At 45.1% G+C, this 286,640-nt stretch overlaps 6 protein-coding genes and 1 non-coding gene across 15 annotated transcripts in view; 4 read left to right on the plus strand and 3 right to left on the minus strand.

The window, feature by feature from the left end:
- Positions 1-24,916: 24,916 nt before the first annotated feature.
- On the minus strand, positions 24,917-25,441 carry LOC101598449 (small integral membrane protein 15-like). The gene has a single exon (XM_012951733.2). It carries the CDS (start codon positions 25,161-25,163, stop codon positions 24,933-24,935), a length of 231 nt encoding a protein of 76 aa, XP_012807187.2. The 5' UTR covers positions 25,164-25,441; the 3' UTR covers positions 24,917-24,932.
- A 1,157-nt stretch (positions 25,442-26,598) lies between these two features.
- Nup93 (nucleoporin 93) lies at positions 26,599-152,976 on the plus strand. Of its 7 annotated transcripts, none has more exons than XM_045131655.1 (22): positions 26,599-26,684; positions 56,980-57,172; positions 67,290-67,407; positions 114,514-114,576; positions 121,179-121,307; positions 130,744-130,818; positions 133,090-133,179; positions 135,978-136,132; positions 139,422-139,554; positions 140,807-140,964; positions 141,558-141,723; positions 142,353-142,446; positions 143,406-143,597; positions 144,159-144,285; positions 144,406-144,478; positions 144,757-144,801; positions 146,346-146,462; positions 147,443-147,561; positions 148,164-148,281; positions 148,847-148,930; positions 150,502-150,630; positions 152,706-152,976. In XM_045131655.1, exons 2-22 carry the CDS (start codon positions 56,994-56,996, stop codon positions 152,814-152,816), a joined length of 2,475 nt encoding a protein of 824 aa, XP_044987590.1. In that variant the 5' UTR covers positions 26,599-26,684; positions 56,980-56,993; the 3' UTR covers positions 152,817-152,976. The 7 variants fall into 7 exon arrangements, with proteins under 7 accessions (XP_044987590.1, XP_044987595.1, XP_044987613.1 ...); XM_045131660.1 differs by lacking the exon at positions 26,599-26,684 and adding an exon at positions 56,017-56,071; XM_045131685.1 differs by lacking the exons at positions 26,599-26,684; positions 56,980-57,172; positions 67,290-67,407 and adding exons at positions 96,836-96,978; positions 99,266-99,395.
- Positions 35,029-35,132, minus strand: LOC123458317. The gene has a single exon (XR_006635600.1). It is a non-coding gene; the product is annotated as a U6 spliceosomal RNA (small nuclear RNA).
- Positions 37,680-38,333, minus strand: LOC101598150 (proteasome subunit alpha type-7-like). Its single transcript, XM_045131699.1, has one exon. The coding sequence runs from the start codon at positions 38,331-38,333 to the stop codon at positions 37,680-37,682; it is 654 nt and encodes a 217-aa protein (XP_044987634.1).
- Positions 152,977-168,211: 15,235 nt separating the features above from the next.
- On the plus strand, positions 168,212-215,318 carry Slc12a3 (solute carrier family 12 member 3). Of its 3 annotated transcripts, none has more exons than XM_004670735.2 (26): positions 168,212-168,509; positions 170,524-170,670; positions 172,087-172,162; positions 173,883-173,978; positions 174,230-174,369; positions 174,693-174,803; positions 176,012-176,123; positions 176,333-176,463; positions 181,174-181,258; positions 182,452-182,606; positions 182,846-182,953; positions 183,394-183,517; positions 185,214-185,315; positions 187,067-187,222; positions 187,885-187,984; positions 188,489-188,600; positions 189,103-189,243; positions 192,019-192,125; positions 194,615-194,697; positions 196,197-196,274; positions 197,018-197,119; positions 198,928-199,039; positions 205,030-205,116; positions 205,709-205,844; positions 206,842-206,909; positions 214,900-215,318. In XM_004670735.2, exons 1-26 carry the CDS (start codon positions 168,231-168,233, stop codon positions 215,039-215,041), a joined length of 3,090 nt encoding a protein of 1,029 aa, XP_004670792.1. In that variant the 5' UTR covers positions 168,212-168,230; the 3' UTR covers positions 215,042-215,318. The 3 variants fall into 3 exon arrangements, with proteins under 3 accessions (XP_004670792.1, XP_004670793.1, XP_044997813.1); XM_004670736.2 differs by having other exon boundaries at positions 170,527-170,670; XM_045141878.1 differs by lacking the exon at positions 182,846-182,953.
- Positions 215,319-236,596: 21,278 nt separating this feature from the next.
- Herpud1 (homocysteine inducible ER protein with ubiquitin like domain 1) lies at positions 236,597-255,096 on the plus strand. Its single transcript, XM_045156007.1, has 8 exons — positions 236,597-236,822; positions 240,833-240,910; positions 241,007-241,081; positions 242,704-242,834; positions 247,387-247,509; positions 248,036-248,386; positions 250,703-250,808; positions 254,344-255,096. Exons 1-8 carry the CDS (start codon positions 236,658-236,660, stop codon positions 254,506-254,508), a joined length of 1,194 nt encoding a protein of 397 aa, XP_045011942.1. The 5' UTR covers positions 236,597-236,657; the 3' UTR covers positions 254,509-255,096.
- Positions 255,097-284,058: 28,962 nt separating this feature from the next.
- Positions 284,059-286,640, plus strand: part of LOC101614940 (cholesteryl ester transfer protein) — a 21,976-nt gene continuing 19,394 nt past the window's right edge. The window contains exons 1-2 of the mRNA XM_004670734.2: positions 284,059-284,186; positions 284,994-285,108. Of these exons, the coding sequence (XP_004670791.2) occupies positions 284,069-284,186; positions 284,994-285,108 (233 nt within the window). The 5' untranslated portion in view covers positions 284,059-284,068. The remainder of the gene's footprint in view (positions 284,187-284,993; positions 285,109-286,640) is intronic.

Consider the following 286,640-nt stretch of genomic DNA (forward strand, 5'->3'; position numbering starts at 1 on the left):
CATGAGCTTCCAGGAAGTTCTGTCTCCACTTCCCATCTCATGGTAGGTGTGCTAGGATTACAGAGGCCCACCATAAGCTTTATGTGGGGTCTGGGGAACTGAACTGAGGCACTCATGCTATGGGGCAAATGCTGTATCTACTGAACCATCTTCTCAACCTACTATAAACCTCCTTTGACCAAACGTTTAAAAGAATTATTTATGTATTTATTTAAGAGAGAGAAAGAGGCAGATAAAGAGAGAGAGAATGAGCATGCCAAGGCCTCCAGTCACTGTAAACAAACTCCAGATGCATGTGCCACCTTGTGTACCTGGCTTTACGTGTGTACTGGGGAACTGAACCTGGGTCCTTAGGCTTTGCAGGCAAGCATCTACACCACTGAGCCTTCTCTCCAAACATTTCTTTTTTTTTTTTTAGATAGGGTCTTACTCTAGCTCAGGCTGACCTGGAATTCGCTATGTAGTCTCAGGGTGGCCTCGAACTCTCGGCAATCCTCCCAAGTGCTGGGATTAAAGGAGTGTACCACCATGCCCACCGAGTACTCTAAACATTTTTATTACCCCCAGTAGGGTCCACACCAAAGATGGCAGAGCAAAGAGATGAGAGACCTGAGTTCTTGGTGGGCTGGGGTGTCAACCAATCGGACTCTCTTTTTACTGTTGGATTTCTAATGCTGTTAGGAAGTAGAACTTATTGTTTAGGTCACTTAGTTATCTGCAGCTCAAGTGTCCTAACACACCCCATCCTCCCAGCAGTCCTCTGAGCCTGGCCCTGCTCTCCCTCGGAAACCCAGGAGCTGGTGTTCCACCAAGCACCTCTTTGCCATCCTAGATAATGTCAAGCCACCTTTTGTGCAGCTGAAATTAAACCTATCAACAGGGCGAAGAGGCTTCCCTTTAAGCTTTTAATGTCTCCAGAAGCATATTCGCCCATCACTCAGCCACAGATCACAAAGCCTTATGTAATTTGCTGCCACCCACTAAGAAATCATCTCTGGCAGCAGCAGCTAGGGATAGGAGAGCAAGCGCTGGAGCAGGGAGTTCTGTCTGCTGCTTTTCTCCCGTGAACCATGTAGGGAGTAGTGTGGGGGATACTGAGCAACAAGACAAGACTCCAGACACAGATGGTTGGTGAAGGGGAAGTAATGAGTTTTGGGTCACAGAAAGATTCAAAATCCCATGGTGAAAGTGATTTCTAAACTATTTTACTGTAGTATAATGAATAATATATGTGTAGCAAAGTGCACAAATCTTAAATGTGCAGCTCAATGAATTTTTAAAAAGTGAATACACCCATGCACTCAGCAGCAGATTAAGACACAGAACATTATCAGCCCTCAGAAGACTCCTCCATTCCCTTCCCAGCCAACAGCCCCTCTCCACTCCAAAATAGACACAATTCTGACATCTGTCACCATGGATTAGCAAGTAGCTTCTCCTGATTTGAACTCTGCTTCAACAAAATCTTCCTCTTGTGACTAGATTTTTTTGTTGTTTCACTGGATTCTTTTGTTTATCATTATGTCTGTAGATCCATGCCTGCTGTTACATGCGGCTGTGGTTCATTCTTTATGTTACTGCAGAGAATTTATTTATCCCTCCGTTAACGGACTTCTGATTGCTTCCACTTTTAGGTAAATACGAGGAATGGCACTTGGAATATAGAAATATCCACTCAAGCTCCATGAAAACATATCTTCATGTGAAAATGTGCACACAGGTGGGGAAAGGGCTCAGTGGTTAAGGTGATGCAACTCTGAGTACCTGAGTTTGGATCCCCAGGTCCCATGTACAAGCCCTGTGGTGGGCTTATGTAATCTCAGTATATCTAGGATTCGAAGGGAGGCGGGGACAGGAGGATCTCATGGAAACTTGTGGGCCAGCTAGTCTGGTGGATGCCATAATGAGCAAGGAAATGAGAGACCCTGCCTCAAGCCACGTGAAAGGCAGCTGCTGACAGCCAAAAATTGTCCTCTGACCTCTGTACGTGCACTGTGGCATTCATGCATGTGCCTGTACATACACACACACACACACACACACACACACACACAAACACACAAACACACACAACTAAATGAGTTAATCTTTAAAAAAAATTGTGCAAGAATGTCATATTAGCTTTATTCTAAAAGCCCCAAATGCTAAGCATATTCTTAAAACTAGTGCATCTTGTGAAAAATATAATTATTCTTGCTTAGGAATGAGGTTTTTATCCATCGTGGATTTATGTATTTATTTTAAATATTCTATTTATTCACCATAAGAGAGGAAGAGAGAGAAAGAGGGAGAGAAGGAGAAAATAGGTCTGCCAGGGCCACTTGCCTCTGCAAACAAACCTCCAGATGCATGTGCCACTTTGTGCATCCGGCTTTACATGCATATTAGGGAACTGAACCCTGGGCCAACAGACATTGTGAACAAGTGCCTTTTACCACGGAGTCATCTTCCTAGCCCTTCATTGTAGATTTAATTTTCATTTCCTGAAGACTAATTGTGTTGAGTATTTTTCATATTCTTTTTGGCTATTTGGCTATTGTTCCAATTCCAGGGAAACAGAACCAATAAAACGTACATAAAGAGATTCATTATGAGTACCTGGCTCCTGCCACCATGGAGTACCAATGCCTTTGGTCAATGTGCTGGAGACTCAAGACAGCCTATGGGGTAGATCCCACTCCCGTGTGATAGGCTTGAGCCCTAGAACAGCCAATGTTTCGTGTGAGTCCAAAGGCAAGAAATAAGTAATTCTCAGTTGGAAGGCAGGCAGAAGAAATTCTCTATTACTCAGCCTTTTTACTCTCTCCAGGTCTTTAACTCATTGGATGGGGCCCATTCATATTAGGAAGGGCAGGGCAGTCTGCTTTAATCAGTCCAAAGATTCAAATGTTGAATTCACCCAGAAGCATTCTCAGAGGAACACTCAAAATGACTGTGGTGATCAAACAAACAACCCAGTTAAGTTGACACATAAAATCAACCATCATAGTCTCTTTTGTGAAATACTTGTTCAAGCCTCTTTTTTTTTCTTCTAATTGGTTTATTTCTAATTGGTTTATCTGTCTTTTTCTTCTTCATTTATGGGAGTTTTGTTTTCTTTTCCCCTGAGGTAGGGTCTCACTCTAGCCCAGGCTGACCTGGAATTCACTATGTAGTCTCAGGTGGACTTGACCTGACGGCAATCCTCCTACCTCTGCCTCCCAAGTTCTTGGATTAAAGATGTGTGCCTCCACACCCAGCTGAGATTTTTTTTTTATATACATCTAGCTATGTGCCCTAGACATGTGTCCTGCAGATTTTTTTCAGAAGCTTGCCTTTTCACCCTCAGTGGTCTAATTTGACAGTCTCCTCCTCAGGGTCAACGATTATTGTGTTTGTTTAAGGAATGTTAAGACAGTCCAGATCAGGAACTGGAACACTACTCTCGTCTTTTAGAAGCTTCACATTCAGATCAATACTCCATGCAGATTCATTTCCCAGAATTGACTGATTCAACACGGATGCCTGACAATACTGTCCTTTCTACCCTCTGAGTTCTCCTAGTAACCCTGTAAGTCTGTTTCTAGACTCTCTATTCTGTTTCACTTGTCTACTTAGTGCCATTAGCATCTTTGAAAAACTGCTATCACTTTAAATAAACTTGTGGGGTGGGGAATGGGTGTGGGTGTGGGCGCATGAGCATGTGGAGACCAGAGGACAACCTCAGTTGTCATTCCTCAATTGCTGTATACCTGCCTTGAGAAAGGGTCTCTCACTGGTCTGAAACTTGCCCAGTAAGCTAGACTGGCTGGCCACTGAGCCTCAGGGATCCTTCTGTCTCTTCCTCCCCAATGCTGGTGCTACAAGCATATACCATCTGCCTAGCATTTTTACATGGGTTCTGGGGACCGAACTCAAATCCTCATGCTTGCAAGGCAAACACTTTACCAGCCTATATCCCCAGCCTCATTTCAAATGTTGATATCTGGAGGTATAAGTTCCCTCCCCACTTTGTTTTTCTCTTTTAAGAATGTCTTCATGGGGCATTCTCTCTCTGTCTGCCTCTTTGTCTCTTCAAGGCCACCTTGAGACTACATAGTGAATTCCAGGTCAGCTTGGGCTAGGGTGAGATCCTACCAAAAAACCAAAAAAAAAAAAAAAAAGTAATTTTTTTAAAAGAATGTTTTCAGGGGCTAGGGAGAAGGCTAAGCGGTTAAAGGCATGTGCTTGCAAAGCCTGATGGCCCAGTTTTAATTTCCTAGCACCCACATAAAGCCAGATGCCAAAAGTGACATAAGCATCTGGTTTTTGTTTACAGCAGCAAGAGATTTTAGCATGCCCATATACACACACAGATAAGTAAATAAATAAGATGTATATTTTAAAATATTTTATGTAGTTTTATTTGAGAGAGAGAGACAGACAGGCAGACACACACACACACACACACACACACACACAGAGAGAGAGAGACAGAGACAGAGAGAGAGAGAGAGAAAGAGAGAGAGAGAGAGAAAGAGAGAGAGAGAGAGAGAATTGGCTCGCCAGGGCTTCAGCCACTACAATTGAACTCGAGATACTTGTGCCACCTAGTGGGATGTGCAACCCTGTGCTTGCCTCCCCTTTGTGCATATAGCTTACATGGGATCTGGAGAATCAAACACGGGTCCTTACGCTTTGCAAGCGCTTTAACCACTAAGCCATCTTTCCAGCCCTATTTATTTATTTGAGAGAGAGACAGAGAGAGAGAAAAAGTCACACACAGAGAGAATGAATGGGCATGACAGGGCCTCCAGCCACTATAAATGAACTCCAGATGCATGTGCCACCTGTGCATCTGGCTTATATGGGTCCTGGGGAACTGGACCTGAGTCCTTATGCTTTGCAGGCAAGTGCTTCAACTGATACGCCATCTCTCCAACCCAAATAATATATTTTTTAAAAGTTATTAATTAATTTATTTATTTGAGATAGAAAGAGGCAGTGTGGACACACTAGGGCCTCCTGCCACTGCACGTGAACTCCCGATGCATGCACTGCTTTGTGCATCTGGTTCTATGTGGGTATTGGGGAATTGGACCCAGGCCATCAGGCTTTGCAAGCAAGCGCCTTTAACCTCTGAGCCATCTCTCCAGCCCACATAAGTGATATATATATTTAAAACATAATGCTTATAAAGGGGCTTGGCATGTAGTTCAGTTGGTAAAGTACTTGCTTAGCATGTACAAAGCCCTGATCCCCATCCATCCCCAGCACTATATAAAACTGGGTATGGTGGTACACACCTGTGATCCCAGCTGTAGAGGCACAAGGAGAATTTCAAGGTCATCCTGTGATACTGAGCAAGTATGAGGCTAGCTTGGGCTAAATGAGACTGTCTCCAAACAAACAAGCAAACAAAACATCCAAAGTCCATGTCTACAAATGCCAGGAGTAGTGGCACACATTTTTTGTTTTCTTGTTTGTTTGTTTTTTTGGTTTTTCCAAGTAGTGTCTTTCTCTATCCCAAGCTGACCTGGAATTCACTATGTAGTCTCATGGTGGCCTCAAACTCTCAAAGATCCTCTATTTTTTAAAAAAAGAAATGAGCCAGGCATGGTGGCGCACGCCTTTGATCCCAGCACTCAGGAGGCGGTGGTAGGAGTTCGAGGCCACCCTTGTTGGACTCTGAAAGGCCCAGGCGTGAGGCCTTAGTGGAACTTCCTGAGTCTAGCTAAACTTTGGCGACCTGTCTCCAGCCAGCTAGGACTCAGCAAGATGCCTAATGGCTTCTGGTCTGCCACCTCTGCGTGGCAATTGTAATTACCATTTCAATAGTTAAAATTTACTATTGGCCCTTACCTCTTCCCCCATCCTAAAATCCCTGCCTTCGTCCCCAACATGATATAGGCAACTGCTCATAGCAATAAAGCGAGTTTTTTCTGTGTGTTCCTGCTTTGAAAAGACTCCCAACTCAGTGTGGTTTTTCTCCAGTGGCCAGATGAGGTCTGGGTCGTCCGACGCTCATCATCCCCTCAGCCCCTAGGGAGGAACCAGCAGGCCTGGTCCTTCCCCCGGCACCACCTACCTGCCTGGGAAGGAGCCCGGCACACCCTGAGATGGCATCGTGAATTCCAGGTCAGCCTGTGCTAGAGTGAGACTCTACCTTGAAAAATCAAACAAAAAACAAAACAAAAAAAATAGTTTTGGGCTGGAGAGATAGCTTAGTGGTTAAGGCACTTGCCTGTGAAACATAAGGATCCAGGTTTGACTTCCCAGAATCCATGTAAGCCAGATGCACAAGGTGGCACATGTGTTTGGAATTTGTTTGCAGTAGCTAAGGCCCTGGCACACCAATTCTCTTTCATAAATAAGTATTAAAAATTATGTTTGGATGTGTGTGTGTGCATGCACATGCATAAACCAGGGTCTCCTGCCACCATGAACAAACACCAGATATTTGTGCCACACTTTGCATCTGGCCCTATGTGGGTATTAGGAAATTGAACCTGGGCTGGCAGGCTTTGTAAACAAGTACCTTTAAGCACTAAGTCATCTACCAAGCCAACATTGCATATTTTTTTATTGTTTTAAACTTATTGAGAGACACAGAGAAAGAGGAGGGAGAGAATGGGCACTCTGGGGCCTCCAGCTGCTGCAAGCAGAAATACGGATGCATACACCACCTTGTGCATCTGGCTTATGGGGGTCCTGAGGAATTGAACTTGGGTTCTTTGGCTTTTCAGGCAAGTGCCTTAACCACTGAGCCAACTCCCCAGCCCAACACTGCATATTTTTAAAATATTTATTGGGCTGGAGAGATTGCCGAGTGGTTAAGGCACTTGCCTGCGAAGCCTAAAGACCCGTGTTTGACTCTTCAGATCCCACATAAGCCAGATGCACAAGATGGCACATGTGTCTGGAATTTGATTGCTGTGGCTGGAGGTTCTGGCATGCCAATTCTCTCTCTCTCATAAAAAAAGACAGATAAAAAATATTTATTTGGGCTGGAGAGATGGCTTAGCGGTTAAGCGCTTGCCTGTGAAGCCTAAGGACCCCGGTTCGAGGCTCGGTTCCCCAGGTCCCACGTTAGCCAGATGCACAAGGGGGCGCACGCGTCTGGAGTTCGTTTGCAGAGGCTGGAAGCCCTGGCGCGCCCATTCTCTCTCTCTCCCTCTATCTGTCTTTCTCTCTGTGTCTGTCGCTCTCAAATAAATAAATAAATTAATTTAAAAAATATTTATTTATAGTCAGGCATGGTGGCACATGCCTTTAATCCAAGCACTTGGAAGGTAGAGGTAGGATGATCACCATGAGTTTGAGGCCACCCTGATACTACATAGTGAATACCAGGTCAGGCTGGACTACAGTGAAACCCTACCTTGAAAAACAAAAAATTATTTATTTGAGAGACAGAAGGATAGAAGGAGACAGGGGGGCGGGAAGTATGGGCATGCCAAGAGCCTCCCTTCGGGATCATGACCACTCCCACCATGGGCTTTTGACTAGGTTTTCATTGCCAGGCATGTATTCTGTCCTTTGCAGCAGGCCTCCAGTTCAATTAGAGAGTGGCCAGTTTCTCCCATAACAGACATGCCACTATTGCACCAGTTGGCACATTTGGCCTGGCTGGCCAGTCTTAAGACTTGCAATGTCCATTGCTGTTTACCACCATCAATGACCTCTCTCTCCCATAGGGCTGCATGCAGCATAGCTTTTTACCAGCTCTCTGTCAGCTGGTCCACAGGGAAGAGGTTTTCAGCACAGCTTCAGTTTGATTTCCCAGTGTATTATCTTAACTTTTGTGTGATTTCCTCTCTACCCTCACTACCCACTCCTCATCCAAGTGTAGAAGCAAAAGCCCAAAACTAAAAATAAAATTTCTGTACTTTCAAAACCAGGCCATGGGGCTGGAGAGATGACTCAGAGGATAAGGTGTTTTCTGTGCAAGTGTGCATAGCTGCATCTGGAACCCCAGACCACATGAAAAGCATTTGTAATTTTACCATGCCTAGACCCAGAAGGGACGTGCAGACAGAAGACTCTCACAGAAGCTCATGGGCCAGCTAGTCTGGAGAAGGCAGTGGTGAACAACAAAATGAGAGAGACTGCCTCAGACAAGGTGGAAAGTAAGGACTGGCACCTGAAGCTGTCCTCTGACACCCGCACAGGTGTGCCCACACCCACACACAAGCACACACACAAATAAATAATGAAGATCAGGTGTGACTTCTAGTAACTTGAAATGTTTTACACAGACATCTAATGACCCAATGACAGTTTTTTTTTTTTTTTGAAAAGGTTACAATAATCAGCTTTAATGCTCAGATAAAGATGATTACACAGTGGTATTCAGGGAATGATCATGCACACTATCAATAATCTGAAGTGCTCCAACATCTAAAACTTGACCACATGACAACCTTCAAGTGGAAAATTCCATACCCAACCTCATTTGATGGATGACAGTCAAAACACAGATACATTAAAATTAGTGCAAAACTTTACCTTCAGAGCCAAATACAGTGGTGCACCCCTGAAATCCTAGCATGAGGGAGGCTGAGGCAAGAGGAACTCTGTGAGTTTGAGACCAATCTGGGCTACACTGCAAGTTCCAGGCCAGTCAGGCTGCATGGCGAGGCCTTCCAATGACAGTCTTAAGAAAAACAACTTCCCCTTTAAAATTTACTGCCTAGGGGCTGGGAAGGTGGTTCAATGGTACTTGCAAAGCCTGCCAGCCTGAGTTCAACTCCCCACATAAAGCTAAAAGCAAAGTGACACGTGCATCTGTGATCCCAGCATGACTATGACCACGGGATATAGAACCAGGAGAACTGAAGCTTGCTGGCCAGACTCATTTGCAGCAACAAGACACTCTGTCTCCAAGAGGGTGGAGAACCACTTCTCTGACTTCCACATGCACGCTCACCGTAGCACTCATGCACCACTCCCCATGCAGATCGTGTGTGTGTATATGTACACATATATATGTACACACACACATATTTTTTAAACTGCTAAGTAAGATAAGAGTCTCATGCTCTCTACCAACTGAGCAAGCTAGCCTGAAGCTCTCAGTAAGATAAAAGAGGTAGGCCTAGCCGGGCGTGCTGGCGCACGCCTTTAATCCCAGCACTTGAGAAGCAGAGGTAGGAGGATCCCCGTGAGTTCGAGGCCACCCTGAGACTACATAGTGAATTCCAGGTCAGCCTAGACTAGAGTGAGACTCTACCTTAAAAAGCCCAAGGTGGGGGGCTTGAGAGATGGCTTAGTGGTTACATGCTTTACTGTGAAGACTAAGTACCCCGATTCAAGGCTCAACTCCCCAGGACCCACGTTAGCCAGATGCACAAGGGGGCGCACACGTCTGGAGTTTGTTTGCAGTGGCTGGAGGCCCTGGCACGCCCATTCTCTCTCTCTCTCTCTCTCTCTCTCTCTCTCTCTCTTTCTCTGCCTCTTTCTCTCTCTCTCAAATAAACAAATAAAAGTGAACAAAAAAACTTAAAAAAGGTGTGTGCCACCACCCCTTGCTTAAAAAAAAACCCAAGGGGTGGGGGAAGAGGTACACCTGTCTCTTTAGTTATGGCCCCACACAGGAGCCTCAGGATTGCACTATGATAAGACTGGAATCCTCCTTAACTGCTGAAAAAGAGCTCCTACCACCTCTCAGCCACACTGTCCCCTCTGGAAATTGGCTTGCTGCTCTCCTGCAATGTGTTGCAGTAAGTTCTCCCTGTCTTTTTGTGCCTTTGGTAAGCTCTTTTTGTTACCTCTATAGCTCTCTGTATGTTGTTTTGCATGGTAGTTAATGGGCATCTGGCTTGTTTCCAGTTGTGTGCTATGATGAGCTCTGTGGCTGTGCCCATTCTTCTCATGTTTTCTGGAGCCCCTGTGTAAGAGCTTCTCTTGAGTGATTACTTAGGAGCTGGAATTGCTGGATTTTACAGTATATAAAGATTCAGCTTTGGGCTGGAGAGATGGTTTAGCTGTTAAGGTGCTTGCCTGCGAAGCCTAAGAACCCAGGTTTGATTCTGCAGAACCCACATAAGCCAGATGCATATGGTAGCCTGTACATCTGGAGTTTGTTTGCAGTGGCTAGAGGCCCTGGTGTGCCTATTCTCTCCCCAACCCCCAATAAATAAAAAAAAATAAAATACTTTTAAAAATTTTTTTAAAGACTCAGCTTTAAAAGATAATGGCTCCAAGTTGGAAAGATGGCTCAGTGATCAAAGGTGCTTGCTTGCAAAGCCTAGCAGTCTGGATTTGATTCCCCAGGACCCACATAAAGCCAGACACACAAAGTCGTGCGTGTATGTGAGTTTGTTTGTTGTAGCAAGAGGATTTGGCACACTCATACTCACTCTCTCTGCTCTTAAATAAACAAAATATTTTTTTACAAAGATAAAGGCTCTTATTTCTTTTTTTTTTAATATTTTATTTTTATTTATTTATTTAAGAGAGAGAAAGGGAGACTGGGCACACCAGGGCTTCCAGCCATTGCAAATAAACTCCAGATGGGCCTGGGGAATTGAACTGAGGTCCTTTGGCTTTGTACACAAGCACCTTAACCGCTATGCCATCTCTCCAGCCCCTCTTATTTCTTTGGATTATCTTTGTTTCTTGCATGCATTTTAAAAAAATCATTTGTTTGAGAGGTGGGGAGGGAAGAGAGTATGGACAGGCATGCCAGGGCCCTTTGTCGCCACCACGCCTGGCTAATTTTTTTTTGTCAATTTTCATGAGCATTGATTGATGCCATTAAAAATTATTCTTTACATAAGGGAAAAAGCAAGGTAAAAGTAGAAAACATTACTCAGACTTAAGACACTCTTATCTTTGTGGCTAGTTCCTGTCCACAGCAGGATCTGGATACATATTTAATAGTGTGAGGACAAGTGTACTCCATATGTATTATTAATTAGCACTGATTTTTACAGACAGGCAATAATATGGTGGTGCTATTCCCAGGCACTTACGTCCATGATACTCATTGCCTTAGTTTCCCTGTGTATTTATTTACTTATTTATTTTTAAGTATTTTTATTTCTTTATTTGAAAGAGAGAGAAAGGGGCAGACAGAAATGGCATGCCAGGGCCTTTAGTTACTGCAAAGGAACCCCAGACGCATTCGCCACCTTGCACACCTGGTTTACGTGGGTTCTGGGAAATCGAACCTGAGTCCTTAGGCTTTGCAGGCAAACTGCTAAGCCATCTCTCCAACTCTTCCTTATGTATTTAAAGAAATCAGGAAATAGAAATTACTCCAGGAAAATGGACTTATTAATAGTTTAGACAAAAGGAGATGATGGAGAAAGAAGTCATTTACCCCACTGTGCCTATGGCCATCATATAATAAATATCTAGAAAGCCACGAGACAAAGGCTGGAACTAGAGATAGACTGATTGGTCCTCTTGTGGGGTTAAAGAGGCCTGGGACCCAGGTTGTCTCCACTCTCTGTTTTAAAGGCAGTTATTTATTTATTTATTTTTGGTTTTCAAGGTAGGGTCTCACTCTAGCCCAGGCTGACCTGGAATTGGAATTCACTATGTAGTCTCACGGTGGCCTCAAACTCATGGTGATCCTCCTACCTCTGACTCCTGAGTGCTGGGATTAGAGGCGTGTGCCACTGTGCCCAGCTTGAGAAAAGAGTTCTGTGTGACATAAGATCCCCACTTATTGTAGTTCTGGCAGAGCTCCTTGTTCATAAGCCCATTCTTTTGGCATAAGCCTATTCCCCTGATGGAAGCTTCTTGTATTATTTCTATGGAGGGCAGCCTCAGTTGTGGATTCCTGCATTCCTGTTACACACACTCTTTATTTTTTTTTTGAGATTGGGTCTCATGTAGCCCAGACTGGTCTCAAACTTGCTATGCACCCAAGGGTGACCTTGAACTTTGGCTCCTCTTTGCTTCTAACTCACAGGTGCTGGAATTACAGGCATGTGCCACCACACAGTTTATGTAATACTGGGGATCTGAACCCAGGGCCTCCTGCATGCTACAAAAGCTCTCTTCAAAGTAAATGACATCCTCAGCCCTGTTTGTGTGTGTGTGTGTGCCTGAGACAGAGTTTCACTGCGTAGCCCTGACTAGCCTGGTACTCACTATGTAGACCAGGCTGAATTGAATTTGCCTCAGTCCTCTCCTGGTACAATAGCCCACTATTCCAGGATTTGTTTTGTTTTGTTTTGGTTTCTGTTTTTGTTTTCACTCTAGCCCAGGCTGATGTGGAATTCACTATGTAATCTCAGGGTTGCCTGAAACTCACAGCAATCCTCCTACCTCTGCCTTCTGTGTGCTGTGATTAAAGGTGTGCTCCACCATACCTGGCATATTCCAGAATTTTTACACACTAATTTTCAGCATAGGATCATGGTTACAGTGTGACAAATTAATAATTCAAGCCATGCAGACACATGCTCTGTCAACCATAAGCATCATTACTTGTAGAGAAGCATGATTATAATAAATATAAAAAACTAGTTAAAAAATAATTCAAGGGCTGGAGAGATGCCTTAGTGGTTAAGGCACTTGCCTGCAAAGCTTAAGGACCCATGTTCAACTTTCCATGTCCCACATAAGCCAGATGCACAAGGTGATGGAAGTGTGCAAGGTTGCACATGCACACAAGGTGAGGCATGTATCTGGAGTTTGTTTACAGTGGCTAGAGGCCCTGGTATGCCAATTTTCTCTCTCTCACACACAATAAAAAATATAATTCAAGTGTGGGGCTAATGATATGTGTCAGGAGCCATTTTGGCTGGACTTGTATCCATAGCTCTGGGCTTTTGGCAGCAACACTAGCAAAACTATAGCAAGGCTTTAGCAAAACTACAGCACCTACATGTAAGCAAGATTATATATATTCAGTGTCAGGAAGCCATTTGGCTGGCCTTAATAGTCTTTTGTACTGAGAAGTGATTGAAGTGCAAAAACTCTGTAGCAGGAAGGTTTTTTTGACAGAAAATTGTGTGAGACTCAGGGAAATTTGTCCATGGAAAAACTGTTTATAAGAAGATATAAAAAGGAATGCTGTGAAATAAACCTTGCTTCAGTCCTGGCTTGAGTCCTTGCTTCAGCCCTGGACTGGAGTCCTTGCTTTCAGTCTTTCTTCTGTCTTTCCTTAATCCTCACTCCCCATCAGGCTCAAACCCTTTCAGCCGGCAGGCTCCAGCAGATATGACTCAATGATAGGGTGTGTGTTCATTATACTAGCTATGGTTCAATGCTTAGTACAACACTGTAAAATGAAGCAAAACTGGATATAATTTTTTTTCTTTTTAAAGCTTTACTTTTATTTAGTTATTAGAGACAGAGAGATAGAGAAGGAGAGGGACAGATATAGAGAGTTAGAATGGGCGAGCCAGGATCTCTAGCCACTGTAAACAAACTCCAGATGCATGTACCATGTTCATCTAGCTTATGTGGGACCTGGAGAATCAAACCTGTGTCCTCAGTCTTCGCAGGCATGGGCCTTAACTGCTCAGCCATCTCTCTAGCCCCTGGATATAATTTCTTAAGCTGAAGTTTGTGCCCTCTTGAAATTTATATGCTAAAATTCTAACCCCAAGGTGATGAAATTAGTAGGTGGAACTTTTGGCGGGCCATTAGGTTATGAGAGTTGAGTCTTGAGATTGGGGTAGTGTCCTAAAAGACAAACTGAAAAGCTCTCTTGCCCTTTCTGTCATGTGAGGATATAGCAAGAAGACAGGTGTGTACAAAATTTTTTTACCAAAACCAGGAAGTAGGATCATATAGGACATGGAACCTGCCAGTGCTTTGAGCCAAGACTTGTTAGGCTACAGAACTATACAGAACTATGAGAAATAAATTTTATTGTACATAAGCAACCAGTGTGCAGCACATTTTCTGTTTTTAAATATTTTTTATTTATTTGACAGAGAAAGAGGGGGAGAGAGAATGGGTGCACCAGGGTCCAGCTACTGTAAATGAACTCCAGGCATGTGTGCCCCCTTTTGCATCTGGCTAACATGGGTCCTGGGGAATTGATCCTGGGTCCTTTGACTTTGCAGGCAAGTGCCTTAACCTTTAAGCCATCCCTCCAGCCCACACTTTCTGTTCTTAATATGGGCCTTTACTATGTAGCTCAGGCTGGGTTTAGGCTTGTAGTTCTCCTGCCTCAGCCTCCTGGGATTGCTGGCATTTCCAGCATATGGTATTTTGTTATAGTAGCTTGAACAAACTAAGACACTGTTAAAGTGACAAGGACAGAATTTAATCAGTAAGGTACCATTACAATAGGAAAAATATCCAGAGGGAGTGAAACTGAACTTTGATTTGTATGGAGGTGAATGGGCAACTTAAGGACAGAATGAGATGAGGGGCTAGGAGAGGGGTGAGTAGGGGCTCATAGAGCCAGAAAAGGGAAAAATAACCAAAAGCAGGAAGGAGATGGTGCATGTGAAACCCATCTGTGTTACCAATGGGTGCTTGTGGAAAGTAACATCCTGTCCTTCCACACAGGCAGGGCCATTTCTTCAGATTTCCCTGAGAACAAACAGTAAAATTTTTCTGTAGCTTTAAGTTTCCTTAAGTACACGTTAAAAATTATTTATTTATTTGAGAGAATGAATGAGTGAATATTGCTGTGCCAGAGCTTCTAGTTATTCCAAACAAACTCCAGATGCACGGGCCACCTTGTATATCTGGCTTTACATGGGTACTGAGGAATCAAACTTGGGTCTTCAGGCTTTGCAGTAAAGTACCTTAACTGCTAAACCATCTCTCTAGCCCTGAAGCAGACATTTCAAGAGTGATAAATCATCCTGGGGCTATGGCTCTGAACTACTAGAAACTATGTTGTGTTTTGTTCTTTTTTTTTGTAGTTTTTGCCAGCCCAAACCCTACTAATGCTTAAGGCTCAGTTAAGGTGTCACTTCCTTCAGGAAGGCCTCTCTCACTTCTGACCTGCCATACTGGGTTATGAAAGGTTAGTGAATCAGTGACCTCAGACCACAGACCTTGGTGGACCATAAAACTTTCCTGGACCCCAGCTTAAGGACATCTGTTAAAAAGCAAGCTCTTAGCCGGGCATGGTGGAGCATGCCTTTAATCCCAGTACTCAGGAGGCAGAGGAAGGAGGATCACCATGATTTTGAGGCCACCCTGAGAGGACATAGTGAATTCCAGGTCAGTCTGAGCTAGAGTGAGATCCTACCTCGAAGAAAAAAAAAAAAAAAGGCAAGCTCTTGACATCAAAATAAAAGCAAGACTGATTGAGAGGGGGAGAGAATATGATGGAGAGTGGAGTTTCAAAGGGGAAAGTGGAGGGGGAGGGAAGCAGCATGGGTTATTGTCTACAATTATGGAAACTGTTAATAAACAATAAATTAAATTTAAAAAATCAAGCTCAAGCCAGGCATGGTGGCATACACCTTTAACCCCAGCTCTTGAGAGGCAGAGGAAGGAGGATCACCGGGAGTTAGAGGCCACCCTGAGACTACATAATGAATTCCAGGTCAGCCTAGGCTACAGCAAGACCTACCTTGAAAAAAAAAAAAGTTCATAACTCAAAGACCTGGCCTCAAGAGCTAACAGGACACCTGGGCAGGCAATTAGTCCTTACCTTCCATTCTTCACTTCCAAACTGTTGGAGACGAGGAGATGAGCCCTGAACAGACCTTTGCCCTGAGATAACCTCTGTCCTGAGCAATTTCTGCCCTGAGCAACTTCTGACCTTTCCTCATCCCCCTACCCTGCCATACCTAACTGATTCCATCCCCTCACCCCGCCACACCTAACTAATTAACATCCTGCCTGGTGACTGCAGAGACGTGAGAACTATACCATGAATTCTTGGAATAACTGCAAACTGTCCTAGGCCAAAGGCCAAGAAGATTCTGTAACTTTCCACCACCTGCCTCCTCCAGCCCCCCCCTCACCCAAGACCCTAATCCTAACCCTTAAAAAGGCCGCTGTGACTCAATAAAATTGGACTCTTGACAAGTGTACATTTGCTTGAGTCTCTTCCTCTCTCTCGCCCATCTTATTTCAGGTTAGGGTCCCCCTCACCCCCATGAATAACTAGGTCCCGCGGGACAGGACACGTGGCGCCCACCTGAATGGAATTACAACTCAGCAGAAGGTAGGGAGCAACTGACAGTCTACCGCCAGGCTCTGATGGCAGGTCTCAGGGGGGCTGCCTGCCGCCCCGCGAATCTGGCTAAGGTAACCTCCCTCTGTTTTTTTTAGAATGCTTGATGGAGGCTTCCTGGAGATATACTCCTTTTGGCCCTACTTCTCCGGGTCAACAGGCAGCGATAACAATGACATAGATAAGGCAGTCCGCTCCAGACATTAAAAAGAAATTACAACATCTGGAGGGTTTACAAGATCTAGCTTTGACACACATAATTAAGGAAGCTGAAAAGGTTTATCATAAGAGAGAGAGAAAAAGAAAAGAAAGAAAAAAAAAAGGAAGCAGAAGAGAGAAAAAATAACGGGAAAAGGAGACAAGAAAGGAACTTAAATAGGATATTGGCTGCAGTGATAGAAAAAAAAAATTTTCAGGCTTAAGTATGTTGGGATAGTTTGCTTGAGCTTTATCAAATTTAAGTCATGGGTAAAACATAAAATTGTTTTATGTTAATAAAAAATTTCTGTGAGGGCTGGAGAGATGGCTTAGCGGTTAAGTGCTTGCCTGTGAAGCCTAAGGACCCCGGTTCGAGGCTCGGTTCCCCAGGTCCCACGTTAGCCAGATGCACAAGGGGGCGCACGCATCTGGAGTTCGTTTGCAGAGGCTGGAAGCCCCGGCACGCCCATTCTCTCTCTCTCCCTCTATCTGTCTTTCTCTCTGTGTCTGTCGCTCTCAAATTAAAAAAAAAAAAAAAATTTTCTGTGGTGCATGAAATCAATAGTTATCAAGTTTAAGCCAAAATCATTGGTTGTCAAATAATGTTTTTTTCTTTCAAAAAGATTTATCAAGGGTTATATTAATATTTAGCTAGCTGTTTGGGCTCAGAAAAGACCAGATTCTACTCTGTTATATGTAAAGTAACTGTCTCAATTTTGGCATCTTAAGTCCAGTGCTTATAACAAAATTAACCCTTAAGACATATTCCCTACTTTAGGGCACAGCCTCATGCTCAAACAATGGTCCTCATCTGAGAAAAATAATAAAAAAAAAAAAAATCAAGCTCCATGGTTCTGTTTCCAATGTTCTCTGGGTAATTTGTACCCACACAGGTATCTGAACTAATCAAAGATGTTTTCACACAGGTGCTAAGACCTTATACTGTCTTACTTGTTTTCTAGGTTAAATAAGTTAAGTTTGTAAATCAACTGGTACTGTTTTCAAGACTGATAACAGGTTCTGCCTATACTTATAAATGTTGGATATTTAAAATGGGAGATGTGCCTACTTTCTATACCTCAGATATATGGCTTATGCTACCACAGTACAACAAAAATTTTAAAGATAGGACAAAATGATTTTAGAAGCCCTGTGCCATTCTTTAGTTAAGTCTATTTCAGTAATTAAATATGCTCCATATGTATGTACATCCAAGCTGATGTAACTTCCTTTCTAAGTGTGTTAATCACCTATGTAGAAGCCAAAGCCAATTGGAACCATCGGAGTAAAAAGTGTCAATATTTTGGCCTGTGCTCCCATGCCATGAGGCCACTGGAGATGATGGGATACTTCTACACTGGCCCCCTGGTGAGTCACCTGTCTTCCTGAGCAGGGAAGATATGGAGACCCAAACAAAAGTGGTGTACAATGTAAAACAGGAGAGTTACAATTGAGAAGCAATCAGTCCTCCTGACTTCCCAAAGAAGGGAAAACTACTTGGCCAGCATGGCCCTGACTCATCCTAACAGGCAAAAGACACCAGTAAGCTATGGGGCTACTCCTGTGTCCCTAAAGTCTCTTTGGAGAGCCATTAATGACCTCCAAAATTAATCCTTAATTAACTTTTGGCTATCTGCAAGGTCTTAAACACTCAGAGAAAAGTGTATAACCAAAGATAAAAAATAGCTCTTTATTATTAAGATTAAATGTTATGTATATGTTTCTGATAACTCTGCTAGCATCTCATCTGTTTTACAAGCCATGTTAAATACTACTGTACCATTTAATGAACAGTTCTGAAAGAAAATCTCAGCCAGCTCATCCTCAGATGGTCCTGAGATAATCCAAGCCTGTCTACCTGAATTCCCTCGACCTACAAAAAGACCAGTTTGCTGTGTGTTCACTTCTCAGTAACTCCTTACTTTTATTCTTTCTTTCCAAAGTTATCTTTCAAGATTATCTTCCTACACTCTGGGGTACATTAAAATAGTTCCCCTCTCTAGGAGAGATTCTCTAACTGCAACAAGTCTCCAATTTGTGTCCCGTTCAGCAGGAAGTAGTAAATGATCTGATGTCTTCGACCCAGCCCCCTAAAGCAGTTAGAGTGTCTTCTCATGAGAGGGAGAAATAAAAGGGAAATAGACTGTCTATACCATACGTTCCTGTTGTCATAGATAAAGTTTACTTAAAATAAGTTTATTTAAAGTTCCTCAAATAAAATTATAGAGCTTGATTGAAATGCCATACAGATTAAAAGTTCTAGGACCTCCCTTTTATGAGGGAATTGCCATCCTTACATCTCCTTTGTCTACTAACAGTGCAGAGGGATTATTCTGGCACTCTGCCCCAGAGGGGGGTATTACTCTTGCATCCATTTCCGGCCTCGGACTGTGTCTATTAGGTCCTGATATGCTCCCTCCTCTGACTCTTGAACCAGTATGCAACCAAACTGCTATTATCAATGACTCCTTTATATATACTAAAGCCCCTAGTAACTCCTATCTTGCTTATTCCATAGGGCTGACTCCCTTTATTGTCAACAAGGACTTTTTACAGACTAAGGACTATTGTGTTGTAGTTATAGTTTTGCCACGATTTTTCATTCATGATTCTGAAAGTTTTACAACTACTATAGATCAAGGCATTGCCATTAGACCAAAAAGAGAGCCTTTAACTGCCCTCACCCTGACTGTGCTCCTGGGACTTAGTGCTGCAGGGGCCGGGACAGGTATTGCCTCGCTGGTAACCTCCCAACAGCATTTTTCACAACTCAGTGCCTTAGTGGACAGAGATCTTAACCTCATACATGAGGGGATACAAGATCTCAAAGATTCTTTGGCCTCGCTCTCTGAGGTTGTACTTCAAAACTGGAGAGGGCTAGATTTGGTGTTCTTAAAGGAAGGGGGACTCTGTGTAGCCCTCAAAGAAGAATGTTGTTTTACTTAGATAAGACTGGGCTAATACAAAATAGCCTTGATAAAGTTAAAAGAAATCTAGAGGATAGAAAAAGGACTCGAGAACAACAAGAATCTTGGTATAAAAATTGGTTTTCCACATCTCCCTGGCTAACTACTTTGCTTCCCAGTCTTTTAGGCTCTTTTGTTGGATTCCTTTTGCTTATCTCCTTTGGCCCCTGGGCCTTCAGACGACTAACCAGTTTCATTAAGAGTCAGGTAGATTCTGCAATCAAGCCGGTGGAAGTCCACTACCTCGCCTCGCCACAGAAGAAACATCTGCCGCTGACCCACCAAAAGAACAAGACAACCCCCCATCTCGACCCTTAGACTTCACCTCCCTGCAAAAACCCACCCTGGGGTGGAAATTTTGGTCCCGCCCCTCCGAATAATAACTCAGGTCTCCGCGACCCCTCATACTAATTGGCTACCAAACATATTTCCTCCAGGATCCTTACGGGGCTTTGACGGTCTTTTTGAGAGCAAAATGCGTTACATTTCCACAGTGAGTGGTCTGGTAAGTCAGCGACGGAACGGGTGGCTAAGTCTCGACCTGCCTAAGACAGGACGACCTCGCCGAGAGGAGGCCGATCCAATGACGGGTAAGGGTCCAGCACTGCTCTTCTAACAGGCTCAGACCCCGTTTGTGCCCCTTGTTCTAAGGTCAATCCAAATGACTTTATTGAAATCAATGACCTATGAGTAACAGCGCTCAACCTACTCTGGGGAACGCTTGCCTCTCTGATGTAAGGTTGTTGTCAGGTTGCTCCTCTGGATCCATTTCTACTCTTAAACAAAAATAATTGGCCACCAAAACAAGCCCTTCTTTGGGACATCATTAAGGGGGTCGCGGTAACCTCCCTATCCTGGTCCTTGTATACAGAAGAGGGGGAGATGTTGGACACCAGGAGATGAGCCCTGAACAGACCTTTGCCCTGAGATAACCTCTGTTCTGAGCAATTTCTGCCCTGAGCAACTTCTGACCTTTCCTCATCCCCCTACCCTGCCATACCTAACTGATTCCATCCCCTCACCCCGCCACACCTAACTAATTAACATCCTGCCTGGCGACTGCAGAGACGTGAGAACTATACCATGAATTCTTGGAATAACTGCAAACTGTCCTAGGCCAAAGGCCAAGACGATTCTGTAACTTTCCACCACCTGCCTCCTCCAGGCCCTCCCCTCACCCAAGACCCTAATCCTAACCCTTAAAAAGGCCGCTGTGGCTCAATAAAATTGGACTCTTGACAAGTGTACATTTGCTTGAGTCTCTTCCTCTCTCTCGCCCATCTTATTTCAGGTTAGGGTCCCCCTCGCCCCCATGAATAACTAGGTCCCACGGGACGGGGTACCAAACACCTCCCCATCCCTTACCCTTTATATCACCAATCTCCCACATTCAAGAGCAGCAGAAGTTTTATCTCGGGAGATCTGCTGCCCCTCCAATAAAAATAGTTGTACAGGCTTTTTTTCTTCCCTCTTCAATTCTCACATTGTTCTAGCCAATCCTAAATTCTAACAGGTTAAATCCCCTTAGCATCCTTGTATAGCATGACAAGGAAGTACAGTCTATGTAGTTGGCTTCCACACTGGGACATAAGGACTGAGCCTTACTCATTTGGGACACATTATGAGCACTAATACATTTTGGATGAGTGGATATTCCACAACCTTAGCTGCTATTCTATGTGCTGGATAAGGTTGCATCTCCTAATCTTTATCCTGACTATAGTCCTCTCTCTACCCAGAGGCCAGAGGGATCCTTTACAAAGGTGAGTCAGTTCATGCCATACCTATGGCCTCCCATTTGCATAAAGAACTTCTACTGTCTTTCATGGCCAACAGGGCCTGCCAGGTTTAGTCAGAGTCCTTGCTTACTGGCTTCTAACTATGACCCTTCTTTGTATTCTCCAAATACTAAGCTTGTTTCCTCTTAGCTTTCATTTCCGTTCCCTCAGCTTGGAACGCTCTGTAGCTGACTCTGCAGGCCTGGCCAGGTGGTAGGGAAGGAAGCCGATGGGCAGACAGCACTGAGATTCTAACAGTAGCTAACTGTAGGATAAAAGCCAGGCATCTCTACCTTTTATGTCTGTCTTCTTCTTTTTTTTTTTTAAGTTTTTATTTATTTATTTGAGAGTGACAGACACAGAGAGAAAGACAGATAGAGGTAGAGAGAGAATGGGCACGCCAGGGCTTCCAGCCTCTGCAAACGAACTCCAGATGCATGCGCCCCTTGTGCATCTGGCTAACGTGGGACCTGGGGAACCGAGCCTCGAACCGGGGTCCTTAGGCTTCACAGGGAAGCGCTTAACCGCTAAGCCATCTCTCCAGCCCTATGTCTGTCTTCTTTACTTGGGGTCACCTGCTTGAAATCTCTATGATAGGCTTGTTGATCCCTTAATGAGTGTATCTCCTTTTATTCTTTCTCAAGGCTAAAGGCACTGAAGTAAGTAAGTCATTGTTTGTTTATTTATTTGAGAGAGAAAAAGAGAGAAGGGGGTGGGGAGAGACAGAGAATGAGCATGCCAGGGCCTCCAGCTGCTGCAAATTAACACTAGATGAATGTACCACTTTGTGTATCTGGTTTATGTGGATCCTGGGAAATTGAACCTAGGATCTTTAGCTTTGCAGGCAAGCACCTTAACCATTTAAGCCATCTCTCCAGCCTAAGGACAGACCTCCTTCCCTAGATGTGTTATCCACAATGTTACAGGCTGCATCCTGAAGCAAAAATAATCATCTCCTAAGAATCAGACTGATTTCCTTCAAGAATGACAGCAACAGGACTTTATTGAACAACTTTACAGAATAGTAATCAATCTGATCACACTTTGACCAGGATTACTTAATTATGCAAACTTCTTGTCTCTGTGCCCCAATTCTTCCTTTGTTTAAACCTAAAACTACATGGTCAGTACCATGTAGATGAACTTGGGGTAAGTATGTTAGATGGCTGGTGAGACATTAGCAGGCCTGATGTCATTGAAGATGAACTCCTCTCAAATCAGCTTTGGACCCCTCCCCCTCCTATGTACCTGGTATCACACTAATTTTGAGGAAGGGGAAGCATCATAATTGCCTTCCTTAGAATAAGATATGCTGTGGTTAAGAGTCACTAACCCCCTTTACAAATGGCTTGGTCAGAGGATGATTAATAATACACTTTGATAAAGACAGCAAGAATTGCTCAAGCAATTCTTGAGATCTCTTGTGATGAAAATCCTGTTTTATAGTGCCAAGAGAAACAGTCTAAGGCCACATGGTAAAAAGAAACACAATACACCTGAACACATGTTAAGAGGATGGATAGAATCTCCAACATACATTTACATGCCCCAGAAATCCCTCCCTTAATGCAGTTAGTTGCTTATAGGCCTTCACTTTTTTTTTTTTAAAGAAGGTAAAATTATTTATTTATTTGAGAGAGAGGGCAGGGGAGAATGGATGAGCCAGGGCCTCCAGCCACTGCAAACAAACTCCAGACATATGTGCTACCTTATGCATCTGGCTTATGTGGGTAATGGGGGACTGAAACTGGGTCCTTAGGCTTTCCAGACAAGTGCCTTAACTGCTAAGCATAACTCCAGCTCCAGACCTTCACATTTTTTTTTTTTTTTTCCTGAGGTAGGGTCTCACTCTAGCCCAGGCTGACCTGGAATTCACTAGGTAATATCAGGGTGGCCTCGAACTCATGGTGATCCTCCTACCTCTGCCTCCCGAGCACTGGGATTAAAGGCGTGCACCATCATGCCTGGCTTCAGACCTTCACTTCTTTTTTTCTCTTTATGAAAAAGTATCAAATTTATTTCAATATATCATTTAATTTTTTAAATTAGGATTACTGATCAATTACAGTAACTTAATATTCATTATCAAAGGTGCAAAAAACATTAATAAGATATTAAATACTACAGTGATAAAGTTACTAGACCATGCATTTAGAAAAACCATGTTTAGTATTTGAAAGTTCCAGTTTTACTAGGTATTTGCTCTGTACTTGTAATTATAGCATGTTCTATTCTCATTTCGATATAATTTATCTAGTTTGTGCAATCACTACTATGCTGTTCAAAATTTTTTAAATTTAAATTTTAAGCCTTTCTCTGCCACTTAGGAAGTAGGATTTAACTGTTTACTTATTCTTTACAGAAGATTGAATTTTTTTTTCTTTTTTTATCTTTTCACAATTTTTATTAGCATTTTCCATGACTATAAAAAATACCCCATGGTAATACCCCCCCACACACACTTTCCCCTTTGAAATTCCATTCTCCATCAGAAGATTGAAATTTTAATTTTCACTTTGATCCTGTTTGATTAAAAAAAATAAATCATGACACCACTGCCACATGAGTTTAAAACAGAATGTAATAAAAACAAGTCCTGGGCTGGAGAGATGGCATAGCGGTTAAGTGCTTGCCTTTGAAGCCTAAGCACCCCGGTTTGAGGCTGGATTCCCCAGGACCCATGTTAGCCAGATGCACAAGGGGGTGCACACATCTGGAGTTCGTTTGCAGTGGCTGGAAGCCCTGGCGCGCCCATTCTCTCTCTTACTCTCTATCTGCCTCTTTCTCTCTCTGTCACTCTCAAATAAATAAATAAAAATCTTAAAAAAAATAAAAACAAGTCCTATCTATATAATCAGCAAATTATCAGATAAGACATGTTAACTGTCTCACAGCTGTCATAAGCACAAGGAAACGCTGATGCCCAAGTACAATAGCACTTGGCATTTTGTCTGCAAGCTTTACACCAGTGTTTCTGTTCTCAGCAACTCATCTAGGAAAATGGCAGTGCTCAGAAATACAAAAGCTATTATGTCCAGCAGGTGGTCCTCTACATGGCCAGTAAGAGAATTCTTTATAAAATTACATTAAAAATGCAAAATGTCTTGATAATTACCACCTCAAAGGTCAATGTGAGAAAAATGCAAAAAAATGGACATACTCATTAATATCATTTCCCTTTGAGAAAAAGTCAGCAATGCTTCTATTCCAAAAAATAAGAAATAATGATTCTAAAATTGTGATTAATATACTGTATGTCTTTCAAGCCAACATAAACTTTTCACTTCCAGAATAGAACCTCATTTTAAACCAATATTTGAATCAAGTTCATAGTCCTAAAGCCATTTTTCTTCATATAGTGTTTTCACTTGAAAACATAAGCTGCAAAATGGCACCCAGCTGTCAGTTATAAAGAACTACAAGTTGAGCATCCCTCAACAGAAATACTGACCAGTAATATTTTAGTTTTTCAGACCTTACGAGTATTTGCATAACACCTTGCTGATGGGATCGAAGTCTAATCAAAGTTCATCTCCATCTCATTTAACCTGAAGAGAATGTTATTTTCAGTGCTCCTGTATCTTAGCTGCAGCCCTTCACAAGTTCAGGTGTGGAACCTGCTGCCTGCAGCATCATGTCTGCACATGTTTCACATTTGAGAGGGGTTTGGATTTTCAGATTAAACATGCTCCAGTATGGTAAATGCCAATTCATAGTAACTTTCGGCAGAAACCAACAAACGTCTATACCAGCCTAAAAGTTACTACAGTATCGAGGTCAGAACATGATTCTCCTATATGGTCAGATGTAATTTATTAAGTATTACTTCCATGAACATGAATGAAACCTTAGCGAGTCCTTCCAAAGCTGCACGATTTCCAAATGATTTTTCTCCAGTTACACAACCTCTCCATTCCTTCAATCTTTTTTTTTTTTTAGTTGTTTAGCTTTGGCAATATTTTCTTGACGTTTTTGCTTCTTCTTTTGCTCTTTCTCCTTGGCCTCAATCATCTTGGCCAATTTCCAGGACAGGACAGCGCTTGCTAGGAAGAGTGGAGTGAGAGCCAGCATGACTGTTGTAAGGAAGCCATATGGGTCTTTTGCAGCCCATTCCACTACATACTCAGCCCACGCCTTTATGTCAAACATTTTTGTGACAGTCTTAGGAAACTTCTGCTTGAGTAGTGATCTCTATTCTTTTCCTGGGCTTATCAGTAGGCCAAACAATCTCAGATGATCCGTGGTCGTTGTCTTTAGTTGTACAATACACTTCTGAGAGGATTTAATTCACCACATGGGAAGCAGCCCCGGCGGAAGCCGCCAGACCTTCACTTTTTGAGATGTAACTCAGAAATTCTTTTTATTTTTATTTTATTCTGCTTTGTTCTCATGCCGGGAGCTGAGATATCTACTCTGCCTTCCCTGTTGTTTTCCTCTCAAACTAATAAAATTGTCCTTGAGTCTGAATTCAAGCATATTTTTATTTTTTATTTTTTGGTTTTTCGAGGTAGGGTCTCACTTTGGCTCAGGCTGACCTGGAATTCACTATGTAGTCTCAGGGTGGCCTCGAACTCTCGGCGATCCTCCTACCTCTGCCTCCTGAGTGCTGGGATTAAAGGCGTGCGCCACCACGCCCGGCTCAAGCATATTTTTAAATTCTTTTATCTATGAGACTAAGAACCTGTAGTTACAACTAGAAGCCTTTATCTGTCCCTCTTCCCAGTGTAACTGACTGGCAGAGCCTAGCTGGTTGGGGATGAAGGACCCCACCATTTTACCCTAAAAGCTCTAGTAAGACTTTTTTCATCACTTTTCAGCGGGGATGTGATCTCAGAGAGGTAGCCACCCAATCATTCTCTCCCACAACTTTGTTTTTTCAAATATAGGGAGAGTGCTGGAGAGATGGCTTAGCAGTTAAGGCGCATTCCTGCGAAGCCTAAGGACCCAGGTTCGATTCTCCAGGTCCCACTAAGCCAGATGCACAAAGTGGCGCATGCGTCTGGAGTTCGTTTGCGGCGGCTAGAAGCCCTGGTGGCCCCATTCTCACTCTGTCTCTCTGACTGTAATAAATAAATTAAAAAAAAAAAAATAGAAAGAGAGAGAATAGACGCACCAGGGCCCCTAGCCGCTGCCAACAAAGTACAGATGCATGCACTACCTTGTGCAGCTGGCTTACATGGGTTCTAACCGCTAAGCCAGTTCTTCAGCCCTTTCTCATTACTTTTATTTCCTTCCTAGCCCTCCTAATAAATTGCAGTTATTTATTATTTCGTGTCCCTGGCCAGTCTGCACGAAAGCAGGGGATCCTGTGTGTCCCGTGTCCCCGGCGCCCGGAATAATAGCCCGGCACTTCCTTGGAGCTCTATTTGAGGTAGCGGGGACTGGTCACCCACCTTCTCTGAGCCTGCAATCGCGGAACCTCGAACCGTGACGAGGCAGGGAAGAGGGCGGCGGTCGCGGGCGCGTCAGGAGAGACAGCCCCGCCTCCGGCCCCGCCCACGCCCTTGTCCGCCCTCACGGGTGCTCACAAAGTTCATTCGGCGGCGCGGCGCGCGGGGCCTTGTGGGAGCTGCCCGCCCCGGCCAATCAGGAAGCGCGGGCGAGCGGCGCGAGAAGCGGCGGCCGCGTTCTTCGGCCGGGAGCCCGGTGGGCGGACTGCTGCAGTGCCGGGTAAGTGAGGTGGTCTGTGGCCACCCACGTGTCTTGTGTACCTGGCGTCTGTCCTTGAGCCGGGACCCCCCCCCCCCGAGGTTGGGCCGAGCCCCGTCCCCACGCTCGCAGCCACGTCGCTCCCTTTCGCTCTCCTGGCAGCCGGGCACGCCTGACGCCGGCGACACCACGTCTGGTCGATGTGCCCCTCGGAGCGCTCGACTGTAGGCGGCTTCGTGCGGAGCGTGGGTCCCTCGGTGGGGAGGACGTTTCGCCGCGCCGCACCCCCGGTACGGCCGGGTCGGCTTGCCCTTCAGCCTCCCATCCCTATCGGGGCCTGGCCCTCGCGCCTGCCACGCCCAGCGTGGGAGCCACTCCTCCCTGGGAGATGACCCCGTGAGCCCATGTCCACCCTGGCCTGCGCTGTTGGCATCCAAAGGGATCCAAGGAATTGTAACCGGGCTGGCTCACCGTTCTGTGGCCCATTCAACACTGCATCCTAGCCTCTCTAAGGGCGATACCCAGGCATACTAGGCCTTTTAAACAAAATTTCTGGGAGAGTTGGGCATGGTGGTGCTACATGATGAATTCAAGGCCACTTTGAGCTACGTGACACTTGTCTCACCCTCCCCCGTCTCCCAGATGTCTTTCAGCACAAGGTCGCCTTTTATATTCTGTCTGTGGGCACCGTACCTCTAAGTCTGTAACAGTGCCAGATGTTTGCTTATTTTGTACTGATACTCAGTCATACCGTCCGCCCCATTCTCCCATGTGTATGTTTTTGGTATTTTTCTTTTTCTCCCCCCCCCCTTTTTTTGTTTTGTTTTTGAAGGTAGTATCTCACTGTAGCCCAGGCGGACCTAGAATTCACCAGGTAGTCTCTGGTGGCCTCAAACTCACAGTGATCCTCCTACTTCTGCCTTCCAAATTCTGAGATTAAAGATATGTGCCACCACGCTTGGCATTTTTCATTTTTTAAAAATATTTTTCTTTATTTACTTATTTGCAAGTACAGAGAATGAGAGAGAAGGAATGGCTACACCAGGGCCACTTGCTTCTGCAAACAAACTCCAGGTACACGTGCTACTGTGTGCATCTGGCTTTACTTGGGTGCTAGGGAATCCAACCATGGGCTGTCAGACTTTATAAGCAAGTGCTTTTTAAACAGTGAGCCGTCTCTCCAGCCCAGCATTTTTCAAGTTTTCACTAATGGTTAGCTCAGCCAATTTTAAATACCTATTACAATAGCATCTGTATGTATATTTCTAGCCTGAACCTCCTCCTTACCTCTTCGCACTGCCTACTTAACATCACCATCGAAATGGATGATAATCTTCTGAAATTGAACAAGCTAGCAAGCTCCCCTCCATTTTCCTTCCCCAAATGACCCTTCCCTATGTAGTCTCATGGTGGCCTTGAACTCACAGCATTCCCCAGTGCTGGGATTAAGGATGTATTCCACCATGTCTAGCTTATTATTATTATTAGTAGTAGTATTTTTTTTTTTTTAGAGGTAAGGTTTCACTCTAGTCCAGGCTAACCTGGAATTCACCATGTAGTCTCAGGCTGGCTTGGAACTCATGGTGATCCTCCTACCTCTGCCTCCCAAGTGCTGCAAGGCATGTGCTACCACGCCCGGCTTATTATTATTATTTTTGAGACAATTTCTCTGCTATGCAGCCCAAGTCCACTTTGGCCTCTAGGTCTTCCTGCTTCTGCCTCCCTTGTAGTGGAACTACAGGTGTGTGCCACAAGACCTGGCAAATATTTGCCTGCTGCTGCTGCACTCTGCTTCCTCCTCCTCTTCTCTTATGCTGGGATGGACTTGCCTTTTCACATGCTAGGCAAACGTTGTACCACAGAGCGACGTCCCTTGTTCCCATGCCATTCTTCTCTCATTTAGTAGTAACGAAATGATCTGGCTAGTCACCTTTCAGTCATCTTTGACTGCTCATCTTCTCAGTCCAGATCCAGTGCTTGCCGACCTTGGCTGTCACTGTCACCTCTCACCTGTGTTGCTGCAATAGTTTCAAACTGAGCACCTGCTTATGACCTGGCTAAATTTTTCAGTATAGCAGCTAAAGAGGTCACTAGAATGGTGGTGCACTCTTTTTTTCCTTTTTTGTTTTCTGAGGTAGGGTCTCACTCTAGCTCAGGCTGACCTGGATTTTTATTTATTTATTTATTTGAGAGCGACAGACAGTGATAGAAAGAGGCAGAGAGAGAGGGGGGGGGGAGAGAGAGAGAGGGGGGGGGGAAAGAGAATATGAGTGAATGGATGGATGGATGGGTGTGCCAGGGCCTCTGGCCACTGCAAATGAACTCCAGACACATGCGCCCCCTTGTGCATCTGGCTAACATAGGTCCTGAAGAATTGAGCCTCGAACCAGGGTTCTTAGGCTTCACAGGCAAGTGCTTAACTGCTAAGCCATCTCTCCAGCCCCCACCTTTTTATGAGAGAGAGAATTGGTGCACCAGGGCCTTCAGCCACTGCAGTTGAACTCCAGATGCATGATGCGCCACCTTGTGTGCATGCACAGCCTTGTGCATCTGGCTTATGTGGGATCTAGGGAGTTGAACATGAGTCCTTAGGCATCACAGGCAAGCACATTAACCACTAAGCCATCTCTCCAGCCTGGTTGTACAATCTTGTGATCCTAGTATGTGGGAAGCTGAGGCAGGAGGATCCCAAGTTTGAAGCTGGGCTGGACTATATAGTGAGATCCTGTCTGACGAATCCCACTCCTACCTCTTCCCCCCTCCAGTAAGTCCCCTCAATAATAGTACAAAAGTTCCTTCCAGTGAACTCTAGGGCTTTTCAATACCCGACCCACTCATTTCCTGCTGTCCTCCCTTTCACTGCCATGAGTGCTTTGACCTCAGGGCTTTGTGCTTGCACACGTGTGTGTGTGTGTGTTTGTGAGAGAGAGAGAGAGAGAAGGGGGGAGGGAGAGAATGGACATGTCAGGGCCTCCTAGGCACTGTAAATGAACTACAAATGTGTGTGCCACCTTGTGCATCTCTGGCTTTATGTGGACACTGGGGAATTGAACCTGTATCCTTTTGCTTTGCTGGCAAGCGCCTTAACCGCCGAGCCATCTCTCCAGCCTTTTTTTGGGGGTGGGGCGGGGGTTAGAGGTAGGGTTTCACTCCTAGCCCAGGCTGACCTGGAATTCACTATGTAGTCTCAGGGTGTCCTTGAACTCATGGCAATCCTCCTACCTCTGCCTCCCGAGTGCTGGGATTAAAGGCATGAGCCACTATGCCTGGCTTTCCAGCCTTTTTGTTTTGTTTTTGTTTTTTGAGGTAGGGTCTTGCTCTAGCCCAGGTTGACCTGGAGTTCACTACATAGTCTCAGAACTCACGGCTATCCTCCTACCTCTGCCTCCCAAGTGCTGGGATTAAAGGCATGTGCCACCATGCCCGGCTCTCCAGCCTTTTTTTGGTTTGTTTACTTTTTTTTTTTTTTTTTTTTTGGTTTTTCGAGGTAGGGTCTCACTCTGGCTCAGGCTGACCTGGAATTCACTATGTAGTCTCAGGGTGGCCTCGAACTCTCAGCGATCCTCCTACCACTGCCTCCGGAGCGCTGGGATTAAAGGCGTGCGCCACCACGCCCGGCTTTGTTTACATTTTTAAGGTAGGGTCTTGCTGTAGCCTAGACTGACCTGGAATTCATTATGTCGGCTCAGGTTGACTTCGAACTCATAGTGATCCTCCTACTTCTGCCTCCTGTGTGCTGGAATTAAAGGTGTGTGCCACCATGCCCTGCCTGGAAGGAGCTTCTCATGGGCTTAAAGTGGGCACGTGTTTTGGAAAGACCACTTTGGCAATGGGCAGAATGGGTTGAAACAAGTCTTAGACTGCTGGTGTTGATTTCAGAGTGGTTTTATTTTTATTTGTTTTGTTTTTCAAGGTAGGGTCTCAGTCTAGCCCAGACTGACCTGGAATTCACTATGTAGTCTCAGGTGTTCTTGAACTCATAGTGATCCTCCTCTGCCTCCCAGGTGCTGGATTAAAGGTGTGCGCCACCATGCCTGGCTTGGTCTTGGAATTTATTTGTTTTTTGTTATTTGTTTTTTTTTTTTTTTTTGGTTAAGATGCTTCCACAATGAGAGTAGGCATTCTTTTTTTTTTTTTTTTAATTTTTTGGTTTATTTTTATTTATTTATTTGAAAGCGACAGACAGAGAAAGAGGTAGAGAGAGAGAGAGAGAAAATGGGCGTGCCAGGGCTTCCAGCCAGTGCATACGAATTCCAGATGTGTGCGCCCCCTTGTGCATCTGGCTAACGTGGGTCCTGGGGAATCGAGCCTCAAACCGGGGTCCTAAGGCTTCACAGGCAAGCACGCTTAACCGCTAAGCCATCTCTCCAGCCCAGGTCTTGGAGTTTTTACTAGGAGAAAGCTCTAGCTTGCTTCCAAATAATTTATGTATTTGGTTTCTGAATTTAGAAAATAAGGCATACTTGCAAGTCAGCAGTCTGAGGTCATATGCAGGTGCAAAGGAGAAGGGTGAGTTAGAACTCGAGAAAAAGAAGCTGGGGCAGTGGGCGGGAGGCACAGTGAAGGAGTAGCTATTGGTGATGTTTGTGGTCATGATTAGGGTTGGAGAATTATACTTTGACAGTAGGTACCAATGACATGCTTGGGGGGCAGTATCTGGAAACCCATTCCAGGTCAGGGTTTGAGTACAAGGGGATAGGTGTGTACATTAGGATTAGGGCACTGGTCAGGCAAATACTCTAAGGAATTTAGAGCAGCTTAAAAGTAATTTACTAAAAATTACATATGATCATGGAAAAGAATTCAAACTTGGTTATAAAATGAAAAGTACTACAGGTTCATGTCTGTAATACTGTACCTTAGAGGTTGAGGCATGCAGATTGCCATGAGTTTGAAGCCAGCCTTGGCTATATAGTGAGTTTTGGACCAGCATGGGTTATAGAAAGAGACCCTGTCCTCAAACAAACAAACAAACAAACAAATATGAAAGTAATAAACTAGCTTTGCTTTGTGGAGATATCCAACTCTTTCTTTCTTTCTTCCTTCCTTTCTTTTTATTTTATTTTATTTTATTTTTTTTGGTTTTTCAAGGTAGGGTCTCACTCTGTTCCAGGCTGACCTGGAATTAATTCTGTAGTCTCAGGGTGGCCTTGAACTCACTGTGATCCTCCTACCTTTGCCTCCTGAGTGCTGGGTCTTTTTTTTTTTTTTTTTTTTTTTTTTTTAAGGTAGAGTCTCACTCTAGCCCAGGCTGACTCAGGGTGGCCTTGAATTTACAGCGATCCTCCTTCCTCTGCCTCCCGAGTGCTGGGATTAAAGGCATGTGCCACCACACTTGGCTTATCAAAAATGTTTCTTGCTTTGCTAGTTTTCTTTTTTTATTTAGTTTTTTCTTGTTTTTTTGTTTTTTTTTTTTTTAAATGAGAGGAGAGAGAGAATTGGCATGCCAGGCCCTCCATCCACTGTAGTTGAACTCCAGATGCGTGTGCCATCTTGTGCACTTGTGTGACCTTGCAGGTTTGCATCACCTTGTGTGTCTGGCTTACGTGGGACCTGGAGAGTAGAACATAGTTCATTCGGCTTTGCAGGCAAGTGCCTTAACCTCTAAGCCATCTCCCTACCCCTGCTTGATCGTTTTAATACTTACTGTAATACCTCTCTGAAGGTGTGTCACATGTTTATTCACTCATGTGACCACTATGTTTTTTGAGATAACATTTCTAGTACCCTGGCACGTTTGTCAACTAAGACTGTTATAGCAAAAGACCATAGATTGGATGGTTTTAAGCAGCAGAAATTTGAGCTGTACATTTGCAATCCCAGCACTTTCAGAGGCAGTGACAGGATTATGAGTTCAATGTCAGTCTAGTGTAAGCTCAATGCCAGCCTGAATGTATAATGAAATCCCATAAAAACAAGACCCCCCAAAAAAAATCCACATCAAAACATACAAGCAACAACAACAACAAAATAGCAAACAAAAAAGACCCCAGACCCAGAAATTGATTGTCTCACAGTTTTGGAGATGGGTAGTTTGAGCATGGTTGCGTTGTGGTGTTTTGGAGATGGTCACTACTTTGCTATTCATGGTGTACACATGGCCTGTCTTTGGTCGTAAGCCTGGGGTAGGCTGAATGAGGGAAGGCAAGCTCTCTAGATTGTCTTCTTAGAAGGGCACTGATAGGACACTAGGATCTTATGGACCCTTGCTACTCAGCACTTTATTTAAATCTCGCTGCCACCAAGGGCTTCATCTCTATATACCATTGTTTTGGAGGTTAGGATTTCAGAACAAGTTGGGGGAACACATTTCAGTCCATAAAACCCAGAAAGTAATGTTGTGCTCCCTCCCAATCAGAACTTCTCCACACCCATAAGGGTAACTAGTATTCTGATTTCTTTTTTTTTTTTTTTTTTTTTTTTTGTTTGTTTTGTGTTGTTTGAGTTAGGGTCTCACTCTAGCCCAGGCTTACCTGGAATTCACTGTGTAGTCTCAGGGGGGCCTCGTACTCAATGCAATCCTCCTACCTCTGCCTCCCGAGTGCTGGGATTAATTAAAGGCATGCGCCACCATGCCTGGTCATTATTCTGATTTCTAACACCATAGGTAAGTTTTTCCTGTTTTTTTGGCTTTTCAGAGTAGGTAGGCTGACCTGGAATTCGTTATGTAGCCTCAGGGTAACCTCAAACTCACGCCTTCTGGGTGCTGGAAGTAAAGGTATGTGCTACCACACCAGGTTTCCTGTTTTTAAAATCCATATAAATCCTCACACAGTTTGCCCTCCCTTACCCTCCTCCTTTGTTTTGAGACTGTCTTGGTGTGTAGTCCAAGCTATGAAGTTGCAGTCTTCCTGTCTCAGCCTCCCGAGGGCAGGGATTACAGGCACGCCACAATGCCTGATGATATTTTCTTTTTCTGGCTTCTTTGGTTTACCATATGCATGAAGTTTATTTACATTATTCCACAGAGCTATAGTTTGATCTTTCCCAATGCCAAATGATACACAAGAGTATGTATACCTACCATAAAAAACCCACATGGGATAATTTTGTATTTACAGTGATTTTATTTATTTGTTTGAGAGAAAGAGAGAGAGAATGGGTATGCCAGGGCCTCCAGCCACTGCAAACAAACTCCAGATGCATGTGCCCCCTTGTACAGCTGGCTTACATGGATCCTGAGGAATCGAACCGATGTCCTTTGGCTTTGCAGGCAAAAGCCTTAACCTCTAAGCCATCTCTCCACTCCTACAGTGATGTTTTGAGGAGGAGTGACCCACACTGTTGTTAGGGCTTCATAAAAGCTATAATGTTTTTCTTTTATGTAAAAAATATATGCTACTTTTCCAGGGGTTTCTGGTGCCTCTAAAATTGGCATTGTGACCCTCAGGGCAAGAAGCCTTCCTCAGTTTATAGCAGTTTCTCAGCCTGAGAACTGTTAATATTTTAAATATTTTTATTTATTTGACAGAGAATGAGGGGGAGAGAAAGAATGGGCGCACCAGGGCCTCCAGCCACTGCAAATGAACTCCAGATGCATGCTCCCCCTTGTGCATCTGGCACAAGTCCTGGGGTCCTGAGGAATCATACCAAGGTCCTATGGCTGTGCAGGCAAATGCCTTAACCACTAAGCCATCCCTCCAGCCCAAATATTTTAGAACAAATAGTTCCTTACTGAAGGCCATTCTGTGTGTGTGTTGTATAATGCTTAGCAGAATTCCTAGCCCCTACCCTTTAGATGCCAATAAGATATATTCTTCTGCCCCATATTGTGGCCATCAAAAAAGATGTCTACATTGTTTCAAGACGATCTAGAGCCAGTAATGGCCCTTTGGACTGACTTGATGGTCTATCCTGTTTATACCAGTTGTGAGGGGGAGCTAGTGCTATTCCTAGGGTTCTGTAAATTCTGTTATCTCTAAAGTTGGGGCTATGCCTTCTGAGGAAGCACAGGTAAGTTTAAAAACAGAATCTCATGGTGGATGGGCCCTTAGAATCATCCTGTCCTAGGGTGAGAGGGTGGATGTGGGGTGGAGCTGGCTGACTTTTCACAGCTCTTAATTTTCTTTTCTTATTTCTTACTAATTTATTTATTTGACAGTGAGAGAGAGAGAGAGAGAGAGAGAGAGAATGGGCATGCCAGGGCCTTCAGCCACTACAAACAAACTCCAGACATGTGCACCTCCTGGTACATCTGGCTAAAGTGGGTCCTGGGGAATCAAACCTGGGTCCTTTGGTTTTGCAGGCAAATTGCCTTAATCACTAAACCATCCCTCCAGCCCCTTTTTTCTTTCTTTCTTTTTTTAATTATTATTTATTTATTTGCATGCAGAGGAGACAGAGATAGAAGAAAGAAAGAGAGAATGAGAATATGGAATGCTTCGCGAATATGTGTCATCCTTGTGCAGGGGCCATGCTAAAATCTCTGTATTATTCTAATTTTTGTATCTGTGCTGCCCAAGTGAGTGCTCTTGCTCACTCTTTCTCTCTTTTAACTTCTTATTGGATTTTCAAGGTAGTCTTTCTCTAGCCCAGGCTGACCTGGAACTCACTGTGTAGTCTTCAGGTGGCCTTGAGCGCAAAGCTGTCCCACCTCTGCCTCCTGAGTGCTGGGATTAAAGGCATGTGCCACCACACCTGGCTCACAGCTCTTAATTTTCTAGTTGGACCTACTCTCATGGATAGCCAAGAGTTCCAGAAAGTTCCTGATGTAGTTAATTTATGTTTCTGTGTGCTGTGAGGGTACTTCTCTTTGCTTGCTGGAGGTGAATTAATACAAGCAATGTTTTGTTTCAGGAAAGCTGAGAGTACGTATTTCTTACTGTAAGGCAGGAATGAGTCATCAATGCTGCTGCTAAAGCTCTAGATCTTTCTGTTCTGTCTAGCTTAATTGATGTTTAGTTTTTTGTTTTCTCCAAAAGTCTATCTTTTGAATAATGATCAGGTCTAACTCTCTATTACTAAGTCTCATAGGACTACAGAGAATATTATACTTTATATTTATTTATTTTCTTTCAAGGTAGGGTCTTACTCTAGCCCAGGCTGACCTGGCACTCACTTTGTAGTCCCAGGCTGGTCTTGAACTCACAGTGATCCTCCTTCTGCTGCCTTCTGATTAAAGGCTAGTGCCACCATGCCTGGCTTCAACAACTTTATTTTAAAAAAAATATTTTTATTTATTGAGAAAGAGTTGGGGAGGGAAGGAGAGTGAATGAGAATAGGCACAGCTGGGCCTCTTGTCTCTGCAAACACAAACTCCAGATATATGCGCCACTTTGTGCATCTGGCTTTACATGAGTACTGGGGAATCAAACCCAGGCCATCAGCCTGTGCGGGAAAGCACCTTTACCTGCTGAGCCATCTCTCCAGCCCTCCAAGAACTTTTTAATTTTAATTTTTATTATCTTATTCTCTTCCATTGGCAGTTGAATTAACAGTATCAAGATATACTTTTTATTTATATATTTTTATTATTATTTTAAATATTTTTGTTTCTTATGTGAGGTGGGTAAATGAAGTATGAGCACACATCTTGTGGCTGCCAGTGAACTATAGATACATGAACATTTTTATACCTGGCTTTACTTGGGCACTAGACAATCAAACCTGGGTCGTCAGGCTTTGCAAAAAGTGCCTGGAACCACTGAGCAGTTTTTCCAGCCCTGTTTTTATTTATTTTTTTCTTGTGTGGGGTAGTGATGGTGGTGGTGGTGGTGGTGGTGGTTGTGTGTGTGTGTGTGTGTGTGTGTGTGTTATATGCACGTGTATGTGTCCTTGAGGTGCTCTATGCTCTCACCGTTGGTAGCTGGAATGGAACCTCACCTGTCTGGCTGCCATCTTCCACCTGAGGTAACAGGTGCATATGATTACATCCAGCTGCTTTATGTGGGACCCTAATGTCCTCATGCTTGCACAAGATGTGCACTTAACTGCTCAGCCATCCCTACAGCCCTACTTTTCTTTTTCTTTTTTTAAACAAAATTTGTTTACTTGCGGGCTGGAGAGATGGCTTAGCGGTTAAACGCTTGCCTGTGAAGCCTAAGGACTCCGGTTCGAGGCTCGGTTCCCCAGGACCCACGTTAGCCAGATGCACAAGGGGGCGCACGCGTCTGGAGTTCGTTTGCAGAGGCTGGAAGCCCTGGCATGCCCATTCTCTCTCTCTCCCTCTATCTGTCCTTCTGTGTCTGTCACTCTCAAATAAATAAATAAAAAATTTAAAAAAAAAGAAAAAAAATTTGTTTACTTGCAAGGGGAGAGGTGGGGAAGAGAGAATGAATATGAATATAGGTGTGCCAAGGACTCTCTAGCCCATGCAAATGAACTTCAGATGCGTGTTCTTCTTTGTGCACCTGGCTTATGTGGGTACTGGGGTATCAGACCTGGGCTGTTAGGCTTTGTAGGCAAGTGCCTTAACCACTGAGCAATCTCCCCAATCCCCCTACTTTTCTTTTATTTCTTTGGCATATTTATACAGTATGTGTATGTATAGTGTATGTGTGTGGAGGACAGAGGAGAGCCCTAGCAACTCTCCAGTTTGCCCCACCACAGGAATAGGGTGACAGGCATTTGTGCCCACATCAGTTTTTTTTAAAGGATAAAAAATGGGGATGTTGGACTGGAGAGATGATGGCTTAGTTAGTGGTTAAGTGCTTGCCTGTGAAGCCTACAGAGCCTGGCTCAAGGCTTGATTCCCCAGGACCCAAGTTAGCCAGATGCACAAGGGGGCACACGCATCTGGAGTTCATTTGCAATGGCTGGAGGCCCAATGGCTGGAGGCCCTGGCACGCCCATTCTCTCTATCTGCCTCTTTCTTTCTCTGTCACTATCAAATAAATAAAAATAAACAAAAAAATTTGAAAAAAAAGGGGATGTTTATTGGGCACTCAGGGATGGGCAAGTGGAAGATAAGGAAAGCCTACATTTCACCACAACTGGTTCATAATTGAGTTTAAAAGCTGCTCCAGTCTTAAGTATTTATCATGATGCTGCTTTCTTCTGTTTCTTCTTTTCATTTTTTTATTTTTCTTTTTCAATCTCAGCAGCATATTTCTCACTTTCTTTAGGATTTAGAATCTTGAGGGGCTGATCTCTCCTCATGACAGTAAGTTCAATATTTTTGCCACCTGACTGGACCATTTCCAGGAGTTTCTTGATCACCAGCTTGATGGTCAGGTCATCTGTCTCAATGGCTTCATCAGTATAGTTCTCCAGGAACTCACATACTGACGTGGCACCCCAACCTATGGCATTGGCCTTCCATGCATGATATGTGCCTGAGGGGTCTGTCTGATAGAGCCTGGGAGTGCCGTCAAAGTCAAAACCCACAACAAGGGCAGAGATGCCAAATGGTCTGTGCCCGTTGCTCTGTGTGTAATGCTGCTTCAGACTGGCGATGTAGCGGGTGATGTATTCCACCTGGGCCCTGTTGGTTACTATCCTTGCATTTGCAGTGAGGCCTGCAAAGACCATGCAGACTTTGTCATCCAGGGCACAGATCTTCTGCACTATTCTTTCATCTCGTAGTTTGGCCATTGATTTTTTTTTTTTCCACACCAAGAACAACAATGTTCCTTCCTCTGCCATTGAGCCCTTCTTGATGGCCTCCTGCGTATATTCCACTTGGAAGGGGTGGCCATCAGGCCCAACGGTGATGGCGCGGTCGTAGCTCATGCCTCATGCTGGCTGGAGCCCTCGCCACCACTGCCACTCAAAAGCGCACACTCATGGCTGGCGCCACCCCGCCCGGCCCCTCCACAAACAGTTTTTTAAGTGGGGGCTGGGGAATCAAACTTGGATTCTCTCAGACCTTCAGGCTTGCATGTGCTCTTACCCATGGAGCCATTCCTTTTATTTTGTCACAAGGCAGCTGTTTAATTGAAGTTATAAAAAAGTGGCAGTAAAATTGATCAAATAATTTGGAAGACTAGGATATTTCATAAGTAATTGGCAGTAAGTAGGATGATATTTTCATCTAACCATGATTTATCTGTCCAGAACAACAGGGGAACCAGGCATGATGACTGATGCCTATCATTTCAGAATTTGAAAGGCCGAGGCAGGAGGGTTTCTGTGAGCTAGGCCAGCCTGGGCTACATAGTGAATTCTAGGTTATCCAGGGAAATAGTATAAAGATCTATTCTCCCCCAGCCCATGCCCTCCCCACAAAAAAGAGGGGAAACTTGGAACCTATATAGCTTGAACAATCCTAAGTGAAAATCCTAAATGTTCCACATGGCAGCACAATGGAAAATGTACACATAAAACTTTCATGAACATAATTACTTTTTGAATTTTTTTTTTTTTTTTTGGTTTTTCGAGGTAGGGTCTCACTCTGGCTCAGGCTGACCTGGAATTCACTATGTAGTCTCAGGGTGGCCTTGAACTCACGGCGATCCTCCTACCTCTGCCTCCCAAGTGCTGGGTGTTTTGTTTTTTTAAGCTAAGGTTTCATTCTGTAGTAAAGGCTGCTTTGACCTCATAGTAGTGATCATGGCTCTGCCAACCCAGTGTTGGCTAACAAAATGGTTAAGCAGATACAAGAGCCAGGTATGGTATATGCCTATAATCCCAGCATTTGGGATGTGGAGGCAAGGTTCAAGGCCAGCCTTGGCTACATTATAAGTATGAGGCCAGCCTGAGGTATAACCCTATATTGCTATATGAAATTGCATTCAGGCCCTGTGTATAATGCATATATGAAAGAAAGTTCATGTTTTGGTGTTGGGTGTCATCCACAAGATTTCTCATTGTATATAATGCAACATTTCTAAAGCCTGCAGAAAATCTTGGCCTCAAGCATTTTATTTATTTTTTATTTTTCATCTCCTTTTCATGAAGGAAGAAGTTGAGAGAAGAGGATCTTATCAAGGATAAGCACATCTGTCTTCTGTTGAGTAAACAGCCTGAATATGAGCCTGTTTGTTTGGGTTCAAAGTCCCATTTTCTTGTAAAATCCAATTTATTATTTTCAAGGAGAAAGAGAGACAGTGGGCACACCAGGGTCTCTTTCCATTGTAAACGAATTCCAGGTACATGTGCCACTGTGTATCTGGCTTTTTACATGGGTACTGGGGAATCAAATCCAAGCCATCAGGCTTTGTAAGCAAGCACCTTTTACTAAACACTGAGCAATCTCTCCAGCTCCAAAGGGTAGTTTTCTGTGATCCATTTTATTTACAATTCTTTTTTTATTTTTCAAGGAGGTATGGTTGCACTCTAGTTCAGGTATTTACAATTCTTTAAAACTTATTTTCCTAGCTAAAAATAGGACTCACCCTTGTATTCCTGACACTTGGGAGGCTGAGGCAGGAAGATTGCTGTGAGTTTAAGGCCAGCCTAGACTACAAAGTAAGGCCTAGGCTAGCTTGGCTACAGAGTAATAAAACTGTCTCAAAAACACCAGAAGAAGAAATTATTTTCCTATCATACAATTTGAAAATAACCCCCCTCAAAGGAAGACAATTATTAGTTGTGGATTTTGAAGAAAAAAAAATACGGAAATGGGTGGGTGTGATGGCAGCCTTAATCCAAAAGCTCAGGAGGTAGAGATGGCTAACTAGACTGGTTGAATTGGTAAGTTCTGGGTTTAACTGAGAGACCCTGCTTAAGTCAGATGGAGTGCAATTGAGGAAGATACCATACCTGGACTCAACCTCTGGCCTTCATACTCAGTTGCATATATGTGTACCCACATGCATGCACAGCACAGATGGGCCAAAAAATGTACTTAAGCTCCAGGTATGGGGACACATACTTGTAATCTCAGCAATATGGAGGCTAACGCAGGAGGATCAGGAGTTGGAGATCATCCTTGACTATATAGCAAAGTTTAAGGCCAGCTTGGGTTTATGAGAGACCCAATCTCAGCTGCTGCTCATCCCTGAAAAGTGCACTTAGTACACTAGCCTACTGACCACCATGCTTATCTACACAGTGTTCTTTGGAGCTTCTGTTGTCCTCCTGTGACCTGGAGTTCATGCTTTGGCTTCTCAAACATTTCCAGAGAGTATATAGCATTTCATATTACTAGCCTCATAGGGGGACTCAAAAGTCAAAGTATGATTTCTACTAAATGCTTTATCAGTTTCACAGTTCAGAACTTGCAAACCATTGAGGCCACTTGTAAAAATACGACGAGACTGCTCTGGGTACTGCTGTAGAGTGGTAGAACTACTCAGTAGTTTTGAAGAGACCATCTTCAAATTCTGCAAGGGAAAGTAGTTGCTGTCCTCTTCCCATGTAAGTCATTGGATTGGGACATAGTCCTTCAACATCAAAGAAAGACAGATGACCTGGCCTTTATTCTTCCGTCTTCCTTAGCCCTTTGCATTTCTTGGATAACTAGGCTGCTGGATTGTGGATGATAAGGCAAAGAGAATATTCACATAGGTTTTTTTTTTTTTTTCCTTTAACTTACTTTATTTACTTGATAGGGAGGGAGGGAGGGAGGGAGAGAGAGAGAGGGAGAGAGAGAGGGAGAGAGAATGGTGTGAAAATTCTTTCAGCCGCTTTAGACAAACTCCAGATGCATGTGCCACCTTGTGTATCAGGCTTACGTGGGTCCTGGGGAATTGAACCTGGGTCCTTTGGCTTTGCAGACAAGTGCCTTAACCACTAAGCCATCCCTTTAGCCCCTCACATAGGTTTAATATGTTGTCTTATACTTGAAAAGGACAGTTGGTTCCTCTAACTGTATATTAGGTCAGAATAACATATAAAGGATAGATTTCATCATTAAATTTGTAGTCCCATATATGCTTTTCAGGCAAGTGCTTTAACTGCTGAGCCATCTCTTCAGCACACCATATATACTTTTAAAATAAACAGTTTAAAGAAAGGAAGGAAGGAAGGGGAATGGCAACCAGCTGTCCTCCCTGCACACATTTTTTTAAGTGCTAGGGATCAAGCCCTGGGCTTCATGCCTGCAAGGCAAGCACTCCAACATTGAGCTACACCCACAGCCCTCATTTAGTCTTTGAACGTGTTTCTGCTACTAAAGCCTGGTCAGTGTAGCTTTGTTAGGGGTATGTAGCTAGTAAGCACTGAACCAAGATTTATTTATCAGTTGTAGTGTATATCCTACCAGGGCTTGGCAAAAATTAAGAGTGTTTTTGTATTTTTACATCTTTGAAAAAATTCAGAAAAAGTAATATTGCATGTGGATATTATATTAAATTCAAATTGCATACATGATTAAGGTTTGGTTGGAATTCAGATACACTAATTTGTTTTCATATTGCCTGTGGTGCTGTCAGACTACAATGGCAGAGGTGAATAGTTGTGACAAAGGCTGTACGTCTAAAATGACAGTACCTGCTCTTTTATAGGAAAAAAACAACAACAAAAAAACACCTTGCTGACCTTGGTTTCTAGGAGACTAGTAAGGGTTTGACAGACAGATCTGGGATGTATGGTGCTTAGGTCTTTCATATTTCCCTTTATTTCTTAGCTTTGAGGTTCTGAAGGCTCTGGTCTTCTGGTGTACATCCTGGGAGTGACATAGGCTTGAGTCAAGAGAATGGATGATGCAGGGGTCTCTGGTTTTGACCTTTAGCTCACTGTGTGGCAGAGGCTGGTCTTGAACTCCTAATCCTCCTCCCTCTGCCTCCCAAGGGCTCTAATTACAAGTGTGCACCACCATGCCTTGCCACCTACTGGTCTATAAAGAACTCAGTGGTTCTCCAACTTGGGAGTTGTCTCAGGCCTGGTAAGTGAGAAATATTCTACTTGTGGCTGATGCTTTGAAGGCAAAAAGAAACTAATGAGCTAATGATACTAGAAAGCAGACATTTAGACATTTTAATATAAGAGACTAAGATTGAGGCCACTTGTAAAAATACGACGAGACTGCTCTGGGTACTGCTGTAGAGTGGTAGAACTACTCAGTAGTTGGAATATTTAAGTATCTCCTCTTTCTGCCTTGATTAAATAACGTGATTGTGTTAAGAATGTGGAAATTGCCATGTTTTTCATAATTAAGGCTCACATGTGAATAGCAAGTAACTGAAATTACTTGAAGTGTTTTTACTCTGTCTTTATATACAGCTTGGGGATTTTTTTTTTCTCATACAAGTATATTGATGCACCCCAAAGGACCTTGCTTTGTAGACATTAAGGGGCAGGTGAATGCAGAGCTGCAGCATAGGAAAACAGAAGTTTGGCCAGCCCTTGGATTAGTTCTAGATACCAGCTGTCTCCTTGAAACTGGACATTTTTTTTAAGTTTTTTTTTTTCAATTTTTATTTATTTATTTACGAGAGAGAGAGAGAGAGAGAGAGAGAGAGGGAGGGAGGGAGGGAGGGAGGGAGGGAGGGAGGGGGAGGGGGAGGGGGAGGGGGAGGGAGGGGCAGGCAGAGAGAATGGGCACGCCAGGGCCTCCAGCCACTGCAAATGAACTCCAGAAGCATGCATGCCCTGTGCATCCGGCTTATGTGGGTCCTGGGGAATCAGACTGGGGTCCTTGGGCTTTGCAGGCAAATACCTTAACCACAAGCCATCCTCTCCAGCCCAACACTGTGGACTTTTAATTCTTCTATTTTATTTTATTTATTTGAGGGGGGGGGAGTGTGTGCATTTGTGCAAGTGCACAAGGGCCTCTTGCTGCTGCGAACTTCAAATGCATTACACCACCTTGTATAGCTGGCTCTACATGGGCACTGGGGAATTGAACACTGGATGACTGACTTGCAAGCAAGTGCCTTTCACCGCTGAGCCATCTCCCTAGTCACCAATTTTTCTTTTAGTGATTGTCTCAGCATTTCTAGGCATGGTAAAGAGATCTAGATCATGGCACCTTTCCAGTAAGAACATTCCTCACTTTTAGCAATGTGGAGTATCAGCAGCACTAAACAATAGGTCGTCTTCTTTTTTTTTCTCATTTTGAGAAAGGGTTTTTTGTTTTATTTTTGTTGCTTTTTGAGATGTCTTTACTCTGTAGCTCAGGTTGACATTGAACTTGTTTCAGTCCTCCCCCCGGTCCCTGAATTCTGGGTTATAGGCACACACTATTCCTGGTATTCATTCATTCATTTATTTATCTATTTATTATAGTGCTGAGGATGGAATCCAGGGTCTTGTGCATGCTAAGCAGGCTTTCTATCATTGAGCTATATCCCTCACTCCACCTTCCCTTTTTTGTCTACTTTTGAATTTGAGACAGGGTCTTACTAAGTTTCTCAGGATGGCCTGAAACTTGTGATCCTCTTGTCTCAGTCTCCTGAGTAGCTGAGATTACAGCCCGTGCTTCCTTGCCCTGCTTGGGAAGTGTGATGGACAGTCAGAAAAATCTCATAACTCATAAGTCTAGATTGATGAATTTTCTGAAAGTGAATATATTGTTGACTAGCACTCATTAAAACAAACAAACACACCAACATACCAGACCAGAAAATTGCCAAAAGAGGCCTCTTTACTCTCCCAGCACAGTGAGACTGGTCATTTGTGGAGGCTCAGTAGGCCTTTGGCCAAATGGCATAGGGAGAGCAGTCTGTCATTCAACGTCCTGGTACCTTCCCCTTTCAGCACTGCCAAAGGCCTCTCAGGATGCTGCTCAGAGGCTTTGTCTTTGATGGCAGGGAGGAAGCCCTAGTTGTTAGTCTGTCCTTGCTGACCATTTGTTCCTCCTTCCCTTCCCCCATTTCATTGTTTTGACACTGGAACCTCCTCCTGGGTCTTCACTGTGACTTCTTCCTGCATAGCTTCCCAAAGGTGCTGGCAGACTTTCCCAGCTTGAAGCTTAGATTCTGGCATCTGTCCTTCCAAATGATTTTACTTCTCTTTGGCAGAAAGCTCTTGAGGTTCTTTGCGTGATCAGGTTCTGGTAACTTAGATCAAAATTGATAGAGCTGTAGAGATGGCTCAGCAGTAAGGCATTTACCTATAAAGCCTAACACCCCGAGTTTGATTCCCCATTACCCACATAAAGCCAGATGCACAATGGTGCATGCATCTGCAGTGGCTCGAGGCCCTGGTACGCCCATTCTCTCTCTTTCTGCTGGCAGTGCAGGTGCATGCCTTTAATCCCAGCACTTGGGAGGCTGAGGTAGGAGGATCATTGTGAGTTTGAGGCCAGCCTGAGACTAATTCCAGGTCAGCTTGGGCTAGAGCAAGATCCTACCTCGAAAAACAAAATCAAAATTGATATAGCTTCACATCTATATTTTATGTGTATATTGATGTTTATGGAGGGGATAAAAATTATGCTTAGGTTTATGAAATCAGCTATTAATTGGAAACTTCTAATGAAATGGGATAACTTTACCAAAGTATTATGTTGGAAACTAATAAGACCTTTTTGGGGGAGTTGGAGAGATGGCTCATTGGATAAAGCATTTGCTGCTGAAGTTGGAGTACCTGAGTTCAATCCCCAGGCCCCACATGAAAGGCTGGAAACTGGTGGGTTTCTGTAGTCCCAGCACTCTGGTACTGATGGTGAGAGGCAGGGACGGGAGAGTTCCCAGAAGCTCATAGCAAGTTCAGCAAAGAACAGCAGAGCAAGGGAGAAACACAGGGAGAAACCCTGCATCAAGTGAGGTGGACAGGGAGGGTCCACCTGAAAGTTGTCCTCTGACCTCCATGCCATGCCTACACTCACACACAAAGAAAAACATACAGTTTTAAAAACCAACTTTTTTCTGTTTTTGGTAAAATAAGTTTCTGCTGGTTGAATCAGTAGTGTAGCACAGATTCTGCTTTTGCCAAGTATGGAATTGTATGAATCTCTTTTCTCTCAGGCAGACATAGAACAAGCTTATTTTCTTTGTGTTGTTCCCTGGAGTTCTATGCAATTTTTTCCCTATATGTATCTGTGTATTTTTTTTTTTTTTTTTTTTTTGGTTTGGAATTCTGTTTAGCTGAAAGCTTTCTTCTCTCTTATAAAATGACACTGGATTTTGTTTGGGTGTTCAGAAGAGAACACAAGTCTGGACCAAGTATGATGTGAACTCACTCCACTTCCTATCCCTGCCTCATGCTCTGCAGAGTCTCTGAGCTGGTCGGTCTTCTGAAGGAAATGTTTTTGCCCATGCCTCTGCTTGCTGTGGGTGCTGATTTCAGAAAGGACAGATTTCTAACAACTGGAAGAATAAGATCTTTCCAGTTCTACACATAAGCACCTACTATGTGCTAGGCAGTGTTCCAGGTGCTTGGGCTGTCTCAGTGAACAAACACTGTCCTCGTGCAGCCTGTGTTGCAGCAGAGGTGACAGGCATCAGGGAGATGGGGAATTGCAGGGATGGGGTAACTTTCTCTTTTGCCCCCCTTCACGTCCTTTTTAGGTCTGAATTATCAGAGCGTGGAGGGGTCTTTTCCCCAGCATTCCTTCTTTTTTTGAGACAGTTTCACTATGTACTCTAGACTGGCCTTGAACTTACATTCCTCCTGTCCCAGTTTTCTAAGTACTGGGATTATATCTGTATCCCCTCAATTTTGGATATGTTGCATGTTTTTAAAAATTAATTAAGGAGAGAGAGAGCATGCACGTGTGTGTGTGTGTGTGAGAGAGACAGAGAGAGAGAGAGAGAATATGAATGAATGAATGGGTATGCCAGGGCCTCCAGCCACTGCAGTGAACTTAAGATGCATGTGCTACTCTGTGCATCTGGCTTTTCATGGTCACTGGAGAACTGAACCTGGGTGGTTGCTTTGTAGGCAAGTGCCTTAACTTCTGAGCCATTATCTCCAGCCCTATATATTTTGTTTTTGTTGTTTGAGATAGGGTTTCACTCTAGTCCAGGATGACCTGGAATTCACTTTGTAGTCTCAGGGTGTCCTCACATGACAAGTCACCTACCTCTGCCTCCTGATTGCTGGGATTAAAGGCATGTGCCACCAAGCCTGGCTACTATATTGTGTTTTTAAGTAGCATATTCTAGGTTGGCCTCAAAGATAGTGTGACAATTCAGCTGCAGGAGATGTAGGGAATCGTGACTATCTGTGTGAGGAGCACTCTACTAGAGGACTCAGAGTGAAAAGGTTAATTCAATTTAGGACAGGAATGTGCCTATTCCCTGGAGGGCCCAGGTAAGGAGAGGGTAACAGGGCTGGATATGAGTCTGGGTAGTAAGGGGAAATGGGCCATCTGGAGAGGTTTGTGCAGAGAGAGAGGATCTGACTGAGTGGAAAGGGTCACTGTTTTCTGGTTTAGGAAGACTAGCAGTCACAGACTGAAGAATTACTTCCTAGTTCTGCCATCCACACTCTCCCACCAGTAAAGATGGCCAGTTACAACCTGACTGTATTGAGCTAGGAGCTTTAGTTTAAGAGTTCTGGTGTATATATGATTTTTTGTTAAAGATTAAAGCCAGCTTGGAACTTCATAAAGAATACCAAAGTGTTTGCTTATTTATTCAAGCCAAGCTATTTCTATTTTAACCTTGTGCCCTGTCTTTAAAGCTAATGCCCTTTAATGCTTATTTCAAAAAGTACTTATCTTCCAGCTGTGGATTTATGGTGGTAATGGTGCCCTTTTAACATTAACCTGTGCTTTATAACTGAGATATAATTACACATTACATTAATATTATAATTGCAGAGGTAGACCAGGGGGATTTCATGGGAGCAATTGAAACCATAGGCCTAAAACAAAACAAAGAGCTACTCTTTTATACGGATCCTTCATTTTATTTGTTCTATTTTGATATTTGAGGTAGGGTCTTATTCTAGCCCAGGCTGACCTGGAATTCACGATGTAGTCTCAGGCTGGCCTTAAACTCACAGTGATCCTCCTCTTGAGTGCTAGAATTAAAGGTGTGTGCCACCACCTTGGTTTCCCACCAGGAATAGATAGTAAGACCCTATTGCTGAAGACCCCACATACTTGGGCTGCAAGACCCCTGAGAAGTCCTGCTGGAACTGAGCTGAGAACCTCCTACATGTAGACCAGCTGACAGAAAGCTGGAAAAAGCCATTTTGCATGCAGTTTAGTAGGAGAGAGAAATCACCAGTGAAGATACTCAGTAGTGGACACTGCAAGCCTTATATTTTGCCAGCCAGGCCAAATGAGCCAATGGGTGCAATAGTGGCACATATGTCATGGTGGAAACCAACTGCCCTCTAATTGGATTGGAGACCTACTCCATGGGAGGGAATACATCCCTGATACTGAAAACTTAAAATGGATAGTCATGAGCCCTAGGGGTGTAACGTCTGCTGCTGTCTGGCTAAATGCATATACTATGCTTATCAAACTGCCGAGTAAGCGCTTCTCTTAATGTTCATACCCATATATTAGTGCTACTCTCATTTTTAGTAGAGAACCTTCTCTTTTCAGATAGCAATGACCTTGGGATGACTTAGTAGGCATCATCGTGCTGGAAAGAAGTGACCGGAGTGCTTAGTACTGCGTTACCTCTATCACCTTCCAAGGCCTGGATATCCATGACGTCACAGTGCCTGACACTACCTACACAAAACCATCATAATAGGAGGAAAAGATCATGACATTAAAATAAAAGAGGGACTGATTGAGATGGGAGAGGGGATATGATGGAGAATGGAGTTTCAAAGGGGAAAGTGGGGGGAGGGAGATATTGTCTACAAACATGGAAGTTGTTAATAAAAAAAAGTTAAATAAAAAAAAGTTATGTGCCGCCAAGCCCAGCATGATCCTTTCTTAAAATATTGTTTACTATTTATTTGACCTGCATGCATTTGAATGTGTGTACATATTGGCATATGCATGCCATGGCACATGGGTGGAGGTCAGAGGACTACCTCGATATTTATGCTCTACCTTCTTTGAAATAGGTTCTCTTGCCGCTGCTGCTAAAAAAAATAAAAAGCCACTTTAGCTGTCTCATGAGCTTCAGCTTCTCCTGGCTTTGCCTCCCCTTGTCATATGCACTTTGGGATCGCAGATTCATGTGCATCTGTCTTTACAGGGATGCTGGGGAATTGAACCCAAGCCAGTGGATTTGGCAAGCAGCACCTTCAACTGCTGATTGATCTCACTAGACCCTGCCCTACCCCACTTAATTTTTTTTTAATTTTATGTTTATTTGCAAGAACACACACACACACACAGAGAGAGAGAGAGAGAGAGGGAGGGAGGGAGGGAGGAAAGGAGGGAGGGAGGGAGGGAGAAAGGGAGAGAATGGGCACTTCAAGGCCTCTAGCCACCACAAACTGCAGATGCATGTACCACTGTGTACATCTGACTTTATGTGTGTGTACTGGGGAATCAAACCTCGGGTTCCTTAGGCTTTGCAGGCAGGTGCCTTAATTGCTACGCCATCTCTCCAGCCCCAAGATTTATTATTTTTTTCATGGTAGGATTTCAGGCTGGCCTTGAACTCACTGAACTCACTTGAACTCCTACCTCTGCTGAGTTCTGAGATTAAGGGTGTGTGCCACCAAGCCCAGCTAGTACCCCCCTTCTTCTTTTTTTTTTTTTTTGTTTCTTCCTTAATCACTTTCCACTTTATTTTTTTTATTTCAAATGTTTATTAACAACTTCCATGATTATAAAAAATATTCCATGGTAAAACCCTCCCTCCCCTCACTTTCCCCTTTGAAAGTCCATTCTCCATCATATCCCCTCCTCCTCTCAATCAGTCTCTCTTTTATTTTGATGTCATGATCTTTTCCCCCTATTATGATGGTTTGGTGTAGGTACTGTCAGGAACTGTGAGGTCATAGATATCCAGGCCATTTTGTGTCTGGGGGAATATGTAAGGAGTCCTATCCTTCCTTTGGCTCTTACATTCTTTTTTTCCACCTCTTCCACAACAGACCCTGAGCCTTGGAAGGTGTGATAGAGATAATGCAGTACTGAGCACTCTTGTCATTTCCTCCAGCACCACGATGCCTTCTGAGTCATCCCAAGGTCACTGCCATCTGAAAAGGAAAGATTCTCTACCAAAAGTGAGAATAGCATTAGAGTATGAACTTTAAGAGCAGTGCTTACTGGGCAGTTTGATAAGCATACTGTATGCATTTAGTCAGATAGCAGCAGATGTTATACCACTAGGGCTCATGACTACCCCTGTTTTAAGTTTTCAGTATCAGGGATGCATTGTTTTAAGTTTTCAGTATCAGGGATGTATTCCCTCCCATTGAGTGGGCCTCCAGTCCAGTTTCAGTTTTCCTGTATTTGTTAAGATTTGCTTTGTGTCCTAATATATGGTCTATTTTAGAAGATGTTCCATGTGCTGCTGAAAAGAATGTATATTCTGCAGCATTTGGATGAAATGTCCTGTATATATCTGTTAGGCCCATTTGTTCTATGACCTCGTTTAATCCAGATGCCTCTCTGTTTATTTTTTGCCAGGATGACCTGTCAATTGATGAGAGGGGTGTTGAAGTCACCCACTACCACTGTGTTTGGTGTTACTGTGACCTTAGTTCTAGTAGTGTTTGTTTGATGACGTTTGGAGCCCCTATGTTAGCTGTATATATGTTTAGGATTGTAATGTCCTCCTGTTAGAGTGTCCCTTTAATCAATATAAAGTGACCTTCCTTACTTTCTTAACTAATGTTGGACCGAAGTCTACCTTTTCCAAATACTAGGATAGCAACCCTTGCTTCTTTTCTAGGCCCATGTGCTTGAAACACCGTTTTCCAACCTTTCAGATGGCCTCTATCCTTTGTAGAAAGGTGAGTTTCTTGGAGGCAACAAATTGAAGGATCCTGCTTTTTAGTCTACAAACCTGTGTTTCTTGGTTGGGGCATTGAGGCCTTTGATATTGAGACATTATTGAAAAGTGTGTATTTAATTTTGCCATTTTTTTTTTTTTTTGTAGTTCTTTCTGTTTTACCATTGCTTTTCTTGTATTAACTAGTATTTGAGAATGGCTTGCTTTTTCCAGGTTCCTTATATGTATGCTTTTCTTTCTCTTCAGCATGGAGGATTCTTTGAAGTATTTTCTGTAAAGCTGGTTTTGTCTTCAAATATTCCTTTAGCCTGCTTTTGTTGTGGATTGTCCTTGTTTCTCCGTCTACTTGAATGGATAGCTTTGCAGGATAAAAAAACCTTCTTTGACAGTTCTTATTTTTCAGAACTTGAATACCTCATTCCAAACCCTTCTGGCTTTTAAAGTTTGTGTTGAGTAATCTGCTGTAACCCTGATGGGCTTGCCTTTGTATGTAGCTTGATTTTTCTCTCTGTTTGCTTTCAATATTTTTCTTTGGTTTGTATGTTTAGTAGTTTAATTATAATATGGCAAGGAGAGGGTCTTTCCAGGTTTTGTCTGGTTGGTGTTCTAAAGGATTCCTGTATCTGCATTGGCACCTCTTTCCTAATTTGGGGGAAGTTTTCTTCTATGGTTTTGTTGAAAACGCCTACTATGCCTTCTATTATACCCTGAATTCTTACGTTTGATCTTTTCAGTGTCCCGAATATTATACACTGAATTCTTATGTTTGATCTTTTCAGTGTCCCAAATATCTTGAAATTCCCATTCATACTTTTCTATTAGTTTGTCTTTCTCTTTGTTGAACTGTATTAGATCTAACACCTGGTCTTCTAGTTTAGATATTCTGTCCTCTCCTTTATCCATTCTACTGGTGAGCTTTTCTACAGAGTTTTTTATTTCATTGGCTGTGTTCTTCATTGCTAGTAATTCTAGCTGTTTTTTCTTTATGATTTCTATTTCCTTATTTATGTCTAGTATTGACCTCTTTATTTCATTAAATTGGTGTCCTGTGTCATCTTTTGATTTCTTTTGATTTTGATTTTGTCTTCCTTTGATTTCCTCTTTGACTTCTTTGAGCATATTTATAATCATTCGTTTGAAATCTTTTTCAGGCATTTCCTCTAACTCATTCTCATTGGAGGTCATTTCTGATGCATTAATACTTTTTGGTAGATTTATATTGTCTTGATTTTTGGTGTTTCTTTTGTTATATTGTATATATTTTTGCATCTTGGATTAATTTAATGCTTGAATTTTCTAGTTAGCTGCAGTATTTTAGATGTAGCAATCAATCTGATGTTATATATCTTAAGGGTAGGAGCTTAAGGTACTAGGTGTGGCTCTCAAGACTCTCAGAGTATCTTCAAAAGTGACCCTAGGTGTTGGGTTTGCCTGCTATGAGAGTATTCAAGTAGGCTGAGTGGAACAAAATACAGGCAGATTCTAAAGTTTATACTTTCAATGAAAAACAGCACAGAATATTTATGCAAGAGTATGTATTATGACAACCAGATCCTCTAACAAAGTCACTGTCCCTTAGGGTGTGTGGTGCCCCACACCCTTGATCCTGTCAACAAGGAAGTTGAGATTTCTGGTCTGTTGAGGGTTCCAAGTCAACTTGTAACCAAGTGAGACCCTTCCCTAATGTACAACAGAAGAGGAAGCAAAGCCACTATAATTTAAGAAGCAACAAATAACAAGCCCAAAATATAGGTTATTTAAGAATGGAAAATCTGATCATCCATCAGATTTAACATATAATTTATCTTGAGATGGAAGGTACAATTAGCACCTCTGGTTCAGGCCTATATACCAGGCTTATTTGGCAAGTACTGACCTGGTGTAATCGCAGTTACCTTTTGGGATGATTTTGGTCTCAGTTATGCTGCGCTCCTACTTGGGTCCCTCTCTGGTGTACTGTAGGCTGGCTGGGTTGTTGGACCACTGCTCTGGTCGCTGGTGCTGGGTGCTGTGATCTCCCTTCTCCTGGCTCTGTCATGATCTTTTCCTTCTCTTATGAAGGTCTTGTGTAGGTAGTGTTAGGCATTGTGAGGTCATGGATATCCAGACCATTTTGTGTCTGGAGGAGCATGTTGTAAGGAGTCCTACCCTTCCTTTGGCTCCTACATTCTTTTTGCCACCTCTTCCGCATTAGACCCTGAGCCTTGGAAGGTGTGATTGAGATGTTACTCAGTACTCCAGTCACTTCTTCCCAGCACTATGATACCTTCTGAGTCATCCCAAGGTCACTGCCATCTGAAAAGAGAAGATTCTCTACCCAAAGTAAGAGTAACGTTAATATAAGGGTATGAATATTAAGAAAAGTGCTTACTGGGCAGTTTGATAAGCATAGTATATACATTTTTCTAGACATCAGCAGATGTTACACCCCCAGGGCTCATGACTACCCCTGTTTTAAGTTTTCAGTATCAGGGATGTGTTTCCCCCCATGGAGCGGGCCTCCAGTCCAATTGGAGGACATTTGGTTTCCACCATGACAGATGTGCCACTGTTGCACGCATTGGCTCATTTGGCGTGCCAGGCCAATTATAAGGCTTGCAGTGTCCACTGTTGAGTGTCTTCAGTGGTGGTATCTCTTTCTCCCATTGAACTACATGTAGAATGGCTTCTTCCAGCTTTCTGTCAGCTGGTAACATGGAGGAGGTTATCAGCTCAGTTCTAGCGGGATTTCTCAGCGGCCTTGCAGTCCAAGTATGTGGGGTCTTCAGCAATAGGGTCTCACCATAGTTCCTGGTGGGAAACCAAGGGCCTCGGCAGTGGCCTATAATATTTTAGGGGCATCAGGGACCTCCCTGGCCAACAACTCACTGGAGGTATCGTTGATAATTTCTCATACACCCCAATTTTTAGTAGAAGAGTGTATTTTGCTATTTTTTGGGGGGGGGGGCTTTTTCTACCCTAGGCTGCTTTGGTGTGGTTCCTTTGCTGCCATATTAACCAGAAGTCCTTTTTTTTTTTTTTTTTTTTTTTTGATGTAGGGTCTCAATCTAGCCCAGGCTGACCTGGAACACTATGTGGTCCCAGGTTGGCCTCAAACTTAGTGATCCTTCTTTGCCTACCAAGTGCTGGGAATAAGGCATGTGCCATCACACCCAGCTTTAGCCCCTCTTTGAGACAAGGTGTTGCCATGTATCTCTTATAGGTCTAGAACTTACCATGTGACCCAGACTGTCCTTGAGCTTTTGGCAATCCTTCTGCTTCAGCCTCCTTAGTTGTTGAGATTATAAGTGTGAGCTACCATGCCTGGCTATTTAAAAAAAAAAAAATTTAGCAGTGTAATTTATTTTAACGATGGTCATCTATTGATTTAAATGATGGCAGGAGTTAAAAGTATGCCCTTGATCAAGAGCCTTGTATAAGGATGGTACAGTACATAGATGATTCATAAATGTATAAGTAGCAATTAAATACCAGCACTATTAATAGGACTACTCTCTATGGTTATTTTGTTTTTTAAAAATTTTTTTTATTCATTTTTATTTATTTACTTGAGAGTGACAGAGAGAGAAAGAGGCAGATAGAGAGAGAGAGAGAGAGAGAGAGAGAGAGAAAGAGAGAATGGGCGTGCCAGGGCTTCCAGCCACTGCAACGAACTCCAGACATGTGCACCCCCTTGTGCATCTGGCTAATGTGGGTCCTGGGGAATCGAGCCTCGAACCGGGGTCCTTAGGCTTCACAGGCAAGCGCTTAACCGCTAAGCCATCTCTCCAGCCCTCTATGGTTATTTTGATTCTTTATTGACAGAGAAACAGGTGTACTTGTTAGTAATGTGTATGTTCTTAAAGTCAGTTTTTATTTACATTAGTATAACTGCTAGTAATGGTATTTTTAAAACTTTTTTTTTTTTCCGAGGTAGGGTCTCAATCTAGCCCAGGCTGACCTGGAATTCACTATGTAGTCTCAGGGTGGCCTTGAACTCATAGCAATCCTACCTCTGCCTCCCGAGTGCTGGGATTAAAGGTGTGTGTCATCACGCTCAGCTTTAAAACATTTTTATTTATTTATTTGAGAAAGAGAAAGAGGAGAGAGAAAGACAGAGAGAGAGAGAGAGAGAAAATGGGCACATCAGGGCCTCCAGCCACTGCAGGTGAACTCCAGATGCATGCACCATCTTGTGCTTCTGGCTTATGTGGGTCCTGGGGAGTTGAACCTGGGTCCTTTGGCTTTGCAGGCAAGTGCCTTAACTGCTAAGCCATCTCTCTAGCCTTTAAAACGTTTTTTAATTTTTTGGTTTGTTTGTTTGAGAGTGACAGAGAGAGAAAGAGGCAGATATATAGAGAGAAATGGGCATGCCAGACTCTCCAGCCACTGCAAACGAAATCCAGATCCATGTGCCACCTTATGCATCTGGCTTATGTTGGTCCTGGGGAATGGAGCCTTTAACTGGGGTCTAAGAGCTTCATAGACAAGTGCTTAACCACTATGCCATCTTTCCAGCCCATAAAATATTTTTTAAAAAATATATTTGTACTTACTTATTTGTAAGCAGAGAAAGGAGAGAGAGAGGGAGAGGGAGAGGGGGGTACACTAGGGCCTCCTGCTGCTAAAACTGAACTCCAGATACATGTGTTACTTTGTACATCTGGCTTTATGTGGGTATTGGAGAATCAAACCCAGGCCATCAAGCTTTGCAGGTAAGGACCTTTAACTGATGAGCCCAACTCTTGAAAACATTAAAAAATATATATATTTTCTTTATTTGCAAGGTTCTGCAGTCAGGTTCACATTGCTGGCAGAAAACACCCGACCAAGAGAAGCTTGTGTGGAAAAAAGGTTTATTTTGGCTTACAGACTCGAGGGGAAGCTCCATGATGGCGGGGGGGAAATGATGGCATGAGCAGAGAGGGTGGACATCACCTCCTGGCTAACATAAGGTGGACAACAGTGACAGGAAAGTGTGCCAAACATTGGCAAGAGGAAGTTGGCTATAACGCCCACAAGCCTGCTCTGAACATTACACTGCCTCCAGGAGGCTTTAATTCCCAAATTATCATCAGCTGGGGACCTAGCATCAGAACACCTAAGTTTATGGGGTTCACCTGAATCAAACCACCACAAAAGGAGAGAAGAAGAAGAAGAAGAAGAGAGAGAGAGAGAGAGAGAGAGAGAGAGAGAGTGCGGGGGGGGGGGGGCGGAGAAAGAATGAATGGGTGCGCTAGGGCCTCTAGCTGCTGCAAACAAACTCCAGATGCATATGTCACTTTGTGCATCTGGCTCTATGTGAGCACTGGGGAACTGAACCTCTTTTCAGTCCCAGTCCCTCCCTTAAAAATTTTTTTTTAGGTAGGGTCTCACTCTAGCTTAGGCTGACCTGTAATTTATTATGTAGTTTCAAGGTGGCCTCAAGCTCATGGTGATCCTTCTACATCTGCCTCCCAAGTGCTGGGATTAAAGCATGCGCTAATGAGCTACCATGCCCGGCTCCTTAAAAACATTTTTAATGACAGTATTCATACATATACATAGTTTTTGTTTGTTTGTTTTTTTGAAGTAGGGTTTCATTCCAGCCCAGGTGCTCCCAAGTGCTGGGCTCCCAAGTGCTGGGATTAAAGGTGTGCACCATCACACCCGGATTTACATAATGTATTTTAATCATAATTCCCTACCATTACCTTCTTTTTAAAACAGCTTGCCACCACCTGAAAGAGCAAGACAAATTAAATTATTATTATTTTTTTATTTTAGAGAGACAGAGAATTGGTGTGCCAGTGCCTCAGCCACTGCAATTGAACTCCAGACGTTTGTGCCACCTAGTGGGTATGTGTGACCTTGCGTTTGCCTCATCTTTGCGCGTCTGGCTTACATGGGTCCTGAGGAATCAAACCTGGGTCCTTTGGCTTTGCAAGCAAGTGGCTTAACCACTAAGCCATCTCTCTAGCCCCTTTAACATCTGTTTCTTTTTTTAAATTTTTTTTACATTTTTCTTTTTGAAATTAAAATTTTTTAATTAATTTATTTATTAGAGACATTGAGAGGGAGAGAGAGTAAGTGAGTGACAATGGGCACACCAGGGCCTCTAGCCACTGCAAATGAACTCCAGACGCATGTGCCACCATGTGCATCTGGCTTACGTGGGTACTGGGGAATTAAACCTCGTTCCTTAGGCTTTGCAGGCAAGTGCCTTAACTGCTAAGCCATCTCTTAGTCCCTTCTTCCTTGTCCTCCTTCCACTGAATCTCCTTTCCATCTAGACCCTCTTCTACTTGATTTTTTTCTCTCTCCATCATCCATGATGAAATGCCTTCTGAATGGCAGCACTCCTCAGGTAGGGTGATGGTACGAAGGCAAATGGAGGGATTGGAAGTAAAGAGCGAGTGTTATTTATCTCTCATAGATTACTACAGTGGCTTTCATTTCCTTCTCTGTGATAAGTCTGGAAGGAGGTAGGAACTCTGTGGCTTAATGTCTTTGCATTTGTTCTGATGGCAGAAATCAATCTTGGGGCTGTCAATTTGTACAGAAATGATCTGTTCACAGTCTGACTCATTTTCTGTGTCAGGCCTGTTCTTGGGCTATGTTCAGGAACAAATCCTGCTTATTGATGAGCTGTCTCCCTGTCTGTTTACAAATGTCCTCTTAGTTTTGTTAAGATTGTTACAGATTCAGACAATGTGGGAAGCCCATCTTTCTCCTTTGACTTAGATCTCTTCTGTTCCCCCATCTAGGATCTGCATCTCCAATGGATACGGAGGGTTTTGGTGAGCTCCTTCAGCAAGCTGAACAGCTTGCTGCTGAGACTGAGGGCATCTCCGAGCTTCCCCATGTGGAACGGAACTTGCAGGAGATCCAGCAGGCGGGCGAGCGCCTGCGTTCACGTACCCTCACACGCACATCCCAGGAGACAGCAGATGTCAAGGCGTGAGTCTGGGTGGGGAGGCAGCATTGAGATTGAGTGATTCAGGGGCAGGATCCATTTCTTCTTTCCTGCCTTGAATTCAGATGCCATCTGTGAATGGTAGTCACAGGCAGATTGTTGGGAACTCAGAGGTTTTATAAACAGGTCAACACTCTTGGTGTATTTTCCTGGCTCTTTGGGTTTTCAGGATTTTCCAGACTGTCTGCCTGACCAAGCTGGGAGCCCATATCATAGGCAGAGATGGTGGCAGGTGGGGGTGGGAGGGAATGGAAGATTCCTGTTCTGTATAAACTGGCCACAGTAGTTCTTGCTTGGGTTCATGGACTATTAGATCATAAATGGTTTCTCTAAGTATGTTAGTAGATGTGGGCCATACACGTAAGTGCTACCGAAAGCCAGAAAGCACTCAGCCACGAGCAAAGTTTTTAAGGGTAATTGGAAAAAATTGATGAGTAGTCAGTGATGAGAAGCCATCCAAGAACAGAGTGATTCTGTTTGATTATTGTCAGTGACTCTAGAGGCTGCCTCTGAAAGGCCTTGAAATACAGTGCCCTCCAGCTGGTTGTAGAACAGGAAGGTGGGTGAGCCCCAGGAGAATGCAGCTGGGGGTAGTGCTGACTAATGGGGCCACACAGCATCAGCAGGACTGTTGATTCCGCAAGGGTATATTTAAAGGCTCCATTGTGGCTGGCTTGGTTTGTATCTGGGAATACAGCCATGAGTTAGACATAGTCCTTGTCCTCAAGAGGCTTGTAATTCGGGAGGCAGGGCAGAGCCCTCCCCACGCAAGAAATAAGCTGCTCAGAATTTGCTTAGACTTAAGATTTTGCTTAATTCTCATAGCCAAAATCAGGACAGTGATCTGCAGATTATAGCTGAGCAGCAAGATTTCAGAGAAGGCATGTAATTCTCAGACCATCTAGCTGGTGAGTAGTAAGCCAGGACTGAAACCCAGTGAGACTGACTCCAGAGTGCATAGCACCAAAAGTGCCCTGGGAGGCTAAAGCAGGAACTGCTGCCTACCTTTGGTGATTCGGGAAATTCATTGGGATTCTGTGCAATAGATTTGGGGAAATGCCTGCCCTGTCTTTAGTCTTGATTCCTTGAACTTGAGACTTAAGTGCTAGTGTCAATGTGGAATATAGTCTGTTTTAGATACTTATTTAATGTCAAAAAAGTATGGAGGGCAAAAAAAGAAGAAAAGCTAGGTATGGTGGCACACACCTTTAATCCCTGCACTAGGAAGGCAGAGGTAGCAGCATAGCTGTGAGTTCAAGGCTAGTCTGGAACTATAGAGTGAGTTTCTGGTCAGCCTGGGCTAGAGTAAGACCCTGCCTCGGGGGTGAGGGGGTTAGGAAGGCTGCATTCTTTTCTAACTAATCTTGAGAGCTGAGTGTTTGATTGAGTATTCTGTGGTGTCAATAGGATGTTATAGAAATACTATAGGCTTACTTAAAGTGATCCCTTCCTCCCCCCTCCCTTCCTTCCATCATTCATTCATTGAGATTGGAGCTCAAGTAGCCCAGGCTGGCCTCAAGCTTACTATGTAGCTGAGGGTGACCTCAAATTTCTGATCCTCCTGCTTCTATATCCTCAGTGCTAGAGTCATAGATGTGTACCACCACATCCCATTTATGTGATTTTTGGGACTGAGCAAAACCAGGGGCTTTACGCATGCTACGCAAGCACTCTACTGACTGACCCACATCCCCATCTCCTAGGGTTAATTTATGAAATACTGAATTTGATTCTGTTGGCCTTAGTAAGGCCAAGTCAGACGAACACTGCCAGGGCTTCCTGTCCTCCCCGTCTAGCCTTGCAGCCCACTCCTCTCCCACCCTCATTCCTAGCACTCCAGCCAGCCTTTAGACACTTCTGCTAACTTGCTCTCCCTGCAGGCTCCTTACTCCTATTCCTGGATGTCTACAGTTACCCCCAATCTCAAGCAGGCAGGCTCTGTGCTTGTGTGCAGCGATGCTGCTAGAGCGAAACCCATGGATGCCAGCTGAGTTGCTATAGTTATAATTTAATTGCATCAGCTTTATAGCCTATTAAGAGCAAAAAAAGGGAAAATGTTTTCTTGGTAACAATTATCAGTCATGCTCTCTTTTCTTGTAAATTTCCATTCTTCCTCATCTCTTTCTACCTTAAATTCATTATTTTAGGGAGGAGGGAGTTGGAACATTGAAAGAATGGGTATAGGGTGGGGCAGGTGCTTAAAAAGAAACCAGAAGCCTGATGACTGTATTTTTCCATCTTCTTGATAGGCAGAAACACAAGCTGTGATGTGAATATTTTAGTGTATGCTGGGATGAGGGCAGAAAAGAGAACTGAATAGGACTTTTTTTTTTTTTAACATGGAGTAAGTTTGAAAAGAAAATTTTGACTCTAAGGTGTTGGTTTAGATTGTAAATTTAAACATGAATTGTTTTGTGCTAAATTCTTCTTGTTTAAATATACTGTGTTGGACTTTTGGGGAATTTTTTTTTTCTTTTTGAGATGAAGTCTTACTATGTTACCCAGGGTGACCTCAAACTCACCACTCTCCTGCCTTAATAGCTTGGATTATAGGTGTGTGCCACCATCCCCAGCTTTAGAGAAAAGATTTAACCACATTTTTTTTATATTATTTTTTGTTCATTTTTTATTTATTTATTTGAGAGCGACAGACACAGAGAGAAAGACAGAGGGAGAGAGAGAGAATGGGCGCGCCAGGGCTTCCAGCCACTGCAGACGAACTCCAGACGCGTGCGCCCCCTTGTGCATCTGGCTAACATGGGACCTGGGGAACCGAGCCTCGAACCAGGGTCCTTAGGCTTCACAGGCAAGCGCTTAACCGCTAAGCCATCTCTCCAGCCCTTAACCACATTTTTGTATGTGTGTATTTGAGCTTTTAAAAATTGTTCAACCCTCCCCCCACACATATCAAGAAGAGCTTGTATAGCATATATACAGGTATAAAGAAGGGATTTGCAGACTGTGGCCCAAGACCACATCTTGTCAGCTGCCTGTTAAGTCTCACTGGAACTCAGTCATGCTTTTTTATTTTACATATTGTCTGTGCTGCTTTAGTGCATAGCAGAGCTGAGTAATTTACATTATAATGCAGAAAAAGCTTGCTGACTCCTTGTGAAAATAAAATAAATGAACACCCATGTGTATATTGCTGTTAAGATATAGAATATTACGTTCCCTGAGTGTCTTATCATCATTTGCTTCCCCCACTTTTCTCAAAAGAGATAGCTCACTGATTTTTTCCATTAAAACTTCTGAACCCAACTGGGCGTGGTAGTGCGTGCCTTTAGTCCAGCCCCTCTGGAGACAGAGGTAGGAGAATCCCTGTGAGTTTGAGGCCACCCTGAAACTGCATAATGAATTCCAGGTCAGCCTGGACTACAGTGAAACGCTGCCTCGAAAAATCACACACGCGCACACGCGTGCGCGCGCACACACACGCATGCAAACACACACGCACGCACAAAAACCTTCTGAACCCTACCAAAAATGTACAAAGGGCTGGTCAGCCTAGACTAGAGTGAGAGTCTATCTTGAAACACCAAAAACAAAGACATAGTGATTACTTTCTTCCCTAACTTTTTCCTTCAGGCTAACTAGTGTCATTGATATATTCATTCTTTTCCTGTTTTCTCTGTGATCATACAAAGCATACACTAACATTTATTTGGCTAAAGTTATACAGCAATTCATTTTTTTGTTTTTTGAGGTGGGGTTTCACGCTATCCCAGGCTGACCTAAAATTCACTATGTAGTCTCTCAGGGTAGCATCTGTCTCCCGAGTGCTGGGATTAAAGGCATGCGCTATGGCAAATGTTAACTTTGCTTGTAATACTACTACTACTAAGCTGTCTTTTTAGGCACTTAACATTTTCAAATACTTAGTATTATCAGTTACTAATATGGTACTATTGCTTGATTTGTATTAGTGACAGCTTCCTAAATCAACACTGTGAGGAAGGTCAGATAGCAAGTGGGCAACTAGAATTCAAGTTCAGCTTGGTCAATAAGAAACCCTTTTAGGGAGCTGGAGAGATGGCTCATCAGTTAAAGATACTTGTGTTCAAAGTTGGCCCACTCTTAATGGTGGTAATGTTTAATAATCACAGCTCTAGTAACCTAAAATCAATCCTTGTGCCAATAACTTTAAACTTGCTTGAATTTTTCCTTTGATAAACCATACATCTTTGATCTTTCTATTCTATATCTTCTGCCAAGCACACCAGCCCATTATTTTAAATTCGGCCTTCATAAAACTCTCAAGGCTTGGGCAGAAGAATGTAGCCAGCCCTTATGCCAGTAGCTCACTCCCAACAAACTTTTCTACTGTTTCTCCTTTCCCTTTGAAAGTGCATAAGCCAAACCTGCAAACACAATTCTGTCTTCATTTAGCATTAAAAAAATTATTTTTTGTTTATTTTTATTTATTTGAAAGCGACACAGAGAGAGAGAGGCAGATATATATATATAGAGAGAGGATTGGGCCACCAGGGCCTCCAGTCACTGCAACTGAACTCCAGATGTGTACACCCCATTGTGCTGCATCTGGCTAATGTGGGTCCTAGAGAATCGAGCCTTGAACTGGAGTCCTTAGGCTTCACAGGCAAGCGCTTAACCACTAAGCTATCTCTCCAGCCCTCATTTAGCATTTTTAAACTCTCACCAGAGTACAAGTCAGGTGCTGCATAATGCTTATAGGTACCACTTTCTTTTCTAATACCTATAGCTATTTTTTAAAATTTCTTTTTTTTTTTTTTTTTCTTTTTCGAGGTAGGGTCTCACTCTGGCTCAGGCTGACCTGGAATTCGCCATGGAGTCTCAGGGTGGCCTTGAACTCTCGGTGATCCTCCTACCTCTGCCTCCCGAGTGCTGGGATTAAAGGCATGCGCCACCACGCCCGGCTTAAAATTTGTTTCTTTAGAGTTAGGGTCTCACTGTGTATGTAGCCCAGTCTAGCCTGGAAATGATTATGTAATCCAAGTTGGCCTCCATTTTCTCTAACTCAGCTTCTCGGGTGAAGTATAGGGGTGAGCTACCACACTCTGCTTAACAGCTGATTTTTAAATTCTGTTGTTTATGGGGCTGCTTTTTGAGATAGGGTCTAGCTCAGGCTGACTTGGGATTTACTATGTAGTTTCAAGCTGGCCTTGAACTCACAGTGATCCTCCTACCTCTGCCGCCTTAGTACCGGGATTAAAGGTGTGTGCTACCACACTAGGAATTCTGTTTTTTTTTGACTCTGGTATCCCTTCAAATCATTTGGGTATTGGGTACACTCTCATATATTACTGTGGAGATATAGTACCATGGGACAGAATTTAGAAATAGCTAGCAGAATGGACCTAGCAAGCCCTTTCCATCACCCAGTAGAGTTACTGTGGCAGGTGGCAGTGACTACTAGAGAGACCCAAGATTCATTAGAGTGCTGCAAAGTGACAATTGAGTGCTCTGCATTGGGTGAGACATCTCTATCAAACCTTCTAGGGCTCAGGGAACATTGTGGAGGAGGTGATGGAGAGATATTAATGCTACTCTCACAGTTGACCAAATAAGCTTTTTGCAGATGGCTGGGGAGACTCCAAACTCATGGAAGTGCTGAGAATAAGAGGCTGTTGAGAACTCAGTGCGGAATATCACATCTGTAACTCATCTCATAGGGTGAGGAGGTGTACTTCGCGGGACCTTGTCCTCTGGACATGAAGTGATTGATGTATTCATGACCTCATAGCAGTTGTTCATTGCCTTATCTCTACAAGACTTGCACAGTATAGAGCCCAACACCATTTTGACATGGTTAATGGTGGAGGCAAAGGTAGGAAGATCACTGTGAGTTCAAGGCCACCTGAGACTACATAATGAATTCCAGGTCAGCTTGGGCTAGAGCGAGGCCCTACCTTCAAAAACAGAAAACAAAAAACTTGAACCTAAATGCTTTTTTTGGCGACATGACCACTTAGATAGGAACAGTATCAAGTAACATATTTTTTTTAATTTTTAAATTTTTATTAACATTTTCCATGATTATAAAAAAAATATCCCTTGGTAATTCCCTCCCTCCCCACCCCCACACTTTCCCCTTTGAAATTCCATTCTCCATCATATTCAAGTAACATTTTAATACGTCATTAATAATTGAATTGTTGGGAAGGCTTGTTACTGCTATCTGGAAATTGTTATTTGTATAGTGTGGGATAAAACACCTTAGCAATTATGGTGGTAAAATTGTTGTGGAAAAAGGAGGTACAGATGGAAAGTCTGAAGTATAAATCTCTTAAATTTGACTGGAATTATCAATATGAACTCATGATACAACTTATCTTAAGAAAAATAAGACAAAAATTCCGTTTCTAGGTCTGGCTACTGAAGAGGCCTAGAAGCAGTGTGGCAATCGCAGTTGCCCAGATAATTGTCTCTAAGGTTCTTCATGTAATAATGACAACTGGGGCCTGTGTAAGATGAACTTGAAATCTTGTCATATCAAAGGGCTAAGAAAACTTCAAGACCTACTTGAGTAATTTCAGTAAGAACTCAGTAGGAACATTTAGAAAGTGGGCTGTGTGTGGATAGTGGTTTAGTGTAAGGTCCTGTGTTTGATCTTCAGCATTATACACCAAAGGAAAACAAAACGCAGCCCCAAACTCAGAAACCAACTTGAAGAGGCTGCTACTTGGCCAAAAATAAGACATGTTAGCTTCAACAGAATAAGAAATGAAACAGATTGAAACACATCAAGTATGTTAAAATTCATGAATTCATAATAACACTAAAACAAATTTCATCAGTCAGTCACCATTTGAGGATGTTAGAACTCATTAATCAGTGTAATCACATAGCTGACCAGAGTTCTCGGAATGGAAGTATTCTAACTTATGGAGACACAAGTAGAGTTACCTCTGTTTATAACTCACAAGGAAAGAATGAATCTAAGCAGTAGTCATGAATGGCTCCAGACATTCCAAATAGAGCTAACCAGGCGTTACTTAGCTCTTGATGGAAGTATGAATAACAGCACAAACAGCAACCACAAAGCAGTGGCATCTGAATCTATGCATCTTGTGGTGCGCTTACTTTCAGTGCTCAGAAGACAGAGGAACATGTTTGGTAGCATCATAGGGGTTGGGTCAGTACCTCCTGCTCTGTAAAGTGTCACTTGCTACTTTGAGTACAGGCTGTGTATCAGAATCGTCATGAGCTTTTTATACATTGAGAATATTGGGCTCCATTTTGGAGCTATTGACTTAGAACCAGCATTTTAAGAAGCTGGGTGATTTATGTGGGTAATTAAGTTTGAGTAACACTGTTTTACAGGACATAAAATCCAAAAAGTCTTCCACAGAGAATTTATAAGCAAAAAGAGACGAGGGTGAGATAGGAAAATGCACAGATTTAAAAAAAAAAAAAAGGAGGTGAGCCAGGCATGGTGGCGCACTCCTTTAATCCCAGCACTTGGGAGGCAGAGATAGGAGGATTGCTGTGAGTTTGAGGCTACCCTGAGACTACATAGTAAATTCCAGGTCAGCCTAGACTAGAGTGAGACCTTACCTCAAAAAACAAAAACAAAAACAAAAACAAAACAACAACAACAAAAAAAAATTAGGAGGCATATGAAGCATTTACAAGTAAAGCCATTATTTGAAGTTTATTCAGACAAATACAAACTTTAAAATTATGAGATAACTGGGGAATATCTTGGATCTACTTCAAAATAATCTGAGTGACAGAGAGCATAGGCAAAACAGGATTGGCTATGACAATAGTTGAAGCTAAATGTCAATATAAAGAAGTTCACTCTTAATATTTTATGGTTAAAATTCTTTTTTATAGCAGCAAGAAAAGGAAAACTATGGATTGCTATAGTCATCAACACATATAGTGACAAGTATTGGGGAAGAAGATGTGGGAATTGTACATTACTAGTAGTAATATAATCTTTTGACAGTTTCTCAGAAGACAGAAAACTTACTGTTTGACCTAAGAGAATGCAAACACATTCATGCAGATACTTATGTTCATGGCAACATTTTTCATGGTAGTGAAAATCTGGGGACAACCCAAATGCCCATAAGCTGATGAATGGATATGCATATTGTACAGTGGGATAAAAAGGAACGAAATTCTAATACATACATACATACGTACATACATACATACATACATACAATGGATAAAGCTTCAAAACATGATGCCAAGAGAAGGATGCCAGTCATATAAGACTGGGATAGGAAGTAGGTAAATGGTTGCCAAGGTCTTGGGAAGTTGTGGGAGGAAATAGAGAAGAACTACTTACAGAGTTTTCTTTTGTGGATGTTGAAAATATCTCAAAGTTGACTGTTGTGATGGTTGTATAATTCTTTGAATATACTAAAATCAGTGTATTGTATACTTCAACTGGTGCATTTCATGGTATGCAGATACATGCCAGTAAAGCTGTTCTGAAAGAAGGGCGGGGGGTCATTATACTAATACTCTCAGCTGTGCTCAAGAGGATGAGAATCATTGGGAGGAAAGTTGTACAGATGGTTCAGTCTTCATCTAGGGTTGGGAAGCACTCATTGGTAGGAGAGACAGACTAGATTGTCTGTCTGGTGTGGTAGCTTGAAGGGGAAGCCCCAAGGAATGAACTAAAGGAGACAAAATCTCTAAGGTTCAGGAACTTCATGCTTGAGCATCATCCGTTGCTGTCGTGTTTACCAGAATACAGTTAAACTTGGGAACCCCTTTCTTTTGGAAGGCTGTTAGCTCAGGATTGAAATCGTGGGTACCACTCGTAGGTATGTGAACTCATGGTCCTCCTGCTTTAGCCTTCCTGTTGGTGAGCACTATCTCACTGAGTTGTTGTTGTTATTTTTTATATTTGTTTGTTTGTTTTTAACCCAATTGCCAAAGAGAGGAGAAATGAAGCTGTCTTTCCATTTCTCTTTAAAGACATTCATTGGTTAGATAATAGCCTCCTGTAATCTTGGCTGGGTAGGAAGCAAGGAATTTGAAGATGTGCTGACATTGTGTTTGGCTTTAGAAGAGAAGCCATGCAGAACTGGCCTTGGATTTGGGGTTCTGCCCTTGAACAGATCACTGACTGTCATAGACCTTTAGCTTCCTCAACTAGTGTTTGGACATGGCTGCTCTGACGTTTCTAAGATTCTGTTCTTTACCCGTCTCTTCAGATGCTATAGGTGTAAGGCAGTGGTTGGGAGTCTGTCTGAGAATACATGACGTGGCTCTGCCGTCCTACCCCTGTGACTTTGGACCAGTTGGTTAATCTCTTTGCACTTTAGTTCTCCCATCTATAAAATGAGAGTGAATAGGGCCAGGCGTGGTGGCGCAGGCCTTTAATCCCAGCACTGGGGAGGCAGAGGTAGGAGGATCACCATGAGTTCAAGGCCACCCTGAAACTACATAGTGAATTCCAGGTCAGTCTGGACTAGAGTGAAACCCTACCTCGTAAAAACAACAATGAGGGGGAGAGAGGAGGGAGGGAGAGAGGGAGAGAGAGAATAATTATGTCTATCTCAATGGTTTTTTTTTTTTTTCCAATATAAAGTGTTAAGAGCTGTCTAGCCAGTGGCTTTATTTGTTTCATTCTAGACAAGACCCACCCTCTAATTCAGATCTCTTACTGCTAAGTGTAGCATTTTGTCTGTTATTCCAGATGATAGGCCTTTTTGGAAAGATATAAAGACAATCATAAAAGATACGTGAATAGTAGATAGATCATTTTCCAGTCAAGTGCTCTACCATGGCCCTGTGCTCTTATCCATGCCAACATAGGTGGGAAGGAGGGAGGCAGAGAGAAAGAGAGGAAGATAGACAGAAAGAGAGAAGAGGAGAGGAGTGGGCACTCCAGAGCCTCTTGCCACTGCAAACAAACTTCAAATATATGTGCCTCTGTGTGTACCTGGCATTATGTGGGTACAAAGGGATCTAACCCTGGGCTGGCAGGCCTTGTAAGCAAGTGCCTTAAATTGCTGAGCCATCTCCCCAGCCCCAGACAAGAGGTTTTGAATGAAAGCTATTCTCCAAAATTTTATGAAATATATTAGAAACCCTAATGCTGCTTTCTCGCTCACTCTTGTTCTTGTCTTCCTGTCCTATATCCCCATGTAGGTCAGTTCTTCTGGGGTCTCGGGGACTTGACATATCCCACATCTCCCAGAGATTGGAGAGTCTGAGTGCAGCCACCACCTTTGAACCTCTTGAGCCTGTGAAGGACACTGACATTCAGGTAAGTGCTGCCAGCTATAGATGCCACCCAGAAAATGTTCCCCAGGTTGCAGTCCCTGCTCTTTCTTCACCAACTGGATTAGTAGTGCCACTTCCTTTTTTACACAAATGTTGTAAAAACAGGATTTGGAGATCGGTGAGGGATCACTGGGTTGTTTTCAGCATGCTCTGTGTGGCTGGATTTAAGAAAGCAATCCCAATCTGTACTTGAGTTCTAATAGTTCTAAATATGAGAACAGATTTCTTTCTTTTCTTTTCTTTTTTTTTTTTTTTTTTTGAGGTATGGTCTAGCTATAGCCCAGGCTGACCTGGAATTCACTATGTAGTCTCAGGGTGGCCTCGAACTCATGGCTGATCCTTCTAACTCTGCTGTGATTAAAGGCTTGTGCCACCACTCCTGGCGAGAACAGATTTCTTTACTTGGGCTTAATCCAAGGCAGAGACATTAGTTGTAAGTTTTTCTTGCTTTCTATACTAGACTTAAAATAATTGTACTATTTGTCTTTCATATTTCTTTTTTTGCATCTTGCTTGTATTTGTTGGCAAAGAACTGGGGGATTTAAGAGTACTATTTACTGAAACCTATGCAGTGATTTCCAGGAAGTGTTTGGCTGCATTAGTGGCATCAGGAAGTGGTCTAATAGAGCACTCCAGTCTCATTTAACCACACATGTCACTAGGAGTTGATAGCTGTTTTAATCTAATCAGAAACTAATATAAAATTGTTAAGGAAAAAACTCATGGTCCATTTTGTTTTGAGGAGTTGGAACACTGAAAGCACTCTATATGTGGGGCACAATTTTTTTTTATTGGTTTACTTTTTTTTTTGAGAAGGGATTTTGCCATGTTGTTCAAGCTAGTCTCAGATTCCTAGGCTTAAGCCATCCTTCTGCCTCAGACACAGGAGTTAGACATGTATGCTACCATATACAGCTTGATAGACTACTGAAAGGACTCAGGTCCTACAAATGCAAATCCTGGTAGAAATGGGTAATGATTGTGTGAGTTCAGCTTGAATTATACTCTACCCCAAGACCCTTCTAGGAACCATTTTAGTCTACTGGATGACTACATGTTTGCATTTATTCTAATTTAGAAACCTATACTTTGAGTTGAGAGTTGAAAATATATATCTTCGTGTTTTTTTCCAATTATTGATATATTCCTAAAGCATGGAAATCCAGAATAAAAAAATTATATGCTAAATTATATTTGCCTATCCCCTTATAAATTCCTTCTTATTTTTGTGTGATGTGTACTTCACTTTTAAATATTTATTTATTTGTTTATTTCATATTTTGAGTAGGGTCTCACTCTAGCTCAGGCTGACCTGGAATTTACGATGTAGTCTCAGGGTGGCCTTGAACTCACAGTGATCCTCCTACTTCTGCCTCCCAAGTTAAAGGCGTGAGCCACCACGCCTGGCTCTATTTATTTATTTGACAGAGAAAGGGAGAGAGAGAGAGAATAGGCACACCAGGGCCTCCAGCCACTGCACATGAACTCCAGACGTGTGCTTCCCCTTGTGCATCTGGCTAACGTGGGTCCTGAGGAATTGCACCTGGCTCATTTGGCTTTGCAGGCAAACGCCTTAACCGCTAAGCCATCCCTCCAGTCTGTACCTCACTTTTAAAACAAATTTTAGGGCCTGGGGATAGGGTCTCAGTAGTTAAAGTCACTTATTTAAAAAGCCTGCCAGCCCAGGTTCAATTTCCCAGCTACCATGTAAAGTGGTGTCACCTATACAATGGGAGGCAGAGCCAGAAGAATCTGATGCTTTTGGACGAGCTAATATGATGTTTAAAGCAGTAAGAGACACTGTCTCAAAGAAGGTGGAACATAGACATTTAGAAGTAACACTCTGACCTCTCCATGCCTGTCATGGCATGTATCCCCAACCCCCCCAGCCCAGTCAATAAATAAATAAACTTTTAAAAATGAAAAAAGTCCCAGGCAGGTGTGGTGGCACATGTCTTTTAAGTAGCAGAGGTAAGAGGATCACTGCATGTTGAAGGCCAGCCTGGGACTACAGAGTGAATTCCAGGTCAGCCTGGACTATAAGACCCTACCTCAAAAAATAAATAAATAAAAACTAAAAACCTCACAATTTTTAGGTATTCTTCTCCTATAGTGCAAGTACTGGATACTCTGTAAATAAATACTTCTAACATTGATGAGATGAGTGAATGGGAAAGGGATCAAAAAAAAAAAAAAATCTGGCCAGGCATGGTGGCACATACCTTTAATCCCAGCACTTGCGAGGCGGAGGTAGGAGGATCGCCATGAGTTCAATGCCACCCTGAGACTACATAGTGAATTCCAGGTCAGCCTGGGCTAGAGCAAGACTCTACCTCTCAAAAAACAAAACAAATCTGAAAAATCAACATATTTTGGGAACAACTGGCACTGGATTTTTATTTTCATTTAAAAAATATTTTATTTAGTTTTGTATTTATTTGAGCAATAGAGGGAGATAAAAGAAGAAGAAAATGACAAATAGAGAGAATGGGCACACCATGGCCTCCAGCCACTGCAAACAAACTCCAGACTAGTGTGCCACCTTATGTATCTGGCCAACGTGGGTACTGGGGAATTCAACCTGGGTCCTTAAGTTTCTCAGGCAAGCACCTTAACTGTTAAGTCATCTCTCCAGTCCTCATTTTTCATTTTTTTGAGGCAGGTTCTAGACTGGTCTCAAACTTGAGGTCTTTTTGCCTTAGCCTCCTGAGTGCTAGGATTACAGGTGTGTACCATAACATACTGCTTGGGTTTTTTTTGTTTTTTTTTTTTTTAAGTGTGTTTAGGGCTTGAGAGATGGCTTAGTGATTAAACTCTTGCCTGTGAAGCCTAAGGATTCTGGTTTGAGGCTTGATTCTCCAGGACCCATGTTAGCCAGATGCACAAGGGGGCATATACGTCTTGAGTTTGTTTGCAATGGCTAAAGGCCCTGTTGTGCCCATTCTCTCTCTCTCTCTGTTGTTCTCAAATAAATAAATAAAAATGAACAAAAAAATTTATTTAAAGCCGAGTGTGGTGGTGCATGCCTTTAATCCCAGCACTGGGGAGGCAGAGGTAAGAGGATCATCATGAGTTCAAGGCTACCCTGAGACTACATAGTGAATTCCAGGTCAGCCTGAGCTAGAATGAGACACTACCTCGAAAAACCAAAAAAAAAAAAAAAAAAAAAAAAAAAAAATTAAAAAAAAGAAGTATTTAAATTTATTTGTAGGCAGAGAGAGAAAGTGGGTACTCCAGGGCCTCTAACCACTGCAAATAAATTCTAGGTGCATATACCACAATGTACGTGGCTTTATGTGGGTACTGGGGAATTGAATCTGGGTTGTTAGACTTTGCAGGCAAGTGCCTTAACTGCTAAGACATCTCTCCAGCCCCCCCCCCTTTATTATTATTATTTTATTTATTTATTTTTTTTTGGTTTTTCGAGGTAGGGTCTCACTCTGTTCCAGGCTGACCTGGAATTATCTCTGTCATCTCAGGATGGCCTTGAACTCATGGCTATCCTCCTACCTCTGCCTCCTGAGTGCTGGGATTAAAGGCGTGCGCCACCACACCCGGCTCTCCCCCCCACCTTTTAAAATTTATTTCTGAGAAAAAGAGGCAGAGAGAATAGGTGTGCCAGGGCTTTTCAGCCACTGGGCAATATTGCACACTTGCATCACTATGTGTCTGGCTATGTGGGACCTGGAGATTCAAAAATGTGTTCTTAGGCTTTGCAGGCAAGTGCCTTAACTGCTAAGCCATCTCTCCAGCCCTTGAGTGTTGTTTATTTTATTTTTTTATATTTTATTTTTATTTATTTACTTGAGAGAGACAGATACAGAAATAGGCAGGTAGAGAGAGAGAGAGAATGGGTGCTCCAGGGCCTCCAGCCACTGTGAATGAACTGTAGATGTGTGTGCCCCTTGTGCATCTGGCTTACCTGGGTCCTTGGGCTTTGTAGGCAAGTACCTTAACTGCTAAGACATCTCTCCAGACCTAGCTCCTGTTTTTATTTATTTATTTACTTACTTATTTATTATTATTTTTATTTTATTTTATTTATTTATTTTTGTTTTTGTTTTTTTTGAAGCAGGGCCTCACTCTAGCCCTGGCTGACCTGGAATTTACTCTGTAGTCTAAGGGTGGACTCGAGTTTATGGTGATCCTCCTACCTCTGCCTCTCGAGTGCTAGGATTAAAGGCATGTGCCACCACACCTGGCCTAGCTCCTGTTTTTAATTTACCTTGTTATTCTTGGAATACTTTCTTAGAATATTCAACATTTAGTGATGCACCTCATGCATTTTACTGATGTGTTATTTCATCTTTTAGTCTTGAGAAAGTGACAGATTTTTGAATGTATTGAGTCATAGTGATGATCTCTCCTAACCTTTTTGCTGAATGCTTCCCTAACAATGTGTACTCCTCACATCAAAGAGAATTCCTTCGTTTGAAATGAGCACAACTCTAAGCTTTTATCCTGTGTGGGGAAAGATGCCTTTATTTCATAATTTTCCTTCATACTTTGTGCCAGAATAGTTTTAAAAATGCCAAATGATGGGGCTGGAGAGATGGCTTAGTGGTTAGGCACTTGCCTGCAAAGCCTAACAACCTGGGTTTAAAGCAAGACACACAAAATGGAATGTACATTTGGAGTTTGTTTGCAGTGGCTAGAGTTCCTGGCACCCCCATTCTGTCTTCTTTGTCTCTTTCTGCTTGCAAATAAAATAAAAAATGGCAAATGAGGGCTGAAGAGATGGCATATCAGTTAAGGCACTTGCCTGTGAAGCCTAAGGACCCAAGTTTGAAGCCTCAGAACCCATGTAAGTCAGATGCACATGGTGGACCACACATCTGGAGTTTGTTTTTAGTGGCTAGAAGCCCTGTCACACCCATTCTTTCTCTCTCTCTCTGGCATGCCCCTTCTCTCTATCTGCCAACTTCTTAATAAGTAAGAAAAAAAATATATATATATGCGCCAAATGATTAATTTACTGGGAATGTATCCTCTAGACCTGAAGAAAAGTTCTAATCATGTGATTTTTGAAATAAGCCCATTGACTTCTTCTTGCCAACATAGACTTTAATGTGGCTTTGGCTTAAAAGATGGAGGCTTTGAACAGATCCAGTCTGATTTGAGTTTTTGTCTGTAGGGTTGGTTGGCGGTTTTCAGTTGTGGTGTGTGGTTTCATTGACCCATGTGTAGACTATGTTCGTCCAGTAGTATCATGCCCTTGCTTGACTTGTGTAGTAGCTGGCTGACTCATGTCAGCCTTTAATAGTTTCTGCTTTAATTTTTCCCCTAATTGAATGTGTTATCCATGAAGAGTAAAATTGGACATTTTCAGTTACTTTTTTTTTTTTTTAAGAAAAGTCACATATAGTAGCTCATGGTCTTTTCTCCATTTACTTTATTTTATTTTTGCCTATGTATGTGTGTGTGGTTGCGTATGTGTAGGTATCGAGGCTAGAGGTCAACACTGGGTGTCTTCTGCAATTATTCTCCACTTTATTTTTTGAGACAGGGTCTCTCACTGAACCTGCAGCTTATTGATTTGGAGAGACTGTCTAACCAGCAAGCCCAGGGCCTTTCTTCTCATTCCTCTCCCATACTGGGATTACAGGCATGAGCTGCTGCAGCTGACTTTCACATCAATGCTGAGGATCCAAACTCAGATTCTCATGTTTCTATAGCAGACACTTCACTAACTGAGCCAACCTTGCAATTCCTTTTCCTTTCCTTTTATTGTGTGTATGTGTATGCATTTGTACCACAGCACACATGTGGAGATCCGAGGACAGCTTCAAGGTGGTACATTTATTTTAATAGCTATATTGAGATAGAATTTACATACTATTAGCCCATGAACTTTTTTTTTTTTCCAGATTGGGTTTTTATATGTAATTATTGCTGGTCTGGAGCTTGGTATATAGCTCAGGCTGGCCTCCAACTGCAACTGTTTTTCTTTCTTTTCTTTTTCTTTATCTTTTTTTGTATTTGAGATTGGGTCTTGCTCTAGCCCAGGCTGATGTGGAATTCACTATGTAGTCTTAGGCTGGCCTCAAACTCACAGTGATCCTCCTACCTCTGCCTCCTGAGTGCTGGGATTACCGGTGTAATTGGCCTGATTGACTTTGTTATGAGCTTTTGTTTTTCAACTAATGCATGTTTTTGAAACAAGATTATACTATACCTTAATTCCATATGCCAAATACCAGTCAGTTGGAATTATTATGTGAATTTATAAGATCCTGAAAAAACTGTTCATGAAAGGACATGCTAATGCATCTTTTGACTTGTGCCTAGGTCAGGACTTTCTGCTTTTTATTGACTGTTTTATAAGCCCTCAAAAGCATTTTCCCATGTGTAGATTGTCCTTTCCTATTTGGTAAACACTGATGGTATTTCTTTCTGTTTCTAATGGAGCCTGAAATTAATATGGGTCTTGGAGTGATTGTTTTGTTTGTCATAATCAATGATGCTTGTGTGCATCATTTTTTAAAAAGTTGTGGCCAGCAACAGTAATATCTCTTCAAAACTGCTTAAATATACACACGGATATAGTAATAGACTTCTTAAAAATGTTTATTGATTTTACATTTTGAAAGTGGTCATAAAGAAGGCCTACATATTTGTGTAATGGAGGTGAAGAGATACTGCTCTGACCAAGTCAAAGTGACTTTGTAGCGCTTGGGTACAAGCCATACTGAGATCTGCTTGCTCACTTTTATCCTGGAGAAAAATATTGAGGGCAGATTGCATATCTTTACTGAGATCTGAATGAGCCTAATGCATTCCAGACAAAATGTATATTATAATAATAAAGTACAAATTTACATAGTTCAGTTATATTCTGGGCTTTTCACTAGATTACATGTATATTTCAAGAAGGCTGTATAGAAATAGCCTATGTCTGCCATGAAAATTGGGTGCTACAGTTTCCCAGCATTAAATTGTAATATTTCTAAATGGCATTGGACCAAACCATGTTAGATTTTTAGGGATATTGCTACAAATTACTAGGTGCCTAAAACAACAAGACTACTCTCTCATGGGTTTAGAGGCTAGAAATTTGAGAACAAGTTGTTGGCAGCTTGTATAGCCTCTCAAACCTAGGGAATCCTTTCTCCAGTTTTTGGTGACTGACTTCTATAATTCTATGGCTTGTGGCAGCATAGTCCCACTCTTCTTCCTCTGTCTTCAGAGGTCTTCTCTGGTGTTAAATCAGTCTTTCTCTTATAAGGGTCTAGTCATTGGACTTAGGCCGCGTCCTAAATCTAGGGTGATCTCATCTCTAGATTCTTAACTTAGCCACATCTTTAAAGACCTTATTTCCAAGTAAGATCATGTTTTAGAACTTGGACATATTTTTTTAAAAATTATTTTTATTATTATTATTTTGGTTTTTTGAGGTAGGGCCTTACTCTATCCCAGGCTGTCCTGGAATTCACTATGTATTCTCAGGCTGGCCTCAAACTTATGGCAGTCCTCCTACCTCTGCCTCCCAAGTGCTGAGACTAAAGGCTTGTACCACGACACCCAGCAACTAATTTAATTTTTGGCAGATTATACCCTTTTATTCCCCCTCCCCTGTTCTTGTTTTCTCTTCTGGGGCCCTCCTCTCTGTATTATTGGTTTTACTGTGGGGTCATGATGGCTTCAGTCAGTACCAATAGGATAGTAACGGGACTGTGCCTTTGGCTTTTACAATTTTCCCACCCTCTTTTCTGAAATGTTCTCTGAGCCATGGCAGGTTGGCAGTCTGATTTAGTGTTGAGTTCTTTGTAATCTCTGGATTTCTACTTTGCTAAGTGTACTTGATCACTGTGTCTGCCACCATTATCCTGGAGCTGGTTATTAGGTTACCATTTTAGCAGTAAGGGCAGTGTTCATGGTACTCCTTCCCCTGCAAGTTCTCCTGGGTCCTGGCAGATGTGGAAGAGCAACATTGAACTAGGCTGTCCAGTGACTAGGGGTCAACAAAGGATCTAATCCCTACCCTCAGCATTCTTTTGAGGTCTTTGGGGTTCACTGCATTCATCTGACTTGAGTTTAATTGAACTCTCTCAAAACAGGTTACTGAACCATCTTTATTGAGGAGATTTCTGCTGACCCTTCCTCTGCCCTCCCTTCCCCTTTCCTCCCTTCCCCTTCCCTCTTCTTCCTTCCCCTTCCATTTTTTTTCAATTGCAAGCAAGAGTGAAAGAATGAGAGTGGGCATGCCAGGGCCTTCAGATTCTGAAAACTCAGTACATGTGCCACTTTGTGCATCTGGCTTTACGTGGCTACTAGGCAATTGAACCCAGGTCATTAGGCTTTGCCGGCAAGCACCTTAACCACCAAGCAGTCTCTCCAGCCCTAACTTTTCTTTTTAAAATTAATTAATTAATTAATTTATTTATTTATTGGGTCTTGTTATCTGGCCTCAAACTTGTAGTAGTCCTTTGCCTTACCCTACTGAGTGCTGGGATTAGAGGCCTGTACTACTCCAGTTTAAATACATACTGCTTAGAGTTGGTATAGGTAAGATTTAGTGGTGCTTTCCTGAGAGAGGAGGAGCTGTTTTGTGTGTAGATATAGTCTGTGCCTCAGCCAGCTGGATAGCCCACCCTTGAAGCCTTTGCTTACCACCTTCCCTCAGTTTGGAGTAGCCTTTGTGGAATCTCTAATCCTGAATTTTATTTTAAGATGTCTACACTTTGCTTAGGTGCTACTTCTTGCATAGTTTTCTCATAGCTCAGTTCCTCATGACCTCCAAATATAACATGCTGACTTTATCACTTAGGAAAAGAAAACTTTCTAAATGTTCCCTTACAGACAAAAAGAAATCTAGAGATTATGTTCTTGGGATTAATTTAGCTAATTTCAATCTTAGATAAGAAGTGAAAATCTACCAAACACCAAACCAAAACAAAATTCCCATAAGCCTCTATTTTGAAATTTTCATAATCTGACTAAATGTTCATCAGGCGTCCCCCTTAAACTTAGGTGTTCTGAATGCTAGGTTCCCAGCTGATGGAGATTTGGGAACTAATGCCTCCTGGAGCCAGTGTATTGTTGGAGTGGGTTTATGGGTTTCTCCTTGCTAGTGTTTGGCACACTCTTCTGTTGCTATTGTCTACTTTATGTTGGCCAGATGGTCATGTCCACCCTCTGCTCACACCATCATTTCCCCTGCCATTGTGGAGCTTCCTCTCGAGCCTGTAAGCCAAAAAAACCTTTTTTTTTTTTTTTTTTCCCCAAAAGCTGATCTTGGTTAGGTGATTTCTGCCAGCAGTGTGAACCTGACTGTAACACCCCTGTCTCCTGAGGTTTGGGATTGCAGGTATGAACTACCGGGCCAAGCTCTAGGACTTCTTTTTAAGAAATGCAGCAGTCTTTTCATCTTTTTCTAGAAACTAAACTGCTAAACAAGTATACCAAGGAGATATATTACCAGAGCTACTGTAGTAAATTTAAGGAAAAGATGAGGTTTGTTCATAGAATTTTTTTTATAAAATTATTTATTTATTTATTTGAGAGCGACAGACACAGAGAGAAAGACAGATAGAGGGAAAGAGAGAGAATGGGCGCGCCAGGGCTTCCAGCCTCTGCAAACGAACTCCAGATGTGTGCGCCTCCTTGTGCATCTGGCTAACGTGGGACCTGGGGAACTGAGCCTTGAACCGGGGTCCTTAGGCTTCACAGGCAAGCGCTTAACTGCTAAGCCATCTCTCCAGCCCAGTTCATAGAATTTATACCCAGTTGCATATTGATTATTTATATAATGTTTCTGAGAAATGGTTTGAGTAGCTAAAACATGCATATCTTCCATCTTGATCTTCTGCACTCAATGTGCTTGACCAGGTTTCTTTCCCTGCACCAAATGTGATGTAGCCGGCCCTCAGTGATTAGAGACTGGATTGAAGGACTGTAAATGCTGACGAAGTAAGATCTTGCTCTCTCCATGTTTTCACATAATAGAAAACATGAGGCTAGTCCATGGTGTGGATGTTTTTTGGTAAACATTTGTGTTTATTAAACTCCTTTATGAGGTTGATGGATTGGCTCAGCTGCTACAGGCATTTGCTTGCAAAGCCTGCTGGCCTGGGTTCAATTCCCCAATAGTCACTTGAACAGGCACACAAACTGGCTCATGCATTTGGAGTTTACTTACAGCAACAGGAGGCCCTTGTGTCCCAAACTCTCCCTCTCTCAAATAAACAAATAGTTTTGTTTATAAGCCAGGCATGGTTCATACACCTTTAATCCCAACACTTGGGAGGCTGAGGTAGGCGAATCACCATGAGTTTACTGAGTTCCACGTCAACTTGGGCAAGAGTGAGAACCTACCTCAAAACAAAATAACAAAACAAGCCAGGTGTGGTGGCACATGCCTTTAATCCCAGCACTAGGGAGGCAGAGGTGGGAGGATCACTGTGAGTACATGGCCAGTCTGAGACTACATAGTGAATTCCAGGTCAGCGAGACCCTACCCCTGAAAATCAACAACCACAAAAAAAAAAAAAAAAAACCAAAAACCCTTTTTATTATATTTCTCAAGAGGGTCAGTGGGAAGACAGCCTTTCTTTTTGAGTTTGTAGAGGATTTGGGCATTTGAACTTTGCCCTTTCCCAGCTTATAATAGCTGCCAATTCTGGTCCTAGCATAGCCTATGGTTACTAGCAAATGAATCTGAGGGTTGCATTATCTAAGGGTTTTTGGTTGAAGTGATACTCCAGGCATATTTTAGGCCAAGAATTGGGTAGTAATTGAACTGTATGTTGGAAAGATGCTCATCTTCCTGCACCCTGCTATTGTTCAGGGACAGAAGTTGTACCAGGCCTCATTTCCTGTGTGAACACAGTGGTGTCTACACCACCCTTGCTTAATAAATATATTTACTATTCCTTGATATTAAACTCAGTCTCAGCTGGCAACAACCATAAATGTGTAAAAATTAAAATAGTGTCTTCATAGAGACATGTGCTAATGTGCCGCCTTGTTTTGTGTTTGTAATTAGGTAGCCTAATATTCATTACTGTGGTTAGAACTGCAATAATTCAGTTTTTATGCCTGTTTGTGATAAAAGGTAGTCTTTGTGGTCTGGTGGCAAAGTATGCAATTACATTATTCGATGAATGTAATTAAATATGGTAACTTGAGAAGAAAACTGGGGTTGTGGAAAATGTGAGAAACTGCTTTTCTGTGAGCCAGGGATATAAGATCTCAGTCCTTGTATTTATCCATTCATAGTTGCTGCTGAATACACGGCTTTCAGAATAAGCAAGTATAAATGGCTGCTGAATGTATTCTGAGCAGGCAGGAAATGACAGGCTGTTTTGTCTTCTTAGAGGTTTCTTGTATCCTGTAGTAAGTGAGAGAATATCAATTACCAACTTGAAGAAAGAAATTGGAATGGTTCTGTTAGAGTATTTTGGACAAGCCCACAGCTAAAATATTTATCTAACATCTTAATAGAGCACATTGGATATTGGCCTGCCTTTGCCTTTGAACTGGTGTTGAGGCCCTCCTTCCTCCTTCACCAGCTCTCCTCATCTGCCAATAGCTCTTGACACCCCAGCACTCTGGAGATAGGGAGCCCATGCCATCATCTTTGGTCAGGCATCTTTAAATCATTTGGTTCAAGAACCAGAAATGGGCACACTTTTTTATCTGTTCAACTATTTGATGCTGGGTAGGTGTGATTGTAATGGTGGTTAAAGCCTTATTGAGAATTGAATGCATATCCCAGAAGGCAGCTGTTGACCCTGTGCCACTTTGATCTGCTTATCCCAGTGTTTTGTGATAAGCTCTTCCTTCCTTTTTGGGATGTTCCATCAAGAGCTTTCCAGGCTGTGGAGCAGTATGGCTCCTTTGTTAGATCTGCGGTGGATGCTAAGTGTGACCCTACAGTTTCAAAGCTTGGGGCCAGAGTTTGGGTGTCTTCATGACCAATGCCCATTCTATGAGGAAGTGGAGAGGGGGGGTCTCAGGCTGGGGAGGTGTGTTTTTTTCTCTGTTGTCTGCTGTTTGATGAGACTGGGGAAAAGAAGCTGCATGGTAGAGGGGTAGCATTCTCTGGCACAAGGCTTGTAGTTAGAACCAGATCCATTCTTTTACAGAATTTTTCCTGTTTGATGGAAGCTCAGCATTTGTCTTACACTTGACATGTGAAGCTGAATGAGTTTCCTAAGGCCGGGTGGCTGGCTGCCACACTGAGGCTCAGGCCCTGCGCTCTCACAGCCACTGGTCTCACTGACCCCAGCATCAGCAGCCATGCACATGCCACTTCCGTTGTCCTGGAAGACAGCAGTTCAGGCCTTGCTTCTCACTGTGCATTTGAGGCTGAGATGCCATCAGCAAAATCCACCAGAGCTTTTCAGAAGCCTGCCCCTGTCACGGAGATCTCAGCTCAGGGCCGGGCCTAACACAGCTGCCAAGAAATTGCTTAGAAAGAGCCCCTTGCCTTTTGAAGAATATTTATAAGTGGGACCAGGCTATTTGTTTAATTTAGAAAACAAAGGAGAGGCTCAGGCCTGCAGGCTGGAAGTGGGAGTGTGGATTTGCTGACTCAGTTGTACTATTACCTAGTTTGGTTTATTTCTTTGAAAGGCATGAGCAAAGGGATAGTTGGTGTGTATGAGGGGCATGCTTCCCTTCCTTTTTCCTTCTAAAATGCTGTTGGTGAGCCGGGCATGGTGGCACATGCCTTTAATCCCAGCACTCAGGAGGCAGAGGTAGGAGGATCGCTGTGAGTTCAAGGCCACCCTGAGACTACAGAGTTAATTTCAGGTCAGCCTGGACCAGAGTGAGACCCTACCTCGAAAAACCAAAAAAATAAAAAATAAAATGCTGTTGGTTTCTTAAGGATAGACAGAACCATGGAAGGTTTTGATATACCTGATTTGTTCAAGTAACCAAAATGCATGGGTGTGCTTCTCTCAGCAGTTCCACTGTGCCTAGGTAAGGTGCTTCACATTTGGGCACCACCCTGTTAGTGTCACCTGCTGGTGCCAGCTGAACCTGTCTAAATTCTGAGCGATCAGTACTGGGGACTTGAGCTGTGTGGGGGGTTGGGGAGAGTCACTAGAACCAGGGGACTCCAGGTAATTTTCTGCACAAGAGCCCAGAGCCAGCAGCATACAGAATTTTTATTAGAACAGGTCTGTGTACAGGATTCATGCAGAGTTTATACTTATACAAAACAAAGTAGAAGGCAACTTCCCTCTCTCAGGAGCAGGAGACATCTTTGGCTAACTTGAGGCTATAGATAATTATTAGACCTCTCTAATAGCTGGAGAATTGACACTACAAACACTGTTCTAGCATTCGGGGATCAGGCACAGGTGTCCTTCAAAACATAGTGTTAGCAGCAGAATCAGAGTGTTCTGCAAACAGAATGCAACAGGCTAAAAACCACCTACAAAAAATTTTTTTTAAGAAAAAGATTACAGGTAAAGCTATGTATGTATATCTATTGCAGATAATGATCTGTTTTAAAACAAATATTTATTTATTTGAGAAAGACAGAATGAGTATGGGTATACCAGGGCCTCCTGCCACTGCAAACAAACTCCAGACACATGCACCACTTTGTGCATTTGGCTTTCTGTGGGTATTGGAGAATTGAACCCAGGCTGTCAGGCTTTGCAAGCAAGCACCTTACCCCTGAGCCATCTCTCTAGCCCAAAGCTGCTTTATTTAATCAGTACTTTTCAGACCAGGTTTTTCTTTCTTGTTTGTCTCAAATTGAGATTTTTATGAAACAATAAAAATGAATTCCTACAAAAAAATGAAATATAAACATGTAAAATCCAAGCTCTGATTTTTTTTGGTTTTTTTTTTGTTGTTTGTTTTTTGAAGTAGGGTTTTGCTCTAGCCCAGGCTGACCTAGAATTCACTCTGTAGTCTTAGGGCAGCCTTGAACTCACGGTGATCTTCCTACCTCTGCCTCTCAAGAGCTGGGATTAAAGGCATGAGCCCAGCTCCCAGCTCTGATTTTTTAAAATTAGATTCAATAGATAAAAATGGTATTAGGTTGTTACAAAAGTTCCTAACTGGGCTAGAGAAATGGCTTAGTGGTTGGAGCACTTGTCTTCAAAGCCAAAGGCCATAGGTTTGATTCCCTAGGACCCATGTAAGCCAGATGCATAAGATGGCACATACATCCGGAGTTTGTTTGCAGGGCTAAAGGCCCTGGTGTGCCCATTCTCTTTCTCTCTCTCTAAATAAAATAATAATTTTTAAAAAGTTCATAACTAACTCAGGAGGCAGAGGTAGGAGGATTACCATGAGTTCAAGGCCACCCTGAGACTATTATTCCAGGTCAGCCTGGGCTAGAGTGAGACCCTATCTCAAAAAAAAAAAAAGAAAGAAAGAAAGAAAAGTTCCTAACTACATATTCCTAGTTTTGTACTTACCTGCTGCAGTCTGGGAGTAAGTGTTTGCAGACTAGTACTCCTTTGACTAGACTGCGGTATATTTATTTTTTTTGTTGTTGTTGTATTTTTTTCGTTTTCTTTTTTAATATATATTTTTTGACTATGGTGTATTTAATATTCTGGTTGCCTCCCTCTCATCCTTGCTGTGCAGAAAAATGCATATCAAAGCAAGTTTAAATCAATGGGTTGGTTTGTATCTATCTATTTATTTATTTATTTTTGAGGTAGGGTCTTGCTCTAGTCCAGGCTGACCTGGAATTCACTTTGTAGTTTCAGGATGGCTTCAAACTCCCAGCAATCTTCCTACTTCAGTCTCCCAAGTGCTCGAGTTGAAAGCATACACCACCACCCCAGCCATGTTACTTTTTAAAAATATATTTATTTGAAACAGAGAGTGAGAGAGAGAAAGAGGCAGATAGAGTATGGGTACACCAGGGACTCTTGCCATTGAAAAACTCCAGGTGCATGCACCACTTTGTGTATCTGGCTTTACATGGGTACTAGGGAATCAAACTTGGGCTGTCAGGCTTTGTAACCAAGCTTCTTTAACCACTGAACCATCTCTCCAGTCCCCTGTGTGTTAGGTTTTAAAGTAGCTAACATCACACAAGCAAAACTGAGGTTTATTTATTATGTCCAGATGCCAGTACTTTCTGGGCTCCTCATTCAGTCCTATCAGCACTGTCTGAGGTGGTTATTCACCCTTACTCTGTCTTTTAGATAGGAACCTAAAGCCTACAGAGGCTAGTTATGCAATACTTGAATTCCATGCTACCAATGAGTTCAGTACTGTACTCTTAGACCCCTGGGTTTTGAATTTCATTTGTAGACTGAGATAATCTCAGTGAAGGGGAGATTTTTAAAGGAAGAAAGTTAATGGAAGTATGCAGTAGAAGGATTTTGAGAGAAATATGTGATCTTTTGAATGAATGTGGTGGGCAATGCTTCTATCTATACAAATAGTAGTAAAACAGTGTTGAAGAAGGGAAAAGCGAGAGAATACATCTTGGCGGAGACCCCTGCTGAGTTTGGGGAGGATGAGTTTAGAGGAAGGCAGATCTGCTTCATCTGGTCATCATTCAGGTGTTGCTTTCTTGCCATCGCTTTCTGCTTGCTGAGCTGTCAGTTTAATTTACTGTCTAAAGCAGAGCCTATTATTTCTCAAGTCTGTTGCCCTTTAGGTTCACAGAACAAGATTTCTGTGAAATCCAAGAGCAGCTTTTAGTTTCAAAATGCCAAGGCTTTGTGCTTGTGCAAATAGATTGTATACCAGTTCTGCTTGATCATCTTTGTTTTGCTTCTGAAACTAAGCTTGGGATAGAAGGATGATGCTACAAGCAATTTAAAGAGCACATCAAATTTTTACTGTAATACTGAACTATTGATTGTTGACTTACTTAATGCAGACCCATTTCCTTACTTAGTGTCTAACTGGCCATTAAGCTCTGGCAGTGTGCCGGAATGTTGAAATCTTGTATTGTATAATATGATTTGGCTGTCTTAAGGGTATATCATGTGTATTTGGATTTTAAAGACACAAAGCTTTCAACTTTGTGTGTACTCTAGAATGCAGAAAAGAATTTATCTATAGGAAGGTTATTCACTTTGAGGAGATAACATTGAACATTAACTCCTGACACGATGCAAATTACTATTCTGTGACCTTGGACTAACTGACCCTTATAAATAAATATAAACTAACATCACTGAATCCTGAAGAGAAGACTGCACAGGGAACTAGGAAGGGTGGTAATGAGAGCGTAGGAGTAGGTCATACATAGTTAGGTAGTCCGTGTCAGTGACCCGAGCATTTGACTGACACTACTCTGTTGGTACAGGGTTGAGTGCAGTCTGGCTATGGAAGGAGAGGGCTGCTGTGGTGTCCTTTCTATGGAGGGTGATGGGCTCAGAAGTAGTTGAAGGAAAAGCAGTCATTGTTTGCAAAGAACATTGACTTCTGTCATAACCTGCACACTCCTTGACTGGAATAGGGTGTGCCCTTGCCCTTTGAGTTAAGGTGAAGCCAGTGAGATGCTACAGAAACATTAAACCTGGGGTTTTATTGATTTTATTTATTTACTTGAGAGAAGAGGGAGAAAGAAAGGAAGAGGTTGGGGGAAGGAGAATGGGTACACCAGGGCTTCCAGCCACTGTAAATGAACCCCAGAAGCATGCACCAGCTTGTGCATCTGGTTTATGTGGGTACTGGAGAATCAAACCTGGGTCCTTAGGCTTTGTGGGCAAGTACCTTAACTGTTAAGCCATCTCTTCAGCTGAAATCTGGAGGTTTGTGTGTCAGTGAGAACTGGGTGGAGACTCATATTTCTCCTATCCATAAAAATAAAGCACTCTTAATTCAGAAAGCTTGGGAAATGGCTTTATAGCATACTATCTTGACTGCCATACTGCCCTATGTAGTTGTCAGGATGGCTACCATTTTAGATCTGTTGAGTTATTTGGACCAAATATTTGTACTGTAGAAAAATATTGTTTGAAATAACAAGGAAAATTGGTATATTTTAACACTGAGGTGAGGAATTAGTACATAAAGTGTGCATTAGAAATAGACACAAATGAGCCGGGCGTGGTGGCGCACGCCTTTAATCCCAGCACTCGGGAGGCAGAGGTGGGAGGATTGTGAGTTCGAGGCCACCCTGAGACTCCATAGTGAATTCCAGGTCAGCCTGGGCTCCAGTGAGACCCTACCTCGAAAAACCAAAAAAAAAAAAAAAAAAAAAAAAAAGAAATAGACACAAAATAGCTCTCATTCATAGCTCAGAATTGTTAAATTCCTGTATAAAGGATGTACAGTGTTCTTTTTTGGGGGGGGAGGGTTTTGTTGTTTTTTTAATTCTGTAATGGAGAAGCCTCCTATTATGTGAAAAGGAATCTAAGAAACACTTCAGGAACCAACCATCATGCCATTTTCCCCATCAAATCACTTGGAACATTTGTCACTGAGGAGGCCTGTGACTTTTTCCTAATGTGGAAGATTTAGGGGTTGTGGTAACAGGCCAGGAATTTTGTGTGATCTTTGAGAAAACATCTTAATGCTCTTAGCATTTGTGTACTACTTTCAGTGGGCTTTGCCTGTCACCTACTTGTTCCTTATAGTGTTTAAGATGGATCCAATGGGTATTGGCCTCAGAAGAAAAAGAAATTAACACCAAAATAGATTAGTTACTATCAAAAGTAGAGCTTGAACCCAGGTAGCTATGTCTTGTCTTGCTGAAGAATGCATCAAGTGGTAGCCTGGTTGAGTAGCTTCCATATTACTTTTTTTTTTTTTCTGCAAAAACACTAAGCCAATTTTGGTAGGGTTTGTTCTGATATATATACATATATATAAACATTTATTTATTTGAGAGAGAAAGAAAGGCAGATAGAGAGAATGGGTACACCAGGGCCTTTAGCCACTGTGAACAAACTCCAGACGTATGCGCCCCTTGTGCATCTGGCTTACATGGGTCCTGGGGAATCAAACCAGGGTCCTTAGGCTTTGCAGGCAAACGCCTTAACTGCTAAGCCATTTCACCAGCCCTTGTTCTGTTATTGAGACAGTTTCAAGTCACCCAGGCTGTCCTCCAAATTAACACAGGTATATGAAGATTATCTTGGAGCTCTCTATAATTGAAAATGACCTTAAACTCCTGATTTTCCTGCTTCTACCCCCCAAAACTAGTAGGATCATAGGCACAGGCTACAATATCTGGCTTCTGGGTTTTTGTTGTTGTTTGTTTTATTGTTTGAGACAGGTTTGAAGCTGTCCTCAAAGTCCTGATCATCCATTCTCTCAGCCTCCTGATGCTGGCATTATAGGTGTGTACCATCCTAGGTGAAAGACTTGCTGGTTAACTAAATGGATTATAAGGATGAAAATACTATGCAGAGAAAAGTAATTTGTAGAGATGGGGCAATGGCTGAGCAGGTAAGAGAGCTTACTATGCAAACATGAGGACACAAGTTTGTTCCCCAGTGCCCCCCTAAAAAGCCAGGTGTGGCCCAGTACCAGCACTAAGGCAAGCAGAGACAGCAGAATCACTGGGGCTACCTAGTCAGCCACTGTAGCTGAAAAAACGGGGGTGCTCTGAGTTCAGTTCAGTGAAGTTAGGTAGAAGAATGATCGGAGACAACCTGCGTCTTCCTTTGGATCCCCACATGTGTGCTTTAGCTGCACACATAAGTGTATCTGTACACACATATTTAATAAAGGTAGTGCTGAAGAGATGAGTCAGTAGTCAAGGTACTTGCCTGCAAAGCTTAATGACTCAGGTTCAGTTCCCCAGTACCCACATAAAGCCAGATGCACAAAGTGACACATGCATCTGGAGTTCATTCGCAATGGCTGGAGGCTCTGTCATGCCCATTCATTCCTTCTCTCTCTCCCTCTCTCTCTCTTGCAAATAAATAAAACGAGAAAAGAAAATTTAGGGTCTTGTTCTACCCCAGGCTGACCTGGAATTCTCAGGGTGGCTTCAGACTCATGGTGATCCTCCTACCTCTGCCTCCTGAGTGCTGGGGTTAAAGGTGTGTACCACCATGCCTGTCAAAAAAAAGAAAACAAGAAAATAAAATTTGTTACCAAACTGGCTTCTGTGAGCTCTGTACTGGGTAGTGGATGCCACTTTTTCCATCTGAGGCATACTTACGAGAAAGAAAGCATGTTGATGTTTGCTGCTGCTGCTGCTGCAGACACAGCTTGCTTCTCTTCACCTTTATGTGAAGGGGCTTAGAGTTTGGAGATTTATTACCCTGCAGCCCATCAGCGTGCTTGAGGCCAAGTAGGTCCTTGCTGGCATGTAAACAGCTTCAATATTTGGAACCTTAGACTAAAATATTAAGGTTAGAGCATTTGGAGGAAGTGTTGATCTCCCTGCCCCCTTTCTATTTTACATTTGATCCTTCCCTCCCTTTTCCACTTTCCATTCTTTGTGTTAGGTTTTCTTTTGGTTTATTGTTTTTTCTTTGTTCCTTTCCTTCTTGCTTTCCACCTGTGCTCTGCATCCCTCTTCCTATTGCCCTCTTCTCTTGGCTGTCCACAGGAGGTATCATTGGTAATGGGAATCTACCAGGTCCTTTGAAGGGCTGGGGACAGAAAGAAGATGGAAAACATTGTTGGGGAAGGTGTTAGTCCTTTCTTCTGACCAAGTATCAGCTGTGAAATATTAACCTGTTCAAATGGCTCCTGTAGACCTGTAGTGTGCATCCACCTAGGCTGAATGGCACGGGGAGTGGCGCATGTGGGTGTGACGTTGAGTTGGACTTATGCAACTGATGGAAAGTGCTCTGTGGAAGCCTAGCCATGTTTCACTCAGCTGGGCTGCCTCCCTGTGCTGTGACACATAATTCTGGTCATGTCAGGAGGAACTAGAGCCACCTCATCTTTCTTCATCTCTGGCTTTTATGTTAATTTTCTAGCTCAGGTTGGTTTTAATGTCCTGCTGCATGACTCATGCCCTTTGGCAACTAGAAGCAAGCTTTTGGTTGATGGTTTAAGACTGTGGTACCCAGAACCATAGCATCAACATCACCAGGGGGCTTGTTGGAAATGAATGTTCTCAGGCCCTAGGCTAGGTTTTATTTTTTAATTTTTCTTGTTTATTTTTATTTATTTGAGAGCAACAGACAGAGAGAGAAAAAGGGAGGGAGAGAGAGAGAATGGGCGGCGCGCCAGGGCTTCCTTCTAGCCACTGCAAACGAACTCCAGACCTGTGTGCCCCCTTTGTGCATCTGGCTAACGTGGGTCCTGGGTAATTGAGCTTTGAACTGAGGTCCTTAGGCTTCACAGGCAAGCACTTAACCACTAAGCCATCTCTCCAGCCCCCCAGGCTAGGTTTTTAACAAGTGCTCCAGTTTGAGACCACTGGGTTAGGTGAGTACAGAAGTTTAATATAACTAAACTCAGCTTTTCTAGCTGTTCTGGAGACTTTTGGACTCAGTTCACTTGTGCTACCCCTTAACCTTGAGATTTTACTTATTTACTTGTAAGAAGAGAGAGAGAGAGAGAGGAAGAGAGAATGAGAATGGACAGGCATGCCAGAGCCTCTAGTCACTGTAAGCGAACTCCAGATGCATGCACCACTTAGTGCATCTGGCTTTACATGGGTACTGGGGAATTGAACCTAGGTCCTTGGCTTTGTAGGCAAGCACCTTAATCACTAAGTCATTTTTCCAGCCTAAAGCAGTTTATCTTTGAAGTGTTGGAGTCCATAAAAGATTTGTAACCATCTTTTGTTGTTGGTTTTTGAAACAATGTCTCACATAGCCCAGGCTAATCTTGAATTAACTGTTGAGCTGAGGCTTGCTTTGAATACCTCATCCTGTTTCTACTTCCCAAGTCTGGGATTATAGGTATATGCCACCTCATCTAGCTTGTAACCACCTCTGTTTTTTATCTGTTTCATTGGGGACACAGTGGTCAACAAAAAGTATGTTTAAAAACATGCATATGTTATGAATTGAAATTTATCAACTATGATTCTCTCATTTTGGAGGAATTGAATCTGAAATTGAGGCTGCTCAAAGTACACTGCCTAAAACACAGTGAGATCCAGAGAAAATGAAAAGGAGAGGGGGACATTGGAAAGGGATGAGGGGGATTAATAATCCTATCATGGTTAATCATCATTATCCTCTGATTGCTGTGAGCCAATATGCTGTTGCTACTGCAAGTGTTAATAATTCATGGATGGACTATGCCAAAAGGAGTAAGCCTTAAATCTGGCCTCTCAGCAGATTATATACACCGTCTGCCATCAGCAAGAGCCAGAGGAGATGAAAGATGGGTTTCTTTTTAATTCATTAACCTGCTTTACTCCCCCTTTCTTCCCATCACCTCTCCTCATTTCACCTTTTCATTTTCTTCTCTCTACCCTTCTAATTAAATGAATGCTGGGATTGTGAGTTTACTGTTCATGACATTAGATTTTACTTTTTCTTAGCTGTTGGTAACAACAGATGCCATAAGCGAAAGCAGAGTGACAGAGTTATTTCCTTGGAAATGTCTAAATTAGTCAGTCTGCATATTTGAAAAATGTGCAGCCCATATTTGAGAAATCATTTGATATGATTTCTTTTAATTTGAAAGAATAATCTTATTGTATAAGCAGTTGAAGATACGTACAGTAATGCTGTTACATAGGCCTGAGGTATTTTCCCATTTTACAGATGAAATTGAGGCAGGGCCAGTGGCTTGTGTATAGTTGCCTAGAACCCATTTCTTCTTACTCCTGGTTCAGTATGTGCTCTGTAAGGCTTCATTATCTCTTAGTTTTTAAAAAATGTTTAATTTAATTTATTTATTTATGAGAGAAAGAGAATGGGAGTGCCAGAACCTCTAGCCACTACAAATGAACTCCAGGCGCCTGTGCCACCATGTGCATCTGGCTTATGTAGGTCCTGGAGATTCAAACCTAGGTCCTTAAGTTTTTCAGGCAAGCACCTTAACCACTAAAACATCTCTCCAGCCCTCTTGTAGCTTTTGAAATCATATTTAAGTACTTCTATGGGGCATGTTACCAGATTAGGCTCTAGCAATATATAGATAGCTTCACAGGAACACATCACTGGGTTAAATTCTGAATGAGAACTTATTTAAAAGCACTGCAGTGCAAGACAGCTGTGCAGTGTACAGTGCAGGGAACGATACTGTGTTTGCAGTTGTGCCGATGTGTTTAGAACTTCTGAGTGACAACCTTCCACCACTTATTGGCCACTTACTTGCCTGTGCAGGATGCTTTGTAAAGTGCACTCTAAATGGGTATAATGTTATCCCCATCCTTACTACATTTTCAGGATTTAAGAGTCTGAGGAGATTTAGCTATTTGATATGCCCCTGACTTGGGATGTGAGATAATAAAATAGTAGAACTTGAAGCATTTGGTCTCTTCAGTTGTTTGCTGTGAACTAGTGGAGAAGCATATTGAGAAAACAGGACCATTGTTTTGAAAGCGAGTGAGAAGGGTATAGGACAAAAGGCTGACTGTATTTTTGGGACAGTATAAGTTTCTGAGGCTAGACAAGCTGTGCCCTCCTGTGTGCAGTAGTGGGCAAGGAAAGTGGGCTAGCATCCCTAGGACAATCACTGTTTTGTGCTCCAAATTCATTTTCATGTATTGTTTAATTCTTTTCTTAAGGCTTATATATCCTTGCTTACAATTTTTTAAAAAAATATATTTAATTATTTATTTGAGAGAGAGAAAGAATGGGTGTGCCAGGGTCTCCAGCCCCTGCAAATGAACTCCAAACACATGTGCTACCTTGTGCATCTGGCTTACATGGGTCTTGGGAATTAAACCGAGGTTCTTTGGCTTTGCAGGCAAGTGCCTTAACTGCTAAACTCTCTCTCCAGTCCCTTGCCTATAATTTTATCATCTCTTGGTGTCAAATACCTTAAGGAATGCCATACTAAAATTTAAATCTTTATTTTTTTGAGGTAAGGTCTCACTCTAGTCCAGGCTGTCCTAGAATTCACTGTGTAGTTTTAGGGTGGCCTCGAACTCCTGGCCATCCTCCTACCTCTGCCTCCCAAGTGTTGGGATTAAAGGTATGTGCCACCACACCTGGCTGCTAAAATTTAAATATTTTATTTATATATTCACTTGAGAGAGAGAAAGAGAGAGGTGGAGAAAGAGAAAATATGGGTGCTCCAGGGCCTCAAGCACTGCAAATGAACTCTAGGTGCATGCACCACCTTGTGCATCTGGTTTCTGTCAGTATTGGGTAATTGAACTTGGGTGCTTGGACTTTGCAGGTAAGTGCCTTAACTGCTAAGCCATCTCTCCAGCCCCACCATATTATTTTATTTTATTTTATTTTGTGTTTTTTTTTGAGGTAGGGTCTCACTCTAGCCCAGGCTGACCTGGAATTCACAGTTTCAGGGTGGCCTTGAGCTCATGGCAATCCTCTTATCTCTGCCTCCCAAATGCTGGGATTAAATTTTATAATTATAAATGCTGGCTTTAAATTTTATAATAAAGTTTATTGAGGGATTCACAAAAAATAAAAGCATGATTACAAGTTTGTGTCATTGAAAAATTTCAGGGATATGTATTTTGTATACATTAGTGAATGTGAAATTCTAACCCCCAAATGAAATAGTTTTATTTTTCTCATGTTTAAATTCTGTTGGGTAATTTTAGTAATTCTGTTCTTTTTTTGAGGAGTCCTGTATTTATTTTTAACAAGTATGTGTTATCTTTTAGCTAGAAGCAGAAATAGTAAATAATGTGCAGTAAAAAGTTTATGTGAAAGTTAAAATGTTGATTTTGTCCCTCTAAAATAACAGCAATAATATGACTGACTCTACTAAGCATATCCATACTCTGAAAATGTGGATTTATAAAAGAAATCTTGTGATGGTGTTTAGCTGTAGTATTTGTTCGCATTACAGCTTCCCTACTAAATTTAAAACAGATTTTGTTTAAAAGAATTCTATTTACAATCAACCTGGCAAGAAATGCATCTGTTCTATAAAGTACATTACTAACAAGAATTAGCAAGGGCTGGAGAGATGGCTCAGTGGTTAGCCTGCAAAGCCTAATGACCCAGGTTTGATTCTCGCATACCCACCTAAAGCCAGATGCACAGTGTGATGCATGCATCTGGAGTTCATTTGCGGTGGCTAGAGGCCCTGGGTCACCTATTATCCCTCCCCCACCCCCACTTGCAAAGAAAATAATTAATGAGCTGGAAGTTGTTCTTGTGAGGCCACCATTATACCTCTATGATAACTGGGGCGTGAGCATGCAGCGGGCAGTTTTTCTCTGGCAGGTCTGGCAGTTGGTGTATTGTGCTGTGCAGAGAGCTTTGTAAGCATGAAAGAAAGCCAAACCCAGGCCTAAAGCCAGGACCTTGGCCAGAACCTGAGTTTCTCTGTCCCTTATTTTCTTTTTTTCCCCCTTTTTTCTTATTTTTTTTAAGTTTTTACTAGCATTTTCCATGATTATAAAAAAAATCCCATGGTAATTCCCCCCCCCCCCACTTTCCCCTTAGAAATTCCATTTTCCATCATATCCTTATTTTCTTAATCTGTGCCACAAAGGCAATGCATTTCTCAGAAGTTTTTAGCTATGAATTTTGTGAGTTTTTATATATTTATCATTTCACTTAGTTTTTTAATATTTATTTTATTTATTTATGTTAGAGAGAGAGTGAGTGAGTGAGAATGGGACTCCAGACACATGTGCCACCATGTGCATCTGGCTTACATGGGACCTGGATAATCAAACTGGGGTCCTTAGGCTTCGCAGGCTTGTGCCTTGACTGTTAAGCAATCTCTCCAGCCCTCATTTAGCTTTTATTGTAGCTTTTTCCCTTGTTGTGCCAGCTTTTGCCAAAAGTCTCATTTGTTCTCTTTTTCTGAATACTGAAGTCTCTTAGGTAATGTGTATTGAAAGAAAGAGGCAGAGACAGGCAGATGACAGGGAAACCCCTCACTTTCTCAAATGTGGAGGGTTTCTTAATGCTGTAGTGAATTATTAGGTGTGGTGTCACGTGTGTAATTCCAACACTCCGGCAGCAGAGGCAAGAGAGTCACCAGTGCCAGTTTGAGGCCAGCCTGAGCTACATAGTGAAAGTTTGTCACAAGCTGCAGTGAATTGCCTGGTGGAATATTTGTGGATACTTTCTCTTCCCATTTTAGGCCCAATAGTGACTGTTGATAGCTTCCTTTTGAAATTTCCCCCACCCAGGCAGCACAAACTCCAGCTTTTCTAAGCAAGGAGAGCTGCTTCTTTTCCTTGTTTCTTGACCCTTGAGCTATTTAGCTTGAGCATGAGCAAGAGAGAATGAGCCTTAATTTGTTTTACTGCAAAAAATAAAGAAATAAATTGTTTAAATTTTGTATTCGTCATGCAATATTCAAAATGAAATGTTTGTGATAAATTAGTAGGTTGGTTCTTCATTCTCAGCTGATTTATAAGGACAGATGAGCTGTGCTGTGAATGCTATACCACTGACCTTCTCATTTCTCCTGAACTTCCATGGCTCTGTAAGAAGGAAGCTGACTGTGGGAACTGAATACTGTTGGTAATGATGCTTATTCACACACAAGAGTTGGTGTCTCTGCATTTGGCTAAGAACTACCTCAGAATCTGTCTTACCACCTAAGGCTGGAATTATCTCAGGAAGCTGGAGAAATTTGAAAGAACAAACGAAAGCAAAACTAATATCTGTCTTCCTTTAACTAATCATCTGCATCTACTTGGGTAAGATCTAGTGGACACTAATAAAATCAGTGGAATGGTTTTGTTGAGTGCCCATAAAAACCTGATGGTGGCTATTGAAGATAATTAGAACAGTTATAAATTCTGGATGCTGCCTCCCAGAAGCTCTTCATCTCTCTAGAGAGCCAAGGCTAACATTCCTATAACAGGATCAAACTGTCCAGTTGAATGGGAGTGATGGGAAATTCTGAATGCACTGGGAGTTCAGAGGAGATGAAGGAGACAATGATGGGCTAGTTCTGGGGAAGTTGAAGAGTGCCTCCCCACCCCCAAAGAAAAAGTTGATCTGAATGAGCTGTGAGAGATGAAATGTACTTAGCTTGCATAAAATCAAAGGGAGGGACGAGATTGCCAAGCTAACAGTAGCCAGAGAGGAAAGATCAGAAGTGGTCTAAGAGGTGACTCTTTTGGGATGTGTGCGTGTGTTATAGATGGAGTGAGTGCCAAACAGTGGAGTGTAGGCAGCAGGTAATGCTGTAAGTTTGGGAACAGTCTGTGGCCATACCACCCTGGATGTGCTCAATCGTGTCAGAAAGTTTGGCAGCAGATAAATGTTGAGGGAGGGTGGCCAGGCATGGCAGCATACACCTGTAGTCTCAGCTACTCAGATAGTTAAGACAGGAGGATTGTGAGTTCAAAACCAGCTTATACTACATGGGTGAAACAATCTCAAAAAATAAATTAAAAAGAAAGGGATACCCAATAGCAGTATTACTTGATCTTCTCAGCAACCTGTCAGGACCCTTAGTGACCCTGTCAGGAGCCCAACATGAGTCTATAAAAAATCTGATTTTAGGGTAGTCTTCATGTGGTTCATGTACATGTAGATCTTTGCAGTTGCCTATGTGGTTATGATTTTACTTGGCAATGGTTACAATTGTACTTGAGCTCTAGAAGTTCAGTAGCTCTCTTTGTGTGTTCTATATATAACCTCAATATTTGCATTATGTCTTATGTTAATATATGTCAGGCTTGTTAGTTTTCTATCCCACTTCACTTATTTAATCATATATAGGTATGTATAGATAGATTGAGTGAATGTTGGTATGTAATGCAGACTGTCCTTAACTCAAAATCCTATCTCAGACTCCTACTTCTGGGATTGCAGGTATGCACTACCATACCTGTCTTGGCCTTAGTAATTGAAACAGTGGATAATCTCATAGACATACAAGCATGGATGGGTTTGTGCTCAGTTAATGACACAGTAAATAGAGCAGTACCTCCTCTGTAAGTGGTGTCTTTCTGGTGTTTGACCTCAGGCACTGGTGCTAAAGGCTGCGTTAGTTGCTGCTACTCAGTCCCATCTACTTTGAAGCCTTTGCAGCGAGTGTTGTACAAGTCCTAGCCCAGCTTGCCTTGCTTCCTTAGGATACTCGGGAGGTGAGGAAAGGGGTTTGTGTTGTTTAGGATTTCTTTTGATGCAAAGAAATATCTTATTTGTTGGCATAATTAAAGCAGGAGAAAATCTTAAGAGATGCTGTAAGGTGTGTGTGTGTGTATGTGTGTGTTGGTCCTCAGTAAAGGTGTCTTCTCTTGTACTGAACCTCATGCGTCTCAATCAGGAACAGATTTTATAGCAGTAGTTTGACTCTAGCCACACTTGGGCCTTTGGTTTTTGTTGTTGTTTTTTCCCTGCCTCTTCCATCCCCAGACTCAGGGTCCTCTGTGGCTGCATATCCGCTGTGCTCCAATACAGTATTTATTTGATCAGAAACAAAAGAGTGTGCTTCTTGCACTGGTTCAGAGAGAAGTCCCCCAGGATTGTCTTTTGTTCGGTAATTGGAGCATAAGCTGAGTCTGGTTAATTTCAAAGCTACCTCCAACATACATTTGCTCCCTTCCTTCTCTGTGCAGTTTCCGAGCTGTTAGCGGGACTTTGCGTTGGGTCTAGAACAACAAAAGCTTGATTTGTTGACTGTTGGCACAACTACTGTGACATGACACCTGCTACGGCACAGAACACACTTAGTACAGTGAATTTCAAGTTAGGGTAAGAAAACCGGAAGCCCTTCAGCTTCTCAGCATTTGTTACTAACACAAGCACCTCGAATTATGCACTTGGTACTATCACAGTGAATAAAACAAAGGAAGCCAGAGCTGACTTTTCTGTTAGTATCATAAATTCTTTCATTGTTACTTACCTGCAGACACCAGTGTGTTCTGTGTTCCTGTGCTCATTCTTTTTAATTGAAGTTTTCCATTAGTTTTTATGAGGCTGAAATGTCGGAAATCACTCAGGGTATTTAATTGCCAAGTTCTGATATAAGGAATGTTAATTACATATTAATTGCTTTTCTTTTAAAGCAACTAAGTCTGTAATGGTTTTTGTTTCTAAAAAGACACAAAATGATGGTAGATAAAATAACCTTAAGTAGCCAAACCCTAGCTGCTAAATAGCCATTAACATTAAAAAATTTTAAATATAAAGCTGCATTATGAAATTGGCATGTATCCTATGTCTCAGGTTTTGCAAATATAGGTGTTGGGTTCACAGCCAGCATATTGCAGTCTTGGGCTTTGTGGTTTTGTTTTGAAGAGGAAATGGTCTTTCTCTTGATTTTTCTTTGCAACCCCTTGCCATGATGACAGCCCACTACCTGATTGGCCTGACTTTAATCATCTAGGGTTGAGGGATCCATGTAGTTGTAGCTTTGCTATTTTTACAGAAGCTTTTCTATAATTGCACGATTATTTCCATTATTGAATTTCCTTTTGTGATGATGAGAAAAGCATGTTAGGATTTTGATGTGATCTTTAATTTTCAGGTTATACAGTAAATCTTGGAGAAAAAAAAATATCCTTCTCTGAGGAGTGCTTTAAAAACCATTGTGGAAAAATAGGAATATTCATTACTTACACATCATATATTTTCTCCTAAATGTTATACTAAGAAGTGACAGTTGAGCTGAACATATGTTAATGAAAGGTCTGCAATTTCTTGTCACTAACAGCTTCGTTGCTGTATATTCCTGTAATGCAGACAACCTCTGTTCAGTTTAAAGCTGTAATTAATCTGAATAGTTTAGTATCAAAATCTTTTAAGAAGCCACACATGTAAGATGGTGAATTTACTGTTGTCTCGGAAGGACAGTGTACTTGACAAGGGCACAGGGATCTGCATGTTGGAGCTACCCGTATTGTAGAGTAAAATGGCAGAATCTGTCTGCTGCTGTAGACAAATCTTTTAACTACCATTTATTTTAGCATCGTGGCATGTGCAAATTCCTGCTGCTCAGTTCAGGGACCAGCTTTTCACAACTGGTGTTACAATCTGTGGCCACAGCACTGCATCACAATGCAGCAAACTCATTTTCCACCTTAACCAAACATGACAGCCGAAGCGATTATTAACCATGCAAGATGTCGGAAGTCATCAAAAATTCACATTAGAGTAATTGCAGTGGCTCGGGTCCGTGATAAAAGTATCACAGCATTCCTTGCCTACATGTTGTCTCTCCCCCTCTTAAATCTTAACTTGGTACAGTCCGTTAACAATAAAATACCCTTCTGTAACCTATAAACTGTTACTCCCATCAGTTTGTGCTTTCAGACTGATAGCGTACTTCCTCGCATCTGTGCTGAGCACCTCGGGTGGTGGTGATGCTCTGCGCTGGGGCTGCAGTGCCCCCTTTCCAGGGTGGCCTGCAGTCTCATTGTCTAATTGGACTCTTTAGTGCTCCAGTCATGTTAGCACTTGCAGAGAGGGTATTCTTTTCCTTTTCTTCTTTTCCTCTTTTCCCTTCTCCTTTCTCTCTCTCCTCCCTCCTCCACCCCCACCCCACCCCTCAGTTCAGACAGTTAAGGATGGGAAAAACTTGAGCACTGGCTCTGGCAGCGCTTCTCCCACATAGGAGGTGTGGAAGAGCCGCAGTGACCTCCAGCATCAGCAGGTCTGCAACTCCTTACATTTGAAAGCTGCAGGTAGGACTGCTTGTCTTATAAAGAAATTGAGATAAATGCACCCTGGCAAATGGAGTGACAGCGTGTTGCAGTACATCTGAAAGGCAAGGTCTTGGTTTGTGTGAAATTTTGATATAGGTTTGGTAGCAGTTAACTCATTTGATAGAAAAAGTACTCCATTCTTCTTTAAATTGTTCAGATTTTTGCTAAATGTTTTCCTAAAAACAAGTCTATTGGGTGGGGCAGAGAGATGTTTTCCTAAATATTTAGATAGTTGAATTTTTTGGTGGATTTCATCTTTAAGAAGCAAGTAGTACAGATTATCTGTAGGATTTTTAAAAGAGACACGAGAGTTGCAGAATTCTTGTTTGATGTGAAATATTAAAATAGGATTTATTTTCTTTGCTAAAACCAGGTCCTCTGTAACTGAGGTGTGCATGTGCATGCGTTTGTGCTTGTCTTACCTTAGAATCCAGTAATTTGTGTTCATGTTTAAGGAAAAATCACTAGCAGAGATATTTGAAACTATCTCACAGGGGATGTTTTGGGAAATGGACTTAAATGAGAAATGGTAGCACATAAGGTATGGATTCTTAATCATTATTAGTTATTGGCAATTTAAGAAAGTTTTGATTTCTTAAATTCATCCTCAAAAGTACTTGAGTCTTTTACATGTATTTAAGAATTGTGATTCATGCAAGTGAAATGAAAACTTCCTAAATGTTATAAATATTATCAGGAGAATAATAAGATAATGTTGCCTATAAGTAGCATGTAATACCTTAATTATCACATTAATTATGTTAATATCAGAGATAAAATACTTTTAACTCAACATTAAAAGCAGCATGTTATTCCCCCCTTAAAAATAAAAACAAAGGTGCTGTACACATCTTGTTCTCTCAAGGAAGGCATTTGTATTGTGTGACCTGTAGGGTCTGAACCTGTTTTTGAAGCTTTGATGTGGAAATTGCTCACCTAGTTGAGGCTTTAGTTCCCTTCAGAGGTGTGGGACTTTCCTTTACTCTTAACAATGGGAAGACTTGAGGAGCTGTCAAGTGAGGAATGGAAGAGCTGCTCAGGAAGGGAGAGGAACTGTGAGAATTTGGCTCCTCAGCACTAATGATATGGGTTTACCCGACTAAGATTCCTTTAAAACTCTGATCCAGGGCAGCATGGCAAAGAATTGATTTCTAGGATGAGACAATGAGCTGTGGTTTACATTTTATGAAGATGGAGGAAATTTCTATCACTGACCCTGTATGGGAGATGACTCAATAATCTGTGCCTTGGTACAGTTGCAAATTATTTTCCTTTGTCTGAAGTGGGTGGATGCCAGCGCCTTCATCAGAGCTGCTTAATGTAATGTATGGAAAATGTCTCAGCCACCATTTTTAACAATTAGCTGTATCATGGGTGAGGTAAACTGGATTGGAAGGCAACTGCAGGGCCCTTTCGTTTACATGAGCTTCTGTGGCAAGGAGCTTTGTTACTGTAACACTAGGAATGGGTTTGCACACTGTGGAGGAGAGGTCTGTAGGAGGGTGGAGAACATTCCCAGAAAGAAAATGGAATCCTTTTGTCTACAGTAAGTATTTTACATATAGTGGTGAGATGTTGAAAATTTGTCTTGAGTAAAATGGGTAAAATAGAATTTTAAGTGAATGCTGCCAATGTGAAAGGTGTGACGGAAAAAAATTCTTGGCTTTTTGTTGTTGTTAAAAATCAGGTAAACTGCATTCTTCAAATGCGGAATTCATGAGTGACTTTTAGAAAATAATTATATTATTTAATTATCCATTAAGTTAATGAGAAATATAAATTCATCCCAGATAAATCAGATGGAAGTGGTTTTTGGGAGAAAAGAGAATCCAAGTATGACAAATAAAGTTTAGGTTTCTTCTTACTATCTTTATAAAGAATGCTCTCTATTCCTGGAAGAAACTGCTATATTTGTTGTTTATTGTTAAGACAATACTTCCATGATATTGACCTATCATAGATGATTAAAATCTATAAGCACAAATATTTTGAAAAAACAAGATTTTGTTCTCAATGATCAATAGATTTAGGTTTTCAATCTGAGTTAGGTTTTCAGTCTTACTCGCGGAGTGATTTAGTACTTTCTGCTTAATTTATAATTGTGATTTCAAAATTACTCACGTAAAACTCATTTGTAATTATAACCTTGATTTTTAAAACATTTAGTTTAATTGGATTTTATCTGGTTTATTTCTTTTTTCCTTTATTCTATTGCTAAGAGGAAACAAGTGAATTTAACTGTGGCTTGTGTGTTTATTTTTTAAAGGCTGAAGAATTTTTATCTCATTAACCGTGAAGAATGTATAGTAAATTTATTTGGCAGTGAACTGTGCTATGAAGAGTTTGCTCAGGAAGCTGTAGAAGCTGTTTCAGGAGTTGCATCTTCACAGAACCGGGTATCTTAGAACCTTTAACATTTATAAAGCCACCGCTTCTAGGTCTTGCTTGTTGCGTGAGCTTCTGTTCCCCTGGTCTCTGGAAACTGTCTTCACTATTTAATAATATGAGAATCCAGGCAGAGGACAGTTTTCTTCACATCAGCCTTTTCATTGATTTTGTAAAAGTCATTTGTAAGCCCTGGCTAGAGTCCTACAAAGATTCTGAAAATCCATGATACTAATACCAGCTTTTAAAGTAAAAGCCTAGCTAGCCATGTAATTTTTTTTTTTTTTGATCCTAGAGGCCTGCATTGAATGTATGTCTTAGATATATTTTGATATGCAAAGGAATTCTTTTCTCCTTCATTGTTTTTTAACAAGGTTTGCACCTTGAAATAAAAGTGTTTTAGGGCAGCAAATTGCAACTCCATTTTAACTGCTGCATAAACATGGAATGGATGGTAAAAGGGGTGGTATCCAGCTTTTCTTTGAGATTTTTAAAGGAGCACTTTCTTGAAGAGTCTGGTCTTTCTTCGTGCAGGCCATGTGAAAAGCTATCAAATGATCACCTTTTTAAATAGCCTGGGAAGGTAGCAGAGACTCAGTTGCTTCATTTCCTTTACTTCCACCATGGTGTATGAAAGTTTGGCTACTAGAAGAGGCTCTTCCTGGTTTCTTGGAGGCTATTCCTGATTCTCTGCTGCCTGGAAGCTTTTCAGTTTTCACATGAAATTTTAGACTGCCTGAGTAAGAGTAAGGGGCTGATTCTTTTTGTGACACTCCCCCTGCCAATTTTTTTTGCATCAAACCCTTGACTACTTTAACAGTACTATAGTGTAGATTAGCCAACATGTCAGCCAGCCCACTAGGAATCCTTCGGTGACACTAAGATGGCAGTGAGGAAGGAGTAAAATGGCGTCACCAGGAGTACTGTGGTGAGAGCTAGACCAGTTATATTCCTTCAGTGTAGCCTGGAGCCACCATTAGGAACACTGCCTTTCCAATTTGAGATTTTTCTGAAGATTCTCTTAGTATTTATGTCAAAATGGCTTCACATACCACATTTAAGAAATTGTATTAGCACTTCTGAATTTCCTTAGTGTAGAAACTTCTTATATCTGATGAGTTTTTAGAAAATGAAGGACTGTATAAACCTTTATGGTAAGGTGAGACTAGCATTTCTATGAAAGTGTGTTATCTCTGGAGTCACTGGCACTCTGTGGGTTGTGGTTATTTTATACATGAAATATGTTGGGCCTCAAACAAAACAGAGCAGTAGTGTTTCTTCTGGGGCTCATAGTGTAGATTATTTTGCAATTGTATGAGTGGTAGTAACAGTGCCAATTTTAACCCCTGTTCATCTCGCTCATGGATTTGGGATTTCTGAGCTGGACTTAGAATTTCTATACCATACTTAGCTCCTCTTTCTGTTGAATAAGGCAAGGCTTACTGCAGATAACTTTCTCACTGCCATGCTTTGAAAAATGACTGATCTTGCCAACTGGTGCTGCTGTCTGCATCTGATTCCATTTCTTTCTATTCATGGGCTGGTTTGTGACTGATAAGGCCCGTAGATTGAGCTTTCAGCAAAGTCTGTCTTTGCTGGAGTAACCTACTCACCTAGGTGTCTTTTTCAGTTGTGCCAGGAGTGACTTGCCAAGCTGTGCTTGGCGTCCTTCTGGCGTCATGTTGAAGATGATGTGTCTTTATGAATTTGTCATTTATAAATAAGCTCTTTCCTGCAAGTTGAGCTTTTAGATTGTAGTGATGGTTAAATGTGAAGCTCAAGGCATACCTCAGCTGGGTAAGGTCTTCACACCCATCTGCCAGAGCTGGGATGGAGCCAGGCTTTCTGAAGCCATCCAGATGTGAGGGGCCACAGTGCGGGGTTGCTCCTTTTGTGGAAGAATGGATTTAGCTGCCTGTCACATTTGGGTGGTTTGTATTTGAAAAATGGCCTTGCCTTCCGGCTACTGTTGGCTTGTATTTGCTGCTCCCACTAAGCACTGTTTCATGTTTTCTGTACATAGGATGACAGTGGTAAGCTGTCTGTTCTGCATTATTTCTTGGTTCTGACAGGGTAAAGTCAGAACATTTCCAAACTTAATTAAGATTTTAGAGAGTATAAAATCATAAGCACTATTAACAAAGGAGGAGTGCCTTGACAAAATCCCTCAGAAGACAATGTGAAGTTATAAAAGGGAAAATTATTTGTTTCCGAGTCCTCCACACAGATTTTTGAAAACCAGATTTTTGAATAAGAAGATATTGCAAGGAAACCAGGGCTCCCTGTTCTATAACAACCATCAGCATATGCATTGCTGCATAGCAGGAGGAGCTGGGATTTTTGACTGCAGTGTAAATGACTGACACCGGGTAGCAGCAGGGAATTAATATGAGCTGTGGCTCCCAAACATTGTCTTCACAGCGCTCCTTGTGCTTGCTAAGTAGAACTCAGGCTTAATCCTGAGCTCTGCGGAAACCAGCCGGCAGGGCTGCTGCTCCCACCTGACTGCCTCTGAAATACACCCCGCGCCGTCCTTTCCTCTCTCTCAGCCCCCAGATCTTGCTTTTGTTTTGTTTCCAAAGGTAAGAAGAGACTCAGTCTGGCAAAGCTGGAGGAGCTATATCTTGCCTTGTGTTTAATGTTACTAGAAGATTATTTCAGTGGGTCCTTTTAGGGTAGGGTTTGAAGATTCAGGATCTTCAAACCATGGGAGGGTGCATTCTCACTAAAACATAGGTGGGTTTAGTACCCAAAGTCCTGTGGGTGTGGACTAATCCACCTCCAAGATGGACAGTAAACACTTTTGTCATCCCTTAATGAACCCCCTTGTCTCTCCCTCACCTAGAGTGACTTTGGGATTCTTATTTTTTAGATCTGCTCATGTCTTTGGGTGAGAAATAGGCTCTACTGCTGCTCTTTGATGCTAGGTATACTTTGACACACTACTAATATTTATTCAGTTTGCAAACCCTATCAAAAAAGCTTTCCAGGGCTGGAGAGAAGGCTTAGCCATTAAGATGTTTGCCTGTAAAGCCTAAGGACCCATGTTTGACTCCTCAGGTCCCATGTAAGCCAGAATGCACAAGGCGACACAAGTGCACAAGGTTGCACACGCATACAAGTTGGTACTCGTGTCTGGAGTTCAGTTACAGTGGTTGAAGGCCCTGGTGTGCCAGTTCTCTCTCACATGAGCACGTTAAAAAAAAAATGCCAGTCTCTTGGGCTTGCCTCAGAAAAAACAAAGGCTTTTCAGAATCCTTCCCTTTCTTGTGTCTCCTTAGTAAGTGTGTCAGGCATTGGGAGGCCAAAGGGAGGAAGGAGAGAATGCTCATAGTTGTCCTTGCTTTCTCTTCTGGGGCCACCCCAGCTGTCAGAACTGCTGGCTGGCCACCCTTCCTTGATGTCAAGAACTGTCACTTGTTTTTCCAGTGAGTGAGGAGAGAGGATGGCCAGTAGAGCCATCATGCCCCTCCTGCTTCATCACAGCCCCTCTGGCTCTGGCTTGGGCTTACTTTTCTTAGAGTTGTGATCACAGCACTGATGAAGCTTGGGCATTCTTCTCCCTAGCCCTTTGTGATCAGCTAAAGAAGATGCCTTTTTCAGCCCTGAAAGGGTGTGGCAGGGTTTTGCTAGATTTGGGAGGAGAGATGGTTCTGCTGGAAAGCATTGTTTTTCCCATGAATACCATAGCCATCACTTATTATATTACTCCTTTTATCATAGCCTAATAGTGCATCCCTCTGTGGAGTTTGCAGAGCTTTTCAGTAGCTAATACATAAACTGTTTTCCTTCCCTGGATGACCAAGGGCAGGAGGAACAGATAATGAGAATGTCCTAGGGCCCATGAGAGGGACAGAAGTGGCTTTGCAGTGGTGACATGGGATTTAAATGGCCCTTGCTTGGTGGCAGTTTCTACCATTTTTTATTTTCAAGTGCAGCAATTCTTTGTGCCCAGCAGACTCAGCTTGGTGCTTCAATGTAGAAGCAGGAAGAGGCACCAAGTAGCATGGTATTGATAAGCGAGGTGTGCCGTCCATCTATGTACCCCTTGCCACTCAACCTCGGGAATGGCATGTCACTGGTCTTGCTGCTTCTTTCCTCGTAGCTTTACCCAACACTGAAATCTTGGAAGTTGGGTTTTTGTTCTAGGGTGATTTTTTTTTCTTTTGGGGGAAGACATGAGGTACTAAGGAGACAATCTGAAAAAGATATAGGACTTTTGAAGGCTTGTGGTTTTCTATTGTTGTGCCCTTAAGAGAGGTATGTCAGCACACTGAGGTCAAAATGATGCTCATATGCCCTTTGCTGGTCTGGGTGGAGGCATTGCCCAGTGCTGTGCATTCTTGAGTTAGAACCTCTTTATGCACATTGGATTCTCTTTGATCGGTGAGAATTTGTAGACTTGAAAACCAGTTTGGATTATGGTAGTAAGTAATTTGTTTTGCCTTAATAGATCCAAATCTATCGTGTAATTGTGTGATCCTCTTTGTAGCCCAATAGCAGGAACCCAGGTACAAAATGGGAGCCAGCGTCCTGACAGTGACAGATGGCATGGTGCTTGTGCAGTACTGTGTTGAATTGCCAAGGTCTGCCACCTGTGGCTCTAGAGCTGCCTGCAGCACCAGTGAATCTGCTGAGCCTGCAAATGGTAGGACTCTGGCTACTCCTGCAGCATCTGCTGCCACCTGCTGAATGAGAGCAGCTAGGCCTTTGCATAATGGCACAGGGAAAAAAAAAAACATATAGCAGCACCGAACATGTATTTCAACAAGTAAAAATAGTTTTTTCCACTTGTAATACTTTCTTCAGGGGTATTTTTTTTATAGATGTACCTGCAGTCTGTGAACAAATGATTTAAAATATTAATTTGTTCCTGTGGAAAGCAAGCAGTAGGATTTACTCTAAACATCTGAGTTGGAGAATAAAGGCTAGACTTTAGTATTCGTGCAAGAGATCTACTTTCTTACAGGCCTTTGTAAACTGACTTTCTGTATATTCTTGTTATGGTAGTGATAGCCGTCAGGTAAAATATACAAATGTAAGCTGGGTATGGTGGCTCAGACCTGGGCTGCAGAGTGAGTTCCAGGTCAGCTTGGGCTAGAGTGAGACCCTGTCTCAAAAAAAGAGAGAAGACAAGGAAAAAAGAAAAGAAAAAACTACCAGACATGGACTGCAGAGATTGCTCAGTGGTAAAAGGATCTTGCTTACAAAGCCCAATAGCCTGAGTTCAATTCCCAGTACCCGTGTAAAGCCAGACATATGAAGTGGCACATGTGTCTAGAGTTCATTTGCAGCAGCAAGCAGACACACCAATAGTTATTTCTCTTTCAGTCAGATAAATAAGTAAATATTTTTTTAAAAATTACAAAAAAATTCCAAAACACCAAACATACTGTAAAACCTTGTGTGAATTCCCCAAGTCTTGAAATCACTCAGATTTAGAAATTTGTCAGTAATGATCATCTGTACGCTTGAACAATTCCTTGAGGTGCCCATGTAGGCACCACACAAGGGATCTAATGAGACATGCGTGCACATACACAAACTGAGCAGCCCAGCATCTCTGAGTGCTGGCAGGATTCCTGTCATGGTCATCTGAAATTATCCTGCCTCATCCTTTCTCGTTTCCCCCATAAGTACGACTTTTACCTTTGTAAAAATTTTACCTCGGAGTTTTCTTTCAGAACATGTCACTTGTTAGAAAGTGGGAAAAAGTTTTAGGGGAGGTTAAGGGGGCAATTTTTATTCAGAATGGCATGACTGGCACAGTAGTCTTTGTAGAAAGAAGCAAGACTACTCCAGCATTATCCAAAGTTCTAAGGGGTTTTTGGAAACAGGGTCTCACTGTACTTCAGGCTGACCTAGAATGCAAGCTGGCATTGAACTCACAGCATTCTTCCTACCTTAGTCTCCTGAGTGCTAGGATTAAAGGTGTGTGCTACCACACCTGCCTTCCTTCTAAATCTTGTTTCATCTTGGAGTAGGTTGTTGACAGGTTCTTCTACTGCCTTTCAGTTTTTTTTTTTTTTTAATTTGATTAATTTGAAAGAGGGACAGAAAGAGAGAGAGAGAATAGGCATGCCAGGGCCTCCAGCTACTGCAAATGAACTCAGACACATGCTCTACCTTGTATATCTGGCTTATATGGGTACTGGGGAATCAAACCTGGGTTCTTAGGCTTTTCAGGCAAGTGTTAACTATTAAGACATCTCTCCCGACCTTTTTTAAGATTTTTTTTTTTTTTTGAGGCAAGCCCAAAAGACTGGCCTTTTTATTTTTATCTTTTTAATGAGAGAGAGAGACTGAGGATGAGAACTGGCATGGCAGGGCCTCCAGTCACTGTATTTGAACTCCAGACACATGAGCCCCTTTGTGTACATGTGTGACATTGCATCCTTGTATTGCTGTGCATCTGGCTTATATTGTACCTGAAGAGTGTAACATCAGTCCTTAGGCTTCATAGGCAAGTACCTTAACTGCTAAGCCATCTCTCCAGTCCTCAGTTGTTTTTTATTCATATTTTTCTTTTCTTCTTATTTGGCTTATTTAGCCTTCTTCACTTTTGCTTGTGTTTTGGCAGTTGTTCAGCCAGAACATTCATTCCTCATGCCACCATTCACTTTGTATTAATATTTTGACTTTGAAATTTGGTTACAGATTTTATATTAAGTTATATACATCATACACATTAAACAAGAGGGCACACAAAAATGTCTTTTAGCAACCACCATGTGCAGTTGTTGTTGCAGCCAGCTTCGTGTTTCTGGGACAAGCACCCAACCAGAAACAGCTTCTAGGAGGCAATGTTTTAGTTTAGGCTTACAAATTCCAGGGTCTCACTTCCATAGATGCATGCAGAGAGACACCACCAACAGCCAGCACCACACCAATGCACAAACAGCCAGAGCTCCACACACCTTAGAGCTGGACTCAAGATCTCCCTGGTAGGGGTATAAGTTGCAAGTTCAATTTTAATGAAACACCTCTTAGTCTATGGGGCCATACATTCAAACCACCACATTTATGTTCTGTTAGATTCCTTTTGGTAAATGTCCAACCTGTTCTGGCACCTCACCCTCCATTTTGATAGGATGGATAGCTAGTTGGTCTCTTGAGGGGAAGAGCTAGGACATAGTTTTATGTTGTGAGGGCCATAAAATATGTGGCTGTTGCTTTGCAAGCTTAGACTTGATTGATTTGTTGCAGTTGGGAAATTTACATATTCTTCAATTTATACTGTTAGTAATTGTTGAGACTTTCCTTTGTGGAAAGATGCAAAGAACTGTGAATCACTATACTTTTTTAAAAAATATTTTTTGCCATTTTTCTTATCCGATTTATATGAATACTGAAATTTCAGAAGAGACTCTAGTAGTTTTCACTTTTGGAAAATAAGTACAATAAGAGAATTTGGCTGTTTGGCAAAATGAGCATCCTTTTACCCACTACTTTTTTCTACTAGGTATTCTGAATGCCAGAGATTGGCAGGGATTAAAATAAAGCAGTTTCATGCTTGTCTTTCTGGGCCTTTGCCATTTAAGAGTTGCTTTGGCCATTGGGTCTTGAGATGTAACCACATGTTCAGTAGGGAAATGGACATACCTTGAGGTTTTTGAACTAGGTTGTGCTCTTCAAGTTTTGTGTATAAGATGTATATGAAATAAATGAATTTTATGTTAAACTGTGTCCCATCCCCAAGATAACATATTATAATGATATATGCATAGAGTCCAAAAATTTGCAACTCCAAATCCTGAACACATCTAGTTCCATGCATTTCAGAAAATCAGACAACTGCTTTAAGAAGTAGGAATCTCTGTGTCTTAGCTTCATTATCTGTATAGGAGAACTGATATCAGAAGAAAGAACAGTTCTTGTGCTGGACACCTTTAATCCCAGAACTCAGGGTGCAGAGGTAGGAGGATCACCGAGAGTTTGAGACCACCCTGAGACATAGTGAATTCCAGATCAGCCTGGACTAGAGCAAGACCCTACCTTGAAAAAAAAAGTGGGAACAACTTAAATATCTACAATAGGAACACAGTTCACAGGAATATAGTAGATGACAAATAGAGGCTTTCAAAGTTATCTTATAGAATTATTGATATTCTTTGATGATATACAGGACATATTTAATCATGAGAACATTACCCAAGTTATTAGAAAACATATACATGTGCGTATATGTGTGCGGGACAAACACTCTGGAACTGTATAAAGAAAATGTTACATGTCACTGTAAAGAATGTATTTTGACAACAACTATTGGGGGGTGTTGCTATTCTCTAAATGTTATACATATATTTTATTGTACAATAAAACAATAAGGTTGGGCTAGAGAGATGGCTTAGTGGTTAAACGCTTGCCTGTGAAGCCTAAGGACCTTGGTTCAAGGCTCAATTCCCCAGGACCCACGTTAGCCAGATGCACAAGGGGCGCACACATCTGGAGTTCACTGGCAATGGCTAGAGGCCCTGGTGTGCCATTCTCGCGCTCGCGCTCTCTCTCTCTCTCTCTCTCAAATAAATAAATATTAAACAAAAAAATTTTTAAAAATAAGCTTTATCAAACTTAGAAAAAGAATATTGTGCTGGAGCTGGGCATGGTGGTGCACTCCTTTTTTATTTTAAACTTTATTATGTTTGTTTGAGAGAGAGGGAGAGAGATTGGACACACCAGGGCCTTTAGCCACTGCAAATGAACCCCAGATGCATGTGCCACCATGTGCACATGCTTACATGGGTCCTGGAGAATTGAACCTGGGTCATTTGACTTTGCAGGCAAGTACCTTAACCATTAAGCCATCTCTCCAGCCCTGGTGCACTCCTTTAACCCCAGCATTTGGGAAGCATAGATAGGAGGACCACTGTGTGTTCAAGGCCACCCTTAGACTACATAGTGAATTCCAGGTCAGCCTGAGCTAGAGTGAGACCCTACCTTGAAAATCCAAGAAACAGAATATTGAGCTTAGTGGATAAGGTGTTCCCTATCAAACACTTTAAAAATGTATGTGTTTTAGAGTCCATGGAGAGAATTATAGACCACTACAGTTATTCAAGATAATTGAGTGGCCTTTTTTTCTTTTATTATTTATGGAGGGAGTAAAGAATGGGTGCACCAGGGCCTCTAACCACTGCAAACAAACTCCAAATACATGTGCCACCTTGTGTATCTGGCTTATGTGTGTCCTGGGGAATCAAACCTGGGTCCTTAGGCTTCTCAGCAAGTTCCTTAACTACTAAGCCTTCCTTTTTTATTAAGCTTGTGGCTGGCGACTGAGAGGGGCTCATGCCTGAAAGTACTCTCAGTGAAGAAGCTCTGGGGTGGAAGCCCTGAGAGTGTTATCAGTGCAGACATGGTCCTCCCAGGAGCTAGGGTGTTTGCAGCTGAAAGTCACCCAAGCAGGTGTAAGGTTTGTGCAAGACGCAGGACGACTCTGAGGCAGGAAAAGAGCTTTTTATTTGAGTCAGAGCTGCTGGCCTGAGTCCGGATGGTTTGGGTTTTTATAGAATTTTTCTTTTTGGGAGGAGGATACAGGGGACAAAAGGGCTAAGGAATTCAGGAGAGAATAGGGACCAAATAGAGAAACTAATTAATCAGGGGGACAGGGACCAAGCTGAGGAGGTAATCAATCAGAGAATGGATTGCCATCAGAAGAGGAGCCAGGTTGTCTATAAGATAAGATCAGTTAAGAAACATCTTGTAATGAAAAATATGTTTGTTCTGCTCTGAAGATTATTAAACTGATCAAGCTTATGGTTCTTCAATTACAAAGAGAAATGCTAGTTAAATGCCAATGAACTATTTTTTATATGAAATATATACATTTCTGGGGGTGATGGTGGCAGTGGTGCCTCTTGTTACCATATGTAAAACACTTGAACACTTTCATAAATATTGCCATCATCCATTTAACACTCTCAGTATATTTTCTCAAAGTCTGTTTAATTAAAGTTGTATGGAATGATGTAGCTAATAAGCAATAAAGTCTGAGTTATGATTATAAAAAAAAGATAGATCAGCAGGAAACTGTGGCCAAGGGCATTGTTAGGTCAGGGGATTAGGGGGTAGACAATGTAAACCTCCAAAGTTTCATCAGTCTGGCTGCTGTCATTGTCTTCCTTCATCTCGACGCCATTTTGGGACTCTTGTCCTACCTAACAGCAGGCACCTTAGCTATTTTATTCCAGTAAATGGAGTCAGGGCCTAGTTAGGACAGAGCTATTTCACCCGTAATCCCAGTACTGCAGAGATGATAGAGGAGGTCCTGTGAACTTGCAAGCTAGTTTATCTCGCCCAGTCAATGAGCTGTGGTTCAGTGACAGGCCCTATCTCAAATGAAGTGTAGAACAGCTGAGTAAGACACCCAACATCAAGCCCTGCCCTCCACACCCAGGCACATACATGTTCCTGCACACTTGTGCACACAAATGCACACCACAGACAACTGAAATTTAAGGATACTTTGCCTTCTTTTGGGCTTTATCATCTTAGAGAGAAAGAAATATTTATTTTCTCCATTCAGAGGTTTATTGTTTCTTATATATTTCAGAAACAGTTACCTGAAGAGTCAAAACTCAGTTTGAATTTTCTGACTCTGCTTCTGGTTGAAAATCCTCACTAATGTGCTTTAATTGTTGAAATCTCAGTTTCTCATCTGTCAAATGGGTGGGAGGGATGCAGGAAAGCCAGTATGGTCATGTCTTCCATAGTCAAGGATTAGCAGTAATGTCTTTGAACTGCCTAGAGCAGCGTCTGGGCCTTAATTGTTTTTTCAGTGGCGGTCATTATGTATTAAAGAGAGCTGGAAACCAAAACCTAGTCAAGGAGCCAGTTCAGGGTCTGTTCCAAGACTGGCAGGGAGGCCCTGGATATAAATGGGAAAGCTGGGAATAGTCATTTTAGCCTCACAGGTCTGCAGGCATCTCAGTGGAAAGGGAGCTATTGGGCCTTCTTGGCTGATGGAAGAGGAGGGCTTCAGAGTGGCCAGAAGCCAGCTCACCCTCCACTTCCACACCCCAGCCTGATTATAGAGAAATCACTTCACTCTTCAAAATGAGAGCAGGGAAAGTGAGAGGAGCTTCATAGGAGTTGGAGGGAAAACACAAAGGGAAACCAAAGACGAGACCCAGGGGAATCCTGGGCAGAGGCAGGTCATCTGCCTACTATCTGCCCGTCCATTTGTCTGCCCACCTAACCATCATCTGTCTGCTCGCCCATCCACCTACCCACCCACCCATCTACCCACTCACTCTGTTGTTTAAGCTAGCCTGGAACTCACCATTGTAGCCCAGGCTTCCCTCAAAGTTGTGACAGTCCTCCTATGCTGGGAGATTACAGGTTCATTTTTTTATTGACACCTTCCATAAATATAAACAATATACCAAGATCAAAATACTCTCCCACCACCCTCCCTCCCCCTTTTGTTTTCAGTGTTTTATTTAAATGGGGAAACTCAATGTTGTTTCCTTTTAAATTTAGTTCATTACAGCCATTTCTTTCCTTGGGGTGTATGTTTCTTAACTAAGACGAACCACCACTAGATGGTGCACAGATCCTGGCACCATTCTGTACATGTTACTATTACTTTGAAGATTCTTTTCAAAAATAGGCAACTAGCTTCTTTTTAGAAATAAATTACGATGTACAGCCTCTTCTCATGTTTCCTTTTAGACAGGAATAGAGATGAAAATCAACATTCAGAATGTACATATAATTGGCCTTCTGTAGCTGTGGGCTCCACATGTAGATTCAATCAAATGCCAAACAAAATGGATCTGCAAAAATTACATCTAAGCCAGTTTTAATGGTGCACACCTTTTTAAAAAAAAATTTATTTATTTATTTATTTATTTGAGAGAGACAGACACAGAGAGAAAGACAGACAGAGGGAGAGAGAGAGAATGGGCATGCCAGGACTTCCAGCCTCTGCAAACGAACTCCAGACGCGTGCGCCCCCTTGTGCATCTGGCTAACGTGGGACCTGGGGAACTGAGCCTCGAACTGGGGTCCTTAGGCTTCACAGGCAAGCGCTTAACCGCTAAGCCTTCTCTCCAGCCCTAATGGTGCACACCTTTAATCTCAGCAATTGGGAGGAAGAGGTAGGAGGATCACTATGAGTTCGAGGTCACCCTGAGATTACATAGTGAGACTGAGTTAGAGACCCTACCTTAAAAAACAAACAAACAAAAAAATTGTATCTGGGCTGTGTGCTGGCCTATAATCCCAGCATTTAGGAAGCTGAAGCAGGAGGATTGCAGGTTCTACGCTAGCCTGAGCTAGATGTGGCAAGATTGTCTCAAAAAAGATTATCCCAAATATACTCAGACTTTCTTGTCATTATTCTCTGAATAATATGGTATCTAAATTATCCCTCAGCATTTATATTATATTAGGTATTATAATATAAACATAGTTGAAGCTATGCATATATTACATGCAAATAGTTCCTGGGAGGAAGCTGGGACCAGTCTCCTATGGATACTGATGGGCTGTTTGTGTTACACTTACAGGCCAGTTTTTGTGGTACATAATTGTTAATGATCTTTGATCATATTGTGGGTGATATCTAAAATTTGATCCTCATGCAGAAAAAAATGCTTCATTTAATGTCTTAAAATTTTTTTAAAGTAGCTATCTAGTAAATATTTTAATGGCATATATTATAATCTGTCTCAAAGTAATAATGTCCTCCTTTTTATTTCTTTCTCCCTCTCCTTTTTTTTCTCTCTCAAATAAATTAAAAATAAAATGTTTAAGGCTGTAGAGATGGCTTAGCGGTTAAGCGCTTGCCTGTGAAGCCTAAGGACCCCGGTTCGAGGCTCGGTTCCCCAGGTCCCACATTAGCCAGATGCACAAGGGGGCGCACGCGTCTGGAGTTCGTTTGCAGAGGCTGGAAGCCCTGGCGTGCCCATTCTCTCTCTCTCCCTCTTATCTGTCTTTCTCTCTGTCTGTCGCTCTCAAATAAATAAACAAATAAAAATAAAATGTTTTTAAAAAAAAGAAAAATGAAACTGGGCCTTTGCAAACAGTGGTTTCCCTGCTACCCTGCCAACATCCCCCCAATGGCTTGTTTCACTCAGGTCCCACAGAGCTAGAGCAGGTCTGGCCACCTTTGCAATCTATGATAGTTGCACAGCTTTGTTTATAAGTAAAAGCCTTTAGCTACTGAAGAAAACCTTGAAACAAAGGGAAGCGAAGGCTTGCTAGAGCATGCCTATAAAAATTCCAGCACTCTGGAGGTGGAGGTAGGAGCATTAGGTATTGAATGTCATCTTCCACTACACAGTGAGTTTGAGGCCAGCCTGGACCACAAGAGACCCTGTCTCAAAGTAGGGGAGGGGTTGATAATAAAAGTTTGTTGAATTTTGCTGTGCAGGGTATAAACAAGGTACATTAAAATCTTCATTATTATTTTTTATTGACAACTTCCATAAATGGTAAAATCTTCATTATTATTTAAACTGGCTCCTCTGTGACAGCCAGAAGCCTAGACTAGCTGTCCCTTTCTGAAAGGACCACAGCTTCCCTAGCTTTGAGTACTTGAACTTACAAAGGCCATCACATTACTATTAAGTTGTGGCTGAAGCCTCTTCCTAAGCTGTCCTCATAGCCTGCTTATCAGCATAGAGACCTTGGAATGGTCTTTACATTGAATCCTTAGCTATGCCTCCCCTTACCCTGGAGGAGTCTCAACTGAAGTATCTGTTGGCTTTGTTTTGGCCACTGTCTGCCATCCCAGTTTGTGGTATGATAGCAGGTATAGGGGAACCATGGGCCAGTACATGAGGAATCTCAAAACTATATGAAGATTATTAATCAAAACCCAATTAACCATTAACTGAGTTCTTAATACAAGAAAATTACCAAATGGGTCTTCATGTGTCTAACTTTTTTAAAAATATTTATTTGTGAGGAGAGAGGTGGGGGAGAGAGAAGAGGCATGCCAGAGCCACCTGCCACTGCACATACACTCCAGATATATGTGCCACTTTGTGCATCTGGCTTTACATGGGCACTGGGTAATTGAGCCTGAGCATCAGGCTTTGCAAGCAAGTAACTTTAACCACTGAGCCATGTTTTCAGCCCTGAGTATACCATTTTAAAAAAGCTTTTGTTGGGCTAGAGAGATGGCTTAGTGGTTAAGGTGCTTGCCTGTGAATCTTAAGGACCCAGGTTTGATTCCCCAGTACTCATGTAAGCCAGGTACACAAGGTGGTACAATGGCTAGAGGCCCATTCTCTCTTTCTCTCATAAGCAAAAATAAACAATATTTTAAGTAAAACATTTTAGTCCTTGCATTGTATTCCCCCAAATTTCCTTTTAAAAAAAGAGTAAAAACATCATGAAAAAAATAGAACATTTTAGATATGTATAATGTGCCAATAGTGTACTTGACATACATGTTTCTTGCCTTACAGAGTTCAGTGTATCAAATGTGTAGAACAATGAACTCTTTCATATTGAAACTAAGATTTGATTTCCATACATTAATGAATATATCATCTTCTTCCTTGTTCCCTGGCTCCTATTCCATAAGCCGTGAAAGATAAACTTCACTCTTGTGTGAAGGGCACGGTGTTGACATGGAAGCACCCTCTATCTTTATGTCTGCCTATGTGTGTCTGTGGCTCATGAAACTGTCTTTTTGCTTCCTCCACCAGACCTCAGCTCAGACAAATAGAGTAGTGAACAGTAACAAAGAAATCACCGTGGGTTACCTTTCCTTAACGTCTTCAACAGATCTAGACCTGACTAGTATTTAATAACAGTGCTAGATGTGTGGAGCCTTAGGCCAAGAACTTAGTTATATTATCTTGTTGTTCACCTGTAAAGTGAGCTTTGGAATCTGTCTAAAGGCCTGCTGTCAATAAATGAAGTACTAGGCTTTTTGGGGCTTACGGATTGTTGAGACAGGGTCTCATATAACCACACTGGTCTGAAACTTGTTATGTATCCAAGGATGGCCTTGAATTCCTCCTCATCCTGCCTCTGCCACTCTAGTGCTAGGATTCTAGGTATATAGTATAATGGTCAGCTCTATGGGTACCTCTTGTTCTACAACATACTTATGGTTATTAAGAGGTTAATTTTTAACCTTGGTTGTGTCATTTTCCTCCCCTTTCATAGGGTTTCCTGAAGAATGAGAAAGACAATGCCCTGCTCTCTGCCATTGAAGAGTCCCGGAAGAGGGTAAGGAAATAAGCCAAACCGTAGATACATAAAGCCCTACATAGCTGTGCATACCAGGGAAGTACTGGCCCTAGGTGGCCTGTTTCCTTTATCATGTACAGCATGGCCATATCATCTTTTATAGTAATAATTTCTCAAGCTTCTTAGAAGAAAAAAGAAGTTTGGGTCTGGGAAGATGGCTAAGCAGATAAGAATGTTTGCTATGGGGGCCCGAGACTGCATGAGTTTGATTCCCTAGCACCCATGCAAACAGCTGGGTGTGGCCACCCATCACTGTAACCTCAGTTTCTCTGGTCAGCTAGGTTCAGTCTCAGGGACACAAGCGGACAAGTGCTACAGAAGGACACCAATGCTCTTCCCTGGCCTCCACATGCATGCATGTAGTTCATGCCTATGCACACACTACACATATACTACACATATATATATACAAAGAAGTTTGATGTTCTAAGGATAATAAATAAGTGAAAAATAAATAAATGAGACAGAGTAGCTTTTATAAATACCCTACTTCTACCCGCACAAAATGCCCTCAACCTGAAATCCAGGTAGACGTTTTTAAATAGATGTTGTCTGGAGTCTTTCTGGGAGCACATAATAATTGTTAGAAGGCCAAGTGGTGTGAGATCTACAAAAGCATTCCCGCAAGATGCTTACAGTTCATTTACTAACATGTGAGCTATCCCCATTTGTTCCTGACAAGGATCTGAAGATCAAACCCTTTCTGTAACATCCCAGGTGAGAGGAAGAGATGCGGGGGCTAAAGGGAAAGGAGGAGAAAGGCTGTCAAGTTGGAGCTCGCTCTGGGAGGACAGCTTCTCTGGGAAGTGCCTGCCAATTTACCCATAGTAGCTCTGTACAAAGACCATAGGAGAAGAGTTCTGTTTTGATGTTTATTAACACAGATGTCAGGTGAAACGTATTTATGCATTATTTGTGTAGTTTAAAATTAATAAAGTGAAAAATGCTGCTTCTCAATGTGTTTTCCTTTTTCTTTTTTTCTTTTTGTGTTGTTTTTTTTGTCTTTTTGTATTTTTTTTTTTGTCTTTTTGTATTTTTTTTGTGAGAGAGAGAGAATTGCCATGCCAGGGCCTCTAGCCACTGCAATCGAACTTCAGACGCATGCGTCATCTTGTGAGCATGTGTGACCTTGTGTACTTGCATCACCTGTGTGTCTGGCTTATGTGGTATCTGGAGAGTTGAACATGGGTTATTAGGCTTGATAGGCAAGCACCTTAACCACTAAGCCATCTCTGCAGCCCTGTTTGGTTTTGATTTTTTTTTTTTTTTAATTTGGTTTTTCAAGGTGGGGTCTCACTCTGGTCCAGGCTTACCTGGAATTAACTCTGTAGTCTCAGGGTGCCCTCAAATTCACGGCGATCCTCCTATCTCTGCTTCCCGAGTGCTGGGATTAAAGGTGTACACACCATACTCTGCTGTTTTTTGTTTTTTGAGGTAGGGTCTTACTTTAGTCCAGGGTGACCTGGAACTCACTCTAGTTCCAGGCTAGCCTTGAACTCACAGCAGTCCTCCTCCTACTGCTTCCTGAGTGCTGGGATTAAAGGCGTGTGCCACTATGCCTGGCTTGATGTTTTTTCTAGAATATTCTGCAAAAAAAACTCCTCAGTAGGACTGATGTGGGATTGGAAGTGGAGGGGGTTAGTAGATGCTGAGGGCTTGCCAGCTCTAGTTTATAAGAAATCTTCCAAAGGCATTAAGTGACTGATATCCTTAATTATGAGTATAAAATCTCCCCACATTTCATTAATTACATTTTTGGCAAAAGTTCTTTGACATAGAAATAGAAAAAAATTACTTGATTCTGATTTGAAAATATTTGAAAAGGGATTTTTGTTGTTGTTCACACTCATGAGTTTCTCACCAAAATTGATTCTCCTGCTATAAAGGACCAGTGAAATTCTGTTAGGATTGTTGGATGACTCTGAGCCTTATTAATCCATTTACCCTGCAGAATGTGTTTCTGGAATTGGCAGCCTGTGAACGTTGTGCCATACTGAGACTAAATGTGCAGCCAGCCAAAACATTTAGGTGACACACCACAGTGCAAAATCTGTGTGCTGTGTGTTTGTGAGGGTGATGTGAAGGGTTGGGAGCCAGCCTAAAGGAGACCTCTGACTCATCTGGACACCAGAAAATTACTGCTGAGCAAGAATCATTTTCAAACAAAAATGATTTGAAAATTAGCATCTTCCTGGCATTTTGGTGGTAATTTCATATCTGCATAACTTGCCAATGTCCTGCTGAAATGCCAAGAAAACAAGCTACAAAACCACAAATGTGTCCTAGCTTTTCCCATTTGGTATGTCCCAGCAAAAACAGAACAACATTATGATAACATATGCAGTGTTCCTAAAAGCCCTCAACAGCTCAGTAATAATCAGGTGAGGAGCCAAAATGCATGGTCTTCTTCCCTTAGGAAAATGGGTTTAGTGCTATTCTTACCTAATCTGGCTGCCCAGCTCTCTCCCTACCTTCCTTCCTTTCCTTTTTTTTTTTTTTTTCTTTTGGCCACACAAAACCTTTCCTTTTTTTAAAAAATTTTTTTTAATTAATTTATTTTTATTTATTTGAGAGGGCAGAGGAAGACAGAGAGATAGAGAAAGAGGGAGAGACCGAGAAAGAGAGAAAGAATGGGTGCACCAGGGCCTCCAGCCACTGCAAACAAACTCCAGACACATGTACCCCCTTGTGTATGTGCCTTACATGGGTCCTGGAGAATTGAACCAAGGTCCTTTGGCTTTGCCAGCAAGTACCTTAACCACTAAGCCATCTCTGCAGCCCCCTACCTTCCTTTCTTAACTATGTCCAAGGGGAACTTCTTTCCACACATAACAGTACCTTAAGTGACTTGGATTTAGTATATAATAGTTTCCCCACTGCTTTGTTCTTTTCCATACACCCTTTCAGTGTACCCTCTAATCTTCCGTTGGCTTTCTTTCCTGCTTTCCCTCCCACCTTGCTTCAGACCCCCACTGCCTCTCTCTTCTCCTGCTTCTTAGTGGAGGAGCTCTGTCAATGTTCCCTCGGTATTTAGCATCCAGCAGTTGAGTTGCTGCTCTGCCCAGAACAGGCCAGAATCAGGCAGATGGGTGGCTGATCATCCCTGATTAGCCCACAAATTGGACGTTCCATTACCTCTAATGTGATTAAGATAAGCTGGGGAGGGGGTTGTGGCCAAGGGAGGAGAATTTTAATGTTAGGACATTTATTTTTATTTGAAGCTCTTTATCATGTAACAGTGAGTGGAATGAGGCTGTTTCTAAATCAGTAGCCTGGCATACTTCTCAGAAACAGCTGAGGACTCAAGCCCTGAGAGCTTCCATTTTTCAAAACTGTTGGTATTTCCAAAAGTACCAGGCAAGAAAGAATTCTTGGCACATGGGTGGGAAGCCTAGTAAGCCAGGCCATAGTTAATTCTCACTGTTGACATTTTAGTTGTCATCTGATGCTGAAATTCTGCCCCACTGTGCTCATGCACTCTTTCTATGAGTGCTGTGTTGTCCATTCTCTTCAGTAGCTTTACCACTATGCCATTGTTTGTTAGCCAGGGGACTTCTTAAAATGAACTCTTATGACTCTTTGTGTGTCCTGGACTGCTATGCGTGCCCCGGTCCTCCTGCCACATGACCTTACATTTTACTGCACTGGGGAAAGGTCCAGGGCTGAGGAAGACAGTTGGCTTGACCACTAGTAAGAGCTTTAGCAGAAACTGGCCCACTTGTCTCCTCATTCTTAATAATGTCTCAGAAATGATCTCTTCCTCCGTCTCCAGCATGCTTCTCTTCTCAAAGTCACAGCCTGTGTGCTTATGCTCACCTGGGCAAACAAGAGGCAAGAGTTTTCCGCTGTGTACTTTTGAACTCAGGCTAACTGTCCAGAATGATCTGTTCAGCCTGATTCTCAGTGAGACGGGGGGAACCCAACTCATGACTGTTTAAAAGTTGGTGCTGGTCATTTTCCCCGTGTCTTCAGAGCATATAGTAGAAGAACATACAAAAACATCCCAGCCTTATTCTGACCACTGTGCGTGGAGGCTGTGTCTTTCTTTCTTTTCTTTCTTTTTTTTTTTACATTTTAAGAGTCATGCTGTACCAATTGAGCTAGCCAGGCATCCTATTTTTTCACATTTTAATAAATGCTGTTCCCAACTCAGTGCCTTTATAGAAAGAGTATATTTGATTTTTCTAACAGTTCCCCAAAGCTCATGTATATGGATATTATCAGTATGAATGATCTGCATTGCCAAAAATAAAGCAGGCATTACTAATACTCCCTCAGTGCTGCCTGATTAGATGCCGCTCTCAATGTAAATGAAATGGCTTTTTGAAAAGTGGGCTTAACTGATGGGAAACCTGGTCTGCCAATTAGAGAGTAACAGGCTGAGAACAGCCATACTTCACTTACTGTCTTGTTCTCCTATCCCTCCTCCCTCCACTCCTCTTTCTTTTTTTGCTTGGCCTTCTGAGCACCTTTGTTTTGGCAGCTGCCTGCATGTCACTACCAGTGGATGGTGGTGAGACTTTGCAGACTTTGTTGAGGAGGCTGGTGGGAAACTTAATTCCCAAAGAACTTTTTCCTGTTAGTGGCTTTCTCTCTGCTATTTTTTAAAAAAAAGGAGATTGCTGGGAGAATCATGTGTCTTTGCCTTATCTTAAGTGCTTGTCACATCTTAAGATACCACTAATCTTTTAATCCATCATTATTTTATGAACTACAAAGAAAAGACACTACCATGGCATGCAATCATTTGTAATAGGCAGCCTAATTCTAGACAAAGTTGTTTGTCTTCACAAGCACAGGGAGAGATGCCTAGCATCAATAATCACTAGGTAGATGCATGTCAAAAAGGCAATGAGATAGTACCTCACACTCTACCAAAAAAGTAGAAAATAGCAAGTGAGAGGGGCTGGATAGATGGCTCAGCAGTTAAGGCACTTGCCTGCAAAGCCTAATAACCTGAGTTTGATTCCCCAGTACATACATAAAGCCAAATGCACAAAGTAGTGCATGCGTCTGGAGGCCCTGGTACACCTATTCTCTCTGTCACTCTCCTTTTTCTCTCTGCATGCAAATAAATAAATTAAGAAATATATATTAAAAAAAATAGTAAGTGTGGTGAGGTTTGGAGAATTTTAAACCTTTTTGCACTGTTTGTAGGAATGTAAGGTCTGGTGGTCTTTATGGAAACAAGTGTTTTCAAACACTTAAAACTAGAATTGTCATATGATCCCAGAGATTCCACATCTGAATATATTCCCAGAATTGAGAACCTAGACCTGAGATATTTCTACCCTAATTTCTTAGCATTATTCACAGTACAAAGTAATTCTGACATATGCCACAATGTGTATGAAACTGGAGGACATGTTAAGTAAGGTAGCCACAAAAACACAAATGCAATATGACTCTACTGATAAAGATAACTAGACTCTAGGGACAGAAAGTTTTAGGGTGGTTACCAGGGGTGGGCCAGAGAAAGAGGCTTAGTGGTTAGAGAATACTAGCTTTAGTGTGACATACGAGTTCTGAGGATGGATAGTACAGTCACTGCACAACAGTGTAAAGATATTTCATGCCATTGAGCTTGATACTTTTAAATTGGTGAATCTGCCCGGGCATGGTGTTGCACACCTTTAATCCCAGCACTCGGGAGGAAGAGGTAGGAGGATCACCATAAGTTTGAGGCTACCCTGAGACTACATAGTGAATTCCAGGTCAGCCTGAGCTACAGTAAGACCCTACCTCAAAAAACCAAACCAAAAAAAAAAAAAAAAAAAAAAAAAGTGAATCTTATTATGTGTATTGTCCCACAATCAACTTTAAAAAAAAAAAAAAAAAAAGAGCTGGGGGAAATGGCTTAGTGGTTAAAGACACTTGCTTGCCTGCCTACCTGGGTTCAGTTTCCCAGTACCCACATAAAGCCAGATGCCCAAAGTGGCACATTAGTTTTGAGGTCATTTGTAGTGGTAAGAGGCCTTATGCACCCATTCTCTCCCACACATATACATATAATGATAAACAAATCAATAAATACTACAGAAACAGTTTTTAAAATGTCTTAGAATCAGCGAAATCAGATATTTTGCAACAGTTGCCAGTAAATAGTGTAAAAGATAAATTTCCTTTGGGGGGCTGGCAGATGTTGAGGTAGGGTTTCACTCTAGCCCAGGCTGACCTGGAATTCACTATGTAGTCTTGACCTGGCCTCAAACGGCGATACTCCTACCTCTGCCTCCCAAGTGATGGGATTAAAGGTGTGTGCCACCACACTCAGCTAAAGGATAAATTTTAAAGTAGGTTGGTTTGCTCTGCTTCTGGAGAGGTTGGTTGGGTAGGGTCCCCACTTTTCTGTTCTTCTGGGCTTTAAAAGAAGTGTGGGCCCAGTGTGGTGGCTCATGCCTTTAATCCCAGCACATAGGAGGTAGAAGTAGGAGGATCACTGTGAGTTTGAGGCCATCCTGAGACTACATAGTGAATTCCAGGGCAGCCTGGGCTAGAGTGACACCCTCCTCGAAAAACTAAAAAAAAAAAAAAAAAAGCATGGTCTGCCTTTCTTCATTGGGTCTGCTCTTCTCTGGCAGACCTTTGGCATGGCTGAGGAGTACCATCGAGAGTCAATGCTGGCCGAGTGGGAGCAAGTGAAACAGCGAATCCTTCACACGTTACTGGCATCAGGAGAGGATGCTCTTGACTTTACTCAAGAAAGCGAGGTAAGTTGAACCAGAATTTACTAAGAAAAATACACAGTTTACTTGGCTTCTGGCGCTGCTGAAACTTTCCACCATAGAGCAGATTTTGGTGGGCTTCCAGGAGGCCTCGGTTGCCTGAATTTCCTGCAGCATCCCAGGTACTTCTATGTAGTCTCCTGCATTTTCCTTAGACACTCTGACCTGTAAAGTTTATGTGTCCCAGAGCTCTGGCCTTGACCTCTTTTTTTCTCTCTCAATCACTGCCCTTTTGGTTTTACTAGGCTTGTGGCTCTAAATGCCATCTATGTACTACCGACTCAGATTTCAACTGCAGCCCTGACTCCCACAAGTGGTCTTGCATTTCAAGCTAAGTGTATGTCCTCCCCTCCCAGCTTCTGTTCTCACAGATCAGGTCAAAGACCTCACATTCACTTTTCCCCTCTCCCTTCTCACATCCACATCTCTCATATGCTGACAAAGCCAGTTAGCCCTGCCCTGAAGAGCCCAACTACTCATCCCTTCCATGTCAGCACTGTGGTCTGAACCACTATCATTTCTCACTCAAATTCTTGAACCACGGTCCTAACGGGTGGTTTTAGTTGCCTATCACTTTGTAACAAATATTTCATACCTTACTGGCAAAAAGCAAGCTTTGTTTGGGCTTGGTTATATGATTGGTTACATACTTTGGCTCAGGTTGTTTGAGGCTGCATTGAAGGTGGGGCCAAGGTTGCACTTGGAGAAGGCACACTCCTGAATCATTTTTGTGGAAGCCTCATTTCCTGGCTTCTGGCTGGACATATCAGCTCCTAGGCATATATACTGCTCACAACCATGAAAGCTTGCTTCCCCTCGTGCAGAAGGAAGGAATCCAGACAGAGCTGAAGAGCCTCTGAGACAACGTCTCTTTTTAGTGATACCCCTCATCTTGATCGTTAGACATGAGCCATTAAATCCAGGCTACATTTGAAGGGAGAAGACTAAGGGCTTGAAACCAAGAGGTGGGGATTAGTGAGGCTATTGTACAAGTTGCCCACCATACTGATCTCCCAGCTTGCCTTACAGCTCATATAGTTCCAGATGTAGCAGCCACATTGATCCTCTTAAGAGACAAATTTCTGTCATTGCTTTGCTCAGAACCCTCCAGTGACTGATCCCACCCATCTTCACCATAACTGAGTCTCAGTGCCTAAGGTCATCCTATGTCACTCTCCCTGTTCTTGCTGCCTAAGCCAAACAAGCTCATTATAGATTCCTGGCAGGCTTGCTTCAGTCTCGGGTTCTCTGTGCTTCCTACTGCTTCTGCCTTAACTGCTCTTTCCCACAAGTGACTTCATGGCTCACTCCCTTCCAGCACTGATACAGGCCATCTTTGGTTTTCCCAGGCCTAGATATCTGAAATCCAAACCAAGCCCTACTCATTTAAAATTCCCTCCATACACTTTTCTCACTATGTTTTTAGCATCTTTCTATTGTCCATTTCTTACAGTAGATTATGACTTTTGTGAAGGAAGGATTTTTGTGTGTTTTGTTTACTCCTTATGCACCTGGTACCAGGAAGAGTCCCTGGAATACAGTGGATGCTCAAGGAATATTTGCTGAATCATTTGGCTCAAACTAATTTTGTATGAATTTGAAGAATTAGAGATATATTTTAAAATGTGGTTTTATAATGGTTATATTAAATAGTCTTAATTGCCAAAGTTGGCTGATATTTGTGCTAAGTTGAGATTTTTGCTTCTGTTTATATATAGTTATATGATTCAAAAATTAACCACCCTGCCTCTAGATAGCCTAGTTACTTCCTCCTGGTGTAACCCATAAGTTTACAAATACAAATGTCAAGTGTATGTTCTGCACCTTCTTATACAAAGTTAGTTCACAGTGTTCAGTATTGTTTCTCACACTACATGCTGGAGGGTTTTCCTTCAGGGAATTTTGGGCCTGCACCTAGGACCAGCCAGAAAGTGTCCCTCTTAATCAATGATATCTGCCCTTGTGCCTACTACAGATTTACCATCCACAATGTGGGCCTGGAAGTGCTGGACTTGAAATCCTGCTGGAGTAGTGAGTAGTTCGGAGGCCTTATCCAAACTGATTAACCCTATAGACCTTCAAGGTCTTCACTGGTGAAATGGGATTATTGGCATAGTCAGTGAGATTCTTGAGATAGACTTACTCTCTGAATACAGAGCTGCAGTTTTTCCAAGTCCCAGCCATTCTCCAGTCTGCTGTCCACAGGACTGAGGTGATAGATGTGTGGCCTCACCCAGCTGTTTATATGATCCTGAGAAATTGAACTCAGGTGATATCAGGCCCTTATGTTTGTGGTAGAAGCCTTCTCACCTCTTGAGCTATATCCTTAATCCTCTTAGTACTATATTTTTTAAAGTAATTTAAGATATTTGGAGGTAGATAGTTAATTTGTTATATATAAGTAGGGGATTTGTATGGGCACATCATGTGTTGGAGATAGTTAAAATTTTAATGTTATAAAAATGATAGTGTTAACGTTTTTTAGGTATTGTCACCAGTGCTCCTTAATACATGTTTTTTTTCCAGAACTTGTTTCATGCTTTCTTTTTTGTTTGCTTGTTTTCTTTCCTTTTAAGACAAGGTCACACTATGTGGCTCCTGCTATCCATGAACTTGCAGTCCTTTTGCCTCATCCTCTCAAGTACTGGACTACAGGCATGTGCTCCTATGTTGGGAGTGGATACTCCACAGGCTTTATCTATAATGAGATGGGGAAACAGAGGCTCAGAAAGGCTTAATATGCTGGCAAGACCCAGGACTGTTGGCTTTTAGCTTTTTGCCTTATTGACATCTGAGTCAAAAGATAGATAGGGGGCTGGAGAGATGGCTTAGCGGTTAAGCACTTGCCTGTGAAGCCTAAGGACCCCAGTTTGAGGCTCGGTTCCCCAGGTCCCATGTTAGCCAGATGCACAAGGGGGCGCACGTGTCTGGAGTTCATTTGCAGAGGCTGGAAGCCCTGGTGCGCCCATTCTCTCTCTCTCCCTCTATCTGTCTTTCTCTGTGTGTCTGTCGCTCTCAAATAAATAAATAAATAAAATTTTAAAAAAAAAAGATAGATAGGTTTGTTATTTGTGAGACCTGCAAGGCCAACATTCTTCTTAGGCAATTTGCTCTTGATTTAAAACAAAACAAAACAGGTTTTTCTATCCAGTTTGTCCCCAGGTACATGGATGCTGAAGCCTACTGTCTCAGGAAATTGTTCCTTAAGGACATTGTTCCACATTTCTTAAACTCAAAGACTTCAGGTTCAAAACACAGTCCTTGAGAAAGAAGAGCTAATGTATATGAGCCTTGGCCAACTTAATGTTGCCTTCCCAATTCCTTCTGAATCTGGGCAACCAACTAGAACAGCTCACAGCTTTATAAACTTCATTTTTTAAAAAATGGTGTTAATAGGCTGTGTTCTGTACAGGGATTTGGAAGTAATTATAAATTGCAAATGAGATATTCTTCCCTGTGATTGCTCTTCTCTCAAAGCTAGATGGGTCTATTCAATAGACTCTTCTTCCATGACCTCCAGGCCCCTTGGAGAGAAGTTAGCCATGCTTATGCTATTCAGTTGGGACTCCTGGCAGAATGAAGAACATTGCTATAAAAGTTGGCAGATGATGAACATAGATCTCTTCAATTTATCTCAGAATTGCCATTTTCTGGAAAGTGGTATGGTTTTTGTTGTTTCTTTCTTTATAATTTTTTTCAGAGATAGAGTCTTGGTATATAACCCTGGCTGATCTGGCACTCACTATGTAACCAATGTTGGCATCAAACTCATAGTGATCCTCCTGCCTCAGCCTCCCAAATAGTATGCTTACTTGTAGTTTTTCTTTTAATTTACACTTGTAGTTTTTATTGTTTTTTGTTTCTGAGGTGCAACATTCATTCAGAAATGTGTACAAATCATAAATATGTAACTCAGTGAATCATTACAAACAAAACACATAAGTAAGGAAACAGAACATTACTAGTACTTCAGCAATCCCTTTCGTGCCCCCCTGGCCCACCCCCAACATGAAACCAATTTTTTGTTTTTGTTTTTCGAGGTATGGTCTCACTCTAGCTAAGGCTGACCTGAATTCACCATGTAATCTCAGGGTGGCCTCAAACTCATGGTGATCCTCTTACCTCTGCCTCCCAAGTGCTGAGATTAAAGGCATGCGCCACCACACCTGGCTCTGGAACCAATATATTTTTAAAATATATTTTATTCATTTGTTTGCAAGCAGAGAGAGGTAGGTAGAGAGAATGGGCACACTAGTGCCCCCTAGAAACTGCAAACAAACTCCAGATGTAGGTAGTGTCATTTTGTGCATCTGGCTTTGCATGGTTACTAAGGAATCAAAGTTGGGTTAGGTTTTGCAGGCAAGCATCTTAACCCTTGAGCCATCTCTACAGCCCTGGAACCAATATCTTGACTTCAGGTATTGTAGATTGGTTTTATCTGTTTTGAACTTCTTATAAGTGGAACCCATAGTATGTTTCCCTTTCTGACTTCTTTTTTTTTTTTTGGTATGACATTCTGTGTATTGTTGTATATACTAATAAGCTATTGGTTTTTGTGGTGAAACTGTATATAACTGTAGTTTGTTTATCCATTCTAGTGTTGATGGCATTTGGATACTTTCCAGTTCTTGGCTTTTATAGTTGGTGCTTTTGTGAGCATTCTTGTATGTACCTTTGGTGAGAATGTATTTGCATCTTTATTGAGTTAATCTGAAAAGAAATTGCTGGGTCAGAGAATATGAATGTGTACAGCTTTAGGGCTAGAATTGTAGATCTATGGAAGAGCACTTGCCTAGTATGCATGAGGCCCTGGATTCAATCCCTAGCACCAAAAAATTTAAAAAAAAAAATCACTTCAGCTTTTTTTTTTTAATTTTATTTATTTATTTGTGAGAGGGAAAGAGGCAGAGAGAGAGAGAAAGAATGAGAGAGAATATAGGTGGACTGGAGCTTGTAGCCACTGTAAATGAACTCCAGACACGTGTACCAGCTACCTTGTGTATATGGCTTACATGGGTCCTGGGGAATCAAACTGAGGTCCTTTGGCTTTGCAAGCAAGTGCCTTAACTGCTAAGCCATCTCTCTAGCCCCTTGTTTTCTTTTTTGAGACAAGTTCTCACTCTAGCCCTGGCTATCTTAGAACTATGTAATATAAGGTGGCTGTAAACCTCGTATAAGCTGACTGAAATCTTCAGCCTCTCAAATGCTAGGATTACGAGCATGAGCCACCATGGCTAATTGGTTTTCTGAAAAGATTTTATCAGTGTATCATCTGCCAGAGGTATGTGAAAATCCCATTTGTTCCATATATCTGCCACATTTGCTGTTGTCTTCAGAGTTTAGTCATTCTGCTGGCTATGTGGAGCCCTGTTATCACAGGCTTTTTCCTATCCTTCGAAATGGATAGGAAATGGAAGGAGATGTTATCTCCACATTGTCACCCTGAGCAGGCGGCCAGACAGTGTGAAGGACAGAAAGCAGGCTCTAAAATTCAACAGACCTTGAATTCTTGAGCCTGGATTTTCTGTTCTAAAATGCCTTTCTGTTGTGGGATGCAGAATCTACGTGAAGCCTCAGCCCAGTCCTGGCACTGAGTATATACTCGCAGGTCTGTGTAGTGTTGGTGTGGCTATTAGCATTTGGTAAGCTGCACATTATCAGGTTCAATCATTTTTTTAAAAAAAACTTATTTATTTATTTTGAGAGAGAGAATGGCCGTGCCAGGGTCTCTAGCCACTGCAAATGATCTCTAGATGCATGCACCCCCTTGTGCATCTTGCTTACATAGTACTGGAGAATCAAACCTGAGTTTGCTTTGGCTTTGCAGGCAGGTGCCTTAACCACTAAGCCATCTCTCCAGCCTCAGGTTCAATCATTTTAATATGGATCTTAATAGAAAAATAGTTAAAAGAAATAGCACTTAGAGGCTAGAGAGATGGCTTAGCAGTTAAGGTACTTGCCTGCAAGGCCTAACAACCCAAGTTTGATTCTTCAATACCCACATAAAGCCAAGAGCACAAAGTGGCACATGCATACCTCTGGAGTTTGTTTGCATCAGCTGGAGGCCCTGGTGTGCCCATTCTCTCTTTTTGTGTCCCTTTTCTCTCTCTCTCTGCTTGCAAATAAATGAATAAAAATTGAAAGAAAGGGGCTGGAGAGATGGATTAGTGGTTAAGGCACCTGCCTGCAAAGCCTAAGGACCCTGGTTTGATTCTCTAGGTCCCACATTAGCCAGATGCACATGCATCTGGAGTTCATTTGCAGTGGCTAGAGGCCCTGGCTCACCCATTCTCACATTTTCACTCTCACTGTCTCTCTCAAATAAATAAATATAAATAAAAAATCTTTAAAATAAATTGAAAGAAAGAAAAAAAGAAGTAGTAGTATTTGGTATCTTCCTTACTCTTTTCTAAACGTCTTACTGTAAAGAGAAGCTTAAAAGGTTTTATTTATTAATTTAATTTATTTGACAGAAAAAGAAGGGAGAGAGAGAAGGGGTGCTCCAGGGCCTCTAGCCCCTGCAAACAAACTCCAGATCCATGTGCCCCCCTTTTGCATCTGGCTAACGTGGGTCCTAGGGAATCAAACCAGGGTCCTTTGGCTTTGCAGGCAAATACCTTAACCACTAAGCCATCTCTTCAGCCCCTCCTTTTTTTTAATTTAAAAAAAAAAAGAATGAAAGAATTTAGCTGGGCATTCTGGCTCATGCCTTTAATCCCAGCACTTGGGAGGCAGAGGTGGAGAATCACCAAGAGTTTGAGGCCACCCTGAGACTACATAGTGAATTCCAGGTCAGCCCGGGATAGAGCGAGACCCTACCTCAAAAAAGCCAAAGAAAAAGAATTTAAAGCAAAAATTGAACAGGTAGGATAATTTCTGAAATACTTTCCCCTCAAGCTTTTCATACAGAAGAGCAGAAACGCACTGTTAATATCTGTTCCTAGCAAGTTTTAATAAAGGAAATGCTGCTTCAGTGGCATAAGGTCAATTCAGAAAATTTCTTTAGGATGTCATTGAAGAACGAGTTTTAACTTTTAAAGGAGATTGGAAGATTGTTAATGTCTCACGTGGTCAGAATAAAAATATGTTTTAAAGCAAGAAGGAGACTTGTGGCTTGAGCAGTATGGGGATTCCTGGATACATGTTAACCAACATTCGAAACAGAATTTTTTTGTGTGTGTTTTTCGAGGTAGAGTCTCAGTCTGGCTCAGGCTGACCTGGAATTAACTGTGTAGTCTCAGGGTGGCCTCGAACTCATGGTGATCCTCCTACCTCTGCCTCCTGAGTGCTGGGATTAAAGGCGTGTGCCACCACATCTGGCTTGAAACAGTATTTAAAGGTGAATTGAACCTCACTGGCCTAGGTGGATGGATTAGTCAATGTGTATTCCCCTAATGTATTGTCTAGTAAATAACTTAGCAAGCAACAGACTTGCTAGAGAAGCTGAACTTATAATTTAATTACAGCTCATTCTAATGTTACTCTGCTGTGTGTTATGTGAATCTCAGTGAATGGTGAACAGCTTCTAATTTTGATTGAATACAATATCTTACCAGACTTAATACCATATCTCATTAATTATCAGTTACACATCTTTTACATTTTAATATCTCTAAAATCAAGATATATTTTAAGTTCAGTAGTGTGTCATAGTTTTATAACATTTTTTAAATATTTCATTTATTTATTTGTTCATTTGACAGAGAAAGAGGGAGAAAGAGAATAGGCGTGCCAGGGCCTCTAGCCACTGCAAATGAACTCCAGGCATATGCGCCTCTTTGTGAATCTGGCTAATGTGGGTCCTTTAGCTTTGTAGGCAAGCACCTAAGCCATCCCTCTAGTCCCTGTAACATTTTTTTATTTCATAGTGGAACATATAATGACATTCTAGCATGTAATAGATGAGATTGGTGAAATAACAGTAAAAGTTCGACTGACAGAATTTGAAAACTAGATTATTCTAAGTTGTGTATTGGGGCTTCCCAGCAGATTCTTGGGGGATAGGCTTGGTGATTTGAGTGGAATTTCAAGTATACAAAGTGTTCTGATACTCTTTCAAAAAAAAAATAGATAAAAAAAATCTCTGCTCAGCAGGTCCTTCATTTTATTGGTGGTGTGTAGTGTATAACAGTGAACACCTGTGATCCCACTTGGGAAAGCTAGCTGCTATTTGTGACCATCATCAGACACATCCTTCCAGTTCCTTCTCAAGGACTTCCCTGATTAGGATTTATAAAATCATGTATCCTCATCAGTTTATTACCAACTGTAAATGGTATCATTGTGTTTACTAGGCTCTCCAGTATGATGTTGTTTTGCTCTGTAGATTTTAAAACAAGGTCACATGACAGGTGGGTTGCATTTAGAACCCTAGTTTTCAGGTCCCTAGTTGCTTTTCTGTAGTATTACTGGGCTTTCATAGCTAAGTATTGGATATTGGGTACCTTGATGCTCTGTGCTCATCATGCCAAACCATTCCACTTGGAAAAGAAATGCTCTCCCTTCCCTTCTATGTGTACGTATTTTGTTGTCACCCTAGACTTGTTTGGGTAGGAGTGCTGCTTTATTCCTTCTGCTTTGCCTAGAATGTACCTTCCATGCATATACCTTGTACCATAGTAGATGTTAAATTAGTTTACTGCCCCCACACACTCCATCCCAGAATGGCTGTTTTGTGACTGCCTTCCACTCTGAGAAGCCTATTTCCAGTCTGTCCTCTGGAGACTGCTGTTTCTCCATGTTCTTGCAGGCTCCTGGTGAGCCTCTGTCTGGCTCTACCTACTTGTCTTTATGGCCTTTGTGGTCTCTGGTTCCCTGCCGTCCCATTGGTCCTGTCCTGCCATCCCTAGTATAGTTGAGTGTATAGGCTACATGTTGCCCACTGCAGAGAAACTCAGAGGCCGGAGGGGTTCAGAACATGCCTCCCACTCCCTATACTGGCACCCACTTTCCCTGCCTTTAGGCAGTTGGGCTCTGGAATTGGAGTTGAATGTCTACTAGCCCCTCTGTTCAGGAATTACATGTGCACATCCTGTTGATGGATAACTGACTTTGTTTTGGTGAGGTTGTGACTTGGCCAAGGACAATTGAAGGAGAGGTACTTTTGAAAACAAGAGCATTAGGCAAAATTCATTTAGATGGAAATTTGAAGACTGGAAACCAACTACTTTTTAAATGGGTAGTTTAAAAAATTAGGTCTTTAGTACTGGCAAATATTTCTCAAAGCTGTTCAAGGATAGCTGAAACACCAGTGTCCTTGCAGAAATGCCTTATTGCTGTTCTCTGCCTCCCCCCCCACCACCACACACACATAGGTTATTGGACTTAACAGGTTAATGACATGGTCTGTTCATATGATTCTTTTATTTCTCAGTGATTGAGTACTACTGTTAACCATTTTTGGGTGTGCTTTTATCTGCAGCCAAGTTACATCAGTGATGTGGGGCCTCCTGGTCGAAGTTCTCTGGATAGCATTGAGATGGCCTATGCCAGGCAGGTGAGTGCACATTCACGAAAGATTTAATCCAAGAGAAACCTGTGAGCCTCAGGAGAGTCTGAGGGGAAAGCGACTTCCCATAAAATTCAAACCTAAGTGGAAGCGGGCTTTTCACTTGCGGGATTGGTTAATATTTTACCATGTGCACCACTGGAGAATTCTGTTAAATTGGGTAATCATGTGATTCAGATTTGATGCAAGGAAATTGAAATCTGCCCTCTCCACTGGACCAGGTGTCCTGATTTGCATTGTTGGCAATAGCTATGTGTGGAATGAAGGCTTAAGGAACTGCTGCATAGCAAATGGAGTTCTGTATTAACTGAATCACTGGCCCATCTAGTGGTATGGTCAGAAATCCTTCACTTAAACCCTGGCTGTGAGGGATTGTCTAAATGCTTTCTGCATGCTGAGCATCACTTGGTGTTGTAGTAGCATTGGAGAAGCTTCTGGGTCCACAGAGCCTTACTCGCAGTTCCTTACCACAAGCATGCAATAGGGTATGTGGACTGGGCGGTTGTGTGGTAAGGAGAGGCACTCTGTTGATCTAAGGACAGGGCATATCTGGGATTGACTCGGACTAAAGCAGTGCCAGCCAACCATTGTGTTTATTAGAATGCCACTTCCTCCACAAAGTCTCAAGAAGGTGGATCATCCTATACCTGCTCAACTATGTCCAACTTCCATGACCCTGCAGGTCACTACCCTCTCCCTCCCCTCCTGCCATCCTGGAATGGAGTTGTTGGAGGCAAAAACCAGTGACAGCTGTCATGAGAAACTGTTGGAGCCTGTGCTCTTTAGCAGAAGACTCCATCTTAATCTGCCGGTTACTTGGTTGATGGACTTTTGGCCTTAGCTGAAATCCCACTTACCTTGCTGAGAAAAATGCCCTAAATGCTTTTTAAAATGCCTCTCCTTCCAGTGACATGGCAACTTCAAACTCAGCTTTCCACAGTTGAGTTCCAACTCGGCCTTTCACTACTGGTGTTCATTTCCTTCTCCTACAGACTTTGGATCTCTCTCCTTTTATGTTTCACTGTCATTATGTGGCTGATGCTCTTCCTTGCTTTAGCCACCACCAGGTCAGACCCGGTGAAATTTATAAGCTTCTGAAGAGAGAAATGATACTGTTTCTACCTCTGCAGAGCTAAAGCTATAGAACTTCACATTCTTTGTAGCACATAGGACCCTATAATGCCAGCTCTCTGTTTACATGGCTCTCCCAAGGAATGTAAAGTTTTATGTCCTGCGTTGGGCTTGGTGCCATGCAAAAGGAGGCTTCTAAGACGTGCTCATTGCGTCATTGAGCACCACTTATGGTTCAGAACCCTGCTAGTTAATCTTCATAACAGACTCGAAGCTAACTGATGTTGGCATGCTCTATTTAAAGTAGCAGAGACAGGTTCTGTGGGATCACAGTTTGTTTAAATGCAGTCTCAGTCTTTGGTAGAGCAAGGAGTTCAGATGCAAAGTGAAGTCTTCCACAAGAGTAGAATTTACTAGTTTATAGCCATCGTTACTTTAGTGTTTTACATCAAAATCCAAAGTAACAGTTGCCTTACAACTTAAACAGCATATCATAATTGGGTTGAGTTTTTTTTTATTTTATTTTAACCTTAACAAGCAGTAATTCTTTCTAGGCGAAATGAATATTGCAAATGAGAAGCAAATGCTATTCCAATACATGTGAAGGGAGGCTGCAACCTGACTTGGTCTATAAACACTGGATCTGGACCCATTTAGTCTTTGATCTGAATTTCGTCAGACTTTGGCCTGGTTTTTTTTAATAGAGAGAGAGAAAAAAATGGATATGCCGGGGCCTCTAGCCACTGCAAACAAACTCTAGACACATGTGCATCTGGCTTCACATGGGTACTGGGGAATTGAACCTGGGTCCTTTGGCTTTGCAGGCAAGTGCCTTAGGTGCTAAGCCATCTCTCCAGCCCTGGCCTGGTTCTTTAAAAGCAGCAGCCTGACCTTTGTTTAGTCTTGTCATCTTCCTCTTTGGTCCTTGCGTCCTGCCTGAGGCATGAGGCACACCTCTCCCAAAACCACCTTGTTCCTGCTCTTCAGGTAGTTGCGAGGCTGGGCTAGCAGTTAGCTTTGATGTGTTGCCCACAGAGCTGGGAGCTAGCCCTGTAGGTGGTCCAGCCACCTTGAGGAAAGGTTAGGTTGTCAGAATCTTCTACATACAGTTTGCTAGCTTCAGTACTGCTTCAGGAAGTCTTCATAGGGAGTGAAAATAGAAATTCACTTTGCTTTCCATTATTTCAGATTTATATCTATAATGAAAAGATTGTGAGCGGGCACCTGCAGCCTAACCTCGTGGACCTCTGTGCTTCCGTTGCTGAGCTGGATGATAAGGTAGCACCCGGAGCTAACCTGAGCAGAAACACAAGGCCCAGAGTTCAGATGGGATTAGCAGCTTGCTGACTTGGCTGAAAATGCACTGGAGAGACTCTTTTCCATGAGATAAAATTCTGTTTTTCAGAGTTTGTTCCCTCCCTCCCTCCCTCCCTCCCTCCCTCCCTCCCTCCCTCCCTCCCTCCCTCCCTCCCTCCCTCCCTCCCTCCTTCTTTCTTTCTTTCTTTCTTTCTTTCTTTCTTTCTTTCTTTCTTTCTTTCTTTCTTTCTTTCTTTCTTTCTTTCTTTCTTTCTTTCTTTCTCTTGTATGTGTGTACACATGTGCCAAGGTGTACATGTGGAGCACAGAGAAAACTTCAAGTGTCAGTCCTCACTTTTTACCTTATTCAAGGCAGTGTCTCTTGTTTACTGCTGCATTCACCATGCTATCTAGCTGGTGAGCTTCCCCAAGACTATCTTGTCTCCACCTCCATCTTCCCCTAGGTTTGCTGGGATTGTAGCTGCTAACATTAAAAAATTCAGCTTTAGCTGGGCTTGGTGGTGCACGCCTTTAATCCCAGCACTGAGGAGGCAGAGGTAGGAGGATCACCATGAGTTTGAGGCCACCCTGAGAATGCAGAGTGAATCCCAGGTCAGCCTGGGCCAGAGTGAGACCCTACCTCGAAAAACCAATAAATAAATAAATAATTCAGCTTTATATGGGTTCTAGGGATCTGAACTCAAGTAATCATGTTTTCATGGCAAGCACTTTATTCCCTGAGCCATCTTCCCAGGCTTCTGAGTTTCATTTTAAATAATTTTAGAGTGATTTTAAAGATCATTTTTACTTATTTATTTCAGTTACTTATATACAAAATATGAACTGTAAACAAACTCCAGATGCATGCATTACTTGTTTTTAATTTTTATTCGAGACTGGGGTTGTGTGGGGGGGAATGGGTGTGCTAGGGCCTCTAGCCATTCAAACAAATTCCATATGCATGTGCCACCTCGTACATTTGGCTTATATGGGATCTGGAGAATTGAACCTGGGTCCTTAGGCTTCAAGGGCCTTAAATGCAAAGCCATCTCTCCGCCCCCCCCCCCTTTTAATGCGAGAAAGTGGGGGAGCCAGCACGCGAGCAGAGCACACCAGGGCCTCCTCCAACCACTGTAGTTGAACTCCAGATGTGAGCACCCCCTTGTGCACACGTGCGACCTTGTGCATTTGTGTCACTTTGTGTGTCTGGCTTATGTGGGACCTCGAGAATCGAACATGGGTCCTTAGGCTTCACAGACAAGTACCTTAACTGCTAAGCCATCTCTCCAGCCCTAAGGTGACTTTTTTAAAGGTGAATTTTCAGAAAGCTTAGCCAGGCTCCATTAACTGTCACAAGAGTTCTCTTTGCACTCCTCAATCACCATTTTCCCTCCTTACACAGACTAATAGGTTTTCTAGGTGAACAAACTGCAGAGGGAGTTTGCAAGCCCCTATAACTTGACTCATTACAGTGCTCCTCTTTGAATTCCCCCCCCCCCCCGTCCCCCGTCCCCACCTGTGTGCTGCTTCCTCTCTGCACTCCTACCCCTGACCAATTTTCTCCTCTACAGAGGAGAAGCAGTGGGTGGACAGACTGTGTTGGTAGGTGCTGGGAGGAGGCAAAAAGGAGGGAAGGATAATTTTGGGAGCAAGCACCCAAAGTCAGATTTTTGCTGTTTTTTGTTTTTTTTTTTCCCCCCACACATGTTCTAACTTTTTTCTAATAGTTATATGTAAGGCAGTTCAAGCAGATGTAAAGAAGAAAGCAGACATTGACCAGTCACTCCACCACCTAGAAAAGTCATAGCTTCCACTTTTGAGGGTGACCATGAGAACAGACTTTTCTTGTTCTGTTTTGGGAATTAAAAAAAAAAAAAGTGTAAGCCTGCATGTCTCCCAGTTGCTGCTGTGTTTAGATTATTGCCAAGGGGCCTGGGAACACATTTTAAAGGAGAAATTCATAGCCTGGGGGAAATGAGACCCACTGGGTAGGGTAACACAAAGGAAAGAATGCAGCTCCTTCCTGGAGGAGTGAATGGGAAGGAAAGTGGGAGGCTGGGATGCTGGCAAACAAAATGGAGCTAGAGCACTGGCCCCAGAGAGTCTCTGGAAGGACAAAACCTGTATTATTGAGGTTAAACTCTTATTTTAATCCTTAAGAAACCTAAATAGCCTTGTAAGGACTGAAATGTTGCACTTGAGTTCAGACTCCTAGAGCTCAGGGCAATTGCATATGTATTCATGCACCCTTCAGGGACAGCCCACTGGCCTCCAGTGTTCTTGTGCTTTCTGGTGCCTTTATTTATTTATTTTATTTTATTTATTTTTGAGAGAGAGGAAAGAAGCAGAGAGAGAGAGAGAGAGGATGCATCAGGGCCTTCAGCCACTGAAGTGAATTCTAGACACAAGTACCACCTTGTGCATCTAGCTTATGCAGGTCCTGGGGAATTGAACCTGAGTCCTTAGGCTTTGCAGGCTAGTGCCTTAACCACTAAGCCATTTCTCCAGCCCTCCTATGCTTTTATTGATGTCAGTGTTCTGTCAGGCCTGGCATGATCACTGATCTGGAAGCAGCTTCAGGCAGGGCAGGGTTAATCATCAGTGTACAGACTAGTGGTTGGTGGGACAAAAGCCCATCTTCTGCACTGTTTGAGTTGTTTTTTCTTTTGGGGTCTCAGACAGAAGACATTAACCTTACCTTCTCCTCATCCTGCCTACCTTTGAAGTCTCTAAGACTCTGAAGTAGTCTTAAGTGCCTCATAACTTTTCATTCCCTACAGCATTGTTACATGCAGAGCATTTCTGACATGTGGACCATGGTAAAACAAATGACAGACGTGTTGTTGACACCAGCAGCTGATGCCCTGAAAAGCCGCAGCAGTGTGGAAGTACGCATGGCATTTGTCAGGCAGGCCTTGGGGTACCTGGAGCAGAGGTAAGTCAGCTTTCTTAGGTCTGAAGTAGTTCTGTGGCTGAGTGCACTGTAGCTGGGATGATTTAAGCCTGAGGCTGAGATAAACCTTTTTTTTTTTTTTTTTTTTTGGTTTTGGTTTTGGTTTTGGTTTTTCAAGGTAGGGTCTTACTCTGGTCCAGGCTGACCTGGAATTACTCTGTCATCTCAGGGTGGCCTTGAACTCATGGCAGTCCTCCTTCCTCTGCCTCCCGAGTGCTGGGATTAAAGGCGTGCGCCAGATAACCCTATTCTTATGGACATGGGGAATGATGCATTTGGGAACTGAGTAAGGGGGAGCACTGCCGAAGTCTCTTTATTTTTATTTATTTACTTTTTGTTTTTGTTTTTGTTTTTTGGTTTTTCCAGGTAGGGTCTCACTCTGGCCCAGGCTGACCTGGAGTTCACTATGGAGTATCAGGGTGGCCTTGAACTCATGGTGATCCTCCTACCTCTGCCTCCTGAGTGCTGGGATTAAAGGCGTGCACCACCACGCCCAGCCCGAAGTCTCTTTATTTCTTTCACTTAATCCTGTTTCCTAATGTGGCTTATCAATTACTCTTTAGACTCTTGTTTTCTCACAGCATCTTGATTCTTTTTTTTATTTTTGGCAAGCCAGGGCCTTAGCCCCTGCACTCAAACTCCAGACACTTGCACTACCTAGTGCACATGTGCTGTTTTGCGCATGTGTCACCTTTGTGCATCTGGCTTATGTGGGATCTGGAAAGAGATCGAACCTGGGTCCTTAGGCTTTTCAGGCAAACACCTTAACTGCTAAGCCATCTCTCCAGCCTAGCATCTTGATTCTTGCTCTGGTTGTATGACCATGTCAAAACTTAGGAAGATCTCTCTAACCTTATTCTGATCTGGGTCTTCTCAGTTAGTCTCTGTGAGTCAGGGCTTTGCCCAGCTGTAAGGCCTGTGCTTTGTGCTTGGTCTTTTTTGCCACCTACTCACTAATCCGAGCTGGTTGTGGCTGAGTCCTGTGCTCTAACTATTGTCCCCTTCATTAGTAGGTCCTGTGCCATTCATCCTTCCTCTCAGAGCTCTGAATGGACCAGCAGGGGTTGTCATGAGTATGCAACAGACTCTCTTTGTTTATGAGACAGGGTGCGTGAGCTTCTCCCTGCTGGCTTGAGAAGAGAAAGCCCAGTTGAGTATACTAACTAAATCACAGCCCTTTGCCACTGAACCTCTGCCCCTGCCAGTGGCCTTATAGTGTGGTCGCTCTTTGTCGACAAAACAGTACTTCTTAAGAAGCTTGTTGTAACTGAGGGAATTCAGACTTGGGGCAGCGAGGAACCAGTTTTTATACCAAATGCAATATTAATTACACCTTAGCTACATGAATACCATCCAACCTGTATGTTCACTAGCCTCCATTCCCTTTTTAGGAGAAATCCAAAACTAGCCTCGGCACAACAACTTTATAAAATAATTCTTCAGACTTTGGCTAAATTTTTGTTGATTTTTTAGTACATTGATCTCCAGCCCCTGGTTTTAAACTTTTTGCTGATGCTATTTATATAATATTTCAAGTGGAATAATGGTACAGCTGGCAAAGTGCACCCAGCCCCACACAGTCTTTTTACATATAAGGCCAAAAATGTTGAGAGAGTATAGGGTTGGTATTTCTCTGTCACACTCCATGGTTTGAGATAAGACGTAGTTTTCTTAGCTCTCAGAGAATTTAGGCTGTTTTAATTTAGACCTTTACCAACACGTGTTTTAGAAGAGATGCTAGTGGGCATCTGTCTGTCCTGACTGCTACACAGCTTTCTATTCTCTTATCCTCTGCTTTTGAACACTTCCAGTGCTGGGAGGCTCATTACATTGGGTAAATTAAATTTTGCTTTTTCATGATAAACAGTATGTGCTTTTTACATGGAATTTTAGAAGGTGCTGAAAAAATCTGCAGAAAAAAGAAGTCCCCTGTCCCTCATATCCAGAAGCTCCTAGAACCTTATAGTTTACTCCCTTTTTTTCATACATGAGCACTTTGTTTGATGATGATGACATATACAATATGTAGTTTAGCATAGCTTTTTGAAATTTTATTTATTTAATTATATTCTTAAATATTTAATATTTTAAATAATATTTTTAAAATAGAGAGAGAAAAAAGTGCCATCTTGGGCATCTAACTTTACATGGGTACTAGGGAATCAAATATGGGTCCTTAGGCTTTGCAGGCTAGCATCTTAAATGCTAAGCCATCTTTCCAGCCCTAGCTTTATTTCTATTTACCATTGTCACATTTTCCATTGTTTGTTTTTATTAATTAACCTTTTTACTTTCTCTTGCTATTTTTAACCTGATGTGAACAGCTTTGTGCTTATGGAACACCTGCTCTTTTAAGGCAGTTGTTTGTATTAATCACATATTTGGTGATTATAACAGGGACTATTTGGTATGGAAGCACTTTAAAACACTATCAAAAAATTTAAGAAACATGCTAACAAATAGAAGAATGAAAAGAAAATGATAGAAAGTCATTATTTTCCAGTCATCACTATAATAATTGGTTTATTAAGGCCCATCAGTAGAAACTAAAATTGTTGAATAAAAGATTGTTGATGGGCTGGAAAAATGGCTTAGCAGTTAAGGTGTTTGCCTACAAAGCCAAAGGACCCCAGTTCAGTTCCCCAGGACCCACGTAACCCAGATGCACATGGTGGTGCATGCATCTGGAGTTCATTTGCAGCAGCTAAAGGCCCTGGCATGCCAATTCTCTCTCCCTCTCTCTCTCAAATAAATAAATAAAACAAAATATTTTTTTAAAGAAGATTATTGATGAGGGCTGGAGAGATAGCTTAGCCATTAAGGTGCTTGCCTGCAAAGCCTGAGCACCCATGTTTGCCTCTTCAGATCACATGTAAGCCAGATGCACAAGGTGATGTCAGCACGCAAGTCCGCACATATGCACAAGGTGGCACACACGTCTGGAAATTGTTTGCAGTGGCTGGAGGTCCTAGCACACCAATCGTGCCTATCTCATAAAAAATAAATAAATAAATAAAAGAAACCCTACTGGAGCTGTGACCTGGAACAGTTATCTCTCACCTCTGCTTTTAAAGCTCTTGAGTCCTGGTGTATTCCCCAGGAGTTCTTTGGAGTATCCACAATGATGAGAAGTCTTTACAAAAGCAAATAATGGAACTGTTTTCTTTCCTATGTGAGGTTTTACATCTAGGCCCTGCCCTGAGAATTCACATACTGTGGGTGTGGACATAGATGTGTGTAATACATGTTTTTAACCATTTCTACTTTTCAGTTATAAGAATTACACCCTTGTGACTGTCTTTGGAAATCTGCATCAGGCCCAGCTGGGTGGTGTGCCTGGGACTTACCAGTTGGTTCGAAGTTTCTTGAACATTAAACTTCCGGCACCTTTACCTGGACTTCAGGTACTGACAATCTTCTCTACATAGTCAGACACACCCCACCTGGTATTTCTAGGCATTCACAGTTGAAAGGAGGTTCTTTGTGAAGAGGCAGGGGGGAGGGGCTGGTGAGGGAGCATGGTCGGAAGTCAGTGGTGCAGGAGTCCAGGATGAAATTAGGATCCCGGGTAGAGTGGGAGGGCATCAGGTCCTGGACAGGTTTTGAAAATGAGCTGAGAGGGTTTGTTCTGGACCTTGAATATGAGTATAAGGCAGAGTGAAGGATATCTTGGAGGTTTAGGGCTAAAACAGCTGGAAGAATGGGGTTGGACATGGTTTCTAGAATGTGGCTCCTCTTCTCAGCTTGCCATCCAGCTAGAGATTAGTACATCATGGTGTAGTGAACAAGTGTTAGCCTGTAGCTTTGTGCAAAGAGTTGGGACATATAGAGAAGGGTAGTTTCATGAGGGGTCACACTTATTCTTGAAGCACAGGTGCTCACCATCAGCAGAGTCAAATGTATGAGGCTGCCAAGTATATGGAGTGGCAGGTATGTGGTAGGGCTTGGTGAGTTTGTGCTAGTTGGTGAAAGCCTTGAGTGCTAAGCTGAGCACTTTGGACTTGAACAACTTAGGGGAGTAAAAAGGCCAGTGACACCATGTAATCCAGGTTGGGCATGGTGAGCTCAGGAGGTGTGGCCTACTCCTCTAGAAGAGTTGGTGAAGTAGAACAGTAAGCTCAGCCTGCTATGAGGACAAATAATAAGCAGGGTGGGTGCTCTGCTTCCTGGGCAGAGACTACTCAGTCACCTGATGTTTGGTTAGGATGCCTAGAAGTGTGTGATACCCAGGTGCTCAGCATTTGAGAAAATGAGGAATGGCTAATTACTTGTTAGTAGTTCATTGTATGAACTCATGTGGATAACAGTAAGTCTCTTATTTGTCAGTGATGTCTTTAGCCCTTGGGTTGTGGGGATCATAGAAATGCTGGTGTGAAAGTCATCACAGAATAGCCTCCTTGTGGCGACTATGGAATTTCAGAGAGAAAACACAGGACTGTTGTAGATCAGATGGGTTACATACATGAGAGAGGAACTCCTGAGCCACACCATACAAATTTTTTTCTTTCTAAAACAAGGAGTAGAAGGTTAATAATGGTTCTTAAATATGTGGTTGTAATAAAACTAAGGGGCTTGATACAAGGACAGAGACTTAGCTGGGTGTTGGCACATCAAAATGCAATTAGTTTGTTTGAGCATCTCTCTTTCATCCATTAGGATGGAGAAGTGGAAGGCCACCCTGTCTGGGCATTGATTTATTACTGCATGCGCTGTGGAGACCTACTTGCTGCATCCCAGGTGGTCAATCGAGCCCAGCATCAGCTAGGAGAATTTAAAACCTGGTTCCAGGAGTACATGAATAGCAAGGACAGAAGGTATCGTGAATGACATGGCATACTCACAAGTCACATGGAAGCAAAGGCTTGCTTGCCAATGTTTTCTTCCTTGTATGAGCTCAAAATGAACTTCTGCTTTAAGATTTAAAAGAGAGAGAGAAGGATCTTAGAAAGTGAGTGTCTTGAGGGTGAATAGTTGTTGAAATCATCAATGAAAGTCTAGAAGTACATACGTCTGTGTTTGGGAAGTTTCCTCTGTCAGTGAGGGACTATGCTGGGGAGCATGGCTTAATTTTGCATGATTCACAATCAAAGATGCTTTATAAAATAGGACTTTTTTGCCAGGAATGTTGGTGTACTTGGGAGGCTAAGGAGATTATAAGTTTGAGGCCAGCCTAGGTATATAGCAAGACCTAGTCTCTAAAGGATAGATAGATAGATTAGATAGATGGATGGATGGATGGAATAAAATGGGACTTTTTGTATTATATTCACTTGTTGAATATAAGTGCTTCTGTGTTCAATGTAGAACTATGTTGCCATGCACTGCAGAGCTTCCTATGACAGGGTGCTTTCACTTGACCTGGGGGGTCTTTACTGAAGTGGATCTGTCTGTTCCCTTATGTCTTCAGATTGTCCCCTGCTACTGAAAACAAGCTCCGGCTTCACTACCGTCGAGCCCTTAGGAACAACACAGACCCCTATAAGCGGGCCGTGTACTGTATCATAGGCAGGTGCGACATCACTGACAACCAGAGTGAAGTAGCTGACAAGACCGAGGACTACCTATGGTTGAAGGTAAGCACAGCTTCCTTGCTTGGGTGGGCTTTTACCCCTTCTGTTTGTTCAAGTTCTTCACACCTACTTAATGCATGATGCCAATGAGGTGACCAGTCCAGAACCAGTGGATTTTATGTCTACTGGCCCCTTTTTATTTTTAATTTCCTGATAATAATCCACTTTCTTCTCCTTTCCATTCCTTCCTCTTCCCCTTCTCCTTTCCCTTCTTCTTCTTCTTTTTTTTTTTTTTTTACTATTTTATTTATTTATTTGAGAGAGAGAAAGAGGAAGACGCAGATAGAGAGAAAGAGAGAATGGGCACACCAGGGCTCCTAACCACTGCAAATGAATTCCAGATGCATGTGCCTCCTTGTGCAGCTGGCTTACATGGGTCCTGGGGAATTGAACTGGGGTCCTTAGGCTTCGCAGGCAAACACCTTAACCACTAAGCCATTTCCCCAGCCCTTCTATTCTTTTTTTGGTGATAAGGATGGAATCCAGGACCTGGTGTGCTCTGTCAGTAAGCTGTACCCTCAGCCCAGTGGCCACATTGTCTCATGTAGCATCTTGCTCACAGTATTAAGCACAGCTGCCCACTTGGCTGAGAATGTAGTTTGTACCAATGTGTGTTTCCTTTGGGAATTTAGTTGAACCAGGTGTGTTTTGATGATGATGGCACCAGCTCCCCACAAGACAGGCTCACTCTATCACAGTTCCAGAAACAACTGCTAGAAGACTATGGTAAGATCCTGAAAAATCACTTTTCTCCTTGTGTCCACTTAACGCAAACCCACAGCATTCCTCTGGGAAAGTCTGTCATCCCTGAATTCAGTTGAACTGTAACCATTTCAAATCAAGTAGAGACCATATTGCCTTAAGAAATGTTTGTAATTTAGCTACTCAGGATGCTGAAGCAGGAAGAATATGAGTTCAAGACCTATCTGGGCTACAGAGTGAATTGAAGACCACCCTAGGCAATTTAGCAAGACCCTGTCTCAAAATAAAAAATAAAATTATAGTTTAGTGGTAGAGTGCTTACCTAGCACGCAGTCCCTGGGTGTGATCCCCTGCATTGCACTACCCATGTGCACACACAAGAAATGTGTATGTATGACTTGCATGGTCATAAACAGTAAACTTTTCTCTGAAACTCTGAACTGCTGTCGTTGACAGTTGCTTGGGAAAGACACAAACAGACCTTAGTTGTTGGTTACCTGTAGATCTTGCCAGTGGCAACATCTGAACACAAAGGGAAGAACAGTATTTTCTCTTCTTTCACCCCCTCATTGCCTAACAATTCTGGGAAGTAAAGTAGAGGCTTCCAGTTAGTGTCCAGTAGTTGCTGAGTTCAGATGTACGTGCATACAAATACACCATAGCTTCTTTGTGATGTTCATTTCTGTATGAAGTGCCTCTTACCACAGCATAGGAAATGAACTAACGCCCTTTTGAACTGTTTTAAGTCTTTAACTCTATTTCTCTCCTAATGGACAGTTGGGTTTTATCTCGAGGACTCCTGCTTGCCAGTCCTATCGTGAGGTCTAGAGAAGGTGGGGTGACCAGGTCACGTCTCACTTGGAGAGTCCCTTCCGTTAGACTCGTGCTGCTCTTGATTCCTACCCCGTAAGGCCAGGGCTGCTGCTGGTGGGTGAGGATGCCAGTGTCCACTACCATCTGAGAGGGCTTTCTCTCTTCCCCAGGTGAGTCCCATTTTACGGTGAATCAGCAGCCTTTCCTCTACTTCCAAGTGCTGTTTCTGACGGCACAGTTTGAGGCCGCCATTGCTTTTCTCTTCCGCATGGAGCGGCTGCGCTGCCATGCTGTCCACGTGGCTCTGGTGCTATTCGAGTTGAAGCTGCTGTTAAAATCCTCGGGACAGAGCGCCCAGCTTCGTGAGTATGCCTGTCTTGTTTGTCCATGACAGTGTCCACAGAATGGTGACTACTACCAATTTGGTCAGAAGATGCCAGTCATTTCAGAGTATTGTAGACACTTGTACTTTCCTGATGATTAGTTTTGGGGTCTTTGCTTTTTAAGCCTTTGTGTTCCCTGTGCCAAGTGCTAGTTTTGTGGCTAATGCCTTGCCATGGGTCTCATTCTTATTAGGGCTCTGGCTTTAATGACCTTGGAAACCCTGACCAGTATCATACCTGGGTACTAAAGGCAGGCAGAGAGCCAGATAAATGTTGGTTAATGGCTTGTGGATTCCTTAATAGGGCAACACAATTACACACAGTATGAGCCATAAGAATCAGGAGTGTGATCTGTCAAAATCCAACATACTGATACTTCACTGCATGAAGAATTTCACTCAACTGTGTGTATGGAGAAATGGAGGACTGCCTAAGACCATATTGGGAAATGCACTGTGCCTGTGCTCTCACCTTCCATGGGTCCTAAGTTGTGGGGACTAAGGGCTCCAAGGATGCAACTCCTTCTGTTTCCACAAGCAGTTAGCCACGAGCCTGGTGATCCTCCCTGTATGAGGCGGCTAAACTTCGTGCGACTACTCATGCTCTACACACGGAAGTTTGAGTCCACGGACCCAAGGGAAGCACTTCAGTACTTTTACTTCCTCAGGTAAAATCTGCTTTTGCCTTTCTACCTGACCAGTTTTGATTTCACTATTCTGAGAATGGCTAGTAATAGAGACCTTGAGTTTATACCAGAAGCCAACCAGCTGCCCCTGACCCTTTGCAGGGATGAGAAAGACAGTCAAGGAGAAAACATGTTTCTGCATTGTGTGAGCGAGCTTGTGATAGAAAGTCGAGAGGTAGGTCATGTTCTTCCTGTCCCTTTCCTCAGTTCTCAATCTCAGTACCTGTTCTCACACTTGGGTTGTGTGGGTATGGTGGATGTGGCCATTGGGTAGAGGTGGGATGGAGTTTTCTTTGCTACCTAACAATTAAAATGCTGATTTCAGTCTCACTGTCTACTAGCTTACCTGACTTCTCTCTTATACCTTATTTTCTTCTTTTTTCTTCCCTCTAAGGTACTGTGTATAATGTTTGTTTTCTTGGCCAATAAATAAGTTTTTTTTTTCCTCCACAGTTTGATATGATTCTTGGGAAACTAGAGAATGATGGAAGTAGAAAGGTAGGTTAAGTATGTCCTGAAAGAAATGTTAGCTTACAGTTGGGGTCTTATAATTGTGTATGTGTATTTTAAGATGCAAGGCACCACAAAAGTTTCTTATTTTAACAAGCGGAATATGAAATTACAGGCCCAGTTGATGACCTTGGTTTTATATATTTTTTTACTGTACTTTCTTTATAAATTTGTGATTAGATAGCTTTTCTATTATGTTCAGAGTACTTGTCTCTTCACACTTCCCCCTCCTTATTGAGTCAAGAAAGCTGCATTTTTGACATTTTAGGCTGAGAAAATTTGAAGAACAATAATTGATTACTGTGCCTAGTTTCTGAGGGCTAAGGGCTCAGAACTCCATGCCCACTGTGGAAACACTGTCTCTTGGGAGCCTTTGCAATTCTTCTGAGGCTTGTTATACCACAGGGTATCAAAACAGAAGGGCAGAGTACAGTCCCGACCCTGACTCTCCCTGGGGCCTTACGAAAGTCACTCGCCCCTCAAGTACCCACTTTCTCCTGTATGAAAATGCATGGCTTGACCAGGCATTTTAGAAGAGAGGCCTGTGGTGCCAGTGATCGTGGCCCGAGCTTCTCTAGCACTATGCTGAGCGCGTAGTATGCAATTTCACTAGTCACCCAACAAGGTGCCTGTTTTCTAAGTGAGGAAATTAAGGGAGGTTAATTATTTTCTTCAAGACCACACAGCTGGAATCTGAACTCAGTTCTTCCAGCCTCAGAGCTCATGCCGTTTGCTGACCAGGGGCAGGTCACTCCAGCTTGAGCTAGCCCTAAGAATTTAGCCCTGATGGAGAATCAGAATAGACAGTCCATCTTCACTCTCCCATGGGTCCTGCGGCCCCATAGACTCTCTGACTGTTTGCTTGCTGTTGAATGGTGATGTAGGTATTTTTCCAAATGTCCTGACATCACTTGTCATGTGCGTTTTCATCACGAAGTTTCTGTCACCATCTGTCTTAGAAAGCAAATCCTGAGTCTCTAAGACATTTTCTCTAAGCCTCCTAAGATTTTTCACCCTAATTCCTACTCCTTTGCAAATTTAGAATCATTGATAATGTTACTTCCTCTGGGTCATTTTAGAAAATAAGAAAGCACAGATGTCCCATTGCCATCTCTTTCATGCCTCCATTAGGTGTGCCCTGCCATGTATCTTTCTTTCCTTTTTTTTAATCTTTCCATAGTTTTAATAGGATCTTTTTTGTTTGTTTGCTGTTTTTTTGTTTTTCAAGGTAGGAAGGTAGAAAGTTTCACTCTAGCTCAGGCTGACCTGGAATTCACTGTGTAGTCTCAGGGTGGCCTCAAACTCACAGCAATCCTCCCACCTCTGCCTCCTGAGTGCTGGGATTAAAGGCATGCACCACCACACCCAGCTCTCAGTAGGATCTTTGAGACAGCCATGTCTAGTGGATAAAAAGCATGTATTGTTTGGGGCAAGCATTTTCATTTTAAGTATTTTAATTCTATTTGCTCTTAAGTGTTTAAAATAATACCTCTTTACACCTGTCTCTTCTTCTCCATAATTTGTCTTATCAGCCTGGAGTCATAGATAAGTTTACCAGTGACACAAAGCCTATTATCAACAAAGTTGCTTCCGTGGCAGAAAATAAAGGACTGTTTGAAGAAGCAGCAAAACTTTATGACCTTGCCAAGGTAAGATGGGCCTTTTCTCATGGCCTTTTTCTTCCCTGCACTTAATAGATCTGTTGGCTTTTTGGTATTAAATACACAAATATTTCAACATCACCATTGTTGAAGCACTTTCCCTGTCAAAGCATTTTCTCTAGCACTTAAGCAGCTAATGATCCAGGCAGGGTCAGATTCCCATTTTATAGAATTGTGCTGCCTGTTAGGTCTCTGGCTGGAGAGCAACATGTTTGAAAGACTGACCTGCAGGCATTGAGCTGTCACCTCCCTCCCTCAGCAGTAGGGCAAGCATCTGTCACATTTTTTTTTAAATTTTTATTATTTTATTTATTTATTTGAGAGTGACAGAGAGCAAGAGGCAGAGAGAGAGAGAATGGGTGTGCCAGGGCTTCCAGCCACTGCAAACAAACTCCAGACGCGTGCGCCCCCTGTGCATCTGGCTAACGTGGGTCCTGGGGAACTGAGCCTCAATCCGGGGTCCTTAGGCTTCACAGGCAAGTGCTTAACCGCTAAGCCATCTCTCCAGCCCCATCTGTCACATTTTGATGGCGAAACTTCCAGTGAAAAATCACTGTGGTTCCCTTATGGTAGCCCCATACCAGCCAGTAGCATGTGCCCAGGAACAGTGCCATAGCTGGAGCCTCTTGAGAACCTGGAATAGATATTTCTACCAAGGAACATGTTGTGGTTGCTGATGGTTTAGATGACCTTAAAAGATTACCTTCTTTTGTCAGAGGAATAGACAAAAAGCTGTAATTCATGTTTTCCTAAATTCAAAGGTATTTTGATTGAGATGTAATAAGGATATAGAGAAATGTACAGATAGTAAGTGGATAGTAGGTAAATTTTCTATTGATGTATATATCTGTTTAATCCCTATCCTTAAAATATAGAACTATTCTGTTCATCACCTCAAAAACTTGCTGCTTGTGTTCTGGTTATTTAGTTTGTCCTGTTGATTCCTTCCTTAATCTTCAAATGAGCAGAATGCTGATAAGGTGCTGGAGCTGATGAATAAGCTGCTGAGCCCTGTTGTTCCACAGATCAGTGCCCCACAGTCCAACAAGGAGAGGCTAAAGAACATGGCCCTGTCCATTGCTGAGCGGTAAGCCCAAGCCCTGAGGTACACATGCTAATGCAGACAGCGACGCATGCTCGGCTTGACTAGGTCACAACAGGTGGCCCTTACAGAGCTGTGCTAACTCATGTGCTTCAGAGGCACTTAGGAGCACAGCCAATGGTGGAGGGTGGAGGTGCTCTTGTGGCCAGTGCTGGAGAATCTACCCCGCAGGTGAGGGCCCTGAGTGCTCAGAGTTTAATTCCATGTTGAGGCACTCTCTTCAGATAATCCCAATACAGTGACCCAAGGGAGGCTGGGTTTGGGATATTTTTCCACTGCAACACAAAAGAAACTTTTGGCAAGTGAGGTCTCTGCACTTAGCAAATAATTCTCAGATTGGCCTGTGGGGCCCTGTGGGGTTTTTGCTAATGAGGATCTCCTTCCCTTCCTGGAGACTTCCCTACAGAAATGATAGAGGTGGGGTTACAGCAGATCCACAGAGTAAACACTGCCGACTACAACCTCCTCCCTATCCAGGGAGCTCCAGAGGTTGTGCTGCATTTGAAGTACTGTCCCACAGTTAGGGGTTATGTGAAAATTTATAATGCTCCCTGGCTCCCTTCTTACCTCTCCTTTTTGTCTTTCAGTTACAGGGCTCAGGGAATAAGTGCAAATAAATTCGTGGACTCCACATTCTATCTTCTTTTGGACTTGATTACCTTTTTTGATGAGTATCACTGTGGTCATATTGACAGAGCCTTTGATGTAAGTTTTATTGGCAGGGGCGTTTGAAATGCGGGTTAATGTATGTCCTTGAAAATTCTAAACACTTCATGATACTCCTTTAAAACAAAGAAAATGTCAACAGTATGCTTGTTCACTCAGAAGAAAAGTGTGATCCTATGAATTTAAAGATTTCTGTGTTGTCCCCATCCCTACTCTTTTAGTATCCCCTTTCACTTTCATCTGGAAACAGAAACTTCTCAAAATATTAGAGGGTCTTTAAATTTTAAAATGGTCTCTGAGCTGGGTGTAGTGGCACATGCCTTTAATCTTAGCACTCAGGAGGTTGAGGTAGGAGCATCACTGTGAGTTGTGAGTTCTAGGTCAGCCTAGGCTACATACAGTGAGACCCTGCCTTAAAAGACCAAAAAATAAAAATAAAAATAATTGTCTTGTAAAATGAGGATGAGAAAGAATCAAGTTAGCACTTCAGAATCCAAGCCTCTGTCCGTGGGAGAGCAGCATTTTCTATTAGGAGAGCCCTGATTGAGCATGTGACAAGGGGACTAATGTGACATATGGGACTGTGGGGTTTTGTTTTATACAGATAATTGACCGCTTGAAACTGGTGCCCCTGAGCCAGGAAAGTGTGGAAGAGAGGGTGGCTGCCTTCAGAAACTTCAGTGATGAAGTGAGTCCTTTTCTTACCCAGTCACTGAATTCTATTTTTCCTCTTCCAGAATAGGAAGGCTTTTGTTTTCATGTAGCTAATAACTCTGACATCTCTGCTTGCCATCTAGACTGGATGTATCCCAGCCGGGTCCAGTATCAGCTGCTCTGGTGTTCTGGGAGTGCACATAGTGTATTCTCGGAATAAACAGATTTCTAGTTGCTCCTGGAGCTGTGGCCTGATTCTTATATCGTCCACTCATACCAGAGGGTGTTTGAATGCTTGGCTGTGATCTGCTTTAAGTATTTCCATGGTGTTTATGAGCCATTCCAGTGAGTCACTGCCGCCACCTTCTGCTCGTTTGTCTGAACAAACGAGTGTACTGGCTGTGGACAGTTGCCACTCCAGAAGCCCCAGAGCTACTGTCTCGTCAGTGCTCTGAGCACAGTGCCACCATCCAGCCCAGGGATGCTCAGCTGGGCTGCACACTGGAACCTCTAGGAGAACTTCCAAACTATTGGTGTCCAGGTGCTGCCACCCAAGAGTGTTTTCCTTGAAAGGGATTGCAGTCTAGCTCTCCCTGGTCATTCTTGTGTGTGCTAAGTAAGTCTTCAAAGCATATCCTGGTTCTGGGATATCATTGGTGGCCTTTATTCAGAATGGTTCCTTGTTAAACAAGCAACTTTTATGAGCATCTCTCTGTTTCATAGAAAGAGGGAAGGCCAGGGCTGGAGAGATGGCTTAGCAGTTAAGGCATTTGCCTGCAAAGCCAAAGGACCTTGGTTCAATTCCCCAGTACCCACATAAGCCAGATGCAGAAGGTGGCACATGCGTCTGGAGTTTGTTTGCAGTGGCTGAAGGCCCTGGAGCACCCATTCTCTCTCTCTCCCTGTCCCCCTGTGTCTTTCTGTCTCTCAAATAAATAAATAATAAAAATTTTTTTTTAAAGTGGGAAGGCCAGCCTCTTCACTTGAGCATGAGGAGGGTATGTCTGTGTTGGACTGTGGTACTAACAGCTCAGAAGCTGCCCTTGGCCAGCATGCATGCTGAGCCTTCCCTTCATACTGAGGGCATTTTCTACCCTTAGCCATTGTGCCATCAGTATTTCTTATTCCCTGAGATACATGGTTGAATGCATCATGGGCTAAAGTAGTACTTTAGCTCACTCTGCTGCTGTCCACCTCCCAAGGATTCTGTTGGGTCAGTGGCAATAGCCAAACAGGCCTGAGGCTGTGGGTATTGGTGGGAACTGGAGAATCAATGTGTATGCCTCTGATACTATGTCCAGATGCCTTTTAGTCCTCACTTTGCAGCTAGCCCAAGTCTCTATGTTCATCAGATGAGACCATGGTGCTCTTAACAGACTTCCACCAAGAGGGACATAAAGGAGCAGGAAGTATGACCAGTGAACAGCAAGTCCTGGAGCTTGCTGTCACACTAGACTTTGCAGCTGGCAGCTCCTTTCTGGTGACTGCAGCTCTGCATCAGCATCTGTGGCATGTGCTTCTGTCAGGCAGAAGTCATGTTCTCTCCACTTGCTGCTCGCTTTGGGGACTCCCTTTTCCTTATTCCAGGTGTTTCTCTCTGTGTAGATCAGGCACAACCTCTCAGAAGTGCTTCTCGCCACCATGAATATCCTGTTCACACAGTTTAAGAGACTCAAGGGGACAAGTCCATCCTCATCATCCAGGCCCCAGCGAGTCATCGAAGACCGCGACTCTGTAAGATCCCAGCGTTCATGAGAAACATTGCTGAGAACCACTTTGCTGGTTTGGAATCCTTTGCCCTGCTATGAAACCACATGACCTTGAGCTGCTCTTTTCCCCTATGATCTGACACCAGAGTTAACCTTGTCTCATAAAACTCCTGGAGGAAATCAAACATTGATGAGATTGCTATTCTTAAACTGGAGGGGAGGGAATCGAAGACAATGTTAATGTGTAATTGATTCTATAAGAATTTTCTGTTCATCTTACAATAAGATTAGGAGGCTGGGGAGATGGTTCAGTTACTGGTGTTTGCTGTACAAGTAGTTACTGGTGTTTGCTGTACAAGTGTGAGGATCAGAATTTGGATCCCTAGCACCCATGTAAATGCCACATGTGTGTGTAGTGGCCACCACAATCCCAACATGTGGGAGATAGAGGCAGAGAATCCCTGGGCAACCTGGCTAGTTCACTAGCTAAATCAGCAAGTTCTAGATTCAACTGAGAGTTGATCCTGCCTTAGTAAAGAGTAGGGCAATTGAGGAAGACACTAGTATCAACCTTTGGCTCATACATGCACTCATACCACACACATATACACATGCAAAAGAAAAACAATCACAAGGTTACTTTGTGAGTCTTAGCTCATTGGTGAACACTTTAATCAAAATCACATTTGGGGGACTGAGGAGATGGCTCAGCTCAGCTGGTAAGAGTACTTGCTGTGCAAACATGAAGATCTGAGTTTGATCTCCAGCACCATATAAGAATCTGGGCATGGCCATGCATGCTTTGGACTCCAGTGATAAGGATGGCAGAGACAAGAAGATCATTTGTCAGCCAGTCTGACTGAGAAACAGCTCCAGCTTCAGTGAAAGACTGTTTTCAGAAAAGTAAGGTAGAAGAGCGACAGAGACAGACATTTGAACTCTTCCTACAGCTTCCACCCACATGCACAGTGTGGTTATTTACACACACATATGCATACACCATGCACACACTAAACATACTGCACACACACCAATCAATAAAGAAAACCATATTTTCTTTATTTGCAAGCAGAAAGGGAGAGAATGAGAATGGGCATGCCAGGACCATTTGCCACTGCAAAGGAACTCCAAATGCATGCACTACTTTATGCATCTGGCTTTATTGGGTACTGAAGAATCAAATCCAGGACAGCCAGGTTTTGCAGGCAAACATCTTTAACCACTGAGCAATCTCTCTAACCCTTTTTTTTTTTTTTTTTCAAGGTAGAGTCTCACTGTAATCCAGGCCGACCTGGAATGCACTCTGTAGTCCTAGGTTGGCCTTGCACTCAAAGTGATCCTCTTACCTCTACCTCCCAAGTGCTGGGATAAAAGGTGTGCACCACCACTCCTGGCTTAATATTTTATTTGGATCAACACTTTATTTGATGTAAACCCTTGTTTCTAAGCTTAGGCTTTGTAGGCAAATGCCTTAACCACTAAACCATTTCTCCAGCCCTAAAGGTTATCTTTTTTCAGTTATTGGAAATACCTGGCTTTAAATTTGTAGGACTCCCTTTTCTCCTCTTGAAACAGTCAGAAATGTGATAAATATTGTTGCCTCAGAAGAGAAGACCAAGCACCTATGTCATGGAGGGAAAAAAAGGAGGACTCAAAGGAGAGAAAACACAAGAAAGGGATGGAAAGAGGGAGCTTGGAGCTATAGGGCCATAGATAGCCTTTGCCTCTGATGTTCTAGGGGTTTTGTGGGGCCCCAGAAACTCAGATCCTCTTGGAGGCAGATGAACAGAAACCAGTCAAGAGGAGGGCAGGGGTAGGTTCAGAAGACAGGAGCAGGCAGTTCAGAAGCTCAGAGCTATGTCAAAAGCTAGTCACATGTGAGGCAGCTTGCCTAGAACCCATCAGCCATTGCTTAATAGAAGGACTTCGGCACCCTGTGGAACTGGTGCCCCAGTGGACACCATGTTGAAGGAATGTGACAATGAAGGGCTGTCCATGGTGCCATAGGATGGGGCATGGAAGAATGTGGTGGTGGTTCTCAGTAGACTGCTCTGACTTGAAAGTTGACCATTTTTCTTTTCTTCTCTCCTTTTCTCTCAGCAACTCCGCAGTCAAGCCAGAGCCCTGATTACCTTTGCTGGAATGATACCCTACCGGACGTCTGGGGACACCAATGCGAGGCTGGTGCAGATGGAGGTCCTCATGAATTAAGTGCCATGCTTTGAGGGAGGGGTTTGAGACTGCACACTTTGGTATATGAGCATGGGCCTGAAGGGCTGGGCTGTCTGGTTTTGTTTCTGTTGTGTTATGTTGTGTTTTGTTTTTTGTATTATGTATTTTTGTCAATATCAATAAATTTCTTTGATTTGTATTTCTTTTCAACTTTTATTTTCTTTTCTTTTTTTCCTTTAAAATTTTAAGTTTTTATTTGTATTGGGAAAAATGCTGTCAGGATTTGGGAGTCAGAGAATGAGGGGCTAAGTAAATATCTGTAATTTGGCTAACTTGGCCTTAAGAAATGGCCCGGTATAAGTAAGGAAGCAAAGCCTTTGGAAGTCACTGTTACTGAGAGATTGCCCTCGTAGCTAAGTCACAGTGCATATCCATGTTTCTAGTTGAGTGTGAAGCCATGTAAGCCTTGTGTGGAATTTCTAGTGCTTCTATCCTCCCTGTTGAGGGCCTTCGGAGGCCAGATGGTCCAAGACCACCTCTTTTTGGATTCTAGGACCGATTAGTCTGCTACTCTGTTGAGACCCCAGTGGAGGTCAAAGCATGGTCCTTGGAACACTATAAGGAAGATGGAAGGTGCAGGTGCCCAGCTCAAGCTGGAGGCAGGGTGAGCCATGTTAATCACCCCTTAGCTGCTCCACTGAACGTTTGCTCACCAGTGGGGCTTGTGTACAACAATCCTTTGAAACCTTTCTTCTTCCATCTGTGGCATTCAGTTGGTCTATTTAAATGATCCTTTCATGGTTATCAGGACTGAGTGACCAAGCACACTCATAGACCACATTCTGCATGTCCAATGTACATAAACCATGAGACATCTGCATTGATTCCTGAGCTGTAGTTGTCATCTGTCCTGGGTACTATTTCTTCCACCACCAGTTCCAAGGCCATAGACCAAACTGGAAAGGGGTTGGGGATGAACATTTGCTCCTGGGCAGGATCTGTTCTTGGGTACTGGACCATTCCTGAGGTATCCTCTTTCCCACAGAGTCTCCAAAGTGGCTTTGCTCCTGGGAAGAATTCTCTCATCACCTCTGCTACCTTTCCTTTTGAGAAAGAGCTGACGGAAAGGTAGTAGGATATTTACTCCTCATTTGGATATCTTCCATATTCCATCAAGGGTGTAGCCTTAGGGTGAGCAGGGCTGTGTTCTGCCCTCTTCCTCTGATCCCATCTTGTCAAACTGAGCTTTGCTACAGACTGAGAAGACAAGCCCTTTAGGGGACTTGGAGAGTGAGTGTGCCCTGCTTAGTTGCACTGAAAAACAAGTGAAATGATTTGTTTTCACAGCTTTAGCAAGAGTACTCTGGGCTTTTCATAGAACATGGCCTAGAGTCTTTTCTTAGAGTTGGCCCTTACTTGCAGATAAAAACATGATTCCATAATGAGAGAAGACTTGAATTGTTTCAGTCCACGTTTACTCGGTGGCCTGTCTCCTCCCTGGGAGTTATCTAAGCATTGGTCTTTCCCTGCTTTATGCACTCCTGGCTGCATACAGAACTGTTCGCCAGCCCTTACATAAGAGTAGTAGTTCATTCACCCACAGATGAGATAGGAGAGAAAAGAGGTGGGACCTTGAGATGCTGTGCTCGGGAGCTGTGAGTGATAGTGATGGTTGGCAGGTAAGAACTTGCTCAGAGACATTTGTAGAAGGAATAAGAGAACCTGCTTTTGGGTCAGACCTCGCAGAGCAAATCTCAGTACCTGTTGTACAGGCTCATTTTGTGGCCTGTTGGGACTGTGGAATTTAGGAGAAGTAAGGTGACTTTGCCAGGCCACAACATCAGTAGGTTCCTGTGTGCCCAGGCTTCCAGCTGTGCCCAGAATTCATGTGTGACTTCATGATGCTATGACATATTAGCTTCAAAATCATTGTAGCAGACAGCTTCAGGTTCACTGAGATGAACTTCCAGACCAGGCACAGTTATGGAGGAAGGGATATTTATTGAAGCCTACAGATCCAGGGGAACTTCCATAATGGCAAAAGAAGCTGGCCTGCCTTCACAGGACCAAGCAGAGAGAGAAGAGCACCAGCCAAAAGGCCAAAAGCCACAGCACACTTCAGGAACTCCAGCTAGGCACACTTTGCATATCTTTAGATTGATATCTAAAACCCACCACCATACCTTAAGATCACCCAGTGACATTACTTCCAGCCAGGTGTCTGCAGATGCAAACTACAAACAACTGAATATATTGGGGGCCATCTATTCTATTCAAACCACCACAGTCACCCTCCACTCATGTGTTCAGGGAACTAAATCCTTCACTGGCATGTTGTCTGATTGTCTCTATTTACTCAGAGAAGCTAGGAGAAAATGCCTAAGGAGTCTTTGTCTTCCAAGGATGAGATTCCAGTCTTTCTAGCAAAATCAAGGGCACATGGAGGCAGGCAGGGTTGTTGGCTGTCTGGATATCTCATCATTAACTCATGGAGACACCCACCACCCACACACCAAACTAGAGATAAGTTTAAGTGTTCCACATCCCTTTCAGGGCCTGGAAGTTTGATTTCACTCATTCTGTTTCTTTGATTTTTTTTTTTTTTTTAAATAAACTACCTACCTTTGAAGGAAAAACTGAAGTGGTGAACTCTTAGAGTGGGTTTTGGTTTTACCATTCCTGAGCTGGGAGATTGACTAAAGGGTGGGACATGGTAGTATGCACTGTAGCCAGAAGACAGACTCAACTCCCTCCCCGCAGGAAGTTACACTTGAACTGGAATCATAAGGTCAGTTCAGCAGTCTCTGTTGTTACTTAGGCATTTAAGTCCTAGGGTTTAGGCTACTTTAAGAAAGACTTAGGGACTCTTTCATAGTGTCCAGCATTTGTTGACATAAATAACAAAACAGCAAAAGCCATGTCTACTGTTGTTTTTACCTTGGCCTATTTGGTTGATCAAATGCTCCTGGCCTGAACCCTAACACTAATTTAGCAGTTACCTGTGGAGTTGTCAACATTCTGCTACTCTATGCTAGATCACCATGCCCATGTTTCTCCTTGGTTCTTATTACTTCTACAAACGTCTCTGAGCAAGAACCTTTGTTTAGGATTTCTTGTCAGATTTCCACCACACCATTCATTTCACCCATTCCTGCAGCATGCTGAGCGCTGCGCTGGAGAATAACCTTAGACGGGCACATTGCCCCAGGCCTGCTAGGGGGTTGCCAGCTGACTGGCGCCCGAGTACTGTTTTGGGTTGGAGGAGTCTTCCCTAAGACTGAGTACTGACTCGGGCTTCGGGGAGGTGCTTGGCTGTGGCATGCTTTTGCTCTGGCTGCCTTTGCCCTTCAAACATGGTTTCTTAAGGGATGAGGTGGGTAAAAATGTTTGCCTGGGGCATTGGCTTGTTGGAGTGTGGATGCAGTGGTCCCAGAAGGGTCATCTAGTCCCAAAGTAGATGTGTTGCAACCATCTGGTGGCCTCAGCAGGCTTTTAGGTAGTACCCAGGTTGAATGAGCAAGTGAAGGACACTTAGTTACCTTTGAGTTTCAGGTAACGGAAGAGCAGGTTATATAATGTGTAACTCTTTTTCTGGCTGTCCCCACGGCTTGGCCTGTATTAACACTCAGTGCCTAGAGGTGGAGGGACCTGGCACAGCATGCCTGCAAGCCAAGGGCTCTGCAGTAGAAACGGCAGCAGGCAGTAAAGTCACTTGAGAGGGTAGGAACTGGAATTCGGCTTTAAAAGAGGCAAGCGGGCCGACTGGTTGAGGTCATAGTGGGCCCCAGTTAACTTCGGCTTCTATTCCCTTCATCAGGGACTACAAAGAAAGGGGAAAGAGGGAAAAGTATGTTTTTTTCCTCAGGTAATGGGTAATTTGTGTTAAAAACACAGTAGGGTGATTTAGCTGGGTGATTCCTTTCTCTCATCCTGACATTTTTGATGTCACTCTGTGTGGCGTTGGTGAGGAGAGGAGAGAGGGAGGGGAAATGGGTGTGTGTTCTGTGTATTCCCTTTGTATTGTAACTTCTGTGTTTGCTCTGCTCAGGATGGTTCCTTCGCTACCACCCTATCTATAGCCAGTAAATTTTCTCAATCTTCTCCCGAAATGCCATGCTCCCTTTGTTCAGTCCTTCAGTGAAACAGGAACTCCTCTCTGGCCTTTCCTGGGATTGTCCTTAGCTGAGGCACAGCCTGGGGCTCCTCAGAACGCAGCAGAAGTGTCTCTCCTGGTCTCTGGGTCTGGGAAGTCCCAGAAGCCTCTGTAAGTATAGATCCCTTGAGTTAGATTCTGACTGGAGGTGAAATAGGATGATAAAAGCATTTTGATGTTAAACCCAGCATATGGCATTCTGGGCTTGGGACCCTTTATTTTGGACCCTCAGTTGAAGGCATTTTAGATGGTGGATGGCTTTGGGAATGGGGAGGCAGGAGTAGAGGGCTGGCTGTTTCTCATTTGAATGGCAGGAGGAGCTGTCTTATTTTGGGGAGACACTATTTGCTATGTTGTTGTTTAACTTTTTATTAACAACTTCTATAAGTATAGACAATAAACCATGATAATTCCCTCCCACTACCCCTATTGCCCCCTCCCAAATCAGCTACCCTCCATTGAACCCTTTATTTTTATTTTCGAATGAGTGAGCGAGAAACAGAGAGAGAAAAATTGGCAGGCTAGGGCCTCAGCCACTGAAATTGAACTCCAGATGCTTGTGCTACCTAGTGGACATGTGCGACCTTGTGCTTGCCTTACCTTTGTGCATCTCACTAGCATGAGATCTGGAAAGTAGAACACTGGGTCCTTGGGCTTCACAGGCAAGCGCCTTAACTGCTAAGCCCTCTCCAGCCCTGAATCTTTTCTTCTTTCCTATTAGTTTCTGTTTCATTTTGATGTCATCATTTTTCCCCTCTATTATGAAGGTCTTATGTAGAAGTATCAGGCACTAGCAAATGATGAATATCAAGGCCATTCTGTAGTCTGAAAGACCTTGTGTTTTTAACCAGAGCATGTCAGCCTGTGCTCTTTCCCAGGACCCTCTCATGGGTAGGCCTCCAGGCCGGCTGCTTGTTGCTCATATTAGTGCCTCATACCTCTCATAGGTTTCATGGTATCCCCTGGATCTGTGGCCTTTGAGGGGACCCCTATTAAGATGGGTGAGATCAGACAGAAAAGGGCCCCTAGGGCAAAGAGTACCCTGTTTATACAGGTTTTGTTTTGGTTTGGTTTGGTTTGGTTTGGTTTTTTTTTTTAATTTTTATTAACATTTTCCATGATTATAAAATATATCCCATGGTAATTCCCTCCCTCCCCACCCCCATACGTTCCCATTTGAAATTCCATTCTCCATCATATTACCTCCCCATTACAATCATTGTAATTACATATATACAGTATCAACCTATTAAGTACCCTCCTCCCTTCCTTGGTTTGGTTTTTCAAGGTAGGGTCTCACTCTAGCCCAGGTTGACCTGGAACTCACTCTGTAGTCTCAGGGTGGCCTCAAACTCACAGTGATCCTCCTACCTCTGCCTCCCAAGTGCTGGGATTAAAGGCGTACCCCACCACACCCAGCTAAGGGTTTTTTTTGTTTTTGGTGGGTGAGTTCTGAGTCACATAGTAGATATCAGAGCCAGGTGAGTTGGCACATGCTTGTAGTCCCAATTACTTGGGAACCTGAAGCAAGAGGATTGCCTGAGCCCAAAGGTCCAAGGCTAGAAAGCAATACATTGATTTAAAAAACAAAAAACAAAAAAACTAGTCAGGTAGCTAGAAAAGATGAAACGAGGGTCATCAGTCACCCAAGTGTGAGTGTCCCTGTGAAATGGCCAGATTTCAGCAGCAGAATCCCCTGGAAGCAGAGAGCCACCAAGAAGGAGGACTGATGGTGGGAAGTGAGGCCCGGAGCCTGGGAAGCTTTGCACTGGCTGCACAGTTACAGGAGGGGTTCCTCCTCCTGCTCTGGAGGCCCCACATGTTTGCCCTGCTAGGCCAGCCTGGAGATACCATTCACATCCCCCCCCCCCAACCTGCCTGTACTTGAAGTAGGTTCCTCGCATGAGCTCTCATACCACTCAGCTTGCTGATCAGCTGGTTGGGATTTTTAGAAATATTCAAAGCAAACCAAAAAGGTCAGTTGGTTTCCTCAGAACTGATGTGTGGGATGTGGCCCTCTGGTGGCAGCCTCAGCTATTCACATTAGAAAGCATACATTGTGCAAGAAGAGTTTGAGAGATGTTTGCAAGGGCAGGATGAAGAGCTGTGAGAAGCAGAGTTTGAACTCCTTATGGAATGAGTGACCATACAGCTCTGGAGAGGGGCAGGGAGCTGTCATGGGCCCAAGGGTGAGTCAGCCAGTCATCCTGGGGAAAGCTGGGATACCTGTGCCCATGTCCTCAGCTAGTGGGAAGATTAACTTAATCCTTATGAATCATTTACCTGGGTCTGTCTTTCTGGTCCTTCACCAGGTGCAAGTCAGTGGGGATCCCTCTGTTCCCTGTCCCATTGGACAGCTGTCAGAGTGGATAGTATGTCCTCTGCATTTGGCTTGTGCCCTTCACGACAGGCTTTCGCATGGGGAAGGGTGATTCAGTATTCTACACCAAGAGTGCCTTTTTCTCCCTCCCTCCTTCTTTAGTTCCCAATCGAAAATTAGGTCAAAGCTGGTAGGTCACATTTTGCTATTAGAGAACAGATACTGATGTGTCAGGTTCAGCTTATGTTTCCTTTTTAGTCCATGACTGCTAAAATTGGATAATGCAATCTAACAAATGCTTGAGGGCCTACCAAATGTCAAACATTGTTTTAGGATCATGTCCTAGGAAACTGAGGATACCGTGAAGCTGAATCAAGGTCACTGCCTTCTTCCTTAGGTGGGCAACAGTAAAGAACCCCTTCCCTGAAAGATGATCTCCCCTTGGCTGACATGATGGTTCCACTGTCCTCCACTTAGCATCTGCCAGCATCACCCCAGCATCACAACATGGGGTGCTTTGTAAGACTGAGGTGCAGCCTTACTTTCTGGTCCTCACAATGTAGATGGGGAAGAGAGACACACAAACAAAATAATGAAATAGGCTGAAGACATTGTTACAAAAAAAGAGAGAAATGTGTGAGGATTGATTGAAGCTGGCTATAGCAAATATGCACCTGTAATCCCAACTACTCAAGGGGGCAAGACAGGAGGGTTGCAAATTGAAGGACAGCCTGGACAACGAAGCAAGACCCTTTCTCAGTATAAATAGCTAAGGGGTTTCTTGGTGGTACATGCTTGCCTGCATGCACAAAGACCCTAGGTTCATTTCTAAGCACCACAAAATAATAATAATAATAGTGGGAAGATGAATGGAAAGCAGGGTTCCCGAGGCTGAGCATCTGCCAGGGATAAGGATTCAAACCCACAGAGATGAGAGCACATCAGATAAGTGTGGCCACATCGCCAGCTCAGGATACAGCAAGCACCAGGTCACTTGCTGGCCTGTATCTTATCCCAGTGGTATACTTGTCAAAAGGCTTCCTATGGCCTTGAAGCCAGAGAAACAGCAGGACTCAGGTGAGTTGAGAGACTGTCGGAGGTCACAGGCCTCATGTTCAGCCCTTTCCTGGCCACACAGAAGCCTGACTATAGGGCCTCTGCCACATTCATGAGGTGAGTACTTGGGGGCTAGGAGGATAACTAGAAGACCCATGAGAGATGAGTCAGGCTGTCTGATTTGGGGACACACTTATCTATGCAAACCAGTCACAAGGTGCCTGTTGCCCTGGGGCAGTGGAGCCAACACAAGGCCTGGGGGCCAGCATGTGTCTTCAACATCTAACCAGGAGAAAAGAACTTTTCAAAAGCCCGTTACAACATGAAAGATATGTTCATGAAAACCTCCGAGTCAGCAGCTCCTTGATCCAAAAAAGCTACCCTCTGGGATGCGCCCAGGCTGAGCCAACACACTGCCTTTCCTCTGGCTTCTGCTCCAGCTCCTGCCCCAACTCTGAAGCCCTCAACCCTCGGTGCATCTGAGACTCACCTGGGGACATCTTGAAACTGCTCCTGGGCCCTACCCTTCTAATCCGCTGACTTCAGTAGCCCAGGGAGGAGCTTAGACACTGGTTGGGGTTTTTCAGACCCTGTCAGAATCTGGAAGCAAAAAGCAAAAAGTAGGGAGTGATGAAGTAGGTCTGTCAACTTCTAATGAGGAAAGCCTCCACCCCAGTACATCTGTTTGTTCATAAAATATCTGACAGGTACTAACTAGGAAGGTGAAATTTGGCCTGGTTGGGAGGGGGGAATGCACTAGACCTAGTCCCATGGAGTTGACTTGCTCGTTGACCCCACCAAAGTAAAAGCCATTCATATGGGTTTTGGTATTGAGTAATTAACCAGTAAAAATTACTTCAGATGTAGGGTGTCTGTGTGGGGCAAGCTGAAGTGTATTTTCTAGGAAATCACAAGTGCGCGAGCATCTGACACGTTGGGCTGAATCCCCTGCTCCAAGCCTAGGCTGCCTTGAGTGGGGGTTGTCCCCAGTGAACTCAAAGACTGCTAGGGGCAAAAGCCAAGCTTCCTCAGCGTGCAGTCTTTGGAGCAGCTCCGTGCTAGGGCTTTGCACCCTGAGAGGCCCCAGCCACCAGGGAGCCTCTGCAGGCTTGCAGCTGCCCCTAGGGCTGGGGACCACTGGCAAATGAGCCTTAGGAACTCTACTACAGAGGTTAAGGAGATTGGGAAGTCATTCTGGGTCTCTGGTGATGCATAAGAGCTGATGACTGAATTTCTAGAATTCTTTGAGCATTGCCTACAGTTTGCATCAGCCTCCCCTGAGAGCCTGAGCGCCGATGCCTGCAAGCAGGCACAGCCAACTTCCTCTAGCTTTCTACCTTCTGAGCCTGGGCTGCTTTGTGTCACTCTTCCCTCAGCCCACCACCTCAGCAGTGGCCCTTTACCAGAGAGCACTGTGTTCAGCTAATCACAGTAGCCAGGGGGAGTTAGTTTTCAGTAGCTAAAGAGCTGGTACCAAGAAAATATAAAACCTTTCTGTTTGCAGAGCATTGTGAATGTCCGCCAAAGTCCCTGCTAGTGATGGGCAGCCCACTCTTTGTCAGGCGGTGAAACTAAAACACCCCACTTGCTCTCCAAGCACATGGTGCAGAGCCAGGTCTCTCCAACAGCTCATGTGTGGCACATCCCTCTGTGGGGTCAGGGCCAAAATGGGTCCAGTTTGGGTATCAGGACTGGGCTTTTAAAAGCAGCTATGTTATTCCAAGCTTCCTTGGTCGTGTTGTAAGAGTAGATCATGAATGCCTGGGGTCCAAAAGAGCTCATTAAGCCAGGTCTGATGGCACACATCTGTAATTCCAGCACTCAGGAGGCAATACTGTGTCTCAAAAACAAACAAACAAAAAAGAGTGTTCTGAAGGTGCTGCCCTCCTAGCTTTCCATAAGGTAGAAGCAAAAGTATCAGGAATTCAAGACCAGCTTGGCTACCTATGAGACCCTGACTTTAGAACAAATGAAAAGGGGCTGGAGAGATGACTAAGTGGTTGTGGCGCTTGCCTGCAAAGCCTAACAACTGAAGTTTGATTCTCCGGTAATCAGGTTACGCCAGATGCACAAGGTGACGCATGCATCTGAAATTCATTTGCAGTGACTAAAGGCCCTGGTGCACCCATATCCCCTGCCCCTTTCTCTCTGTGCAAGAAGGCCAGCTTGAGACTACATAGTAAATTCCAGGTCTGCCTGGGCCAGGGTAAGACCCTACCTCAATTTTTTTTTTTAAATGTCATCATGGGCCACCTATGTCTTCAATATCTTTCGATATTTGACTCTGTCTGATGTTGGTTTGAATTGGTCTCAAGTATGCTGTGTAGGCAAAGATGATCCTTAACTTCTGATCCTCCTGCCTCTAACTCCTAAGTGCTGGGATTACAGGTGTAGGCCACCCCACCTTGCCTCAGACCCTGTCTTAACAACAAAAAAAGTTCTAGTTAGAAATGTGCCTATGAGATTCAAAATTGGACAGAATGACTGCCTCCCCTACTTCAAAAAGAAAAACCATAAAAAATCAAGCTAGAAAAGCTAACTATGTATTTAAAAATGAAAGGTAAGGGGAGACAAGTGGGTTTGAGTCATTGGTCTCCTGGCAGAGTCACCAGGGTACAGAAAATTATCTGTTACTGTGGATCATCTGTGTAGCTATAGCAGGACTGAGCTCAGTCCAGCCCTGTACTGGACATTTCAACTAAGCCTGCAGAGGAAGGATAAGAGTTGATGGAGATTTATCCTTTATGAGCCAAACAATTAAATACGACTCTTTTATCAGATAGTCCCTACTAATCATGATTCCATTTGTACCTTGCCTGCCAAAAGCTCTAATGTTAAATGATCAGTTATCTTTCTTCCTTTATTTGCAGTATTTCAAGCACCTTACTCCACCTTTGTCCTGCCAGAGGACATCATTCCTTTTCTGAACCCATGCAGCATTTTACCTGTAGATTTATGTGATCATGCCTGGGCTGTGGCTATTGACCTTACATCCTGTGATAAACTCTGCTCCCCTGAGGGCAGTAACCGTACCTTGTCCCACACAGCCTCCGAGAGACTCACAGTCTAATGAATCATTAATGTCTACAGCTAGCCACCTCTGGGGTGAATGTTGGCTAAACAGTTCTTTTTTAAGTCTGTCCATGAAGAAAAAGGAGTCATCAGCCCTTCCTTTAAACATGAAGATGTCTTAATGTATTCACATTTTCCTTTTGTTTTAGCTGTCTATAGCTTTGAGGTACGTAAGCAATCTGCTGCAGGTAGAAGGACCAGGATGTCTGCATGCATATCCAGGTACTCTGCAGGGCACCACCAGAGTCCCAGTCACTCAGCCCTGACTCAGCTGCCCAGGGTCTGGAAGCTGCTGGCTGCTCCACTCTTGCTCTGTCTAGTCCTTTTCCGTGCAGCCACCAAGTCTGTGAGCCCCTAGGGGGCAGGGACCAAGCTTCAGCCCTAGGTCTCAGTGTGAGTCTGGCTTGGGGGGGGTCTGGTCAGGAAGATATCCATATGGGCTTGCTGCTGCTATCTTGGAACAGAGGAGCCACGCCCCGAGGAGGAGGAAGCCATGAGTTCTGGTACGGTTGCTGCAGCTGGTGTTGTGAATCAGGCCGACGAGCAGCGCATCCTCTTACCCGGCTATTTCACGACACCAGGGTTGCATCCTACCCATCCTCTCCAGGCAAGCCTCGTGGGACCACTGCAGCTCACAGGGATGTGGGGATAGGGTGGGCTGTGGTGACTGGGTATGAAAGATGTTTCTCAACAGAGCTCAGTGTCTCCATGGCACTACTGCTCAGTTCGCTGGGGAGCTTTAGACAAATGTTGGTGCCTGGCCCTCCCTCTCCTCCATCCAGGCCCATGGAGTGGAGGTTCCAGTTCTCATGCAATTGGAGCAAGTCCAAGTTGGGCTGTTCCTCTGTTCTTTCCTGGCCTTTCCCATGGCCCCTGATGGCCCTCCCTGGCCTCATCCCTTGGTCTTGCTCTGTATGCCACACCACCCCTGCCCTGGCCAGCTGACAACCAGGACAACAGCCAGCTCCTTACCCTGGCACCCAAGGCCCTTCCTATCAGGGTTTCCTACCCAGGAACATATGACTACTCCCCTCCATGTCTCCTCTGCTCCCTGATTCTTTCCAGCAGCCCCACATAAATTCACACTCTGGCTCTGAGCTCTGCCTTCGGGACACCTCACCATCCTTTGTAAGTACACACACACACTCAACTGCCTCCTGAATTAGGCACCATTGCCATGCACCTGTGGTGGGCCCCTTTAGTTCATTCTTCACACAACAGCTAATGTTCAAAGAATACAAATCTAACCATCACATAGCAGAGCAGGAACTATGTAACATTAGTCTGCAAGGCCCATGTTCTCTGTTCTATATACAAACTCTCTTTCCTTGGTCCCTCTGTTCCAGCCACACGGGCCTCCCTGGCCTAACCCTTGCAGTGCCCATTCACATGGGGCCCAGCTCTTTCTCAGCTCAGGGTTTTAATCCTCAGGCCTAATGTTCCACCTAAGAAAAAGCTTTGTTTTCTTAATAGCACTTATCACAAAATGTATCCTAACTATTGCTTGTCTATTTGTCTACCTTTCCCACTAGAATGTGAGCTCCCAGAGGGCAGGGGCTTTGTTCTGTTCTCTGTGGGGTCTTTCTTGCCCAGGACAGTATAACAGTATATATATATATATATTTTATATATGTATTCAGTAATCAACTAATAAATGAGGTGGGATGGAGAAAGAAACCCCTTTCAGCCTTGTGTCTTACAATTTCTTCCCTGCTTCTCAGGCCCACATGCCTCCACCCCAGCTCTCCCACCTCTCTTGCCTACCTCTCTCCTTGGCTCCCCTCTCCTGGTAGCCTCCCTCCTGTACTAAAGATTACATAGTCTTGCTGAGCTCTCGGCCAGGCCAGGCTATGGGATTCTAGAAGTTGACGTGGATGGACCTCTGTCCTCTGGGCTCCATCCCCTGCCTCTGAGGTGCTTGCAGGAGGGTCGCGCTGTTCCTCTGGAGACCCAGAGCTGAAGATGGGCAGGCACATGGCTAGCCCTGATGTAGATGTCACTTCTGTCTTGCTGCTATAGTAACTAAGGCCAGATACTTGTTCCAAGACCCCTAGAAACTAACAGAACAGAAATTTCCAAGGCCACATCTCAGCTGTGCTCAGGGTGTGAGACTCTCAGGGTACCTGTCCTATGGTCCTCCAGGAAACCAATTTGTGGAAAGGAGGGACTGTTTGAGCCAGTACCATGCCACCATTGGGAAGAGACTCTGAGCATTTCTCAGATGAATTAATCAAGAATTCTCTTTCTTGAGGGTCTGTGCTTTGGGATAAGGTATGTCAGACAGTCCTTTTAGTTTGTTCTGTTGATAAGCCCATTGAAAGGACCTGCCAAACTCCATTCCACCCCAGGAAATGCAGGGGAGGAAGAGAGGGTTCTGGAAGTGACCCATGAATTTATCCCACAACACATAGGCAAGGGCTTAGAGGGAGGAGGAAGTGACATGTCCAAGGTCATCCAACAAATTAACAGCCACTTACCCTGCCCACAGCCCCAGCACTATTGGAAACTGGCCCTGGCCCCTTCCTTCCTGAGATCTTAATCAGGAATTTTCCACAGCTGCCAGGGCTGTGGCACGTGGAAATGGTGTAGGGATGTTGGGCGGCTGTGATTTTTGCCAGGCAGTTAGCAGTTTAAGAGCCAGGGATGATAAGATCTGCCTGGAGGGGACTGTGGGTGGGAAGGGGTGACTCTGGGGAAAGGCCTCACACTTCCCGCCACCCCTTGCAGGAAAGGTGGAAAATTGACCCTGGTCAAGGTCCTTGGCTTGGAGTGCCTTGACTCCAACCCCCTGGCTCCACTGTGTCTGGGGACCTGTCCTTGCCGAGGGGCTGACAGTCCAGGGAGGACTGGGCAGGGGAACCCCTGTACCAGAGGAGCTCTGAGAATGCTCTTTTTGAAATTGCAGAAGCTCCACACTGTCCCTTGGCTCATCTCTTAATGTCCAGCAGGCCAGGGGAGCCTGGGAGAGCCCTTGACTGGCCTCTGGGGTAATCCTGCAGGCAAGGGTCTCTATGGAGCCACTTTGCCCTCCTTGGGTCTAGTCCCTTTGTTCATTGTTGGTTCAACACACATTTGTGGAGCATCTCATCTGTGGTGTTCTAATTGCTTGGGATTGCACAAAAGAGGGCCAGACTCCTGCCTTCATGGCCTCTCATTCCGGCAAGTTGGAACGCCCCATTACAAGATAAGTACACTGTACAAAGACTTACTCATGCTTGGGTGAGGCTCCAGGCCTCTCAGCTCAGAGAATGACTCCCTAACATAGTTTACTTCTCTGTCCAGCTTCAGCGTCTACTGGCCCTCTGCTTGGTCCTTCAGCTGGACACACCTGCCTGGACCACCCTGGCTCAAGGCAGCAGGGGCCTGCCCGGACTCGCTCAAAGGTCCCCCTCAACGGTCGTGGGGCCTCTAAGTACCCTAGAATTGGTCTTCTGAGGGACATGCATGGGCTCTTGAGAGGCAGTGTGCTCTGCCATCTGCCTGGAGGATAACTGGAGCCCAACATAAACTGAGCCCAGCCCCCAGAACTGACAGGGATTTTCTGACCTTCCTCTAGAAAGCCTTGCCTGGTTGGCCACACCCTGACCTTCCTCTGAGGCCCTCTCCTGCAGTTGCCCACAGCTGGTCTGGTCTGGTCTGTTTCTGTGTCTAGCTCTCCCTAATACTGCAGCACTGTTAAGGGTAGCCACAGGGCCCTCTGTGTTTCTGCTTCCTGCTGCCACGCATACATGGGATGGTTTGGTGGTAAGCCACTGAATAGATCACACCATCATGGAAATAGCCTGAGATAGTGAATGAGAGAGGTCAGGGCATATGTTCAGGAGGGAAGAAGGGAGGAGGATCACAGTGTAGATGCCGAGCTTTGGCTGACCCAGGGGAGTTGTGGCTGGTCCTTAAGAGGTAGGGCAGGATGCCAAGCCTTTCGGCACCACATCCATTAGCCCTTTGTTAGGGTACATAAAACATCCACTAATCATGCATCTCTCAAAACCCAGACCCACCTCTTTCACACAGCCCAGATCAGGTTTTGCTATGTCCCCCACAATAGCTTAGTATCTCTGCTGACTAGCGTCTGCCCCCAGGATGCTGAGCCAAGGGCTCCCACGAAGGGAGCCGGAAGAGTGATAACCGCGTGGCTCCAAGGAGGAAAGGCATGGGTGCTCTGAGCCCGGTGGAGTATGGCTCAGGTGTGATGTTGGGCCTCACTGTCCTGGAGGCTGCTGACCAGCCCCAAGCCCTCAGGAGTTGTCCACCCAGTGGCAGCTGCAGGTCTTGTTTGGAACCAGTTGTCATAATGGCTTCTGTAGATTGAGATATGTCAGGAAGGGCACTGAAACATTTGGGGACAGAGGTTAGAGCAAGAGACAATTCCCTTTTATATGCACGTCCTTCTTTTAAAATGTCACGCCACTCATCTATTCAAAACTAGTAAATAAATAAAAATACTCTTCTATATGGGAGGTTTATGAACCTATGATGGTGGAGCCCATAGCAGACCCTCTCTAGGGTCCCTCTGGGGTCTCTCTGTTGACTGCTCCTTCCTGGGTTCTGGCGGGGGGGCCTCTGCGTCCCCAGACTCGAAAAGCCACTGCAGGAGGCAAATGTCTGGCATTGCCAGCTGAGCCCTTCTGATCCAAGGCAGGGCCCCTATGTCAGTGAACAAATTAACAGGGGCAGGACAACAGCTGGTGAGTGCTCCGCCTCCCGCCCCTATCCAGGACCCTGCTCACCAGCCATGGGCGGTTTGGTTTGGCCCAACCTCCCTGCCTTCTCCCTACTTCGGCCCAGCCTATAAAGCCACCCTCAGTGTCCTGGTCGACCCTGACCCCCTCCCTTGACACTCCGAGCAGCGATGGCAGAACTGCCCGTGACAGACACTCCTGGGGACACGGCTCTGTGCAGTGGGCGCTTCACCATCAGCACACTGCTCGGGGGTGATGAGCCCCCACAGAGTGCCTGCGACAGCAGCCATGCCAGCCACCTGACCCACGGCAGCACCTTGTACATGCGAACCTTTGGTTACAACACCATCGACGTGGTGCCTGCCTACGAACACTATGCCAACAGTGCCTTGCCCGGAGAGTCCAGAAAGGTGCGGCCCACGTTGGCTGACCTGCACTCCTTCCTCAAGGTAAGCACCAATTCAGAAGACAAGACCACCTGCACTGCTGTGTGACCTGGGCCCCATGACCCGCTGCCTCTGAGCCATGCTCCTACCACCTGTGCTGTGGAGACTGACAAGCATCTCTGTCAAAGATTGAGATCCCTGGGCTGGAGAGATGGCTTAGCAGTTAATCGCGTGCCTGTGAAGTCTAAAGACCCTGGTTCGAGGCTTGATTCCCCAGGACCCACGTTAGCCAGATGCACAAGGGGGCACACGCATCTGGAATTCATTTGCAGTGGCTGGAGGCCCGGGTGCACCCATTCTGTCTCTCTCTCTCTCTCTCTCTCTCTCTCTGCCTCTCTCTCTGTTGGTCTCAAATAAAGCAAAAAAAAAAAAAAAAAAAAAAAGATTGAGATGCCCAAACGAAATAATGGGTGGGGGCGCCATGACAGTCAGGACACAGGTAATGCTCCTTGTCCAGTCGCTAGCAGCCCCAGAGAGAAAGTGAGCCTCCCAGTAGACGATGCATGCAAACAGAGGTCATCCCCCCCCACAACCCCGGCTCCCAGAGATGGGGAGAAAGGAGCGACACAGGCCATCTCAGAGATCAGCTCTCTGGTGTTGCTGACTGGGAGACCGGCCTGTGCAGGCTGCCGAGCTGGGGCTGTGTGGTCGCCAGCCCTGTGTGGCCCCACTTTCCCCGGACAAGCAGGCAGCATCAACCTTAGCTCCCAGGTTGAGACTTGCCTAACTTCTGGTGCTCTTCTCCACGTCCGAGCACCCCTTGAAGGGTTCCCTGTTCCAATGGGGCCCCTTAGAGGAGGGGCCAGAAAGAAATGGAAGAAATGCCCAGAAGTGGAACTGCAGCCACCCTGGCTGTGGACCTGGAGGTCTGCCATCCTGGAGTGGAAGCTCTGGTTCTAGTCCAGCAGCGCCACAGGCACACTGTGTGGCTTGGGACAAGCCGTGTCACCCCTGAGCTGGGGGGGGGGGGGTGGAGGAGATACAAGTATCCTGTCGTTCTTCCGAGGCTGTGTGCCTTTCACTTCCCGAGGTACCCCAAATGACCAGCTCCTGTAGCATCGAGTCCCTGTTGTAATACAGCTTTCTGGTTTTTCTCTTTTTTCTTTTGTTTTAAAGTTCTTTGCTTTTTATTTTATTTTATTTTGAGGCAAGGTCTCACTGTAGCCCATGCAGATTTGGTACTCACACTGTATCCTAGGCTGGCCTTGAACTCATGAGGATCCTCATATTTCAGCCTCCCCAGTAGTAGGATGAAAGGAATAAGGCACTTTGCCCAGCTTATTGTAGAGCTTTCTCTCTCTCCCTCTCCCTCTCCCCCCACCCCAACCACTGTCTTTCTCTCTCTCTCTCCTTTTCAGGTAGAGTCTCACTATAGCCCAAGTTGACCTGGCACTCACTCTGTAATCTGGCATCAAACTCATGATGATCCTACTACCTCTGGCATCTGTGTGCTGGAAGTAAAAACATGTGCCGCTATGCCCAGCTTTCTTTTTTTATTAAATATTTTATTTTAATTAATTTATTTGACAGAGAAAAGTGGAGGGGGGAGAAGGGGCACGCCAAAGCCTCCAGTTACTGCAAACGAACTCCAGACACATGTGCCACCTTGAGCATTTGGCTAACATGGGTCCTGAGGAATCAAACCTGGGTCCTTTGGCTTTGTAGGCAATACCTTAACTGCTAAGCCATCCCTCCAGCCCAGCTTTCTTTTTTAAAATATTTATATTTTATTTAAGAGAGACAAAGAAAAAATAGGTGTGACAAGGCCTGTTGTCACTGCAAACAAACTCCAGATGCATGCACCCTGGCTTTACATGGGCACTTGGGAATTGAATCTGGGTCATCAGGCTTTACAAGTAAGTGCCTTTAACCACTGAGAAATCTCAAGCAGTGCTCTACCAGCAAGGCGATTGGAGGGCTATACATATGCAGCACCATGGGGCAGGCAGGACTAGATGCAGAGACCCCAGGCCCCAAGCTCTTTCTGTCTGACTCAAGATGATCTCTGGGCCCTCAGCAGGAAGGTAGCCACCTGCATGCCCTGGCCTTTGACAGCCGAGGAGGCCGTGAGCTGACCGATGGACTGGTGGAGGACGAGGCAGGCACCGACAGTGAGCAGAGCCCTGGGGAGCCCGTACGCTTCGGCTGGGTCAAGGGAGTGATGGTGAGTGGGTACGGGTTGATGCTCGATGTCTGGGAAGGGAGCAGGGGCAGAGCTCCATGCAGGCTCTGCTCTGAATTTTGGGCTCAGCCTGGGCCTCAGTTTTCCCAACAGTGACTTAAACTTGCTTCTGGGTTTGGGCTTCTCAGCCCCTATTTGTGGACTTGGTTGAGACCCAGTCCTAAGGGAGATATTGACTTGCTTACTCACTAATCCTGTAACCATTTCCTGCCTCAGTTTCCTCCCTGTGAAATGAGCATTAAATGAGTTCATAGAAAGTCCTTGGAGCCATCTCTGCCGGAAGTTATAAGAAGGTTCCTTCTTGAGCCACCAGGGGGCAACACCAACACATAAATCCACAAACTTCCCCACCCTTAACTTTATGGTGGTGCTAAGGGAAAGGTTTGATGTGATTTGGAGCATAAGTAAGTTTGCAGGTAGTAAAGAATCAAGCGACCTCAACTTTGAAACAGTGGAGAATTACATGATCTGGGCCGGAAGTGGTGGCATATGTCTTTAATCCCAGCATTTAGGAGGCAGAGGTAGGAGGATTGCTGTGAGTTTGAGGCCAGCCTGGGACTACAGAGTTCCAGGTCAGCCTGTGCTAGAGTGAGACCCTTAAAAAAAAAAAAAAAGAATTACATGATTTGGGCTTTGAAAGACTATGAGAGGACCAGATGCTCTGGGAGGCAGGAGGTTAGCTTCTGATGGGACTCTGTTTCTCCATTGGAACCCCTCACCTTCCCCTACTCCTGAAGGCATGGGTCCCTTACCCAACCCCACAACTTGGTAGAGCCAAGAGCCCTCCCTCCTGGGAACTTGGGCCCCAATCACAGCCCAGCTTTAAATGTGAGAGCAACCTGAGCTCTGATTTCTGCTCTCAGTGGGGCACCTGCTCAGTTGGCATTGTCTGCCATCCCCTTAATCCCAGCAGCTACCAAGGGCCATGATTGGGGTTGGCAGACACAAGGTTGTAGGCTTGGAACAGGGTGAGTGTGCCAATGCTGCAGCCCATCCTCAGGCCCTGATGGCCTGATCCTACGGAAGCTGGTGATGCAAGAAGGAGAGGTGTCTCCCAGGCCTAGGGACAAGCACTGGAGCATTGGCCCTTGGGCATCTGGTCCATTCAGGGAGCTTCTTTTTTTTTTTTTTTTTTAATTTTCTTTAATTTATTTATTTGAGAGCGACAGACACAGAGAGAAAGACAGATAGAGGGAGAGAGAGAGAATGGGTGCGCCAGGGCTTCCAGCCTCTGCAAACGAACTCCAGACGCGTGCGCCCCCTTGTGCATCTGGCTAACGTGGGACCTGGGGAACCGAGCCTCGAACCAGGGTCCTTAGGCTTCACAGGCAAGTGTTTAACCGCTAAGCCATCTCTCCAGCCCCATTCAAGGAGCTTCTAACAGCTCTCTCCTCTCAGATCCGATGCATGCTCAACATCTGGGGCGTGATCCTCTACCTGCGGCTGCCCTGGATCACAGCACAGGCGGGCATTGGTGAGTGCTGTGGAGGGGAAAAGGGGTTTGCAGGAGGCCTGCTCCGAAGCCACTGCAGAACAGGCTTAAACTTGAGCTTCAGAGACCTCAGGCCATGCCTGCTTCTCGCCAGCATAGCCTCGGGCCCCCACAGTAACAGATGAGGGTGGAATGGCAGCAACACATTGCATGTGGAGTCAGCGGTCTTGAGGGCTTGCTGTCCCTGGTTGCCCTGTCTTATGACCTGTCTGGGCCACCCGGTGTGGTGGTGCATGCCTCTAATCCCAGCACTTAGGAGGCAGAGGTAGGAAGATTGCTGAGTTCAAGGTCAGCCTGGAACTACAAAATGTGTTCCAGGTCAGCCTGGGCTAGAGTGAGACCCTACCAAAAAAAAAAAAAAAACCCTGTGTAGCCTGTCTGCGCCAATTCATGTTATAGAGCATGTGTGCTTGCAACTTGGTCTCTGTAAGACCAGGGCTCAGATGCTAGCTGTGCACCATGCTATGGGATCTTATACAAGTTTCTGAACCTCTCTGAGCCTTAGTTTCCTCATGCGGAGAGTGGGTCTGGTAATAGTGTTGCATCACAGAGCTACTGTGCCCTTTACAAGGTGCAGGAAAATAGAGCAGGCTTTGGTCTTTACTCTCGTCGTTGTTTTTGTTTGTTTTTCAAGGTAGGGTTTTGCTCTAGCCCAGGCTGAACTGGAATTCACTATGTAGTCTCAGGATGGTCTTGAACTCATGGTGATTCTCCTACCTCTGCCTCCCAAGGCATGTACCACCACGCCCAGCTTTGGTCTGTGCTCTATACTCTTGACATGCCCACTACTGCTTTGTTTTTTATTATCAAAGGAGTGTGCCTTCCCTTCCATGCCTGGCAACCATTGTCACAAGAGCTCTCTGCCAATTCAGGTTATCCCAGAAGGTAGAGACCTACCCTTTCTTTGTTTTTAGGGATTTCTTTTCTTTTCTTTCTTTCTTTCTTTCTTTCTTTCCTTCTTTCTTTCTTTCTTTCTTTCTTTCTTTCTTTCTTTCTTTCTTTCTTTCTTTCTTCCTTCCTTCCTTTCTTTCTTTCTTTCTTTCTTTTTGGTTGAAACTGGGTCTCATATAGCTCAGGCTAACCTTGAACTCTCAAGGATGATCTTGAATCCTCCTATCTTTGTCTCCCAAGTGCTGGGCTTATGTCCCACCGTGCTCATTTTTTTCTGCGGTGCTAGGACTGGAATGCAGGGTTTCATGCATGCTGGCCTAGCACTATTCCAATTAAGCCACATCCCCAGCCCTTGTATTTTTTGTTTTTAATGAGGTAGGGTCTCACTCTAGCCCAGGCTGACCTGGAATTCACTATGTAGTCTCAGGGTGGCCTCGAACTCATGGTGATCCTCCTTCCTCTGCCTCCTGAGTGCTGGGATTAAAGGCGTGTGCAACTATGCCCGGCCCTTGTGTGTGTGTGTGTGTCTGTGTGTATGTAGTGGTGGTTTTTGTTTGTAGACAGTCTTGCTATGAAGTCCAGGGTGCCTTCAAATTCTCCACTGTCCTGCCTAGCCTCCCGAGTGCTCAGATGGCAAGCCTCTGGGTGAGGAGCTCACTGCTTCTCAGACAACCAAACCTGAGGCTCAGGGAAGGGAATGAAAGGGAAGGGAAGGGGAAGGGGAAGGGACTCAGGTAGCAAGGAGCACTGGGGACAACTGGGGTTCCTCACGCTGACTGACTATGGGGGTGCTCATGTTCACCTTGCGCAGTGCTGACCTGGCTCATCATCCTGCTCTCGGTTATGGTGACGTCCATCACAGGCCTGTCCATCTCAGCCATCTCCACCAACGGCAAGGTCAAGTCAGGTGTGCGCCGCCGTGCCCTCCTCTCTTTCACCCTCCAGCTTCACCCTGGGTCTCTGAATTGCCACCCTGCCCCTAGAACACTCCAGGCGGCCCCCGTGACTCCAGGTGGGAGCTCTGTGCGCATGCCCCACTGTCTGGGGTGGCCTCACTTATAGTCTACCTTGTGGCTTGTGGTCACCCCTTCTTCAGCCTTTTCCTGGCCCTGATTTGCTCTGCCAGTGACTCTATTTTTCTGGCTCCTGTCCTGCTAGGGGGTACCTACTTCCTCATCTCCCGGAGTCTGGGCCCAGAGCTCGGGGGCTCCATCGGCCTCATCTTTGCCTTCGCCAATGCCGTGGGAGTGGCCATGCACACCGTGGGCTTTGCGGAGACTGTACGGGACTTGCTCCAGGTTGGGGCCTGGCCTGGGTGGTGGGAGCTAGGCAGCCTCTCCGAGCCAGGCCTTCCTCCCCTGCCTCTGCCTCATCCTACCCATCACAGGACAAAGTCATATCTGCTCACCATGGAAACAATGGCAATCTCATCAAATAAAGATCGTCCCCACTCATCCCCTTTTGGCATGTGTGGCATGCATGTTGCCTCAGGGGCAAGTGGCCCGGCAGCAGCCACCCCTGGATCTGTGGGGCGGGAAGGTGCGGGCTGCCTGAGGGTACCTAAGTGGAGTAGGGGAATCTGAAGGAGTGGGGTGTAGGACAGCTGGCCTGCTTCCTCCAGGAATATGGCACGCCCATTGTGGACCCCGTCAACGACATCCGCATCATCGGTGTGGTTACTGTCACCGTGCTTCTGGCCATCTCCCTGGCTGGCATGGAATGGGAGTCCAAGGTAAGGGGCATGGGGAGAGGGGTCACATGTAGAAGTGGGACCCAGGACACTTGGTCCAAGGGCTGGTTCTGCCTCCTTTTAGGGGTATCCGCTAGGATTAAAGTTTGTTTTTTATAAAAAAAAAAACACATTTTATTTATTTATTTGAGAGAGAAAGGGGCAGAGAGTGAGAGTGAGAGAGAGAGAAAAAATGATGCACCAGGGCCTCCAGTCACTGCAAATGAACTCCAGATGCATGTACCCCCTTGTGCATCTGCTTATGTGGGTCCTGGAGAATTGAACCGGAATCCTTTGGTTTTGTAGGCACATCCCTTAACTGCTAAGCCATCTCTCCAGCCCTAGTATTAAGTTTTGTTGCTATGTCAACAGACCCTAAGTAAGGCAAACTGCTCATCTCTCAGATAACTGTCTTGGGGGAGGGGAGCATGGTCCAGGGCCAGCACAGTGTCTTCTCTGGGGAGGTTGGACCCCCAGACTTCTATCTTGTGACTTCTTCCATCCCTAGAGGGAGTCCCTTGTCCATTGGTCTATAACGGCCACTGTCTTCATGTCAGGTTCAGGCGGAAGAAAAGGAAGAAGGGTAAACCAAAAGAAGGGATTCCCTTCCCTCTCTTCCATGTGAAAGCTAGAACGTGAACCTAGCACGCCGCCTCACACGCCACTGCCCAGAACTTGGTCTCATGGGCACACTTAATTGCAAGGGAGGCTAGAAATGTGATGTTTATTTGAAGCTTGTATCCAGCTCCATGTCAGAGGTTTCATGCTGTGAAATAGGGGAAGAAGAGCTGCTGGGGACAGAACTGGGCAAGAAGGGAGCTTTTTGACTTGGGTGGGGCCTGGCTCTGCTGCCTCTTCCTGTTGCTCTCCAGCCCCACCCCCCAAGATGCTGACCTCCCGGCAGTCCAGTCCCTAGACTACGGCTCACTCATCCTCCGCCTTTATGTGACTGCTCAAACGTTGCCTCCAGAAAAACACTTCCCCAGCCTCCCCCCTACGCTAATGGAGACTCTCACCATCACCCCCTGTGCTCACTCACCTGGTTTGCTATTTATCAGCAAGACAAGAAACCCTGGCCAACTTGTTCCCTGCTCTAGTCCCAACTCCTAAGGCACAGCTCACTGCCCAAAGTCATAAGTGAACAAGTATGTAAGTATAGGCTCCCTGAGGGCATGGAGCCATAATCTGATCTCTGGGTGCTTTGCCCACAGGCCCAGGTGCTATTCTTCCTCGTCATCATGGTCTCCTTTGCCAACTACTTGGTGGGGACGCTAATCCCTGCATCCGAAGACAAGGCCTCCAAAGGTTTCTTCAGTTACCATGGTAAGTGCAAGTCAGGCTTTGACTGTGGCTTTGTGGATGAGAACAGCTTGTTCCTGTGTCTGGCCCATTAAGTGGGCCCAGGACCAAAGTCTACCATCTTTCACGGCCAGAGGGCGCCAGAGGATCTGACCACTGGCTTGACTGGGTTCTGGGCCTAGCCAGGAGGCCAACCCCTCTAGATGTCCCTGACTTAGACGTTGGTTTTCCAGGGGACATTTTTGTCCAGAACTTGGTGCCTGACTGGAGAGGTGTTGATGGCAGCTTCTTTGGAATGTTTTCCATCTTCTTCCCCTCAGCCACCGGCATCCTGGCAGGGGCCAACATCTCTGGGGACCTCAAGGTGAGCAGAGCACATGGCACTGCCGAGGGCTGGGGGCACAACCTTGTCCCCTGTTCTAGGTGAATAGCTGGCTCCCCAGTTTGGTTCAGAGACTGGAAGCTGAGCTTCCAGCCCGTCAATTCCCTTCTATTCCACTCTGAAGCTCCCGCTCGATACCAGCTATGATCTCAGCCTGGCAGGACATCCCACAATGAGCTAGTTGCCTCCTATTTTCTGGGACCCTCAGCCTAAGGGAAGACTCACCCAGGTATGGCTGATGTCCCCGGCTTTCCATTGTCTTAGACATTGCAGCAGCTTGGGTTGGCATTCAGGACTCTAGCCCACCTTCCAGCTTCATACCCGAACCTGGCCACCTTCCCCAGGACCTCTGCTCTGCTCAGAGGACCTCCTGGTTTGCCCAAGACACTCTCAGGCCTTTGAGGGACATGAGCATGCACTGTCCTTGTTTGTTTATCTCCCAAAGGGCTTTGTGCCTCTTTCACATTCCTCCCCTGACACTGCTGCCTGATCTTCCATTGGTCATGGTGCTCCCAGAATAACAATGTCAACCCCATGTTTCTGTGTCCCCATTCCCAGCGTAGAGTCTGACACAAGCTAGGTGCTTGTTATGTTTTTTATTTTTAATTTTTTTATTTTTTTCTCAATTTTTTATTAACATTTCCATGATTATAAAAAGTATCCCATGGTAATACCCTCCCTCGCCCCCCCCACTTTCCCCTTTGAAATTCCATTCTCCATCATATCCCCTCCCCATCTCATTCAGTCTCTCTTTTATTGTGATGTCGTGGTCTTTTCCTCCGCTTATGAAGGTCTTGTGTAGGTAGTGTTAGGCACTATGAGGTCATGGATATCCAGGCCATTTTATGTCTGGAGGGAGCACGTTGAAAGGAGTCTTACCCTTCCTTTGGCTCTTACATTCTTTCTGCCACCTCTTCCGCAATAGACCCTGAGCCTTGGAAGGTGTGATTGAGATGTTACACAGTACTCTAGTCACTTCTTCCCAGCACTGTAATACCTTCTGAGTCATCCCAAGGTCACTGCCATCTGAAAAGAGAAGATTCTCTACCCAAAGTGAGAGTAGCGTTAATATAAGGGTATAAATATTAAGAGAAGTGCTTGCTGGGCAGTTTGATAAGCATAGAATATAAATTTTTCCAGACATCAGCAGGTGTTACACCTCTAGGGCTCATGACTACCCCTCTTTTAAGTTTTCAGTATCAGGGATGTGTTTTTCCCCTCATGGAGCGGGCCTCCAGTCCAATTGGAGGGCAGTTGACAGACATGCCACTATTGCAGCCGTTGGCTCATTTGGACTGGCTGGCCAATTATAAGGCTTGCAGTGTCCACTGTTGAGTATCTTCAGTGGTGGTATCTCTTTCTCCCATTGAACTACAAGTAGAATGGCTTCTTCCAGCTTTCTATCAGCTGGTCTACATGGAGGAGGTTGGTATGTTTTTTGATTGATGGAGAACCGGAGTGTCAATGCAGAAGTGTCACAGGTGGGCTGTGCAGTGGGGTAGGACAGGCTCAGAATGGCACAGGTTCCAGCAGAACTTTGGGTGAGAGTGGGATTGGGCTTTGAAAGGTGAGACACTGGGGGAGCCCTTGTCAACAGCAGGAACCAAGAAGATGGTGGTGTGTCAGAGAGGGTGACCAGCAGAGAGCCTGGTACTGTGCTGGAAACTCAGAGCTGACCCCGACCCCAGAATCCTCCCACTAGAAGCTGCTCCTTAATGTTGCTTCTCACGTGAACTAAGAATTGGGCAAGCCAGGAGTGGTGGTTCATGTCTATAACCCCAGCTCTTGGGTGGCTGAGGCAGGAGTTCAGGGTCATCCTCAGTTATGTACAGTTTGAGGTCAGCCTAAGCCACATGAGACCTTGCCTCACCAAACCAATCAAACCGAACCAGAAAACAAACAAAAACTCAACCAGTCAAAAAGTTGTGCCTGAAGATATTATGGAAAACAGCCTGCTCTAGAGGGCTAGGCCTGGGGTTCACACTGGGGTGCTTACCTACTCTTCTGGAATGCCTGCCCTGACTTCCCTGTAGGCCTAGATTGCTTTCAATCAGCCCGGTCCCTCTCTGAGCCCTCTTAATTGTCACCACTACCTAATCAGGCTCCTGCTCCCAGTGCTCAGGCAGCAGGGCCAGCAGTTTAGCTGAGAGTGGATGAGGCCTTGCCTTTGTTCAGCCCCTTAAAAAGCCTCAACGAGGCTCTACCACTTCTGTGGGGCTGTGTGTCAGGCTCAGCCCCCCCGGAGAGACTTAGGGCAAGTCCTTAAAAATCTCCCTGGGGGGCTGGAGAGATGGCTTAGCGGTTAAGCGCTTGCCTGTGAAGCCTAAGGACCCTGGTTCGAGGCTCGGTTCCCCAGGTCCCACGTTAGTCAGATGCACAAGGGGGCGCCTGTGTCTGGAGTTTGTTTGCAGTGGCTGGAGGCCCTGACATGCCCATTCTCTCTCTCTCCCTCTATCTGTCTTTCTCTCTGTGTCTGTCACTCTCAAATAAATAAATAAAAAATGGACAAAAAATATTTTTTAAAAAAATCTCCCTGGGAGCCGGGAGAGGTGGTGCACGCCTTTAATCCCAGCACTCGGGAGACAGCGGTAGGAGGATTGCCATGAGTTTGAGGCCACCCTGAATTCCAGGTCACATAGTGAATTCCAGGTCAGCCTGAGCTAGAGTGAAACCCTACCTCAAAAAAAAAAAAAAAAAATCTCCCTGAGCCTTAGCTTCCCTACAATACAGCCCTCACCTTGCAGGGCAGGGGTGAGGGGCGAGGGAGCTATGTCTACATAAAGTATTTAGATAGTGCCAGGCACAGGGGATGTGCTAAGAACTAAGTGACATCACTGTCCTGTTTCTCAGCATGCAGACAAGCAAGCCCACACACAAAGGTGCAGGAGCTGGCTCAGAGCCACGTGGGTGGAGAGAAGCCAAGATGCAAGGCTCATTTAACGACAGCCACTTTTTGGCTCTTCAGATATTTTTTGTGGTGGCCCAGGGCATGCTGCAAGTAGAGCACTGACCTCATCCCTAACAGCCCCATGTATAGGGATCTTCCAGGTCCTATGGGGGGACTGAAGCTCAGAGATGTTAAAGGTCCTTCCTCAGAGCACACAGCTAGGGAGGATGGCCTGTCTTGTGAGACGGCCTCCAGATCTCAGACCAATGTGGGGCCTCAGGGCTGGGGTGTTCTTCCTGGGGCTGCAAAGTCACACAAATTGGAGGGTTTAAGGCAACAACAACAACAAAATTTCTCCCAGCTCAGGAGTCTGAAAACCCCCAGCCAAGGAGTTGACATCAGGACCATGTCCCTCTGAAAGTAGAAGACGGGTCCTCTCTGGCTTCCTCCTGGCTGTGGTGACTCCAGACACTGTCGCCCTTGGCTGAAGCTCATCACTGTGATCTCTGTTGTCACTCTAACCAATGACCTTTTCTCATTTTTGTCAACCTCCTCTTCTCAAAACACCACCAGGTCCTCAGCTCCAGCATGACCTCATCCTTATTTGTTATGCCTCCAAGGACCCTGTTTCCAAATAAGGGCATATTTTGAGGTTCTGAGGGACATGGATTGTGGGGGCAATACTTAATTCATTAGAGTTGGGTGGAAGGCAGTCTTGGCCTTGTTAGCCTTGGGGGTCAGGAACTCCCTCTGTACAACCCAGGTTGTTGGGCAGGTTTGGCTGGGTCAGGGCCATAGGGTCCCCAAAGCAGAGATCCCAGCAGACCTAGGACCCCTAAGAGCCTAGCCCCCCTCCTCTCTACACCTCTGTTCCCATCTCTCTGCAGTCTGCGGCCCGCCCTACATACTATGACTCAGCTCTGGTCTGCGGGGTTCCCTGCTGACTGGGCAGTGAGCAGGGCTGGCCCAGATGGGTACAGATGCCCTGCTCATGGCTGACTTGGTCTTCTCCTCTTGGTTGAGGTCAAGGGCTGGGGGAGGGGAGGAGAGCCGCTCTTGGACTTGATGTAAACATTCCAGCCTGTGTGGCTGCTCCCAGCAGCCCCTGGAGCCTGAGGCTGTGGAACTTGGTGGGTCAGGGCCAGAGGTACCGAAGGCTTCAAGAACCTTCCTGCCTCACAGTGTGCCACCCTCCATTTTCCCGCTGGCTGGGTGGGGCTGCACAGGCCACATCTGAGGAAGTGACATTTGGGGAAGTACTTAGAGGAAGGAACATGTAATGGGGGAGATGTGTCATTACTCTGAGGGGAAATCTCAGTAGAGCATTCTGCCTTGGAGCAGAAAGAGAACATTTGGGGCACGTCTTGTCTTTATTCTCCTGGATCCAGACCCACTAATCAGTGCATGATTTCATGTGTCACAAAGGCTGACACTGAGCAGGGTTCATGCCTGGGAACTTGGTTTGGACTGGTTCATTTTGTGACAGTGCAGGCATCTTGCTGTCACCCCACTTACAAATGAGAGTGGCCTGCTGCTAGTCCTTCCCTCCTAGCCTGCAAGGAGTCCTCAGGGGGCAGGTACAGAGTTGTTATTGGGGTTACCACAACAGACTTCCAAGGCCTTAGGTCTGTGACTAGGGTCATTCATATCTCCTGAGGCTCTTTAATCACAGGACACCTTCCTTTCAGTTCTAGACAGGGCTCTCTGGGGCCAAGGTCAGGGCTGCTGACCATCCTGGCCTGCACCAAGACACAGAGGCCCAAAGGAGGCCCACAGGCTGCCTGAACACCCCGTGTCTCCCACAGGACCCTGCTGTGGCCATTCCCAAGGGAACGCTCATGGCCATATTCTGGACCACAATCTCCTACCTCGCCATCTCGGCCACCATTGGTGAGTGGCCAGCCCAGCTGGTGGGGGTAATACAGGAATCCAAGTCCTTCTTGAAGCGGCAGTGGAGAGGACCACAGGGCAGAGCTGGACCCTAACGGGACAGCTGAGTGGGAAGAACACAGTTGCCCCGGGGGAGTGAACCCTTGACCCCTGCTTCTGGGGCACATGTCATTTCGCCTGTGACCAGAGCATCTTCATTGTGATGAAGACCAGGCCCCTGTGCTGTCCTCAGATGCTCAGGATCCAGTCCTGAAGATCTTGTAGGGAAGCCACACTCTTCCTCTGGGAGCATGAAGGCGAAGCTCTTAGCAACTGGCTGGCCACTGCCCATCCCTTGTGCCGTGCGTCACATTTAATCTGGACGCTGTCATTTTCTCCCTTTTGTAGGAATTGAGGACTCAGAGGCTGAGTGAACTGCTCAAAGGTTTTATAGCCCCTGAGCTGCAGAACTAGGCTTGAATGCAGGCCTAAGCTGCTAATTCCTGCCTTGGACTGAGATTCTCAGGTAGCCAAGGGACCTGATCTTGCTCATAGCCACACAGGCCTTGAGAGCCAGGTTACTGCTTGGAGAAGACACTGGACAGGTCACTTGAACTCTCTGCCTTTGTTAAAAGGGGGCAGCAATAAAAATCACCCTGCTCGTTATCAAGTACCTCAAAAATGTGTTCATGTGGCTATTACCATTATTATTGTTATATGACAAGGAAGAGCCGACATGCCCACAGCGACTCGCCCTCTGTAGAGGAGGCCAGCATTTTGGAAGTGGGGAGAGCAGGGCAGAGTAATGTGTGGTGGTTTGAATCAGATATTCCCCATAAACTCATGTGTTTTCTGTAGTTGGTGGCAATTTGGGAGGCGGAGTCTTGCTGGAGGAGGTGTGTTGTTAGGGGTGAGTTTTGGGGTGCTATAGCCAGCTCCTCCTTGCCAGAGCCGGGCTCACTCTCCTGCTGTTGATTTCTACCTGCTGTGGCAGAGGTGACAGCCAGCCTCTGCTTGTGCCATGCTTTCCCCAGCCTTCATGAAGCTTCCCCTTGAGATTATAAGTCAAAATAAAACCTTTCCTCCCATCAGCTGCTTTTGGTCAGGTGCTTTGTCCCAGCAATGCGAAGGAAACCACGACAGTAAGGAAGAGAAAGAGGGAAGAGTCCTTCCTGCCCCCCACCCCCCAACACACACCTTCCTCCTCCTCTCAGGCTCCTGTGTGGTGCGCGATGCATCTGGGGATGTGAATGACACTGTGACTTCTGGCTCCGGAGCCTGTGAGGGACTGGCCTGTGGCTATGGCTGGAACTTCACCAAGTGTGCCCAACAGCACAGCTGCCGCTATGGCCTCATCAACTACTATCAGGTACCAGGACCCTGCTGGAGGCCATTCAGGGCTGGGCAGGCGCGGGAGGAGGAGGCGGCCACTGTAGAGAGCCTTGCCCCAGGCCTAGGGACAGGCTTCTTAGCTCAGATGAGACTGGGCACTCATCTCTGCCTGTGAGCGGGCTCCGGGTCCCCAGGTGAGGCTTCCCTCCAACAGAAGCGTCGGGACCCAGACCTATGCTCCACGGGGCTTCCAGTTCAGCCCCTGCACCCCCACAGACCATGAGCATGGTGTCAGCCTTCGCGCCCCTGATCACGGCCGGCATTTTCGGGGCCACTCTCTCCTCTGCCCTGGCCTGCCTCGTCTCTGCTGCCAAGGTCTTCCAGGTGAGGCCGCACGAAGGGACTACTGAGGGTCGAGCGTTGTGCTTGGAAGGGCCAGGTAGGAAGGATCCTGGGGACTGCTGAGAACTCCCAGGGGTGATGTGACAGGAGTCTGGATAAAAGGGACAGGAGGTAGGCTGGCAAGCTTTTGAAGAAAGCATCGACCTTCCTGTGGGAGGCCCCAAGCTCCCACCTGAGACCCCGCAGCCTGTCTGCAGTCCCAGCAGTCAACGCTCAAAGGACACCATTGGCCTCCTCCTTCTGTCTTCACATCAGCGCCATGGGGAGCGGGGGCTGGGACTTGCCCCACTTAGCAGAACCAGAACCAGGGAGCTGCTGAGGTCAGGGAGAGGGCCACATCGTAGTGAGAACACAACCGGCCCCCAGGGCAGGGAGGTGGCAGGTTCCAGGCTGGGGCTGAGCGGGGTGTCTGCTTCCCACAGTGCCTGTGTGAGGACCAGCTGTATCCTCTGATCGGCTTCTTCGGCAAAGGCTACGGCAAGAACAAGGAGCCTGTGCGTGGCTACCTGCTGGCCTATGCCATCGCTGTGGCCTTCATTATCATTGGTAAGAGGCCCCTGCCCCAGCCACTTGGAGGGGCCAGCTCCTCTTGTTCCAGTTCATTCAGCCAGGCCTGCTGGCAGTGGGTACTCAGCGAATAATGCTTGTTTTGTGTGCTGGGGACAGAATCCAGGCCTGGCTAGACACATAGTCTGCCACCAAGCTACACCCCAACCCCAGAGAGCAACTCTCAAATGGGCAGGGCCCTGCCTCAAGGGCCTTTGGAAGGCCACGAAACCCTTTAGCACCTCCAGACAGCGCAGCTCCCTAGCCACACCAAGCAGTGGGCCATTCTGTTGCTAGAAGGTCCTTACCTGTCTTCCTTGGCTTGACAGTGTAATATCCTGGTGGCTGGGACATGGCCCACCCCGTATCCCACCCCCAGACACCTCTGGAGATGAGGCAAGCTGTCAGGTCCCTTCTTGGGAGCTGATACAAATAGTTGGGTCAATATCTTCACAGGTGTATAAACTAGACAAAGTCAACCTCTTACCACCAAACACACACACACACACACACACACACACACAGAGGCTTTACTAGGAGAAGCCCCAGGAGAGAGTGCCTGGCTAATTAATTAGGAGCACTGTCCTTATCTCCTGGCTTTGCCATATGCCTCTTGTGTGCCTGTCGATAAGTCACTTCTCTGAGCCTGTTTCCGCATTTGCAACACAGGAGTGATGTGCATAGCAGGCGTGTCACAGGTAGGCAGGGAGAGAGCAAGGGTATGAATACACGCCCACACAGGTGCAACAGCTACTCTGTCCTAATTAATTCAGCCAAGGGAGTAGAACTCACTGGGAAGAGAACAGGATTGTTGAGGCTGCAGGGGACCCTCCCAAAATTCACAGGCTCCTTTCTGCCATGGGCAAATCCCTGTTGCTCAGGCTGGCTCTTCCAGTCACCAACCCGTGAGATTTGCCCTAAGTCTGAAAAGCTCCCAGATACTGAGTCTTATACCACATGAAGAGGTGACAGGGCCAGACGCAGGGCTTGCATACATTGAGTCAGGTTTGCCCTCTCTGGACCCACTCCTGCCATCCCTGCCAGGGCCCAGACCCATTCCCTACATAGACCACTGTGGGGTTGGTGTCTTTTTCTCTGGGTGGCTTTTGACTAGGGCCACTCAGTGAGATTATGTGTAGGTAGATCCGGCACAAAAGAGGCTCATATTTTGTTGTACGGTGTCCAGGGATCCAAAGACAAACATTAACATGCACAAGTTTATCTTGGAGAGCGGGGGCAGGCACAGTGGGGAAGAAATGAGGTGTTGTAAATGGGACTGCAAAAAAGTCTGGGGTCACATCAACGGATACATTCCTTACAATAACTTGTGGTCAAAAAGTGTCACAACCACTGTTGTTGATAACCTCATAGGCTGAGGGTTCACTCCTTCTATTGTCTTAAAAGCTGGCAGTGTATTTTCACAAGACGCTCTCTCTTTTGTGTATCTGGCTTACGTAGGTACTGGGGACTTGAACCTGGGTTGTTAGGCATCACAGGCAAGCACCTTAACCAGCAAGCCATCACTCCAGCACACTGTCCCTTTTATAAGAGGAAGGAGCCCCTTCACAGATGAGAAGTTTGAGCTAACAGAGTCTTGGGGGCCTTCCTGGGAGCCCTTGCCTTTTAATTGTGGGTACCAGGTAGCTCCACGGCAGTCACCCAACAGGATGCCCCTTCTCTCCCTGGGTCCCTGAAGCTGAGCTCAACACCATCGCCCCCATCATTTCCAACTTCTTCCTGTGCTCCTACGCCCTCATCAACTTCAGCTGCTTTCACGCCTCCGTCACCAACTCCCCTGGTGAGCAGACCAGAGCCCACCGTGGCCATGGGAGAGGGTGGCTGGGAAGGGTAGGGAGGGGAAGGCTTTGGTGGAGATGGGCATTCCAGTGCCACCCCTTGTTTTGAAACTATGTCCACACACTGACAAGATGTGCCATTCTTTACGTTCGTTACCAAGCAACGTGCCTATGGCTGGAGTTCATGCATTGCTTAGTTAGAAGTGATTCTACTTTGTCCCTTTCCAGCTTTTCAGGAGTCAGGCTTCCAAAAGGGAAGAATTTGCCAAAATAAAACACAACACAACAAAACTCCTAGCCAGTCATGGTGCTGCAATCCTTTAATCCAAGCACTTGGGAAGCAGAGGAGGTAGGAGTATCTGGTTAGTTTGAGGTCAGCCTGGAACTACAGAGTGAATAGGTCAGTCTGGGCTAGGACAAGACTCTAACTTGAAAAACTAAAAACAAAAAACAGACCAGCCTGGGCTGGAGGGATGGCTTAGCAGTTAAGGCATTTGCCTGCAAAGCCAAAGGACCCAGGTTCAATTCTCCAGGACCCACGTAAGCCAGATGCACGAGGTGGTGCATGTGTCTGGAGTTCGTTTGTGGTGTTTGAAGGCCCTGGTGTGCTCATCCTATCTGCCTGTCTGTCTCTGTCTCTCTCTCTCTCAAATAAATAATATATATATATATATATATATATATATATATGTACATACAGACCAACCTAGACTATATAGCAAGACCCTGTGTCAACAAAGGCATTAAATAAATAAAACCGAACACTAAGCCGGTCATGGTGGCGTATGCCTTTAATACCAGCACTCGGGAGGCAGGGGTAGAAGGATTGCCCAGAGTTCGAGGCCAGCCTGAGCTACAATGAGACTCTACCTCAAAAAACAAAAAACAAAACCCACTGAAAAAAAATAACAAATAAACCGGGCATGAAGGCACATGCCTTTAATCCCAGCACTTGGGAGGCAGAGGCAGGAAGATCACCATGATTTTGAGGCTACCCTGAGACTACATAGTGAATTCCAGGTTAGCCTGGACTAGAACAAAACCCTACCTTGAAAAACAAAACAAAACAGCAACAAAAACCAAAACCAGTGCACACTGCCCAGGTCCAGGGGCCTGTTCACATTCCAGCAGTCAGAGTTCAACTGTTAAGATGGAAGCCCGGCAGGTGACAATAAAGAGATTTGAGGAAGTCTTTTTCTTGTTCTTTTCTTTCTGAGGCAGGGTTTCACTCTAGCCCAGGTTGACCTGGAACTCACTTTATAGGCCATTCATTGTGATTCTCCTGCTTCAGCCTTCTCAGTGCTGGGATCCTGGGTGTGTGCCACCACACCTGGCTAGGAAGATTTTTTTCTATTACCCTTTCACATAGAATACGTGTGCCAGGGGACAGTGGTCACTAGTGGTGGCTCTGGCCTGGCACAGAAACAGGCAGAATCATGTTTTCCCCTTCCACCTCATCCCTTGGGCTCCATAGAAACCTTGGGATCTGGCACCCTTGCTGATGTTGAAGGTCCAGTGGCCATGTTTGGCCAGGACTGGATGCTGCCTCCCTAGTGCAGCTTGTCACCATGGTGAAAGGCCAGCCAGGCAAGGGTGTGATCCTCCCCAGAGCTTCCAGGCTCTGCCCCAGGAGTTAAGACATGTGGGGCCCTTGGAGTTCCAGTTCTGGGCAAGGAGGCATGCCTGCTGCTATAGCTCTGGCCCTGGAGGAGACTTCTGAGTGTGGCATGCCCACTGACCCGGCCCTGCCCAGGGTGGAGACCCTCCTTCCGATACTACAGCAAGTGGGCGGCGCTGTTCGGGGCGGTGATCTCGGTGGTCATCATGTTTCTGCTCACCTGGTGGGCGGCCCTCATCGCCATCGGAGTCGTCCTCTTCCTTCTGCTCTATGTGATCTACAAGAAGCCAGGTGTGTGAGCTCAGGCCCCCAAGTCCTCATGGGCTCAGTAACCCTCTCCCAGTGTATGCATGTGGGCCAGACCCTCAGCCCAGATGGAGCCCAACCTCTGTCTGCCCTGTACTTCCTGCGGCCCAGGCGGGCCTCCACCCTGCCCCCCTGGCTAGGTGCTCAAAGGGATGTAAGCACTTAGCGGCAGGCCTCCACGTCAGACCCTTAGGGCTCTGGAACTTCCAACAGGGACCTTCTACTGGTGTACCACCCAGGCCTGAGGGTGGCCAAGGGGGCTGTGTGAGGGTGGATATACCTGAGCCCTGAGCGCAAGCATCTACCGGCATGGAATGAGGGTCCTGGGGGACATTAACCTGAGGGCAGGACCCTAGAACTCTACATTCGAACTTGGCCCTCCTTGTCATTGTGCAAGTCTGCTGGTTAGATGGGATAAGAGCTGTGGAGTTGAACACCTTGATGCATAACTTGAGTTAGGTGATCATATCGCAGTTGGTCCTAGCCCTACACATATTAGGAAAAGAGCCATGAGCTGTCCATCTGCCACAGTCCCTGCTCCCAAAGTAGCTTGTACCCTAGCGAAAGCCGACATTCCCTCCTCCCCAGCATGACTGCTTGATTTCGTTAATTTTGAATCTTGTTCCTCCTCCAACACGTGCTGTCAGAGGTGAACTGGGGCTCCTCAGTGCAGGCTGGCTCCTATAACCTGGCCCTGAGCTACTCCGTGGGCCTTAATGAAGTGGAAGACCACATCAAGAACTACCGGTGAGCAGGGTTTCTGGGCCCACCTAGGATCCTGAATCCAGCTATGACCCCCCCCCCCCAGCCCCAACAGAACCAAGCTGGGCTCGGCACCACTGAGAAAGGTTAAGAGGATCTGAGCTCCTCCCAGCTATCAGGGAACTAAATTTGACATTGACCAATGGGAACAACACAAGGGAGGAATTTCTCTCTGTGCCTCACTTTCCATTTAGAGTTGTTGTAATTCTCATGACCAGAATCCTAGGATGCTGACAGTGATAAGCCTGTCCTGTGTCTGGTGGCCTGAGCAGTAGGGACAAGGAAAACTAGTGTCATTGCCATCAATAAAAAGCTGAAAGAGCCCTTAAGTCACAGCTGAGAAGATGAGTCCCAGAGCGTGCAACCTTACCCGTGGCCATTGAGATCCAGGGTGATGTGGAAGGTGGCCGAAGTCCAGGGGTGCCTGCCTTTAGCTTGCTGACCCTCTGGGCGCTCTCCTGACACTTCATGCCCTGTCTTTCTTCCCAGCCCCCAGTGCCTGGTGCTCACAGGCCCCCCCAACTTCCGCCCAGCCCTGGTGGACTTTGTGAGCACCTTTACCCAGAACCTCAGCCTGATGATCTGCGGCCATGTCCTCGTTGTGAGTGCTTCCTGGGGTGGACAGGGCTGCCCGCACCCCAGCACCACCTGAGTGATGTTCACCCAGGGAATGTGGAGCCAGCAGAGCCTGGCCAGGTTTCATGAGGCCCAGATCCCCTTTCAGGGTGTCCACTGCCCTGCCTCTTGCCTGACTCTTTTATCTTCCTCATGACCCCTTTCTCTTTCTCCCCGTCTCTCCCTTTCCCTCTTCTTCTGTTCTTATCCTCCTCCTTCTCTCTCTCTCTTTCTTGAGACAAGGTCTCATGGAGCCCAGACTAGCCAAGGATGACTTTGAACTCCTGGCCCTCCTACCCCTACCTGCCAAGTCCTAGAATCATGGACAAGCCTGGCTTTCCTCCCCTTCTTTCCCTCACTTAGTCTGTAAAAGCAGATGGGTGCCCCCTATCTGTCAAACATGCAGGCAGCCTCCAACACTGGAGAGGGGCTGAATCAGGCTAGATGGCAAAAGTAGCCCCTGATGCCGCCTGTCCCCTCACCCACAGGGTCCCCGCAAGCAGAGGATGCCCGAGCTCCGGCTCATTGCCAGCGGGCACACCAAATGGCTCAACAAGAGGAAGATCAAGGCCTTCTACTCTGACGTCATTGCCGAGGACCTCCGCAGTGGCGTCCAGATTCTCATGCAGGTACACTGCCTGTCTTTCTTTGCAAGTCATTACTTGATGGGACAGCTTACATAGAAGGCCCAAGGTCCTGGGAGTCTAGTTTAGGGCCACTTGACTACAACAGGAGACTCCCACTTTCTTGTGTTTCAAAACGTGCTGATTTAGGGAATGTTCTCAGTTCTAAGGACCCCTGGAAGCCTGTGAGGCTTATATGATCTTGGCCAATTCCTGGTTTTGTTGTTATTTTATTTTTATTTTTGCTAGTCAGAGATTGAGTCCATTACTCTATGCCTGCTAGGCAAGTGTCTACCACTGGGCTACAGCTCAACCTTCTTTTTCCTGTTTGTTTGTTTGTTTGTTTGTTTGTTTGTTTGTTTGTGGGTCTCAGTTGCCCAAGCTAACTTTGAATTTACCCTGTAGCCTAGGCTGATCTTGAATTTGCAATCCTTCTGCCTCAGCTTTCTGAGGAGCTGGGATTACAAACCCTGTACCCCATGAACTCCAACCCTGCTTTATTTTCTGATATAATTTGCATAATGAAAGTGAAAGCCAGAAAGTGTAAAGTTTGATAAATGTTTGCAGATGTAGACACCGCCTGGGGGTGTTTGACTATGGCTTGGGTTAAGGTTATTGGGCAATGAATTTACTGCTCAGTCTTTTCATGTGTAAAGTGAGCTGCATGGAGGTAGAAACAAGTTGTACTTCTGAGTCAACATCAGAAAATCTTTTCAGTAGTTTCAACCATTTCTTAAGCAGGCATGTACCACCACATCCAGCTTGATTCCTTTTTTCTTTTGGTGTGCATGTGTGTATAATGTGTGTGTGCTTCTGGGGGATTCACCTGTCTCAGCCTCCCTTCTCACTGTAGGCATGCTGGGATTACACATGCATGTGCCCCAGTGTCTGTCCTTAAATGTGTTCTGGAGATGCAAACTCGGGTACTTATACTGTAGGAGAAGCACCTTCCTTATTCACTGAGCCATCTCCCTAGCAGCCCCTCTAAATATTAATTTTTATTTATTATATATATAGAGAAAGGCAAATAGGGAAAAAATGGGCACTCAGGCCTCCAGCTGCTGCAAACACACTCCAGACACATGCGCCATCTTGTGCATCAGGCTTACACAGGTCCTGGGGAATCAAACCTGGGTCCTTCAGCTTTGTAGGCAAGCGCCTTAACCACTAAGCCATCTCTCCATCCCAAGACTCCCCTTTTTAAATTTTGCCTTTTATTTGAGAGAAAGATGGAGGGGGGGCAGGGAGAGAATGGGCATGCCAGGGTCTTCAGCCGCTGCAAACGAATTCCAGACTCATGCACTACCTTGTGCATCTGGCTTATGTGGGTCCTGGGGAATAAAACCTGGGTCCCTAGACTTTACAGGCAAGTGTCTTAACTGCTAAGCTATCTCTCCAGTCCCCCCAAGACCCCCATTTTTATTTATTTTTATTTTATTTTTTTTTTTTTTTTGAGGTAGGGTCTCGCTCTGGCCCAGGCTGACCTGGAATTCACTATGTAGTCTCAGGCTGGCCTCGAACTCATGGCAATCCTCCTACCCCTGCCTCCTGAGTGCTGGGATTAAAGGCGTGCACCACCACGCCTGGCGACCCCCATTTTTAAATTGCATGTATTTATCTTGAATTATACACTTTAAAATGGTTAATTTTATTGATCTCCCCCCAAACTTTTTTTTTAATTTTTATTAACATTTTCCATGATTATAAAAAAATATCCCATGGTAATTCCCCCCCACACTTTATCCTTTGAAATTCCATTCTCCATCATATTACCTCCCCACCTCAATTATACTTACATATATATAATATCAACCTATTAAGTACCCTCCTCCCTTCCTTTCTCTTCCCTTTATATCTCCTTTTTTACTTACTGGCCTCTGCTACTAAGTATTTTCCTTCTCACGCAGAAACCCAATCATCTGTAGCTAGGATCCACATATGAGAGAGAACATGTGGCGCTTGGCTTTCTGGGCCTCCTCCCAAACTTTTAAAAGAATCTTTAAACAATAAAAAGACAAGATCCAGGCAAGAAATGTCGTTAATTTCTGCACTCTGGAGGCAGAAGGACTAAGTTTGAGGCCAGGGCTGGAGAGATTGCTCATAAAGCACTTGCCTACAAAGCCTAAGGACTCAGGTTCGATTCCCTAGTACCCATGTAGAACCAGATGCACAAATTTGCACATTCATGTGGAGTTTGTTTGCAGCAGCTGGAGGCCCTGGTGCACCCATCCTTTTCCTCTCCCTCTCTTTTTGCAAATTAATAAATAAAATGTTTTTAAATATGGAAGTTGTCAATAAAAATATTTTTAAAAAAGAGTTTGACACCAGCCTGGGCTACATAGTGAGATACTGTCTCAATAACTCCCCAAAATAAAACAAAACCACAAAACCAACAAAAGAGAAGGACGGAGGGGGGCAGAAAAGAAAGAAAGAGAGGCAGAGTGTGAGATACTTGATACCGCAAGCTTGCCATCCAAATGTGTCCCAGGCTATGAGAAATACATTGTTGAAGTAAAGGGCTGGGATATTCTAGAGCCAATGGGATAGTAAGACCTTGGCCCAGGAGGCATGGAGAAACCACAGAGGTAACTTTCACCTTCTCATGGCTTATCCAGGTGTACAGGACACTGAAGGGTGGGTAGATTTCCTGTACCCCTGTAGCCTGGGTGGAAGGAAGGCTGGAGTGGGAAACCCACTGTCACAGAGCCACAGAGCTCCTGCTGGCTCTGAGGCTTGAAAGCCTCACCCCTCTGACCAGCCCCACCCCTCCCACCCTGGCAGGCTGCAGGGCTGGGGAGAATGAAACCCAACATCCTGGTGGTCGGGTTCAAGAAGAACTGGCAGTCTGCTCACCCAGCCACAGTGGAAGACTACATCGGCATCCTGCAGTGAGTGATGGCCGCGGGTGGGCGTGACCCTTGAGCTGTTGGTTTGGGCCTCTGGGGTCATCTGGGCCTTGGGAGGCCAAAGTGGAAGCAGTGGGGACTGTGACCGGTTGAGTCCACTTGCCGAAGGCTGAGGGTGTTCCCACCCTGACCTTTGGGTCAAGGACACCAAGGTCAGAAGAGAGGTGGCAGGTGACAGAGTGAAGCAAGCTAGGGAAGGTGGGGAGCAGTGGGGACTGCGGCTTACTAGGGAGAGCAGCTGCTGGGTGGCACTTGTCACTTAGGCTCGTCAGAGTGTGAGCTCTGTGTCCCCAGATCCTTCAGCTTTTCAAAGCAGTTGAAAATGAGGTATTTTAGGCAAAAGCCTCAAAGGTCCTCAGACAACTAGTTCAGGAGCTCCGAGGTGATGCTGCTGAGCAGAGAAGGGGAACCAGGCCAAGATGACCCCCGAGTCCACGGGGGCTGCAGCAGTGGCTCCAAGCCCTGCTCCATTCCGCGTTCCACTTCTTGCAGCGCGGAGAACGAGAACAAGAACGAGAACACCGTCTGACTTGCTCTTCAGCCTTCATGCCGCAGAGAGGGCTGGGGGCTGGGGACACACACGGGTCAGCAGGGGAAGAGCTTGCTGTGCAAGCGTGAAGACCTGGGTTTGGATCCCCAGTGTCCACAGAGCAATGCTAGTTGTGGTGCGCATGCCTGGGATCCCAGCGCTGGTGAGGCAGAAATAGAAGTACCCCCAGGGTTTGCTGGCCAGCTTGTCAAGCTGAACCAGTGTGAGGGAGACCCTGCCTTCTAACATGAGGTAGAAGTCAGTTGAGGAAGACGCCTGACCCCTAGTGTCTACATGTGTGCACACACATACGCGCACACACGAAAGAAACGAACAACATCCCAGCATGGTGATGCAGGCCTTTAGTCTCAGCACTCAGGAGGCAGAGGTAGGTGGATCGCTGTGAGTTCAAGGCCACCCAAAGATTATACAGTGGGGCTAGAGTGAGACCATACCTGAAAATACCAAAAGAGAGAGAGAGAGAGAGAGAGACCAAGTGTTGAGACCCTGTGTCTGTTGTTAACACACTATGTGGCTCAGAGCCGTCATTCGCGCTGCTTCCAATACAATGACAACAGAAGGTAGAAAACCTAGTCCTCAGGCTCCCTCCGGCTGCACCATTCCGAGACAGCCCTGAAATGTGTAAGTGAAGGTGTCTCAAGGACTGAGCTTAGCTTGATGGATTAGACTTATGGGACCCTGGGTTTTGTAGGCAGTAAATGTACTCTTGGGACAGAAGTCTTCTAGTCTTTTACACCCTTCATATATAGGCAGTCTATCTCATGAGGGAGACCATCCTGTGTGGATGTCTGTCCTTAGCTTTATAATCTGAGCTGTACAACCCTAATCATAGCTATTCACTTCCTTACCGGTGTGACTACTTCCCACCCCCAAAGTCAGGGTTGGCATGGCAAAGAATGTGCATCCCCACCTCTTGTGGGCAGAGATAACCAGGATCCAACAGGGTTAGGAAGATAGAGTATGCTTTGAAGCCCAGCCAGACTTGGCTTGGTGGTTTGAATATAAACTGTCCCCATAGCCTCAAGTGCTTGTGATTAAGCCTCATACTTAACCTCAGCCGCTGGGGCCATTGGGAGACGGAACCTTGCTGGAGGAGGTGTGTGGCTGAGGTGGTTTTTGAGATTTTTTTTTTAAATACTTTTTATTTTTATTTATTTATTTGAGAGAGAGAGAATGGTGCACCAGGGCCTCCAGCCACTGCAAATGAACTCTAGATTCCACCTTGTGCATCTGGCTTTCCATGGGTAATGGGGAATTGAACCTGGGTCCTTAGGCTACACAGGCCAGTGCCCTAACCGCTGAGCTGTCCCTCCAGCCCGGTTTTTGAGATTTATTAGTCCAGCCCTACTGGGTGTTCACTGGCTAGTTCAGTCTCGCTGCTCCCGCCCTACAGAGGATATATGAAAATGGGAGCCTGTTCCCTTCTCTGCTGTTGCTTCCTCCAGCACGATAAAGCTTCCCCTTCAAAACTAAACTGAAACAAACCTTTTCTTCCCATCTGCTGCTTCTAGTCAGGTGGGGTTTTTTTGTTCCCCAGCAATGAAAAGGTAATTGCTACATTTGATTTCCTCTAGAGTCCTAGGCAACTCTGCAGTTCTTATTTTATTTCACTTATTAGAGAGGGCGGGGAGAAGAGGCAGATATATAGAGAGAATGGATACGCCGGGGCCTCCAAATGAATTCTAGACACATGTGCCATATTGTTCATCTTGTTTATGTGGGTACTGGGGAATCGAACCTGGGTCCTTAGGTTTCACAGGCAGGTGCCTTAACCACTAAGCCTGACTCTCCAGTTATGTTGACAAATTACACATGGGAAAACTGAGGCCCACAGGAAGTTGAACCAATATTAGATAATGGATCCAGATACTAGGATCGAGGTTTCTGGGACCAGGAGTCTGATTCCTCCTCCTCTTTTCAGTGATGCCTTCGATTTCAACTACGGTGTGTGTGTTATGAGGATGCGCGAGGGGCTCAATGTTTCCGAGGTGATGCAGGCACACAGTGAGTACACATGCCAGGTTCCTGTCAAAAGCCTGTTTATTTATGGGGTGGAGGGAAGAGGGAGAAAATTAGTAAAGAATAAAAGGTCAGAGTCTCATTAAAATCAGCCCTTAAAGATTCCCTAGAGCTCATCAGGTTTCCAAGTGGAAAAACCAGTTCAAGACCAGTTCAAGGCCATGCTTCCATTTGGGGAGCAGTAAGAGGACTGAGAACTCCCTGACTCACCATCAGGTATAAAAGGGGGACTGATAGAAGAAAGGTAACCAGGGCAGAGGACCCCACACACATAAAGTCACCAGAAAGTAAAACACCCACCCAAAGGCCGTGGAAACTGGATGGCTGGGTCTCGAAGCTGTCTGTAAGGCACAGGATAGGGATGTGCCCTACATCTGAGAGTCAGGCTTGACTATGCAGCCTCTGAATTAGTAACAGAATAGGGAAAGAAACACATGAAGACAAGTGGAGGGAAGAGCTTGCATACAGGCAGATGAGACTCTATTTCTTGTAGGCAGAGGCTAAAGATGTCCCTGGGGACCGAGGGAATATCTGACCCTCAGGTGCTGAGCAAGAAATGTCTATGCAACCCCTGTGACAGAGTTAGTCACTATGGTCCTGTTGCTGCTGTAGGTTTGGGTCTCAGCCAGGACCAAACAATGCTTCTGCCCCACTCAAGGGTTCCAACCCTCTAAGGACAAAGCAGATGCTTAACATAGTCTTTCTCTTTTTTAAAGCCTTTAAAAAATATTTTATTTATTTGAGAGAGAAAGAGAGAGAGAATGGGCACACCTGGGCCTCTAGCCACTGCAAACGAACTCCAGATGCACGAGCCACCTTGTGCATCTGCTTTATGTGGGCACTAGAGAATAAAGCCTGGGTCCTTTGGCATTGCTGAAAAGTGCCTTAACCACTAAGCCGTCTCTCCAGCCCATTAACATAGTCTCTTAAACAAAGTGTTCTGAGGAGAGAGGCACAGGGTACAGTGGTTAGAGAACACCGCTAAGGAAGACAGGGCTGGGAAATGAGTGGCTCAGGTGGGATACTGTCCACCAGATGTGGATGAGCATGGCCTGTGGGAAAACGGGAGGTAGTCAGTGTGGCTGGCATGTGTGAGGCCAGGACAGAGGGAAGCAGGGGCCAGGTGACTTGAGGCTGTGGGAACCGTGGGAGGAGTGGGGACCTTCTTCTGGTCTTAGGGGAGTCCCAGGAGGTAAAGAACCCAGCATGCCCTGAGGAAGTACCTGCAGCCCAGCTGTCCCCCTACTTTAAAAAAATATATTTAGAGAAAGAGAGAGAGAATTGGTGTGCCAGATGGGCCTCAACCATTGCAACTGAACGTCAGATGCTTGCGCCACCTAATGGACATGTGCGACCTTGCACTTGCCTCATTGTGCATCTAGCTAAAGTGGGATCTAGAGAGTTGAACATCGGGCCTTAGGCTTCGCAGGCAAGTACCTTAATCGTTAAGCCATCTCTCCAGCCTGTGTTCCCCTATTTTTCAGTTAATCCCGTGTTTGACCCAGCAGAGGACGGCAAGGGGGCCAGAACCAGTGGGGCCAGACCATCTGTGTCTGGCACAGGTCAGTCCCCCCATCCACTTGGAGGATCAGGGTGCTCTGTCCTGTGAGGATGATAGTGTCAGGTCACTGTCACTTGAAGACTTACCAAAGGCCCATGGCTTTTCCTTGCAACAGTGGTGCCCTAATAACTGGGCTGGGGACCTGGAAGGTCTGGACTCCTATGAAACGTTGCCAGCCTGGTGGAAAATTTGGGTCCCTGGGCTCAAGTTTCATCCTTTCCAAAACCCCTTCTTGATCACGTCCAAATGCATCAAGGGGCAGAGGCTGCTGTTCCTTTCATTCCCAGAGGCCCCAGGAGGCAGGGTAATAGGCAGGAGGTACAGGTATCCTGAGGTGTCTCTGAGGAGGAAGGAGAAAGAGCAAGGGAAGGAACCCTTCCATTTGAACAGGGCTATCCCTGAGATGGAAGAGTGATCCCTCCCAATAGCTCCCCAGGGCCCCACAGAATCTGGAGAGAGAGGAGCTGGAAGCCACCTAGACTGTGTGCCCAGGGCCCAGCTCCTGGTCCACCTACCTGAGGATCAGAGTCTGCCCAGAAGGGTCGTTAGCTGTGTCTGGCCAGGTCTGTAGGATGCCTCAGACTGATGCTGCCAACAACATGCACGCATGTGCACACACACACACACACACACACACACACGGGTGATAGATAGCCAACTTACCTCAAAGAGCAACTGGTTCCTTGCAGGCAGGTCCAGGCACCAAGTGTGCTGCCGTAGTCTAATCTGCCTCCCATCCTTCAGTGGCCCCTGAGGCGCTGGTACGAGAGGAACAGGCCAGCACCATCTTCCAGTCGGAGCAGGGCAAGAAGACCATTGACATCTACTGGCTCTTTGACGATGGAGGTCAGGCCCCCTCAGATCTGTCACTGTCTGTCTTCCACATCTCTGCATCTCCTTGCCTGTCCTTTATGGCTCTGGTGGGGCCCAGAGCCCAGCAAAGGGGACTAAGACCGTGGCGTGCTGAGACAGGGCTGGCTCCCTCTCACTGACCTCCAGCGTTTCAGATATAAAATGGTAAACTTTGGGGTGGGGGAGCTGAGGTCAGCACAAGACAGAACCTTCTGTGTAGATGGAGCTCGGGAGTCCCAGGCACATGACTTAAATTGTGGATCAGTGCCCAGGAAGGTGTAGGAATAGTCTTTGCTTCGTAGAATCATAATCTTTCCTAGTTTTCTTTTAAAAAACATTTGTACTTATTTGCAAGAATAGAGACAAAGAGAATGGGCACGTCAGGGCCCCCAGCTTCTGCAGACAAACTCTAGATGTATGCATCACTTTGTGCATCTGGTGGGCACTGGGGAATTGAACCTAAGTCATTAGGCTGTGCAGCCAAATGCCTTAATCTATGAGCTATCTCTCCAGTCCTTCTAGTTTTCTTAAAACCTGACTCTTGTTTTTAAATGTGCTTGCCTTTGATGGAGTCAGAAAAGACCACACCTTGCCCTCACAGAGCACCTCCAGCCCTCCAAGTGGTGTGGGTTCCACATTCTCAGTCTCAGCTAATTACGGATCACAAAATATTGAAGAGCCAAACTGTGTCTTACTGCACATGTATGAACATGTTTTTCTTGTCATTATTTCCTATGCAGCAAACATAGTAACAATTCTCACAGCATGTGCACTCCGGAAAGGATGAGATGGCCTAAAAGATACGGGAGGATGCATGTTGATTTTATACAGACCTTCCACCGCTTTATAGAGAACTTGATTTGAACATCTGAGGGGCAGTCTTAGAAACGAGTCTCCTGCAGATCCTGGAGCATTGCTCTAATAATGATGCCTAACATAGGCTGAGCACTTACTGCATATATGCCTGACACCAAGAGCTCTACATGGGCTAACCTAATGCCATGTCCTCTGCAAATAAGGAAACAGGGGCATGGTAGATTATACACTGATAACATGGTGTTTGGGCCTTGGCCTCTTTGGAGAAATGGCAGTGAGGGAGGAGCTCTCCCACCCACTGGTCAAATGTTCCGTTTTCTAGAAATGCCAGTCCTATAGATGTTCATGTATAATCCTCAATTACACAATGCTAGCTAGCTCCTTTATCTAAAACCACTGTGCTGTGGTAGCACACACATGTAATGCCAGCACTTGGGAAACAGAGGCAAGAAGATCAGGAGTTTAAGTCCAGCCTCATCTACATATTAAGATGCACAAACAGGTGCATGCATCTGGAGTTTGTTTGCAGTAGCAAGAAGCTGATGTACCCATTCTCTTTCTCTTTCTCTGTGCTTATAAATAAAAATATTTTTGAAGCTGGGTGTGGTGGCTCATGCCTTTAATCCCAGCACTTGGGAGGCAGAGGGAGGAGGATTGCTGTGAGTTCAAGGCCACCCTGAGACTCCATAGTGAATTCCAGGTCAGCCTGGGCTACAGTGAGACCCTCCCTCGAAAAACCAATATATATATTTTGAAAAGCTAAATAACAATAATAATGATGATAATGAATGATTAAAAAAAAAGCTAAAACTATTGCATCAACCAAGCGTAATCGCAAGTAGGTTTAGTCAAGTGACCTCTTTCTTATACATGTAGGGAGTAGGAGTCAAGAGGGGAGGGGCTTGCTCAGGACAGTGTGGGGCGGGAACCCACACAACTCCATCCTGAGTTTTCTCCTCTGGATTCCTGGGGACTCTCCATGCCAGGCCTCACCCTCCTCATCCCCTATCTCCTGCACCGCAAGAAAAGATGGAGCAAATGCAAGATCCGTGTGTTTGTCGGGGGCCAGATCAACAGGATGGACCAGGAGAGAAAGGCGTAAGTGGAGGCCACCAGCAGCCGCTCTGATCGAGTCATCTCACCTCCCCAGGGCTGCTCCTTGCCTCTTCCCGTGCCCTCCCGCTGCCCCGATGTGGTCCTGGGGCTGCCCAAGAGCTCAAGCCAGCTCTATCCAGGCCACAGTGATAGTGACTGAGGCTCAGGCAGGAGTGGGTCTCTGTCCATTTCCAAGGTGTTCTGGCTTCTTCTCCCCACTTAACGAGACATAGGTGCCCAGGCCTTGCATGAGTGGTAAGTGCTAAAGTCACATAATTCTTCAAGAAGAGACTTCAAGGAAGTGAAGTGGGATGAGAATCCTTCCTGGCAATGTCCCCAAAGTGGCAATGCAGGTTCTGGGAAGACAAGAGGCAATTTGAGTGGCTGGGAAACCATGACCACTCACTAGGCAGAAATAGCAGCAAAAGGCAAAAAATAGCACCAAATCTCTTCATGGGGAGTGGCTTTTAACCCCTTTGGTCTGTGATTGCTTCTGCAAAAGATCTTGGCTTAGGGTTGGCTTGTCATTGAGCTCAGTTGTCACGTAAGTTTCCTGTCCCAGCAGGTGCAGCGACCCAGCTCTTAGGCTTGGCAGGCAATGATATCTGGACAGGGTTTCGTGCACTGGTTTATTTACATGGGTTTTCATTGTCATATTTTTGTGGCAAGAGGAGCTGTTTTCTGTTTAAAATTAGATGAGGGGCTGGGGAGATTGTTCAGTGGTTAAGGTGCTTGCCTGCAAAGCAACCCAGGTTTGATTCCCTAGTACCCAAATGCACAGAGTGGCACATGCACCTGGAGTTTGTTTGCAATGACTAGAAGCCCATGCTTTCTCTCTTTCTCTGTCTGTCTATCTCTCATTCACTCTCTGCTTGTAAATAAATAATTTTTTTAAAATATAGCAATTTTAAAAATTAGAAGATAAAATTTCCTTTTGAAATATATCTAAATGTCTTAGTCTGATTTATCATGGCTGTAATGAAACACCTGAGAAACTTATAAGGAAAAGTGCTTTATTTTCAGTGTTGTTTTGGAGGTCCAAGGGCTAGAGGCTACTTTTGGTGATAGCCTTCTTGCTGGTAAAAACCTGAAGTGTTGCAGGGCACACAACAAGACATAGGTAGTGTGTGTGTGTGTGTGTGCGTGTGTGTGTGTGTGCACATTCTCTCTCTTTTAATTTTCTTAAAATTTATTTGCAAGCAGGAAAACAAAACGTAAGAATTTACCAGGGCCTCTAGCCACTGCAAATGAACTCCAAATGCATGTGCCACTTTGTGCATCTGGCTTTATGTGGGTCCTGGGGAATCTAACCCACACTATCAGGCTTTGCAAGCAACTGATTTTAACTGCTGATACATTTTCCCATCCCCTCTTTTCTTTTTTTAAAATTTTTAAAACATTTTCATTTATTTATTTGAGAGCAACAGAGAAAGAGGCAGAGAGAAAGAGAGAAAGAGAATGGGCGTGCCAGGGCCTCCAGCCACTGCAGACAAGCTCCAGATGTGTGTGCCCCCTTGTGCATCTGGCTAACATGGGTCCTGGGGAATCGAGCCTCGAACCAGGGTCTTCAGGCTTCGCAGGCAAGCGCTTAACTGCTAAGACATCTCTCCAGTCCCCTCTTTCTTTTCTTATCAAACCACCAAGATTCAATCATGGGCCTCCACCCCAATGTGCTGTCCAGTCATAATCCTGTCCCAGAAGCCTCCCTCATAAACACCAGAGGGAGATTAAGTTTCCACTCTTTTACTCCCTTAAACTGGGGATTAAATTTTAACCTGGGTTCAGGGGACAAACTGTCTTCAAATCACAGCATTACATTAGAGTAGGAGTTGACTTAGACTCAGTGGAACACCCAAGGTGCCAAGTTGGCATGAGTCATGCATGTTGGGCAACTTTGGCTTTCCAGCAAGGCCAAATGAGGCTGAAGGTCATAGGTGATGCCTGTTCAAACAGCTGGGGTGTTTTGTCCACAGAGAAGAACCTGGCATAGGCTCCAGTGGCTATGATGCCCAGAGTCAGGATAGAGTGCCCCTGGCCTCACACCCGGTCCTACACCAGGATTCCACCCCCGTATTCTCTTCCTTGAGTGAGTTCAGGGCAGCCCAGCAGTACTATCTGTTTTTGTTCCACCCTCTTCCCCCAGCACCATGAGAACTTCACCATCAAAAGGCCCTTTTTCCCACAAGGCCAAGGACAGCATTGCTTGGGTACGGCAGCACCTGGCCTCTGGGATCACTACAGGGTAAATAGGTGGAGAAGGTTCTGTGGGAGCCTTTGCTTCCTGTCTCACCTCTGAGCAGCAGCTGGGTTCCATGAGGTTGTCTTAGCCCAAGACTGTGTTGCCACTGGGTAACAGCATGTCCTTTGCCTATACATTATGAAAGCTTTTCTGTCCTTAGCTGGCTCTTGGCGGGCCACGTGACGGCTCTCTGTAGGACCCCAAACCTGCTAACTCTCAGCGCACACTAAGATGAGGCTGCCCACAGCTCTGCTTTGAGGATCCCACTCCAAGTTCAGGAGCCAGCAGAGGTCCAGCACTCCTCCCGGCATGCTTCATACTGTCCCAGCAGATCAGCACCATCCTGTCACTCCCCTGCCTGTGCCTTACCCTCACCGGGTTCCTCCTCCAGTGAGCCCAGTGGTCTCAGCTTGGTGGGCACATCACATTATGGGGGTATCACCTAATCCACCGTCTGTCCAGGGTTTCTGACCCAGAAGTGGGCTGGGGCCCCACAGGTACACTGGTCTGCAGGCTTCTTGGATAATTCCAAAGTGAATGGTCTCCCATCCCAGCCCTTGGGGTCTATAGCAGTCTTTTCCACCATGTGCCATGCAGCCAGAGTCACCTCCCAGAGACTATACAAACCTCAGTGGTTCCTCTTCTATGAGCGGCAGAGTTGACACCATATGGCTGTAGCTCCTAGTTCTTTTCTTAGCTCTTATGTGGTGATCACATATCCTCAGCTTTTCTTTAGTTTCCCTCTTCAAACTTGCCATCCCTTTGATTTTCATTCTAAGTGTGGCCCATGGTTTAGCAGCATCCCAGGCCCCACCTAGACCAGCCAAGTCAGAATCTGTAAGGTAACAGGTCCCAGCAGCTAGTGCAGAGATGGTCCCTAAAGCAAGTACTGATTTATTGATTTTTTTTTTTTTTTTCGAGGCAGGGTCTCACTCTGGCTCAGGCTGGAATTCACTATGTAGTCTCAGGGTGGCCTCGAACTCATGGTGATCCTCCTACCTCTGCCTCCCGAGTGCTGGGATTAAAGGCGTACACCACCCTGCCCGGCTATGGATTGCTTTTAGTTCATTAAACAGTTTATTTATTTGAGAGTGAGAAAGAGGGAAAGGGTGAGGGGAGATAATGGGCACACTAGGACCTCTAGCCACTGCAAACAAACTCCAGACACGTGTGCCACCTTGTGCTTATATGGGTATTGGGGAATCAAACCTGGGTTCTTAGGCTTCACGGGCAAGCGCCTTAACTGCTAAACCATCTCTCCAACCCTTTTTTTTAATTAATTTTTTTGTTTTTTTATTAACAACTCCCATGATTATAAAAAAATACCCCATGGTAATACCCTCCCTCCCCCCACTTACCCCTTTGAAACTCCACTCTCCATCATGCCCCCTCCCCATCTCAATCAATCTCTCTTTTACTTTTGATATCATGATCTTTTCCTCCTCTTATGATGGTCTTATGCAGGTAGTATCAGGCACTATGAGGCCATGGATATCCAGGCCATTTTGTGTCTGGAGGGAGCATGTTGTATGGAGTCCTGCCCTTCCTTTGGCTCTTACATTCTTTCTGCCACCTATTCTGCATTAGACCCTGAGCCTTGGAAGGTGTGATACAGATATTGCAGTACTGAGCACTGAGGTCATTTCTTTCCATCACCATGATACCTTCTGAGTCATTCCAAGGTCACTGCCATCTGAAAAGAGAAGATTCTCAACCAAAAGTGAGAGTAGAATTAATATAATGGTGTGAACATTAACAGAAGTGCTTACTGGGCAGTTTGATAAGCATAGTATATACATTTGGCCAGACAATAGCAAAAGTTACACCTCTAGGGCTCATGACTACCCTTGTTTTAAGTTTTCAGTATCAGGGGTGTATTCCCTTCCCATGGAGCAGACCTCCAGTCCAATTAGAGGGCAGTTGGTTTCCCCCATAACAGACATACCACTATTGCACCCATTGGCTCATTTGGCCTGGCAGGCCAATTATAAGGCTTGCAGTGTCCACTGTTGAGCATCTTCACTGGTGATTTCTCTTTCTCCTATTGAAGTGCATGTAGAATGGCTTCTTCCAGCTTTCTGTCAGCTGGCCTACATGGAGGAGGTTATCAGCTCAGTTCCAGAGACATTTCTCAGTGGCCTTGCAGCCCATGTATATGGTGTCTTCAGCAATAGGGTCTTACCATCTATTCCTGGTGGGAAACCAAGGGCCTTGGCAATGACCTATAATGTTTTGGGGGCATCAGGGATCTCCTTGGCCAACAACTCACTGGAAGATATCCCATCCCTGGCACTGAAAATTTTCTAGCAACAATCTACAGCTCCTCAGTGTTCCATTGTCCAAAAAAGTAGGATTACATATGTTTTATTTATATCCTCTTAGATTTTGATTACCTGTCCCTCCACCTTTCCTTTACTCAATCTCTTCCCCATACCTCATTTTGGGCCTTTTCATCCCCATTAATCTATTCTTCTACTTACATATATACAAATACCATCCTCTTAAGTACCACCCCCCTTCCTTTCTCTTCCCTTTCTATCTCTTTTCTAGCTTACTGGACTCTACTACTGAGTTTTTTTCCTTCTCACACAGAAGCCCAGTTATCTGCAGCTAGGATCCACATATGAGAGAGAACATATGATGCTTGGCTTTCTGGGCCTGGGATACCTCACTTAGTATAATTCTTTCCAGATCCATCCATTTTCCTGCAAATTTCATAACTTCATTTTTCTTTACCTCTGAGTAGAACTCCATTGTATAAATGTGCCATATCTTCATTATCCATTCATCAGTTGAGGGACATCTAGGCTGGTTCTATTTCCCAGCTATTGTGAATTGAGCAGCAATAAACATGGTAGAGCATGTACTTCTAAGGAAATGAGAAGAGTCCTTAGGAGATATGCCTAGGAGTGCTATAGCTGGGTCATATGACAAATCAATTTTTAGCTGTCTTAAGAACCTCCACACTGATTTCTACAATGGCTGGACCAGATTGCATTCTCACCAACAGTGTAGAAGCAACCCTTATTTTTTTTTTTATGTGGGTCTCATGTAGTTCAGGCTGGCCTCCAACTTACTGTGTAACTTAGGATGACCTTTTCTGAGTATCAGCCTCTGAGGTTTACAAACTTGCTCCACATACTCAGTTTATGCAGTGCTGGGGATTGAACTCAGGCCTTTGTGCATGCTAAGAAGGCACTGTATCCACTAAGCCACATCCCCAGCACCCTCATCCTTACCATATAGCCTACTGGCCTCTGGCCTCCTGTGTTGAATGCCATCTCCACGTGGCCTGATCTGTGTGGCTCACATTGGAAACTCAGTGGGCACTCAACAAAAATTAGTTATTGAATGAAAGAATACTTTTAAAAAAGATGTATCTTATTTTTATTTATTTATTTGAAAGACAGAAAGAGGTAGATAAAAAGAGAGAATGGGCATGCCAGGGCACAGGGCCACCTGTGCATCTGGCTTATGTGGGTCCTGGGGATTTTGGCTTTGCAGTCAAGTGACTTAACCACAGGCCATCTCTCCAGATCACAAGAATGCCTTTTAAAACACTTCATTGAGCCAGGCATGGTGGCGCACGTCTTTAATCCCAGCACTCGGGAGGCAGAGGTAGGAGGATCACTGTGAGTTCGAGGCCACTCTGAGACTATATAGTGAATTCCAGGTCAGCCTGGGCTAGAGTGAGACCCCACCTTGGGGAAAAACAAACAAACAAACAAAAAACCCTGCTTCATCTGTCCTCCAGGATCATTTCCCTGCTGAGCAAGTTCCGGCTGGGATTTCATGAAGTTCATGTCCTTCCTGACATTAATCAGAAGCCTCGGGCTGAGCAGTAAGTATTGTGCATTGGGGCGGCCTCCTCTGTGCCCTGTAAATCCTTTTTCCTGCTTGCCCTTGCTGCAGTCCCACTGGCTGCCTCTCTCACGGGCTAGATATATTATATCTGAGGGCCTTTGCTCCAATACCCCCTGCCTTGGGCACAGCTGGTTACAGAAACAGAGGTCCTTGGAGCCCAGAAAAGTCCCACCCCATTATTCTTTCTTTGCCCTAATACTCAGTGTGGCTCTTTCTACATCATCCACTTAGTGTTTATTTGCCCATTATCACCCAGCCACCCAGGAGCGGCATGAGGATGGGGCTGGTCAGCCTCTCCTAGTGTGGGCTAGCACATAAGCTGGCACAAAACAGGGCTCTATGTCCACATGTTGAGTCAAGGGTGGAGGAGGCCAGGTCAGTTTGTCTGGATGGCCAGACCTGACTTCACAGGCAAACCACTCAGATGTAGATGACAGGGTCAAATGAGTTCAGCCTGAGAGATAGGTTTCTATGGGTGCCTTAAGCTCCTAGCTTAAGCTCCCTCCATGTCCCTGGTTCCCCTGGAGATGGGCCACCTCATTCAGTCTCACCTACTCTCTGTGGCTCAGCACCAAGCGGTTTGAGGATATGATCGCACCCTTCCGCCTGAACGATGGCTTCAAGGATGAAGCTACTGTTGCCGAGATGAGGCGGGACTGTCCCTGGAAGATCTCAGATGAGGAGAATAACAAGAACAGAATCAAGGTGCAAGAAGGAAGGGCGTCACTGAGGAATGTGGTGGGGAAGGGATCCTGGCCATGTGTCCTGAACTTCCTGAGCCACCCACCTTGGTCCCCATCCTGCTTTCCCCTCCCATCCACTGAGATGTCCTCAGGCCACATGTGAGGGTTTAATGGTAGCTAACCACTGTGGAGCTTCATGCAGGCCTCAGCTTGAGAGCCTGGTCCTCCTGATGTTGAAGTGGCCCAGCCACAAGTGGGAGGTCCAGAGTCCTGCTGTCTTTCCCTGCATCTCTGTGCCTGGGGGAAGGGGTTCATGCCACGGTTGTCTCGTGGGTCCACCAAGCTGCCTGACTGTCTCCCTCACCTATAAACACTATCCTAGACACAGCCCAACATCTAGGCCATCCCCTTCCACAGCCCCACACAGCCTGGAACTTTGGAGACTTTCTGAATCTATCATCCAGGATCCCCTGTCTCAGGGGCTCAGGCCACAGCTGGCTCATGTGAAAATGCTGAATAAGTTTAGTGGCTAAAGGAAGTTCTCTCAGTCTGTCACCGGAAGAGTGGAGCCCGTCTCTGCTCAGAGTCCCTTGATCTTTTATGAGGAATGCCTTCTTTGTTCCAGATAATCACTCATGGACTGTCTCATTTGATCTTCCCCTCACCTCTATGGCACAGCATTATCATTCCCATTTTCCAGGAACCCACAGAAACTCAGGGAAGTGTTGAGCCTTGCCTAGGCTCTCTGCTATGAAGCCTCAGGCTGACATTTCAACCCAGTAAAGTGCCCCCTTCTTCACATTATTGTTCTAGCCATGGGAAAAAAAAGTCAGGCAAGGGAAAAATAAAAGGTTTCCTGTAGGAGGTACACTTGGTAATTAGTCCCTGTGTGGGTCCCTTTCTTCTTGGGCAGAAGAATCTAGAATTGTTTAGGGAAACCATTCTGTATCTAGTTGGACTGGGCAGGGGGTGGGCTGCTATCAAAGCTAAGTGTTGACCTTGGCTTTCCCTGGTTCCAGTCCCTTCGGCAGGTGAGACTGAATGAGATTCTGCTGGACTATTCTCGAGATGCAGCCCTGGTTGTCATGTAAGTAGCTCCTGGCTACCTGGAGGCAGAGCCTGTCCCTGGGCAAGCACAGAAGCTCAGGGAGGGGAAGGGTCCTAGGGTGCTGCACCCTCAGCCTGGATAGATTCTCAGTACATGGCCAAGCTGGTGTTCATCTCATGGCCCTGGCCTGAGTGCCAGCTGGCTGGTCTTGTGTCCCAGGCTTTGCTGACCTTCTGTGCTGTTCCTTCCTGGTTCACCCCTTCTCCTGCCAAACAGGCTTGGCAAAAGAGCACAGCTCATCCCTAAAGCCAAACCAGTCCCCTTGTCCTCTTCTTTGAGAATTGCCCAACTCTCATTGGCTATTCTCCATGCCTAACTAATTTGGGTGCTAAGTCTGGACAATGGGAAGAAGGGCCTGCCACAGCTGCGCTGTTCCCACAGCCGGCTCCACGCTGTCCCGTGGTGTGAGCCAGGGCTGAGCAAGTGGAAGATGAAAGCGGGAGGAAGGGAATCTTTGTGCAGCTCCGTTGTCTGTGAGGCTAGCAGGAAGAACATGGGCAGCCAAGCTCCCTGCGTCCAAAGTCAGGATAATAAGGATCTTGCCAAGGCAAGTAACTGCATTCTCACACTTGCTGGAGGCCAAGCACCTGACCATTCTGCAGGGCAGCCAAAGCCTGCCGGTCCTGTTTGCTCATGCCCTGAAGCCAGAGCCCCCTGCATCATTTGCAGGGCTCCTACCAAACCAGGATGCACAGCACCCTGCTCAACTTTTTAAACTTTTTACTTATTTATTTATTTGAGACAGAGACACCCAAAGAAAGAGGCAGAGAGAGTATGGATACACTGAGGCCTCTTGCCACTGCAAACAAAATCCAGATGCATATACCACTTTGTGCATCTGGCTTCAACATGGATAATAGGGAATCAAACCCAGGCTGTCAGGTTTTGCAAGCAAGAGCCTTTAACCACGGAGCAATCATTTTTAAAATTTGTCTTTTTTTCTTTTTTCTTTTTAAAGTATTTTTATTTATTTATTTGAGAGCGACAGACACAGAGAGAAAGACAGATAGAGGGAGAGAGAGAGAATGGGCACGCCAGGGCTTCCAGCCTCTGCAAACGAACTCCAGACGCGTGCGCCCCCTTGTGCATCTGGCTAACGTGGGACCTGGGGAACCGAGCCTCGAACCAGAGTCCTTAGGCTTCACAGGCAAGCGCTTAACTGCTAAGCCATCTCTCCAGCCCTGTCTTTTTTTCTTTTGTATGTGCATGTATATAGTGGGTGTGATGTTGTGTGTGTGGGGGTGGTGCAGAGGGCAGATGCAGCAGCACCCCGTGCACACATGAAAGCCAGAGGCGTCCTCCTCTGTCATTCACCTGCTTGTTTGCTTGAGATGTGGTCAGGCTCCTCATTGATTCCGGAGCTTTGCCAGGTTCACAAGCCCCATCGATCCTCCCATCTCTGCTCCCCACAGGACTGGGGAGCTATTTATGTTGGTGCTGAGGAGGCAGACAACACTCTTAGAGCCCCTCAGGCTCTCATGCCTGTATAGGAAGTATCTTAACCACTGAGCCTTCTCTCCAGCCTAACAAGTTATGTTTAAGTTGTTTTTTTTTTTTTTTCCAGGTAGGGTCTCACAAGTTATTTTTTGGCACATTTCATGTTGCTTGGACAAACATCCAAACTGACACAGCTTATGGAAGGAAGGGTTTATTCAGGCTTACAGAGTCCAGGGCAACACCACCAATGGTGTAAGAAGTTGGCTGTGTTTCCTAGCTCCCAGCAGAGAGACACCGCCACTAGCCAGTGCCGCCAGCAAGCACAGACTGCCAGCGCTCAATCTGTTCTCCACACACCTTTGGGCTGGAATCAGATCCACTCCCAAACACACCTTAGGGCTGGACTCTAGGATTTGTCCCCAGTGACACCTTCCCCGGCTGCTGGACCAGAGACCCAAGTTTAATTTTAATAAAACACCTAAGTCATTGGGGCCATATATTAACACTATCACATTCAAACTACAACAGACAGGGTCTTTGTAGCCCTAGGCTGGCTACAACCCAGAGCTCCTAGCACTGGGATTCTGAGTGTTCACCACCATGCCTGGCTTGCTTAATGATAATGAAGAATGTCAAGACACGGCCCACTGTTCAAGGCACATTCTTACCAAGATTATGGGAGAGCTTTCTCACAAGCTTGACGTGGTTGAAAGGAGCAGGGCAAAAGTGGACACAGTTATAGGTCGGTCACTGCAGTCGATGGATGGTGATGTGGGTGGGTACCTTCAGTGGCATGCTTTTCTGCACTCATGCATCTGAACATGTCAATGAATCTGCAAAGTACCATCAGGTCAGCCAAGCAAGCCCAGATCTGCCGTCAGGAGCAGTGAGGGCACTGGGAAGGTTGCAAGTAGCCTCCAAGCCTAGAACCCGCGTGGAGCTTAGAATGAAGGAGGCTTGAGCATGCTCCATTCCCAGCCTTGTCACCACCTGAGCTGATCTGCAGAGGCCAGGGTCAAAGGGCACTGGACTCACAAGAAGAGACCCTTGAGCTCCTTGAGCACAAGTCCCATGCAAGTCTCATAAATCCCAGTCTTGGGCCAGCAGTACCCCATGTCCAGGGATCCTCTTAGGCAGAAGTGGGTTCATACCAAAAATGTTCAATGGCTTCTAACAGATGAACAGGACAGTGCCAGCTGCAGCCAGAGGGCACCGACCAGTCAGGATTGAGCTCAGCATCCAGTCAGAGACCATGACTCATCTACAGAACTATGATAGTTCAAGGGCCAACAGCCACCATTTCTTTGTATGGACAGAACAGCAATAGTGGGTTATTTGAAACTAGTAGAATTTGGCCTGCAGCAGAGTGGAGAGTGGTTTGAGCTATGAGAAACCCACTTGGTGAGGCTGAAACAGGGGGATCACCTGAGTCTAAGAGTTCAAGGCAAGCCTGGGCAACACAATGAGATCATGTCTGAGAGCCAAGGGCAGGAGAAGGTAACAGGGAAGGGGGAGATTGATTTTTGGGTAGCATTTAAACTCACTCAACTAGAGTTGGTTCAGGAACCATGTCTTTACTCAGAACTATCACGAAATACCACACACTGAGTATCTTCTAAGCAACAGAACTTATTTCTTTCAATATTCTGGAATATGGGAGGTTCAGTATCAAAGCGGCAGCTGATTCAGTATCTGGTGAGGGCCAGCCTTCTAGTCACAGTTAACCCCTTGTTTCTGTGTCTTCAAATGGTGGAGGGAGAGACGGAGCTGTCTGGGCATGTTTTATATGAATATACATTCTGTTTATGAGGGATTGTCCTTCTTAACCCAATAGCCTCCAAAGGCTACCTCCTACACCTATTACCTGTCACCCCAGTGAGGAGGGTTTCAACGGGTTTAGTCTTGGCAGGCAGCATGTAGTCAGACCATAGCAACTGACTTAGTGACATTGTACGCCTCCCCGGCCCCGTCACTTCAAAGTGCCTGTGGACAGGAAGACATAGGCTTCTTAGTGACCCCTGATGTTTTATGTGGAGTGAGTGGCAGTTACCCTTTCCAATTAGATCAAAGCATAGGAGTCTAATCTTGAGCAGTTGCCAGTCTTTCTCTGGGTCACCCCAGATGTCACCAGCGCCTACATGCACTTTTTCTAAAGGGAGAGCTCCTTGTATCCAATTCTCAGCCAGTGCTGTCATACACAGGAAGTCTGGAATGCTCTTCTGTGTCACTTAAGGCATAGAAGCAGGGGAAGCTAAGTGTGACAGCAGAGCATTAAAGCAGATGTGACCCTTGGAATGCAGGGCCCTGTGTGACCAGTGTGCGTGCTCACCCATGAAGCTGTTCTGCCGCAAATGTCACCTCTCAGGACTCCTAGGGAGATCATTTTTTTTCCCTACAAAGTGCTAAGGGTAGGGGCTCAGTTTGTCTCCAACAGCTCATTGAGAATGTTCCTAAGGCAATATTGACCCAGGGCGTGGCAGGGGTCAGAGTGCAACATAGTGCCTATGGCTTCTTCTGAGGGTGCTCCCAGACTTCTCCCAGGGTGGGGAGCCTGGGTGTATGCTTTCTTGGGCACATAGCCGGGCACAGCTTCCTGAGTGCTGCCTTTATTTGAAGAAGCAGACTTGCTATTTCTGACCTGCTTTTGGGCCAGTAACTCCATGTCTCTGTGGCCTCAATTCCCTAATGACTACTGAAGAGTCTTTTTCACCCTAACATGCCATGAGGTCAAATTTATTTGCTATTAAAATGAGTCCATGTCTCAGGCTACACGATGAAGAATTTCATGTGAGAGGTGACTTCCTGATGGCATTTCTCCCTGCCTGTCCCCCATTCCCCAAGACCTCATAGGAAAAGTCAGTCCCCACCCAACCAGTCTGGTGGGATCAGCTGAGACCAACAATGTTACAGATGACACCTGCACATGCCCCATCATGGCTGGTAGGCACAGCTGTTGCCCAAAGGGACCTGGCTGTCTGGCCAACTCCTTGGGGAGAAAGGGCAGAGCGGCTGAGTGAAGCTCATGACTCTCCAACTAGAGAGCAGCTCAGTCCTTCTCAGTGTGCTTCAGAATTCCCAGAGGGCCCCAGAGGAGATGTAGACTTCTCAAGATGCAAATTCCTTGGGCCCTTTGAGAATCCAGAAGCAGGTTGGGGTAGAACCCAAGACCCACATTCCCCAGAGTCTAAGCACAAACAAAAGGAAGAAAGAAAGAAAAGACAGGAAAAAAAAAGGAAGAAAGAAAGAAAGAAACTTTTCAACACCTAGCTGCAGGGATGACCTCCCATTGTCTAGCAGTTTGGAGAGCTCTCTGGATATTTTTCTAGAGCCAGTTTTGAGGCAGCAATCTGCTGTTTGCATCTACTAGTTAGTATTTATCTGAACACACACACACACACACACACACACACACACACACACACACACACACCTGTGTTTGACTGTAGCTATACCTGCATAGGCATGAATCAGCCTGGTAAATAGGCCCATGGCCTTTGACTAGACTAGCAGCCTGTTCCTCTCAGAACCAGCCACCTCTTTTGTTCTGAAGGGACCAGAACAGCAATCATCACCACTGCATTTGCTAGCTAGGCTACTCTGGACATTGGGCCTTATTACTTTTCAGAACTATATGCATTGTGTTCCTCAGCCGCATGTTAAAGACAAGGAAGTCGCCACAGGAGTTAAGCCCCTTTGCCCAGCACCCCGCCAACAGGAAGTGGGACTGTATCTCAGAGCCTGGGTCCACTGTACTACTCTAGAGGCTTACTTCTGCACCTTGTGTAGGCCCACCATTGCCTTGTGTGGTGGATGAGAGATACTACCATGAACACAAGTAGCTTTGTTCTAAAGATTAGCAGGTTTAGGTGAGCATCCTGTTGGCAGGAGCAAGCGTGTAGTCACTGGTTCTGTTCAAAGCACTGCTCCTGGGGCAGGCCCCAGGCTCCACCAGAGGAGGGCACTTCCTGCTGAAGCTTCCAAGTGCTCAAGTGGGGAACATCCTGCAACCAGGCAGGCACCAGTTCCCCTGGCCTTTGAAGTTTATGAATTCAGTTCCCGTCAGCAACAGTGATGACTTGAGCCTTGGGCACACCTGTGAAATCTGCAGGCCTTGGTTTCACTCTGTTCCTATCCCTTGTCCCTGGAAAGTCACCAAACCAAGATGACACTTGCTCAGTGAGATGCCCTTGTTCCCACCCACCTTCCTCACTCCTTGATACTTGCTTTTTATTTTATTTATTTTTTTTCACATTCTTTTTTTTTAAATTTTATTTATTTATTTGAGAGCAACAGACACAGAGAGAAAGACAGATAGAGGGAGAGAGAGAGAATGGGCGCGCCAGGGCTTCCAGCCTCTGCAAACGAACTCCAGACGCGTGCGCCCCCTTGTGCATCTGGCTAACGTGGGACCTGGGGAACCGAGCCTCGAACCGGGGTCCTTAGGCTTCACAGGCAAGCGCTTAACCGCTAAGCCATCTCTCCAGCCCTATACTTGCTTTTTAAACAGGGTGGTGGTCGTCTAGAGTGCCGCTCTGACAATGGCAGGAAGCAGGAAAGAGCTGGTTAGGGATCCCCGGTTCTTGGTGGGGCTTGGTGAACACAGACAGCTGGTGGGACACCTTAAGAGCTTGGTTGGGGTCCCATCTAAGCCATCACTGGTTGGCTTACCTCAGGCTAAAGTTCTTCCCATTTGCCAAGCATGTGTGGTCCCTCTGTATGCCCACAGCTATCTGATGAGGGTGGTTTCTCTGTTATTTTAGAGAACTCTGAGGGTCGGGGCCAGCTTGAGCACTCTGCCAAAACCACCTCTCAGGCAACCTCTTGGAGGCCAAATTCTGAACTCAACCTCAGGGCGACTCCACCCGCCCTCTTTCCCAGCTGGGCAGGAGTGCTGCTGGACCTCTGCCCATCACCAGGCTGTGTTGAGGCTCAGATAAAACAGTGCCCATGGATGGACTTTAGGGAATGCAGATGGTCACTAATAGCCCCTTGCGAGGAGCTGCAATGCAGACTTACATAGTACCAGCTGTGTCTGTGGGATACAGCCTTCCCCGAGAGCCCTGAGATCTATGGGTGTCTCATCATTTTGGGAATTCTCAAGATGGTACAAAAGTGGGTCTGTGAAATAGCCCACAAGGCATGAGCTAACAGCAGTCCCAGGACATCTCGTTATTTGTCCAGTATTACATAATTTGGAAAGGAGCAGTGCTGGTCTGCCTCCACAGATTCCTCAGGAGAGGCAGGACAAGGACACCCAGCCCCATCACATGAGCATGTCATGCTATTATGGCTTCAGGAAAGTGTGGCTGTAGAGGCAAGCCTGGCATTATGTGCCCTGTGGTTTGATGGGGTGGAATCTGCCACTCAGCAAGCCTACTCCTGGCCTCGCAGTAGGAGAGCATGTTCTGGGCACAGGGGAGCTGGGGCAGGATTGGCCCAGTCTATGAGTGAATGAGTGAGAGAACCCACATTCCAGTAAGGGAGACACACAGTAAATAAATGCAGCCCAAGATGCTTTTGAGGTTGTGAAGGCCCAAATGGACCTGGCTCTCTGGCCAAAGTCCTTGGGGAGGAAGGACAGAGCGGCTAAGTGAAGCTCACACCTCTCCAACTAGAGAGCAGCTCAGCCCTTCTCGGTGTGCACTGAGCTCAGCTTCACTGTGCAGGGCTATGAAGACAATGCAGTGGGCAGAGGATGGAAAGGCATGGTCGCCTTTTTGGAAGCAGGTGATTAGCAGAGCTGAACTGAAACAGGACTGAGTGACTCAAAGGAGTCAGCCAGAGCTGGAGATGTGATTTCCCAGGTGGTGAGAACTTCAAGAGCAAGGGCACTGAAGTGGAAGCAAGCCTGGCGCTTTTTGTAGGGCGGGAGAGAAAGCCACCCCGTCTCTTGGTGTGAGGAAGACAGAAGTTGTGGGGGTTGGAGGGGACTAGATCAAAGGGACATGCAGGTGGTTCTGTTTAAAAATGCTCATGGATTGGGCTGGAGAGATGGCTTAGCGGTTAAGTGCTTGCCTGTGAAGCCTAAGGACCCCGGTTCAAGGCTCGGTTCCCCAGGTCCCACGTTAGCCAGATGCACAAGGGGGCGCACGCGTCTGGAGTTCGTTTGCAGAGGCTGGAAGCCCTGGCGCGCCCATTCTCTCTCTCTCCCTCTATCTGTCTTTCTCTCTGTGTCTGTCGCTCTCAAAAAAAAAAAAAAAAATTAAAAAAAAAATGCTCATGGCAGCCGGGCGTGGTGGTGCATGCCTTTAATCCCAGCACCTGGGAGGCAGAGGTAGGAGGATCACTATGAGTTCAAGGCCACCCTGAGACTACATAGTGAATTCCAGGTCAGCTTGGGCCAGAGTGAGACCCTTCCTCGAAAAACCAAAAAAAAAAAAAAAAACAAAAACAAAAGCTCATGGCTAAAGACAAAGTTTGAGGAAATCAGGGGAAGGGGTGGGGGTCTTTCTTAATGTGAATGATAAAAGGGGGCTCTGAAGAGGGCAATGAACCCTGGGTAATTCTTACTCTGTCACTTTTCCTCCTACAGCACCTTGCCCATAGGGAGGAAGGGGAAGTGCCCCAGCTCCCTATACATGGCCTGGCTGGAGACCCTGTCCCAGGACCTCCGACCTCCTGTCATCCTAATCCGAGGAAACCAGGAGAATGTGCTCACTGTTTACTGCCAGTGACACTGGGCACGGTCACGCCTCCAGACAAGGCACAACTCGCCTGTGTCCAGTCCCGGGGACAGGACTTGCTCTGGTGCACATTAAGTCATGGCATCTGATGGTTCCGCTGTAGAAGATGTTTTCAAACTGGCTGGATCCCACTTCCATCAGAATGCCCTCTGGGATTGTTCTTAAGGAGAAGCAGCAACTGGGGTTACGCAGAAAAGTCTCTGGAAGAGTCTCTTTTAAAACATTGTCTTTTGTCTTGATGTCCATTAATTAAGACTTCAGTCCTTGATTTGTGTGCAGCTTGAGTCTGAGTGCTCAGTGAGCATCTTGGCAGTTTCCACAGACCTCCAAACCAGTCTCCTTCCTCCATCAGCTAGGAGGGTGGCAGGGTGGGGACCCCCCCCTGAGGACACGAGAGAGCACTGAGAACCACAGGGCCCTCCAAGCCTGCACAGTAATGCCCACCTCTTCACAGCCCCTCACACTCCTGTCACTGTAAGTGATGGCTTCCCCATGTCCTCACTGGCAGCTCCTTCCTGTTTTCCATGGCTCTTTGTACCAGGGACTTTTAAGGTTCTTTGATCACAACTCACAGTAAGAAACAGGGTGTTCTGTGGAGGTTCCAGTTCCACGCAAAAACAACTGAAACGGAATATCACAAAACAGCACTCACTCTGGGTGGAACCCTCCAGTATTTTCTGTTCTGCTTCTTTATAAGGTTCTCATCCACTAAATGATTTTTTTTCCCCTATTTTTTTGAAGTAAGGTCTTGCTGTAGCCCAGGCTGACCTGTAACTTACTATGTAGTCACAGGGTGGCCTAGAACTCACGGCAATCCTCCTACCTCTGCCTCCCAAGTGCTGGGATTAAAGGTGTGCGCCACCACACCTGGCAGGTTGACCTTTCTTTTGTAGATTGCGGAAAAGCCCCTGTTGGCCCCTGCTGCTATCTCTAGCCCATCTCAGGGAAGAACAGGGAACTAGCAGAGGGTCTGAGGAAGGAGGTTGGTGGTGGGCTCATGAAGAAAGTGCAGCAAGAAGGGGCATGGTTCAGGGACTCCAGGGGAAGGGTGGTAACTGTAGGTATGGCAAAGGGTGAGGAGCAAAGACTCAGAGGAGAAAGGGATGCTGAAGGGGCCATAACGGTGACAAGACTGGCAAAGAAAGGAAAGACTAGGTCCCGCCCAGCCCAGAGCTAGATGGAAGGAATGACCAGCCAGGAACGGAAGGAGAGCAGGTAGGGATGGCTGAGTGGGGGAGGGGAGGTGGAGGTAGATGCTGAGGGAAAAGAAGGTGGTGAAAAGGTCCGTATTTGACTCAGCAAAGTATGCTTGGTTTACTGAAGAGTGGACCTCCTAGAATGGTGACATCCACAAATCCAGGATACAGAAGTGGGACGTGCATCATTAAGAAACACCAAACTCAAGGCCAGAGAGATGGCTCAGCAGCTAAGGGCACTTCTCATGCAAGCATAAGGGCTTGAGGCAGAGTCTGGCTCCCTAGCACCCACGTAAACATACGGGCATGGCCATGCCCTTCTGTAAACCCAATTCTCTGGGAAACAAAGACAGGAAAATCTTGGGTTTGTGAAAACAGGCAGTATGGAATCCGTGAGAGACTCCATCTTAAGGAATGGTGCAGATGAACAATGGAGGCAGATGTCTCCTCTATTCTCTTATGCACACACACACACACACACACACACACACACAAGAAACACTGAACTCAAAATGCAAAGTGTAAGGCGCTCTGCCTCCGTAGAATAATGGAGGGGCAGAAAATGGAGCTGTTTAACGATGTGCTGGCTAAGCTGTCTTCTAATGCTGAAGGAGGCATCAGAGGAGCCGAAGGAACAGGGCATCTTTGGGTTTTTCTAACCTCTAAGGTCATCCCAAGGTCATTTAGTCATGAAAGCTGTTTTCTTTTGATATTTGAACCCAACAGATTCTTTAGTGCTCCCATTACAAAGTCTAAAGGCTCTGGGCTTCAAGTCTGTTGCAAAATCCTCACTGTTCTCACTCCATCAGGACTTGCAGAGCAAGATGGGTCTGGTGGGCTGCCAGGGACCTGGGGATGGGCTTGGGCTGCAGCCTCCATCAGGCCACGCTGGCTTTTCTGGAGTCACGTGCTAAATGATTTCCTGGCAAACTATGTACCCTCTTCAGACCTTTGGGAGTCTATGGTTTGAGAAGAGAGAATGCTTTGGCTTTGGGTGTTACAGGAAACTTAAAAAACTATGTTGGAATTAGTTTTTAAAAACAATAATAACAGTTCTACTAAAAAGAAAGAAAGAGGGCTGGAGAGATAGCTTAGCGGTTAGGGCACTTTCCTGCAAAGCCAAAGGACCCATGTTCAACTCCCAGATCCCATGTAAACCAGACGCACAAGGTGATGCATGCACAAGGCCGCACATGCACGCAAGGTACTGCATCTGGAGTTCTACTGCAGTGTCTGGCGGCCCTGTTGTACCAGTTCTCTCTCTCCCTCTCTTGTACATGCTCTCACTCTCACACGCTCTTGTTAAAAAAAAAAAAAAGTCTTGCCTCAAAAAAATTAAAAAGATCGTTTTTTTAAGGTTAGCTAGCCTAGACTAGGCTTAGAACTCACAATCTTCTTGCTTCAGCCTCCTAAATACTGGGATTACAGAGCTGAGCAACCACAGCCTCCTTCCCCAAAACTTCAACAGTGAGGTCCAAAGCAGTGAAAGGAATGAAAACACATTCTCTTAGTCAACAGGACTTATTTGTTTGGGAACATACTGTTTTTCAACTCTGCTGGCTGCTTTGGAAAAAAGAAAATCAGCTATCACTTCCCCCTCCCCCCTCCACCCGGAATGAAACTGTTCTCTCCAGAGGTCTGCATGAATATCTCCAGCAGCTGTTTCCTTTCCCTTCTTCTTACGTGCATTTGCAAACAGCCTTGTCCCTGTGTTCGGATCTTACCTCAAAGCTGAGAGGTACAGAGATTGAGTGTGGAGAGTCATGGTGGTATGGCCACCAGAACATTTGGATCTGAGTCTCTGTTGCTCTCCAAAATTAGCTGTGTGACCTCAGAAGCACTCCTTAACCTCCTTGGGCTTCAGTTTGTGAAAGCAAAGAATTGGAGCAGAACAGGTGTCACCAGGATCCTAACCTGCCAGTGAGTGTGACCAAAGCTGTGGTTGCAGCTGGAGCTAGTGCTGGGCAGGTAGAGACAGGGGTAGACATTCTTCAGCTGCTCTGCCATGGGAGCTTTGAGTATACCTCTAAGACACTCCAGGGGACCATATGCTCTGTTGGGCTGTGGGTGGGGAAAATATTCTGGTCCACCCTGCCTTTTGGGTGATGAAATGTTTCATGTTATTGCATTTTAGTATTGGGAAGTCTTTTCCCTGATGTTGCCCATTTTGTTACGTGTGTCCCAGAGAAAGGTAGGTCATGGGATACAGACAGCTCCATCTAATATAACCCCAGCCAGGAACTCCCACTTATGCCCCCACCACCACCACCACTGCCCAAGCTACTGCCCAGTAAGGTAGTTCCTAGTTTCCCTCTGGGCATTTCAGCTTCCAGGGTTAGGAATGTTTTCTTGTACTTCTCAGCCAGGCTTTTTGTGGCTCGAAGTAAGCACAACTCAGACCATTTTCTGCCAAGTAAACTTCTAGGCAGAAGGCTGTGGACCACAGTAACACATGGAGAGGCCCAGCTTGGACTGAATTCCCATGCAGACACCTGTCTGGCATCTCTGGTGTGGTCAGAGGGAAGTGGGTTTCACAGGAACAAGACTAGCTGGAATGTTCCAGAAGAACCACTTGGCTGGGAAGCCCCTCAAGCATATGCAAAGCAGCCAGGTTTCGCTTGTGACTGCATACACAGCTCAGATCTACTAGCCAGCTTCAAGAATGTTCGTAGAACTGAGCCCAGGGAAGCCCAGCCACCTGCCCCATCGGTAACGCCCACTTGTGGGAGTTTTAATCCTGTGACTGAAAACACAAATGTCACAAAAGTAGCTGCTTCCTGAAGGGCCCCATTGAATCTTCCCTTTTTGAAGGCACTTGAGATCTACGTGGTCAGGAGGCCAGAGAACAGGGAGCAAGTGGCAAAGACAAGTGTTTCCGCTTACAAGTGAAAGACAGTCACAGCGCTCTCAGCAGCAGCAGATGAGCGAGTGGAGACAAAGCCAAGGGTATTAGGACTCCGTACCACACAGTATTGAAAAGAGGCTTGGCAGGGGGAGCTGGAGAGATGGTTTAGCAGTTAAGGTGTTTGCCTGAAAAGCCTGAGGACCCAGGTTTGATTCCTCAGGATCCATGTAAGCCAGATGCACAAGGTGGCACATGCATCTGGAGTTGGTTTACAGTGGCTGAATGCCCTGGTGTGCTCTCTCTCTCTCTCTCTCTCTCTCTCTCTCTCTCTCGTTCTCTCTCAAATACATAAAATAAAATAAATACAATTTTTTTTTTAAAGCGGCCCGAAGAGCTGGGTCCGATGACTTAACCCTGTAATCATAGCATGTGGGAGGCTTAGTTAAGAGGGTTGCTATGAGTGTGAGGCCAACCTGGGCTACAGAGAGAAACTCTGTCTCAATCCCCACCCCCTTCATAAAAAGAGCTTGAAATATGGGTAGGTTTCAACAGAAAGACACACAAGAGAGTTGAGGAGAGAGAAGGCGTTTCAAGCAGTAGGAATAACTTGTGCCAGCGCCAGCAGAAGGAGACCCCTAGGCATGCTGGGAGAACCAGAAGTAAGCTGGTGTTCCCAGAGTGTCAGAGGTGTGTACAATGGGAAATAAGACTCAGAAAGCTAACTGATATACAGAGGCCCTGGCTATAAGGCTGACCCATAGTCAGTCATGGTAGTTCATGCCTGTAACCCCAGCACTGAGTAGGCTGAGGCAGGAGGATTGTGGGTTTGAGGATAGCCTAGGCAAGATAGAAGACCCCTGACTTAAAACAAACAACAAAAAAAGGACTGGAGAGATGGCTTAGCGGTTAAGTGCTTGCCTTTGAAGCCTAAGGAGGCCAGTTTGAGGCTTGATTCCCCAGTACCCATGTAAACAAGATGCATAAGGTGGCACATGCATTTGGAGTTCGTTTGCAGTGGCTGGAGGCCCTGTTGTACCCATTCTCTCTTTCTCCCCCACCCCTCTCTATGTCTCTAATAAATAAATAAATAAAAATAAATCTTTAAGCTGGGCGTGGTGGTGCACACCTTTAATCCCAGCCCTCAGGAGGCAGAGGTAGGAGGATCGCCCATAAGTTCGAGGCCACCCTGAGACAACATAGTGAATTCTAGGTCAGCCTGAGCTAGACTGAGACCATACCTTGAAAAAAAAAGAGAGAGAGATCTGAGCTGGGCATGGTGGCACATGTCTTTAATCCCAGCACTCAGGAGGCAGAGGTAGGAGGATTGCCATTAGTTTGAGGTCACCCTGAGACTACAGAATGGATTTTCCAGGTCAGCCTGAGCTAGAGTGAAACCCTACCTCAAAAAAGAAATAAATAAATAAAACACTCTAGGGCTGGAGAGATGGTTCCGTGGTTAAAGGCACTTGCTTGGAAAATCTCAAGGCCCAGGAAAGATTCTCTAGTACCCACATAAAGTTGGATGTACAAAATGGCACATTCATCTGGAGTTCATTTGCATTGGCAGGAAGCCCTGGTGTGCCTATATTCTCTCTTATTAATTAATTAATTAATTAATTAATTAATTAATATTTTAGAGACTGCAGTGCTCTCAGGAAACCTAGAGGTGCTCACTACTGACTACTGAACATGATGGGCAAATCCAGACTTCAGGAATTTGTTTGGCTAGGAGGTGGGAAGAAAACAGCATGAAGCCCAGAGAAGAAGCTGTACAGATTCCTAAGTCAGCAAGCCTCGAAATTCTAAAGAAGGGCTGGAGAGATGGCTTAGTGGTTAAGGTGCCTGCCCAGTTTGATTTCCCAGAACCTGTGTAAGTCAGATGCACAAGGAGGCACGTGCATCTGGAGTTTGTCTGCCAGTGGCTAGAGGCTCTGGCATGCCTTCTCTCTCTCTCTTTCCCTCTTTCTCTCTCTCTTTAATAAATAAATAATAAAATATTTTTTTTAATGCTAAACAAGCCGGGCGTGGTGGAAGCACTCGGGAGGCAGAGGTAGGAGGATCGCCATGAGTTTGAGGCCACCCTGAGACTACAAAGTGAATTCCGGGTCAGCCTGGGCCAGAGTGAGACCCTACCTCAAAAAACCAAAAAAAAAAAAAAAAAGCTAAACAAGACAGATGGAACAGAGAAAAGAGGGGATACAAAAACCAACAGGAAGAAATGCAAGTGGGAATTTCCTGAATGCATATGGGAATGGAGTCAAGACCCCTGAAGTTAGGTCCAGGTGGATCTAAGAATAAAGGAAGCTCCAAACCTATAGGGCAGGGAACAGGCTTAGTGTGGAGAAAGTAAGTAGGTTTGGTTTTGGTACTGTAGTAGTGACTTTTTTTTTTTTTTTTTTGTAATTTATTTCATTCACAAGCACAGGGAATGGTAGACAGACAAGAGACAGAATGGACACACCAGAGCCTCCAGCCACTGCAAACAAACTACAGATGCATGGGCCACTTTGTGCATCTGGCTTTACTTGGATCCTGGGGAGTTGAACCCAGATCTTCAGGCTTTGCAATGCAAGCACCTTTAACTGCTGCATCATCTCTCCCAGCCAGTAGTGACTTTCTTATTGCTGTGACAAAATACCTGACAAAAGCAACTAGAAAAGGAAAGATGTGGTGGTTTGAATTCATGTCCCCCATAGACTCCGGTGCTTTATACACTCTTGTAACTCTGATCTCCAGATGCCTGGGTGGAGGGTGTGTCACTGCTGGCAGATCTGAATTCCAGCCTAAAGCCATGTACAGCAGCCTGAGCACTGAGGGTCCTACTTGCCGCAAGGTCCTTGCTTGCTGCCTGGCTGTGGTTCTGTGTGGTGTTGGCTGGCGGTGGCTTCTCTCTACTTGGATCTATAAAAGGGGACCAGCCTCTTCGACCATTATGGAATTTCCCCTGGGTCTGCACACTTCAAATAAATCCCTTCCTCCCATAAACTGTGTTTTGTTTGGATGTTCATCCAGCAACGTGAAGTTGACTATAACAGAAGAAAGTAGGTAAATGCTAGTGTTCAGCTCACTTTCTCCTTTTAGACAATCTTGAACCCCCCAGCCCATGGGATGATGCTGCCCACAGTTAGGGTGGGTCTTCCTCACCTCACTTAACCTAGTCGAAAAACTCTATTACAGACATGCCAGAGGATTTATCTTCTAGGTGATTCTAGATCCTGTCAAGTTTACGATCAAGAGTAATCACACCATATACAACCAGGTTCATCAGAACCATGGCCACAGAGCTTGGGAAGAGCTCCCAACCATCCATTGCTAGCCTGAAGGTCCTGGGAGCCCCAGAGCTGAATTGGGCTTGAGAATCATGACCATGAGGTCAGGGATATTGATGGCACAGCTAAGCACCCAAGTCATAGGCTGGAACAGGTTGGAGAAAGCACAGGAAATGAGTAAGAAATCACTGAGGCCAGACCTTGGGGAGGGCTACAGTTAGGGAGCAGGAGGAAGAAGAAGCAGTCATCTGGGGAGCAGTGAGACCAGATAGCTCAGGAGCCTCCAGAGAAGCTGTTGCAGGAAAAAGGAGGCCCACACCATAGTTGAAAATGGCTGAGGCCACAAAAGATGCTGTTGAGTTTGTGGTCTAGACACCCTAGAGGCCCTGCAGAGAATAACATAGTGACATGGTTGGGTAAGGCTGAGTACTGAAAGTCCTTGTCCCTCCATCCTTCTTGCTTTGCCAGCTCCGTGGCTGTGGACCATGTCACACTTATTTTTTCCATTGATTTGTCTCACCCTGTGCTCAGGAACCCCACCAGGTCACTCAAGGGCACTTGAGAGATATAGAACTTTGGGCTGTTACAGGTTTCATCATGACCTTCCAAATGAGTGATCAAAATGGTGCCTCTAGCCTATGGGGACTGGGTGTGGGGGGGGGTCACCTTCAATTCATCTCTCTCTCTCTTTTTGGCTTTTTGAGGTAGGATCTTGTTCTAGCCCAGGCTGACCTGGGATTCACTATGTAGTCTCAGGGTGGCCTCGAACTCACAGCAATCCTCCTACCTCTGCCTTCCAAGTGCTGGGATTAAAGGCATGTGACACTATGCCCAGCTCAATTCATATCTCTTTGTTCATTTTATTTTATTATTTTTAATTTGTTGCTTCCTGGATTCAGCTTTCTACATCTTCTGTGTTCTTTTCCTTGCATTTTAAATCTCTCCTTTCTGAGACATAAACACACTCTAATCTCTACTTACTCCCACCCTGGAACAGAGATGTGTACTGCTCCATGAATAGTCACACATTACCCCAGATTTTGCCCAGCCCCCTCACAGTTAGGTGAAGTCATGCAATTCGCTTGGTTAGTGGGCCTTGAGAAGAACCCCTGCTGGGCTGCAGTATTGAAAAGCAAGATCATGGTCCGCTTGCTCTCTTTTCCCTTCTTCAACAAGCTGGAAGCTGCTGGCTGAGGTGGCAGTCTCAGACAGGTGCAGGTCTTTAATTTTGTTTAAATTTAATTAATTTGCACATGGATGTGACTCTGTGTGTGTGTGTGTATGGCAAGGTGTCTTGCTGCTGCAAATGAGCTCCAGATGCATGTGCCACTTTGCATATGGCTATATGTGGATGGTGGGGAATTGAACCCAGGTCTGCAGGCTTTGCTAGCCTTTAACCTCTGAGCATCTCCCCAGGCCCTGTAGGCGCCATTCTGATCACTCAGTGTTGCTGTTGAGATGAGGGGCATGAAGAGTTGTCTGATCATCAGAAAAATATGCATAGAAGAGAAATGGAGAAATGTTTGCTCTATAAGCTACAAATGCTTAGAGGGTAATTTGTTACTGCAGCAGACCCTAACATCATCCTAACTAAAGTACTCACTAAGTAACCGACAATCAAAACACCTTCCCTTGAAGGTACATGGTAGAAACTCCATCAAGTTTCTACCCTGTTTTCATCAAATCTCCATTGCTGTCTTACTGGGGTAGAAAGCCTGTATGCACGTTTTCTGTTTTTCCTCCGCACTCGTTCTCCAGCACAGGGAGGCACTGAATAAATGTCTGTAGAGTGAATCAACGAAGGAAGAAAGAACAGATCACACTAGTGGGATGGGAGCAGATAATGAAGGTCAGTGGAGCACTGTGGAAGCTAGTGAGATCCAGATATTGGGCTTGTGAAAACAAGCAAGGGATGGAAGGAAGGCCAGGGAGCCAGCTGTCAAAGGTGCTACATGAGTGTGCACTTGGGAGGGAGCCCCAGAGGTCAATAGTGCATACCTGCTGATAGGTAAAATTTCAGATTAGAAAAGGCTGCCAGGGCTGCTGGAAAGATGGTTCAGCAGTAAGGACCGCCTCCTGTGCTAGCATGAGGGCTGAGGAGGCTGGAGAGACTCTCCATCCCCAGGATCACATAAACAAATGGTGGTGGCTCTACAAACCTACAGCCCCAGCCTCTGACCTCAGTCCCCTGGGGAGCAGAGAGAAAAAAATCATAGACTTGCAGGGGCTCATAAAAGAAGAAATAACAAGCTGGGCGTGGTGGCGCACGCCTTTAATCCCAGCACTCGGGAGGCAGAGGTAGGAGGATCGCCATGAGTTCAAGGCCACCCTGAGACTACATAGTGAATTATTCCAGCCTTGACTAGAGTGAGACCCTACCTTGAAAAAAAAAAAACAGCCAGCTCTGGGATTAAGAAGAGATTCCAGCTCAAGTAAGAACTGGTGGCTAAGTGATGGAGCAACCAGAGAACACCCCAGGGACACCCAAGTACCCTTTCCACCACTGCAGGTGAGTACCAGGGCACCATATGTAAACATAATATATTTATACCACATATATACATGTGCATGCATACACACACATGGAATAAGGGTCCATGAATCTTCCTCTATGGGGAGATGTTCAAGAGTTCTTTCTTGGAGGAAGATATAGTTGGTTAAGGTGAGGTTTGGAGTAGTAGCACAAATGTGCTAGCTTTCCATTGCTGTGACAAAACATCAGAGATGATCAACTTACAAGGTGGGAAGGTATAAATTCTGACTCACAGTTTCAATGCATGGTCACTTGATTCCACTGTTTCTAAGCGTGTGGGGAAATAGAACATTGTGGTGAGGGCTGGAGAGATGGCTAAGTGGTTAAGGTACTTGTCTGAAAAGCCTAAGGGCCCGTGTTCTACTCTCCAGATCCCATGTTAGCCAGTCGCACAAAGGTGAAACAAGCAAGGTCACACATGCCCACTAGGTGGTGCAAGTGTCTGGCGTTGGATTGCAGTGGCTGAGGCTCTGGTGTGCCAGTTCTCTTTCTTTCCTCTTCCTCTATCTGTCTGTCTCTGTCTCTCTCTCTCTAAAATAAAAATAAACATCCTGGTGAGGGATATGTGGTGGAGCAAAGCTGTTTACTTCATGGTGGATGGGAATGAGGGGGGATGATGAGAGACAAGTATCTGAGGTCTCACTACTTGTCTATCTGGTAAAAGATCACACCCCAGTGATATCACTTCCTCCCACTTCTACAGAATGCCCTGAGGCTATGATCAAGTCTTGTAGTACATGGCCTTTGAGGGATCATTAAGATCAACACCATAACAGCACGGCACAGGAGGAGAGGGCTAGTCCTCCTCACACACTGAGTTGAGAACAGGTGAGCAGAGCTATTTCTGTCAACTTACAAGACTTTGCGGAAGTTCTGAGTTTAGTCTGAAACCAGTTTCAAGAAGGTGGGATTTTTTTTTTTTTTTTTGGTTGTTTGTTTGTTTGAACCCAGGGCACTGCACCATGTATGCTAAAACATGTGTCACCCACTGTCCCCAGCCACAAGTGGGACTTTTGTTGAGGGTGGGGGGCTGATGGGAAGAAAGAAACTCATACACAATCAAAACTCCACTTTAGGGTACAGAAAATACTCTGTGTCCAGGAAAAGATGCATGACATTTCAAATAAATTAATTTTTCTGCTCTCTTTAAAGTAAAATGCTAGGTTGTGACGAGAATATTTAGCCAAGGGCTTTAAGAGAGGCTGTGATGTGGGATGTGGGAGGTGACTTCTGCGGTTACCTGGGTTTGTGTTCAATTGTGATGGAGGCAGAGTCCACATGACTATGTGTGTCCTGGAGCTGAACTTAGGCAAGCAGGGACAGCCATAGACCTGCAGCTGGACATTGCAAACTGGCGTTGTGCCGGCTGTTACGCTGAGGGACCGGAGCAGACCTGCCCATGGTACAAGTCTTTGCTGTAGGAATCCAGAAGGAATTTAGCCGTGTGGCGGACATTACTCTATTTGGCTTTCTTCCTCCATTGGGGGAAAGGCTGGGCAATAGCACCCACCAGGGTAGAGCAGCCCTGGGGAGGTTTTGTTCTCATCGTGGAAAAAGACACAACCTGGAATTGGCCATTTTCACTGCTTCCAAGTGGACTGAGGGCCGCCCATGTGCGGCGGACATGCTGTCGAGCTCCAAGGGCTTTTGTCACCCCACAGAGGAAGCTCTGCGCGCATTAAGCAATCGCCCCCAAGCCGCTCCTTGCCAACCACTAATCTGCTTTCTGTCTCTATGGGTTTTCCTATTCTGAGTATTTCATATAAATAGATACAATGTGTGGCCTTTTGTGTCTGGCCTCTTTCTCTTAGCACATGGTTTCCAAAGATCACCCATGTGACAGTGTGTGTCAGGACATCCCACTGATGGCTGCCCTGGGTGCAAACATCACATGTTACCCATCCATCAGCCGATGGACATCTGGCTTGTTTCCACTTTGGGGGAAGCTATTATAAATAATGCTACCATGGATATTAATAAACAAGATTTCGTTTGAACTCCTGTTTTCAATATAATCCTGGGAGTGGAATTCATAGGTCATATGGCAATTTTGTGTTTGATCTGTATGGACCATACAAATCAACCTTGTAAAGGGTAGAGTTTATTTATTTTAATCTTTTTTTGTTTGTTCCCCCCACACACACCCCTGAGGTAAGATCTCACTGTAGCCCAAGCTGACCTGTAATTCACTATGTAGTCTCAAACTCACAGTGATCCTCTCACCTCTGACTCCCTAGTGCTGGGATTAAAGATGTGTAGCGCTACATCCAGCTTAATCTTTTTAACAGTGCTGGCGTCTTGCACATTCAGGGCAAGTGTTTGACCACCAAGCTACATACCCTAGCCCCAAGGATGAAATTTAAAAATCGAGCTTTCTCTTAATAGTCAGGTACCTTGTTGGCTTATTGTAGCTTGACACCAGATGTCAGTCTTGACTGGCTACAAACCTTTAGGGTGACTCTCATGTACTTTGAGATTTAAAAAAAGGATGGATTGGTTTTAATTTTCTTTGATTTACAAAATGCATAGTAGGATAGCCATGAAATAATATGGAAGTGGTGGTCACAAGTCCTCAAAAATTGAGACCCTCCTTCACAAGCAAAACCACTTTCTTATCACTGGCCACGGGTCATAGGTGGAGGCTTGCCTCCGGGTGGCTCTAGTAAGGCAAGAAAACTGTTCTAGCTTAGAATGGGCAAAATTACAATGAGATGAATTTCACCAGAAGGAAAGAGGATGTCCACTTCCTGGGCCACTGGAGATGGCTTTTGCATGTGGCCAGGCTAAGACTTCAGAAGTCACCATAAAAGGAAGAGTTTCTGGTTAGTGTTTGAATTACTTAGGGGATTTCTAGAAAACAAATAAAAACAAGAGTTTTGAAAACAAAATGAAGAAGTTCACTAGAATCGGTGACATGAGACTATTTTAAATAAAACATGCATATAGTCAGTGACCTTTTGCCAGCTCTGATTTTGTGAAGGCCCCTTCGGGATCCTCCTGGCCTGACTGAAGTAAGACAGGCCTTGGTCCCTTTGTCTTCCCCTCTCTGAGATCGCCTCACAGCAGGCCTACCACAGTTGTAAACTTTCCACAACCCTTTCATCTGCACACATCCCATTTATGAACACAGATTTCCCCTCAGCTCATTGTCTTTCTTTCTGAGATCTGCTTGGATGTCTGTCTTTGTTAAGGGATGCAAAAGAACACATACTAAATAATTTCATTTGTAATAAACAACTGGAGTGGCTGAAAGCAGAGCAGCAATGCCCGAGACAGGAGCAGCAGAGTCCAGGGAAGGGACACTGGGAGTCGTGGGATGTAGGAATGCTCTGTATCTTGATAGGGCCGTGGGTTACTAGATGACGGCTTGCCAAAACTCTAGATATATATGTGCCAGTGCAGACCTAGTTAAGTAATAATTTAAAAAAAAAAAAAGAAACCCACCAGTTCTTCTACAAGTGCATTAGACTATTTAAAAAAATATTTTATTTATTTATTTATTTATTTGCACAGACACACAGAGAGAGGCAGGGGGGTGGTGAATGGGTGTGCCAGTGCCTCTAGCCACTGCAAATGAACTCCAGGTGGGTACTGAGGAATTGAATCCAGGTGCAGGCAAGCACTTTAACCTCTGAGCCATCTTGCCAACCAGTGAATTAAACTCTTTTTTAAAGAATATCTATGTTTATTTATTTGAGGGGGGAGGGAGAATGGGCGTGCAAACGAACTCCAGACGCATGCATCTGGCTTATATGGGACCTGGGGAATTGAACCTGGGTCCTTAGGCTTCGCAGGCATGTGCCTCAACTATTAAGCCATCTCTCCAGACCCTGTGAATTAAACCCTTGATGCCACTGTTTCCCCAACTGTAGGGTGGAAATGATAATAGCATTCTACTCTCGAAAGCAGCTGTAAGAATTGAATGAATGAGGTTATACAAGATCCCTAAAGCTGTGTCGTCAGCCCATGAGAGAGAGAGAGAGAGAGAGAGAGAAGAGGGCACTGTTTGTTTTTATTATTTGAGAGAGAGAAAACAGCAGAAGAATCAAATAGAGAGAGAGAGAGAGAGATAATAGGCATGCCAGGGCCTCTAGCCCTGCATCTGGCTTACATGGGTCCCGGGGAACTGAACCTGGGTACTTTGGCTTTGCAGGCAAGAGCTTTAACCTCTAACCCATCTCTCCAACCCCAAGAGGACATTGTTATTTCTAGGCATGAGCTCCCTTCACTCTCAGGCTTCTCTTGCTCCTGCTTTGGTTTTGCAATGTTGTCATTGTTGTTTTTATCCTCCCCAAGCAAGTTGATCTTACTGCAGATCTACACTTCCTCCTGGATGAATCAGTAGGGTTGTCTAGCCCTAAGTCTGTCCCTCCTCTGTAATGACTTGGATCCCTACTGATTCTGGGCACATCCCTTCTATCACAAACCTCCCACTGCCCACAAAGCAAGGTCCATATTTCCAAGGGTAACCAAAGTCTTTCCTGAGTGGATCCCAAGTTTTTTACATTCTTAACATCTCTGACACTAATATCGTATTATTTGTTTTTTGTTTGTTTGTTTTTCAAGGTAGGGTCTTACTCTAGCTCGGGCTGACCTGGAATTTACTATGTAGTCTCAGGGTGGCCTCGAATTCATGGAAATCCTCTTATCTCTGCCTCCTGAGTGTTGGGATTTAAGGTATGTGCCATCACGCCCAGCTAATATTGTATTATTGTCTAAAAATAAACCCTCTACTTATCACACTTTGCCAGTTGTGCCTAAACCTAGCCTTTGAAGTTGTACTCAATTGGATACGTCAGGTCCTAAAGCAGTTACCTTCTCATGCTGGGACAAAACACCAGGCCAGGGGCTAGAGTGATGGCTTAGTGGTTAAGGCAGTTGGCTGTGAAGCTTAAGGACCCATGTTTGATTCCCCAGCACCCATGTAAGCCAGATACAAAGGTGATGTACACATCTGGAGTTTGCAGTGGCTGGAGGCCTTGATGTGCCTGTTCTCTCTGCCTCTCACTCTCTCAAACAAATAATTTAACTAATTAATTTTAAAAAGCAGGACTGGAGAGATGGCTTAGCAGTTAAGGTGCATGCCTGTGTAGCCTAAGGATCCAGGTTTGATTCTCCAGGTCCCACGTAAGCCAGATGCACATGGTGGTATATGCGTCTGGAGTTTGACAGTAGTGGCTAGAGGCTCTGGCACACCCATTTTCTCTCTCTCCCCCTGCCGTGCCTCTAATAAATGAATAAATAAAAATAAATCTTTAAAAACAAATAAACAAAAATATCCAAAAAAAAAAAAAAAAAAACCAGACCAGAAGCAGCCATGGGAGAAACAGCTTTATTTTGGTCAAGAAGTTGTTTCATCATGGTGGAGAAAGCATGGCAGGCCTGAGCAGGAAGCCTGGGCCACATCTGCACAGCAGCAGGAAGGAAGCAGTCTGGGTACTAGGCCTGGGTTTATGAGCACATGCCACCATGCCTGGCTTTTTTACATGGGTTTGGAGAATTGAACTCAGGTCCTCATGCTTGCAAGGCAAACACTTTACTGACTGAGCTATCTCTCCAGACCCAGTTTTTAAAAATTTATTTATTTTTATTTATCAGAGACAGAGAGAGAAAATGAATGGGCACACCAAGGCAAACTGCAATGAACTCCAGATGCATGCGCCACCTTGTGCATCTGGCTGATGTGGACACTGGAGAATCGAACCTGGATCCATAGGCTTTGCAGGCAAGCACCTTAACTGCTAAGCCATCTCCCCACCCCTTTTATTGTTTACTTTTGGGACAGGGTGTCACTGTGTAGCCCAGGCTGACCTCAAACTCACGATCCTCCTGCCTCAGCTTCCCATGTGCTGGGGTTACAGGTGTGTGACACTACACCTCATTCTAGATACAGTGCTGCTGCATGGATTAGTGGTCCATTCATTTTTGTTACCAGGGAGCATACATTGCATGGAAATATTGTGATTTATCTAACTTCCTGGTGATGGACAGAGACTGTCCCCACTGTTTGGTGCTATGAAGAATTAAGCTGACAATACATTCTTTTTTTTTTTTCCTGGTTTGCTGGTGCACACCTTTAACATTTTATTTTTGTTTATTTTAGAGAGAAAGAAGGAGGGGGGGGAGAGAGAGAGAGAGAGAGAGAGAGAGAGAGAGAGAGAGAGAGAGGGAATATACATGCCAGGGCCTTCAGCCACTGCAAATGGCCTCCAGACACATGCACCCCCTTGTGCATCTGGCTAATGTGGGTCCTAGGGAATTGAACCTAGGTCCTTTGGCTTTGTAGGCAAATGCTTTAACTGCTAAGCCATCCCTCCAGCCCTACATTCTTACATAGATCTGAGTACAGCCGTGTCTTCCCTTCTCCTGGGTCAGCCCACTAGTATAATGATTGGTTCTAAGGACGGTGGGTATAACTTTATGAGAAAACTGTTCAACCAAATTCCACAGGTTTGGACCACTTTACACCTTTACCAGCCACGCAGGAGTGTTCTGATTGCTCCATACCCTTGACATCATTGCTGTTGTAGGATTCTTCACATCTCTGTCCACCTTGGGCTGCTACTATAAGAGAATGCCACAGTCAGAGCAGCTCGTATTGAACAGCAGCTTGTTGGCTCACCGTTCTCGATGTTGAAAAGCCCAATATCAAGTTGCCAGCATCTGATGAGGGGCTTCTCCTCTCTGTATCATAACATGCAAGAGGGCATTACTTGATGGAAGAGGAGAGAAAGTGAGATTGAGAGAGAGAGAGGGAGAGCACATGAACATGAGTGAGCTCAATCTCATAGTAACCACATTAATCCATGCCTCATGGTCTAATCACCTCATTTTTATTTTTTGTTTTTTCGAGGTAGGATCTTGTTGTAGCCCAGGCTGATCTGGAATTCACTATGTAGTCTCAGCATGGCCTCCAATTCACAACGAATCCTCCTACCTCTGCCTCCCAAGTGTTAGGATTAAAGACAGGCACCAACACACCTGGCCTTGCTTTTTGTTAGTCTAGGCTGACCTGGAATTCACTATGTAGTCTCAGGGTGGCCTCAAACTCACATCAATCCTCCCATCTCAGCCTTCTAAGTGCTGGGATTAAAGGTGTGTACCACCCTGCCTGGCTAACCATCTCTTAAAAGTCTCACCACTCAGTATTCTCCCTGTGGCAATCAAGCCTCAACATGAGTTTGCTTTTGTGTGTGACAAACATTCAAATCTTAGCACTTTATTTTAACAAGGAGACCTTGGATGATTTTGTTGCATAACCAGGTTTGGGAATCAGTGGGCTGGACCCACTGCTATTCTCTAATTATCATTGGCTAATTAAGCACTTACTAAATGTCTGCATGTATCTCAGGAGCTTTAGTAATGTTGCACTACTTAAACCTCACAACAATGTTGTGAAATCATACTATTATTATCATTCCTACAGCTGAGGAAAGTTAGGTACAGAGAGGTTCAGTAACCTCCTAAGGTCATAATAACTGGCAAAAACTTGGATTGAAAACAGGCAGTTTGGCTTGAGCTCATGAGTTTAACCACCCATACAAATTCTATATATAAAGTTAACTGGCCCCATGGGGCTTAATCACTACTTGTTGCCATCATATTTTTGTTCAATTTCCACTCAGAATTCAGCTCAAATTCCATCCCTTTTAATCAAGTTTTCTCTGAATCCTGTTTTTATCTTGGTGGAATCAGAAATCAGAAATGAGCTGAGGGCTGGAGAGATGGCTTAGCGGTTAAGGCATTTGCCTGTGACACCTAAGGGCCCCAGTTCAATTCTCCAGGTCCCACATAAGCCAGATGCACACGGTGGTGCATGCGTCTGGAGTTTGTTTGCAGTGGCTAGAGGCCCTGGCGTACCCATTCTCACTCACTCTCTATTTCTCTCTCTCTGTGTCTTAAATAAATAAAGAGCTGAGTGTGGTGTTGCACACCTGTAACCCCAGCACTTGGGAGGCAGAGGCTAGAGGATAGCAAGTTTAATGTCAGTTTATGCTAAATGGCAAGATCCTGTATCCAGAAAAAAGAGGAGGACTAGGAAGAAGAAGACATTGTGGGTATGAATGGAGGTTGTCAATACAAGTTTTTAGGACTGGAGAGATGGTTTAGCAGTTAAGGCATTAAATGCTTGTGAAGCTAAAGGACTCAGGTTAGATTCCCCAGGACCCACATAAGCCAAATACAGAAGGTGGCGCATGCGTCTGGAGTTCGTTTACAGTGGCTGAAGGCCCTGGTGTGCCCATTCTCTCTCTCTCTCTCTCTCTCTCTCTCTCTCTCTGCCTCTTTCTATCACTTACATAAATAAAAATAAAATAAAAATTTTTTAATTCTTTTAAAAAGAGGAGGAAGAAAAATGTGAGGCTTTTGGATTGCTTTATTTCTGTATTTCTGTTGTCATTAGATTTGTGGGGTCACTAAGAGCAGGGCCATGTTGTGTTTATCTTTCTATGCTTAACCCACTTACTGACTGAAACTTAATGTTTTTCTAGATGCACTATAAGCAGAACCACCAAAGTTCTTTAAAAGAAGCTATTTCAGGGGCTGGAGAGATGGCTTAGCAGTTAAGGCACTTACCTGCAAAGCCTAATGGTCCAGGTTCAGTTCCCGAGTACCCATGTAAGGCCAGATGCACAAAGTGGCACGTGCATCTGGAGTTCATTTTCAGTGGCTAGAGGCCCTGGTGTGCCCATTCTCTCGGTCTCTCTTCTCTGTATCTCGTTCTGCTTGAAAATAATATTTTTTTTTTAAAAAGAAGCTATTGCATAGGGAGATAATTCAAGAGGGAAATACATTGGATCACTTTTCTCCAGATGGGGATGCAAAATCAACAACACAGAATTTCTCCTCATAGCTGAGGTTTGAGCTCAGAGCCTCATTTGTTAGGCACACACATACTACCACTGAGCTTAATCTCCATCTGGCTCTTCCCACTGAGTGGAAATATACTTCTGAGCTGTCTTAGGGACCTTGAGACTTGTCCCTGCAGGCTGGGGAAAGGTATGCTGCTGGCATACTTAATTGCCAATGGCACCCTTATCTGCTGCCTGTCTGCCTCCCCAATGGCCATTGCTGTCTTATCTGGTCTTGCCCCACTGGTAGTTTCTAGCCACACACACTACCAGTTCATAATCAGTTATTTTCTCTCATTTATAGTATGAATGTCTCCATAATTTGAAGTGCCAAGTGCAAAATGAAAATGTAGGGATTCTGAGGGATTTAATGGGAAAATAGGATGTCAAGCCATGCCTAGGGCCCATTCTAGTGGACTGCACAAGTCCCATTCCTGTGCTCTCCAAAGCAGTCCAGAAACAAGTTACAGAAAGTTGAGCATGCAGACACTATTTTATTTATTTCTTTTTTTTTAAAATTTTTTATTTATTTATTTGAGAGTGACAGACACAGAGAGAAAGACAGATAGAGGGAGAGAGAGAGAGTGGGCGCGCCAGGGCTTCCAGCCTCTGCAAACGAACTCCAGACGCGTGCGCCCCCTACTATTTTATTTATTTCTAAGCAGAGAGAGAGAAAAAAGAGAGAATAGGCATGCCAGGGCCTCTAACTGCTGCAAATGAACTCCAGATGCACACACCACTTGAGGCATGTGGCTTTATGTCAGTACTAGGGAATTGAACCCTGGTCATTAGGCTTTGCAAGCAAATGTCTTAAATACTGAGCCATCTCTCCAGGCCCCAACAACCTTTTTTAAAAATTTTATTTATTTATTTATTTATTTGAGAGCAACAGACACAGAGAGGAAGACAGATAGAGGGAGAGAGAATGGGCACGCCAGGACTTCCAGCCTCTGCAAATTAACTCCAGACGCGTGCGCCCCCTTGTGCATCTGGATAACGTGGGACCTGGGGAACCGAGCCTCGAACCGGGGTCCTTAGGCTTCACAGGCAAGCGCTTAACCGCTAAGCCATCTCTCCAGCCCCCCAACAACTTTTTCTTTCAAGATAGGGTCTCACTCTAGCCCAGGCTGACCTGGAATTCACTATGTTGTCCCAGGCCTTGAACTCACAGCGATTCTTCCACCTTGGCCTCCTGAGTGCTGGAATTAAAGGCATATGCCACCAGTTCCACCCCCCATTCAACTTCTTACTATAAAGGTAGCCGAGAAAGAAGCCACCCAGAGTCATGTATTACATTGTCAGTGGATTGCCAGCCAACACTCAGCTGTTGTAGAATATAGAGCATCAGCCCGAAAGAGGCTGAACTTTTGAAACAAAGCCTTTAGGGGTTGGGAAGTTGGCTCAGTGGTTAAAGGTGTTTGCTTGCAAAGCCTAGTGGCCTGCTGTTCAAATCCCAAGACATCCACCTAAGCTGGACCCATAAAGGTGTCACAAGCATCTGGTGTTTGTTTGTAGTGGCAAAAGGCCCTGGCACATCCATGCACATGTGCAAATAAATAAAAGAAGCAGGTCTTTGTAGATGATCATGTTAAGGTGAAGTCATTAGGATGGGCCCTACTACAATACGACTGTCATCCTTATAAAAGAGGAAAATTTGGACACGGGTATCTGTGCACAGAGGAAAGGTGATGTGAAGTGTACACACTCCCGCATGCACGCATGTGCACATAGGCAGGTCGAAACTGAAGGGACATGCCTGCAAATCAAAGAATGTTAAGGACACAGGGCAGGCTTAGAAGCTGAAAGAGTAACATGAACAGATTCTCCCCCAAGGAGGTACCATAGCCTACACCCTGACCTCGGATACCCGACCTCTTGCACTGAGGAGTAATTTCTGTAACATGCACACAGAGTCCTGCTAACCTCCTGTCCTCGACAAGCTCCTGACAGAGCTGGAAAAACAGGTGTCCCGATAGGATTAGGACAAAGATGAAGTCAGGGCAAGGACACTTTTGTTTTCCAAGCTGAAAGGAACTGAGGGAATGCCTACAACAGAGAGGTCTTTGTGGTTGGGATTCAAGAACCTGAGACTGCTGGCCTCCTTGTCTCAGCGCCAATTTAAAGGCAAGCAAGGGTTTCTAGCCCATTCAGGATGCTCCTGTCCAATGTAAACTGCCGGCATTGCAATGTGGCCGGCTTGACAATCATAAGCGCAATGTCCTGTCATCGATCCACCTGTCAAGGCTGGAGACCCACGGGCCAATTGACAGCAGGTGCCTGGATTCTTCATCTTCAGCCCAGGGCGGCACCCGGCTGCTTCTTCCTTGACCTTCTAATGCGCATCTACCCGTCAGCCTGGCGGCTCTGAGCCGAGGCGAGTCCGGGTGGGGAAACTGGAGGGGAGCACCCAGGGATGGGATAGGGGATATGGGCCCTGGCACCAAAAGGGTGGGGGTGCTGCTTTGTGAGGAAACAATTTGCAGAAAGTGCTGAGAGTCTGCCAGACTGCTCCTCGCGCCAGGCACCGCAAGCACGGGACACTAAGGACCCCGGCCCCCTCAGGGTCGGACCCCGCGCCCCAAAGCGCGCGCAGACATGGCCACCGAACCCCGGCTCCCGGACCGCAGCCGCGACTCGGGATGACGCAAAGGCGGCTGGTTGCATCAGCCCGCACCCTCGGACTCGGCCCGCCCCTCCGCCGCCCCGACCCGGCCTCTCATTGGTCCACGTTAGGCAGTGACCTCCGCTTCAGCCAATGGGTGGCAGCCACAGAGAGGCCAGTCTGCAGAGCCCGGGCTTGGGGCGCCTATAAAGGGTTCCCGAGGCGGGGGCGCGCGTCCCCTAGACGCGAACTGTTGGCGAGGAGCTTCGGACGGCTGCGACGCCGCCGGCCCGGCTTCTCGGAGCGCAGCCGGATGCCCAGCGCCGCTGACATGGAGCCCACGCCGGAGCCCGAGCTGGTCACGCTCCTGGTGAAAAGCCCCAACCAGCGCCACCGCGACTTGGAGCTGAGCGGAGACCGCAGCTGGACCGTGGGCTATCTCAAGGACCACCTGAGCCGCGTCTACCCCGAGCGCCCGGTGAGAGGGGCCCCTTGGGGATGCCACGCCCGCCCCCCCCCACCCCCTTCCGGGACCTGCTCCCTTCGCCAGCCTGTCACTCACCGCAGAGCTGGGGTCGCCCTCCGGTCGTGCTTGGCCAGCGCTTCCCTCTGCCTGCCCAGTGCCTGTCACCTCCTTGTTCCGGATCGCCACCTCCCTCCCCGCTTCCCCGACGGGTTGCTGACCAAACCCTTGTCTCTCCACTTTCCACAAACCCCCCAAGACTGTCATATTCTTGCCTCTCAAACCCAGACCCCTCCCGCGTCCTGCTTGGTGGCTTCCAGCCTCAGCCAAACCTGGGAAGCAGCAGTTTGACCTTGGGTTAGTCATTCCCCCTCCAAGTCTCAGCCCCACCCCACCCCCAAACAACCAGACTAGGTGTGTTCCTAATGAGGCTTGCGTCTAGTGGGTAGAAACAAAATAAATGCTGCAAAAGAGTTCTGGATGCAGCGGGGACAGGAGGGGCCAGGGGCTGGAGGTGTGGCGTGAGCGCCTGGGCAATCAAGGTCCCACGCCCAGGAGCGAGACGTGGCTCTTCCCCTCCGGCCACCTTCCGCCCGCTGCTCCTCCCGGCCGCGGGGACCCAAGGAGGGGCCCCGGGAACTTCCCTGCCAAGGGTGATGGCGAAGGGAAGTGCGCAGGAGTCGTCCTGAGTCTGGTTTTACGACTTTGGTTGGCCAGTTAGGAGACTTTTCCTGCTTTGTTTTGGTGGACACATCTGTCAACAGCGCCCTGGGTCCCGCCCTCCCCCTCCCCGCCACGTGACTGGCTGTGCTGCTGGCCCTTCCTGTATTTACTCTTTACTCTGATGTTATGTAAGCGCCCACGAGTGTAATTCTCGATTAAACGGGAGAGGGCATCGGGTGTCAGCAGATGGGGACTTGCGGCACTTGCATCCGAAGAGCTTCAACTGATAGCAGTGTGTGGGTGGCAGCTCAGCTCATTCCAATATGGAACTTAAACTCTGAGTTATTAAGGAGTTTCTTTTTTTTTTCTTCCTTTTTTATTTTTATCTTACTCTTTCTCTATCTTTCTTTCTTTTGGGCGGTTTTCAAGTTAGTGTTTCACTCTAGCCCAGGCTGACCTGGAAGTCACTATGCAGTCTCAGGGTGACCTCTCGAACTCATGGTGATCCTCCTTCCTCTGCCTCTCAAGTGCTGGGATTAAAGGCATGCACAACCATGCCCGGACTGTTAAGGACTTTGTTTTGGTGTAAGCGTCCAGTCTAGCTGCTCATATAGGCCCTCTGCAGTTTCACTGTGGGCCCTTCCAAGAATGAGGTGGCCTTGTTGCTGGGAGGTGGTTGTCAGGCACACAAATAGGCCATGCTGGCCTTGTATCTAGTTGCATCATTTGTAAGAGGCCATGTTTTGACAAGTGTTTTCCTTGGCAAGGAACCTTGCCTGTATACTGAATGTGAAGACCTGAGGTTTTAAACACAAGATATTTCAGGTATACACATCTGTGCTTAAAAATGATAGGGAATGGGTACAGTGTTATGAGCCTGTAATCCCAGGACTTGGGAAGCTAGGCAGGGGGATCACATGTTTGAGGCCAGTTTGGGCTACATAGTTAAATCAGGTACAGCATGCTTAACATTTGTTTTCTGTAGTAGGACATGGTATAATGTGAGAAATACCCCTTTGTAATACCTGCTTAATCTCCACCACCACCCCCATTCAGCCTTCAGGGTGAGGGCAGTGTCAATTTGGGCCTGTAAAGGGGGAAAACCAGCCTGGGTGATGGTCCATGCCTTTAACCCCAGCTCTCAGGAGGCAGAGGTAGGAGGATCGCCATGAGTTCAGGCCACCCTGAGACGACAGAGTGAATTCCAGGTCTGCTTAGGCTAGAGGAAAACCCTACTGCGAAAAAGCAAAAAAAAAAAAAAAAAAAAAGGGGGGGGGGAGTTACAGGGGAACCATTCAAATCCACAGGCAACTGGTTTTTAAATATTTTTTTCTGGGGGTTGAGTTCCATTTATAAGATTTTTTGACAAATTGGTGTTATAGCATTTATCTGTAAAGTTATGAGAACAATGGTGAACACAGCATACAATATATTTTTGTTTTAGGTCAACATAAAAAGTCCTGATGTAGGATAAGTAGATGTAGAGTTGTTTTTTGATTTATTTTTTAAAAAAAATTTTTAATTTATTTGAGAGCGACAGAGAGAGAGTGAGAGAGAGGATGGGCGCACCAGGGCCTCCAGCCACTGCAAACGAACTCCAGACATGTGCGTTCCCTTGTGCATCTGGCTAACGTGGGTCCTGGGGAATTGAGCCTCGAACCTGGGTCCTTGGGCTTCACAGGCAAGCACTTAACCGCTAAGCCATCTCTCCAGCCCCTTAATTTATTTTTTTATTGACAACTTCTATGATTGTAAACAATATCCCATGGTAATGCCCTCTCTTCCCAGATGCAGAGTTTTTGTTTGACTAGTTATTTTCCATTGAGATAGAGTCTCATAGCCCAGGCTAGCCTTTAACTTGCTATATAGCTGAGGCCAACCTTGGACTTCTGATTTTCCATGCCTCTACCTCCCAAGAGCATTATAGACATGTGCCACCACACCTGGTTAGATAAATATTGCTTGTGTGTGTGTGTGGGGGGGCGTATTTTGTGGCAGGGTTTCACTTAATAGCCCCCCAAGGCTGGCTTCAAACTCATGACAATCCTCCTGCCTCCTGATGTGGGGATTACAGGCAAGAGTCAAGTTGGCTTCTTGTTATAAACACCCTGCCTTATAATAATTTCAGGCTATTTGGAAGGAAGCTTTTATTCTAGAGTTTGCATATTGGTTGTTTTGTCCACAATTTCTTGCATGAGCAAGTAGGCAGCTTAGTGATATTCAAGGTGATGATTTTGAAGTTCCGGGTGTGGTTGTATATACACACTTTTAATCCCAGCACTAGGGAGGCAGAGATGGGAGGATCACTGTAAGTTCGAAGCCAGCCGGAGACTACATAGTAAGACTACATAGCCCAGGGTCAGCCTGGGCTAAAGTGAAACCCTACGGGGTGGGAGGGAAGGTATTGATTTTGGTATACTATGTTACTTGAGGCTACTGTTTTTGTTTTTTTTTTAATTTATTTATTTGAGAGCGACAGACAGAGAGAAAGACAGAGGGAGAGAGAGATAATGGGCGCGCCAGGGCTTTCAGCCTCTGCAAATGAACTCCAGACGCGTGTGCCCCCTTGTGCATCTGGCTAACGTGGGACCTGGGGAACTGAGCCTCGAACCGGGGTCCTTAGGCTTCACAGGCAAGCGCTTAACCGCTAAGCCATCTCTCCAGCCCGAGGCTGCTGTTTTTAAGTACAGCTCTTTTACAGTTTGGCTTCTAAGGAGTTAAAAATAGATTTGAAAGCTGGTCATGGTAGCACATGCCTTTAATCACAGCACTGGGGAAGCAGAGGAGGATCACTATGAGTTCGAGGCCACCCTGAGAATACAGAGTGAATTCCAGGTCAGCCTGGGCTAGAGTGAAACCCAATCTTGAAAAACCAAAAAAACAAAGATTTGAAAAGTGAGGTGTGGAATCTTAATAACATTAAAGTCACGTGTGGAGAAGGAGTTGGAATGTTGACCCCTCGGGAGCAAGTGACCTTACGTGGTTTGGGTGACCTGGACAGCCCTCTGAGTTTTCTAAGACCAGACTGGTCTTTGAAGTTAGCTGCTAGTGGAACCCTCAATACAACTTGTGTTTTCAGTAGCAGAGAACCCTTGGAGTAAGAAGTCAGGCATGCTGTCATAGTTCTTATGGACTGGGGTCACCTGCCATCCTAAATTTGTATATTTGCATGTTACAGATCAGCTTAAAGTCAAGTACTTTGTAAATAAAAGATTTATATCCGAGGCCTTTCAAGTAGTGTCTTTCTGCGGTGCTGGGGGGAACATACATTCAAGTTATTTATGTGAAAGTTTCTTTTAGAAACTTTTAGAATTTGTGGTGGATAAATGCTGACCTGTGTTTTTCTTTCTGTCCACAATCAGCGCCCAGAGGACCAGAGGTTAATTTATTCTGGGAAGCTGCTGTTGGATCACCAGTGTCTCCAGGACTTGCTTCCAAAGGTATTTTGTGTCAGTTTACACATTAACTTTGGGATGTTTTAAAGCATTTACCAGGTTGAATTCAGGTCCTGAGGTCCCTGGTTTTTTTACTCTCAGCAGGAAAAACGACATGTTTTGCATCTGGTGTGCAATGTGAAGAGTCCTCCCAAAATGCCAGAAACCAGCACAAGGGTATGTCATATGTCTGCTTTTTCATGAACATAAATAACAATCCTGTACTTCAGTTCCTCTCAGGGAGGAGGAAAAGGAGTTGAGTGACCTCAGAGGAGAGATTTTATAGTGTTTTCCCCAAGCTAGCCATCTAGGAATTAGACTGTGTTCTCAGTACAGTGAGGGTTTGGTGCCGTGGCAGCAGACTGTGGTTTGTGTCCTGAGTGGAAAAGTGGAGTCATTTCTGACACTGCCTGCTGGATATGATTTGACCTGTGGTTACCATGTACCCAAAGATGGCACCAGCACAGTGCTTGAAGAGAGCTTACTATAATGAGTACAGAGCACAGTTCTTCTCAGGAACCATTAATACATACACATATACACATATATATTATATATAACATATACAATTTGGATGTATTTCCTTTTGAAATGTCTATGGTGATTATTTGAGTAAGAAAAGGCTACAGTCTTTAGTAAGTGACTTTTAGAAACTTATGTTTCTTAGTCAAAAGTATTTATTTTATTTTTATCTATTTATATATTTATTTGACAGAAAGAGAAAGGGAGAGAGAGATAATGGGCACTCCAGGGCCTCCAGCCACTGCAAACCAACTCCAGATGCATGTACCCCTTGTGCATCTGGGAAATCAAACCTGGGTCCTTTGGTTTTGCAGGCAAACGCCTTAACCACTAAGCCATCCCTCCAGCCCTTATTTTTCATTTTGCAGTATTTTTCAGTGTACAATATTAATCAAATGTGACATGCTCTAAATTTGTACTACAACTTTATTTCCTACAACATCTGAATATAATGTGGGAAATCCCCTTTCCTTTACATTGTTGGCTGGTTACATTTGTAAATTGTATCGGTTAAATTTAACTTCTAGAATGAATTAAGTTTAACGCCACAAATTTTAGCATAATCAGGAAACTTTCTCACTAGTGATGGCCATATTGGAGGATCTTATGAAGCTTCTGCATAGTTATTTAAAATGTGTATTGTCTCTGTTTCTCAGCATGTCGATGTGTGTGTATATATGTATGTACATAGACTGAGATCCTCATGTCGAGAGTGTTTGTTCTAGGGCTTGAACCCAGGGCTTCTGCAAGCTAGGCATGAACTCTAGGAAAAATATGTATACACACACACACACACACACACATATATACACACACTTTATATATGTATATGTGTATATATATGTATATATATGTGTGTGTGTATATATATATGAAACTGTGTGTGTTGAACAGACCTCAGAACTTGTTTTATATGGGCCAGGGATGTAGCTCAGTTGGTTAGAGTGTTCACCTAGCCATGGGTTCAGTCCCCAGCACCACATAAAACGAGGTGGTAGGCACTCTTGTCATCCCCATACTAGCAAGGTAGAGGCAGGAGGATTAGAAATTCCAGGTCATCCTTGGCTATGTATCAAATTCGAGGCCAGCCTGGGCTACAAAAATAAATAAAAAACTAAAAGGAGCATTTGTTTTGTATAGCATTGTACCTAGTTAATTTTGTCAAGTTCAAGGGTGTTTGTGGGAATAAGTGCTACTTGCATCAAAATAATTTTTTAGCTTGATTGCAGACAGTTGCATCAGGTCCTTTGTTCTGATGTTCCTATTACTTACCTTAGAGTGCTGAATCCACAGAGCAGCCTGATGGCCCTAATCAGGGACAGTACCTTGGGGATTCCTCAAGTGATGGTTTAAGGCAAAGAGAAGTTCTTTGGAACCTTTCTCCCTCTGGATGGGAGAATATCTCAAGGTGAGTGTTAATGAGGAACATGCATGTGGCTCATTCACATCAATTTCAGAATAAGATATATTTACATATGTATAGTCAGAGCACTTTAAAGTGTACATGATAGGTTCACTTTAAAAAACTCTTGTGCATTTAGTTTTTCTTTGGAAATATATAAAAAAATAGGAGATGCACAAATTGAAAATAAAGGTGGGTTGGAGAGATGGTTCAGTGGTTAAGGCGCTTGCCAGCAAAGCCTTAGGACTTGGATTCAACTCCCCAGTACCCATTTGACGCCAAATGCACAAAGTGGTGCATGTATCTGGAGTTCATTTGCAATGACTAGAGGTCCTGGCATGCCTCTCTCTCTCTCTCTTTCTCATACAAATAAGTAAAATATTAAAAAATTAAAATAATGAAATTAAAAAAAAAGAAAATAGAGGCCATTAGCCCCCCTGCAGGTGTGTGCTTCCTCATGGGCTGCCCACTTGGTTATTCTCATGACAGAAGAAAAGTCAATCTCCTGGGTTTATCCCAACAAAGGTGACAATAGGCGAGCAGACTGAGAGCCCTGGGCCAGGACTGTGGGAAGACACTAGAAAAGGCTGTTTCCCCAGTGCACTGAGGGCTGTTCGCTAGAGTGAAAGCCAGACATTATCCATGAGCTAATGTTTAGTGGTCACAGCTCTTGGAAAGTGTAGTCATAAAAGTGCTTTTTTTTTAAAAAAAAAAAATTATTTATTTATATTTATTTGACAGGGGGGGGAAGAGAGAATGGGTGTACCAGGACCTCCAGCCACTGCAAATGAACTCCAAATGCATGCGCCCCTTTGTGCATCCGGCTTACGTGGGTCCTGGGGAATTGAACCTGGGTCTTTTGGCTTTGCAGGCAAGCGCCTTAACCGCTAAGCCATTCCTCTAGCCCCAGGAAAGTGCTTTTGAGAAAAGTGATGTGCCAAATACAAAGTGAGAGTCCTTTTCTTTGAGGCAGGGTCTCACTCCACTCAACTGTGTAGCTCAAGCTGGCTTGAGTTACCAGTGTATGCTGGAACACCTAGTAAAATTTATATTTGATTTTTGTTGTTGTTGTGTGTTTGAGCTAGAGGCTCACTCTGGCCTGGGCTAACAACTCACTCTGTAGTCCCAGGCTGGCCTTGAACTCACTGTGATCCTCATACCTCTGCCTTCTGAGTGCTGGGATTAAATATGTGGATCAACACCACACCTGGCTATGTTTGATTTCTTAAAATATATATATTTTTTTTATTTATTTATGAGAGAGAGAGAATAGGCATACCAGAGCCTCTAGCCACTGCAGACCAACTGTAGATGCCTATTCCACCATGTGCATCTGTCTTAAGTGGGTCTGAGGGAGTAGAACCTAGGTCCTTAGGCTTCACAGGCAAGTATCTTAACCCCTAAGCCATCTCTCCAGCCCTATATTTGATTTTTGATAAAGTCAAATGTTTGAGGAAGGGGCAGGGTACTTTTTTCCTGATGAGCATATGTCATATATGCAAAAATGGGAGGAACTATACATGAATCCCTTCAAGCCAGTCGTTGGAAGTTTTGCCTTCTTTTTGAAGTATTGAAAAATAATTCCTGTTTCATCATTTCATCCCTCCATACTTCAGTATACAACTGTGGAACATTTTAGTTATTTTGTACAGTAATGTCATCATCATGAGAACTAACAAAAATTTTAAAAGTAGTTTTGTCATCTCATTTCTATGCACTTGTAACGTTTCAGATGCCCAAAACCAGTATCCCAATAAGGCTTACTTGTATTGGAATACTATTTAGCCAATGCCTCTGGGTATGGAATTTTGTTAAAAGACTATGCCCAGGGCTGGAGGGATGGCTTAGCGGTTAAGCGCTTGCCTGTGAAGCCTAAGGACCCCGGTTCGAGGCTTGGTTCCCCAGGTCCTACGTTAGCCAGATGCACAAGGGGCGCACGCATCTGGAGTTAGTTTACAGAGGCTGGAAGCCCTGGCACGCCCATTCTATCTCTGTCTCCCTCTATCTGTCCTTCTCTCTGTGTCTGTCCCTCTCAAATAAAATAAAATTAAAATTAAAAAAAAAAAGACTATGCCCATTTACATTGGATAATTGGAACATTATTGAATAGGAAAACCTAAAACTGCTTCCTCCACACCCCCTTTTTTTTCTTTGGTTTTTTGAGGTAGCATCTCACTCTAGTCCAGGCTGACATGAATTCACTATGTAGTCTCAGGTGGCCTCAAACTCATTGCAATCCTCCTACCTCTGCCTTCCCAAGTGCTGGGATTAAAGGTGTGCACCACCAAGGTCTTACTCTAGCCCAGCCTGACCTGAAACTCATTCTCTAGGCCCAAGCTGCCCTCAAACTCATAGCAATCCTCCTGCCTCTGCCTCCCAAGTGCTGGGACTAAGGGCGTGCGCAACCTCACCTAGCTACGCTTCTTCCTTTTTATTGTTGTACAGCCTGAGTGTTGAAGATTTTTGCTAATTACATGACCGTCACTATCAACTTGTTGATTTCATTGTTGATTTAGTGAACATTGAGTCCGTATAGTGATAACCTGTAGGGATGATCATCACATAACCTGTAATTTTCCTCAATTTTTTTGTCATGACTTTGCTCTAAAGCCCTGCCAAAAGGAGTATATTATGTTAAGGTTCCAGCACTGCCACAGGTAGCCTGAGGCATTCCCTACTTTGGCATCTCTACTCTGGTAAAGCCACATCTCTGACTACATGAAGTTTATTGAGTAGAGATAAGATTATTATTCTTGAGTTTATTAAGTAGAGATAAGTGATCTGGGCTGGGGAGATGGTTCAGCAGTTCAAGGCACTTGCTTGCAACACCTGCTGGTGTGAAAAATAAATAAATAAATAAAAGTATTAAATTTTAAAAATAACATCATCAAGCTTTCCCTCAAGACTGTAATCCAAAATTAAAAGTTTAAAAAATTAATAATAAGAAAAATAAAATAAATTACATTTGAAAATGCCACAGTGAAACTTAATACTTCATATGCTAACTATAAGAATATTTTAGGGCTGGAGAGATGGCTTAGTGGTTGAGGCCCTTGCCTGCGAAACCTAAGGACCCAGGTTCAATTTCCCAGAACCTATGTAAGCCAGATACACAAGGTGGCACATGCATCCGGAGTTTGCTTGCAGTGGCTAGAGGCCCTGGCATGCCCAGTCTCTCTCTAAATAAATAAATAAAAATAAAAAAATATTTTTAAGTAGCACATGCTTCAGATCTAAGTGAAGGCATTTGGAGAGGCAGAGACATACACCCATAGGTGTCCTCACAGTAAATCTTCACAATGGCCATGTAGAAGATCCTGTGGCTTTCTAAGTTACATTGTGCGAAGGAAATAATTTACAACAAGGTTTAAAGATTAAGCAAAGTTTAAAAATTGTGTTAAAAATTTACGGTTTCTTTTACTTCTGTACTTAATTTTCTTGAAGAGTCTCCACGTGTAAGTCAAATTGTAAGGTAGGTATTGTGAGGTGCATTGTTAGATTTGGGGATGACAGAGGAGTGCTAGCATTGGTAAAACTCAGGGTTCCAAACATCTGACCCTAAGTAAGCATTGCTTGTTATGAACTTTCTGACTTAAAATGTCTTTAGGAAAACGAGCATTTATTCATAAAGGCATTTTTCATTTTATCCACTGTATTGACAGTTTCTTACTCCAACCAGCAAGAATTGTAACTAGATTCTGGTGTGAGCGGCTTCTGCTCCTCCACTTGTACTCTTGTTTTCCCTTTCTACCCTGCCCCAACCATATAAGAAGTTCAGAACTCTCTGTGCCCCCACACCCCGATGTACCCCCAGTAAGGGAAGGAAGTCTGGTATCACACAGACCATTTCTCAGACTGCAGCCCCGCTCCTCCAGCAAGCCCCATGGTTTTTATTGAGCGGTACTTGGAATCTCTCCTCTATCAAAGGTGGGTAGATTATACCCCACAAGGTTATTGGAGACCCAGTTAACCTATGTGGGACACCTGATGGTTGGTAAGGACACGTGTGACATTACATGCACCCAGAACTGCCACAGACCATTTCTCAGACTGCAGCCCCGCTCCTCCAGCAAGCCCCATGGTTTTTATTGAGCGGTACTTGGAATCTCTCCTCTATCAAAGGTGGGTAGATTATACCCCACAAGGTTATTGGAGACCCAGTTAACCTATGTGGGACACCTGATGGTTGGTAAGGACACGTGTGACATTACATGCACCCAGAACTGCCACAGATTGTGATCTGACGTGAGGAAGGAGGGGGTTCAGACTTGGGGGCAGATGTGGCTTGTGAGCTCACCCTCAGATGTGGTCAATGGATATAGTCCTCCACTGAGGCTTCCTGAGAACAGGCAGGCAGGCATCTACTCACCCTGTAAGGGTTCAGCCCATTGCACCTCTGCACGCAAGGCACGCGTAGCAGTCCTGTTGACACCATGATGAGAGCCTGGGCAGGGCAAGGGCTTTTGTTTCCTCGGCTTCAATTCTTGATTATAATTCAGTCTTCAGCTCTTCCTCTCTGACTGACTCAAAACCTTGTTTTCTCCAAATCTGTATGTAGGACTGAAGCTGTCCAGCAGGCTTTCCAAGGCCTGGCACCTGGCTTCTCTGGTTATACAACCTACGGGTGGCTGCAGCTCTCCTGGTTCCAGCAGATCTACGCGAGGCAGTACTACATGCAATAGTGAGTCTTTCTGTAGCCTGGGCTGTCGGGGATGAAGGGAAATCCTATCATGCTATGAAGTTCAGGAGGGAGGGAGGGCATGGTTTCCTCCTCACAGAGCCTGGCTCTTGCTGGTTCTGTGGTGTATTAGTGTTCATGACACTGACTGGTGCATTGATGCAGGGGTGCTCAGCTAATGAAGGTCTTCTTCAAAACCGTTGTTTAGAAGATGTTACCTCTTTTTAGGTTTAAATCTTTAAAGTTTTGTGAAAATTTTAATTTGTTAATGCACCTTAATCTTATCACAGCCTTGGTATTTAATTCCAAATGAATTTTCCAATATGGCTTTTGTTTAGAGAAGACATCTATAGATATGAAATTTTAGGTCTTTAGTTCTCCACTCAATTGAAGAAAAATTAGGTGTTTATATATCCGGCCATAATTATTAGCAGTGAATGACCCCTATGTAAATAAGGTTGTGAACGAGAGCCATGGTTTTCAAAGTGTGTTGACTGAACAGTGTCTGCGGTTATGCTTGTTATTTTAGTCTGGCTGCCACAGCTGCCTCAGGAGCCTTTGTCCCAGCACCAAGTCCACAAGAGATACCTGTGGTCCCTGCACCTGCTCCAGCCCCTATTCACAACCAGTTTCCAGCAGAAAACCAGCCAGCCAATCAGAATGCAGCTCCCCAAGTGGTTGTTAATCCTGGAGCCAATCAGAACTTGCGAATGAATGCACAAGGTGGCCCTCTTGTGGAAGAAGATGATGAGATAAACCGAGACTGGTTGGACTGGACCTATTCAGCAGCTACATTTTCCGTTTTTCTCAGCGTCCTCTACTTCTACTCCTCTCTGAGCAGATTCCTCATGGTCATGGGCGCCACTGTGGTTATGTACCTGTAAGTAATGGCTCCTCTCTGCTCCTTTATGAAGATCACCCTGTAACTGTGTCCTGAGTACAGATTTGTTTTTTTCTCCAAACAATCTGTCATTGATGGAGGTATATTCAAGTTGAGTCATTCTGGGAGCTGTGTTTGTGCAGATGCATGTTCATATGTAAGTGGACGTGTGTGTGGGGGGGCACCTGTACATGAATGGATGTGTAGACCAGAGGTCAATATTGAGTGTCTTCCTCAGTCATTCTCTGCCTTATTTATTTTATTTATTTATTTATTTTTTTTTTTTTTGAGGTAGGGTTTCCCTCTAGCCCAGGCTGACCTGGATCCACTATGTAGTCTCAGGGTGGCCTCGAACTCACATCAATCCCCCTACCTCTGCCTCCCATGTGCTAGGATGAAAGGCGTGCGCCACCACGCCCGGCTGTACCCTATCTTTTGAGTCAGGTGTGTCAGTGAACCTGTACCTCACCGGATTGGCTAGCCTAGCTAACCATTACTCCTCAGGGTCCCTCTGCCTTCCCAGCACTAGGATTACAAGTTCACTCCTCCATCCCAGCTTTTACATTAGTGCTGGGGATCTGAACTCAGGTTGATGCTTTACCTGCTGAGCCATCTTCCCAGTCCTCATTCTGGTACTCCCAGTACAAGGAATTCTTAGCTTAGAACACATTATATATGTCAATGCAGGAAGAAGTGTCTCATCTTTTCCTCTAGACAAGTTACCTTCCAGGCACACGGGCCACAGTAACACAGTCGTACTGAGAAATACATTTCTAAGTACATGGTTGTCTTCATCAGGCTCTCTCTGCCTTCCAGGACATCAGTCAGGCAGTGGCTGTTGGCAGCCTTGAGAGGCCAGTGACATGTACCACCTGATATGAGGTTTCAGTGTTCTAGAGCAGTAGGTGCATTGTTTCTCTGAGGCAATCTCTCACTGAACCTGGAGGTTGTTTTTTGGTTAGACTAGCTTTAACTTCTCTGAGGAGGGAGAAGTGCAGAGAGAAAGAGAGAATAGATGCGCCAGGGCCTTCAGCCACTGCAAACGAACTCCAGACACATGCACCACCTTATACATCTGGCTTATGTGAGTCCTGGGGAATCGAACCTGGGTCCTGCCACTAAGCCATCTCTCCAGCCCCATGCCTGACTTTTTAATGTTGGTACTAAAGATTGAATTCAGGTCCTCATGCTTACACAGCAAGTATTCTTAAATACTGAACCATCTCCTCAGCCCTATTTTGGTTATTTTTTTTTTTCAAGGTAGGGTCTCATACTAGCACAGGCTAACCTTGAACTCAGAGTAATTCCTTTACCTCTTCCTTCTGGGATTAAAGGTGAACACCACCATGCCCAGCTCCATTTTAAAAAGGAAAAAGAAAAACATTTAGAGTAATGTTACAAACATTTATATGTCTACAATCATTCTTAATATTTTGTTGTTTTTGAGATTTGGATTTAACTAGATTTTTCCAAATAAAGTCTTTAATCAGTTCTTTCTAAAGGCCCCAGAATCATATATTTGAGTGACTAAAGTTAGTTCACTACGTTATGTACATGATTATGGCTTACGTATGAGTGTATTTTTCACCTCTGTTGAGTTTGGTTTGCTAATTTTTTTTTTTCTTGTAGTGCTGGGCATTGATCCTAATGCTAGCATGCTGGGCAGACCCTCCTCTACTAAGCTATATCCCCAGTCCATTTTTTATTTTAATTTTTTCATTTTGAGACAGGGCCTTGCTAAAATTAACCCGGCTGACATTGAAAACTTACTCTGTAGCTCAAGCAGGCCTTGAATTTGTGATCCTCCTGCTGCAGCCTCCCAGATCTCTGGGATTACAGGTCTGTGTCACCATGCATGCTGGCTCTGTTGCGGTCCCCGCTCCCCCACAAGAGAGAGAGAGGAGAGAATTGGTGCACCAGGGCCTCAGCCACTTCAAACTCCAGATGCTTGCACCACCTAGTGGGTGTATGCAACCCTGCACTTGCCTCACCTTAGTGTGTCTGGCTTACATGGGATCTGGAGAGTCAAACATGGGTCCTTGGGCTTCACAGGCAAATGCCTTAACTGCTAAGCCATCTCTCCAGCCCTCTGTTGAGGTTTCCAAGTACAATGTTTAAGTTCATACTAATAAGCATCTACTAAGTACATACTACATGTTTGTTGCGGCTTTGTTACTAAAGAGTAAAACACAACTCCTGTCTTCAAGGGCCTGAGGCCTGAGAAAGAATCCAGGAGACTAAAGAAGTGCAGCCTTTGATTCTTGAGTAGATGCCACCATGACCTGACTGAGATACCTGTTTGTGCTTCCTTTAAAGGCATCACGTTGGGTGGTTTCCGTTTAGACAGAGACCAGTTCAGAACTTCCCGGATGATGGTCCTACTCAGGAAGCTGCGAATCAGGACCCCAACAATAACCTACAGGTATGGAGACTGCCCAGCCAGGCACTCTGTCCATAAGCTTCAGTTTTCCAGCCTTGTGGTTTGCCACTTTATCAGGATAAGTGTTTCATTCTTAGAGCAGTAGCTGTGTGTGTATGTGTGTTATGTATAGTATATGTATGTATATATTTGTATGCAGAGGCCAGAGTAGATCCTTGGGTGTCCTCCTTTTTAAAATTTTATTTCTGAAATTCTTCTTTAAAAATATTTAATTTGGATCCTAGCTACAGATGATTGGGCTTCTGCGTGAGAAGGAAAATACTTGGTAGCAGAGGCAAGTAAGTTTAAAAGGAGACATAAAGGGAAGAGAAAGGAAGGGAGGAGGATACTTAATAGGTTGATATTGTATATATGTAAGCGCAATGATTGTAATGGGGAGGTAATATGATGGAGAATGGAATTTCAAAGGGGAAAGTGTGGGGGTGGGGAGGGAGGGAATTACCATGGGATTTTTTTTTATAATCATGGAAAATGTTAATAAAAATTTTAAAATAAAAAATAAAAAGAAATTTAAAAAAAAAGCTTTGTAACTTCAAAAAAAATATTTAATTTATCTATTAGTGAGAGAGAGAGAACGAGGCAAGATATATAGAGAGAATGAGCGCACCACGGCCTCCAGCCACTTCAAACTCCAGATACATGGGCCACTTTGCATCTGGCTTACATGGGAACTGCTAAGCCATCTTTCTAGTCCTCTAAATTCTTTTTTATTATTTATTTTATTTATTTATTTGAAAGCAACAGAGGTAGAGAGAGAAAGAGAGAGAGAATGGGCACTCCAGGGCCTCTAGCCACTGCAAACAAACTCCAGACACGTGCGCCCCCTTGTGCATCTGGCTAATGTGGGTCTTGGGGAATCAAGCCTCGAACCAGGGTCTTTAGGCTTCACAGGCAAGTGCTTAACTGCTAAGCCATCTCTCCAGCCCTCATTTTTTTTTTTTTTAATTAAGAAGTTAAAAAAAAAAAAAAGCCAGGCGTGGAGGCACACATCTTTAATCCTAGCACTTGGGAGGCAGAGGTAGGAGGATTGCTGTGAGTTTGAGGCCACCCTGAGATGACTGCATAGTATATTCCAGGTCAGCCTGGGCTAGATCGAGACCCTACCTTGAAAACAAAACAAAACAAAAAAACCAGCAAAAAAAATTAATATTTGAACTTACAATAATTTGATCATGTTCCCATCCCTTCATCCTTTATTTTTTGTCCTTTTTCTTCTGCCTCCATCCCCTGAGAACCACCACCTCCCTCTCCTCCCCCTCCTTTTCCTCTTCTTCCTCCTCCTTTTTTTTTTTTTCCAAGGTAGGGTCTCACGCTAGCCCAGGCTGACCTGGAATTCACTTATGGAGTCTCAGGGTGGCCTTGAACTCACGGCGATCCTCCTACCTCTGCCTCCCAAGTGCTGGGATTAAAGGTGTGCACCACATGCTCAGCCTTCCCTCTTCTTTTTTTTTTTTAATATCTTATTTATTTATTTACACAGGGAAAGAGATTAAGAGAGAGGGAAAAAGAGAGAAAGAATGAATATGGGTACTCCAGGGCCTCTAGGCACTGCAGATGAACTCCAGATGCATGCACTACTTTGTGCATCTGGTTTTATGTGGGTAATGGGGAATTGAACTTGAGTTGTCAGACATTGTAGGCAAGTACCTTAACTGCTGAGCCACCTCTGCAGCCCAAGGACTCTCCTCTTTGAAGGTAGTTCTGCCCCTGTTTTGTTGTCTCATTCCCTCTGCCCCTCCTCCATCCTCCATGTCAAGATGTTGATGGGCTTAGACTGTGCTGGTCTTGTGGGGGCATTCATACCCACTGTGGGGTCATGAATGCACCAGCCAGTTCATGTCAGGAGGATACAGCCCTAAAGTATGCCCACGCACCCTGTGGCTCTTACATTCTCTGTGTTGCCCTCTTTTCTGTATAGGTGCTGGGATAAAGCTCAGGTCCTTGGGCTTGAGCAGCAAGCATTCTACTTGCTGAACCATGGCCCCAGCCCCAGAGCAGAACTGGCTTTAAGACTTTAAATATTCCATGCATGGGCTAGAGAGTTAGCTTAGTGGTTAAGGCACTCGCCTTCAAAGCCAAAGGACCTAGATTCAGCTCCCCAGAACCCACATAAGCCAGATGCACAGGTTAGCACATGCATCGGGAGTTCATTTGCAATAGCTGGAGGCCCTGGCATGTCCGTTCTCTATCTGCACCTGCCCTCCACTATCCCCCGCTGTCCCCCCCCCCTTCTTTCTCTCACTCTCTCAAATAGATAAAATAAAATAAAAATATTCCATGCAAATAGTATTTGGCATGTGTGAATGGGAATTTTTGCATATGTAAATAAAGTTTCTTTTAGATTCAGTAGTATATAACAGTATGTTCAAGGTATGGAAACGGCTAATGAACAGTTATTCTTTTTTTTTCTTTTTTCAAGGTTTCAAGGTAGGGCCTCACTGTAGTTCAGGATGACCTGGAATTCACTATGTAGTCTCAGGGGCAGCCCTCTCAGTGATCCTCCTACCTCTGCCTCCCGAGGGCTGGGATTAAAGGCGTGCACCACCATGCCAGACCTAACAGTTATTCTCATTAAAGATTAGGCCACATCACAGAGTGAAATTCCTGGAAAATATCATACAGACATAGAATTATTTATTTGCATGTGTGTGGGTGTTGTGTGCCACTACACTACATGTGTGAAGGTCAGAGGACAGCCTTGAGGTGTCTGTGTTTTTCTCCTACCTTCTTTGACACAAGGTCTCTTGCCACTGTCATCAAAAGCCAGCTGGCCTGTGAGCTTCGGATTCTCCTGGTTCTGCTTCCCATTGTCTTAGGCATGTTGGGAACTTGGAAGCACATGCCACTTTGTGTCCTGCTTGCTGTGGGTACTGGGGAGGATCGAACTTGGTACAGACTTTTCAAGGAAGTGCTTTTAACTGCTGAGATATTTTCCCAGCTCCAGAAATAGATTTTTTTGTTTGTTTGTTTTTTGTTTTTGTTTTTCGAGGTAGGGTCTCACTCTGGTCCAGCTAACCTGTAATTAACTCTGTCATCTCAGGGTGGCCTTGACTCATGGCGATCCTCCTACCTCTGCCTCCTGAGTGCTGGGATTAAAGGCGTGCGCCACCACGCCTGGCTCAGAAATAGAATTTTTATAAGATACACTAATTAATACATGATCCTAAGGGTATAGTTTTATAACAAAACTTGTCTCTGAAGTACATTTTCCATTGTTGGTTGAGCACTGCCTAAATTAATGATGTGGTAGTGTTAAATACTGTTTGATCCCAGTTGAAGATCAGATTACTTCTTTGCTCTGACACTGGCTACCAGGAATTTCAATCTATGAAAGGTCACCAGCAGTAGTTGTTCTGTGGCGACCCAAGAAGAGCCTCATGCAGCCAAGGACATCATTTCCCAGGGGCCAGTCTGCCGGCCTGGCTGCCTGCCTGGCTGTTGGGCCAGAGCCAGGAGTTTACCCTGCCCTCTCCTGAGGATACTCATTTGTCTGCTCCTTGTGTTTCGTGGCCTGCAGGAAGACGCCGATCCTGATACTGAAGACCCCAACCGCCTTCCCCCAGACCGCGAAGTGCCGGACGCCGAGCAGACCAGCCCCTCATTCATGAGCACAGCATGGCTAGTCTTCAAGACTTTCTTTGCCTCTCTTCTTCCGGAAGGCCCTCCAGCTATAGCAAACTGATGACACACTTGTGCTCTGTTGCTGGAGGCTTTGACTGGCATGGACTGCATCATCTGGCTCCAGCTGGTTTTCCTCACCTAGAGTGACTCAACATCATCTAAAACCCACCAGGATGAATATATGCTTTTGTGACCAGCAAAAGCACAAAGACATGAAGCCTTGATACAAATTGATGAACCAAAACTGACCAGGGCTTCTCATGTCTTTATTCTGAAGAGCTTTAATATATACTGTATGTAGTCTCATAGGCACTGCAAGTAGGAGGCTTAGGTGTCGCATGTTTATGCCTGAGGACCCTCCCCAGGTGTGTGTGTGTGTGTGAGTGTGTGCGCGTGCATGTGTGTTGTATATAGAAGTCATAGATGCAGAAATGTTTCTGCTGGTACGATTTGATTCCTGTTGGAATGTTTAAATTACACTAAGTGTACTACTTTATATAATCAATGAATTGCTAGACATGTTAGCAGGAATTTTCTAGGAGAGACTTACGTATACTTGCTTTTTAAAATGCAGTGCTTTCAACTGAGGGCAACTTGGCAGAGGCAAAGCCTTTGCTAGGTTTTCTGTTCAATAAAGTTTTGCTATGAATGACTGTGGCAAAGACTCCTGTTATCCTGGTAGAGGGTCAACAGTTCAGCTGCTAATTTAAGTACCCTGAATGGTTTTTTCCTAAATATTTTATTTACTTTCTTACTTATTTGCAAGCAGAGCGAGAGAGAAAGAATGGGCATGCCAGAGCTTCTAGCTGCTGCAAACTCCAGATGAATGCACCCACTTTGCATCTGGCTTTATGTGGGTACTGGGGATTTGAACCTGAGTCGTTAGGCTTTGCAGGCAGACACCTTAACCACTTAGCCGTCTCTCCAGCCCTTGAACACTTTTTATAAAGGGCACTTTATACCCATGGAGGATGAAATTTTTCCTGTGTATACCTCCATTTCTTGTGTAAATGGCTTATGTAGGAATTCACCAATGTTAACTTCCCCTGCCCCCCAAATTCAAATCCAGTGGCATCAAGTTATTGTACTTGGCAAGTCCACAGTAGTTTCACCCACACAAATGGCATGCCTTTGAACTGAGCTTCCTTGTGTGATAGTAATCTGTTAAATACTGATTTTGTCAGTAATTTAAAAAGCAAATTTCTCCATTTGCACATTAATGATGTTATTAGGTTGAATGCTAAAGGTTGGTCCGTGTTCTTTTTGGTAAGTAAATAGGCCTTTGGTATCATGACGGTGATCATTTCAATTAATCCTTGCTTCAGGAATAAGTATACATCACATGACACTCCCTGGACAATGCATACTAAGATGCTAAGTAGATACAAACGTTCATGAATTTCCGTGTTTTCAAATGCAAACTGAGGTAATTATGTAAAGCGTTTTGTGGCAAAACATTTTCAAATGACAGCATCCTGAGGGAGCAGAGGCCATCTGAAGGCAGTGGCAATACTGGAAACTCTGAAAGGTGACATTTACTTGAAGGAAAGAAAGGCTTGAGGCAGGAGATTTAGAGTCTTATGGGCAAGGGAGTGGGTGTGAAGTGAGGAACATGCTGGAAGGAGAGAAGGATCATAGCTGGAGCAGGGCCCAGCTGTGGGACTTGCCGCTCTTGCCAGCATTGGATCCGGGTATTGGCTTAAGAAAGCAGTTACTTTAAATTTTATTTTTTATATTTTTTAAATATTTGATTTTTATGTATTTGAGAGAGAGAGATACAGAAACAGGCAGGTAGAGAGAGAGAATGGGCATGCTAGAGCCTCCAGTCACTGCAAAGAACTCCAGATGCATGTACCCCCTTGTGCATCTGGCTTTCATGGGTCCTGGGGAGTTGAACATGGGTCCTTTGGCTTTGTAGGCAAGCACCTTAACCACTAAGCCATCCCTCCAGCCCTTAAACTTTATTTTTATTTGAGAGAGAAGGAGAGAGAGAATGGACACACCAGGGCCTCCAACTATTGCAAATGAACTCCAGATGCATGCACCCCCCCCCACTGTGCATCTGGCTTACGTGGGTCCTGGAGAACTGAACTGAGGTCCTTGGGCTTTGCAGGCAAACACCTTAACCACTAAGCCATCTCTCCAGCCCCAAGAAAGCAGTTATTAACAATTCACAACAACTTGGGTAGAAAGGCTTGTTGCTTGCAGAGGTGAGACTATGACCATCTCACACGGGGCCTCGGGCAACTGTTTGTAATGCGTAGGTTCTGGGCAAGACTTTGCAGTGTCAGGTTATAAGTTAAACCTTGAATTCCACAGCCCCAACATCAGTAGTGCTGGCCCATTTCAGAAAAGTCATCCAAGGCATGAAATGCAGGGCTTCTCGGAATCTTGCCTTTTATATGGGTTCACTTAGGTCTATGTACTCACGGTGAAACCTTGCAAGTTTCTGTCCCCACATTGTGCAATAGAGCAGCAGCGTCCTCTTCCTAGAAATAGTCACCATGGCTGTTATGTCCTTCAGATTAGAGAACCAATTTCAGATGCCCCCAAACTGATTCAGAAAACTTGGCCTTAAGCTTCCATTCCTCTAGAATATTCTTGACACACACACGCACACACACACAATCTATCAGGCACAGTTCTATCACAGAAAACAGCAAAAAGACACACAGTGCTTTTCTCACCTGTTTTGAAATGGGCATAGCTTATAATGTCCACCACTTATGGTCACCCTAATCCCCCGTGGCAGTGGCTCTCCAGCTGGTTTGTTTTAGAGCACATCAAGAATTGGCAAGTGCACACATGTTCTCTCTCATATGTGGATCCTAGCTACAGATGATTGGGCTTCTGCGTGAGAATGAAAATACTCAGTGGCAGAGGCCAGTAAGGTAAAAAGGAGACATAAAGGGAAGAGAAAGGAAGGGAGGAGGGTACTTAATAGGTTGATATTGTATATATGTAATTACAATGATTGTAATGGGGAGGTAATATGATGGAGAATGGAATTTCAAATGGGAAAGTGTGGGGGTAGGGAGGGAGGGAATTACCATGGGATGTATTTTATAATCATGGAAAATGTTAATAAAAATTAAAAAAAAAAAAGAATTGGCAAGTGCAGACGCACAGAAAGGCAAGTTTTAAAAGGTTTATTTTAAGAAAGTACAGCACAACACTCCAGAGTGGAGGAGATCCCGCACAGGTAGTACACATGATGACTAAGGGATAGGGCCTTCTTTTAACACTGGAGATTTAAATTATGTGTCAAGTTGAGTTTCATTGGTTAAGTCTAAATGTATATGGAGGACATTGGTTGGTGAGCCTGGGAGGGTGTTGCAGACTCGGAAAGAGCCCACCAATGAGGAGAAATACAAAGCCTGTGAAAACTTCCTATGAGGAAGAACCCGGGAGCTGTCCCTGATGGGCGCCTTGAGTTCCTGTTTAAGTTCAGGTTGGAGTTGCCTTTTGTTCTTTTGGGCCTGTGTTAACTACCTAGAAAAGAAAGCTACCTTGCTCTGATTTGCGTCACTTCTACTTCTCCACAAAGGATGTGTTTCAGGCATCTGGAAGTACCAACCCATCTGGTAGCCTAGATGACCACTCAGTGGCTAGCGGGCAGGTAGTACAGGTAGATTCGCCAGTCAGAAGGATGGCTGTCAGCCCAGCCAGCCAGTGTGAGATTTCACCATGCCACTCACACTGGCGTAGAATTGAAACACTTAGGAGTAATTTCTGGAACTTTCTATTGAATAGTTTCAGAACAAGGTTGCCTTGGGCAACTGAAACTGTGGGTAAGAGAGTTACAATTTTTATATTTTCTTTTTTTTTAACAGCTGAGAGAAGGAAAAGTTTTTTTTTTTAATTTTTTATTTATTTATTTGAGAGCAACAGACACAGAGAGAAAGACAGATAGAGGGAGAGAGAGAGAATGGGCGCGCCAGGGCTTCCAGCCTCTGCAAACGAACTCCAGACGCATGCACCCCCTTGTGTATCTGGCTAACGTGGGACCTGGGGAACCGAGCCTCGAACTGGGGTCCTTAGGCTTCACAGGCAAGCGCTTAACCGCTAAGCCATCTCTCCAGCCCTACAATTTTTATATTTTCTGTGATTAGAAAGAATGGGCTTTCCTGGTATGGAGGCCAGCAAGGCCAGGGTGAAATGATAGGGCAGGACCTGATGCTACAAGTCCCCAGGCCCAAATATTTCTTCCTCAGAGAAACCTCAGTTTTGCTGTTGAGACCTCTGAGCTCAGAGCTTCCCATTCCCCAGCTCAAGTTTTGCATTAGTAGCCTGAAAGCTTCCTTGCACACTCTGAAAACAGTCTCGATAGCAAGCCCGAAGTCTCACCTTAGAAGTGGATGAATTACAAGGCGCTTCAAATTTCCCTTGCAGAGTGTCTCCTGGGTATTAATGGTGATGGATTATGGTGGAAGGAAGATAAAGTTGGATCTGGCTGGATTTATGGATACAGCAGAGGTCTGGGATTTGGTGCTTTGGTGTGAGGGGTTGTGGTTGGTTGGTTGATTGGCTGAAAAGTGGATCAAAAGGTGGCCTACATCAAATGACTCGGAAATGCCATAGCTGCCTTTATATACTGTAGAGGAAGGGCCCCAAAGACCTGGGCAGACTGCAGATTTAGAAGGGACTTACCAAGTATCCTGGTTACCCAGAGGACTCTCACAGCATCAGTGAGGCAGCTCGAGCATCACTGAAGAGCTGCTTTGCAGGTCAAAGGTTACAGTGGGACCTGCTGCCACAAAATAGTGTGCCTCAATACAGTGGGATGATTGGGTCCCAGAGGCAGGGTCCAAGAGGTAGCAAAGACCTAATCCAACTTGCAAAGATCCATGGCAGCGGCTCCTTGGTCACTGCCATGTCCCTAGGAGAGAACGAAACAGCAGACTACTAAATTTGTAGTTGCTCCATATAGCAGAAAAGTTCTAGGTCAAGTGAACGTGAAGAGCCAGGAAGTTCCGTGACTCATTGCTGTGAAGCAAGTCCCTTTGTAAGGATCAGAATTTCACGGACACCATGAAGACAGGCGGCCATCTGACTTGAAATGCTGTGCAGGGAAGACAGATCCGCAGCCAGAGGGGCTTCTTCAGTGGAAGCAATTCAATGCAATAAACCGGCCACCTGCCAATCACCCTGGGGTATGGGGTTCTCTCAGGGGCTTCGTATCCACCTCTGACCGGTAGAGTGGGCACTCTGCAGTGGCTGCGGCCCGGTTGGCTTAGTGAGCGGAAATCCACGCTGCTGGGCTCAGATAAAACCTCCATCCCGCCACTGTGGTCACTGTGTTTCTGAACCCACTAGGCAATGACAGGAGCAACAAGGGCAAGAGGCAGACTGGTACAAACACGTCATCGTACTTGATGAACAGGACTAACTTCTCCCCCCCTCACAACCCCCAGTTGCCCAAGTCTAATGAACAGGAAAACAAGCTCATCCCACTGTTGCCAGAGAAACTCAAACTCACCTTACAGCCTTGGGTCCTGTCTACAAGCAGGGCAGGGCAGAGCAGCCGTGTGAATCCCCTAGTACTTTGTGATGCAGTAGGGAGACCATCCTGATCAGACACGGGCACCTTGGCCTTGTAACTCCCCAGCCTGCTGAGCTTCAAGCTGCGCACCTCTACGCTACACAAACTACCCAGGCTACAAGGTTCAGTTACAGCATTAGAAACAGACTCACATTGGAGCTGTACTAAAACCCACAACTGGGAGGAATGCTTCCACCCATTGAACCAGGCGCCATGCCACACCTGGCTGCTTTGGGCTCTAAATGCTTTCAGTAGCGACAGGCCAAGAAGGAAGCTACTCTGTTGGCCAGAGTGATAGGCCCTAATTAGGGAGAGGAAATCGAGCTTCTGCTGTGTGATGAAAACAAGGAAGCAGACGTGTAGGATATAGGAGATGCCTTAGGGTATCTCTTGTACACTCCAGAAAACCATAACAGCCTCATTCAGGATGGAAGGTTTGGGGCTGTCTAACAGGGAGAGAACCCACACTAGCCAAAGTGTTCACTAAGGGCAAAGGAATGTTGAACAGGCAGTGGAGGAAGATGAGGAATACCAAGTGTGTCCATGTGACCAGCTTCACATGAGCAAAGTCATGTTCATACGCATTGTTGTGACTACCTGGGGAAAACCTGTATATGAGAAATCTATCTATTTAATATTTTTGTTTTCCTCTCTCTTTACCATCTAACATAAGATGTTAATTCACAGTCATTAACTTTATATCGCAGCCTCTAAGCCACAGGGTATGAGGAGGAAAGAGTGGTCATGTCCGTGGACTTCTGGGCAGAGGGTCAGTGTGTCTCCATTGCCCAAGGGACAGTTGTCATGTTAGATAGGAGGATGACTCTTGGTCTATATCTGGAGATTAAATGTGGTCTAAGGAGACGTGTGTGGGTGTCATGGTGACAAACAGTGGCGTGTGCTTGCTTCAATCTAGATCTCTGGCTGTGTCTGTTGTGGTAGAGCTCTTGAACCTACAGCTATTTGCTGCTGTTGTTGTTGTTGTTTTTGTTTTTCGAGGTAGGGTCTCACTCTGGTCCAGGCTGACCTGGTGTTGCAGTCCGGTTCGCATTGCTGATAGAAATCACCCAAACAAGAGCAGCTTCTGGGAAAAAGATTTATTTTGGCTTACAGGCTCGAGGGGAAGCTCCACGATGGCAGGGGAAAATGATGGCATGAGCAGAGGGTGGACATCACCCCCTGGCAAACATAAGGTGGACCACAGCAACAGGAGGGTGTGCCAAACACCGGCATGGGGGAAACTGGTTAAAATAGCCATAAACCCGCCCCCAACAATACACTCCCTCCAGGAGGCATTAATTCCCAAATCTCCATCAGCTGGGAACCTAGCATTCACAACACCTAAGTTTATGGGGGACACCTGAATCAAACCACCACACCTGGAATTAACTATGTAGTCTCAGGGTGGCCTCAAACTCACAGTGATCTTCCCATCTCTGCCTCTGGAGTGCTGGCATTGAAGGCATGCGCCACCACTCCCAGCTACCTACGGCTATTTGCAAGTCAAGGAGATGGTTCCCCCTCAGCCTGGGAAGCCTCCCTCCTGAGGGCCCAGTGAGCCGGGACTTTCCCGGCCGTGACCACATGAGCCCGTGACATGCTGGCTCTACCCGGCTTGGCAAAACACAGACTGGTTCAAGCTCTACGGGTATCGAGTCTGGCAGTGCCACTTGTTCGAAGTCAGGAACCTTTTCTGTTGGCTGTATGACTGAGAACAAAGGCATGTGGGGTAGCGCCACTGGAGGCCAGAGGTTTGTTCCAGGGAGAGGGCTGGGAGCAGGAGGAAGAGGCAAAACTCAGCTGAAAAAGATTTCTCTGGGGTGGAAGTGATGGTGAAGGAGGCTAGGAGAAAGGTAGCTTCTTTTAGGTCATTTCACTTAGAGATTGAGGCCCCAAGAGAACCAGGAGATCACCCCATACACTCCCTTGCCCTGGCATAAGAGCAGAACTCTTAACAGAAATGGAACTCATGTCTATCAAGACGGAGCTACAGCGCCCCCTGCTGCCCACAACGTAGCACTACCTAGATGGTCCAGGTGGGCTGGCGTGGGGTCCGCCCTCCAAGTCTACAAACCAATCCGTCTTCCCTTGCATCTTCCAGTCTTGCCCTTTTTCCTCTTTGCGGAGCTATCTCTGGATTCTCTTTCATCTCTGCTTGGATACATGTGAGTCTAGCATCCCCCTCACCCAGGCGAGAGCATGACACCATTTCTTGGTCTGGGAGAACTTTTCTGCTGGCCTCTATTTTATGGTGTGAGGTAACTTCCCACTTTGATTACGTGCATGCTTTTCCTCTGGTCCACGTGAGTATTTCCCTTACATCTAGATCTACCAGGGGGTGCTCTCACTAACTCCAGGCCTGCTACCTGTGTGATTTCTTTAAACCCGGGGTAACCATAAGTGTGATTCTCTTCGTTACTGATTTCTCCTCTAAATTTCTTTGTCTCTGCTTTGATATGTTCCCTGTGATTCTTCCTTGAGCCTCACCGTTTGCCCTCTTAACTTCCCTCCATGGGAAAGCACATGGCAGATGCCATGTGTTCCTTCTGAGTCTCTACAGACACACCTAAGTTCTATCTTCCATGTGCTTGAGGCTCTACCTCCGTCTTTCCTTGAAAGCCTCAGGTTAACTACATGCTTGTGGCTCTACTCCAATTTTTTTTTCCCCAAAAACCTCAATTTCGCCGGGCATGGTGGCACATGCCTTTGATCCCAGCACTTGGGAGGCAGGGGTAGGAGGATTGCCATGAGTTCAAGTCCACCCTGAGACTACATAGTTAATTCCAGGTCAGCTTGGGCTAGAGCAAAATCTGATCTCCAAAAAAAAAAGGAAAAAGAAAAACTCAATTTCTCTTAAATGAACCTTATAAACTTTGCAGTGTTCCCACATGAGAATGCGTTTCCTACCTCCCACATTTATGACTCTGCTCTAGCTTGCCTTCCTAGATCCCAACCTCCCTTAAGTAAACCCCACAATTTGTGATTTCTCCCTTAAACAAACCCCACAATTTGTGATTTCTTCCTAAATAAGCTTAATAATTCATAATTTATCCTTCTTAAGTATGTCTTTATCAATTCTTTGTTAATGGCAGGACAGAACCCAAACTTGGGGTTTATAAATTTGGGGGATCCTTCCTAAATCCCCAAACCCTGAATCAATGGGATTAAATGATGAAAGGAGGGTGGAGAGATTGCTCAGTGGTTAAGGAGCTTGTTTGCAAAGCCTAACAACCTGGGTTTGATTCCTAGTACCTACGTAAAGCCAGATGCAGAGTGGCTCATGCATCTGGAGTTTGTTTACAATGGCTAGAGGCCCTGCTGCTCCCATTCTCTCCCCCCTCATCCTTGCAAATAAATAATTTAAATGATGAGGGGTCCTGGGGTGTCATGTTGGGCAGCTCTCCAACTTGATGATGTAAGACCCCCAAAATGAGGACCCCATGCTCTGCCCGGATATGGCAACACCCCAAATCACTCACAAGAAGCGGTCTTGATGCAAACTGCAAGAGGACTTTATTCCAAGCGCGCTGGGGCCCACAGTCGTACACTGCACAGGAGTAGAGGACTGCAGAGCCCCGAATGCAGGAACGGGACAGTTTTTATAGGGTTTCTAACAAAGCCTGTGCTTTAGACCAATCATTTTTTTAATATCAGGAGCCCACGGGGTGTGAGCCAGTCAGTTTGTGCCACTCCATAGTTTCTAAGCCAATTAGTTTAATTTGTTCAAGCCCCTCGTGGACCAATCAGTCTCTTATGACCTTGGTGGTCAGCATTTGCGCAGGTCTTGGGTGGGAGTAGCAGAGTGTGGTACCAGTCTCCTATGACCTTGAAGGTCAGCATTTGTGCAGGTCCTTAGGTGGGGGTAGCAGAGTATGGTATCAGCCTCCTATGACCTTGATGGTTTGAGGCAGGCTGCTACAGCTTATGGTGCGAGCTACTAAGGCTTACAGTGTGGGCTATTAAGGCTTATGTTATGGTGCAGGCTATTTACAGAAACCAAATAAGTGGTTCACTTCATTACTCATTTCCCATCCTTGAGGGCTATCTTATGCCCTTTTTACCTAGTTTTATATTAGGAGCGGGCTCTGATATAATGAGAAGAGGGATTCTTTACTTGCTTTCAACAGAGAGTAAAGCCTGGAGTTTGAGGTATGCAGGGGCCCGCTTAAGCTCCCTTTGGAGCGTGATAGTATTTCTGGGCTTCTGAATTCTTGGGCCTTTCATTGACATGCCACAACTGTACCATTGTCAGCCTTTCATCACTGTGACAAAATACCTGAGAAACTCAGCTTATCAGGAGAAAAGGTTTTCTGGCTCCCACCTTCAGAGGGATTAACCCACAGTCATTTGGCTCCATTGTTTCCAGGCTTGTGCTGAAGCAGAACAGCATGGTGGGGAGCATGTATTGAGGAAGGCTGCTTATTTCAAGGAGGGCGGGGACTAAATATAACCTTCAAAGGGCTCACCCCTCAGTGACCTTCTTCTTCCAAACAGGGTCCACCTTCCAGAGTTTCCCAATAGCCCATTAAAGTCCAAATCTCTAAATAGATGGATTCACTGATGAGGTCAGAGGTCTCACGGCCCAATCACTTCCCAAAGGTCCCATCTCCAAACTGCTGCACTCCAGACCAAGCCTGCAACATGAACCTTTGGGTAGCACTTAAAATCCGAACCATGGGCTGGGGAGATGGCTCAGGGGATAAAAGTGCTTGCTGTGCAGTGGTGACATACCTGAGGCCAGAGCCCTAGGACCCATGTGAGGCTGGTCACGGTAATGCCTGTCTATAATATCTATAATGCCACACTTCCAAGATGAGACTGAAGGTGGAGAAAAGAAACCCCAGAAACACAAAAAAGTTTTTTTTAGGGCTGGAGAGATGGCTTAGCAGTTAAGGTGTTTGCATGCAAAGCCAAACGATCCCCCTTCAACTCTCCAGGACCCACATAAGCCAGATGCACAAGGGGGCGCTTGCGTCTGGAGCTCCTCTGCAGTGGCTGGAGGCCCAGGCGCACCCATTCTCTCTCTCTATCTGCCTCTCTGCCGCAAATAAATAAATAAAATATATATTTACTTTTTAAAAAAGCGTTTTTAGCCAGGCGTGGTGGCGCACGCCTTTAATTCCAGCACTGGGAGGCAGAGGTAGGAGGATCGCCTGGAGTTCGAGGCCACCCTGAGGCTCCATAGTGAATTCCAGGTCAGCCTGGGCTAGAGTGAGACCCTACCATGAAAAACCAAAAAAAAAAAAAAAAAAAAAAGATTCAAAACTGTAACATCTGGACTCTGGTGCCCATTAAACCCACCCGAGCGTGCGCACCTGAGCACACAGGTGCTGGCGCATGTAGGGACGCAGGAGTCTGGGTCCCAGCCCGCACTCAGCAAGGCGCCCTAGGTGTCATCCGCACCCAGCAGTCAGGACGCACCTGCTGCCAGGAATTCCTTGCCCTCGTGGAGTTTACATCCTAGTGGCCCAACAGCGACTACACAAGGAACAAGTGTGCACAAAGTGACAAGTGCCAGGAAGGCAAGCATGGGAGGAGGAGAGAATTAGGAAGCAGGGCACACTATCGATGGCAGTGGTTTGGGGGAAAGGTGAGTGTCTGGACTTAACAGCAAGTGCAGAGCGGGAAGAAGCTGGGCACAGCGCTTGTCCCTCATAGTGGCAGGTGGCTGAGGCTGAGCCAAAGAAGCTGAGAAGAGGTGAGGCCCCGCAGGGGACAGAAACAGGCATGTGTGGGACGCTAGAGGACAAAATGAGGAACGGGAGTCTTAGCCAAGTGATGATGTGAAAGCCATTGGAATAAGAGGGGAGGGAACCTGAGCCCAATGTTGCTCCATGGAGCCAGACAGAGTTTATGAAGAAAAAGAGAGGAGAGTAAGTGTGGTCACAGTGCAGGACAACATATGTGACAACAGTGGTGACCCACCAATTACTGCTATCTTTAAGAACAGTCTTATGTTCCCACAATACCAGAATTGCTTAGTGACATACCTTTCAGAACATGTCTTGTATAATTAGACAAGGTATAGCAGTTACTTTAAAAAAATTATTATTTAAGAGAGAGAGAGAAAGAGAGACAGAAAGAGAACGGGCATGCCAGGGCCTGTAGCCACTGCAAACGAATTCCAGACGCATGTGCCATCATGTGCATCTGGCTTTACGTGGGTCCTGGGGAATCAAACCTGGGTCTATTGGCTTTGCTGGCAAGCCCCTTAACTGCTAAATTAGCTCTTCAGTCCAGCAGTTACTGTGTTATTGCTGGAAAAACACCTGACCAGAAGCAGCTTTTGGAAGAAATGGATTTATGTCAGTTCATCGTTTTGAGGAGGAGTTTCTATCATGACAAGGAAAGTGTGGTAGTTTGAATGGGTGGCCCCCAGTGTAATTTGTAATTTAGATCTGTAGCCACCTGGCTGCAGGAGGTGTCACTGTGGAGGGATTCCAGGTGTTGGATCAGAGTTGGGGGCTGAACCAACTAGAGCAACCTGGAAATAAAGAGAGAGAAGATACGACCTCAGCAGCAGCTATACTCAATTGGAGAGCACGTGAGCAGCAAAGGGTGGCCAGCCCCATTCTGCAGGTTTGAGGCTACTATGCTCAGAAGCATCTGAGCTGGACAGTTACAGGAAGGGGCAAGCAGGGCAGATAATGGAGGAAGGGACAGGGAAAAGCGTGCAACCAGACCATTTCTTTGTTGACTTGTCTTCCCAGGTAGGACTCTTAGGTTTTTGACTAGTTCCTTGATGATACCAGGCTTGCATGACTCCTGCAGTTATTTATTTACTTCCCAAAAGAACTTCCTCTGTGCTAAGGCCTGTTCTGGAGGGGTCGGGTCGGCGTGTCAGCATATGTGGGGGTGGATCTGGAATTCCAGTCTGAAGATATGCAGAGTTCTGTCTGGAGTGCTGAAGTGTGCTTGCTTATGCGGATGATGGTGTTGGTTTCTCTCTCTACCTGATCCTGTGCAAGCGGGCCAACTTCTTCTGCCACTATGGAACTTCCCCTGGATCTAGAAGCTTCAAATACATTTCCTTCCTCCCATAACTGTGGCGGGTTTGGAAGTTCATCTCAGTGACCTGATGCTGTCTGCTATAGAAAGCATGGCAGGAACAGGCAACCAGCCTCCCAGCCTCTATCAGTGGGAAGGAAGTAGAGTGTAAGGACTATAGAACACCAAGGCCAGCCCCCAGCGACCAGCTTTCCCCTGCAAGGCTTCACTTGTCAAGGGCTCCATAACTTTCCCAAACAGTGTCACTCACTGATGATTAAGATTCAAACACAGGCGTCTATGGGGAACACTTCACATTCAAGCCATCATACAAGGTGTTCCAAGGAAGAAGAGCCCGTTGTAAGCCTGTGGCAAACCCTGTAGCAAGTCCCAGACCAGAAATGAACAGAAGGCCACCCAAATAAAAATTAAAAGGGAGACTCTTTATTAAGCCAGCGGGCGTCTATCCTCTTCACAGCATGAAGGAGAGCAGTCCCGTCCTATTTTCACAGTGAGTTTTTAAAGGAAAACCCACATTCCTTTACAATGACCTCCCCTCACTCTTCAGCCATCCCTCCACCCCAATTATCTTGTAAGAGCAAGCAAGCACGAGTTACAAAAGGAGAACTTGGGCAGAGCGAGCTCCAGATAAGGGTGAGACCAAACACCAGATGAAGCTTGTATGGAGAGCCAGGCCGCCTTGACCTCAGGGCAAGACTAACCTCAGATGTCTTTACTGGAATCAGGCATGCCCTCGGGCTTGTAGTTACTGCTCTGTGTTAATCTTTACTCTCTGTGGCTACTTGAGAATGTCAAGATGGCTGAGTGGCCTAAGATGGCTTCCCTTGGGTCTGTTCATCAGAGGTTGTTTCAACCCCACTCAGCATCATAAAGTGGAAGAAATCAGATAAAGAAGCAAGAGGGCTGGCCAAGAGTGGGGTCAGAGAGGTGTCACTGTCGTGGTGGGTGAGGTGGCAACTCACTGTGATGCAGACAGCAGCAAGAGATTCAGCAGGAAGGCCTGAGGTCTGTTCAGATGACAACTGTCTGGTCTGAGAGGGAGGCAGGGTGTGGGAATGAGGCCTGTACCTGGAGGCCCCTTCCCCAGGGAGGATTTGTCCTCCAGGAAGGACTCTAATTGGCACAGGAGAGTCCATTTGGAGCTCAGTATGGAACCTAGGCAAAGTCACACTTCCTCTAAAGCTCCTGCTTCCCAGTTGACCCAAACCCTATGACATGGGACATCTGCTCTGCCACCACACAAGGTATCAAGGGAATCGTGACACACTTTCCAAAGGTGATTAGTGATTTAAAAAAAAAAGTGATAAAAGTCGAAGGGCATGCTGGCTAGAACACACCGTTCTAATGTGTTATTTTTAAATGTATTAGGTAAATGCATTTTACATTTAGAGTGAGGATATAAAGTTCTCCTTTAAGATGCATTTACGTAAGAGAGCGAGTCATTTTAAAAGGTTAAGTAAACAAGAGTCCATTGCATATGTAGAAAAGGCAGTAATTCTGGCTACAGCCCCTGCAGGATGGACAAGCAGGAAACCCGACCCGCTAAAGTCTGTGCGGACACAAAGCCCACGAACATGTTTTCAAAATAAGGTGCAGAGCACTGAAGTGAGTGGGCATCGGGGTGGGTGCTGTGTGGGAGCCTGTGTGCGTGACCTGGTGTGCACGCCTCACAGCCAGACTGGATGCCTGTGTGTGTGTGGGGGGTGCTTAGATATCCCTGCACAGGCACATAAGGCTACCTACATGTGCCCACCTGTCCATCTATCTGGCCGTGTGTGTGGGTAGAGGTATCAGATGTGTGCACATCTTGAGATGCTGTTGTTAGTGGTAACATTGAGGTGGTGGGGGGCAAGATGGCATTGCCTTTTCCCACCCCTCAGCATTACCCAGAGGAACTGGGCTGGGCCTGAAGCCTGAGTTGACTTGTCACCAACCACCAGGGGGCAGGTGACAACTGGGTGGAGGCTGCTCACCAGAGACCAGGTTTGCTCTGGTCACCTGGGCCCCTCTACACTTCATCGGCCGGACAGGGCCAGCTCTGAGCCTGACAGCAGAGGCATTGGGGTCTCTCTGCCCCATCTCCATCTCCCCTGGCCTCCTGCAGGCCCCCTGGCTAAACCTTCTGAAAGGCCTCGGGGCGGGGCAGAGCTGTTGTTATAAAGTGGGTTGAGTCCAGGGCAAACCAGGTTCTTAAGGAGTCCAGGGAAGGGTGCTTGTGTCCCAGGCAGCCTGGATTTCTGCAGGGCCTTCCGGGAGCAGAGCTGGCCTGGCCCTTTCTGGCTCTGCCACAATCAAGACTCTGTTCCTACCCTTCCTGCACCCAGCCCTTGGCCTGTTCAGAACCCTGCCAGTTCCCGGCTTGACCCTGGCATGTGTGGTGTGAACCCTTTTGGGGTTCTAAGGTGTGGAATATGTACAGGCAGTGGTGTCTCAGAACCAGCCTAGTGGTGGAAGCATGCACAGCAAGAAATGCTGGTCCACCTTCTTGTGCAAAGGCATACTGAGGCCTTGCTCCATTCAGGAAGTCACCTTCTATTACGGGTGGCTCCCTTCCATCCTCCAGAGGTTCCCAAGGCCTTGCTGGAGCACAGGAAATGATGGGCAGGGGCAACCTCTCCGCCAGAGGGTATGATGGGAAGCCCCAGGGGACATTTGGACTATGAACCAAACACTGTTCAACCCTTTGCATGGCCTACTCCACCTATGCCTGAATGTAGAGGGGTTGACCAACCTCGGGGTCTCAAAGGAGACAATATCCCCCCACCTCCAAGTTAACAGACAAACCTCTAACCACACACACATAACCAGAGGCTGGGTGTTGTCATCCTTACCTGCTTTAGAGAAATGAAGTCATATTATGGGTATTTCCTTATCCGTACACCTGCATACACAGAGCCAATCAACATAAACTGGGAAAAAATATGTTTCAGCTGGGCATGGTGGTGCATGCCTTTAATCCCAGCACTCGGAAGGCAGAGGTAGGAGGTTCACCATGAGTTCAAGGCCACCCTGAGACTACATAGTGAAATCTAGGTCAGCCTGGACTAGAGTGAAACCCTTCCTTGAAAAAAAGAAGTATATTTTATTTATATATTTATTTTAGAGGGAGAGAATGAGAATGGGCACAATAGAGCCTCTAGCTTCTGCAAACATACTCTAGATGCAAGCGCCACCTTGTGCATCTGGCTTTATGTGGGTACTAGGGAATTGAACCTGGGTCTTTTGGCTTTGTAGACAAGTGCCTTAACTACCAAGCCATCTCTCCAGCCCAGAATTTTTGTTTTTTCACTTTTCAAGGTAGGGTCTCATTCTAGTCCAGGCTGACCTGGACTTCACTATGTAGTCAGGCTGGCCTTGAGTTCACAGAGATCCTCCTACCTCTGTCTCCCGAGTGCTGGGATTAAAGGCATGCGCCACCATGCCTGGCTTTAAAAATTACATTTTCTGGCATGGTGGCGCACACCTTTAATCCCAGCACTCGGGAGGCAGAGGTAGGAGGATGCCATAAGTTCAAGGCCACCCTGAGACTATATTGTGAATTCCAGGTGAGCCTGGGCTAGCATGATACCCTACCTCAAAAAACAAAACAAAACAAAAGTATTTTAAGGTTGCATTCTTGCTCACATGTACTAGGAAATTAGGCCTATGGACAAAGCTCCTACCTGTACTGGATACGTACAGGATTTTCCCCTTGGCCATTATTCCCCAAGTGATGCAGAACTATTAGTTGCATAGCATTACATCGTCTTGGGTATTGTAGGTGTGAGGGTTTATACTGTCAACTTGGCAGGGCCAAGAATCACCTATGAAGGGTCATACAGATTGGGTTAGCCCCAGCGTGTGTCTGTGAGGCACTATCTTGACTAGGTTAATTAAGGTGGGAAGAATCTTCTGTGGGTGGTACCATTCCATGGGCTGATATAAAAGGAGAGCTGGCTGAGCAGCAACAGTCATTGTCCTCTACTTCCTCCTTGCTGGTATGATGGTGTGATACTGCCTGTCTGCTCCTGCCGTGCTTTTCCCACCATGGTAGACTCTCCCCTCTGGAACTGTAAGTCAAAATCATCCTCTTCCTCCCCTAAGATGCTTCTGGTCAGGTATTTTTGAAGGAACTAATATAATAAGAGATGATTTAAGGTACATGGGAGGATATGAGTAGGCAAATACTATACCATTTTATAGAAGACATTTGGGCACAGGGGTCCTAGGATTCATCCTCCATGTGTTTCATCCTCAAGTGTTTCTCCTTCAATGACCACTGGGGTAAGTTGAATAGTGTTCCCCCAACTCCATAAAAGGTAGCTATGGCCCAATTCCTGAAACCTGTGAGTATCACTTTATAAGGAGAGAAAAATATTTTGCAGATATGATAAAGATGGTGAGAATGTGGAGACGATCTTGAATTAGCAGGATAGGGGCAGATGCAGTGATGCGTTCTTAAAAGACAGACACAGGGGGAAATTGGACACATGGTGCCATAGAGATCAGTGTGAGCACAAAGGTCGAGACAGCAATGTGGCCACTCACCAGAGAGCTCTGGCATCCACCAGATGATGGGTGGGGTCCCCAGAGCCCCCTGAGAATCTGTCCTGCTCACCCCATGGTCTCAGTCCAGTGTAGACTTGTTTATGTGTGTATGTGTGCATGCATGCATATGTGTATATGTGTGTGTGCAGTTTCATGTATGAGCAGTGCACGTGTGTGTGTGTGTGTGTGTGTGTGTGTAAGCCAGAGGACAACCTTGGGCGTTATTCTCAGGAACAGCCATCAAACTTTAAAAAAATATTTTCATTATTTATTTGCAAGCAGAGGAGGAGAGAGAAAGAGAGAGAGAACGGTAACGTCAGGGCCTCTTGCCACTGCAGACTCCAGATGCTTGTGTCATTTTGTGCATCTGGCTTTACATGGGTACTGGGAAATTGAACCCAGGCAGTCAGACTTAGCAAGCAAGTACAGGTGTGTCTGGAGTTTATTTGGAGCAGCTAGAAGTCCTGGCATGCCCATTCTCTCTCTCTCCTTGGAAATAAAGAAATTAAATATTTTAAAAACACTTTAAAAATATGAGTTCCGGCTGGAGGGATGGCTTAGCAGTTAAGGTGTTTGCCTGCAAAGCCAAAGGACCCTGGCTTGATTCCCCAGGACCCACATAAGCCAGATGCACTAGGAGGCACATTTGTCTGGACTTCATTTGCAGTGGCTGGCACATCCATTCTCTCTCTCACACTCTCTATACCTCTTTCTCTCTCTCAAGTAAATAAAATATGTTTTTTTAAAATGCAGTAAAATATCATGAATATTGACTTGGCACTAGCATTCCATTGTAATTGGTACAATTTAACTTTCAAAAAGGACTACTGGTTTGTTTATTTGTTTGATTTTTCGAGGGAGGGTCTTGCTGTAGCCCAAGCTGATCTGGAATTCACTATGGAGTCTCAGGCTGGCCTTGAACTCACAGTGGTCCTCCTACCTCTGGAATGCTGGGATTAAAGGTGTGCACCACCACGTCTGGCAAAAAGAACTTTAAAAAAAAAATTATTCATTAATTTGAGAGAGAGGGAGAGAGAATGGGTGTACCAGGGTCTCTAGTCACTGCAAACAAACTCTAGATACATGCACCACCCTGAGCATCTGGCTCATATGGGTCCTGGGGAATTGAACCTGGGTCCTTTGGCTTTGCAGGCAAACAAGCATCTTAACCATTAGGCCATCCCTCTAGCCCAGACTACTTTTAGTAACTGGTTTGCAAACTGCCTGGAAAGCCAAGAATTGACTCCCTTGAGTAGAGCAGGCTCTCCCAATCTGCTGGATCTGTGAGCAGCTGACTTTTGCTACTTGAAGGTCAAATCCCGAGATTCAGCCTGATTTCCAGTGGAGACACTGGCCAGAGCTCTGTCCTCGAGCAGGGGTTTTTTCTGAGTCACTGACGCTCTGCAAGAATGCCGGGCCCCTCCCTCAGCCTTTGTTGCAAACAGGAGGCCATGACCCCATCCTTCCAGTCTGTTCTTGCAACCTGGAATGAGGCCTTCCTGTCCCAGCTGGCTGACCCCTTGCCTTGCTGCTCTTAAACTTAGGTGCTTGCATCATCCATTTCTATTGCTAACAACAAATACCATGGACTGGAGACTTCATAAAGAAAACAGGTTTGCTTTGATTCACATTCAGGTCTGAGGCAAAGAGCTTCATGCTCTAGTGACTTCTCGCTCTCATAGGCCCAAGGGAATGCAGGACATCATGTCGTAAACATGGGGAACAATTGCGCATGTGAGAGTATGTGTATATGTGCACATGCATGTGTCTGGTTCCCCTCCTCCACCTCCTCCTCCCTTATTCTCCTCCTCCTCTTCGCTGTCTTCCTCCTTTTATGTATTTATTTATTTGAGAGAGAGAGAATGGGCATGCCAGGGCCCCAGCAACTGTTAACGAACTCTAGACAAATGCACCACCTTGTGCATCTGGCGTACATGTGTCCTGGGGAATTGAACCTGGATCCTTAGGCTTCACAGGCAAGCACTTCAACCACTAAGCCATCTCTCCAGTCCCTCCTCTTGCTTAGAGACAGGGGCTCATGTAGCATGAGTGTGTCTTCCACCTCCCAAATGGTAGGATTACCCCACACTGGGGTAAATGAAGAAGTCACCTCTGCCCTCAGCTTCTTCTCAACCCTGGGTTTCTTTTCTCTTTGATGCCACATCCTTCCTCCTCTGAGAGGCCCACATGCTGCTGCAGATCCAGCACTTATCTCCGAAAGGGACCTCACCACCAGCTCTTGCTACTGTGTCTTGATTAATACAAGTCGCGTTTTAGACCACTGGAATTTTGAGCGGGTGGGATGAAAGTTTCCCACCTGGGTTCTGGGTCCAGATGTGCCATAAGTTCCTCTACCTGATTTATCCTCTAAAAATGTGATTTTGGGATCACTGTGTAAGAAGATGAGGACCTCAGGGTCAGAGGGCTGCCACCCTGTTCTACCATGGGGCAAACTCAACAGCAGTGCTTGCACAAGCCTTCCTAGGGCAAAGAACAAAATAGTAACACAGGCTTTGCTAGTTTCTTCACCACGGAGTCTCAGGGTGGTCTTGAACTGCCAGCGATCTTCCTGCCTCAGCCTCCCGAGTGGTGGAATTAAAGGCATGCGCCACCACGTCAGATGCTTTTCTAGGTTTTGTTGTTTTGAGACAGGGTCTCACTGTACCCCAAGCTGGTCTGCAGCTCACTGTGTAGTCTAGGCTGGCCTCAGCCTCTCAGCAATCTTCTTGCTTCATCCTCCCATGTGTCAGGGTTAAAGGCATGCATCACTATGCCCAAACTTTAGGAGGTTTTTAAATTTTTATTTATTTATTTGAGAGCGACACAGAGAGAAAGGCAGATAGAGAGAGAATGGGCGCGCCAGGGCTTCCAGCCTCTGCAAACGAACTCCAGACGCGTGCGCCCCCTTGTGCATCTGGCTAACGTGGGACCTGGGGAACCGAGCCTCGAACCGGGGTCCTTAGGCTTCACAGGCAAGCGCTTAACCGCTAAGCCATCTCTCCAGCCCATAGGAGGTTTTTAAAATGTAGTTGTGTTTATTTGTGAAAAGAGAGAGAGGGAGAAAAAGAAAGAAAGGAAGGAAGGAAGGAAGGAAGGAAGGAAGAGAAAGAAAGAAAGAAAGAAAGAAAGAAAGAAAGAAAGAAAGAAAGAAAGAAAGAAAGAAAGAAAGAAAAAGAAAGAAAGAGGGAATGGGTGTTCAGAGTCTCTTGCTGCTGCAAGCAAACTTGATGCATGTGCCACTTTGTACATCTGGCTTTAGGAAGGTCCCAGGGAATTGAACCCAGCCCAGCAGGCTTTACAAACAAGCGCCTTTAACTGCCAAGCCATCTCTCCAGCCCTTTACTAGATTTTGATACCTTGTTCATTATGGACCTTTCACATTAATTTTTTTACTGTGATAAGATACACATATCAAAATCGCCATTTAGTCCTTTGTATAGCTTTGTCGCACTAACTCACATTGTGCCATCTGATTTTTTTTTCATCTTGCACAACTGAAACTCAACACTCATTCAGCAATGCCTTCCTCTTGCCAGACTTCCTATCTCGTTTGTACTGTTAAGTACTTCAGATAACCGTACAGCCTTTATCCTTTCCTGTGTTGTGTGCCTCTCTCCTCTAAATGAATCATTTCTTTGTACATGGAAGAGGGAGGGTCGTAAGACACAAGAAGCTAACAGACTGAGGAAGTGGAACAATTTTGAGGGAACACTCTCTTCCTTGGAGTTGCCTGTGAGGTGGACAGGGAGCTACATGGATTTAGCTTTTGTGAGCCATCATCCATGTTGGGGTGGGCTTTCAATGATGCAGCTTAGCTGCCTTTGAGTTATGCAGGATCCTCCAAGTCACTCTGATGAACTCTGGTTCACTAAGCTAGACGGGTGAGCTTGTTTCTTTGGTCTTTTACTGGAGCTCTTATTTGTAGCAAATAGACATTTGTTCTGTCTCCAGAAAAGGTCATGCACCACACCTGTCCCCTGAACAGGTACTGACAACCAAAGGCAAGTTGGGAAGGAGTAGTTGTGTGACCTCTGTGATGGGTATAACTGAGGCCGATCTGTCTGAGGGTGGAGCACCCATGGGCTCTGTCCTGATGTGGTTGTCTTTCTTCACGTGGTCTGGGTGCTGTGCTGAAGTAGTAGTCACATGCTCACTGGTGGTGGATAGGACACGCCACCAAGCCTGAGCTGTCTGAGAGGGAAGTATCTTTGGCAGGAATCCCAGAGTGGCCATCTTCGTCTACATGGTATGGGGTGGCCACCCTCCTTGGTGGTTATAGTCTGGTTCACATTGCTGGCAGAAAACACCTCACCAAGAGCAGCTGTCGGAAAAAGTTTATTTTGGCTTACATACCAGAGGGGAAGCTCCATGATGGCAGGGGGAAACAATGGCATGAGCAGAGAGTGGACATCACCTCCTGGCCAACATCAGATGTACACCAGCAACAGGAGAGTATGCCAAACATTGGCAAGAAGAAACTGGCTCTAACATCCATAAGCCCATCCCCAATAATACACTGCCTCCAGGAGGCATTAATTCCCAAATTGCCATCATTTGGGAACCTAGCATTCAGAAGTCCTAAGTTTCTGGGGGACGCCTGAATCACACCACCCCCGCTTGTCATGTGAGTATTGGATGCCCTCCAAATGGTTGATGGACTAGAGAGTATCTCACAGTCCCTGGAAACAGCATGACTGGATGAAAGTGTAAGCTGGCTGTGGCAGCAGGTGCCTGGCCTTTGCTGTGGGTGATAAGGCACATAACTGAGTCTCCTCTGTGTGCCCACAAGGAACTTGCCCATGTAAGGGAAGACCTACATGAGGAAAAAGACATTAGATGCCATTCTCTGTAATAGCCTCTGGTTTTGCAGGAAGAGGATGAGCTGGGGGCTTGTCATTTCTTACAGCTGGTGGGATGCAAGGGAAAGAGAGCACAAGTTAGATCTGAATCAAATCTGAGCCCTTCCTGGGATCGCATGAGAGGAACCGGACAATGAAGAGACACAGAGAGGGAATGAGGTAGAAGATATCCCTCAGGTCCAACCTCTGATACAGAGAAGGGGGAAATCTGTGATTCTGTATGTGGATGGGAGCCTTGACAACGGCCCAGTGCACAGTACTGTGACAGAGAATGCCCTGCACCTGAGCTGCTTACACTGGGGGAAGACTTTAAAACAAGAGCGCCTCTCACAGCCTGGCCCATGAGACAGCGGGACATGGGGTGGGTTGGATCCGTCCTAGTACTGCGGAAGCAGGAAACTGAGTAATCTAACTACCCATCCCTCCTTGAGACAAAGGGCTGCATAACCCCTAACGCCCTGTTTCACCAGTACCCACATAACACTAGATGTACAAGTGGCACATGCATCTGGTATATAGGTAAAAAAGGCCAAGGAAGAATCTCTCTCACATGGGGAAAAATGTGCCTCACATACATGGTTCAGGTCCATTAACGTGAATTAGGCACCCCATTAAAATAAGCTCTATTGCCCAGTTCAGGTGTATAGAAAAGGCTCTGATTGATTACTAGGCTCCAGAGGACCACTGATTCAGGAAGATCCCACCCCCAGGGGCTAAGCATGGGAAAAGTTGGGGAAGAATCCAGAAGCGGCTGCTTGCAGCCATCTCAGATGAGACTGAGTCAGACTGGAGTTCTGGCCTTGCCAGGACAGGTGGGGTGGCATCCGTGCTTCTTTGCACCACTCCTGCTATGCTCCCAATCAATTCATATTACTATTGTATCATTGTATTAGTTATTTATTTTGTTGCTGTGACAAAGTACCTGGCAAAAAAGCTTAAAAAACAAAAAACAACCTCTTGTTTCCTTAAGTGTTATTTATTTGAGAGAAAGACAGAGAGAGAGAGAGAAGATAATAGGCATGCCAGGGTTTTCAACCACAGCAAACAAACTCTACACACACGCACCACCTTGTGCATCTGACTTATGAGGGTCCTGGCGAATCCAACCTGGGTTCTTAGGCTTTGTAGGCAAGTGCCTTAACCACTAAGCCATCTCTCCAGCCCAAGAAGAAGGGAGGGTTTTTTTTTGTTTTTTTTTTTGGTTTTGGCTCACATTTTGAGGGTGACAGTCCAACATGGTAGAGAAGTAATGGTGGCAGGCACATGATGCAGCTAGTCACATTGTGTCCCTAGTTAAGGCTGACATCCAAATCCAGAGAAACAGATGAAAAAGAACCTCTCAGGGGTTGGGGGCTGTGGCCCAACTGTTTAATGCTGACCTTTGATGGGGGTCCAGCTGAAAGCCAGCAGTGACTCCTGGTGGGGGGAGAAGAGGGAAGGGGATCCTGGGATCCAGGCCAGACTCAGAAGCCAATCTTCAGGAAGTGGCTGTGATGGCAAGGTGACCTTGTTTGGGGTCCACAGCCTGCTCAAGCATCACATGCAGATAGAGACAAAACAAACACAAGTGGAAGCAATACAAACTGCTCTTTGGTTTGGTTTGGTGTTTTGAGACACAGTGGCTTTTAGCTTGCTGGAGACTGACCTTGAACTCATGATCTTCCAGCCTCCGCCCTTTGAGTGAGGGGATTACAGGTGCGGCCACCACCCCAGGTGCATTAGTCTCAGGTGAGATGGGTATTTATTTATTTATTTATTTATTTTGGTTTTTCAAGGTAGGCTCTCACTCTGGCTCAGGCTGACCTGGAATTCACTATGTAGTCTCAGGGTGGCCTCGAACTCTCAGCAATCCTCCTACCTCTGCCTCTGCCTATGGTGGTATTAAAGGTGTGCGCCACCACTCCCAGCCCTCAGGTGGGATCTTTGACTTCAAATTTTGTCAGTGAAGTTTGAAAGTTTCCTCCAACCAAACAACAATAAACAACCCCCACACACACAAAGAGCCCCCCCCCCCAAAAGTTAAGATTTTCAAAAATAAGGAAGTGGGAGGAACTATCACACTTTGGGGCTATTGTCATGTGATGACCCCATGCAGGTGACATCTTGGAGCAATCAAAGGACCTTGGTGAAACACAAGAAAGAAATGTTCCAGTAGTTTCTGAGACTTCTCTTTATAGAACCTGAGGAGATTGGACCAAGAGTGTGGTCTGAGTCCTCTAGTCTGATCCATAGATTTGAATTACATAACTTTTGTTTTTTTTTCTTACTGCACATGCTCCTTCCCATGATGCATATGATTTTAATCACATGTACGGCCAGTCATGCAGACACATGAAATGGTAAATAGGGGCTGCCTCTCTAAAAGCTCACTTTGAGGACACAATTTGCCTTCTGCACATGTCCACACAACCAGTCCAGGCTGGAAGGCCCCTGCTATTCTGTTTCCTAATATATCTAAGAACAGTATTGAATAGGTACTGATCACCAGCAATGGTTGCTGAGGGAAGGAGAAAACTGTTCATTACGTGGTTTGGGGTGCGGGGGGAGGGGGGAGTCCTGCAGTCCCAACAGGTTGCTAGGTGAGTTGTGAGAATGGGATATGTGCATTGTTCAAGCCAAGCAGTGTCCAGAGTGGTTACACTATTCCTTATATCTGGCGGCCTCTGAAGGAAGTGTGACGCTTACGGCCAGCAGTTAATAACAACATACTTGCCCTGTTCATTCGCTGCCACAAAAGGCCCACAATAAGGCCAGATGCCGTCACACTTGCCTTGAAGTTTTAAGAATCTGGAGTACAGGGTCCTGAACCAGAAGGGTGGGCTTTTCTGGTTTTGGTCTGGTTTGATTCCTCTAGTTTTTAACCTCTTACCCCTAGAGTCTCCTCTTGCTGGTGCCAGTCAGCTGGTCCTGGCTGCTTTGAAGTGGAGCCCGCTTCCCTCCCCACCCCATGACCGCCAGTGCCCTCAGTCCTTGTCCTCACAGTGGCCCAGGAGTAGAGCATAAACAACGGCCAGGAGGACAATAGCCCCAGGAAGTCCTATGGTCCCAAAGCAATGGGGGCCTCACTGTGGGTGGGGTGGCCGGGAGGCCTGAGCTAAAGGCTATCTTCCACCCACCCATCCTCTTAGCTGAGGGGGCCTTTGTCATGATTGTGGGGACAAACTCCAAGGGCTGTGTGTCCAGGGGAAGGAGAGTAACCTCTCTGAGCTGTGGTCTAGCCCTGCTTTGCCTGCATTTCTGGACATGATCCACTCCAGCTTCCTTGGCCCTCTCTTTGGGGCAGCCTGGACCATGTTTCTGCAGCCCTGGCCCCCTCCCCGACTGGCCACTTGGTTCCAGTTGTCACAGGGTAGTTCTTGGCTCCAGCTGTGGGTAAAATATATGTTGTAATTTTTGGAAAGATAATCAATCCTCATGACTTGAAATCCAAATGCGGAAACCATCCATAGGATTCTATTTTTATAAAAAGAAATTATTTATTTATTTTAGAGAGACAGAGAGAAAATGGGCATGCCAAGGCCTCCAGCCACTGCAAATGAACTCCAGACACATGCGCCACCTTGTGCATCTGGCTTATGTGAGTCCTGGCGCTTATGTAGATCCTGGGGAATTGAACTGAGATCCTTTGGCTTTGCAGGCAAATGCCTTAACTGCTAAGCCATCTCTCCAGCCCCCATCTTTAGGATTCTGAATTAGTGTCCTGTCCCTTTAGCTCTTGGGGTACAAAAGGCAGGAGCAACATCTTCCCACTTGACAGATGGAGAAAGTGAGGCTCATAGTGTCACACAGACCCGCCTGACTCCAAGCCCAGTGCCCCTGCCCACCCTTTCTCCCGTGTCAGGGAGTTGTGGGATCATGCAATAGGAAAGCTGTAGCTCTAGGTAGCCAATGGCCACACTACCAGTGGCCACAGTCACACCTGTCACCTGGACAAGCCCAGGTATGGTTGGGAAAGGGCTGTGGAAAGCCTTGTCCTGGCGCTCACAATGCGTTAGAAGTATTCAGAGTTTAAGCCCTGTGACATCCATCAGCTGTGTGCCTGGCGGAAGTGACTGAACCTCCCTGGGTCCAGATGGCTGGACTCTGAGATGGAGGATCAGAGATAATATCTACAGGAGGATTGTCATGGGATGAAATGAAATGAAATGAGTCACATGAAAAGTGTGGCACTGTGCCCGCAACTTTACACCCTAGTCAGCTGGCATTTCCTGTGCACCTACTATGTGCCGAGAGCGTGCTTATGAGGGCGCAGCCCAGCCGCCATCCTAGATGCAGATGCTGACCACCTCCCAGGCTCCTAGCGTGCAAGAGCTGCAAAGCGTGGGGCTTATGTGCAGCCAACAGTCACATCCCCTGGTTCTGAGGTGGAGAAGACACCTCTCCGCATGTCCCCACTTGGGGTTCTGGGAGAGGATGGGCTTTCCTATTCCTCACCAGTGTGCAGTGAGAATTTAGGAATATCTTTCCATTGAGTAAATAATCAATGTGGAGGTGAGCCATAGGCTGCCCCTCCCCCAGATAAGCTTGCTTTGGAGTGGAAGGATTAACAAACGATCTGATTTCTTTTCCTCTATATCTTCTCTGCTATGCAGGCATCCATTTTGCTTTATTTTATTATATTGTTTATTTGAGAGAGAGACAGAGAGAATGGGCATGCCAGGGCCTCCAGCCACTGCAAACGAACTCCACATGCATGCGCCCCCTTGTGCATCTGTCGTATGTGGGTTTTGGGGAATTGAACCTGAGTCCTTTGGCTTTGCAGGCAAGCTTCTTAACTGCTAATCCATCTCTCCAGCCTTATTTAATTTTAATTTAATTAATTTATTTTTTTAAGGTAGGGTCTCACTCTAGCCCACACTGAGCTGGAATTCACTATGTAGGCTCAGGGTGGCCTCAAACTCATGGCAATCCTCCTACCTCTACCTCCCAAGTTCTGGGATTAAAGGTGTGCACCACCACACCTGGTTATTTCATTCATTAATTTTTTTAAAATATTTTTTGTTTATTTTTATTTATTTATTTGAGAACGACGGACAGAGAGAGAAAGAGGCAGATAGAGAGACAGAGAATGGGCGTGCCAGGGCCTCCAGCCAACGAACTCCAGATGCATGAGCCACCTTGTGCATCTGGCTTACTGAGTCTTGGGGAATCAAGCCTCGAACAAGGGTCCTTAGGCTTCACAGGCAAGCGCTTAACCACTAAGTCATCTCTCCAGCCCATAATTTTCTTTTAATTTTTATTTTTAAACAAACAACTTTTTGTTGATTCTTATTTATTTATTTGAGAGAAACAGACAGAGAAAGAGGCAGATATATAGAGAGAATGGGCACCCCAGGGCCTCCAGCCACTGCAAACGACCTCCAGATGCATTCACCCCCTTGTGCATCTGGCTTACATGGGTCCTGGGGAACCAAGCCTCGAACCAGGGTCCTTAGGCTTCACAGGTAAGCGCTCGACCTCTAAGCCATCTCTCCAGCCTGGTTATTTTATTTTTAAGATAATCTCAGGTATCCCAGGCTATCTTCGAACTAGCTATGTAGTTAAATATTACTTGGAACTCCTAATTCTCCTGTCTCCAACTTCCAAGTTCTGGAATTACAGATGTATGCCACCATACCTGGTTCTACGTTTTGTTTTTAAAAAATGATAATTAATATAAAAAGCTTTAGGAACATGAGAGTTCATCCATGTAAGTGGTGCTGTCTCGAGGGACTAACAGAAAAGCAGGGGTGGTCAGGACAAGTGTGGGCCAAGGAAGGCTGTGATGTCTGAAGTCCAGCCCTGAGAGGTGCCCACTGTCATCTGCTGGCTTTTGTTAGTATCTCAGTATATTTGAGGCTGTTTAGGGAAAGCAGACACACTGTCTTTTTTAAATTAAAAAAAAGTTTTATTTTATTTGTTTATTTGAGAGAGAGGGAAGGAGGCAGAGAGAGAGAGAGAGAGAATGGGCACACCAGGGCCTCTAGCCATTGCAAACAAACTCCAGATGCATGTGCCACTTCATACATCTGGCTTACATGGGTACTGGGGAATCAAACCCGGGTTCTTAGACCTCACAGGCTAGCCCCTTAAAGCCCACAGTCTTTCCTGGGCCCCCTGGCGCCCAGATCAGGTGTACTAAGCCATCTGGACAGACACTTGTCCCCTTGTGTTCCACTGGGCACAGGATACCCACTGGCCTCACAGGGGCCACTGGTGAGCCTGCCTGTGCTGGCAATTCCTCCGTGTTACTCTCTTTACTTCTTTTGTGTCTGGAACCCTAGGACGTGGGAGTGAGCCTCGTGTCAGACACTCAAAATGTCTGATTCCAGGAACCGCCACATAAGGAGACATTAAAAGGGGCACCAGCACGCGAGCCTGGGCGTGCTCTGCGAGAGCGTCAGCACATCCTGCGCCAGGCACAGCTGATGCAGGTGATGGGGATTTTGAGAACCCCCAAGGAGGACAAAAGATAAGAGCACAGGACCTGAATATCCTGGGTGGAAAGGCTGCCACTAACCACTGTGTGACCCATGCCAGCTTCTTGCCCTCACTGGGCCTTAGCCTCTTTCTCAAGACAATAAGGTACTAGTGAGGACAAACTCTAGACTGGAACATCTGTACGAGTGAGTCATACAGACAGCAGGGATGCAAGATGATGGTATGGTTCGGAGATGCAATTTAAATGCTCCAAGAAACCATGGTGAGGTCATCAGGCATTTCTGGTCTTTCAAAGGAGAGTGAGGGAGAGTTGGTGCTAAGGGGCCACTCTCCCCTTTGCAGCCAGGTTTTTGTTTTGTGTTTGTTTTTTTTTTAATTTTTAATTTATTTATTTGAGAGCGACAGACACAGAGAGAAAGACAGATAGAGGGAGAGAGAGAGAATGGGCGCGCCAGGGCTTCCAGCCTCTGCAAACGAACTCCAGACGCGTGCGCCCCCTTGTGCATCTGGCTAACGTGGGACCTGGGGAACCGAGCCTCGAACCGGGGTCCTTAGGCTTCACAGGCGAGCGCTTAACCGCAAAGCCATCTCTCCAGCCCTGTTTCGTGTTTTTTTTTTTAAGTTTTTAAAATATTTCATTTATTTGAGAGAGAGAGGCAGATAGAGAGAATGGGTGCACAAGGGCCTCCAACCCCTACAAATAAACTTGAGACGTTGAACCTGGGTAAATTGAACCTGGATCCTTTGGCTTCACGAATGCCTTAACCTCTAAGCCATCTGTGCAGCCCTACAGCTGTGTTCTCAGTGTCCTACCCTAGTGAGCCTCCAACTTAGCTCACTGGGCAGAAGGCTCTGGCAAGGACTGGATGCCCTTATCTCATGGCCATTGTATTTTGACCTCTTTCTGTTTATGACAAGTGAGAGATAAAGTTTTATCTTTAAACACACTTATTTAAGGAGAAAGAGGAAAAAAGCCTAAATTCAAGGAAGCGTACAAAGGTAGTCCGAGTAGTAGACTAATGTAACCCGCGCAATAGGAGGGTACTGGTGGTGAGGCATATGAGCTAGAGGGTGGGGCACCCTGCTCCAGTGTCCAGCACTGATCCCAAGGGGAGGCCGGAGAGGCTGGGCAGGAAGGAGGCAGACCCCCGGAGCCAGAAAGGCCTTGCCGGCAGGAAGCACCTCATGTCCCGTGGGGGTTGGGTGGATGAACATAGGGGAGCCCCAGCCGCCCTCTGGGCCAGTCACACTGCTGCTCAAACACCATGCTGGCCGCCACGCTGCTGAGCCTGGCCCTGCTGGGCAGTGCCCGTGCCTGTTCCACCAGTACCCCGTACACGGCGGGCATCGTGTGCCGCATCACCAAGCCCGCCCTCCTGGTGTGTAAGTACAGCAGTGACCACACGGGGTCCATAAAGAGCTCTCCTCAGGGACACCTGCTGCTGTCAGAAGCCAGCCCTGCAGCAGGACTGTCACTCAGACTGGAAGAGCTATGGCAGTGAGATGAGAGCCTCTGACCTCATGCTCAAGGTCAAAGTCTTTTGTGAGGTCCTTGCAGGACTACAGTCAGGTGCATGGCTCTCTGGCGACACTGTGCTGATCTGCGATTCAAGGAGCCTGGTTAGAGGGGGGTCAGGCTGGGGCAAAGGTTCAGATAGTGTGCATTTGGTCTTGGAGGTCATTCTATGGCCAGAGTCAGGCATTCACATAAGCCCAGGCTAGGTATGCTCTATTATCAGCTGCTGTGTAACCTTGACGAGTTCCCCTGCCCTCTCGGCCGCAGGCTCTCGTTCACTATGCTGAGGACACAGGGGGACTAAAACTGCATGATCTCTAACACAGATTATCACCAAGTGTGAGAGCCAGGTGGATAGATTCAAGTGAACTGGAAGCCAAGGGTCTGGGTTCAGCTCGGCTTAGGATTCAGTTGAAACCAGGGATGGTGGGGTTCCCATGCAACAGGATCCAGAGGTTGGAGTATGAACAGGATCTCTGGCCAGGGTCAGAGCAGGGCTCCGTGTCTCTGAGCAACGTCCCCTAATTTTCACCCAGAGCAAACCCCACCTGGCACTTCAGCTGTGAGGCGTTCTAGAAGGCCTCGTCTCAGAAAGGCTGAGCCATGGCCCAGGCCCTGCTGGACCAGTGTGGGACTTGCCTGGTCTGCCATCCTCTCACCCGCCCTCCTTCCAGTGAACCAGGAGACAGCCAAGGTCATCCAGACAGCCTTCCAGCGAGCCCCCTACCCAGACATCAAGGGCGAGAAGACCATGATGCTCCTTGGCCGAGTCAAGTATGGTCTGCACAAGTGAGTAGCTGGTGGTGGTGGTGGGGGGTTGTGGGGTAGAATGGGGCTGCGGGGGAGAAAAAGCTTGGGACTTTGCTGGATCCAGGGAGGAAGGGCAGTGGGAAAACCTGGGGTTCTTATGCAACATCCCTCCACCCTGCTTTCAACCTGTCTGCCACTTATAAGTGGCCCCGGAGTGACTGGCATGTAACCACCTCTCCAACAGCCCCTGTAAGAAGATTCAAATATCCAAGGCCCTTTGCCTCCACCCACCCTGGAAGGAGGCGGCAAAGAGAGGCCAAATAGGGCTCTCTCTCTCTCTCTTTTGTTTTGTTTTTTTCAAGGTAGGGATTCCCTCTAGCCCAGGCAGACCTGGAATTCACTATGTAGTCTCAGGGTGGCCTGGAACTCACAGCAATCCTCTTACCTCTGCCTCCAGAGTGCTGGGATTGAAGGTGTATGCCACCAAACTCAGCTCCAAATAGGTCTCTTGATTGGGTTTGTGATCATGGCCAAAGGCAGGTGCTGTGGGCCAGATTCCATTACAAACTATATCTTATTTCTTTTTTAAAAAAATATTTGATTTATTTATTTATGAGAAAGAAAGAGACAAATAGAAAGAGAGAATGGGCACACCAGGGCTTCTAGCCACTGTATACGAATTCCAGACACATGTGCCCCCTTGTGCATCTGGCTTATGTGGGTCCTGGGGAATCAAACCTGGGTCCTTAAGATTCACAGGCAAATATCATATCCACTAAGCCATTTCTCTAGTCCCCTATATCTTATTTCTTGTTTATCATAGCCCACTAAGGGTCCTGCTTAAGAAATAAGAAATCAGAAAAAAAAATCAGGAGGCTAGAGAGATTAAGTAGCTTGGCAGCCATACAACAAGGCAGGCATATCTGAACTCTAAGATCAGCTCCTGGGGCATACCTATTACCTGGCTTCAGGCTGATCTGGAAACCAGGTCACTGTATTTATGTGTGCAGAGGCCACAAGGCATGGGAAGATGCTGTTAAGAGAACTTATCTTTGTTTTAAAACCAACCGCAGGCTGGAGAGATTGCTCAGTGGTTAAGGAACTTGCCTGTGAAACCAGGTTTGATTTCCCAATACCTACGTAAGCCAGATGTACAAGGTGGTGCATGTATCTGTTCATTAGCAGTGGCTACAGGCCCTTGTGTGCCCATTCTCTCTCTGTCTGCCCATCTCATTCATATATGTATGAATATGTTTTAAAAAACAACCCCTCCTCAGTCTCTTCAACAGCCTTATGGAAATAGCACAGAAGCCTATGCCTTCTTTAGAGCCACTAGGGGGCGCTGGCGTTATTGGAGTGCGGCTGCTGGAGCAAGAGAAGCACTTAGGTGCCCAGGGCAGTCTATATGACCTTGGATGCTAATTTTCCCTTCTGTAAAACCAGGAGAATGTCATCCTGGGCCTGTGTCACAACAGGCCAGATACTGCAAAAGTGCCTTGTAGGTTGTTGAAAGAGATACTGTCCTTAATAAACCAACAGTAATTCAGAGAATAGCTGTCCTTCCCATATAA

The sequence above is a fragment of the Jaculus jaculus genome, chromosome 1 (genome assembly GCF_020740685.1).
Source record: "Jaculus jaculus isolate mJacJac1 chromosome 1, mJacJac1.mat.Y.cur, whole genome shotgun sequence".
In the NCBI taxonomy this organism is placed as follows: Eukaryota; Metazoa; Chordata; class Mammalia; order Rodentia; family Dipodidae; genus Jaculus; species Jaculus jaculus.

What these genes read in the sequence shown, in the direction of transcription:
- LOC101598150 (XM_045131699.1), bottom strand. Translation starts at nt 38,333, where the DNA reads ATGAGCTACGACCGCGCCATCACCGTTGGGCCTGATGGCCACCCCTTC.
- Herpud1 (XM_045156007.1), top strand. Translation starts at nt 236,658, where the DNA reads ATGCCCAGCGCCGCTGACATGGAGCCCACGCCGGAGCCCGAGCTGGTC. An exon ending in GGATGGGAGAATATCTCAAG is followed by an intron (nt 242,835 to 247,386) that starts GTGAGTGTTAAT and finishes ATCTGTATGTAG; the next exon opens with GACTGAAGCTGTCCAGCAGG. An exon ending in GCCACTGTGGTTATGTACCT is followed by an intron (nt 248,387 to 250,702) that starts GTAAGTAATGGC and finishes CTTCCTTTAAAG; the next exon opens with GCATCACGTTGGGTGGTTTC.
- LOC101598449 (XM_012951733.2), bottom strand. Translation starts at nt 25,163, where the DNA reads ATGTTTGACATAAAGGCGTGGGCTGAGTATGTAGTGGAATGGGCTGCA.
- Slc12a3 (XM_004670735.2), top strand. Translation starts at nt 168,231, where the DNA reads ATGGCAGAACTGCCCGTGACAGACACTCCTGGGGACACGGCTCTGTGC. An exon ending in AGGTTTCTTCAGTTACCATG is followed by an intron (nt 176,124 to 176,332) that starts GTAAGTGCAAGT and finishes TTGGTTTTCCAG; the next exon opens with GGGACATTTTTGTCCAGAAC. An exon ending in CGCCATCTCGGCCACCATTG is followed by an intron (nt 181,259 to 182,451) that starts GTGAGTGGCCAG and finishes TCCTCCTCTCAG; the next exon opens with GCTCCTGTGTGGTGCGCGAT.
- Nup93 (XM_045131655.1), top strand. Translation starts at nt 56,994, where the DNA reads ATGGATACGGAGGGTTTTGGTGAGCTCCTTCAGCAAGCTGAACAGCTT. An exon ending in TTGCTGAGCTGGATGATAAG is followed by an intron (nt 133,180 to 135,977) that starts GTAGCACCCGGA and finishes CATTCCCTACAG; the next exon opens with CATTGTTACATGCAGAGCAT. An exon ending in GGGACAGAGCGCCCAGCTTC is followed by an intron (nt 143,598 to 144,158) that starts GTGAGTATGCCT and finishes TTCCACAAGCAG; the next exon opens with TTAGCCACGAGCCTGGTGAT.